Source organism: Gobio gobio (genome assembly GCF_949357685.1).
Source record: "Gobio gobio genome assembly, chromosome: 2".
Taxonomy (NCBI): domain Eukaryota; kingdom Metazoa; phylum Chordata; class Actinopteri; order Cypriniformes; family Gobionidae; genus Gobio; species Gobio gobio.
The window spans coordinates 56880568-57135906 of record NC_137098.1 but is presented as its reverse complement, the minus strand read 5'-3'; the positions used below and the strand labels follow the sequence as shown (position 1 = coordinate 57135906).

Genomic DNA, 255339 nt, shown 5'->3' with positions numbered 1-255339 from the left:
GTAACCTCTCTATGATAACCAGAGATGGGGAATTCTTCTCTTTGTCCATTATAACATGCCAGAGCTTCGAGACTCTGATATAGCCTAACATGCCCTCTCTTCTGATGTTAGCCCTCCAAAGGCTCATTGTCGTGGTTAAACTCCCATTTGGTTCTCTACAGGTTCAAATCAACATAGTAAAGTGCTGTATAATGTCAAGCGATGCTCTGCATGACACTCAGCTGCAGGGCACGAGACACCTCGCTCAACAGCCTCACTCACAGGACATTCATTTAACCCAAGTGACCTTTGTGAATGAAGAGAGTGGACTCTTCACTTAAACGCCCTTCATAACGTGTGGCGCGGGGTCAAGAAAATAACACCAGTTAGTCTGTATATCCGCTGCTTTCAGAATAGACTCCCTCCCTTCCGTCCTATAAAATGCATGCATTTTTCACTTAGCCTGCTGAGTAGACCTAATTATAAATTGACAATCAGCTAATTATGGGTGTGCGCGCGTATTCGTTAAGTTATTCTAATAAATTGTAAAGTTAAGATTGCTTTTAAACTCCTTTTGTAGGCTAAAAAACGAAACGAGTCGGAAACGATATAAGACCCTTCAATGATAATAATAAAAGTAGCTAATAATAATAATTATAATAGTTATTATACAATATTATAAAATAAGCATTGGTCCTCAGAATGTCATACTGTACAGGAGATTAATTAATTACAGACAAACGAAGGAAGAGAACAGGAATAAGTATTTCAAATGTCAAACATGTAACAAAAATATTTTGAAATTAGAAAATGCACAGTTTGCCAATCAGAGCACACAGATGCAGTGGCTATCAAGAAACAGTTATTATGACCGATTTCCATCTGCATCTTTTGCACACGCGCACTCTAAATGCCATAAATGTGGTCATAAAAATCATCAAACAGCAAGTAGCTCTAGTGAAGTCCACTCAAAGGTCAGTGACGTAGACTCAATTAATGTCAAGGATATACATTTGTTATAAATAAAACAATGTTCTAAAATTGTTATTTAAATTAATATATTAGTGATTTATTTGTACATCAAATGTTGCAATAATATTGCTAAAATGTTTTCTGTTTGAAGTGATCTTTGGGACAGTGTGTTTTGACTAATGTGGGACAGTGTTATTTAATTGAGAAAGTTAAATGCCATATGTGTTTTTGTTAAATTATTGGGCTTATAATGCAGCAATATTATTTGTTTTAAGATCAGGATTCAAAACCTTGGACCATTAGAGGACAATGGGATCCTGATGAGTCCATGACTGGCAAGGACTGCTTATTTCTGTGTGCTTTTACTATTACAATTTTCTTAAAACGTGCTTTTGAAAATACATGTTCCATGGTCTTACCGTGCAGACTGTAGAAGTTTAATAACAGTTTTGAAGACAGTCCATGTTCCAAAGTTAAAATCGTTTTTGAATCTTTTATCAAGTTATTTTGCTCTATTTATTAACTTACTTCATTGGTTATTATTGCTGCCAGAAATCTGACACATACATATATATATATTTGTAATAAATTATTTTAACTAGTATATGATTGCTGTGTTATATGGTTGTATTTAACATTCCACATTTAGACAAACTGATATAACACACAGTAGGTTTACTTAACTAATAAACCAATGGGTACGCGCATTTAACCAGGAGTGTTTTTTCATGTGTGCTTCGTAAAAATTAAACAGTTTCTAACCCAAAAAAGCGTCCCAGATTTCAGCGCAAACTGCCCCACATTAGAAAATCCACAACTTCTTATACGATTTGCGGCACAAGAAGCACTAATATATGTGCCATTTCCCTTTGAAGTACAATATCTGAAAATATTCTCCTGATTTAATAAAGGAACACCTTTGATTTTGATATAGAATATTGTTTTGGGTTCATATGGAAATATGGCACAAGTCACAATTGCAAAAAGTGTCCCTAATTAGCAACCCTAATCCAATTTATCAACATAATTCTTCTCTACATTGGGTTATCATATTTATTTTTTAAAGTATCGTTGTACTTACACTCTTGTATTTTTTTTCTCTTTAGACCCAGATTCAGCTTTATTGGACGAGTGTGTTTGCACACACAAGGGTTCCAGCAGCTTCTTTGGGAACATAACAATTAGACACATGATAACAGAGTGCAGTCGAAGAAATATGTATAGGCTTTAGCGAGTCACGATGTAAATATGAGTACGTTGGAAATGATAGGCTAATGCTGCCTTCACGTGCTATCGGAAATTTGATAATTCCGACTTCTTAAGTCGTGATTACGAGCTCATTGCATTCAAGATTCAATATGTGAGGGCGTTCATGTGCAATGTTTACCTAGGAAACTCGTATTTACGATAATTCCGAGAGCACGTGAAGGCAGCATAAATGTACCCTACTTTTACAAGTTTCATCATTTGAAATTCACAAACCTCTTAACTCATAAAAGGCTAAATATTGCAGGGGAATGCTGAAACTATAGGCATGATTCAATTCATTTTAGGATACTATAGGAACTCTGGAACCTATAGGCGACACTCTGACGCGCGCGCACTCAGCAAACCAGGGAAAGCGCGCGCGCAAAAGGCGAGAGAGAGAGGGAGAAAGGGAGCACGCGCGTGTGGTTGTGATTGGTCGCTCGGCTGCCTGCTGCCGGAGTGACGTCACTGCAGGAGAGAACTGCCAGAGGAGGATGCATTTAGTCAGAAACTAGACTCTCTCAAGCCGGAGAGAGAGAACATCAGATCCACAGAGCGCGGAAGGCGAGGGAAAGAGCACGTCGCGTGCAGCTTTCATAAAGTAAACCTCGCGTCTCCTCTCACGTCCACGCATGAACACTGTATGCATGCTTTTCAAGGGTGGAGTTCCCCATCTTGGAAATTAAACTGCCCGTTCCGTTCTCCGGATGGCTGAGTCGCAACACTCGATGGCTGAATGTACTTGAGGGCGGCGAGTTTTGAATGGGAACGCATCACCGAAGAGATGCTCGGAAGAGTTTGGCGTTTGACTAGACGCGTCTGCGCTGCTCTGAGATTTTAGCGTCATGTTCTTTAACGCGAGACGCACGGGAACCTCTGCTTGTTCCCGACACACGGCCACTCGCTTACTTTCTGACAGAGAGGAATATGCACGTCGATTGTTAAAAGTAAGATGAATTTTTTCATTATCTGAATTATTTCTGCTTACTCTTTGTGCGTTTGTCATTTTAACCATGTATTTGACTCACAATACAGCTTGAATCACTGTTTTGCTCACAATACATTATAACTCTGATAGACAGTAGTCCATAAGTTGACTTTAAATGATAAATAAATGCACATTTGTAAAAACGCATGGCTATATGTGTGTATAATCCGAACATTTTGCATGAATTGCTTCTAACTGACCCCATGTGACAGACAAGGCCATGTTCTGTGGTAAGTGCCTGTGGCCCTCTGAACACTGTCTGGACTTTGTGCACTCTCAGCAGGTGCATCTAGAATATGTGGAACATTTGCAGTTACTTGATGTTGAAATGAGTGGCATGTGTTTTGGTAAAGCGTTATCTGTTTATTGCATGCACTACTCTTGCATATATTTATGTTTATATTAATAATATGTTTATTGAAGCTATTCACGGGCGTTTTGCTTATGATGCACGCTTATATAAAGGTCTTTCCTAATACAATACAGCATGCATACTTTTTTTTTTTTAAAAGAAGCATGACAATTTGCATTATATAGAAACACAACAAATTGAATAAGCAATAGATTTAACTGTATGACGTCACATTTACGTGAGGGAAACGTGGGTTCAGTAGACAACTGAACTACTGAAATATGCATACGTCCTTGTTAAATACAATATAATAGGAACTATTTGGGTCTCGTATTGAAATCAAACTGTTGGAAAAAAGGCCTTGCCTTTTGCAGTTTGCGAAATTATAATGCACAGCATAGCCTAGATGATGCATGATGTAGACATGTGGCGTGATTGTTGGAACCTAACGAGCCAAATGACCTAATAATCGCCATTTTAAAAGATTATTACTGACCGGAAGGCAGGGACAAAATCCTGTTCAAATCGGGTTGATGAATGGAAACCCTGACAATAACTCCAAAGGCTCAATTTGAAACGCATCCAGACAGATAGCCTACTACCGCAACTTCAGGCCTACTATTGTGGATGTGGATTATGTGTCTTCGGCACACGGGCTAATCCACATGCACACTCGACTTGTTAACAGGTCTATAAAAAAAGAGTCAATTAAATGGAATTTGAGTGTCATTTCTTTTATTGCGCATTAACCCTGTTTTCATTTATCAGGTCAACTTTATGAGACGTCCCCATTTAAAAAGTGTTGACAGGAGGTAGTTGCTGTCTTTGGTTATCTAGCTGTATGAGTGTTTATCTTCCTTCATAAAGCTAGATAACCGAAAGTAGAAACGTCCTCCTTAACTGCATGTGGACAAGTTGAGTGGGAAGCAATGATCGCAGGGAAACTGCATGAGGTAAGCAGGCCCTCTGTGTGAGTCATACAGGCAATTTAAATCACTGCAATGTAAAGGAATACGACCGTGCGGAGAGGTCATAAGCAATGTCTCAGCCTTTATTAATTTCAATGCACCTTTGGACACGTGCACGTTTGTGGACACGGTATTTCAATCTCAGACAATTTCGTAAATGTAGTGCCTTCGTTTAAAAAAAACAGCATGTGTTAAACCCCATGTAAAATGACTACATTTGCATTACTATTTATTTCAAAATATGAATGCTTATTTTACTTCCTAATTTTTTCTTAAAGTTAGGCTATAATCTGGCTAATTCAATCAGGGTTGGTTTTGTTGGCAAATGTGTGGTTTAGTCTGACAATTAAAAAGCTGTTAGAAGCAATAAAAAAAGCCTGATATGGTGGTCAGTTATTTTATATAAAAATAAAACATTTGAGTAAGAAAATTGCAATGCTATTTCCAAAAGGGAAAACGACAGCAGACTTTCACTTTTTTTTTACTTTACACAATCACAATCGAGTTACTAATTTGCCATTTTAAAGGACATGCAAATGAAAACTTTTGTCAGTGGTGTTGTGCATTGTTAACTTTACGCGGAATAAGTTTGTAAACTTCCTAGCTAGTTCCCAAACTGCTTCCTCCTTCAAACCACCCGATATCATTAGCCATCCTCAACCAGGCAAAACTCATTGCTGTTATCACGCCTGCTTTTGTTCAGCACCTGGCACGCGCAAACGAGGCCTGCGTTTAATGCGCGTGTATCGGATCTCAATATTGGTGTGATGTAGAGAAATTGACTTCATGTGGATTTTACAATTGGTCTATTAATTATCGAAGATAAATTGGTGCTCAAATAGGCTTGGTTGTAAATCTCTTCTCTCACGATGACCAATAAGGATATCTGACTCATTTTAAACAAATCTTGTAAACAAAATGGCTTCCTGCGTGTTGGTCACACTGACTGATTTAGAGACAAAGGGTTTTAAATTAATAAACCTTTTTTTGGTTAATCAAAAATTCACTAAATATTTCAGACAAAAAAAGTTTTCTTTTTTACAGTCTCTCTAGACAGTTGGTATATGTATTCTTTACTTTAAGCCCCACGAAATATCTTTTTTTTTTAATGAAAACGTGTTTATTATAAAAGAGGCGTTATTCAAGTATTTTTTTTTCTCACAATGGATTGTATTATCTTATTGCAGCTTTGAACAACTTCGATCTGAGCAAACAAAAAAATGAACGTGACGTCATTGGCCCACTAGCAATCACAACTTAAGCAATGACATCATGCAGAAGCAGCTTCATTATGATTGGCCATATTAATCTGACTGTAGGCCTACACGTCAAAGATGCAGCGGAAAATAATGCAGAATGATTTCGATCCCCGAGTCCTTTTTATATGACAAAAGAGGTCATTGCGAAACAGCACTCCTACTCCACTGAAAAAAATGACTAAAAAAATATTAGTTGAAAATGTTAGAGTTCAAAATCATAAGAAGTGTAGGCTAAGCGCTACTGGAGCTCCGCGTCACGCAGAGCAACTCACACACACACACACACACACACACACACACACACACGCACACACACATACACACTAGTCTGTGTGTTACGATGCTCTTCCATTAAGCATAGTCTATATTCAAAAATACTTTATCATTAAATAAAAAAGCATGAATAAAATATGTTATAGTGAGACAATAGAGATATGTTAACTACATCACACATTAAAAAAAGGTTCAAATGGCGTGTGTTGGCCTACTTAAAACGTTGGGGGAAAGTCCTTGTTTTAGTGCTCTAAGGATAATACTAAATAGGTACAAAAGATAAGCTATACTTTTATTTTCAGAAACAGACAGAATGGTGTCTAAGGTTTAAAAATAGGGTGTGTAAACACTATCAGAGTGTAAATTAAACTGAACGAAGAGAAGAGGAAATAATCTTGATAATTGCATCTTGAGGGCAAAAAAACATAAGGTGTAAAATTGTAAGTACTAGCAAAGAAATTATAGAGATAAAAAAGATTAAGTTTCATGAGCTGAGTAAGCAGTTTTACATTCTTTATATTTGCGACATTAAAAAAAAAAAATCCACATGCGTGTGATTTAAGGTGCAAATTAGACCTTAGATCAACTTTCTAATTCAAGGTTAATTGTCTGGCATTTATTTATTTGTTTGTAAATTATGTATGATAATTAATAAATTACAATGTGAGCGTGTTTGCAGACATGTAAAAAGAAAATATTCTGATTATTGTCTAATCCTGATGTCTTTTATTACTTCACCTTACTGTAGCCTCTCAAACTGCAGTGTCTTTTGCGAGAGACCAGAGGACTGGAGCTAAGGGAAAAAACGCCATCTGGTAAGTGCAATCAAAGCGTATTACAATCCAACATTGTAATTAGAACAATTAGTTGTAGAGTTAATCTGATTCAAAACACAGTTAATCATAAAGTATATGCTAATGAATGCATGCACTTGAAAGGAGCCAAATGCAAATAGTAATCCTCAATCAAGTCCAAGACAGTACATGCATTACATAAATATATATATATATATATATATATATATATATATATATATATATATATATATATATATATATATATATATATATATATATATATATATATATATTCATGATCTACATTAATTTTTCTATATTGATGCATATGTGAGTTTTTTCCTTACAAATGTACACTCATCCAAGCCCCAACGATCCTCGGGCATTCATTGACAAATGGCATATATAAATGACAGTTATAGATATTTAGCCTTTAAAGACACTAATATCAGTTTCACATTTGTCCTAGCCGCCAATAATTTCTTTACAGTAAAGAGCAGGTCGTCATCCAAAAGGCTTTCTTAATAATTCTATATATTAAAGTTGTACTACGCTGTATGTGCTTTTCAAATTGTATCAAGCAGACGTTATGCAGTTCACACACACACATTAGGGCTCGCTTTAATCATAACAGGGAAAAAAAAACACAAAGCGCATAATTATCTCAAGAAAAATCCCTCAAAGCATTAGGCTTGACCTGTGTGGGGAAAAAAAATGAAAATAAATCTAAATCGCAATGTATTTTAACATGGCTGAGAATACGTGGATGGGATGACTGCAGGACATTAGGCCAAAGGCTTCAATGCGATAAATGATCAGAGAGAGGAAATTATATGTCTGTCTCCATCTCGATAATGATAAGAATGTATGGGCCACTATCACATCGCATATTACTTTATGTAAAATTAATGTGAGCAAAGAAATTCTGTCATCATTCATTAACAATGATCTTTTCCAGCTAAACTGGTTACCTAGCACAATTGAATAAGGGTTATTCAATGAAATTATGGGTGGACAGTAATTGATGTGGGCCGATTCAGTATACCTTCACAGTGGCCAGCATTGGCAATGAGAACACAAAAGCCGGACGTGCGTGCCTATGCACGATTCGTGTATTATGTACTATTAACATTGCTAATATCTGTCCCTGGTTAAGTTACTTAGCACGACAGCAACAAGAAATGTTACCGCTTATATTATCCAAAGAAATGATATATAGCAGTTGCCATGACATCTGCTTTGGCAGTGCTAAAAGGGCCTTTTTGTCCTTTATTTTCTTGTTTCCCCTTGCCAGCCATTTACACTGCCTTTTTTGAGCAAGAGGGAGAGAGGGAAAAAATGGTGCAATTGTCCAAATGAAAGAAAAGAAAAATAATAGTCAACCCTCATCCTTCTTCAACCAGCTCCCCTCCCTTCTTCTTCAACGGAAGCATTTAGTGCCATCTGTGCCCCCGGAGAAAAGAGGAAAAAAAGAAAGGAGTGAGAGTCTACATCCCAAGTGCCAATGGGGACAAAGAGGCTGCCAGTTGCCACGGACCACCAGATGCTGGAAGACTGCAAGTCTGAATGAGGGGTGTGCTTTCAGGAAGCCATCTTGATGGAGAAACTGGCTGCTGCTTCCTAAAATGGCTGTGTTGGCATGAGGTAAGCTGCATCGTTGCCTATCAGACTAACTGTTGCGTTATTGCGACTGATTTTAGCCCGGTCGGTTGCATTGCCAGGGAATTTGAAATGTAAAGCAAACGAATGCTTACACGAATTTGCTTCTAAAAAGGATTGGATGTGTTTCGTGGCGGTTCTGAGCGTAAAAGACTAGGCCCTGTCGCCCAAATCATTTTCCTTAAAAAGAACGATCACACTCTCATCTTTCCTGACTAATTAGACAATAGCCCCGTTATCTATATGCACACACTCAGACCTTCTGATTTGTTACGAGCTTTGAGCGCAAATGAATCCCTCGTGCTGCTGTATGCATATTTTCAAATGGAATGCTGCTATTAATTCACGCTGGCGGTCGTGTTATGTGTTTGCTAAGGACAAATTTGTGTAACTAAATCCTGAGCCGTGCCAGATCAACCATTAAACAAGAAATGACCAGATTTTCAGATGAAACCAAAAAGTGAGAGCTGCTTGATCTCAATAAGTTAATTGACATACTGCCTCCTCTTGACCAATGCAACAGAGTCAACCTGGCCTGAAGAGCACTTTTGTTTCTGCTGCTTAATGATACACCAAAGTGCTGGCACAAAGGTGCCAAGTGCCCCTCACCGCATTACAAAAAGAATGCACGCTGCCCTGCCCCGACTTTAATGTTAGAGAGGACTCTCACACTGCGCCATGTTTTTAATGATGTTTGTTTGCCTCTCAAAATAGCCACAGTTTGTATCATTAGCTGGCCAGAAAGTGAGAGTTGCAAAAAAAAACCACACTGTTCACTAGGACGTTACGTGGCACACTGAGATTTACGCAGGCCGCTTGGTTACAGAGAGCTGCGTGTTATGTCATTGAAACGGATGGAAGACACTGAAATGTTCCTCACAAAGGCGACTGGTTGCGTCATAATGGATTGCTGGTGATATGCAGAGCTGTGCTGGTGTGTTTATCACAGAAAATGATGAAAATAGGTGGAACACAGGCATTCTGAAACACATCTGCTCGAGGATGACACATTTGCTTTGCTTTTGTGCTTTAACCAAAACAACAAAAACGAACAGAGCGTAAATATTCAAAACACACTGAAATGTATTGAAATGCGAAGACGAGACAAATGATGCGTCATCTACTGAATATTTAAAGCCATCGAATCCTCCTCGTAATAACAGAAAACCGTTTTGGCATACTTACTGAGCGTGGAAACCCTGTGTGCCTAAAAGACCTCGTTGTCCATTAAATGAGAATAAAAAAATAAAAAAAGACTGACATTTTATCCTAAAAGTGGAGGCTTGGCAGAATAGCCCATCAAAAAAGACGTGTAAAAAAGATCACTGATGTACGGAAGGTGCCCGTGGAGCTTACAAATAAAGGAAACAATGATGCAAGCGCCTCTGTTAATGAAAAAGAGCAGACAAGCTCTGCATATTAACATAATTGCATAGGAACAAGCGGAGAGGACTGAGCCCCCAATTAAAGGCACAGCGGCGCTTTAGCAACGGCACGTGGCAGTGTTCTATATTTTGAATGTTTACGTTAAAATTTGAATTCAAAGCAAAGACATAAAAAGACTTTGATGTTACTGTCGTTCTGTCTGCGTTCAGAAATGTCTTTTTTCTTGCGGAGAACTGAAGTCTTTGCATGTATTCTAGCAATTTCCAGGGATGAATACACTGCACAGTGCATCTGAAGGCAAACACGTTATTTTTGCAATCTTTAAAAAAGAGGATTAGCTTTCTCTGTTTTGCATGTGACAGACAAGGGCAACCCCTGTCCTTATTTTTTAAAAGAAATAACCAGAGGTTTTAGGATTTCTCATGGGCCTGTAATAGGCAAAAAACATTAAGATTACACACAGTGAACCGGTTCAACACAAAGCTATGATTTAAGATTTAACACAGCCCATTTGTGTCACATATTATTCTATCTACGGAAAAAAAAACTGGATTTTTCGAGACAATGCAAAACTTAGGGTCTCTATTTCTGACCACATACTTTGCACTCATCCTTAGACAAAATAGTAGCGGGAAAATGAGAGTCTGCACCTTTAATATGGAATTTCTAATTAGGCTGTGTATCTTGCAGTGAGGGGGAGGGGTTTCCTCCCTCTGCATCTCTCAGGGTTTTATGTAAAAGACCTTCAGTGCTTAAAAATCTCAGCTAGGGACACAGAACTCATTTTATACTCTTGAACAGAGAGTCTAATGCAATACTGTTACACAACGACATTGCGTTTTCCTAAGTGGCAAATAACGGCATCAGAACTGGAGATGGTTTAACAGCACATTTGTGTTTGCGAATGTATAGAAGCAAGAATAAATGTTCAGGTTTGCATTTCGTGTGTTCGTGTTGTGTGTGTGTGTGTGTGTGTGTGTGAATATAAGCGGTCGAGCAGGGGGAGTGGATGCTTGTCAGAGCATAATGTGACTGCTGCAGAGCAGTGGCTGAAAAGTGTTAATTATGCCGCTTGGCACGGTGCCAAACCCATACCAGATTTTTCCAGTTTTCAATATGCAAATCATGCGCTGAACTGTGTATTGTTTTTGTGGTTTACCAGTTCTTTGTGTTTTCAGTCAAACAGAATGCGCACTCAAGTATTTGAGTCCATATGCGTGTATGGGTAAAAATGAAATATTGTTTTTATTTTTGCATCAAGCAAGCAACAATTGCTGTGAAACAATTCCAGTCCAAATGCATATGCATATGCACAAATTCAAATAGCAATTCAAATGGGGGCGGATCCTATTCCTTGTCATATTTGGATTATTGTCTGTAGCTCTTTTTATGGAGATGCCGTGGATTTTTAGGTATGACTCTGATTATATTATATGATTATATTTTCATGGACTAAAAAGGGCAAATCCTTGAAATGTCTCCCAAGGTGCCTGGCACAATAATCACTTCAACACAAGGTCATTTGTATCTGTGTATATGAAGAAAAATGTGTTTTATTTGTGTGTGTGTGTGTGTGTGTGTCAAGAAAGTCTGTTTCAGGGACTTCTTTTTTTCTTCTCCTTACACATATTCAGGCATCAATTGCAATACCACAAATGATGATTAGTGATAAATAAAGAGCAAATCTTTAGCTGTAGGCTCTGTGTTGGTAAACAGTTTGATAGTGCCCACATTATTATTCCAGACCCCTCTCCTCTTCTACAATGGCAGCATTGTACGGCGAGTACTTGACGTGGGTGCGCGGTCCCCCCTGTTTCCCACCATTGTCTGTACGGATGGAGTGCTAGAGACAGTGGAGGGTAATAAGCTGAGAAAGATGCTCAGGCCCAGACAGAGCCAGATGCCTAAATTAGCACCCAAACCCTAAGAGACTATCCTCGGGGAACGGCTGAGGATAGGGCTTTATTTCACGTCCGTGCAGTGTGTTAGCACCATTGTATGCTCGTGCAGCCCCGGAACTGCGTGATTATTTGCACAATCATGTGTGCTCAAGCAGTAGATGTGACGTTTTTTGGCAGTGCGTGCTAGAGTATCGAGTTGTTGCTAAGGGTTTGTAGTTTAAATCATGTAAGGTCAACGCTAATGAATTCACATGCGTGTGCATTCTAAAGCGAAGCATTGATGGTTCCTTGAAGAATCCATGGAACCTTTCGATTCCACAAAGTATGCATTTTGCATGTAAAATCACAAACAATTTGAGTTTGAAGGACAGTTTGTTCCTCTCCCCCCTTCTGCTAGGGCACAGCAGTTGGGCAAGCAATTAATTAAAGCTCCATTACAATATATTACCCAGTAAAATGGAGGCAGTGATACAGAAAGTTTACACTGGGACGGCGACAGTATTTCACAGCCAAGCAAAAGTGGAATCACAAAGAAAGGAGGAATTATCTATGCTGAGTAAAATCGAAAGAAAGTGTTGCAGGAGAGTTGGAGTGCATGCATACAAAAGCCCTAGAAGACACTGTATCACCAACTGAGGTTTTCTGTCCTCGACACCAACACGGCGGGAAAAAATAGGGTGAGAGAAACACTTGACGTTAATAAATACACTGATGATGAACAATGAAATATGGAGGAAACATGTGTTTGGTGGAGAATGGATGTGGTGGGGGGAGGGCTTTTACTGTCTGGCTCAGTCTGTGGCCCCATGTGGCAGTTGCTGCAGCTGGCATGTTAATATCAAAGGCCTATGGGAGGTGGCTATCTGGGAATATTTGTCTGGCATACTAACAGTTTTCTTCCCATCATATGTCATCTTTATGTCCAGTGTTATAGGGTTCCACATATTTATTTCTAAAAGCCAGCTCCGGGAGATTTCATTTCTTGCTCCTCTTGCTCTGATAAAAACTTTGTGCCAGATGCGATTTGGAAGCGTATATAATATGACTGCATGGCAAGTGCTTGTGGTGACTGTTCTTATACAGAAGTCATATTTCTGGCATGTGTTTTACCGAAGACATCTCTCGAGGACAGGTTGAGAATGGATGGTGTTAATGAGGGCACTTAACAAGGGTAGATGAGCACTGCGAATCGCTTTCATCAGTGGTCATAACTGAGAAATGGACAGTGGAGAGAAATGACTCCGAAGCATCTCTTGGGTTCGTGTTAAAGACCATTGTGTGTTTTACGGGAAAATTCCCCTTTTTTTCCCCTTGTGGATACCTCAGCTGCCGATCTCGTCTTAATCTGGGGATAAACACGATTATCCTGCGAAGGGTTGTTCTTAGCTTTGTATCAGCTACGGGGGAGCTTTGAAATGGTTCCCCCCCACCTTTTTCTCCCCGTCCTTGGACGAGTGGCCATGAAAAGCTTGGGATTGGGATTCCCGAGCAGGACTCTTGCTGGAATAACAGGCTGCAAAAAGAACCGCAGTCAGCAGAGTGGTAGATCTAAACTGAATTAGACGCAGGTAATCCAGAACAACAATGGAGACGTTAGGATCACAGAACTGTACGGCACCTTAATCTAGATCAGATGGATGAAAGTGAGCATTGTACCTTAAAGGGATAGATAAAATGAAAATTGTCATTCATTCACCCTCATGTTGTTATATATATATATATATAGCCTTTCAAAATGATAAAAGAAAGGCATGCATGTTTGGAACAACATGAGGGTGAGTAAATGATAACATTATGTGAATTATGCACTTAAGTGAGGCTGAATCTACATATATGAAGTACCCTCGTGTGGCTTCAAATCAGTTTAGGTGACAAATTAACGCTCTTTTTTTTTTTGTTCCTTATTATTCAGTTCTATGCAATTAAAATCATAAGTTCTGAGAGCATAACCTTGAAAAAAACGAGGTCACTTCTTTCAGACTTTTCTTTTGTCGATAACAATGAAGAGTGCCAAAGATGAGGTTGGAATAGCCTGACTAGAGTTGCGTTGAAAAGGTCTGGCAATGTGATTTGTAATAAAGCGATAAAATGAGACAGAAGCTAAGTCTTCATTGCAAATCCTTAAAGCAGCCACTCAGAGGAACGTCAATAAACTGTATCCTGGAGGACGCAAGAGCAAAGGGCTGGACTAGGAATTCAAAAACAGGAGAGTGGAGTCCAGGGAACACTTAAACCTCCATCATGGCCCCACCATTATAAAAGACCTTGGGATATAATTATCCTCACTTTGTAGCTTTGCTTCGCTTTTTGCCCACTTTACATCCTAATGAGAATAATTACCATCGCTTTTAAAATGTAAATAGAGTGGAAATTGTTGTTTTATGTTGTAAGTTTTATCATTTGTCGAAACGTCGTATTTGTGGATCTACTCGGAAATGGATGGTTCAACAAAAAATAAACAACCCTTTGAGTTGCATTGTATGGACAAAAGGAATAGTATATCCTGTGTTCATTAATGTGAGTAAATGATTTTCATAAGGACGTGCGATCCTCATTGTTGCTGTCAGAGTCAAGTTCAAGTTCAATGCCTGTAGGAGTCCCATGCAGCCAGACTGGGAACTTCTTCATCCACCCCTGTGAACCAGCTCACCCCTTGTAACCCACACCCTATCTGCCCCTGTCCCCCACCCCTGTCATTTTGGTGGCCGGCTGGAGGGGGCTCTCCACTCTGTGCCGTTGCTAAGGGAGCCAGGGCTGGCTGGCCCAGCAATGCGCTGGTGAAAAGGCCCGCCTGTCAAAGTGTCTGAGGGAAGTCAGGCTGGTTGGCTCGCCCCTCCGTACCCACACTCTTATATATACAACGCACTTGTGTGTGTGTGTGTGTGTGTGTGTGTGTTCTAGACCCTGGGAATGGCAGCAAGCACTTTATATTCATCAGCCCCCCCACTTGTCGCAGTGACTTTGGTAAACACCCCCCCCCCCTTCCTAAAATGTCTACTTCCATCCCATAATCCTCCTCCTTGCAACTTTCTCATATAGGAACAATATCTGTAGCTATTGGTAAAAAAAAAAATATCCCTGATCTTTTGGTTCTACAGTGTTAGTACACAGGAATTCAATTGGTGGGTGGACGGATGCGAAGATATTAGGAACTTATGTTTCTACGATAATCAACATAGTAGTACAACTGGAATGTCATGAAGGGCTCTGTTCCCATTACAGTAGAGCGCGGTGATGAGAACAAGCGAGAGTTGAGTGAGTGTGTGTTTTCTTGAGGTCTCATTCAAGGCTGAGGACGAGAACTGAGAATAAAAGGCCAGTGATTTGCATAAGCTGCATGCTGTCTGAGGGTTTTGGGACGGGGGGGTGGTGGGGGGAGCTAGAAGGGGAAAAAAAGATATGCGGGAATATAAAAAAGAGACAGAAAGAAACCCCACATTGTAGAGGCGCAGAAAGAGAGAGGGGGCTTGAATGAAGCAGAGGGTGAAAATTGACAGAGAAAAGGGTCTTGCCAAGTCTCCTGCAGGGATTAAATTGTCCATAAACCTCTCTACATATAATTTGGGAAAACTGGTAATGGCGTTGGTACAAATCGTACACAAATTCTAAGGGTGACGGGGTATAGAAAAGATTCGCACCACTTTTGGAAGCAAATGAAGAATGAGGAATTGAAAACAAATACGGTCAATGAATGGAAAAGTGTTGGGAAGTTGTATGCATTATACTTCACTAGTTAACCAAATTTGTTTTACCACACAGACGGCGTTATGTGAAGCAAAATAAAATACTCAAAATGATCTCGAAATCCCATCCTTTTAACACTATAATGACTAAGCTGAGTGAACATGCTGATGTAGTAAAATTGTAGAATAACACACGCGCGCACACACACACACAAAGACAAACACCATACTGCAATTTAGATGCTTGATTGCTCTCATTAAAATGAACAATTGAAAACCCCACCAGAACGGATTCCAACCTTTCCAAAATCTACATCCTTTGAATTTTAGGAATGTAACAAACCCATAACCATTACATCTATTTGCGGTGAGAAGCAAGAGCCATTAAAAATTGTTGAAAGTTGTGTGTTTGCATTGCATTGTTTCAGATCACCATTTTCGTCGCTAGACTGGTTGATCATTCTAAACTCTTCCCATAGGCATTCACGTTATGAATTTAGCAGACGCTTTTATCCAAAGCAACCTTCATCAAAGAGCCAACAATCGTTGTAGTACACAATGCCATGTTTATTAGACAACTAGATTAGGAAACCAGCTAAAGAAGAGCATTGCATTTGCATTTACGTCGATCAGATATTTTCAGGTTGAGATTCGAGAGACGTTCACAAACAAGACATGGATTATTATTTTATTTTCCTTTCAGAAATGTAGAAAACATCTTCAGAGGCTTCATTTATCCCTTGTGACCATGCAACTCCATATCTTTGCATCTATTTCTAATGTTAATTTGCATATGGTTTTTATAATGAATAGCACTGACTATCACAGTGATAACCTTCACTTGAGTTCTGCACATTGTCGTCCATGCCAACATTTATGCATCATAACAGTAAGCCATGTGATATTTATTCTTGTTTTTTTCTCTCTCTCTCGCTCTCTCTCTATAACCAGGCTCCTGGCAACAAAACCTGAAAAATTCCCATGGTTGTCATCAGCTGCCGGAGAAACTGAAGCCATCCAGCTACGTTTGACTCAAATGGTCATTCACATCACCTCAGGAATCCAGTGTCCAGCATCTCGTCCAGATGGTTTGCTGTGAAGATTAAACAAGCAGATGTGAGGGATGGATTTTAAAATGTGCACTAATTGATTTAACTGGGTGTCTTAAAACTGTCCAGTCTTCAAAAAGTCACTAATAGCCGATGGGAACAAATTTCACCCAGTTCATGATATTAAAAATGTGTCAGACAATCTTATGGTTTTGTATAAATTGAAGAGAATAATGTGCCTTAATGTGTCAAATGTTTACAATGAGATTTGGCATTATTGAAACAAATGTCAATATCTGTGATTCCCCCACCCACCCACCACCCTTTTAATGCTTCCTTGTCTTACATAAAATGTATGAACTTTAATGCTAGAGATGTGAGGCATCATTTGATTTGAACTATATGATTTTGTACGCTAAAATCCACACCAACATTTCATATTTACAAAAACGGTCTTTGACATGAAAGAGTGCTTAGCATCACATCGGGGTCTAAACAAATGTACACCCTTTTCCTTGTGGCAGAGAGTCGGAGTTCTGCGGTTATTTGGAAATCTATTTATCCTCTCGCCATCCTCAAGTAAAGGATTTGGACGTTGACTAGAGCTCTTTTATATGTAAATGACATTAAGCGCGATTACTTAGCATTTACAAGGGGAGATCTGAAACCAGATCATTTGCGATTTACACGTTTCACATCTGGAAGAGAGGCGCGCGCAAGTTCGTTCTCTGAATCACACGTAGCTATACGCACATTTGAGAAAGGTTTCTACGCAACATTTTATAAATAATACCCTATATTTGCTAAACGTATATAATTTTATATAGGCTACAGAAAATTGTTTATCGTGCATGTCTGTGTATGGTGTTTAATATGTATTATGTAGGCCTAGCTCTGAATACATGTGTCTGATTGTGTGATGTATGAATAACACTGTAAAACTGTACTAATAAACATGCATTAAAGCTAGTCTGAATGGTTGTTGACATTGGAAAAACCATTTCGGTATTGAAATGAACTTTAATAGGAGGTGGACGTCAACCGGCTTCACATGTAGCGGCCACAAGCTATTTTGTAAGCAGCTTGACGGCTCAGAGGGCTCTCCTGTCAGCACCTTGGACAGCACATAATAAAGTGCGGAAAATAACTAGCAATGAATCACCTCCCTTATTGATGCAGAAGTCACACACACACACAAACAGTTGGAATGATATAGAATGAGTCAGATTAAGGTGATGTATTTGTGTTTTTAAAATTTGGGAAGGAGGTACAATATGTTCATCTAATTTTGTCAGAGATTTTCTTGATTGGCAGACTTTCTGTCAATCATCGCTTCTATTTACTGAGATTATGTGAAGCATTTAAGTAGTATGACTAAAAAGAGTAGTATCATTTAGGTAAAACATTATTATGAGTAAAAAGTGAGTTTGTTCATTTTTATGATTGAGTTCCATTCAGCACATTGACAGCTGATGAGAAATATACCTGATGTAAAGCACAGGTTAAATTACATTAAAACATAAAAGTAGGCTATATGTGATTCACACACCTTTTAAGATATAAAATGGATGTCTCTGCCAAATCTCACAAGATTAAATCAAGTGCAATGTAATTTGAATGGGGGTTTCCTCCGCGGTTAATCACAAAAACACAAAAAGTAGAGTTGTGAGTCCAGTAAATTAATATTTCGTTAAACGTCAAACCTCAGTTAAACCTTTGCAAATTAGCAATGATGTGCGTGTGTTCTGTCATCAAGATCAAATCGCGCTGTTACAGGCCTATCTTGTAAGCTTAACGATTTTTTATTTATTTATAGGCCTGCTCTTACTTGGAATACGTTAAATCAACATTCGGTAGATCAATATCATAATACTTTTCATGTAGCCTATATTTCAAAATGTAAAAAAAAAAAATCCTGTTACATTCAGTGTGTGGATCGCGCAGAGCTAAACATATTCAAAATATAAACATTTTTCAGAATAATCTTGTCAAAATGTATTGCAGGCAGTCGTTAAATTAATACTAGCTGGCCAAATTATGGGTACTGTGCATTAACTATTTCGACCCTTTTGAGACTTTTATTTCTTTAAAAGCAAAGTTTAACAGAGATGCGGAAACTTTTCTCCATGTTGTTGGATAATGAAACTCCTTCCCACCGTGTATCCTTTATTATTATGGAACATTGACTCAGTTAAATCCAAAACAGGAAAGAAAATAAAAAAAGACAAGAGGTCTGACGATATCAACAGAAATTCATTTATTTAACTTGATTTGTTTTTGAAAAGAAAAAAAAACTGGGGGAAAAAACAAACACTGAACGACCATTCAGCGTGTATGCTATTCAATAAGCATTTACTGTAAGCAATAAACAACCTCTGTATTAGATTTCCAGCAGTCTAAACCTAACAAGCACAGCGTTCATATCTGCATAAGCCTCTGGAAAAACAGGAGACTCGTTAGTCGTCGGATATCAAGTTAATATTGTAGGAGAGACTGCTGTAACACGGGGTAAGTAACACCATTAGTTTACAATTAGAAATCAGCTACAGGGGTGAAATCACAATCATGAACGCCACCCATCTGAGGTGAAAGATGAAGTAATGAAAAATATAGCAGATTAAGAAGAGGAAATAAAATACAAGTTCAGGTCTGCTTTATAATTTTGATGAATATGTATAGGCTATAACGTTTGATTCAGCAGGTTATCTTGTTTCATTTGAAATACGCTCAAACTTGTCATTTAAATGTTACAATTCTAAATATTATATCTGACCAGACGGGAACACTTTACAATGTAGGCCTATACACTGTGAAACATTATTTTCATGATTTATCGTCACAACTTTTTAAAAATCTTTTGTCAAATAAGCTTAATTCATGTGGTTCAGATACCATAATATTTTGAGTGTCTATTTATTAAACCAATCTCCTTCATTGTATTAACTTAAATGATCAATTTCAATGAACTCAAATTGTTAAGGCAACCAGATAACTTACTTTTTTTTAAGTTAAACCAACAATATTTTTTCTACAGAAAGACTGAGCACAATGACGTCAACCCGATCTCCTGGATAGGTTGTTTGCATATTTTCTTATAATGTTGCCATGTTTATACATTATTTATAATGTTCCAAATGTCAATGTCTAGTAATGTTTCAACTCATCACGGTAGGTGTAGCACTCTTTGTAAGCTACTTGACAAAAATTAAATTAAAAAATAAGAGCATATGTATTTATGAAGATAAATTGTATTAATGTTGAAGACACACACACACACACACAAAAACAAAAAAAAAGAAACCAAAAAAACCACACACACAGTCCATGATCTCCCCTATTTAACACATCTTGTCTTGGTTGACCTCTGCGGTTTAGACAATAGAAAGAGGTTGTGACCTTATGGTGGACCATGGGGGCAGACTGACTCCGAACTGACCAGACACGCGCCCTTTGCTCTAAACAAGCCTCTTAAATATCATCAATGCATAATAGCAACTGGTGAGGGTGTGAAGGGGTATTATTTTGTTATTGTAATAAAGTGTCATGTTATAAGTTAGATTCTGCACCTGAATGCATATCTGCCTTGATGTATTAATGTATTGTGGGTTATTATATAAATGTTAACCAATCTGCAATCCAGCAGTCACAAGAGTGGACCTCATCAGTGTCATATGTGAAGTTGATGTCAACACTAGTCTCTTGAGGGCCCGTCACAGCTGACACAAGGGTCAGAGGTGATGTACTGGGTTCAAGTGGTTTGTCCAGTTATTCCCAAAAGGCCAATCGAATAGCAAAAAGAAGATGAAAGAGATGACATGATTTTTCTCTGTGTAATTCATTTGGCTTTAAAATACAACATTTTTGGTTGAAAGCATCTGGCTAAATTAGGCCTTCAGATATTTCTATTTAGGCTAGAAACGCGGATTTGATCAAAATAAACAATGCAAATGCGTTTCAGTTTCTAACATCAAAGGACGCCATTATATAGGCCTACACCCTCCCTTGCCTCCTATCCTGCTGAATTCTGCATTCCAATGTAGGCTATCCTAGAGTCATATTTTGTTTTAAACAGAAAGCATGAGAACGCAAAAAATGCAGGAAATGACCCACAAAGTGCGCTCGCCAACTGCAGGTGTTAAGTCACGTGGCACTGTATGATCGTTTGCATTCATTCATTTATTCTGCTCGGATTTTCTGCTTGTCATAAGCAGATAAATAGCAACTCTTGTACAAAGAGGCACCGAGGGCTCACCTATTTAAAAAGCACTGAGAAAATAATCTGTAGGCCTAATGTTGGGGAGACAAAACAACATCGCATTTTTTCCCGTTACACAATACGCAAACTAGCTACACAATTAGAAATTAGCTACATGACTAAAAGCACCATAGACACAATGATTTTATACTGTAGGCTAATCTTCTATCCCCATACACTGCCCCAAAAGGATTTCGGATATTGCCATCTTTGGGGACATTTTGTCTTCATAACGTAGCACCCACATTCTGTCTGTATTGTTTTTTTATTTGAATATTTTAAACGAGATGAAAGTATGGGTGGAGATACAGATTATTTTGATTAGCGAACTGATGTGCACAACATTTGAACAGACTGTGTTTTCTGTTGGACAGCATTCTTTACATGATCTGACATTCATTTTTGAAAAGTCATAGATTTCCTACAAAATGTGATTTTTATATCATAGTTTGAGAGACATAACATAAAAAACACTGAACTGCAGACGCATAGAGAATGTGCTGCAACACTCCTCGGCCTCCCCTTACACGCGATCTCCGAAATGCTGAAAGATTCACGGAGGAAAAAAAGGCTCGGCACCGAAAGACTTTCATTAAGAGCCAGACGAGCAGCAATTAGCAACAGAGCAGCTCAGCAAAGCCAAGAGCGCCGGGATTATTGTCCAATCATTTATATCTTCCAAACCAGTAAGCATTAAAGTCTGTATTGTAAGTTAGCATAAGAATAGGAACAGGTCCTGTGAACTTCCCCGACCTTCTGACCCTCTTTTCCGAGATGAATAGCACCACTTTCAGACACCCCAGCCTCTTCAACAGGCTTGAACCATGCCTAAATTCCCAATCATGGTAATTTAATATATCTTAAGCCCCCCGGCTGCTTGAATCCAGTTTTTCTATAGTTTGATGTAGGCATCTATGTCGCCTCACCCTGTCATTAGGGCTGCTACGGGACTGGCTTTCTCTCGTTAACCCAAAAAGCCACGGTGAATGGTCTTCCCATCTTTTGAGTAGGCTATAGCCTATCATTTTTATGAAAAACAAAATAGAGTACAATTAGTCTACTTCGACAACAATAACACTGTCAGTGGGCCCCCAAAACCGATATCCTAACTCTTTGAATGATTTTTCATGAGGGTAGGGATTTTTCTTGAAACAACTAAATAGTAAGTTGAAGCTCATGACTGGCTCTTTCATTGCTCGATGACGGACAGGTTTGAGGCATTAGGCGCGTGCGCAGGAGTCTAACAAATGCCCCTGCCTCTGATGAATTGCGAATATCTAATGAGGCAGATGGGCACCTACTGTACTTTTCATTGTTTGCTGATAATGCATTGATTAAAGAGCCCGGGTACATTTGAGTTAAATGTAACATAAATGTGTATTAATGGCTTTCCAATAATAATGAGACACTGAGGATGCGAGACCTCAATTTTTTGCCCGTCAAGCGCGCCCCACGCGAACTGCCTATTCACGCATCCGCCGAACTAAAGGAAAAAGGCGACATCTTTTGGCTGGAATAACAACAATAGAAGGCACAAGCCTCTGAACAAGGCGTTGAACAACCACTCGATATTTCTCCTGAAACAGACGCATGCTATTATGCAGAACGAACAGGCGCAGCTCATATGAAAATGAACCCTAAATAATCAATAAGGTATCAATAGCCTACCCCACAGTGATCTCCATCTAGGGCATGTGCGTTGGTGTATGCTGCTGGGTGGATATTAAACTGTGTGAACATCAAGGCATCAACAACATTAATTATCGCGAGTTAATTTATGCATAGGCTAATTGTGCGTGATGTCACATTGCACCTCGTTGTATCGCGAGAATAAACAGTCTTTTCCTTGTACTGGTAAACACCAGCAACCATTCTCATATATGTTATACAATCAAACACACGCATTGTGAATGCAACAGATTTATAAAATGATTGAATAAAGCGCTACATTTAGGCTATGTAGGCTATATAAATATCAAACCTATTTGATATAATGCTCATCCTCTATTTAATCAATGTGTTAATGGCGTATTATCCAATTACTTTAACATCTGATCATGTCTGAGAGAAAGGGAAAGTTTTCGAGAACAGCAAACTCACTCGCTCGAGGCCTATATAAATAGCCAGTCTCTGCGGTTCATGAGGTCCACTGTTGTAATTCCATTTTGACTTGGCTTTTAGTGGTTGTGGTGCAGTGTTCAGCACACAGAAAAGACCCTTTACACATAATTACAGCTAATGTAACACTTGGCAGAGGAAGGTGCCACATTTGGCGCGTAGCCAACACCAGTACAAAAGCCCGCCATGATGGATGCATAACGAAAATGCAAACAAATGCGCCTTATACGTTTTTATTGGGAACAACTTCAAATATTACGTAATTGCTTAAATCAAGTAGGTCAATAAATATCCTAAATGTGAGAATATACGAATCAACGTTTCTTGACATTAGTAGGCTATATACTAATTAGATGGACAACATGTATTAAATATTAGGCCTAATTAAACATAGGTATTGCTTTATTTTCTGACTGGCTTATCGGGATTCGTCCCAATTCGGAAGAACAGTGTTGTCCAAAAATTAAGGATCAAATAATTCTAAAATATGCACTGGCATCTTTAAGAAGCCACAGCTATTTTTAATGACGACTACAATAAGACAGAGGAATCAACACAAGACTGGATTAAATAAGTAAATCACAAGGAGATAAATTGTGCTTGAACGCGCACGTCTGTTGTCACTGCTCAAAAGACCTGAATGCAACAGCACATGGGGAGTGTATCCACTCAACTATTTGAACAAATATTAAATGACGTAATATTTGAAAGCACTTGCATTATGAATATTATTAATTATACGATTTTTAAGAATGCTTTCATCTTGTAAAAAAAAGTTTTCAGGGTGTACTGCATTTTTCATTCTTTTTTTCAGATTGAAAATGTCTGCTGTTCTTGATGCAAATATTCCCCTAATTTGGCGCACAGCCAAATGGGCCTCTGGTTAATTGCACACTTGCATAAGTCTGTGAGCCTTTGTTTCACATATGAGATCAGAAATGTAGCTTAAACATAAACGTATATTTCATAAAAGCACTTTTCATTATTTCAATACCTATGCACTAAAGCGACCCAATTGAGAATCAATATTTAGAGATTTATACATGTGCCTTTTACAGCTCACAGTATGTTATAAATTAACGAAATAAAGATAAAGGCGACTTGTAATGACACTAATTGTAATGATTTTCTATTCAGTTTGAAAATGCGTTATGGGCATGATGTTTTCCACATCTAAAGCATCAATACAAGCCATATTGTCTTTGTCATCAGGTCTTTTGTCTACTCATTATCGTCTAAATCCTACCATGAGACTGAATCGTTTCTATAGAGACAAAGGAAACCAGACATTCTAAACTCCAATTCTAAAGCTTTTTATCAGTTTTTGGCATTCGTCTCCGAAATGTCAAAGCAAATCACATGATGCTTAATGTAAAAATAATAATAACAACAATAGCTGGTATTATTTTTATGTTGTGTGTGTGTGTGTGTGTGTGTATAAAATAGCCTAATATTTTTTAATGTATCTATTTCCAAGCATCTGAATGGTTATAATATTTTTATTTTGAACTGCTGTAAGTTCACATATTGAATGTACATAACATAAAAAGGAATATCTTCTCTTCTATAAAACAAACTCGTTTCAATAAAGATCATTTCTTTGTGAAGCATTCCGTCTGCAGTGCAACATGATAAAAACTAAATTCGTTAGTGCGTAGAGAAAAAATATATATCATAAAACCGAGAACTTTTACAAACACGATCAGATATTAGACCGCATTACGCAGAAATTGCAACACATTTCGCATATAGGCCTAGTTCAAAAATAATAATCTACTTTACTCACATTTAGATTTAGAAAAGCTTGTCTAACCACACACATTTATATATCATCCTATATAAAGAGGATAAATGAATCAGCGTATATCTAAGGGTTGAGAAAAGTGTCCTTTTCATTCCATTCAGCAAAGCTTGCACCATAACTCACAGAGACATCCAAAGTGGGAGATGGTGATGACCAAGAGAAAACCTGAAAAGATGAGCCATTTAGGTTAGATTAATTTTGTGTGTGCAGTGAGGGAGTTTTTACTTGTCAAAAGAGGGAAGTTAAAAAAGAGGAAGTCACACAGTGGAGTCATTGTCTAGCAGACCACCACACTTATACAGCGATTCAGCTTCGCCTTTTCAGGGCCCAGAACCCTGCACAGGACTAACACAGAATGTTAATGCACTCTGCCCGTTGTGAGAGCAAGTACACACTGCTGTGGTTCTTTTCACATGCAAGGGGACGTTGTGATTTGTTGACTGTTTTTTTTCTCCCGTCCTCTTCTTCCTGCGTTGCATTGAGTAAAGTGTAGCCCATTGAAAGAGGGAAGGCAATGAAAGATTTTGGGGGGGTTGAGACTCTGGCAACCCCCTGAGATGTCAGTTAGTGCCACCCAGGTACGCAAGCTGTGTTTCCAAACTATTTTGGTTTTTGACAATATTCAGGGTGGATAAGATTTTTTAGCTTCTCATATCTTCTCATGGTCAGATGAGATATATCCAAGTAATGGAGATAAGTAGAATTGAAAGTAAATGGGCTCAACAATGCAACATGCACTTACATAAACTGTAGAACTGGTTCAATATGTCGTTATACTTTTAAAAATAAAGGTTCTTTATTGGCTTCAAAATAGTGGCTTCAAGGTTATCCATGAATAACTTTTAACATCCATGGGACTTTCCCACTGCACAACAGGTTCTTTATGATGGAAAGGTTCTTCAGATTACTTAAATGTTCTTTTGGGAACCAAAAATGGTTCTTCTATGCTACGGCATCACTGTGAAACCCCCATTTGGAACCTTTAAAAAAAAAAAAAAAAAAATTATTTATCTTTTATTTTTTAGATCTCATAGTTTTCATTTTAGATCTTTACCTTTTTAGTTTAGTATTTCAAGTTGTAATATGAAAATCATATAAAAAACAAATGTGTACAAGGAATTATTATCTGTCCCTTTATTTAAAATAATAATGTAGTGCAACTAAGAGCATGTTGCATTACAATTATGTTCATTATAAATTCTAATTCTTGAATGAACTATAAAATTCGCCTATAACAGCACTTTTGAAGTTTTGACACACACACACACACACACACACACACACACACACACACACACACACACACACACACACACACACACACACACACACACACACACACACACACACACACACACACACACACACACACACACACACACACACACACACACACACACACACACACACACACACACTTGTAGGCACATTTTGAGGGCGTGTGGCTATTAGCATAAACGTAGGCAAATAAAGAGGGTTCTCATTTATGTGTGAGTGGACAAAAAGTCTCAAAAATGAAAATTATGTCATCATTTACTGTTGTTCCAAACCTGTAGGCCTATGCATTTCTTTCTTCTGCTGAACTGAAAGGAAGATATTTTGAAGAATGTCAGTAATCAAACAGTTTACAGGCTATTTGTATTTTTCTTTCCTACTATTGAAGACAATGCTACCATCAACTGTCTGGTTACCAACATTCTTCAATGCTTATTTTGATTTAGAAAGAACTAAGAAGAAAGAAGCTCAGTTTTGGAACAATGGGCTATAATGCTGAGTGGGCTAAGACAGAATTAGGCCTACAATTTTTGGGGGAACTATTCCTTTAAATGTCCATAAAATATTCCCTCATTTCTCATTAATTTACACGTGCAGTTTGAGCGTAGGCTATAATGCATGCAGACAAATTATCTAAGTATTTTAAAGCAAACATCTGTCTTTACTGTACATAGCCTACTCTTAAAAAAAAAGAAAAAAACTCCACTTTGTTCTACAGATGCGCGATTAATCGGTAGGATCGCAATCTCGATTAAAACGCCCTTGCGATTTTAGTCCTACTTGTCAAAGATTGGCATAGTCGAATCAATGTCATTTATGAATAAGATCACAGCGAACATTTAAATCTGTGTTGGAACTTGACAGTGCCGCTCACACAGATAGAGCGGTTGTCATGTAGAGGTCTATGAATGAAACACTTAAACATTCAAATGATCACATAATGGGGTAAAAGTTAGGGCCCTATGAAAACTCCCAAATTCCGTTAAATTTTTTTCCTAATTCAGTTTTTTCTGTTTTAATTTTTCTGGGTTCCGTTTTTTATTTTAATTGTTAAATTAAAATTTTAATAATCAAAAAGCATGTCTAATTAATTGAAATAATGAAACCTATACAATTTGACAAAAAAAAGTAAAAGTTTAACAAAAATTACATCTTTAGGGCCCTATGAAATTATATATATATATATATATATATATATATATATATATATATATATATATATATATATATATATATATATATATATATATATATATATATATATAGGTATATTAGTTTTCTGGATTCCATTTTAATCGTTTTTAATTAACTTTTAATAATCAAAAGTCATGTCCAATTAATAAATTACTTTAAAATAGATTCGTATTTAAATAGGCCGAGATTTTTTTCGAGGTTTAATATTCATAGACACATTGTGATTTGATCTAAGCTTACTGTCCTGATTTCTATTTATTCATCAAAAATGACAAATTCCGTTCCGTGTTGTAGGCTATAGTAAACTCTGTTTTTATGACTAGATTCCGCGATTCCATCCGCGTTTCCTGCATCGCAGTCCCTAGGTAAAAGTGTATAGTTTAAATATAAACACTGATATGGTAATCAAAAACAAAACAAAAAAATCACCTTTTGATAGAAACTTTACGTTTAAAATAAAGATTGTATCAATTACATCCTTACACCAGTAGGTGGCGACAACAAGTGACTGTTAAAAAATGTGTCACAGAATCATTCATTCAAGAGATTCGTCCAAAAACGCGGATTCTCCTAGTTATTAAACAAGTGAAGTCTTAATAAAGCGAGTCATCGAATCATTCATTTAAACCAATATTTATTTTAAGTAATTCAAATGAATGAAATAGTTTTAATTACACTGCACAGCAATTAACATTTGGTCAGAACCTCTAGTAAATTACATGTTATTTTGTTTAGCTGTTTATTCATAACCATGGGAGAATATTATTAAAAAATGTTTTAATCGTGCATGATTTTGTTCATACATTTAGATATTAGACATTTCAAACCTGTCCTGGAGGCACCCAGCTCTGCACATTTTGTATGTCTCCCTTATCAGACACACCCAATTTAGTTCTTGCAGTCTCTCCTAATGAGCTGATGAGTTGAATCAGGTGTGATAAATGAGGGAGACACAAAATGTGCCACCAGGACAACCACTGAGATAGCCTACTGTATATGGCAGCGCTACATAAATAAGATGGTCTGTGTAAAAGAGCAGGATACAGTGTCCGTCTCTGGACAGCATTATGCCACGGTGGCACCATCTTGTGGCAACAGGGGCAGTCAAGCTTGCAATGGCAATCCCATCATGCCAGTCAGCAATCCTTTCAAGCAGCATCCTATACACAATATCCCACAATTCCTGTGTGCCAAGTAGAGAAAGTTGACCTCAAATATCTGGAAATACATAACACGATTTGTACGGTTGGTTTGCAACAATGAGCTGAAAACAAAAAACAATTAGTAATCAGGAGGAAAAATAAATGTCTTTCCATCCCACTCTTCATTTTGAGCAGAGGTCATTGTTACAAATTATCGAGATGTCTGACAGCCTTTGGGTAAATGAGGTAGATGAGCTTTTTCACAAGGCCTGCACTGCAGAAAAGAACAAGGCGTTCAGTCAGAGGCCGAGGCGTATCTCATGGCCTGAGCAAAGTTTACCTCTCGCATTGTACGGCACAAACAAAACACTCTCCTCACTTTGGCCGCTTTGCCCATTTGAAGCTCCCAATTAACACTGAATGTCCTTGGAGAGATCAGATGCCCACAATTATCTGCTTGTGCTTTGATGGTGCAGACTCGCCATCACTTCCAGTGGATGCACATTAAAAACAATCATTGTGGGTCCACACACAGCACAATGAGGCAGGACAGTGTTTCGTGTGGATTCTTCCGCTGGGCAACCCAGAAGTAATGAGTGCTAGATTGGAGGTTTGGGTCATTTCACTCACATTCCAGGGCACAATGCTGCCGGGGCACCGCTAATGCCCATCAGAGATTTGCTGCTTTCAGAAAGATGCCGGTACTGGGCATCCTCAAATACATGCTTCTATCCATGCATAAAATCATGATTAGGAGTGTTCAGGAACTTTAAGGAAAGACAATGCGAGCAAACACACAAACAAATGCACACAAATTGGCACGTCCACACACATTTACTTAGCTTTTAAAATGAGCCCATAGCATTTAAAAAAATTAAATAAAAAAATAAAACCTACTTTATTCACAAATTATATTTCCAAATGAGGGCATCCCCAAATATCCCCAGAGCCATTTTCAAATTTAGTGAACACAAAAATGCACACATTTACTCAGTAATTGAGGATGGTACATCTTCAGTTGCTTTTATTTAATAGTTTGTTTGAATCATTACAAACTAATCCTATTTTTTTTTACTGACTAAAGCCCTAAAGTGCATTTTTATATATGAAAAAAAACCTTACTTTATGAATCTTTTTTATATATATATATATATATATATTTTCTGGGGACATTTATACACATTTGTAGTTTTTAAATACAGGCATTAACCTAACCCATGCTATCCCTCAAATAAAATATCCATCCATCCATCCATCTATCTATCCGTCTGTCTGTCTGTCTGTCTGTCTATCTATCCAGTTTTTGCTGTGAGACGTTACTCCACTCTTCCACCCAACCCATCTGGGGGATATGCACTCTAAAAAAAAAAAGGTTCTATATGGCACCAAAAATGGTTCTTCGTCGTAATCATAAAGTAACCACTTTTGGTGCTATATAGCACCTTAGTTAGCGGTGCTATATAGCATCTTAGTCAAAGAACAGGTGAAGAACCTCTGAAGAACTGCCGAAGAACCGCTGAAGAACCAAAATTGGTGCTAAATAGCACTTAAAAAAGTTCCCCTATGATTACGAGCCAAGAACCATTTTTGGTGCCATATAGAACCTTTTTTTTTAGTGTGTGGTTACATGTGTACACTGTCTTAAGTGTCTTAAATTATAGACATCGCAGTTTATTGCTCTGGCCACATCTGCAGTCCTCCTTGCAGCAGGACTATTGCATGTTCACACAGGTCAGCATCTTTCTCCTGTTGTTTTTCAGAGCCAGTAGTGACCTTAAAGGTAGGGTAGGCAATTTCTGAGAAGCTAGCAATAGCAAGCTGTGAAATCATGAGATCCCACCCTCTCTTCAGAGCGCTCTCCAAAGCCACCAAAACACGAGCGCACACAGCAGTCAGCAAAGCTGCACAAGACGAGACATGGTGATAAATCACCTTGTCTCAAAGCACATAACATTACAATAAAAATGAACTTAAACAACTTGTAGAGCTCTTACATATACCACCTGACTACTGCAGATTCATTTCGCCATTGATAGTGTTGACAGAAACGCATAAATCTGAGTCCCGAGGACGTGAACAGTTCCGAGTCGAATGTCACGGGTTGCCATCTCGGAATTAGGGTTACAACAAGAGGAGAATGCAGCATAAGCAATAATATGTTAAAAGGCAAGTAGGACATTGTATCATTGCATTCAGAATGCGACAAACATTTTTTGGTCCTAAGACATCCACAGAAGATATATGTACATTTTTAAATATTTAAACCACTTTGATTGCTATTAGAATGTGATGAGAGTATTAACCAGTATAATATATATATTTTTAAATCATAAAAACTGTGCCTATACCTATAATTGTCTGTAAACTGTTAGTGTCTTAGCTGTTATGGTGATGATACACAGGGCAACTTTTTGAGCAATGTTACAAGGTAATGTTGCCGTCAACGGGCAACCAGGTAAGACACAGAGCCCATGACCGATCTAAAGTATCCAGATAGAAGTTTGTTGCCCATTCCCAATGGGAAAGTAGCCAAGCCACATTGCTTTGTAACATTGCCCTTGCCCAGCAACATTGCTCAAAAAAGTTGCCCCATGTATCATCACCTTTAGTGTCTTAGGGCTGTTCCACAGGTTTATGGTTAACTGAACAAGCATGAACAACTGTTTAAATAAAGATCTGTAATACTGTTTTGGATTTTTACTAAACTCTCTTTAAAATACAGTATCCAGGAGAAGGGATGTTTCTTTTTTTTTTGCGGAGTTTATATGCACACAAAGGGGACATTTGTCAGATTTAGCCAACTTGAAGAGACAATTCTGCCCACCAATAAAGCCAAGTAAACTCACAGATACGTGTTGAGAAAGATCATTTCATCCCTCTTTTTGATGTTCAAATACAAGCCAGAGTTACAGAACTGAGAATATAGTATATAACAGGGGTACAGTGTCTCTCAGAGGCCAGGGCTGTTTGCATTTGGACATCACTATTTGTGGGCTCCTGACAAGATGTGACAGCCCAACTATAACTCACCAAACCCTTGCATTTGGTGCATTTTCCAGCCTTACCCATTTACAATGGTTCAGTGGAGATTTCTTTATTTCAGCACAGACAATGGTCCCTTTCTTTATGGCTGCCTCGCTCGCTCTTTCTCTCTCTCACACACGCATATACACTCGCGAGCAGACTCGCACTCTCGCTCGCTGTCGCGCGCATTTTGATGGTAATTAATGACATCACTGCAAAGCGAGGGGAAGAAAGGCTGAGGTGCGTTTGTTTGCTGTGCGGACCGTGGGAACCCCGAGCCTCTTGAGAGTGGCGAGTCAGGCGCTGGAACAATACTCACGCTGTCGCCTCTCACCCAAACACCCCCTCGCGCACTCCCAGACCCTCACGGTACTCCTCCCTGCCTCCTCCTCCTCTCTCCTGCAGCGCTGTGGTAGGAATCGGCTGCCCTCTTTCTGCCTGGTGCTGCAGCGCACCGCTGGCCTTCGTGCACGCGCTGGGAGTTTTTACTTTTTACAGATTAGTTTTAACGAAACAAACTGTATGCGTTGTTAAGGAAAGCATTACTGTTGCTGATACGCTGGGTTAGAGACTTTTTTACATACATTAAAAAATAATAATATATAAAATATAAAAATTATTCCTTAATTTACTCACGTCAAGACATCCTAGGTGTATATGACATTCTTCTTTCAACCAAACACTATATAGTTAGGCGATATAAAAAATAATATATTTCTAAGATTTGTAATGGGTTACCTTGAGATTTTGAAGCTCAAAAAAGCGCATCTGTCCATCATAAAAAATAATTCATACTGCTTAATAAAGGCCTTCTGAAGAGAAGCGATGCATTTGTGTAATAAAAATATGCTTAAAGTAGCCTAATAACTGGCTTCCGGTAACGGCCGAGCGCGAGTCGAGTTCTGGCCGAAGAGTGAACTCTCATCCGACGTATTGACGAACGCGGAAGTGCAGAGGATGGAGCAAAACAAAACCATGAAAAAAAAACACTAGTCACGAATTAGAAGACTAAAACGAGAAGTTTTAAAGTGGAATGTCGGAGAACCTTGAGCCATATTTGTTTGAACAGTGAGAGGTATTGTCACCTAAGCTAAACTTATGCTACCATATGACTCCTACATCGTACGTTATGCGTCGAGGTCATTCTTCCGGAACTCGACTCGCGTACAACCATTACTAGAAGCCAGTTGTTCCTCTTTATGAAGTTTTAAATATTGATATTTTTCTTACAAAAATGCTTCGCTTCGCTTCTGAAAGCCTTTATTAAACCCCTGGAGCTATAAGTTACTTAAAGAAGAAGAGCCAGAATATATATATTTTTTAATTTAACTCAGATTATGTTTGGCTGAAAAAAGAAAGTCATATACACCTAGGATGGTAATAATTTTCATTTTTGGGTGAACTAACTAACCCTTTAAAACGCGTCGTCGCAGTCTATGAAAGGAGTCCTTCGACACGGGTAAATTGCAATTAAGAATTTTGTTTTAAAATCGAGCACTTACATTTAATCGAGGAATCGTGACAGCCATACAAATCTTAACCATGGTTCAAAATGCAATGCATGGCACATTAAAATAATTAAAATTATATGACAAATTGTATTAATTCAAATGCTTTGGTGGTGGTCAAATTATTAACGGCATCAAACACATTTAATTAATCTCACCCATTAACTTCAATAGCCAAAAATATTAAGTTTCACAACACGTTTGTGAGCATACCTGAAAGTGAATCATTTTGGGCTTTTTTCCGCTTCTTAGCACCAAGCTGCTCTTTTCCCGGTATCATTTGCAGCCAGAGAGGTGGGTGCGGATGCAGGAATTGTCTGTCGCTTATGTGTGCTTACTGCATTCAACGTAAAATGCATTTTTTATATTTATGTTAATATTAAATGAAAGTTTTATTTTTGAGCAACCGAGATGGTGAGCTCTTCGTATAGGCAGCGGCGGTACGGCAACTAGTCCAGCAACAATCCACACCACCCTAGCAACGGCATCCACGACCTCTTAGAACACCTGTAATATAGCAATGCTCTGGCAACCACTTAAAGCAACCTTAAAGCAACATGCTAAAAACCACAGAGAACGTCTTGGCAACCACATATTTGTCATCACTAATTTGTCTTTTACATGACACTTTTATGCAAAGTAGTTTACCGTACATTTGTGACCATAACCCTAACCACATTGATGACAGATGAAGATTTGTCCTCCACCGGGTTCAAACCTTCAACTTTCCAGTTTCAAGCTCAGATATTTAACAAATGCATGACCACTCATTGTTGTTGATGATGTTTTAGGATCTGAGAATAAAATGAATGTTCCTCTGTATTTTTCTATGCTCAATCACAATGGCCTGCTACCGCCGTCGAAGCACACCATGCAAGGTCCCATTTAGTGAGCAACAGTAGGAGGAACTGAGCAGGCTGTCAATCAGCAGCCGGCCTGGGGCCAGAGGTTAGTAATCAACTCTCATTTCACTTTAATGTTGGCAGAGATGAGTGGACACTCACCATAGGTCATGCTCTTTAATAGTACAGTCTGCTCTGCAACATGGCACCTGTGTAATCACCCACCACTACACCCTAATGGGACGTCCTAGTGTTATGTCTATAACCGTAATTACACCCTTTCAAATGCTTTGCCACAGAGCTGAGAAGAAATGTGCAGGAGAACTGCTATATCTTGGGTGGTTAGGGGAACAGAAACCATTTTTATGACAGGACTTTAAAAAGGATCTTTAAATAGCAGGTTCGTACACATTTAGTGTTTTTTCTGAGACTGGGTGAGATACAGTAGGGGAGAGCAGGGAATACAGTGAGATGTGATTTAGCAAATACATGAAAGATCTACGGTTTACTTAAATAGCGGTTTTATGATCATTCATAGCCATGTGTCTGTAGCATCTGTGTTTGATCGTTATTTTAAGCACACTTCTGTTAAAAATCAATACTTGAAGTTGATTCCTTCCTTTAGCACAGTGTGAGAGTAACACTGGCTCAGGCAGGTCAAACTAAAGAACCCAGCTGCAGTTTAAAAGCTAAACAAGACATTACTTAGCAGGAATTAAGATCAATCTGTGGTAATACTTAAACACAAAAAGATACTAACTCACATCAGAGAAACCCTTGTGATGCTGAACAACACTTGACAAATAACACATGACAGTGAAGCAGGAAGTAAATAAACTACTGTTGTGTTTCCCAGTATGTCTTGTAGCTGGATGAGTTCGGACCTGGTTTGGGTCCAAATGCTCACAAAGACTTTTGTGAAATGGGTTTGTGGGTGTGGTTTTTTTTAGTTAGTAAAGGATCAGAATTGTGTATGATATTACATGTTGTGCATGTTGTTTACCAATGTTGAATAGGATAGCCCCAGAAGTATAGTATTGGGTTGCAAGATAAACTTCTTGCATGCTATAAATTGTAGTCAGCGTATTACAATATGGTTGCAATGTTTTAGTGAAGCAGTTAGCATCACGCTGGTTCCCTCGAGAAAAACCCAATAGGATTTTCCCATAGGCTTTTGGATTATCGCTAAAAACAAGCTCTGTGATCAACAAAAGTGTATGATACTTGCACGATTTGGCCATCAAGATCATTAGACATCTAAATGCAGTCGCCAGAAGTTAAAAGCTAAAAGTAAGCTATAAACGGACTACACCACGGTCCCTCGAAATTCAACGTCATCATCACTAAGCTTCCACACAACTCTTCCAGTTTTTATTTAAAAATATTTTCCCAGAAAGTTTGAGTTAGAATAGTTTATAAGAGCACAATTATGAGCATAATGAGGCTGTAAATGCGGACTGAGTTTACCTGTTCGGCGTGATGATAATCTCCTCCACAGCCTCTGTAGTCCCATTTAGCCACTTGTTAGCAACCGCCTTTTTCAAGACACATAACGGCTTAAAAAATCACAAGTGGGGTAATACAGATGTATTTTACGTCGTAAAATGAAACGTAAGAGTGTCTTGAGCTTGTGTTCACCACTGACCTTATTTCAGCCAGGAAAGGAAAGGAAACCAGAAGTGCTAAAATGCTAACTCGCTTCCGCGATTTGGCCTACAAAGTGATCTCATACCTGCACCACTCTATAATGATGTGAAACGCAGATGTTTTACATCTCTATAGTCATCTATAAACTAGTCTTAATCAATTCACCTTTTTACATAGACCGTGAAAAAACATTAAAAAATCGTATCGGTTCTTCTTGGACATGTCTGAGACATCTGGGTCTGTTTCCTCGGTTCACCGTACTGTTGACTTGAGAACTGTTGTAAGCATTCACGACTCTTGAACTGCTATCAGTGTACTACTGTTGACTTGAGAACTACTGCTATTGAATCACTGTTATATTTCCAATACATTTTATTTGTTATACTTTATGCTTTTCAGCAAAAGTGTACTGTTGGACTCACTTGAACGCTGAATGAGTTGGCAAAAACCAGCATCAAAGGATTGTGTACTCCTGGATATTGGCTCATTTCGAGACAGAGTGCCTGTCAGACACATCCAAAAGTGAAGTGTAGTTCTGTGCTGACTCCAGCCCCGAACTGTTTCAGATGGTGAACAGTGTTCAACCAGTTCACTAAGAAGAACCGTTTCAATAGAACGATTCGTTCGCAAATTGGACATCACTATGTATTTGCATGAATCAACAATCTACAGAGTAAATAATAAGTCCTTCAAAAATTAACATTCATAATATAATATGATGTTTGCTTTATGTATGTGGAAGATTCACATTGTTCTTTACAACATTTGTTTTTGCCATCCGAACGAAAACTAAATAAAACGGTGACAATACAAAATAAATGATTTTGATTTTAAAACTCTGAGAATTACAGCTATCATTTGCCTTAAGAACAGCGTCCGTCCTTCATTAGATAGCCTAAATCAGTCCTACTGAGTAGGTCAAAAACCTAGACTGTGAGGAAGGCAAACCCTTGAAATCTATTTTCACACTCACCGTTCTAGAGTTTCCTATAAAGGTCTGCTGATTATGAAGGGTATGAAAGGCACTTGACTTCACACTTCATGTAGACACTCATGAATTTGTTTAGCAGTATATAAGAGCCTCGGCAGAGTCGATAATGCTTCCTTGGCTCTGGAAAGCAAAGCAATCATTACACGTAATGACTCGCACAAGTAATCATTGTGGACACCTCAACATGCTTAACAGCTAGCAATGGTAAATAACTGATTTGCAAATGCAAAACCATCAGGATGGTGAAAGGTATGAGCAAGGTTAAATGACTGATTATTCCATATAGATTTGTTTCACTGCTCGGGGTCAAAGTATTAAGCTACTTACAGTAGTTTATGAGTCATTGTACAAAGCCTTAGGATACCAATAATTTCTGAATGGCAATATACTGTGAAAAATTCCTTACAGTAGTAAATTGATGTGCTCCTGGGCCCATCTTACTGTTTCTGTCACACACTTATGATGTATAATGTCTGAAGGAGAGATTAAATGTTCTGTCATAGAGAATACGGCTCAAATATAATCATCCATATGAATTACTGCAATTGCAGTACTGTCAAGAATCTTTAGATACATAACCCGAAATGCTCGAGGGATTAGAACGTAACAACGGCTTCATTTTGATGGTTTAATTTCAGCCGGCATGTGAGAATTCCCATGGATCGAACACAATAGACGGCGCATCTGAAATGCAGTCTAGTCTACAGAGTGGCAGATTAGTTGCCTCAGACTGACTTTTTGACCCCAGTGTCTGGAAATTGCGTCCTCCAATGGTAGTGGGAGGCAAAAGCATACACTTTTGAACACCAGAAATCTGATCAGGCGGTGATGTCTGTGATGTCTGAGTCAATGGGGTAACGTGACTCCACCCTCGGGCTCCACCCATCCTTGTCTGGCAGTCTTTGCACTTGAACATGGCTCAGTCTGGTTCCAGACAAGGGTCTGTCTGGGATGGTGTCCATTAAGAGGCTTTTGAGGGCGTATCTACCCTTGTGCATCCTATGTGGTGCTGTCATGCTGAAGCAAGACTCTGGGAACCCCAAAACGGTTCCCAGGGGCCTCACGTGTTCTTTGGTTCTCAGAGCTGCATGCAGAGATATGAATATGCATGCTTTGATAAATGGAGTCTGGCTGAGTAGATTGTGCATTAGCTGTTCTGCTTTATGTCCTGGAAAGTTAGTATGTAGAGGCCCCACTGACCATTCTCAGGACCCCAATTTAAATGCAAGAGACTGTCTGGGGCTCCTTTTGTGGAAGATATTGTCTGTTTTTACCTGGGAGGGTTTATGTTATTTATTTAATTAGGTTGCCAAAGACAGCTAACAGCATATTCCAATATTACCTTTTCAAATTCATAGTTTATGGACACATTTGAGCAAATCACGATCAATATCCTTAAAGGGATAGTTCACCCCAAAATTTAAATTCTGTCATTAATTACACCCTCAAGAACTTCATAAAGAGATCATAAAACTATCCATACGAGTTCAGTCCAAATTTTATGAAGAGACTCGATCGATTTTATATGATGATCAGATTGAATTTAGGCTTTTATTCACATATAAACATTCATCGACTCACACATCAGTTGTGGTAAAAAGAAGCACAAGAATTGACGTGCGAGAACCTATGAGCTTCATTCTTGTGTGTTTTGAGCAATTTTGAGTTTCTACAGGAACCAATGAGGTTCATTCTTGTGTTATGCAGCTCGTTTGAACTTCTGCAAGAACCAATCAGGTTCATTCTCATGTGATGCCGCACGTTTGAGCTTGTATTAATTTTGAGGAATACTGAATCTGTTTTTGTGCCAGTTACATGAGTAAATATCTGCTCACATTTAGTCTAGAACTACAATAACCTAGCCTGACAAGCCAGACCCACATCAAGATGTTGGGTCTGGGAACTCACCATTGGCAGGGCTCAATCCGAGGGGCGGGATAAACGGTTGTCTTTCTAATTCCCTCTGCCCGCAATAGGATAGCGCTACAACCAACCAGAGCAACGAAGAAGGTGAAGCGGAGCTAGTTGATAGATTAAACTTTTGCCGTATACGGTCGGCAAAACTCCGAACACATCTTCCTTTCTTAGGAATGACTTCAGTGCCGTTCTTTGTTCTTTTCTCAAAGAAAAGCTTAACTCCAAGTCTTCCAGTGTCGCGGCCAAAGCCGATTCGAAAGACCGCTGTTCGCCAGCTTCTTTGTTTACAAGTAGCACGCGGAACCGCCGCAACTCTGCCGTCATTATGTTAAGTCCGCCCACCGACTCTATACACAATGTGATTGGCCGGACCAGAGTTTGGTTTTTCCAGCTCGCAAGCCAACGGAGAGTTGCTAGACGCCCTGGCTGCAAATTATATTTGCTGCCGCTAGGGTGCGTCTATATTTCTAGGCTAACAATAACCATCATGTTTACACAAGGCACACAATGCCTCTGCACTTACTCCCAATTTCAACATGAGGACAGAAGTGTCAGTCAATAAATGGGAAAGCAAAGTTACTTGTGTTACTTATTTAAAAAAAATAACAGATATTTTTCTGTAAATTTAAAAGTAATGCGTTATTTTACTAATTACTTGAAAAAGTATTCTGATTACGTAACTCGAGTTTCTTGTACTGCGTTACCCACGACACTTCTCGTGTGTTACGCAGCACTTTTGAGCTTCAGCAAGAACCAATGAGGTTTGTTCTCCGCATCAATCAAGTTTGGTTGAGCTTCTGTTTAAGTTTGCTGATCAATGGTTATATGTGAATAAAAGCCTAAATTAAATCTGTTCATCATATAAAGCAATAGAGAACTTTTTTAAAGTGTAAAAGTGGTATTTGCGTAGATGTCAATGGAAGGACAGAGAGATCTCAGATTTCATCGGAAAGATCTTAATTTGTGTTCCAAAGATGAACGAAAGTCTAATGGGTTTGGAACGACATGAGGGTAAATAATGACAGAATTTTCATTTTTGGGTGAACTGACCCAAATACTGCTGTGCCCGAGTATAATATTCATGATCCTTGCCTGTCAGTGCAGATTACCGTATATGAGAATCATTTTCCCTGATAATATTTCAGCAGTCACGTTATGTGTTTTCAAGAATCAGAAACAGAACTTGGCAGTGACTTCTATCACTTGTCAGCGATGAAGCAGATCTTTATTGCACATGCAGCTTGTGAATGACTCTACTGCAGGTGAAGATTATTTATATCCCATATCTATAACAGTACATAAAAAAAGTATCAAACTATAGAGACAATTTTTTTTGATGGGGCCATGTGCCCCAAAAGCTAGTAATGCTCCCGGTCTATATAGAAATATAGTGAAAATCAGCCAAAGAGCAATCAAGGAACTCGGCCCTGCCCATATTCAGCCCATTGCATTCAAAGCAACGTTTTGTTCCATGGTACCACCCAGTAAGTCTGGGGTCCCCTTCACAAGGAACCGGGTCCCACGTGAGGTACGCAACTGACCTGTCATTCAGCGAACATCAGGAGAAAGAGATGTTTCAGCCAAGACAACAATGCTGCCAGACGGCATAGCGTGCACTCCTCCACTTTCTGCCCTGCCTAGCAACTGCTGTCCAGTGACAGAGAGGCTTCGTCCTTAGCAACAAGAGCATAGAGATGGAGAGGCCTTATACCTTAGCAACAAGGCCCCTGCAACTGAGAAGGGCGCTTCTCTATAAGTGTGACTGAAAAGACGTCCCTCTCCCCGCATCCCCCACCTCTTTTTTCTGGTGTGAAGTTCATCTGATGGCTCTGAAAAGCGGAGCCTCCCCCTCTCAGACACTTGTCAGATGGAGAAAAGAAAGGGGCAGATACTTGGTGGATAAGATCATGACTAATCTGTTGTTTTTTGCTTCCAAGATCCGACGGGGCCTCTACAAAAACCTCACAAGGGCTGCTGGCAGCAGCGCATACAGATGACGCTGGGTCTCCTCTCCGGATCAGGGGGTGGGAATGAGGATACAAGGGGCTCCTGAGCCTTTATTTGAGCGGGAAACAACTTTGACAACTTTTTGAGCGGGAAGCAAATTTCCCCCTGCATATTCAGTTATATTTTGTAGGCATACTAATTAACCTCTATACCTCTTAACAAGAATACAAGAATTTATGGACATTTCACTTCAATTTTTTTAGTGATTACTTTTATTCAGCAAGGATGCAGTAAATTGATTTCTACAAAAATATTTCAATAACTCTTTTCAACTTTGGTAATAATAAGAAAAGTTTCTTGAGCAGCAAATCAGCATATTAGAATGATTTCTGAAAGATCATGTGACACTGAAGTCTGGATGCAGAAAAGTCAGCTTTGCATCACAGTAATAAATTACATTTTAATATACAATATGTCAAAAGTGATGTCCGAAAGGGATATTTGTTTTTTTATTGACCCTACAAGTTCGATTAAACAATCAAAATATGAGGAAAAAGTGAGGGAAAAACAACACTAAACTTGGTTAAGGTATTTAGCTGACCAAATTATTTGGCAAAAAAGGCAAACTATAGATACAGGTTTTATTTTTAAGCTAAAAGCTCACAAGAGAAAGCATACATACAACATAATCAGTTATTCATATTTTATTGGTTCTGTCTTGTTTTATCATGTGTTGTGTTCATAATTTCTTTGTATGGCAGCCTGGCAATAAATTCACTTCACAGATGCACTTCACCTCAGATCTAGAAGTCAGAGCCGATCTAAAAAAACACTGACACATTTCCTGTGATGCAATGCAAAGGATTTAGAATGCTAAATTAACATTTCTGATTAATACATAGGCATTGACTGCATTTGACTTTTTCTTTAAAAAAAAGTTCTTCAGAGAAATCCTGCACTGTGAACCCTAACACTCATAATAATTCATTGGTTTGAGTAGGGAAAACTTTAATTAAACAAATTAGTTCAATCAAATTAACTTTTATAAGTATTTGGAACATGACTCATTTTCTTACGAGTTCCCAAAACTGACGCATTTTGAGTAATTGAATTGTTTCATTGTTTTGAGTTTTATGATTTCTTTTAATTTAGACTAAGTTAAATTTAACTAAAACTGGGCTGGGATTTCCATTGCTCAGCATGCTTTGCTATTGCATTCCAAAGCGAGAGTAAATGCTAAAATTAAAGTGTTAAATAATATAATGTTTATTGTTTTGCTATGCTAATTTAGAAGAGTTTCTGTAATGATGGCTTTTTTGTTACCATCATGGTGACAAGAGGAGCATGAGCTTGGTTTGAGAACAGGTATATGTTAAATGTATAATATTGTCTTACTTCTTCAGCAATCGCTATGCTATGCTCATGACATGTTATCAAAGCATTGTGTTACCAATTAGCAAGTCAACATATATTGAACTAGCTAGGTAAAGCTAGCCATGTTTCCGCTACTAAAAATATTTAAATTGAGATGACATGATCATTTTAAGTTAAATGTATGGATTAGTTTACTCAAATATTTCAAGTTAAGAGCAATTTAATAATTGGAGTACAAAATAAAAATTCTGTAAGTTCTGCTTACTTAAACTTTGAATCTCTTAATATAAAATATTTGATGTAACTGATTACCTTTGAGTTTTGCCTGTTTATTGGGGTTTACAGTGCAGTAATGTGTGTGTGAAAATTCAAAGTTGACAGAAAATGGAATATATTAATAAACAAAATACTGTAGTACACAAAAAAGCCTTTTTTAAGATTTACCCAATTTAATAATAATCCTATGTATTTTGATTGAATAATTGAATAATTTTGAATAAACACTTTTTTTCTTACTGTTAAAAATAATATCACTTAATGTTTTCTCTCAGGTACGTCACCAGTGTAAGTTTCCCAGTGAAAACTTCTACATTACTCTGGTCAAAGTAGTCCATAGCAACAACAAAAACTTATCTTGATTTTATAGTGTTAGCCTAGAAATCTAGACCCACCCTAGCGGCAGCAAATATCATTTGCAGCCAGGGTCGTCTAGCAACTCTCCGTTGGCTTGCGAGCTGGAAAAACCAAACTCTGGTCCGGCCAATCACATTGTGTATAGAGTCGGTGGGCGGACTTAACATAATGACGGCAGAGTTGCGGCGGTTCCGCGTGCTACTTGTAAACAAAGAAGCTGGCGAACAGCGGTCTTTCGAATCGGCTTTGGCCGCGACTCTGGAAGACTTGGAGTTGAGAAAAGAACAAAGAACGGCACTGAAGTCATTCGTAAGAAAGGAAGATGTGTTCGGAGTTTTGCCGTCCGGATACGGCGAAAGTTTAATCTATCAACTAGCTCCGGTTCACCTTCTTTGTTGCTCTGGTTGGTTGTAGCGCTATCCTATTGCCCTGCCAATGGTGTGTTCCCAGACCCAACATCTTGATGTGGGTCTGGCTTGTGAGGCTAATCTAGTGGTTATTTTGGGAAAAACAGTAGGGGGGCATTTTACCCCATGGGGGCATTTTCCCCGACTCTACCCTATAATTTTTTAAATATTCAGAAGTATTTGTTTTAAGCTTCTAATTAATATTCAAATACTGTTAATGTTCGATTATATAATATGATATTCAAAAAACATGATATGATCATGGTTCTCGTTATCGAAGTGGCATGTAAACAATCACAGGCTGCTACTTTACAAACAAAATTCTCTTTAATTTGTTCTCCACAACATCAGTCAATAAGAAACTTTACATAAGAAACTTGCAAAAATGCAGCTAATGACTACGTGCCTCCTTTGCACATCACCTTAAACACACGTTAAACACCAACAGATGGCGGAACAGAGGGAGAGAGGTGTTTCCTTTGCTCAAGTGCTTTTGTTTGACAGCTTGCCCTGTAAGTTCATCCCTACTTCAGAGCTCTCTGCTTTTCTTCTTCTTGGTCAGGTAGCAACCCTTTTTCCATGTCCACTGAAGGAAAATAATTTGTCCCTGTCTGTGTCACTCAACAGAGGAATCGATCAAAGGAGCCAATCAGTTTATTCCGACCAATTAGCCCCCTTTTTGCCCTGAGCATTGGCTTAAAGGAGCCGGCCATAATCATCGGTTCCACCTCCTAATTAGCTGTAATTCTAGTGCTGACATGGCTTAAGATCCTCATTTAGAAGGCTTGTCACTCTGGGGGTGGGAACCAAGCAAAGAGAACAGGAAAGGCTACCGTCTCTTTAAACACATGGCAGATGTGTTCATCTATTGATTCCATTCTCCTCCTCCATATTGAGCAGTGCACAGCTGATAGGAGAGTTGAGAAAAGGAGGATTGGCCAAAAAAAAAACAAAAAAAAAAGGTGAGATGAATGTGTTAATGAAGAGATCCACAGTAAAGGCCCATTCACACCAGGGACAATAACTATAACAAAAATTGGAAAGATATAGTTATAGCTATTTATAGTTTTGTCCACACCAGCTGAGGTTAATGTTCTGTTGATTATTACTCTGTAGCTGTTATCTGCCACTTTAAATGCTGGAGCTCTTAAACTAGGATAGATTCTGTCAATGTTTTCATCGTTCATCAGCTGAAAAAAAAAACAGGCTAGTTCTTCAAGTTTTTTAATGGAATATTGCAGTATTTTTTATGGATGATTTATCAGTGCACATCATAATTTTTTTTTAATTCATATGCCCTCCTAATCTTTAACCAAAATATCTCCCCTTATCTCTTCTCTTTTCTGATGACGTGTTTACTGGCACAAGGGCAGGACAACCTGTCACTCACATGAGATCGGCCAATAGCAAATACAACCATCCAACAATCCAATGTACAAAATCATGTCCCACCCTACGTTTTGTCTTGTTTGAGAAGCCATTTCTCTCTATGTGTCACAATAGGAAAGAAAAGACAATCGCAACCCTTTCATGCCGACATGATGACACGGGAACAAAACAAACGCTGATGAACGATAAAAACATTGACAGCCAATCAGAATCCATCCTGCTTTAAAGAGCTCAAGCATTTATCGTGTGGCTAAATTTTCTAACTCAAAGGAACCTGCATTAATTATTCTGTAGCCTTATCTCAAATGTAAAAGCTATCTTTTTGCAACATAATCCTAAAATGTATTTTTTTCTCATCCAATCAAGCACAGAGAGTGACTGAAAATGCAAATAATGTTCAAGTAAATGTTCAAAAGATCTGCCATTATATGGACTCTTGCTCTATTCCTCCCACATCCATTCACACTTTCCCCAATGCAGGTGGATCCTCTAATTAGAAGAACATTTTACTTTAAGCTGCTCGTGCTCCATCTTTATTGTCCCACCATTGCCAATTTCCTCTTGTGTCCGAATCAAAGAGCCGGACTGCTATGCATTGCCGTAAATGGACCCCTATATTTATTGTCCATGGGGTCATATTCTCTCAAACCTGACCCTTTGACCCATGCGAATTGATTCATGTCGCACTGAAAAAGCCTGATTCTGTTTTAACAAGGCTTAATGCTCTTGGTGGTAGAAACCAATGAATATGTATAAAGGAACGGCCGACATGAGAAGCAGTTTGGGAAAACCAACACACGAGAGAAGGAAGGTCCTCTAACAAGGGGACAAATAATGAGGATTAGCATGACAAGCAGGGCTTGGATTGAGGGCCCATGATGCTATGGACTTTTCTCTATATGCACTATAGGAAACCAACCAACCCCCCCACCCCGGGTTTCAAAGACAAGGCTTAAGATAGTCCCAGACTAAATGCATGTTTGAGCCGTTTTAACTGAAAGCAACTTGCACTGACATATCTTAAAATATGTCGGTGCCATTGTTTTGTCTCAAGATGCACACCAGTAATGTTTTTTTCTAAGGCACGTTTATAAAAGCTACTTAAATGCCCTAATTGAACTAAGGCCTAATCCTGAATAACGAATACCACTATGTTTTGGGGGTTATACCATCTGACAACCTGAATTAACCTACAAATGCTATAAAAATATGATACTTACTGACCTTGACACTCAGGATGTGGCCAAATTCGCGTACTCTCTTGAGTAAGATTTTTTTTGTTTGTTTAAGTACTAACTTTGCGAGCGCTAAAAAGTATATGTTTAGTAGTATGAATGTAATCCGGACGTATTGCATTTGTCTCATCGGAAGAAGTAGGTCATCATCCGGGTATTTTTGCCTACTCTCAGTACTGTGAATTCAGACATACTTCTTTTGTTACTGGTTAATGAGATTGTTGTCATATAACAACAAAATGGCTTCCTGCATGTTAGCTGCACCTGACTTTGATTTGGCAAAGTTTTTCAAATACAACTAATATTTAAAAATAAAAAAATAAGAAGAATTTACAGTTTTCTTCAATACAATCTCACCTAACTATATACTTTAATGGTTAATACGAAATGTGAATTTTGTCTCACATTTCACACAATCTGTCATGCAGTGTTTTTAATACTAATTAATTTATTGTTCTAAGCAGCCATTTGATCTTACAGCCAGAACTACTTGCTGTCATTTCTTTGGAAACTCAATTTAACCCTTAAACGGGACATTCGGCTTTGGGACCCAAGCAAAATGAAGCGTTTTTTTCCCCGACCAAAAGTATCGAAGGATTCAGTGACAGATTCTGGGTAAAAAGGTCTATCGACACAGATGTACCAATCAGCCAGTGCCAATCAGCCCTTAAGAGTGATATAATTATCAGGTCAGGAGGGGAAAGACTGCTGAATGAAAGACACCACCTTTCCTCCAGCCCCCCCACTCGCTGCCCACCATTATACCCAAGCAACAACAGGCCAATTTGTCCATGAGGCCCTTGTACCCACACTCCCTGCCGAGTTATTTAGCTCCTCTCCTGCTCTTCAATGGCAGGTACTGATTAGAGGGGCTGCAATCTCCCTCCCTGTTCCCTTTAAAAAAAAGAAAGAAAAACTAGCCCCCTTCATCCTGGCAATCTTTAATCTGATTACAGGCTTTCTACAGCTTTTCAGACAAGACCGGCCATGTAGGACAATGGCAGGCCAAGTGGTTCCACACACAGCCTCTGAGCTATGTGATCCAAGTGTGGATCTCTGGGCGCTCGAACTCCGCTGGCAGTTCTTTTCAGAGTAAACTAAGGCTGGGTCGGCCCACCTGCCCGCTCCCCTTCACACAGGGGATTAACGAGAACATCTCTGTTACAGGAGCGACACCCTCCCCTCCTCAGACCCTGACCCCCCCGTCCCCTGCAGACTTGTTTGATTAGAGAGGAGAAGAGATTTGACCCCGGCTCTCTTGCTTTCAGCCGCTCAGCCCGATGCGGCGGTAGATCCTTAACTCCGGGCCCCACCCCCCTTTTCCTCATCCCCATGGGAAAGCCGCTCGGAATCAGTGGACGTGCCAGCGTGCTCCGCTGCCGTCCTCCTCGTTTATACCTTGTAATCCCTCAAACCTGAGTGAGCTGTTGTGTATATGTGCCCTGACATTTTTTTTTTTTTTTTACTTGTTTGACTTCAAGGAGGCTTCAAAGGCTTTGCAGAGCATAAAAATAGCACTGGAGATTTTGGTGATGGGGTTGCAGAAAAAAAATGTGAAAAGTTTATGTGAAAAACGGGAAAAAATTGATGATAGAATCCACAATCTATGTAAAAAAAAATCTACAAAGTGCACAACTAAACAGAAAAAAAGAAGCATACTAAAGTGTAGTTGGAAATGTTTAAGCTGGAAGACAAGCTAATTAAAAACAACGAGTGCATTGGGTTATAATTAAAAACATGTAGATGATGTGAATTATGCATGATTTTCATATGTAATACTAAACCAGTGGAACCTGAGGATTAAACCAGGTTTTAAACACTTTTTGGAAATACTTTGCTAATATCTTTTATTTTTGAACCAATTTTGTGTAAATATCTCAACTTTTGGATGTCAGAGAAAACAATGAACCAAGAATTAGAAATTAAAAATTGTGACTGATTCAATTGTTGCACTGGAAATGGAATGTCAAGTCGAGCACATTGCATTGTGGGATAGAGTGTGCTTTGTATAGTCCACATTTTGGGAAATAGTAGGTCTTCTGTGTATTCTGTGAATACAGCAGATTTACATATTGTGCTTAAAATACATATTTTGTAGCATTTCTAGCCGCAAAATTAAACAACACTTTTTTTCATAGGTAAAAATATAGATATAATCCACAATCTATGTCAAACTGAATAGAAAAATAATATCAAATAAACAAATACAAGCAAGAAAAATGTAACAAAGTGTACAACAAAAGAAAAAAGATGCAAACGTTTCAGTGTCAAGCTTTGTCACGACAAATATTGAGCATGAATTCTGTTGTCACACTGGAAATGGAAGGTTAAGTCGAGCACATTGCATTGTGGGATACAGTGTGCTCTACTGCGCAATTTGGGAAATGTTTTAGTCTTCTGTACATATATTTTACTCAATATACATAATAGTATTCTTTTTTCAACTCAGCATGTTTTGAGTCTTTTTGGCCACAATATTAAATAGTTCTGCAGAAAATGTGTCAGGTGTCAGTATCATTAATCTATTAAATTCATGAACATAAAATCATGCATAAAGTCCTTCTTAAAGACATGAAATCTCTCAGAACCATCATCGGCGTCTTGCTGTGCTCATTCACAAAAGCAGTGCGTATTTGAAGTTCATTAAATGTCACGGTGATTGATCAGGAAATGACCCAATTGACCCCGTTTGACCCTCTACAAGGAGTCTATTTCCATTAGAATGGAGGAGTCTGGCCTGAGGGTGACCAAAAAGCATGCTAACAGATGACCAGCAGCTCAATTAAAGAGCGTTTTGTTTGGGATTTTGACAGACTCTATAACCGTTATTCACTGCGCTCAACTAGAACACAGTATTCAACCAAACCGAAAGCAACGTTTAAGGATGTTTAATTAAATTAACCCTGAAATCTACTGTTTGATCCTGCAGATATCACAGGATCATTAATAGTAACAAAACAAATGCATTCATTAACAAGATCCATGTCCAAAGACAATACAATTATTTTAAGTCCATGTCAAAACCTTTATATGTAAAAGAGTATAGTTATAAGCCTACTCTGCTCTGATTGGTCAGACGGCCTAGTCTGTTGTGATTGGTCTAGACAAGGCAAGGCGAGTTTATTTATATAGCACATTTCCTACACAATGGCAATTCAAAGTGCTTTACACAGAAATGGAAGAAAATAAATAGATGTAACCTGAATCACCCCTATCTGGAGTGGAGGAAATTGGAGTGTCAGGTTCGCGATTTTACTATTTATATTTGTCAGGTAACTGTGCGTTTAAACAGCACCCTTGCAGACAAATCTTCCTGGCCTAATTCCAGGGCTAACTCCCGTGTTTATATCCTGGACAAGATCGCTTTCCCTTCGCATAATAGCTAAAAGCAGACTCTCCTTGCTTTGAGTGAACCCTTGGTATTTCTAACTGACTTGATCCTGATGATCTGAGTGGTTTACTGCTTACAGTGTGTATTGGAAACGAAACGGCCATTACCATATCTGAATTTCAGCTCTGGAGGTTTTCTCAGCACTTGCATACAGTGATACGAACAGTTACAATGGCGTTGGTTTTACTGTATCAATTCCAGCACAAGTCCTCATCCTTTTGAAGTGCATGAAAAGTGGAGGCACACCGCTGAAAACAGCATCTTCTCGACAACAAGAATTAAACTCTTTCAGGCCTCAGCTATACATTGCAGTGTTTGAGGACGGGTCAAAGTATGTTGATTGTGGGCAGCCAATGAAGACCATAGGCTGGCATTATGCAAATGTATTAAATTGGTAACAGGAAGTGAGACAGGAATTGCAGGTGACGCATTTCAGCAGTTCAGAATTGATTCTTACTTTTAAGAGACAATAACTGCAGACCTTTTACATTCATAAACATGCTACACAATGCATGTAAAGGTAATATTCAGAAAAATACACTGTAAAAAAAGGATATGATCAATAAGTTATAACGAAATCTGTTTTTACATTGTTTTAACTCTTACCTACTTTTGTTAAGTCAGTTTAATGTAATTTAAGTTGAAATGACTTAAACATCCAAGTTGATTGTACTAAAAAAGGTTGTGTTTTTTTTTTTTTTTTTTTTTTTTTACAGTGTATAGTAAGGGCACTTTAAAACACTCAAAAACAAGTGATTTGGTAAGAGATGTTTTAAGGGATGTCTGGCAGAAGATGCATAATTGCCTTAATTTATATTTGAGAGAATTAATGCCACAACGTTTTTGCCGCTATGGTTGCTTATTCAAAACAAAGGCGTAGCTTGATGACGCCTTTATTATGCAGCAGATGACCACTTGCGTATGTGAGGTAACGCAGCGCTGTTTTATCGTATTAGATATTTGAGTGTGTTGAAGGTTATGCTATAATGCTTCTCTGTGTGTTCGCTCGGCAGCTACTATGAGACACTTGTTGCACACTGCAGTGAGCTAGATCAATATTAGGCATAAAACATGGTACTCGCAGTAAACCAAGAAAACAAGATTTAATCAAGAGTAACTGTGATGACAATGATTAGTTTTCTGTTGATGAATGTATCCAAACAGTTGCTCACCTGTCTGATAAACACACGTCTCTGGTGTTTCCATGGTTTCTTCAAAATAAAACGTAAATCGAGGGTAACGCGGGTATGATGTCATTGATAGGCGACGCACGGACACGGTCCGTTTCCTGGTTAAAATTGCTTATTTCTCTGGATTTAAACATTCTTGGAAACATTTGGGATAATGCAAATACACAAGCCAACAAAATCTATAACACCGTTCTGGTGGTTTTTGAATATTTTAATCCAAAAATCATACATATTGTGCGTTTAAAGCAACAGTTTAAGTTAAATTATAAAGTACAATATTGCCTGTTCGTAAAATGTTAATTAACAAACATTTATCAAAGAAGTAAAGTCATTGAGCAGAAAGACCGTAATATTGACTTTTTATATTAAACATTATATTTAAAATAGCAAAGAATGTAAGAAAGCTTTACAATAAAAAAAAAACTACATGGTCTACAGATACATTGAGCTCTCAAAAGTTCTCATTTAATCCTTCCTAATCAGAATCATAATTGTCTACATATCAGGAAGGAAACAATTTCACATAACTGTACACTTGAAAATAACTATAGATAAATAACTAACACTTTCATCACATCAATAGCCTATTCCTTAATACAGCAAACATGATAAAGTACAATAATTATTTCATTCTTTTCCAGAATGGTTGAAACTTAATATAATTTAAGTCTAGAACTGGTAGTACAGGTGAATTATGATATATATATATGCATTAGTTTCAGAAATTTTACATGCATAAACATCTTGATTAAATTAAATTAGCGAACTCTAAAGCACACAGACTTGAAATTGAACTAAGAGCTGACCCTTGTAGCCTTGCAGGCCAATACCTCCAAAATGTATTACAGGGAATAGATTCTCTTGAGCACAGACTTAGTCTGAACATTCTCTCTGTCTCTTCATCTTTTTGTCTCAATATGATGTGATCAGGTTCATCTTTGGTCAGAAAGACATTGTGCATTCCTTATTTCTTGCATTAGCTCTGTTCCACAGAGAAGTTAGTGTCTGACCTGAATGATGAAAAAAATAAATATTTAAGACCTTTAAAACATAAAATTCAATAAAAAAAAAACTTAAATTGTTCTCAAATAACGGACACATCATCTTGGTCATTTTGCATAAATATGGAGTTGGAGTATGGAGTAATTTCTTTCTTTCCTGAAATGTTACTACACAATTGCCCGTTCATTATGTTATTGTGATCGTAAAGCTGTAAATCTATTATGTGGTGTGTACTGCCATCTCATGGTGAACAAGCATGTTTACATTATGTAAAGACTCCACAGAAAAGTTCAATTTACTTCTAACATGGAGAATTTTAACTAAACATTGATATTTTGATCAATCGTATATTCTATATATAAATCTATAGCGTATTATAATAGTTACAGTATGGTCTCTCTTTGTATAACATCAAGAGAGTTCAAACTTACATCCTGTCAGGATGTTTGCCGACCATGTGACTGTTGTACTCTAGAATGGGAGACATGCTCTCCTCATCTTCAGGCACCTGTAAAGAATGACTGTTTTAAAAACACAGACCTAAAGAATTCACACTGTATAGAAGAAACCAGGCTACTTGTCAAATTTATAATTCTCATTTGAGTTCTATAGTGCCACCTAGCTGTGCAACAATTAAATACAAATTTAAACTCACCTCCCAGTACACCTCATCATCAAAGCAGTTATCATCGGATGGGTCTCCCCAGATGGGCAGTCTCAGGATGCAACCTGTATATACATATACCAGGGTTATTATAATTAGCTAAAACTAAAATCATAAAAAAAAAAAAAAATGAATAACTGTAATTAATTTTTTATTTTATATATATATATAATTATTATTATTATTATATATGTATTTTTTGGGATGCTCACCTACTACAATTCCACCAACGATTCCAAAAACAAGAGCAACACAAATCCCAGCTGCCTGGAAGCCTCCTTGCATGGCAGGCGTCCTCGTAGCAAAGTCCCCTACGAAATCAAAGGTGTTTACCAACCTGAAAAAGAAAAAGATTTGTATCAGCAACATAGCCTGTACACACTTTTAATATTCAAAAAGACTATTGATATTCAGTAATATTATCGATTTAACTGCACTGACCATATTTGATGAGAACAAAATAAGAACTGAATTAAGCTAGATGATGAAATTCAATCTGAATAGCCGAATAATGACTCTATTGCCTTCTGTAGAGCTGCTTTACAGCTGAAACTAAGTCATTTCATGATTGTTGACAATATTAAAACTTTAATTTACATACTTGTACTTTTTTGTTGTTGAAAATGAACAAAACTGAAAAAATACATCATCAATCCTTCAATGTTTTTGTCGTACCGTGATTCACTATTGTAACACTATTAGAAGCGTTTAGCAAATAGCAAGTTTAGCGAATTATAGCAAGGGAACTCCGCCCATTTTACCCCCCGCAAGACATTTTTTACCAGGGGACCCCTCTGAAATGCGATTGGGCTAGTTTTGTTGTGTAAACCTGGCAACCCTGAAAGGATGACATGGAGCAGCTAAATCTCCAACCTCCAGGTAATCACCCGTTAAAAAAAATGTCGAACAGAGGAGAGTCTTTTGGCAAAAAGAGAATGTGACAGAGCTCGTAATAAAACAAGAATCAACATCGGCTTTGCTTTTCGGAGATGGCGAGAACCGAGGGATTTGAAATGTTGTAAAGCGATGCAGAGATGTTGTTTTTATTACTCAACAAGTGAGAAAGGTATTTTATTGAACAGATAAATTGCCATATGAAGCGCTCTAACAGAGTTCATGGTAAAGAATTTTCTGAAGGGTGGTTTCATTGTGATTGTTGCTGTGCTGGAATTTATTTTCAAGGAAGTACCGTGTCTATTAATGGGAATAGCTATCGTAACATCTTCAGCTAGTCAACTTGAGATCCTGTCTATCTAAACTGGTTATATCTCTTAAGCCTATAGTGAATGTTTTATAAACAGTAGGATAATCTCTCTTTCTCTTTTAGTTCTAGGAAAGAACCATATTCACCATATGTGACTGGACTTTTACAACTAATCAACTTTGTATGATTCAAATTTTTCAATTGAGTTGTATCCTAATAACTAAACATTCACACTCACCCTTCATGTCCATAGACAGACTCGCTGGCAGTAGCCGCAGTGATGGCACCTACGACTCCTCCGAGGAGCCCAGGCATGGCGTGCAGGTTGTGGATGCCACAGGTGTCTTGAATCTTCAGGTACTTCTCCATGAAGGGCTACATGGGGAAAATGAATATAATATGGTATAAATGAGTCTGTTCTCACAGTGCAAATGACGCTCAAATCTGCTCTTCTGTCACACTCACAGAGATCACCAGGTAGCCGAACGTGGACAATATTCCACAGAAGAAGCCAACGATGAGAGAACCGTAGGGTGAGATCATGAATTCGGCTGCTGTTCCCATGGCAACGCCCCCTGCCAGAGTTGCATTCTGGATATGAACCTAAGTTGCACAAAACAGGTACAATGTTACAAAACACAAATAGGACGCTGCACACGCCATAATGATGACATAATAAAGTGCTGTAACTCACCATGTCCAGTTTTCCTTTCTTAGCAGAAAGGCTGGATATGGCAAATGTAGTAAGTACAGAGGAAGCCAGAGCAAGGTAGGTGTTTATGGCCGCCCGGTGTTGACCGTCTCCATGATCTGAGATGGCAGAGTTGAAACTGGGCCAGAACATCCAGAGGAAGAGGGTCCCTGTAAGAGGAAACATCTTCAGATAAAGGACTGGATTTTTTTGAAACGCGGCTCATGTAAGATCTTATCAAGGATGCGTAACATAAAAATGACTCCTGAAAGGAGTCATAACATACCAATCATAGCAAAGACATCAGAGTGGTAGACAGAGCTGTTCAGATGCTTGCTTTGGTCTAGCTTCGGTCGATAAAGAATCCATGATATTGTGAGACCGTAGTAGGCTCCGAAAGTGTGGATGACCATGGATCCGCCAGAGTCACGAACCTGTAAGAGACCATTTATTAAAATCTCTTGATTTTGATTTTTCAGGATGATGGCTATTCACCAGGATCATCATCAAGAACTAAAACTATAGTTCACCCAAAAATTTAAATTCTGTCATCATTTACTCGCCCTTAATTCTGTATAGATTTCTAAGAAGGTATGTTGAAGAATGTTGGTAGCCAGACAGTTGATGGAACCCATTGACTTCCATAGTATTTATTTCCATATATGGAAGTCAATGAGGCCCATCAACTATTTGGTTGTAGACATTCTTCAAAATATCTTCTTTTGTGTTCAGCAGAAGAAAGAAACTCATACAGGTTTGGAACAACTTGAGGGTGAGTAAATTATTTTTGGGTGAACTATCCTTTTAAGAAATAAAGCTGACATAAAATAAAAGATCAGTATTAGATTAAAAACTAATTTTGTTTCAGTCAAAACACTAAAATAAACTAAAACAACTGAAATAAAAAAAAATTCTAAATGATAAAAAAAAAAAAATTACAAACATGCATAGCTAATTTTATTTTCAGTATGATTGATAGACCATAATAGTTTCAATTAATATTGTAAAGTAGTTTTTTTATGTTTTAATTTTTATTTTAGTAAAGATTTTGCTATTTTGTTGTTTTTGTCATTTTTATTATTTAAAAAAAATATAGATGGCTATATAGTTCTTATTAGTGTTTATTTCATTTTTAGTTAAACTAAAAGAAAATGAAAAATGGTGCCATGGCAACTAGCTGAATTAAAATAAGCTATGTTTTTATGGCTTCAGTTGTATTTTCAGTTAACAATAATTACCCTGATAGCAAAATGAATACAAATTTAACCAAAATGAAAATAACAAAGCTACTTACATGGAGAAGATCAAGAATGATGTATTCCTCGACCGCAAACAGTGTGATGCCGAAAAGTGTCACGACCATCAGTTGCACCGGACTGACTTTTCCCAGGAGAGCTCCATATGCAATGAGACATCCCGCCACACAGAAGTCGGCATTGATGAGCCTGGTGGTGCAAGATGGGAAATTAAACTTTTTTGAATATATCAGCTGATGCATTGTTCAAGAAAGTCACATTTGCAATGTGCTGATTTAAACGGCCACCTGATGCCACAATATGGCACATTATGGCACATATGACACTTAAATAAATGTTATACTAAGAATGCGAGGTGCAAAACATACCCCTCAATTCCGATCTTGATTGTGCCATCAATCGGGTCCAGAGAGTGGAACCAGCCCTGCATGAGCAGAGCCCACTGCAGACCAAAGGCGGCGATGAGAAAGTTGAATCCGACCCCGCCAAAGCTGTAGCGCTTCAGGAAGGTCATGAGAAAGCCGAATCCTACAAAAATCATCACATGTACGTCCTGGAAACCTGAGGAAAGTGACAGGGACGGTTAATGGATGACCTAATGAAAGCTCAACAAAACATTGTGTTACTTTGCCTTATTAGTATCAAACCCTGCAGAACATGAATACTCACTTGGGTATCTGAAGTAGAAGTCGTTCTCAATGTCACTCGTGATGTTCTTCTGATGTTTGTGCTCAGACCAGTGCGCATCCGATTCTTCATCGTAACGCACAAACAGTCCGAACAAGACGACCATGGCGATCTGCCACACGAAGCAGACCGCAGGCAGGCTGATCCGGACGTCAGGGTTTTTGGTCCGGCACCAGAAGCCTCGGCAGCAGTCGACGAAGTTCCCCATGGCGAAGTTAAGAGATGATCTGTCGGGTGAAGCTCTCTTCTTGTGATTTCTGAGTTGGGTGCAGCTGTATTTATAGCTCGTAATCTGGAGGTGTGTCACTTCTCACCTGTTCCAGGTCTATCTTCTGGAAATGAAACCAGGGTGGCTGTGACAGTCACCTGACAAGACTGATGAATATCTTGTCTGCTGTCTGACCTTTTTTTTTTTAAGAGGTCTTACTAAAGACTATTCAGACTACCTTTGACAAAAGCAATCCACCTTCAGGTGAGATTATTTTCTTTGCATTATTGTGGGGTTTTTTGTTGCTTTTTTCCACGTCTACCAGATTTTTCTAACTTTTGGAAGGTTTTGATTTAGATTGCTGTGCAGTCAACCAGTCCAAATCAAGAAAATCAGGGCAAACATGTTAATGAGCAAGAGTAGGAAACTTTCAGTGCAACATTTTATTCTGCTTTGTTCTCTTTGTCTACAGGGCAAAAACTGCACTTCTTTTGAGTATCCGAATAAATCAAATCTGCTTTCAACTCATTTGACTGTAAGTAAAACTACACGAGTAGTTGACTTGAACTTCCCAGCAGTTCGACTAAGATACACATTTTTTTCAGTTCTTCTATAATAATTATACATGCAGTAATTATGAGCTCATATTAAATATGAGACTACATATTTGTACTTTTTAAAAAATCTGTCTGAACTAGTGAAGGCAAAAACATCCTTAAAAATGACGAGGAATGTAACAAAAAATAGTGATCAGTTAAAAAGCTTATCAATGTTGCTTTATACATTCAGTAAATGTATTTTAACCTAAAAATATTGAATTGATGTTGCATAAATTGAGTGGTGTTGCCATTACCCATATTTTATTTTTCTTGACTATATAAAAGAAATGGCAAGGTGAGCCAGTGTAATAGTTATTATCAAGCTTCTTTTGCAGGCATTCAACTCATAAGTCATAAGACACATCTAAATAGCCAATATCTCAATGATTGACATTGTTCTTTGTTGGGTACATACCAGATACTATCAGTGTTTTCTGAAGTAGCTGAACCGCTGCGTTACATAACCGGAGCACCTGTATCTGCTCGACTCTAATTTTCAGGTACAGAAACTAAATTAAAAAAAGTAATTAAATGTAAAATAACACTGCATTGTAGGCTATTAAATATAGATTAATCCTTATCAAAGTTACAAAAGTTATTCAGTCAAGAGCAGTTGGTGTTTGTTTTTTGTTTGTATTTTGTTGTTGAAAAAGACGGCAGGAGGGTTATTAGGCTGCTGTCATTTTAAGAGCTGCACGTATTGTGTTTTCTTTCTCAGTCTCAACGTTCACTTAAGACATAACCGATTATGTTTCACAAATATATATATACTCACCGGTATGGCCATTTTGACATAATTCGGTGTAAAAGCGCAAGAAGGCGCATTAAATTACTGTCTGAAATTACCTCCTCGAAATCGGGTCTCCATTAGGACCCCAAGCAATCACATTGGCTCAAATTACTTTTAATAGGGACTCTTTTAGGTGCCTGTTTACAATTCCTACAAAATCATGTTATGCTGTTTGAACTGAATGTCTGTATTAGTTAACTTGTGTAGGGGATCGCGGGGCACAACCTAGCGGGGTTTAGTTGTAACATGCATCTTTTAACCCTTTCCACACATGCCAGAATGACGAAACTGTGTATTTACTAGTTGCCATATCAACATTATTTAGAGAAAAAATAGCGCCAAAATTAAAAAATCTCTGGAAGATATTACTGAACATGTATTTAATCATAGCAAAAGTCAATTTCTTACTTAAGTTTAGTTTTCATCTCTGTTTTTGTGTTTATTTAAAATAAGACAAGTCCGATATTATTTTAATCTTATATCTGTTATTAAAGAGTTCAGATCGTTCTTTAATGCTGATCTAACAGCAGAAGACACGAGATGCGGTTTAAATCCCAGTTCCGCAGATGGGGTGCGCTGCGTTACAATGAGCCCCTATTTGAAATATGCCATTATATTCTATACTTTTATGAATTCTTATGAGAAACCATGAGAAAAGGGTGAATAATGTCAGAGTTAAAGGGTTAGTTCACCCAAAAATGAAAATTCTGTCATTAATTACTCACCCTCATGTCGTTCGACACCCGTAAGACCTCCGTTCATATTCGGAACACAAATGAAGATATTTTAGCTGAAAGCTGATGGCTGAGAAAGGCTTCAGACAGGCCTCCATTGGCATTCAGTACATTTACACTCCCAAGACCCATAAAAGGCACTTAAAACGTTGTTACAAAGTCCATCTCACCACAGTGGCTCTACAATAATATTACGATGCGACGGCAATAGTTTTTGTGCGCAAAAAAAAATCTAAATAACACCTTTATCCAACTTGTTCTTGTCTTCCGTGTGTGCCTCCACGACGCATGCGCGAGAATATGACGTAGCGCCAGCGTTCGGACACATGACCCAGAAGCGATTTGTTTACAAGCAGAGGAAGACGCGAGTATCTAAGCTGTTGAATTCTACATTGATCGTGCTTTAGGTCTCGGCGTAGTTCTCAAAATGGGACTAAAGTGTGCATTTCATGGATTCCCGAACCCCGGCGCTACGTCATATTCTCGCGCATGCGTCGTGGAGGCGCACACGGAAGACAAGAACAAGTTGGATAAAGGTGTTATTTTGATTTTTTTTTTTTTTACACAAAAACTATTGTCGTCGCATCGGAAAATTATTGTAGAGCCACTGTGGTGAGATGGACTTTGTAACAACGTTTTAAAGGTGCCCTTTATGGGTCTTGGGAGTATTAATGTACTGAATGCCAATGGAGGCCTATCTGAAGCCTTTCTCAGCCATCAGCTTTCAACAAAAAAATCTTCATTTGTGTTCCAAATATGAACGGAGGTCTTACGGGTGTCGAACGACATGAGGGTGAGTAATTAATGACAGAATTTTCATTTTTGGGTGAACTAACCCTTTAATGTTCGGAAATTATTCATTATTCATATTATGTTTTTAACTGTGCTGTATAGCTGTATTTCATGATGTGTTTGTTGTCAAACTCAAAAATGAGTATATTTTTAATGATTAAAAAATGCCATTATTTTATTTTAAAAAGTTAATAATTGTATTTTGTTTACAAAATATTTTAGTTTGTCTTGGATATTTTTTTTATTATATCAGGTGACATTTTAAGCTGTCATTTGGTCATGTTACAATGTGCCCCACCACATGTTACAATGTACCCCACCTACGGGGCATGTTGACACATTTCACTTCCATTCTTTCGGGGTAAATCAAGAAAAAAGTATACACTGTATTGATGAAACGAAACCACATAATTGTACTAGACATGTGTGAAATTAATGTGGGGAAAAATAAATACTCTGAACCCCAAGTGGATTTACACAAACTGAGAAAATCAAAAAGCGTTAGTTGTGCCCCGCTCTCCCCTACTAGCAAACAGAGATACCCCATTAGCCTGATGGCTAAGCTTTTATACATGCATTTACACTTACCCTACATGATTCACAATCCTCTTTAATGCAATTAAATGTCCAAATATTTCCGTTAGCCTATATAAAGAATGTAATAGTGTAAATTCATTTAATAGGCTATTATTATTATTAGATATTTATTACTTACAGTTTATCAAGTGAAAGAAACAATCAAGTTTGTTTTAATATGCACTATATAGTTGCTAAGCCACATATTTTAAATTAATAACATTGTTCGTGTAGCTATATAATCATTAACTGGTAGCTGAGATGGATGACACCGCTTTCCTGTATATGTAGGCCTGTAGGGAACCACTCGTTATACATAAATCACGTTACAGTTTAAATTGTTACTTGCATATACGTTTGAGTTTTAATCCAAATTCGTTCGTTCTCTCTCTCTCTCTCTCTCTCTCTCTCTCTCTCTCTCTCTCTCTCTCTCTCTCTCTCTCTCTCTCTCTCTCTCTCTCTCTCTCTCTCTCTCGTGCGACGTTAACGTTTCTGTTCAGTTTTACTTATATTGACATTTGACCGAAACATTTACGATGCCTGTAAAAAGGGATTCGGTCGACAAGCTCGCGCATACGTTAATCTCCGTTTCCAGTGTTTCTTTGTCTGGACACAAACACTGTTAACACGCGGTATCGGGCATTTGAATAAAAATTACTAGTTGCCTTGCAAAGACTTTTAAGCCCAGTTTCACAGAGAGTACTTAGATTAAACCAGGATTAGGCCTAAGGGCATTTAGCTTTTATAAACGCGCCTTAGAAAAAAAACAAAAACATTAGGCCTACTGGTGCATGTTAAGACAAAACTAAGTTGCTTTCAGTTAAAACAGCTCAAACATGCATTTTAGTCTGGGACCAGGTTTAAACCGTGTCTGTGAAACCAGCCATAGCTTCCTGTTTAAAGCAATTTACAACAAAACTCTAAATCAGATCACAGATGTTGTTCACATCAAGGGAAATAACTCAAACAGTGAACATTTAGCATTTTTAATCATCTTAATATAAGGTATAATTTACATTCAAATTTGCATATTGTGATAATTCTGCGGTTTTATTTTTATAAAACACTGTCTGCATTGGCTTTAGTTTTATATCATGAATTGTATAAAATACATTTCAAATACATAGGACAGACATATTTTCTGAATGTTCTGAAAGCACAATATTTGATTATTCCACCCCCCCCCCCTAACTTTTAGCAGATTTTAGAAAGAATAAAAGACATAAACAATAATTTTCCCTGCCTCACAAGCTGTATTTAATCTAATCTAATATATAGAAAAAGACTAAATTTGAAAATAACATGCTTTTTTTCCCTTTCTTTCTGGGATTTAAAAACGTTTATATAAAAAAATTCTCTATTGCATCATCCATTCAATAAGACTCACTTAACATTTACAATACTTTTCACAATAAAAAAAATGTCAAAACTCTGTTATGACACTAATGAAAGTATGGAAAGTAAGAAGTGACCAAAAAGGCATTTATTTCTTTAACATGCAAAACTAATTTCAAGCATTTATTCAGAAACATTTAAATCAACAGACATATTGTAAATCAAATCAAGTGTGTCCAAACGTTTCCCTTGTAGCAAATTAATTTGTCTCGCATCCCAAAGTCAGGCTCACGTCTGGAAAACAAAAATGGGTGTGTGTGCATATCTTCACACTTGGCTGAAGAGCATGTGGTTATTGTAGCGTTCTGGAGGTGTGTTCCACCAAAAAAACAGGTAGCGAACATGTGACAAAGTGTGGCCCTCAGATGTTTATCAGGGCGGCATTCCAAGGATAACAGGAATCACATGACCATGCCTTTGCAATCTTTCACTAGGACATTCCATCACTGATGACAAAAGGATATCACATGAATCACTGTCAATCAAAGACAGGTCAACACTTCACTTATGTACAGCTGATTAACGTTTTCTTCATTTTAGCTCAATGATCATGCCACTAAATCTTTGTCCAAATAAATTCAATAATGTGGACAATTAATCTGGATAACCGTTCTGGATCACAGAAAAACAGCACACAGGAGAAGAAAGTTCAATTCGCTTCAGCAATAATAATAATAAAAAAAAAAACATTGGCAAAAAAAAAAAAACAGCAGCAAAGACATTGGTTAATAAAGTGAGATTAAATACATAAAGTATATTTTTGTTAGCATTTCATTAATGCAGGTTTGAATTTTTGGTTTTATTGATTTTGAGGAATACTTTATGCAAGTGAGATGAGTAAGTGCTCACATTTAGAACTACAATAACCATCATGTTTACTCAGTGCACACAATGGGCCTCATTCATGAAACACGAGCAGAACGAATTTGCGTGTAAATCCGCTCTGACGTAAATTTTGGGGATTCACGAAAATGTTCGTAATTTCAAAATGTTAGTTGGTACGAAATAAATGTACACCTGCACCATACCACGTGTAAATGGTGCGTAAAACATTTGAACGTTCTTTGTTCAAATTTAGGCAAACTGACGACATTGCATTTTGATGCACTATGTACCATAATGATATTTAAAGAGTTGATTTGCCCCGTTACTGTTCAACGTTGGGTAGCGCTCCTCACTGTCACTTTTTACCCGGCCATCCAATCACAGTGGAGGAGGGGCGGGACAAAAACTACACCGACCAATCATCCCACTTGTACACCGACTGAACAATAATGAAGTTAATACTGCTTTTTACTGCATTTTTTATATACAGCAATATTCTTCAAAATTAGATACTAGTTGTAACACCACTTGCAGAATCTGTGAAAATGTGAATAATTTTAACAACATAAGAGGGATCGTACAAAATGCATGTTATTTTTTATTTACTACTGTCAAGAATAAGATATTTTACATAACAAATGTTTACATATAGTCCACAAGACAAAAAAATAGCTGAATTTATTAAAATGACCCCGATCAAAAGTTTATGAACCATTGATTCTCAGTGCTGGGTGTCGTTCCCTGGATGATCCACAGCTTTTTTTGTGTGTGTGTGATGGTTGTTTATGAGTCCCTTGTTTGTCCTGAGCAGTTAAACTGACAAATGCTCTTCAGAAAAATCCTCCAGGTCCTGCACATTCTTCAGTTTTCCAGCATCTTTTGCACATTTGAACCCTCTCCAGCAGGGACTGTATGATTTTAAGATTTTTTCACATCGAGGACAACTGAGGGACTCAAACACAACTACTAAAAAAAGGTTCAAACATTCACTGATGCTCCAGAAGGAAACACAATGCATTACGAGCCAGGGGGTTAAAACTTATTGAATTTAGATTTTGAAGATCAAGGTAAATGGTACTTTCCGGGAAAGATGTAAGTATCTTCTGTTGCTTTTGAAGTACAGTAGCCTACTAAATATTTTTTTATATATATATTTAAAAAAAATAAGAAAAATGTGGACCTCTTCATCCTGTTCAAAGGTTTTCAGGACAAACAAGGGGGGATGGGCAACAGTGGTCGAGTAATCCAGTACTCGAACGTGACAGCGATCATCGATCATGAGAACGATGATCGCCCTGAAAAAAAAATATATTTGTCTCTTTTTTTATTGGTTACTGCGTCGTTTTGCGCGGTACCAGAGGTCTGAGTGGTTAGCGTTATACAGCACGCCTCCAGACCGCGGCGAAATAAAGTGAAACTGAGGCGTGCACTGCAGTGATGTCTGGAATCACTGATCATTGAATGGTTAGTGCAAGATGTGCAGCACCCATCTGTCATAGCATTATAATGAGAACACCGTGGAAAATGCTGTAAATGATCTCTGTTCAGTTCCCCGTACTAGCGAGAACACTCAGACTAGTGCGTGAAGTTCATGTGCGCATTCGCGTCCTTTTCTGCAGATGCAGAAGATGACCTTTATGAGCTTAATAAGCTAGAAAAGCGATGCCGTTATACTGGCTGTTCATTCTCTTCAGTTTCAGCTCAAATGCATTAATGCTCGAGCTCGACATGGTTTAGAGACAGATATTCTTTTTAGATAGGCTATTTCTTTCTCAGAATCATTGACATTAGTAATGCAGCAGTGCTATACGGTTCTCGTATTTTTTAACAGTAGACCTAGTTTATTTAAAGTTGTTTTTCGTTATGAGTTTGAAAACGCCCAGTGATGTCTGTAAACGCTTCGATCATGAATAATAATAATAAGTGCATGATGTGCAGAGTCAATCTGTCAAAGCATTATAATGAGAACAGGATTTTAATAAAATGTTGTTTCTATGTGCTTTCGTTGTCTGTGTATCAGCGTTGTTAAGGGAAGAGCGCATTCAAAATGTTCCGTTTCAAACCATAGCCTGTCAAATCTAGCACGCTGAAGTTCACGTGCGCATTCACGTCCGTTTGTGTTGATTTATGTCGTAATAGGTTCATAATAATCTTCATATTAACATTGATATAGGGTACGTTTGGTTGAGTTTATTAACCAGCTAGCAAGCTCTGCAGGGTGGTGTTATTTCACAGTTTCAGCTCAAAGGCAATGCTCGATATTACTGACTTGGTTATTTGAGACGGTCATTTTATAAAGATGTTTCTTTTTCAAAGACATTTATGCATCATAATCAAGCAGTTATTTTTTGTTTTATATGTTCATGTTTTCATGTCACGTTTGTATTTGTCAACAACCATTTTCATAACAGTTTTCATCATCTCAATGAAGGACATGCCCCGCCCCCTGCATATGCCCCGCCCCCGAGTACTCGAGTACTCGTTTTTGAGACCTATCGATGAGACCTATCGATGATCGAAATGAGAAATTGACAAAAATGCCCATCCCTATGAACAACCATCACAAAACAAAACGAAAAACAGCCGTATTGAGCCGACACACAGTATTGAGAATCAATGGTTCATAAACTTTTTAATGGGTTATTTTATTAAATTCAGCTATTTTTTTGTCTGGTGGACTATATGTATAAAAAAAATTAAAATAAAAGTCAAATATCTTATTCAGGACAGTACTAAATAAAAAAAAACGCATTTTGAATGATCTCTTTTATGTTGTTAAAATTATGCATTTTCACAGATTCATACTTTTTCTTGCAAATATATATACATGCAAATATTTCTTAAATGTATGTATGAATGAGTGCTATTTATATATACGTAATAATTATACACAGCACACACATATTATGTAAACACAAACTTTTATTTTGAATGTGATTAATCGATTTGTTAATTAATCGACACACACAGTTTATCAGATAAAAAGAATCACTAAAGGTAACTGTAGTTCATATCACCAGATGTAATTCATGTGACACAGATATGAAAGTAAAAGCATCTTACAAAACCATCATAAGCAAAATTATAAACCATAGTGTTATAAATTATCTCAATGACAAGCGGAGTGAGGTCCATTTGTCAAAAACACACCCACTAACTGGGAAGAGAAGCTTGGTCGGAAATAGACATGCTTTGATTAGGATCAGATCTTGAAGATCTCAACTTGTGAGAGGCCAAACGGTTTAGAGAATTATCTGGAATGACGAGCTGTGAAGCGAAGCGTCAGAGACGAACTGTCGAGCTTGTGTGGATGAATTTCAGCTAGTCATCTCGTCATCTATCTCACTCGAACTGAGCACCCTACCGTGACAATGACTTACTGATAGTCAGGCTGATAGGAACAGTGAGCAGTATATGTAATGTGCCGCGTGCCTGGGCATGTGATGCCACCACCGACATAGATATTACAAAAAGAGGCAATTTCTAGAGTTAAGCAAAAACAAAATGCAGTCCATAAGCACCCAGTATCGTTATATAGCAAATGATACAAATAAAATAGGTCTTTATTAGGTAAATACAACCTCAGATAAAAAAAACAACACCGTGTCATAATTCACTGAACAAAAATAAAGCCAAAAGGGAAAAGCAATGGGTGACACACTACGATTCAATTGCTTGTAGAGACACTTTTAGCAGCAATAAGTTGAAGGAATCGTTTTCTGCATGACAGTATCAGTCTCTCGCATCGTTCTGGAGGAACTTCAGTTCATTGAGGTCAGCTGGTATTTGTTTATGCACAGCTCTCTTAAGGTCCCGACGCAACATTTTGAGGTCTGGAACACCTTGATTCTTTTCTTTTTCAGCCGTTCTGTTGTAGATTTGCTGGTGTGCTTGGGATCATTGTCCTGTTGCAAGACCCAATTGCGGCCAAGCTTTAGCTGTCTCACATTTGACTAGAATACTTTGGCATGCAGAGGAGTTCATGGTGGACTCAATGACTGCAAGGTGCCCAGCAGGTCCTGTGGCTGCAAAACAAGCCGGAAATGATCCAGCGTGGTATGAGGCGTTTGTGCTGAGATGCTTTGGTCTCGTCAGTCCAAAGGACATTGTTCCAGAAGTCTCGAGGTTTGTTCAGATGCAACTTTGCAAACCTAAGCCGTGCTGCCATGTTCTTTTTAGAGAGAAGAAACTTGTGTTGTCCTTTAAGAAATTTAACTGTTAGAGTCTGTGTGTCATGTGGTGATGTCACTTCCTATAAGTCACTTCCTGTTTGTCCTTGCTGGTATTGCATGGAAACAATGAGACAGACATGGTGTGCTCTCGGGGCTCAATCCATTTGCATCCACCTTAAAGCATCATAGAGGCAATGCTGTAAGTCTATTTATGTTATATTAGATATGTTAAAGATCATGTATTAGTAAAGATTTTATTGAAAAGATGATATTTGATAAGATTGTTAAAAACGATGTTTGCTATTGTGTACAAGTTCACAGCAATGCTAATAGCCTGTATAACTGCTGCTACATTGAGAATAGCATTGTATATTCATGTTATCATTCACAATTGTACTCAAGAAATAGACACTAAATATTGCTGTATTGTTTTATTACAGTTTTCACCACTACATGTAAATGAGGAAGTGTGACAGTAAAGCATCAAAATTACTACGACTCTGTCTTCATTTGCACGGTTTAACTTGGTGTTAAGTCAGAGTTTCAACACACTGCACAAGAACACTACAGTGAAAAAGCACCGTTTGATGTTTAAAGTGGTCAAGATGGCAACGAGCAGCAAGTCGTCAGTAAGCAGCACTAGAAGTAGCAAGTCATCCGCATCATCTGCGAGTGTAGCCCACGCCCGGGCCAGAGCTGAAGCTGCCAAAGTGAGAGCATCATATGCTAGCAAAGAGGCTAAACTGAAGGTGGACAAGGCTGCAAGAGAAGCTCAAAACCAGCTGGAAACAGTAAGAATAGACACTGAGTTGGAAGTGCTAAAGCTACATCGAGAAGCTGATGTGGCCGCAGTGGAAGCACAAGTGCTGGAAGATGCCGAACTCGCAATGCATGCTGCAGTTGAAAGAGGAGGATCTGAATCAGAGAGAGTTAAAATTGAACGTGTCAGTGAATATGTCAATTCTCAAATCAACCTTCAGAGTCATTTTCCCTCTCCACTCTTATCAGGTTTACCTGTCGCTCCTTCATTCAACGCTGACTCACATAACAGTTTCATAACATGGAGCCCACCTGCAAAGCATATTTCACATATGCAGTCTATCAACAACAAGTCGAAGTGTGAGAAAAATAGTATGCACTTACCTGCAGCAAACCTACCCGAGCTGTCTGCGGGTGTGATGAATTCAGAAGTCAGAAGGACAGGATCCATCATGAATGCACATGCTAAGTCATATGTTCCTCGATACATTCCTCCAGCTGGCACGCCATCTCATGCAGAGCCTTTGGCACAGTATTTAGCAAGACGAGACCTTGTAAATTCAGGACTGTACCAATTTGATGATAAGCCAGAGAATTACCGGTCATGGTATTCCTCATTCACCAGTGCAGCTCGTGAAGTTCACCTCACAGCAACTCAAGAATTAGACCTCATGACTAAATGGCTGGGAAAGGAATCTGGCGAACAAGTGAAACGCATCCGCTCTGTACATGTCAGCAATCCCAATCTCGCTTTATACAAAGCATGGGACAGACTATGTGAGTGTTATGCTGCACCAGAAGTTATTGAAAAGTCACTGTTTCAGCGGTTGGACAGTTTTCCTAGGATTTCTGCAAAAGATTACACCAAATTACGTGAGCTCGGAGACTTGTTAATGGAAATCCAAGGTGCTAAAGAAGATGGATATCTAACAGGTCTGTTATACCTTGACACTTCACGTGGAATTGGTCCTATTGTAGAGAAGCTTCCATATGGGCTTCAGGACAAGTGGGTGACTTCTGGGTCATGGTATAAAGAGAACAATCATGGTCACTTTCCTCCCTTTGAGTATTTCTGTAACTTTTTGTGCTCTGAGGCAAAGAAGCGAAACGACCCTAGCTTTATGTATCAAAGCAGTGCTACAACACCCACAAAACCAGATAGATTTATTGTGAAGAGTTTCCATACCAACAAACCCATCTCAGTGCACAAAACGGATGTGTGTGTAGTCAATGATGACCCTAACAAAATCTGTCCATTGCATAATAAACCACACCCTCTGAAAAAATGCAGAACATTCAGAAACAAACTCCTCGACGATAGAAAGGCCTTCCTCAAGGAGAAAGGAATATGTTTCAAATGCTGTTCTTCAATCTCTCATCTCGCTAAAGAATGCAAGTCTTCTGTGAAGTGCACTGAATGCGGCAGTATATATCATGATGCGGCCATGCACCCTGGTCCAACACCTCAAGTAGTCAAGGCTCCTTCACCGTCACAAGAGCACGGCGGGGAGGGAGAAGATCATTTTAACACGGCTAGTGTCAGTACAAGCTGCACAGAAGTATGCGGTCCAGGTCAGTGGAGCCGCTCGTGTTCAAAAATCTGCCTCGTAAAGATATACCCCAAGGGTTCCAGGAACATGGCCATAAAAGCCTATGTAATTCTAGACGACCAGAGCAATCGTTCATTAGCCAGACCAGAGTTTTTCGAGCTGTTTGATGTGGAGAGCAAACCATTTTCATATCATCTCAGAACTTGCTCTGGTACTCAAGAAACGTTTGGCAAGAAAGCAGAAGGATTTCAGATTGAGTCACTGGATGGAAAAGTTCTCATCTCTCTTCCACCACTCATTGAGTGTCATGAGATCGTGAATAATCGGTCCGAAATTCCAACACCGTGTGCAGTTCTACATCAGTCTCATCTCCGACATATTGCTAAGTATATCCCAGAACTGGAACCAGAGGCAGAAATACTGTTGCTACTCGGAAGAGATGTCATCAGGGCACACAAGGTCAGGCAGCAGGTCAATGGACCAAACAACGCCCCCTTTGCCCAACGACTGGACCTGGGCTGGGTAGTAATAGGAGAAGTGTGCCTGGGTAATGTACATAAGCCAACAGTCAACGCATTCAAGACCAATGTGCTAGAAAATGGCCGTCATTCAATCTTTCAACCCTGCACAAGCTTCATGCAGGTTAAGGAGATGCAGCCAAGCTGTAACATGTCTGCCAGAGTAACTGAGAAGATATTGGGACAGACAGTGTTCAACAGAACTGAGCACGATAACAAACCTGCTCCATCAGTGGAAGATACAGCTTTCCTGAAAATAATGGACACAAATGTCTACAGAAATGATGCTAACAGCTGGGTAGCTCCTCTGCCGTTTAGAGAATCACGCCAGTCCTTGCCAAACAATAAAAAGCAAGTAGTAAACCGATTAACATCCCTGCAACGTACCCTGAAGAGGAAACCTGAGATGCAGCAACAGTATGTGGCATTTATGGAAAAGATCTTCGCTAATGGACATGCTGAGGTAGCACCGCCACTGAGAGAAGAGGAGGAATGTTGGTATCTTCCAACATTTGGGGTTTACCATCCACAAAAACCCAATCAGATCAGGGTGGTCTTTGATTCCAGTGCTCAATACTCAGGTATTTCTCTCAACAACGTGCTCCTCACAGGGCCCGACCTTAATAACTCCCTTGTGGGCGTTCTGCTACGCTTTCGGAAAGAGAAGGTTGCAATCCTAGCGGACATTCAGCAGATGTTCCACTGTTTCTTGGTGCATGAAGACCATCGCAACTTCCTCCGTTTTCTATGGCATAAAGACAATGATGTCAACCAGGAAATTGTTGATTATCGAATGAAGGTCCACGTCTTTGGCAATGGGCCTTCTCCTTCTGTGGCAATTTACGGATTGCGAAGAGCTATCAGAGAAGGTGCAGAGGAGTATGGTGCTGACACTGTCAGGTTTGTGGAAAGACATTTCTATGTTGATGATGGCTTGATATCTGTACCATCTGAAGCTGAAGCAATTAATTTGCTTCAACGAACACAGGCCTCACTAGCTGAGTCAAACATCCGTTTACACAAGTTTGCATCAAATGCTCAGACAGTCATGGATGCTTTCCCTCCTGAAGATTGTGCTCCAGTAATTAAGGACCTGGATCTGAGTGGAGAAACTTCACCCACACAGCGGAGTTTAGGTCTGCTGTGGGAGATCATGAATGACACCTTCACTTACTCTGCATCGACCATTAACAAACCATTCACCCGTCGTGGAGTCCTCTCCACTGTCAACAGTATTTTTGATCCCCTGGGTTTACTGGCACCTGTCACGATACAGGGAAGAGCCCTTCTCAGAGAACTTGCCTCTGAACTGTCAGACTGGGATATATCTCTCCCAGAAGACAAGCTGAGCAGATGGGAAGCCTGGAGAGATTCACTCCAAGACTTAAAACAGCTTCATGTTTGCCGTACATACACAACAACTTCACTCATTGAAGCAGTGCACACAGAATTGTGTGTATTCTCGGATGCATCGACCAAGGCTATAGGTGCTGTGGCGTATCTGAAAGCACTTCACAAAGATGGGAAAGTTGAAGTAGGATTAGTTATGGGCAAGGCAAAGCTAGTACCTCTGTCTGAACCTACCATCCCAAGGCTGGAGCTGTGCGCTGCTGTCTTAGCAGTAGAAATAGCAGATCTCATTCAGGATGAGATGGATTTAAAGTTGGATGACATAAAGTTCTTTACAGACAGCAAAGTGGTGCTCGGCTATATTTATAACGAGTCAAAGCGATTCTACGTGTATGTTCACAATAGAGTCCAACGTATCCGTCAGTCGTCAAGACCTGAGCAGTGGCATTATGTACGTACAGAAGAAAATCCTGCAGATCATGCATCAAGATCCTTACCTGCATCTTGCCTGGTGCAGACTTCTTGGTTCACCGGTCCTTCCTTCCTGCATCAACCACCTGCAGAGAAAACGCAATCGAGTGAGACATTTCAGCTAATTGAACCTGACATAGACTCAGAAATCAGACCTCAAGTACAAAGCTGTGCTACTAACCTGGAAGAACCAGAGCTTACCTCTGACCGATTCCAACGGTTCTCCACCTTCACATCTCTAGTAAGAGGAGTAGCATTTCTAGTTCACATGGCGAAATCTTGTAAACTCACAAACCAAAACAGAAAATGCAAAGGTTGGCACAGATGTGACTTACCTCGTACTCCGGATGAAATGGACCAAGCAAGGAATGTTATCCTTCAAGCAACACAAAAAGCTGCGTTTTCAAAGGATCTGTCAGCCATCCAAGCTAACCAGGCAGTATCCAAAAGTAGCCGCTTGCGGAAACTCAGTCCGATCATAGAGGACAATTTAATTTGTGTTGGTGGACGTCTAAAGCACTCTCAGGTTGCAGCTGCTGAAAAGAACCCAATAATTCTGCCCAAAGATAGCCACATCTCCCTACTGCTCACTCGACATCATCATGAGCAAGTGAAACATCAAGGCCGTCACTTGACGGAAGGAGCGATCAGGGTAGCAGGACTCTGGATTTTGGGAGGTAAAGCACTAATCAATTCAGTACTCCACAAATGTATAACCTGTCGCAAGTTACGTGGTAAGCTAGAAGAACAACGTATGGCGGACTTGCCATCTGAACGCCTCAAAACCTGCCCTCCCTTTACATATGTGGGGCTTGATGTCTTTGGACCCTGGTGTGTTACAGCCAGACGCACCAGAGGAGGACAGGCGGAGAGCAAACGATGGGCAATCATGTTCTGCTGTATGAGTTCGAGAGCTGTGCATGTCGAGGTTATCGAGTCTATGGACACGTCAAGCTGCATAAACGCTCTAAGGCGATTCTTCGCACTCAGAGGCCCTGCAAAACAGCTCCGCTCCGACTGCGGTAGCAATTTCATTGGGGCATGCAAGGAGCTTGGAATGGACAAAAAGGTGCAGAGGTACCTCAGTGAGCAAGGATGCAGCTGGGAATTCAATCTGCCACACAGTTCTCACATGGGAGGCTCGTGGGAGCGTATGATCGGCATTGCCAGAAGAATTCTAGATTCAATGTTTCTGCAGCTGAACACTCGCTTAACCCACGAAGTTCTTTGCACACTAATGGCAGAAGTGACTGCTATTATTAACGCACGACCACTCTTACCTGTGTCTGCAGACCCGGAACAACCTTTCATACTTTCACCATCAATGCTCCTTACACAGAAGACAGGAGTTCCACCTCCTCCTGGAGACTTCTCGGACAAGGACCTGTACACAAAGCAATGGAGACAAGTACAGGCTCTTGCAAACCAGTTCTGGACCCGCTGGAGCCATGAATACTTACCTTGCTTGCAACACAGACAGAAGTGGACGGTACCTCGCAGAAACCTTCAAGTTGGAGATCTAGTTCTGCTCAGGGACAAGCAAATAGCCCGCAACTGCTGGCCCATGGCTAGAATCACTGCCATATTCCCTGGAAAGGATGGACATGTCAGAAAGGTTGAGCTAATGACAAGTGACCAAGGCAATATAAAAACCTTTCTACGGCCAATTGCAGAAGTTGTTCTACTTCTAACCCAGGACTGATCTAGAGATCTAAGGTTTGGCACTCTCATAAATTTATAGTGACCTTACATAGGTCAGGCAGGGAGTGTGTTGTCCTTTAAGAAATTTAACTGTTAGAGTCTGTGTGTCATGTGGTGATGTCACTTCCTATAAGTCACTTCCTGTTTGTCCTTGCTGGTATTGCATGGAAACAATGAGACAGACATGGTGTGCTCTCGGGGCTCAATCCATTTGCATCCACCTTAAAGCATCATAGAGGCAATGCTGTAAGTCTATTTATGTTATATTAGATATGTTAAAGATCATGTATTAGTAAAGATTTTATTGAAAAGATGATATTTGATAAGATTGTTAAAAACGATGTTTGCTATTGTGTACAAGTTCACAGCAATGCTAATAGCCTGTATAACTGCTGCTACATTGAGAATAGCATTGTATATTCATGTTATCATTCACAATTGTACTCAAGAAATAGACACTAAATATTGCTGTATTGTTTTATTACAGTTTTCACCACTACATGTAAATGAGGAAGTGTGACAGTAAAGCATCAAAATTACTACGACTCTGTCTTCATTTGCACGGTTTAACTTGGTGTTAAGTCAGAGTTTCAACACACTGCACAAGAACACTACAAAACTTTCTCCTGACAACCCCTCCAAACATGCCATACTTGTCTTGTCTTTTTCTAATTGTACTGCCTTGTACTTTACCATTTAACATGTTAACAGAGGCCTCTAGAATCTGAGGTGTAGCTCTTGGGTGAATTTGCTGGGAAATTCCACTACTGGGATGGCAACTGTCTTGAATGTTTTCCACCTATGAATAATCGTCCTTACTGTAGAATGATGGACTTGGCACCTTCTCAGATTGAGGGCAGGAACAATTGGTTCTCTTAGATCATCGCCGGTGTCTTTCCTCCTCGGGATTGTGTTAACACACACCTGAATGCTCCAGACCAGCAAACTGCCAACACTTCTGCTTTTATAGAGGTGATCACACTTGCTGATGATCAATTAATCAGACATTTGATTAGCAGCGCCTGACTGCTACATACACTCTTAATTCCTATGGAAGCAGTTAGGATACTTAGTTTGTCACCCATGGCTTTTCCATTTTAGCTTTTGTTAAATAAATGACACGGTGTAATATGTCATGTGTTGTTCATCTGAGGTTGTATTTACCCAATTTTAAGACCTGTCTTTTTTTTTTACTATGTCCTGATCAGTGTTGGGGAAAGTTACTTTGAAAAGTAATGCATTACAATACTGCGTTACTCCCTTAAAAAGTAACTAATTGTGTTACTTAGTTACTTTTTAAGAAAAGTAATGTGTTACGTTACTTTTGCCTTACTTTTTCTCACCTGAGCTGGGCTTGTTTATATTTTTGTGCAATGGTAAAGACCGCTTCATACCAAAATTGTAATAATAAGCCTCAGGCTGAGGTAAAAATGCAGATTGACGCATGAACAGTAGAGGGCGCAGCTCTGCTGTGCTGCCATTCTGGATAATGGGAGAATAGAATGCAGGAGAAAATAGTTTTACCAATAAAAACTAAAAATCTAGTAATTTTCATCATCAAAGGTCAGCAGAAAGACATCGGTAAATTAAAAATAATTTAGATATTTAGACATAGATATTTAACATTTAATTATTGGAGTTTTGCATAGTACTCTGATTTTGCATTTGACTGATTTTATTCATTTAAAATTACAGGAGTACAGAATCTTTATTGTGCAAGTGAGATGAATAAATAATCACATTTAGTCTAGAACTACAATAACCCTCATGTTTACACACAACGCCTCTGCACTAACTCTCAACATGGGAGCAGGAGAGCTGTCAGTCAAATTAATGTGAAAAAGTAACTCCGATATTGTGTCGTAAATTTGAAAAGTAATGCATTACTTTACTAGTTACTTGGAAAAAGTAATATTATTACGTAATTCAAGTTACTTGTAATGCATTACCCCCAACACTGGTCCTGATACATAAAACTATAGAATTCAATAGGGTGTCCTTTCATTTTCACATGACTGTGTATGCGCTCTGGGCTCATAATTCAAAAGTCACGGGTTCACTCATCATTAAGGGTGACCTGTGAACTACAGAGTTCTCATGACATGGCAAGTGGTTCGCTGCTCCTCCTCTACATGCTGTTTGTTTCACATGTTTTTTCACAGGTAGCCTTGCCTTTTGTTGTGTTCCTCTCACTGTGCTGCCTTCATTGCTATGAGCTCAGAATACATGCATATAGAGTAGAATATATTCTAAATGGCACAACACAAGAAATGCACTCAATACTCATGATACAGGGTTCACACCTTTTATGACCAATAAATATACATGATGTTTCCAGTCGTTTGATAAGGCGTGTCATTTTTGTACAAACATTTCTGGCCAATGAAATACTTTAAAACTTCTCATAACTAGAAAAATTAATTCAGACAATTTTATGTCTGGAAATCACAATTTTAAAAATACCGTCAAATACTATAACCAGTGCAGTAACCCCTAAATAAATGACAGTTCTTGAAAGAACATTATTTATTAGCTATTTTAAAACTTGTTTTATGGCCATTTTGCGGTCCCCCTGGAATTGTGTCGAGGCCCCCGAGTGGGTCCAGTCCCTCAATAATGTGTTTCTAACAAACTTCTTTTTCCATGCGAACAAAACCAAAAAATTAGCCACCTGCATCTCTCTGGTGTTTATGGTCGAGGAAGTGCAGTTCCAAGACATTTCAAGCGGTGTTAATTTCGTTGACGAAACCTTTTTTCGCTGACGATAACTAAATAAAAACTAGTGTTGGATGACAAAAACTATGACAAAAATCAATTTTCGAAAAAACGAGACGAAAATGTTAGGGAGGGTCGATTATTGAAGAGATCCAGTCAGAACTGATGTCCTGTGTAACAGATGCGCACATGATTTTAACGTGTTGATCTAACCGCTGGAGAACGCGGCGCTGTTGCTCTACAGGCTCGCGCATCCCCAATACAGCGCTCCAGAGCGGCTCACAATCAATGAATAGCGCACATTTATGCCAGGCAATTGTTTATGAACTAATGCTGATGAGTAATGACAATGTTTACTTTACCATGTTTATATAGTGATATGTTTTAGACGGTTGTAACAATGCATATTATATCTCCTCATCTGAACTTGAATGAGCTCCTGCAACTGCAACAGTAAGGTGCATTTCAAAATAAGAGTCCCGGTGTATTTCGAGCTTGTTTATCATTAAAAGTCACGCATTATATATTGGTTTTTTGTTACACAATAAAATGTATTTGATTTAATTCCCATTTAATTCATAGTCTGGAGAAAAGACCAGTATTTGACACATATTCAATAAAGTATCAGGGTTATAATAGTTCACTAAAACCATTAAACAAATCTTCATTACTTGACATTAAATTAATGTTAACTGAAATAAAATAAAAAACACTTATTTGAAGCTTTAGCTTAACCTGATACGGCCTACTAACTAAAACAGAAATACAAAGTTATAAAAACTATATAGATGTTTTTAAAAAACAAACAAAAAAAAGTGAATTGAGCTCTCTTTCGTGTATTTTTAATGTCAAAAACAAAATTATGTCAAAATGTCAGTTCAAGTGACAGTCGGTTATGTAATGCTTAAATGCTTAATGTATTACAATTTAACTAAACCCATTAGATTTAGTCGACTAAAATCTTATGATATTTAGTCGGCTAAAACTAGACTAAAACTAAAAACACTTCAGGTGACTAAAATATGACTAAAACTAAATGGCATTTTAGTCAAAAGACTATGACTTAAACTAAATCAAAATTTGCTGTCAAAATTAACACTGATTTCAAGAATCAATACACAAATGCTAATATCCAAGCAGAGTTAACTCTCCATGTGTAGCAAAACCACTTGCAGAGCATAATTCAAATGTCCTCCTGCAAGCGGATCCCTGATGTGGTTCAGAACTGGTATGACAATATGTCCAGTTTACTGAGCTGTATTTTTAATTGCATGTGGTCAAAAACAGCCAATTAAAGGTGTAATTTGACCAAAGATCTGTCAGAAACACTCAGAGAATCTGCCACAGGCACTTCCACACAATGCTTTGAAACGCCCTTTTAGAAAGGTGTCCTGCTACATGCCTGACCAGCTGATGAGGTCCTAACCCCCTCTGAGGCTGATCATCTTGTCAAGCATTTAGCTGGGAAACATTGTCCAATGTGCCTTTCGAAACCCACGTGATTTCTTATGAAACTGGATTTTGTTTTTGCAAAAAATAATGAGTTGTATAAACCTAACTCGCACATGGCAAACACCAAGCACTCTGACAGAACCAACCAGCGAGTGTTGTGAGGAGGCAGGTGCTCCATGAGGGAATGCCTTCAGGCCCTTCAAACGGTATTTGCTATCATGTGCAGCTGCATCCCGTGACAAGTCAGGTGAAACTCAGCATGTCACATAAGCATGTTGTTTAACACATTAGGACCATCAATGTCATCCTCTCAGAACACGGATGACGTCTTTAACTCCCCATAAATTGAACTTGGGGTTTCTGTGTCAAATGCATTGCGAAGCAATTCTGAGAGACAAAAAAGAGAGGGACATTTATTTATCCCTTCTTCTTCAAAAAAAGAAAAATCACGCCACTTTATCTTCATTTCTCTCATCACTCTCAGAAAAAAAGGTACAGTGCTGTCACTGGGGCGGTACCCTAAGGTACAAAAGTGAAAAGGTACATCTTTGTACCTTACTCACCCCTAAAAGGTACATATTAGTACCTCAAAAGGTACATATCAGTACTTTAAGAGTGCGTGTTAGTACATATTAATACCTTTAAAGGTACATATTAGTACCTTTTCGGTTTTGTACCTTAGGGTACCGCCCCAGTGACAGCAATGTACCTTTTTTTCTAACAGTGATCATGTGGCTGATTATTCTGCGCCAGAAAAACTGATATAGATCAGAATGCATTTATTCTGTCGCGCGCGTGGAAATAGTTTCATTCAAGGTGCTCAAATATGTGCCAGCACCAAGTTTCAATGTCTCCAAATGTGTCACACACCGTAAATGTAGGGGTATGATGCATATTTGAATGCATATTTGCAAATATTTGAATTTAAAGTGCATAAAATACACTGGTCCCAAAAAGTACAAAATATGGAGCTTGTAAGGAGATGTAACTTCAATGTTATTTCGTCTTTTATCTCTTTTGTCCTACACCTGTGCCCAACATGGGTTTAGGATGTGCACACCTTTTTGTAATTTTCGACCCCAAAGATATTTAGACGTTTAATCCACACTTAGGAACGGCATTGCATGGATAAAATATTTCAGTGGGATCTGCAAACACACAATGCTAGATCTTTTCTTCACTGTAAAAAAAAATGCTAAATATAATAAAAATATATGCATGAAGCTTCGGACCGTGTCGAATCAGCGAGTCTATTCAGTGGTTTGGAGCGCCAAAGTCAAAAGTGACTTCAGCAGTTTGGCGGTTTGACACGCGATCCGAATCATGATTCGACTCGCTGATTCGACACGGTCCGAAGCTTCATGCAGCAGTGTTTTGAAATCGGTTATCACTATATTAGTTGTTATTACGTTTTTTTTTGGCGCACCAACAATATTCTTGTCGCTTTATAATATTTATATTGAACCACTGTCCTCACATGGACAGATTTAAATATGTTTTTAGTACATTAATGGATCTTTGCTCCCTATGGAGGCCTCACTGAGCCTTCGGTTTTCAACAAAAATATCGTAATTTGTGTTCCGAAGATGAACGAAGGTCTCACGGGTGTGGAACGGCATGAGGGTGAGTAATAAATGACATTATTTTCATTTTTGGGTGAACTAACCCTTTAAAGGTGATGAACTATGGACTTTAATTAAACCTAACAAACTTATTTTTGTGAAATGTTTTGTGCTTGTGCTATCTTTTAAATAAATGCATGTTTTGATATTATGTTATAGTCTGTTTTAAGTGTATTGCATTTGTGCAGTCTGCAGAGTGCAGTTTCAAAACATTTTTCAGTAACACTTTACTTTAGGGTCCAATTGTGAACTAGTTTATATATCTATGTTTATATGAACTATGTTTATATATCCTTATGCTCATCAAGCCTACATTTATTTAATCAAAAATACAGAAAAAAAACAGTAGCCTAATATTGTGAAATATTATTACATTGTGTTCTTTTTAACTTTTTATTAATCAAAGAATCTTGAAAAGAGTATCACAGTTTCCACCATTGACATTAAATCCTCATATTAGAATGATTTCTGAATGATCATGTGACACTGAAGAGTGGAGTAATGATGCTGAAAATCCCGCTGTGATCACAGGAATAAATTATATTTTAAATTATTTTAAAACAGAAAACCATTATTTTAATATATTTCACAATATTGCAGTTTTTTATCAAATAAATGCAGGCTTGATGAACATAAGAGACTTATTTCATAATGCTGCATAATATTCAAAAATAGTATAATAAAGTCCTTTCACGTAACCATTTCGCCAGTCTACACTTCACATAGCCTAATAGGCCTGTAGGTGCCGGTGGCACTTGGGTTTAGTTAACTTTGATAGTTTCATGAAATAGTAAATTATGTATCAATATAGGCTACATAAATACAAGTGAATTTAACACTACTTACCATTAATGCGACTTTTGCTGCTGTGGTTTTGTGCAGGAATTTGTTTGTTGTCTGTTAAAATCCATTTTGTCAGTGATGCAATTTATAAAATGAGACAAACTGCAGGAAATCGTTCCGCAAACGTTAGTTAGTCTGTCCATGTCATTTTCAACCGATTTATGAATTAGAACAGAAAATTACCGCTTCACATCGCCCAATGGAATTTGAACTTGCTTTGCCAGATCACGATTGGTTGGTGTAAAGCCTATACATGACAAACGGGCATTGGTGAATTGTGTAATACTTTAAAATATATAGCTAATATATAGTTTTGTAATTAAATCAACACATTAGCTCTGATTATGGATGAAAAAAAAATATTGGTTTACTTTTTTCCCGTAAGGCCACACACTCTCTGAAAGGACCATATTTGGCTCGAGAGCCGTTTCCGAACAGTGGAAAATCAGCAGTCAATCAAAACGCACGCGACCCATAGCAACGCGTTACGGCAACGCCTCAACAGAAATTGTCCGACTTTTGAGCCGTCCGTTACTATTGTATGCATTTTCATGTTATAATAATCACATTTATTTAGTTTTATTGACCACGATATTATCATTGATATCTGTCTGAGAGGGGCACTTTTGATTCATTTTGAAAAAGGGCAGGGGCTCGAGCACCCAAAGCCCCCCCCTCTGCACGTGCCTGTAAAGCACATATTAATGCCATATTCTGCATGACTACATCCCTTAATCATACCCAATACCTAAACTTAACAACTACCTTACTAACTATTAATAAGCAGTAATTATAGGTTTAATGAGGCAACAGTCATAGATAGTAGTTAGTTAATAGCGAGAACTGGACCCTAAACTAAAGTGTGACCCATTTTTAGAACATGAAACATGTGCGCAACATGAGGTGAAAACACAATAATGCTTTTATAGAGTTTAAATGATCCGTTTGACAGTGCACTGTTTTCTTATAATTCAAATACTTGTCCCAATAATCGCAACCAGTTTTCTAAGCAAAATTGATCCTGGATCAGCAGAAATGAAAAATCCAAGAAATGTCACATGATAGTCTTGTATCACGCAATCCATTTCAGTTATGCAAAGTGTTAAAGCCTTGAGCAGGTTTGGCCGTGAGTCACCTGTCATGTGTCATATTTTCTCCTTTGTCTCCTCCGTCCCCAAGGCAGATAAGACGCATGAATAGATAGACACGCCTATTCACACCTGAGTGTCTGTGAGTTCTGCAGTGCATAAATGTTTTGGAGGAACATTATGCTTTATGGAATCTATCCATGACGGAACTGCAGCACTGCAAGGTTGTCAGAAATAATGCATGAAAGACTTAAGACCTGTTCACGCCAACAGCAAAATCATTTTTTGTTGGAGTAAACAAAAATTGTAATTCCCTCTCAGAAGATAATGTTAGCATGTATATACGGTTGAAATGTTTGGGGTTGGTGAGATTTTTTGGTTTTGAAAAAGATATCTTCTGCTTAATCAAAAATAAAGTAAAAACAGTAATATTGTGAAATATTATTACAATTTAAATGAACAATTTTCTATTTGAATATATTTTAAAATGTAATTTATTCCTGTGATGCAAAGCTGAATTTTCAGCATCATTCCTCCAGTCTTCAGTGTCACATGATCCTTCAGAGCTCATTCTAATATGATTTGCTGCTCAAGAAATATTTCTCATTATTATCAATGTTAAAACACTTTGTGCTGCTTAATATTTTTAAGGAAACCAACATTTCCTACTGAGGAAATATTTTGTGAGATTATAATTGACTTAACTGTCACTTTTGATTCATTTCAATCCTTGCTGAATAAAAGTTTTATTAATAATTATTACATTTATTTACAGTATTTTCGTACAATGAACTGAATGTACAGACTTGTATACGATCAGTCAAAAAATAATTTATTTGTTATTTAAACATCAGGATCTAAACAATCATTTTGGAACACCACATTACACAGAACTGAATATAATATCAAATTAAATATTCTTAATTATAATCTATTCTTAGTAATAGTAATGCACCAGTGGTGCACTTTCCTGTATAAGCATTTTTTTTTTCAACTGTGGAGCACAAATGTACAAAATAAATCTTTTGCTTTGGCCTCATAAAATAACTGCACTTGCATGTAATCATGTGTGTGTGTGCGTTACCGACTCAAAGCATACAGATCTGCCTTTAGTTTGCGAAATGAGGGTCGTTTTCTTGGATCATACTGCCAGCACTGACACATAAGGGCGTAGATTTCAACCGGACAGTTATTTGGGGCCGGCATACGATATCCTAAAAACAAAACGTACAAAAGACACATGAACAACACTTGCTTTGCAAACAAGCAATAAGCCATAGTTTGATGTGTGTGTACAGTATGCAAAGTACCTCTCTCCACCTCATCTCTGGTCTGTTGGTTATTCATGTTTTGTGGTATGGTATACGGCGTGATTCCTCTGGAGAACGTCTCCCACAACAGCACTCCAAAACTCCACACATCACTCTCAGTGGTGTATCGCCCTGATGAAACAACAGAGGGCAGCGTTGAGACATAAAACCCTCAATCATGACCAGTCAAGGTCAACACAATGCAGTGTGCGCTACAGGTACAGACTTACCATAAAATACTTGATATACAGTGTCTAAAATCTGTTTTAGTTATTTTTTAATTAGGGTGACCAGATTCCTCATGGTGGAATACAGGACGGGATGGGCGGTCCCATCCAACCCCCTATATACTTCATGATATGAGACATTTTATTTCATGATAACGATATATATATATCATATTGTTAAAGCAAATTACAAACAATAGGGCAAATACGATAGAGATACAAATGAAATAAACTACATTTTCAGGTAGATTTATTTAACATGTTTACATTTATTTAACATCTTTTGTTGTTTGATTAACACTGACAAACACTGTCGCCTCTGGATTGCTTGGTTAGGGACACTTAATATTCAACAATATTATTGATCTGACTATACTGATGCTGTATGAGAACTGAACTGAGCTGGACGATGAACTAATTTAATAATTGATGATCTTTACAACGGAACTTAATCCACACTGAACTGACTTCAGCTGAACAAATGCATCATTTTCCTGTTATTGTAAAGCTGCTTTGAAACAATCTGTATTGTATAAAGCGATATATAAATAAAGATGACTTGACGTGACTACAAACAAACGCTACTCAACCAGGCCTCGCCCGCACTTTCATGTTTCTTTTTTTCTTTTTTTTTGCATATGCCTTGGGCTGGAATTATTTAAATGTGGAATATTGTGTACGTTCCCGGAAGAAAACTCGAGACTACAATGGAGGCGTTTCAGGGAATTCAGAAACAGTGCGCACTGATACGGAACAACTCCATTTGGATTAACTTTTTCAAACGGCAACATTACACACTAAAGAAAGTTGAAAATGTAAAAAAAAAAAAAGCATAATAGGACTCCTTTAAGTGATAGTTGGTACCGTAATTGAGTGCCTCTGGTGCCGTCCACTTGACTGGGATCTGCTTCATTCCTCCTGTAGCAGAATAAACACCATCCTGCTCTTCACGAGACATTCCAAAATCACTGATCTTCACCGCGCTCTCCTCTCCCACAAGACAGTTACGGGCAGCCAGATCTCTAGAGAGAGAGACAGGGAAAATTAGAAACAATTATTTGATGTTGCTCTGAAATAAATCAAAGCATAGTGTAGAGAGAGGAAGCCTGAGGGGATGAATATAAAATTAAAAAAACAACCAGAGCAAACTAAACAAAAGTATAAGAATGACAGACGGAGAAACATAGAATGCACTGGCTCTATTAAAACTCGATCCTCTCGAGAGACACTGAACCGTTTGACACAGCATGAGGGAAACAGCCACTATCAGATTTCCTCTCAGTCTCATTATCCCCAAATCTTCCCATTGGGCATTGCTTGCAAACCGCTGGTAAAATGACTTAACCATAATAGAGAAATACCTAGAGTCTACTTATTCGATTCAATAAAACCCAGCTGTGAGCTCTTTATGAGGTCTGCTAGTGCTTTATGGATCTACTATAGTTTTTTAGCGTATCGGCGTAAATATATCACTATATTTCATTTTCAAACTCTCACCGATGAATGCACTTCTTGCTTTCCAGGTACGCCATGCCAGACGCAACATTTTCTGCCATTCTGATCAACATCTTGGGCTTCAAGTTGTGGCCCTCTGTGCGCAAAAAGCTTAGAAAGTCCCCTCCTGTCAGGAGAATACGCCATCAAGATACTTGTTTGTGGATTGAACATTTTAAAGTAATAGTTCATCATTTAACAAAATATAAATGTAATAATTATAAATAAGCAAATCAAATATGAATTTAGTAATACAATCATTTAATAAGAATAATAATACCTCATGATTTTCTACATGAAAAGACTTGTGAACTAGGTTTATGGTGCTTTTGTAATTTTTTTCAGCTTAACAATATAAATCATGATCTACTTACACTGTTACACTGCTAAGCATCTCCTTTTGTGTTTTCATGAAAGAAAGACAGTCATACCGCTTTGGAACAACACGAGGGAATTTGTGGGTGCACTGTTCCTTTAAATGATTTGAATGAAAGTTTAGATGTACCTTGGACTAGCTCCATAATGATATATATTGGCTGTTTTTGTGTGCAGACGCCGATTAGCTTCACTATGTTTGGGTGGTCGTACTGTTTTAGGATCCTGGAATAGAAAGAGATATGTTTAGTTAGATGAGAGTGTGTATGTGTGAGTAGTATACACAGTATGTGTGTGTTAATACAAACCTGGCCTCCATTAGGAACTTGTTCTTGTGTTCAGCGGGTAGATTCTCTCGGCAGGCTTTCACAGCGACTGGCGTATTGTCTGAACGCAGGCGGCCACTGAACACCTCACCAAAGTTGCCCTAATAACAATCAAGACATTACAAGAAGCAACATCATTAATAAAAAACTTTATGATTTTTTATCTTTTTATTACAAAAGATATCTGGGCTTACCCGGCCAATGCTCTGTCCAAGGACGACATCATCATGCTCCAAGACCCATTTATCCTAAAAAACATCCCACAAAAAATTAATTAATCTATAATGACAGGTTAATCACAGCACTCAGCATCAGTGGTCGACTGATAATAGTATTAATGGCAAATGCCCATATCTAGATATTTATGACGCCCACTCTCTTAGTAGACAAAGACCCTTCATGGTGCAAGGAACCCAAAAAAGTCGCTTGGATTTAAATAGGCTAATGCTTAAGAGTCTATGAGTTTACATTTCCTAAACAACAATGCGGGAAGACACATCATGGCCATATTCCATGATGACAATGTGAAGTATAGACCACTGGTGCCCAGGTGGTTTGTATATTCTGAAGTGGAAAGGAAAAAGGGAAGCTCTTATTTGGCCAAAGGGGAACTGATATTACTCAAAATGACGGAGAAAAAAATTTGTCCGATTAATAACCTTGGCCAATATACACTGCACGGGCAAAAAAAAGTTGCTGATTGGATTTAAATAGGCAAATGCTTAAGAGTCTATGAATGGATCATTATTGCAGTGATTATTATGTTTCTAGCATGTATACGTTCTAAACCTAATTGAAGGAGTGTGTTGCTTTTCGTTTCTTAAACAGCCATGTAGGAAGACGCATCATGGCCATATTCCAGGTTCAAATTGTGAAAGAATATTTGGAAGGGAGCATGAAGAATCATTTTGACACATGAATTGGTACCTCTGAGTACCTCTGTCTTTTTCGGGCAGTGTATCTCAGCTTGTCACTACTCGGCAGTAATATGTATAATAATCGTGAGACTGATTTGGCATCAGTGATAAACCTTGAGGATGGGTCTCTTTAGCACAATGTCTGTCCTCTTTGTGACGCTTTGATGGGAGATGAGGAGATGATTTATTAGCAGTGGTACAGAGGCGAAGCCCTCACCGTCAAGACGATACACACCCTAAACACAAATAAACATGCATATAATGGCCTTCATCATATAAATGACAGCTAACCACTGCATACACATACTGGAAAAAGCACCTATAAAACACACTCACATCTGCACTCTGAATGAGGAAGTGCCGACACTGGCCGCCCCAGTGCACAGACAACACGTATTCTTGTTTGCCCTGGCTTTCCCTAACCAGGAAGTCCCCATCATTCTTCAGCAGTTCCTGAACCTCCAGACGGGGGATGGCACCGTGATACCAGCCCTGCTGGGTCAAGGGCTTCTCTGCCTCGGGCACAGTCGTCAGGGAGGGGGGAACCTGGTGAGATGTATAAAACACGCTACTCTACAGAAAGTTGTAGATACAACAATGAGCAGGGAGGAGGTGAGAGAGAAAGACTGCCACCAAACACAACACCACTAACCATATACTTGGGCTTGAACAAGCTGCTGAGATGGCTCACGATTACATCCATTTTGAGGAGCTTATGGTCTTTGTCGCGCTCCTGCATTAAAAAACATGACAGACAACACAACGGCATGACAAACCAAACTTTTGCTAAAAATTCTTGCATTTCAGCTCATGATGCTCAGTGAGTGACTGAACAGTGGAGTGATTCGTTGAACTCTGATGTCTTTGATCGTTGTATTTAATTATAGATTAATTTATGCTCTATTTATGTGTGTGTATATATATGTTTTACATTTTTAAACATGAAAATAAACCTTGTATTTGAAATTAAAGAAATTCACATCATTTATTTTCACCCTACTGTATATACTCAAAATATTCTTTCTTTTAAGCAATACATATTTGTTTGGAGAACGTACAGTTAAATCGGGAGATCAAACAAAAATAAAAAAGATTTACGGTGGATTCATGTCTCAGTCTTCTCATATAAGTTAGAGAAACAACCATATTTGGAAAGGTCAACCAGCAGCATGTGAATGAGTCCCGGGAGTTCAGAGTCAACAAGGTTGTGCAATTCTCATATTTCAAAATCAATGTAACAACACAGCATGACTGGCTTTGATACTTTACAGAAAATTTTTATGGTGCTGTATTCTCTCTATCCAATTTAAATACATTTCCCCACATTTCACTCTTATCATGATTTACTCTGGGTTTTTAGAAAAAATACTAGTTATCTATAATGCTACTTCCTTCTACCTTGACTAAATGGAACAAGTCAACAGGTGTCCAGTCCAGTCACCTCTATTTATATAGCGCTTTATACAATACAGACTGTGTTGTACTAAAGAGTCTGATCTGATGTCAAAAAGTTGTAAAAAAAAAAAAAAAAAAAAAAGGAAACAAAAGAAGAAAATTCTTCACTGCGGAGAAAGATCAGGCAAAAACTGAAGCTCTCAGGACAGATTTATTGAGATGAGAGTGGACTCACTGAATTGTTGGAGGTGACAGAAATCCGGTCATCTTCCAGGACTATAGGTGGGACCTCATTACTGCCCAGAGACTGAAGTTTATCGGCCAGAACTCTCCGCTGGGCCTCCAGACGAGCACGAGCCACCATGGACAGAACTACCTGCTGTCTGCTGTCCTCCAGAGCATTACGCTTACTGAACTGATACACCCTTAAAAAAAGAAGGGAGGACGACATTAATGCAAATATATTGCTGAATGCTTCCATTAAAGATGCATTAAGCAACTTCAGAGAAACATTGTTGAAAGTGGATCAGACCATAGACAGTAAAAGAAATGGACACAGCGACCCCATAGACTTCAAGGAGAAAAAGTGAAGTCAAGTAGAAGCACTCCTGATGGCTGAGCGTGAGCTTGGACGACGTAGATGTGACGTGAGCAACCTGTCTGACAGTGGCAAGTCTTCTAGTAGTTGTGCAAAGTGAAATCTGAATCACGTTGTTGAAATATTTTGTCCCGTAGCTTTTGGCTCTCTATGGGCTTCTCCCCATGCCTCTCCCTTGACTTTATTCAAGATTCAAGAGTTTTATTTGTCACATACACAGTTATATACACAATATACAACTGGCAGTGAAATGTAAACAGGTCCGCTCCATGGACAGTGCAAATAACAGTTACAAGAAATTAAAATAGAAATAGAATAAAATTAGAATAAAAAGTATTAACATAAGTAGAATTATAAATAAATCAAGTAAAAGATAAAAATAGGAAATAAGATAAAAATAAAAATATAAAAAATATGTGGATATGATAAGTGAGATAAACTGTAGACTTAAAAATAAGTGGTTAACATAAAATATATATATATGTATATATAAATAAGTATAATGTGCAAGGTTTATTACAGGTTGTTACACAGTAACAATAGGAACGTAAAGTGCAGTGCAATGGCAGTATGTGGATGTTAATGTTTAAACTGTATGTTTATGTGTGTGCGGGGGTGAAGTGAAGTCACGTGACTGAGTTCAGGAGTCTGATGGCCTGGGGGAAGAAACTCCTCCTGAGTCTTTCAGTTTTTGCCATCAGGCTACGGAAGCGCTTACCAGATGGCAGCAGGGTGAAGTGAGAGTTTGCAGGGTGATTAATGTCTCTGATGATTTTGGTAGCTCTACCTCTGCAGCGTTTGGTGTAGATGTCCTGCAGAGACGGGAGAGCTGAGCCTGAGATGCGCTCGGATAAGCGCACCACTCTTTGCAGGGCTTTGCAGTCGTGACTGGTGCTGTTCCCGTACCACGCTGTGATGCACTGAGTCAGGACACTTTCTATCGCCCCTCGATAGAAAGTTTTCAGGATGGCTGGTGAAACCCTGAATTTCCTCAGCTGGCGCAGGTGGTACAGTCTTTGCCTGGCTTTTTTCACCTGTGTCTGGATGTGTGTAGTCCAGGTCAGATCCTCGGAGATGTTCACACCCAGGTATTTGAAGCTGCTCACTCTCTCTACCGGTGTCCCGCTGATCATGAGAGGGGAGTATGACCGATGCTGTCTCTTCCTGAAGTCCACAATCAGTTCTTTGGTCTTGCTAACATTCAGAGAGAGACAGTTGTCCTGGCACCATGATGTCAGTTGCTCCACTTCGTCCAAGTATGCCGTCTCATTGTTGTTGGAGATGAGACCCAGGACGACAGTATCATCAGCAAACTTGATGATCGAGGTGGAGCTGTGTGTGGACAAACAGTCATGGGTGTAGAGAGAGTAGAGCAGGGGACTCAGCACACAGCCCTGTGGAGCTCCCACACTCAGGGTGATGGAGGTGGAGGTGAACTGGCCTACTCTCACCGCCTGGGGTCTGCCAGTGAGGAAATCTTCAATCCAGAGGCAGAGAGAAGAATTCAGGCCTAGATCCAGGAGTTTGTGTGTTAGCTTAATGGGAACTATGGTGTTAAAGGCTGAGCTATAGTCAATAAATAGCAACCTGACATAGTTCCCACTTTTGCTGTCGATGTGAGTGAGGCAGGAGTGAAGGATGTGAGAAATGGCATCTTCAGTCGATCTATTGGGACGATAGGCAAACTGAAGAGGGTCCAAAGTGTCAGGAATGGAGGAGCAAATGTTGTTTTTAATGAGTCTCTCAAAGACCTTCATGACTAAAGATGTGAGAGCCACTGGACGATAGTCATTTAGGCAAGAGGGTTTACTGATCTTAGGTACAGGGATGATGGAGGATCGTTTGAAGGAGGTGGGGACAACAGATGTAGCAAGGGACTCGTTAAATATGGATGTAAAGAGCCCTGCGAGCTGATCAGCACAGGACCGCAGAACACGACCTGAAATACCATCCGGCCCAGCAGCTTTCCTGACATCCACACGTTTGAGTGCCCTCCGAACCTCGTCCTCCGAGACAGAGATCACGTGACCGTTGCTGCTCTGAGGGACTCTCTCTGACGCGTCACTCGCCGGAGTCGTGCTGCCGCGATTACCATCAAAGCGAGCGTAGAAAGAGTTTAACTCGTTCACCAGCAACGGATCAGCTCTCACCTCTGCAGAGGATTTAGTTCCAAAAGCACAGATGGTTCTCAGTCCCTGCCACATCCGCCGGGAGTCGTTGAGTTGGAAATGAGATTCCACTCGGTCTTTATAGCGGAGTTTTGCGGCTTTAACGGCGCGCCGGAGGGCGTAACATGAAGCTTTGTACTCCCTCATATCCCCCGTTAGGAGACCGGCATTGTAAGCGGTGGTGCGCGAGTTTACTGCAGTGCGAATTGAACTGTCCACCCACGGTTTCTGATTAGGGAAGGACGTTATAGTTATTGTTTGTGTGGCTTGCTCTGTCAGTGTATTGATAAAGCAGAGCGCCACTTCTGTGAACTCGCTGACGTCTTCAGAACTCGCGCGGAACATGTCCCAGTCGACGTCATCGAGAGCTGCCTGTAGCGTGATCTCTGAATGGGATGACCAGCGTTTGACTTCCCTCCTCACCGGGGGCTCTTGAACGAGCCTTTGTTTATATTCCGGTGTGAGGAAAATGGCGGCATGGTCCGATTTGCCAAAAGCTGGCTGTGAACGAGCTTTGTAGGCGTTCTTAAACGGAGAGTAGCAATGATCCAGTGTGTTTGCTCCTCGTGTGGGACAGGAGACATGCTGGTGAAAGTTTGGCAATACTTTCTTTAGGTTAGCTTTGTTAAAATCACCCGCGACGATGAAAGCAGCGTCGGGGTGTTTGTTTATGAAGCCGCTGGTCACATCATGGAGGGCAGATAAAGCCAGCCCCGTGTCTGCTTGTGGTGGAATATAAACGGCAGTGGTGATGACCGAGGAAAACTCCCTCGGTAGGTAGAAAGGCCGGCACATGAGAGTTAAATGTTCCAAGTGAGGCGAGCAGGATCGCGAAAGAATGGAGATGTTCCTAGGATCGCACCATTTCTTGTTTATCATGAAACACACTCCACCGCCTTTAGATTTCCCGGCCTCGGCTGTTCTGTCCATCCGAAAAACAGAGAAGTTCTCGGACGGCGTCACGGCTGTATCCGGGACCGCTGGCGTGAGCCATGTTTCGGACAGACAATAGATGTTGCAGTCTCTCATGTCCCGTTGAAAACTTATCCTGGCTCTAAGATCGTCCATCTTATTCTCCAAGGATTGGACATTTGCGAGCAAAATGCTCGGGAGAGGAGGACTGAATGCTCTTTTTCTCAGTCTGTTGCGGATCCCAGCGCGTTTCCCGCGGTGTTTTTTGAATCTTCGCCGTCGACTCGAGTGGCCATTGTTCAACTCGGCGTCCCGGCGAATCTCAGATGGAAGATTGGAGAAAGTGTCCTGAAACAGGTCAGTGTAGCGGTAACCAATTTCCAGAAGTGTTTTGCTGTCGTAACAGATCAAAGCAGATGATCCGTTGGAAAAAATAGAGAGTAAAAGAGAGTAGAATAATAAATAAAAGCAAAGTCTTAGCGGAGCGACCTGAACGGCGACCGAGCACGGCGGCGCCATCTTCAAAGATCCATTTGACTTTATCGGACTTTATGCCTCCACGTCCCCCCGATTGCCTATTTCTGTCTATACGGTAATTTCTCTACTATGCGCCGGTTGTCGCGTGGTTATGACACAACCGTTAGCCTATTTTTACAAAAACGGCATCTACGAGGCGATAGTGTAAGCTACAAGGTAATGGAGCCTTTTATACATTGTCGTGTTTCTTAAGAAATAAACAATGGTCAAATGGAGTCTTTAAACGCCTCAGATGTAAAGTTATTCGCTTAAAGTTATTGATGCCAAAATGAATGGGAGTCAATGGGATGCTAACAGCAGGTGATGGCTTGGTTAGCAATGGCCGCCCCTATGGAAGGTACGCTTTCCGGGTGTAGGATTACCCCCTTGGATCAGACGCACACCACAACACACTTCAGCCAATGAGCAGGAGGGGGCGTGTCCACTCATGATGACAAGAGAGAGAGAGAGTGAGCAAGAGGGAGATTTGAAGAAAGACTGTAGAAAGAGAGATGGCTGAGAGACATTACAAAAGAGAAAAGGTCAGAGGAATATCACTGGAAAAAAAGGTTTATTATCAGGCAAGAGCTTTAGGACCCTCATTAATATTAGAAAAGCTTTCCAGCACCGGAGAGACCGAAGCAGGAAGGCCTGAAAACAGACGCCGAGTTTGCATTGTTGCTGCTCCATACGTGAGTAAGATTGGTTTTGCTGTTTCACAGAACTAAGACATGCTGTTGTTGCAATGCTTGCTCTAGTAACAGGACAGTTTTGAATGTCATTGTTTGTCTGGAGCTGGTGTGCTGCTAGCAACTAACTACCAACTCTTGCTTGTATATACAATGGACTGTAAAACAAATATGGATGTAGTGACGTCACCCATAGGATTCTGAAGAGCAGTTTTGAAGCGTAAAGTAGGGACGAGCTGGCCGTTGCCATCTTGGCAGCGCGTCATCGTGCGTCACTCCCGGATAATAGAAAATGGGCAAAGAGGCGGGACGTGGCTGGAGCTGACGTGACGACTAACAGACAGCAGACAAGCGGCAATCCACCTGTCACTCAAAGTGGCCACGCCCTTAATTATGCAGAACTTTAAGGCTTAATATAATGTGAGTTATAAAAAAATTCACCCCCCTCACAGTTGTCATGAAGGGCAAAATTAGCCGTATAGACCAAAACCATAATTTGTACCAGGCTATAAACATGTTTTTTTCTGCAGTAAAGTTGGGCATTTTAACATGGGGCTCAATGAGATTCTGCTCCCTTCTGGAGCCTGTCCCTAGTGGCCAGTCGATGAATTGAAGTTTAAGTCACTTCAGTATTGGCTTCAAGAGAAAATGGTTGCCACTTGGTATATACTCTTGTGTACAGCATGTTATTTTTTTGTTTTCCCTTGTCGTTTGTCTGTCAGACAGATTATCAAAGTAGATCGCTTCCATCAACACTCCCAAAGCTTACACAGACCCACACCCTGTCCTGGGTCAACATTTCATTCGGTAACATTAGGCAGTTTGGATTTATGTACTGTTTATAATTTGATGATCACATTATTTTACATGTGCATAATCAATGCTTTTACCGTTTCTTTCTGCTTCTTTTTGCCTGTATTTTGATCCAGAGATTCTGTAGGCTACTCTTTCAGAAGATGTGTAATAGGGCCCTCTACCGTATAACAGTGAACATTTTTCCGTAAATGGCGGGGAAGCGTTGTGTCAAAAACGATGTGCGTCTGTGTAATTTTATTTTAGTCTATTGTTGTGAGGGATTTCCTCAATCTTCAAAAGCAGAGTAATGTCATCAGGGATTTCTATTATATTTCTTTGTTGGATCCTCATGACGGGATCACTAGTCGCCTATCTCCTCTTTGCTGGAGTGATCCAGCTTTGATTATAGTTTCATTTGGATTTTGGTGTTTTCATTGACCCTTTTGAGTAATTTTACATTTAATGTTGTGACGTGAATTGTAAGTCACTTTTGATGAATAATGACTTGGCTTAAAAAAGGTGTATAATGTATAGCTCTGTTTAGCATTTAAATTGCAAATCTGGAGTTCAGTGTACTGTGGAGTGTACGGAGAGCTCACAGACTCACCTCTGGCCTATGTTTGCAGAGTCTTCCTCATTTTGCAAATCCAACTCCAGCTGGTTGACTGTGGCCTGCTGGGAACCAAGAGCACTAGCAAGACCCAAAAGCTCCTCCTCCACAGCGGTGAGCCTTGCAGGAGAGAGAATATGAGAAGCCACAAGAGCGTAAAATGATTTCTGATGCGATAGAAGATAGTCAAAATGCAGGGGGCCAGTAACACTGAGTTAAGGAAATATGTGTGTGAATCATGGAGCGTGACTATATTTGCTTGCATATGCATATATTTGCATACTGCTGTTGAAAAGTTTGGGGCCAGAAAGATTGTAATATAAGGTGTGTTTGACATTGGCTGCGGCTGGATGCAACTGATCGGCGAGAGTAGCCGCGTGCAGGCGGGGAGGAGCTGCAAACGGAGACGTGAAGTCGGACACTTTCTGCTTCCCGCGGTGACGCTTACACTGTGTTTGCATACTTTATCACAGCTGGAGTGAAATAAATGCAATATTTGGCGATACACAGATGTTTTCAGAGATTGTCATGTAATCCTATGCACTGCTTAATACAGCGTGTGTTTGTACAAGAATAAAGTTCAACATATAAGCCTACACTATGAAGTGGGGTCTACGTTTTTATCAGTTTTATTTTGATAAACATGACAATATAACATCGCAACTACATGAAAGGAGGTTTTACTGTTATAAAAAAACTGATTTGTGAGAATTAGAGGAGCTGATGGTTTTAGAATAAACACGAAACACACGTGATCGCTGTCATGCAGTGAATCCGGCCAATCGTGGAACAGCTGTGTCGTCATCAGAGTCTGTGCAGCCGCTCTAGAGAAAGGCCCTGTCCCAAATGGCACACTTCATGTGCACTTCGGTCTTGTGGACTTACAATGGCCGCTGTGTGCGTGTGTCTGTTAAGTCCATGAGACCGCAGGGTGTCCCATTTGTCCTTTTAGGTCTCAGAAGGGTGCTCGCGAGTGCCCCCTTTGAGGTCGATATGCGCCCTCAATGCGCACTTCTGCCGAGCCCGCACTGGTGTGGGTTACACAGCGAGCTTCTTCCCGGCAGTCAAAGCGGCATTCCGTTGTGAAAGTGCGGACTCAGAGAAAGACCGTGAGGGTTTAGGGTGCCATTTGGGCCAGGGCCTAAACTGCACCGGCTGTATTAGCTGACTGCTCTCGAATCGCTCTCGTGGTACTTTGATGCCATAGTCACTGTCATCTTTTCATGTATGTAAATAAACTGGCACTTGGGTTCTCACTTCAACTTGCCTTCAGTGGATCACTCCGTTACAAAGATGTTTTAATATTTTTGAAAGAAGTCTCTTATGTTCACTAAGTTTCTGATGCGTTTATTTTCTCAAAAATACAATAAAAACTGTACAAATGTGAAATATTATAAAAATAATTCAGTTTTCTATTTTAATATATTTTAAAATGTAATTTATTCCTGTGATGCAAAGCTGAATTTTCAGCATCATTACTCCAGTCTTCAGTGTCACATGATCCTTCTAAGATGCTGCTTTGCTGCACAAGAAACATTTATTATCATCAATGTTGAAAACAGTAGTGCTGCTCAAGATTTTTGTGAAAACCATGATGCATCTTTGAGTAAAAGTTCAACAGATCATCATAGATTTTAAATATTTTTTGGGGGTTTTAAAAAAAAGTCTTTATTGTCACCTTTGATCAATTCAATGCATCCCAGCTGAATAAAAGTATTATATCTTTAAAAAAATTTATTATATAAAATTTTTTTACTGACCCCAACCTTTTAAATGCGTGTTAAGTTTGTGAACAGGTTGTGATGCCATGATGAATGCATGTTTTTTTTTTGGTTTATACATGAAGTTGTGAATTACCAAATGTCATTGTGAATTACCAAATGTCTGTTAGTAAAAAAAAAAAACATTTTGTGGAGAGGAAAAAAAATGTTACCGCATTTTGCAGCTTGTGTGAAAATTGTTAATAGTTATAGAAAATTACATAATGGGTTGTGATGTTTTGCTTAAAGAGTTGATTTGAGTGTGTAAGTAATTAGAAAAAACAATTATCTGATGGTGCCTTACGGCCAACACACACACACACACACACACACACACACACACACACACACACACACACACACACACACACACACACACACACACACACACACACACACACACACACACACACACACACACACACACACACACACACACACACACACACACACACACACACACACACACACACACACACACACACACACACACACACACAGAAACACAAACTATGCAAAAATATGAATATTCCTACCCTCCAAAAACACACATTAAAAAAGATAATTCCAAACATTCACATGACAGTTTCAGAAACAATAAAAAGGCTCAGGGTTATGATTTCACTTCTGTCTTTCTATAACATTTGTGCTTTCAGTTGCACGGAAAGAAGAAGAATCTCACCGATGCTGGATTCCCTCTACTGTGAGCTCATTGAGCTCTAGATCTTCAGTCTTCAGACCTTCAGCATCCTCCAACAAACTGATGTCGAACTCCACACATGTAGGAATCTCTCCTCTTGACCTGCACATAAACATACATACATGTGCATGCAGAAAGATGTGGACAGATAGCAACTCGACTATCCTTTTACAGGGGTCATCTTCAGTGACCGAGAGGGGACATGTTCGGTTCACTTAAGTTTTGTCGTGGCCACGAGATATTAATTTTATGTGTACGTCATATTAACTCGTGGGAACGTGATATTAAGTTGCAATCTTATGTCGTAGCCACGCGATGTAAAATCGAGGTGAGGAATGTTGAGGGAACAATATATTTTTCTTGTGGCCACAACTTCACATGTTGAGGGAACGACATCTATTTCTCATGGCCACGAGTTAAATGCATAAACAACCTGCGCAACCTGGAATTATTAGAAATGGATAGGCCTATAATAATATTTATTTTTAATTAAGAAAAAGCACGGAATTAAGAAATGATTAAATAAACATATTGCCTATTATCTTTTATTGCGGTCGATGGTGCCTAGGCGGCATTCGAATTAAGTTTTTCAATAAATGTAAGCGAAACTAAACTAAGTGAACCAAACATGTCCCCTTACCGTAGTCACGAAAGGACATTTGCACTGTATTTAAAATGCATACTATAAAACGAAATATTTATCAGGAAATAATGCAGGAAAGGACTTGATTTTATCAATTATGATTTGATTGGACTGTAAAAACTGGGCTATGATGTTATATTTTGCTCCGCCCACATGGCCTTAATAAAGATTTGGGCAGTTGACCAGTGATTGTCCATACAAGAGAAGAGTTTTTTCCCCCGTTGTTTTTGTTTTGTTTTTTTACAATAATAAACTGATGAATTATGCACAATACGACCAGGAACATTTCCTATGAAATTAAACAGGGTCCATTTTGATTTCATGTTGACTTAAAGAGATAAGAAGTTAGCAATTGTATGCAACAGCCTTTGTTCTTCTGGTCCAAGTTCCCATGCATCCAACAAAAACTGGGAACAAAGGGAAAGGTGTATACCTGTTCTGCTGAATGAAGCTCTCGTATTCTTTCTGTGGCTGGATGGCCTTCAGGGCATTGGCCATTTCAGTGTGAACACTCACCACCTCCTCATGAAGCAGATTAGACAGATCGAAATATTCCTGCAGAATCTCCTTCCTAAGAAACAGTAGGGTCACATTAGTCATGTGGGTTTAAACGCACAAGGCACTCAGCTAAACGACTTCTTCTTTTTAACTAACTGTAACTAAGTGAGTAACGACCATTTACATTGCCTGAACAGGGTGACATATCATCCATCAAAAAGCAGAAGTCTAAAACTGTAACTGTGCTGTGTCTCTTAAAATAAGGCAATGGGTATTGTAGCCATAGAGTTTCAATTTTGTGCTTTAGGGGGAACCTACTGGCAGATGGGTCATGTGCGCACGAGCGGGTAGTCATATTCAGTTACGGATTACGTGAATCAAATGTAAATTACAACATTTTTTTAAAAAAAATTAGGAAATCTCAAAAAAGAGTTGAGTAGCTTGCATGCCAGGATATTACTGTCGGTCGTTCAACATTTGTTGTCAAATATAACATGTTTAGATCTTTCCACACACTTTTCCAGCGGTAGAAATAAAGCGTTGTGTTGGAATTCACATTCGTCTTCGGTGAACAGTAAAGCCCTGCCTTCTTTGATTTGATTGGCTATCTCGCTCATTTTGACATTGACGAGCGCTGTTAGACCTGAGATGGCACAGGTACGTTTCTAAGATATCTATTAAAGAGCGCTTAATCTGGAAAACATCTGTTGTGTACAAACATCTGATAAACATCTCCGAAAACATTCTAAATCATAAACATCTTAAAGACATTTTCTAAATGTCTATTTAAAATCTTACAGGAAATGTCTTGCAGATGAGCAAACAGTCTAAAAAACATACATCTTGCAGATGCAAATGCAGACATCAAATAGACGTCTCTGTGATGTACATGTGCTAGAATTGTAACACTGTGCCTACACTGGACGCGACCATCGAATCGTGCAACAACAGCTAAAGGCTGTCTACACTGGACACAGCAACACGGCCGTAGCAAAGCATTTGTCCTTCGTGTCAGTGTGTCATAAATAGAACGAGGCATCAGTTTACTGTCGGGGATTTTGTCACGCCACATGTCTATAGTGGTTACAGCCCTATATATTTAACATCTTCTACATTTCATATCTTCAAAGTTTCAAATACATTTATAATGAGCGACTGCTATACAAAGAGTAAAAAACATACATTATCGTGGGCCTACCTAATGCAGAAGCAGCTGCCTCTTTTTCAGAGTTGTGCAGATGTTGATAGTTGAAGCATCAGAGTTAGAGCCCCCCACTCCTTTAGTTGTGGGTTTATTAAAAAAAAAACGATGAATATACATTTTGTTTAGTTAGCCTTCTATTTAGCATAAGCGTAAAACTAAAGCGGGAACGGAACGAGAAGAGAGTCCACTCATGTACCACGACATTTTATTCGCAAGTTGCGAGATAATGGGTTTTCTTGGTTTTTCAGTATAGTATTTAAAAATATTTTAGCCTTAACTTACTCATTCCACCCACTAAAATACCCCCCCTCCACACCCACACTCTGCCTAAGATGAGTACTTAGTACCAGTATGTTAAATTTCCACTGTTTAACATTATAGCGCTGATGTTATTGATGTTGACTCACAGAATAAGCATCATTTCCTCCTGCAGCGTCTGCAGGGCTCCCAGCAGGGCCGGCTGACTTTGGCCATAGTGGAGTTGGTGATGCACCTGGGCGGCCTTCACCGACAGCACATACTCATTGTGGTGCTCATGCAGTTTCAGAGTGGCTTTGATGTAGCGCTCCTTCGCTTTCTCACGTTCTTTATCTGTACAAAAGACCGCCCACAAACATACATGAGCATGTAAGAGAAAGGTGACATTACAGCTGTATATCTATTGTTGTGAACTTTTATCTTCTAAAGTGTAGGAAACTCAGAAGTGAAAACCAGGAGACGTCGGGATCAAACAGAAGTTATTCTTTTAATGAGAACTCTCTGTGCTGCAGGTCGTCCGAAAACAGTCTAACTTAAAAGTACAAAATAATGCAATTAATCTACATTTCAGGGGGAGGGATTATACAGCAGGTGAGGAGACATTCAAACAAAGGAATGCATATGTTGTGTAGGTAAAGGACACACCTTAGACATAACAGTGTGACCCGTCCTAATTCAATCAGCATAACAGTGTCATTCAAATGCATAGATGCTAATCCAATCACTCAGGCAGTATTGCTCTAAACTTGTCATGGTAAATAGTCAGGAAGTGCATAAAGACAAAATATGTAATGTCTCAAACACTTACACAGCCTGACGTAATCTCTTTAGAATTTCCTCAAGTTTACTTCAAAATGTAAACCACAAATATAGATAATGTTTTGAGTTATATTCTATTACATTGGAACCTAGATATAACAATGTATAAATTTGTAATCTTACACTATACATATCTCAACTGATCTTACCCTTACATTTAGTTTTGTTTGCGCAACCTAATAATTTTGAAACATTTGAATATGTTTGAATAGAATCAATTCATTTAGATGTTACCACATGAAGCACATTTTTATTTTCTCTGAACTCTGTTCAAAACTATTATAACCACCCCTATTGTGGAGCGTTTCCTTCACAATTGTGGGGCTATTTTTTGCAATTTCAAGGACTGTATAAGAAACTTTCATCTATTTTTCAAGTAATTACCTGAGGGGCCTCAGACAATGTGCCCATGTTTTAGTTCAGCTAATTATTATAGTTTATATAGACATATTTTTTTCATGTCTGTGTGACAAGTAGCTTACTGAAAGCATAAGTTTCGGTTAATTTTTGTGACGTGCTCCTGAAAGAAGTTCATGAGACTGCAGAGAGCGCATAGCTGTTTGTTTTACAAAAGTACAATTTTTTTTTTTTTGATTCTACATAAAAACCTTGTACAGTTTCCATTGCTGTCTTACTCTTATCGGTATGACCATAAATAACGGAGTATTTTAAGTTGTTTTTCTTTGCTACAAGGAAAAAAGAAAGGAAAAAGGAAAGGAAAAGAAAGAAAACTATTTAGATTCATGCCGAATGAGAGAGGCACATGAGCCCAAAGCCTGTTTCAGTTTCACTTTAAATACATTTGTTTGTTTATAATAAATGCTGTTGCCACTATAATTTATGTTTATTTTATACTCATATTTTATATAGCCTAGCCATCTCATTATTATGAAGGTCATTTAAAGTCCATTAAAAATAACAACATTTAAAAGACATTTAAATGTTTAATCAAAGGCATCATGCCTGAAGCCAAATGGATTTTGAATGCAACTTACAAAAGACAAAAAATACATATTTTTATATTTAATAATTAGGTCCCATGATTACAAAATTGTAAATGCCACAAAGTCGTTGACCTTTGGTGAATTTCGTCATTTTGAAGCCGAAATATGTAATTTATGTGATTCATGTAGAAAGATTTGCTTGCATGCGGGTGGTAGGAGGAATAAGTCCAATAATTGCCTACCATTCATTATGTAAATTTAATGTCAAACTACAAATATTTGATCGAAATGTACATTTTAGTCTAATTATTGCGCTCATTTCTCTGTCTGTTTGCATGCACGCACGTCTTTTAAACGTCTTTAAAAGAAAAACGTGAAACTGCATTCTGCATTTATCTTATTTAAAATATTTTTTTAATATCTTATTAAACATATTACCAAGCCTTCTTTTATTTCTTTTTTTTTATTTCAGTCTAATAAAAATTATAAAATTAATATAAATAAACTAATAATAAAAAATATATAGAAAACAGTTATTTAAAATGTTCAAATATATCTTACAGACCTTAAACTTTCGAACAGTAGTGTGTATTCTCAAGAGCTATTATGTGCTATATAATATTTAAATCAATAAGCCATCAAACCACTGAACTTCCCCATCTGCTAAGCGCTTTAAGGGTTATAAACACTTTACGTATATCCTATTAAAGTGCGATAAAAAGTACCCATCTAGTACACTCAAGCTAATTTTAAGTAATGCCTTGCACAGAGCAAATATATCTGCCATTGCTTTTCATATCTGTTGTCTGAATATATTTAATAGACTTCAGATGCAAAAGCCTCTAAGTCCGTCTGACGTTTTTCTTTAAAAGAAGCATTTTTGTCAGGCTCCTATGTATAGGTTTCTACCTAAGTACCGGTACTTCTGAATGGGCTGAGGCTGGCATTTAGTGGGTTTGAAGTGAAAGTATTTTATGATCTTATTCTATATGCGGAGAGCATTCACTCGGTATCGTTATCTCATTTTTGACTGATGTGGCTTTTAGAGGCTTTTGCATCTGAACAAAATTCTGCATTTTGCATTTACTGTTCTATTCATTGTGGCCCATCTAAGTGCTGCAAAATGTGCTCTGCTAAACATTCACACTTTGGTCATTGAAGAAACCACATTTAGTTACTCTTTGTCACATTTAAAGACAAGTTTTTCTCCAATTGTCTGAGTAGACGAATGCCTTGTTTCCACATAATATCATAAAACCGTTAGTGTTTAAACATTAAACAGTTCCTCTTATTGTACGTATCTCTTTCAGAACAAAGTACACTATTCAGTCAAAATGAAAGGAAAGTGGCCATGATTTATAGAGAACTAGACAGCATGGAGGCATCCTACCTTTGCTTGCTTCCTGATATTTTCTTTTCGCCTGGGCCGCGTCCCGTACCAGCTGTCTGTAACTGGACTTGAGCCGGTCTAGCTCGGTTTGGGTGACCTAACCTTCCACAACAGGACACAAAATAAAAACAAATAAAAATCCAGGTTTGTGCATCAAAATAATACATGTCATGTGCAAACACGAAAGGACGCAGAGTGGCTAGATTCACTGCTGACAGTCAATTCAACATGTTATTAGCCTGGTTTAGATATGAGGAAGAATATGCACCATATTCCGCTAATAATAGTTTTAAAAGCTTGCAGGCTAAACATAACAAAAAACCCAGCAACAAAACCACTGATGGTAAAATAAAACACGACCGCGACTACATTCTCATGTTGGGAGTGACTACATTCTCATCGCTGCTTAATGTCCTATACAAATGAAAAGGCATTTTTCTACTTCCTGATTTTTGTTACTGCAAAGGTTCTAAACGTTAAACCATTCAAGAATTCACAGAAGCCGTCTAAAGACCCACAGGCAGTTTGCGCTTTGGTCATGGTTTCAAGAAAGAGATCAAACTAAAAATAAGCTTCAGTTCAATAAGCTACATTTCCTCTATCTAAAATTTGATTCTGCCTAACGTCTAAACACATACACAAAGCCAAATGTGAGACAATTATATATGATTTGAAGAAAATGTGAGTGATGCCTGCATGTGGAAAGACTGCAGATACAATAGATGTAGTGAGCAGCCTGTACAGGTGTAGCTATGTGGTTTCGAAAGTGTTCAGAGTGGATTTTAGCATGCAATGAGGTTGGTCACCAGCCCTAGAAAGAGCCCCCTCACTTTGCTTTACTGCAAGGTTGTTGTTTTTTTTAAAGAATATGACACTTTTATTCAGCAAGGATGCATTAAACTGATCAAAAGTTACAGCAAACGCATTTATAATGTAATGTATAAAGACGTTTAAAAAATATATATTTCAAATAAATGCTGTTATTTTGAACTTTCTATTCATAAAAGAAAATATGAAGCAGCACAACTGTTTATGAGAATGAAAAAAAAATCAGCAAAATCATCACATCAGAATGATTTCTGAAGGATCATGTGACACTGGAGTGATGATGCTGAAAATTCAGCTTTGACATCACAGGAATAAATTACAGTTTAAAATATATTCAAATAGAAAACAGTTCATTTAAATTGTAATAATATTTCACAATATTACTGTTTTTTACTGTATTTTTGATCAAATAAATGCAGCCTTGGTGAGCATAAGAGACTTTTTTTTCAAAAACATAAAAAACATTAACCTTACTGATTTGTGAGCAAATATATTTACAATTCATGATTCTCACACACACAACATTTCCTTATTTAATGTGTAACTCGTTTTACTGGCCCTTGACTATCTTCTGTTGCATCAGACATTTTTTATTTTATTTTTTAAATTACATCTATGAGTTGGTCTTGTGAGAGGGTTTATAACTTTTGGGAAGCGATTTCAAAGGCTTATCATTCAAACAGTGGTATAAGGAGTTTTTGGACATTGCTCATATGTAATTATCAGTGGTTCGATGTCAAGGTGCAAGAGAAGAAAATGTCAATATGTGACTGATCTTAATTTATAGAATTAAGAATAGAATAGAATTTTGCATACAGAGTCCTATTGGGCGGGGGTGGGACTGTTTGGAATGTATATGTTGTATGTTATTTTAGGTTATGTGCAGTTCATATTAAAGAGTTCATATTAAAAATTTAAGTTCTGTCATTAATTACTCACCCTCATGTCGTTCCAAACCCGTAAGACTATCGTTCATCTGCGGAACACAAATGAAGATCTTTTTAATTAAAACGGAGATCTTTCTGTCCCACCATTGACAGCGAATGCAACTACCACTTTAAAGACCCAGAAAGGTAAAGACATCATTAAAGTAATCCATGTGACTCCAGTGGTTTAACCTCAATTTTATAAAGCTACACGAGTGTTTTTGCACAAAAAAATCACTTGCATCGCTTTATAAAATTGAGGTTAAACCACTATTCTTAATTCTTTACTATCTTTTTTAGGCTTGAAAGTGGTAGTTTCTTTGGCTAACAATGGAGGGACAGAAAGCTCTCAGAGTTCATCGAAAAGATCTTCATTTGTATTCCAAAAATGAACGAAAGTCTTACGGGTTTAGAGCGACATAATGGTGAGTAATTAATGACAGAATATACATTTTTTGGTGAACTAAACCTTTAGGTGTGAGTGGTGAAGTTTTTTGTTGTGTCTATGGTACATATTTATGCTATAGTTAATCACAAAATAAGAACCACATTTCCATTGGTAGTGTATATAGAAAATCTTACACAAATATTGAGAATTTGTCATGGTAACCAAAGTATCTTCCAAATGTTCATGGTTACATCAGTTACTGTTCTGCAGAAAATGTTTACAGTACAATAGCAACATTAAAATCTTGCCTTAGGACATTTGCATATACAGTGCTAAATTTAGACCATGAAACTAGAACAGAGGGGAAAGGCAAAAAAAAATACTAATAAGAAAAAGACGTTTTTTTTTATAATAGTTGCAGTATACCATAAGTGCAATTTAATTAGAAACACATCCGTATAAGTGTGAGATACTGTGAAACTGTACTTGCTACGAGAGCGTAATTGTGAAGAGTGATGTGCGTGCGGCGCTGACCCTGCACATTTCTTGGTTGAGAAGGTTCCACTGTTCCCCGTAAGTCTTCCTCAGCTGCTGTTTGTCCCGGATGAGGAGGGTGAGTTTGCTGAGGGGTCCCACCATCAGATCCTCCGAATGCTTGCGAATGATACGACTGAGGCTCTCCGTCTGACTGACCAGCACATTCCACGACTGTGAGAGTGAGAAAATGAATGCAATTTTAGCATTGGAAATGTGAATGCATTTATTCTGGTGCGTTTATCTCTGCTTGTAGGGGTTCAAGTGAAAGCAAGAATAAAAAAAATACTTGAATGTTTAGGATTTGCATTTGCTCATTGTGTAGTTTTATCATAGTTGTATAGTCAAAACCAGGGGTGTCCAAACTCCTGGAGGGCCACTGTCTTGCCAAAATTAGCTCCATCTTGCTTCAACACAGCTCCCTGGAAGTTTCTAGCATAGATATCCATAATAAAGGCTAGATGTCTCGTCCGTGCTGCTGGCCAATGGAGGTCGACGTCCGCACCTGGCGGCCATCTTGTCACAGTCAGCTTGCACACTCGTAACATTGTGTTTTAATGGTGCATGTACTTTTTAAATAACCGTGCTCAATTTTCTACCGATTTTCAAACTGTTTGGTTTGTTATAAACGTCAGAGATGTAGTTATGACACTGCATACTTATGAATAATTATAACCAACATATTCAAGCATCCAGAATTACAGCCACGTTAATAACGTTTGTAAGAAACCACATAGGTCCCACATCAGGTCCCACAGAGCCCGCCAGAAAGCTTGCCTGTGACAAGATGGCCGCTGGTGATGACGTTAGAGACTCCGCCATAAGACATCTAGCCTTTATTATGTATATCTATGGTATCTAGTATGCCTAGTAAGACCTTGATTAGCTGGTTCAGGTGTGTTTAATTGTGGGTGGAGCTAAACTCTGCAGGACAGTGGCTCTCCAGGAGAAGGATTGGACAACCCTGGTCTAAACAGATGGAAGGTCTTCTAGGAAAGTCAGCAAGAAAATATCTATAATATCAGAGAAAGGTTTTTGGCAGAAGCTTTTGTATTGCCAGCATGTTTACAGTGCAGTTTCCCATATGCCTCTTCACTTCTCTTTCAATGGCACCTTAGTCTCTAAATATCTTAAAGGGGTGAATTAAATTAATTGAGAAATACAATTTTCCATGAGGTTTTGACATATTAGAGGTCATCATACTTTAAGAATATCCTGTAGATTTCAGAACTTAAAACTTATATAAATAAAAGTTGAAAACTTCCTTGTTCCAAAAACAGATTTTATTGAAGCCAAGCCCAAAGAAAGACTCATTGTGGAATCTATAGATGGGTGAAATAATGCCTCTGCAGAAGAAAATCAACGCCTACTCTATCATTGCAACTTTGGCCCCGCCCACTGGCGTATTAGTGAGATGACGAGGAGAGAAGACACAGGATCAGTGGACTAAAAATAACATTACCTTCCAAAGGATCCTAATGCTAGGAATGTAGTCATTTATTTTCAACAATGTGAATGTCTCAGTTGAGCATTATTTATTTGTATTCAGTACTGTGGATTCTCTGGTAAATCAGTCGCAGTTTCGGCGCAGGCTTTGCAAACAGATTTTAACAAAATGGACTCGACATTAATGCGACAACATAAGTACCTGTTTTAATTGTAATGCCTGATCTGTGACCAGTGATGTCTAATATGTGACACCACAAAACCAGTCAATTTAAAAATTGAGATTCATATATCTGAAAGCTGAATAAATAAGCTTTCCATTGATGTATGGTTTGTTCGGAAAATATTTGCCCGAGATACACAACTACGTGAAAATCTAGAATCTGACGGTGCAAAAAAGCAATGCAATGCAAAAAAGCTCCTTAGCAATGCATACTACTAATAATAATAATAATGATCATTTTTTATATATATATTTACGGCAGGAAATTTCGAAAATATCTTCATGGAAAATTATCTTTACTTAATACCCTAATGACTTTTGGAATTAAAAAAAAACAAAAAACGATAATTTTGCCTTTGCAATCGCTGGAGCTGTCAACCAAACAGTGCGAGTTTATCAGTGACTGAGTTCTGGACTTGTGCCAAAACTCCAGTTATAATCAACAAATCTCTATCTACATTGTGTTTGCACTGTAAGTTAAGAAGAAAGCATTCGTTAGTGTGCAGAAATCGTGTTGCAATGACGATAATCACTGCATTCACGCGCTCAACATGTCTGTGATCGGCTACAATGCTCATCACTGCAACCTTTCATGCCATAATCTAAATATAATGCCATAGATATAAATATAATGCTATAATCAACCCTTTTCACGATTAACCATGCCAGCTGTAATAGTAAAAACGCACTAAAAGTTTTCGAGAGAGTTCCACGTGTAATAATGAGCTATTTCATATGCAAATATGTTAGCCAATCACAGCAGTGGGCGTTAACACTGAGGACTCACAGCAGACACGCCGCTTCAAACAGAGCGTTCAAATCAGAGGGCTAAAATTAGGCTAGAAAAATGCCTTTTATTTCTAAATCATGACAATTTTTGATGTAAAAATCAAACTAACCTTATAAGTGCAGTGCACCCTAGGAAACATTATAAAACAATGCAGTTCATGACCTCTTTAACATCATGTGGAAAGTAAGGATTCATTTCAGATTCAACTTAGTACTTGAGACCATTTTAGTGTGGATATATCATCTAAACACAGTAAAATCTCCAATATACATTGAAATCAAATCAAGGGAACTTTATACTGGCTAAGGAGATGCTTCCAACCTTATTGAACTGGCTGATGTAGTCCAGACCTCCTCCGGGCTGGGACCCCTCCAGCTTCTCAACAATGGCGGACATCTGATGCAGCTGTACGGAGAACTCGCGATCGCTCTTGGCCCTCTGCGTTATCCATTTCTTCATAACCTCCATCAATCGCAGCTCAGAGTCTTGTAGTTTCATAAGGGCGGCGTGACCCTGAGGGCACCACAGGTCCTCTGCAAAGCCCATACCTTTAACAGTCTAGGGAACATGCGCATCATTACCATTGTTGGGACATCACGCTGCTTTCTGATGTGTGTCTGAAATGTGTGTGAAAATGTGTGTAGTCAAAATTACTTACAGTTTGGTACAACAAACTTCCAGGTCAGGTCAAAAAGAAACACCACAAACCAAGATCTACGAAAAGAGGAAGAATATTTTAGACTGTCAAAACATTTAAATGTGCATTTCATCAGATAATTTAAGCATTTTTTTTTGTGTGTGGCTGTCGCAAAAATTATTGCAAAAACGTAGGAGTTTTCAGATGCTTTCATTTCCTCACAAGCAATTTAGGACAAGAAAGTGATGTTGTCTATACTGACCACTTCCCATATCGCAATGGCATTTCAAAGGTTATTTATAATGAACAGCTCAGTCATAAGGTACAATGCTGAACAACTTAATGATTTACAATGCACAATCTACTTTGCATACAGCAGAAAGAAAATGCTTTGAAATACTTTTCAAAAAACTGATTTGCATATGCTTTATTTAAACTCAACAAAGCCACATACAAGCTCAGTTATACAAAACCTGTATGAGAAGTAGCCTAAACCTCAATAAAAAATACATACAAATAACTTAAAGACCTATTTTTCCATAGCCCATTTTGTCTGTGTAGCTAGCTATATGGTGTTTACTCATTATTAGAAATGAGTCACATTTTGTTTACTCTAAAAAGATGGAAGACATTGCTTTTAAAAAATATAACTCAAATGTATATGTTTATTTATAAGTTTAATTCTACTAAAAGAAACTTGCTTTGCAACTACACGTCAACTACCAGTCATTAATTAGTAGACTGTCTGATTAATATCTGCGAACACTTTATTTTTATAGTCCCTCCAACAGACGAAGTAACTTTGTATTTTACAAACCTACTAATAAGATAGCCTACTCGTAATTAGTTAGTGGACATGTAGGCTAGTTGCAAAGTTATTTATAGTTAGAAGAACTATTTAAATAAAATGGAAAAATCGAGCATAAATAGAGCTGAAAACTAAATGGTTTATTGTCTGAAGGGGATGTCGTCGTGACGTCACATGGTCTCTTCTACTATATCTCGGTCAATGAAACATGGTTACGACAACATTATTTTCTTATAAAGATGTTCTTAAATCAGACAAACATATATTATTAAAACAGGTCGTTTGTGTAACACTAGAGCTCCGAATATTCCATTGGCGAGACTTGAAATTGTGTAAATTCTTACCTCAGATGTGCCTGGCGCAGCGAAACGTCCTGTCAGAGCAACCGGAACACATAATTATCCATTATAAGAAGAAAAGAGTGCGTCGAAACGATAAATACTGGAGATGCTGAAATACTGTACGCAGGGCGACAGATGAGCTCTTGTGTTGACAGCAGCGGCTGACTGTAGGACTGAAACCAGGAAGACAGTCCGGCAGGCAGGACGCAGACTCACTGCATTCAACAGGATTAAACCTAATGCATGACAACACTTCGATTACACAGCTAACAGGTCTACTAGGAATTTATACATAACTGATGATATTCATACATAATTACTCATATAACTATAAATAAAAATAGATTGTTAAACAGTGATGCAATATCCTAATTTTTTAAAAAAAAGAAAAAAGAAACAAGGAAGCTCATGGTAAAGGCTATTGGATTTAAAAATAGCACTGAATAACACTGATGATCTTTTCATCACGGCACCTGTTGGTGGGTGGGTTATATTAGGCAGCAAGTGAACATTTGGCCCTCAAAGTTGATGTGCTAGAAGCTGCAAAAATCAGCAAGCGTAAGGATTTGAGCGAGTTTGACAAGGGCCAAATTGTGATGGCTATACGACTGGGTCAGAGCATCTCCAAAACTGCAGCTCTTGTGGGGTGTTCCCAGTCTGCAGTGGTCAGTATCTATCAAAAGTGCTCCAAGGTGAGAACAGTGGTGAACCGGCGACAGGGTCATGGGCAGCCAAGGCTTATTGATGCACGTGGGGAGCGAAGGCTGGCCCGTGTGGTCTGATGAAACATACGAGCTACTGTAGCTCAGATTGCTCAGGAAGTTAATGCTGGCTCTGATAGAAAGGTGTCAGAATACACAGCGCATCACAGTTTGTTGTGTATGGGGCTGCATAGCCGCAGACCAGTCAGGGTGCCCATGCTGACCCCTGTCCACCGCCACCATGTGAGCATCAGAACTGGACCACAGAACAATGGAAAAGGTGGCCTGGTCTGAAAAGGTGGCCTGGTCTGATGAATCACACTTTCTTTTACATCACATGGATGGCCGGATGTATATGTGTCACGTACCTGGGGAACACATGGCACCAGGATGCACTATGGGAAGAAGGCAAGCCGGCGAAGGCAGTGTGATGCTTTGGGCAATGTTCTGCAAAATGGTTCAGGAATGGTTTGAGGAGCACCACCTCAAAAAAACTGTTTTGAGGTGTTGACTTGGCCTCCAAATTCCCCAGGTCTCAATCTACTGGAGCATCTGTGGGATGTGCTGTACAAACAAGTCCGATCCATAGTCCATGGATGCCCCACCTTGCAACTTACAGGATCTGCTGCTAACATCTTGGTGCCAGATACCACAGCACACCTTATACAGAGAGAATGTGCCTATACAAGTTAAATAAATAAGAAATGCCCACATCAGCAAGCAACATATAAAAGCTCTAGCTGTCATACCACTGTCATGATTTAATATTTTGGTCAAAAGGATGATGAATCAGTTTTTTTGTCTTTTTTTCTGAGGATTACTTTTCACCACTTATGTAACATTGTACAAACTGAGGGAAGTCGTCTGGAAGTACTCTTTTGTTGCAAAATGGGCAATGCCTGAGGCTTTTTTTTCTGGTTTCATTTTAATAGTATTTCCCAATCACGTTTCAAATAATTGGCAGAGGCGCTGACCAGTCAGAAGATTGTTCTACATTTCGAAGTTTAACACATCCTTTATGTACAAACAACTCCTCCATTTGAAGACAATGCAAGCAACACTTCAACCTCAACAGGATGCTAGACCTGTCTTAGCACGACCTTTAAAGTGTCACCTTTGTGTGCGTGTACCTTTGTCGAGAGCAGTGTTGGGGGTAATGCATTACAAGTAACTTGAATTACGTAATATTACTTTTTCCAAGTAACTAGTAAAGTAATGCATTACTTTTCAAATTTACGACACAATATCGGAGTTACTTTTTCAAAAAAGTAATGCAAGTTATTTTTTCACATTAATTTGACTGACAGCTCTCCTGCCCCCATGTTGAGAGTTAGTGCAGAGGCGTTGTGTGTAAACATGAGGGTTATTGTAGTTCTAGACTAAATGTGAGCATTTATTCATCTCACTTGCACAATAAAGATTCTGTACTCCTGTAATTTTCTGTAATTTTCAATGAATAAAATCAGTCAAATGCAAAATCAGAGTACTATGCAAACCTCCAATAATTAAATATCTATGTCTAAATATCTACTTTTATATTTAATTTACCGATGTCTTTCTGCTGACCTTTGATGATGAAAATTACAATATTTTTAGTTTTTATTGGTAAAACTATTTTCTCCTGCATCCTATTCTCCCATTATCCAGAATGGCAGCACAGCAGAGCTGCGCCCTCTACTGTTCATGCGTCAATCTGCATTTTTACCTCAGCCTGAGGCTTATTATTTCAATTTTGGTATGAAGCGGTCTTTACCGTTGCACAAAAATATAACTTTTTTGTTATTAAAAAAAAACAAAAACAAGCCCAGCTCAGGTGAGAAAAAGTAACGTAACGCATTACTTTTCTTAAAAAGTAACTAAGTAACTCAATTAGTTACTTTTTAAGGGAGTAACGCAATATTGTAATGCATTACTTTTCAAAGTAACTTTCCCCAACACTGGTCTCGAGCATTTCAATTTACCCATCTTAGTTCACACACAAACTACTGAAGCTGTGGACTATGATATCGTCTGACGGGATATTCAATAAAGAGCTCACAAAGGAAAATGAAGTTTGCATAGATCTTTATTTTTTTGTATAATCTATAATTCGCATATTGACATCAATTAAATAAAAAGAAAAAGAGCAAAATAATCTTTAAATTACATGTAAATGACAATGCACCATATATATAGTACAAAAATAGGCCTTATTTTTTATATCGTTGTCCCATCTCAGGTAGTCATATAAATGATTGGTGTTTTCTACTTGGGGATCTACATGCATCAGTTGACTCTTCAAATGTAGGTGAAAATAATCCGACGAGTCCAGAAGGTTCTTGCTGAGACACACACACACACACACACACACACACACACACACACACACACACACACACACACACACACACACACACACACACACACACACACACACACACACACACACACACACACACACACACACACACACACACACACACACACACACACACACACACACACACACACACACACACACACACACACACACACACACACACACACACACACATTCTTAAAGCGCAATGCAATCATCGCACCATCAGGGTGAAAGCATTTTGTGTGTGGCATACATAAAAACTGCTTTCACAACACCAGCATTTTGACCACAGCCACACTTGCTAAAATGTCATTCAACAGCCCATTAGAAGCATTTTCTAACCCAATTTAAAACTGCAACTAACCTAAAAAAAACAAAACAACAACAACCACAAACAAAAAACACCCCGAACATTGTGTTGTTTATTAATTTACGCAGTGTGGCTTTTTTTTTCTTCAGGTCATGTAATCACTCTACTCCAGGCAAAGATTTTCATCATGTGGTCTTTGGTCATGCCTTTGCACACTTTACAAAACACTCCAAATCATTACTGCAGGGATGCCGAAAGAGCTCATTGGGGTCAACATTATTGTAAATTCTCACGATATTTAACATCTGTGAAATTGGATATTGTACATGAAGATGTTCTGTTGGTTTACGGACCTTACACTATGAGTGTGTGTTGATAACACATTATATTATAAGGTAAGACGAGCCTTTGCTGATGCATTGATAGTGTAAAGAAAAAAAATTGGTTGCCCTACCCAACTAAACTAAGGCAAGGCTAAAGATGGTGCAAGTCGTTTGTGGACTGGCCACAGCAGTTTCCTTATCTATTTGTTTTGCATGATGCTCACCAGTTATCGCAAATCACTGCGATATGATATAAAAGGAAGCTGGACTCCAACGCCATCAGCATAACTCTTTTGGGTCTCTATTGCACAGATTCGATAGATAACATTGTCATTTCGTAAAGATACTGCATAAGACCAACATATGCAAGATCATGAATATGTGATTCAGATAAAAACAGAAAAACTACTACTATATTCTGGGCAAAATGCAGATGAGCTGACAAAGCCGAGCATATTACTAATAATAAACAGTAGTAAGCAAAGAAAATGACCTGATGAAATGACTGTTGAGCTGATAAAACGAACCAATCCTAACTGAGATCTGACAGCTGCTCACTGGTAGTCATTAGAGCCCTTCCTCGGATTCATTTCAAAAAGACACCCATTCTGTGCAAGAACAAAACCCAACATCTCTATATATAATCGTTATAAACATGACAAAACAGAAGCCAGGTCCTTTCAGGATGGGCCTTTAGCGAAGACCTTTTCTAGTGTTTCAAACCCTTGACTGGAGGACAGAATTAAATTGGCTCGGAGACATTAGAGTTTCTCCCATACATACAGTCAAAGAGCGCAGGGGTACTGCAGTTCGCAAGCAATATCTCACACAAAAAAGAAAATATTTACCATATTCACTCACTCATGTCATTTCAAACCTGCTCCTTGCTTTAATTGAACAAGACATTTTGTAGAATAAAAAAAAAATTAAAATGAAAATGAGGATGGAGGCTATCAGGCATCAAAAAAACACAATAAAAGCGGTCCATAAAACTTGTGCACTATATTTCAAGTCTTTTGATGTCATATCGATTTTACATGAGGAAAACATTTTGAAATTGAACTCGCTAGCTGCTGATAATATTCTCCTGCACATTCATGCATCGTTTCAAATGCCATTCCTGCTCATGTTTAATTAGGTTTGACATCATTTGATATTTTGATGAGCCATATTTGAAGTGAATGACATAGCGAACATAGTGCAGAAGTCACATAAAATACTTTTATAGTACCCACATATATATGGCCCCAATCACCCAAATTCAATTTATATAAATATACTAACCACTTTTTGACCAAACTTCAATAATCAATTGTAATGTAATTTCAGAGCTTGAAAAGCACCAGTCCCCATTAAGTTTTGCTGATATGGGCACAAAGCATTTGGACTTTGGACAAAAAGTCATGCAGGTTTGCAATGGCATGAGGGTTAGAGAATGAGCAAATAATGACAGACGTTTTATATCTTTTGGAGAAGTATTCCTTTAAACAGCCTACATAAAAGAAAAATCCAGCAACGTAGATGCTCTAGGGGGAGCAGTAAGCTCTATAAATGTGTGTAAGAAAACATGATGCTCTCCTCTCCATCTCTGACCATGTAGAAATAGTGATATGTTCTTCTAAAAGGCTCCCTGCGCAAAGCCAGTGGATCCGACCCACTGCAGCACTGACTGACTTCATATAAACGTAGTTTCACTCACTCACATGCACTCACTCACTGACTCGCTCAAAGAAAAGCTTTGTTTTTCTCGTATGCAAATATCTCATTTTTTCTTTAAATCTCACTAGGCAAGAGGAAGAGACCAAACAATAATCAAGTTTATTGTGGTTTCGGCTCGTCCCTGTCACTTGTGTTTGGAAGCTTTCCATGTTGAGGCACCGAGAGGTCAACGCCCAGGAGAATCATGGCTCAAATAACTAAACAGGTGTGAAAAACAAAAACCAAAATGCCCCTAAAGTGAGATATGTTCAGACGAACCCGAGAATGAAAACACACACGCACAAAAAAAAGAGAGACAACAGTGCAGTAGAGGCTAGAGAGGGGAGGAACGTGGTTAAAGAGCACTTTGTGTTTTGATGAAGGCAGTCCTCTCGTTGTGGATCTCGAATTCCTCATTCTCAGACTCGGAAATGCCCTCGTCCTCCTGCCAAACGTTTGGGATGCCCTTGTAGGCAACTGCGGTGCGGTTCAAGCCGAACCCGACCAGTAATCCAGATCCTGGCCCCGCTTCGGCAGAGGGCAGTTTGTTCTGGTTGCGCGCGTGCAGCTGCAGCAAGCCGAACACACCCACAAACGTAGCTACGATGAAGGCACAGCTGAGCACCGCCACGGTGGCAGGCAGGTGAGAGGCGAGCTCGGGGTGGAGTTTCCGGGACGAGCCGTCACCTTGCATCTGAAACGGCCCGCCGTCTGGAGACTCACGCAGGATCTGGTTCTGATGCAGACAGGAGCTGGTGACGGCGTCCAGGTGGCTGTGAGGCGGGCAGGAGAGGCAGTCCTGAGACCCCGTGGCACTGCAGGTGAGACAGACGGGGTGGCAGGGCAGGCAGGCGGGGTGGAGGACGGACGACACCTCATTGTTAGGGAGGAAGGCGGAACGGGTGCCCGGGGTGAACCCGGCTGGACAGTCTCTCACACAGCCCTTCTGGTACAAGTAGAAGCCGGGGTTGCACTCTGCATGAGGAGGAAGAAAAGTAAACTTTAATCATTTATAAAGCTTCAGTACAGGCATAAAATTGTTCTGGGTTGAATGGGTTGAAACCGTATTGCTGATTTCACAGAAAATCAACTTGACTCAACCTCTTTTTTTTGTAAACCTAAAACCGTGTTTCCACTTGGATGGATGTCCATGGGACCAACAATTCTAGAGTTTAAAGGCAGAAATGCAAAGCTTGAATAATTTTTTTAAAAGTGCAGTTGACAATACATTCACGAGTTTTGCAGTGACATGCTATACTCCATTAAATTTGTATTTATTTATCAATAATTGAATACTTATTATGCATGTGTTTATAATCTCATCACTTACAGAGAGACTACTATTTTAATGAAGAAAAACTATCATTCCCTCGCGGGTCTGAAGCCCTAAAATTAAACTTAATTTTTTCTTTGTTCAGAAAGCTTATTTTATTTAATTTATTTCATTTTGGTAATATTTTTTTCTATTTTTCAGTGCAATTTTTTGGGAGTTTTTTGTTATTTATTATTTTATTTACCTTTAAATTACTAGATTTTATCCATAAATAATAAATAAATAGTAATTTAAGCACATTCTTTCAACTTCAATTCAAAATAGCTGATAACCCTTTTAATTCAGCTCAAAATATCAAGAGGTCTTTATCGCCCTCTTGTGGAAAAAAGATAATATAACATGATATTTCATGATTCTTGCCACTAGATGGCCTTATAGCTCTATATGGAGCAAATGAGCTGTTCCGCTGGGTCCTAAAGTCAATTTCTATTCAGTATCCATTCAGATTTTTATGGTAGTTTTAGCATTTTTAGTTTGAATTTTTAGCATTTTTAGGTTAATGGAGTACTAAAGCTCGTATTCCATTCATTCCTATGGGGGTCAAATTGACCCACGAGGGAAGGATTTGTTACTTTTTAAGATTTCAATCAGAAAGCTCCTCGAATCCAGTCATTTTTTTTGTGCATTAGTGGTTCAAGTGTGACTAAAGTTCTAGGGTCTTGGACCACTCTGATGAGCACTAAATTTTTACATTAAAAAAAAAAAGTTTCGGGTCAAAATGACCCGAAGGAAGGATGAGGGTTAATAGAGTGTTCAATAATAATTAACATAATTGTAATGTTTAGTGTCTGGCCCTGTGTACTTTCATTGGCTTATTTATTTATTTGTGATTTTTTTTGCTTTTTTTTAATTAAAAACGAACAAACATTATTTTATGGTACATCAACATTATGTGTGTGAAGTGTGAAAGAGTCTGACTGCGGCCTGAAGCTAAACGTTGCATTGATCTGCACACCTTGGGCTTATTTACACCTCAAACGCTGCCTGGCAAGCCAATAAGAAATACGATCCAGGAAAATCAGGTCTTTTCAAACTCGCTACCTCTTTAAGGACCCAGATTTGCCCATTTCTGGAATAATTACTAAACCACCCAAGTCAGCATCTTCTGAAAACTGCAAAGACTAATCTGCTAAATGGCCCCTTTTTTTAGCACAAAATCCCTTTTTATAGGTTGGAAGGACATGCTTGGTTGCTTTGGTAACAGTGCTTAACACCTGGAGAGGGTTCAAGCTGTGGAGGTCAGATTAAGGATACCATGAAATCCTTCATCACATGAGGACAGTGGAATGAGGACCAGGAAGAACTCCTTCATGTGACACAAAGCAAGCACATATTCACACCAAATATGACTTTTATAAGAGCATTACAATTTACAAAGCAATAAGACATAAGAGGCTATGCTTTGCAGTCATTTTAACATGGTTAAGAGTATTCTTAAGCACAATGTGAAGAAGAGTGTCTAAAAGCCAAGATAACCAAAACTATTAAAAATCAATAGTTTTCAATAGGGATGAAACGATTACCAGTTTCACGATGAACCACGATAAAATGTAGTGACGGTTAGTAATATCGTATAAAATTTAATTATCATTAAAACCACGTGTGATTATCACGATTTTAAAACTCGCGGTAAATCTTGTCCAGTCAGCGTCAGTCTGGCTGCAGCGCTGTTTTCTGAATGAGAAGAAATGGCAGAAGGCAGTGACAGCACCGGGAGATTTTTCAGATATCTAAAAGGACCAAATCTGAGGCGTTGTCATATTTTGGCTTTTACAATAGTCCTGAGGGAAACTTAATCGAAGATGGTCACCTGTCTGCAAACATGCCAGAATAAAGTCGCTGTAATAGGGGGAACACTTCAAAACTACGAATGCAAGGCAAGTGGACTTTGACCTCAATACCAAAACTACGCCTGGGAAATAATAACGTGAAGCGAACGAACAAGTTCAGACAAGACTAGGGCGACATTTAAGGGATAATCAGGGCTTGACATTAACAACCGCCGTTTGCGGGTGTAACGTTATTTCGGCTGCACACTAGCCCCTCTGCTGTTGAACTTATTATAGTCTTCTCAAAAGCCATCTGTTATAATCGCGTTGCGCATTATAACCACTCACACGTGTTTATATTGAGTTTATGAATGCAATGTCTCATAATCAGAGGCGTTCAGATTAGCCGGAATTTTGTTCAGAGCGCGCGCCGCTCTCACTCGCTGAAAACTACACTAAAAGCAGAGATGTGTGTGTGATGTACGCAAGAGATTCACTCATCATACAGTGGATGACTGTTTTTATTCTATTTCAGCAGCGAAAATAGTTTCAAACAAACACAGCAGAACCACAGCGCGTCTGATGTGACTGGCATAAAGATTAGCAAATTTAGGGACCGTCTCTAAAGTTACACACAACATTGGTAACGTTATACACGTTTGAAACTTTAATAGCATTTGAAGAGAATGAAAGTCATAAAACTGACTGTAAAGTGATCATCTAGGTGTCAGGTATGATGCAGACATTTTGATATTTAATAAAATAAACTGTCAAATCATATGCAAATATGGATATGCATTATTTCTCTAGGATACTGTTTGGGCTTTTACACAAAACATGCTAGATTTAAATGCATCATTGTTGAACACTGATGAGAATATTGCTTGAGAATATATTTACAGAGATAATATTAGAGATTATATTTACGATAAATTATTGTTATTTATGCGTTGATATTGACGACGGCCATTATAAGGAAGAAAATCCCACAGAATCTTGCTTAAAAAAGTGCATAGAGCTGCTTTAGTTTGTTTGTTGATTTTCAAATATAAAACTTGAACAAAACCGTGATAATATTGATAACCGTGATAATTTGGGTCACTATAATCGTGATGTTAAATTTCCATACCGTTTCATCCCTAGTTTTCAATAATTTAAATACAGCTGAAATAAAATAAAAAATATTAGATGAAATGACTAAAACTGAAACAAAAATATATGAAAACCATACAAGTATATAATACAAAAAAGCCCAAAAGCATTTTAACTGTGGTAAAATCACTGTGATTGTAGCTTTTATAAATTGCAGGTGATATCACGGTGATAAAATATATTTATACAAAAATTATTTAAAATAAAATGACATTTGTTTTAAATCCAAAATTAAGTATTATTTTGTAATTTTTATATATTTTTTAATTTGTAGTTTGAATATTGACAGATTTGGACAGATATTTGGCCTCAGACTCGGCACAAATTATTTTTATATTTTTGTGCCATTTCACTGCACGTAGTCTCAGCCTCATTTATGGCATATCCGTGTATCCAACCTTTCCTAAATCCCTTCATTAACCGCGTGATGCATATTGCACACAAAAAAGGCAAGCACTAGCTTCAAAATAGTTGTTTGGCTGGTATTACGCAACTTCCTTGAGTCTCTGTGCATCAGTCCAGCTGCCTAAATATTAATTTCGTTAACACAATGATGGTAACTGACTATATCAACATGCAATTTCGTTGACAAAAAAAAGACAAGACTAGAATGTGTTTAGAAAAAAAACTTCACCAAAATCTCTTTTTTTGTCGAAAAAAAGGAGACAAAATATTACAGACTGCTTCTACGCACTTATATGCTTGCAGTTGCCAGATGTCAAGAGTTTAAATCCCCAAATCAGAGCTTTTCTATTAAAAGGATAATTGTACCCACTTTATATTAAAGGGTTATTGGTAAGGCCCGGTTCCAGAATCAAATCACTGAGGGTGCTCTAGTGCAGATAGGCTAAGCCACGGCTCCACCAGAGCATGTGTACAGTGAGAAATTTATGATTATTTATTTACAAGTCATCACTTTTACCAATAATTGGAATTTCAAAAATATTTTGCTACAAATTGTCAATTAATCTATTAGTGAATTAGATTAGATTTTTTTTTCTCCGGTCATTATTATTTGGAGCATAAAAAACAAAATTATTTTTTTAATTCCTATATTATTTGCTATATCCTCTGCTCTGTAGAGGACACCAGAACCCCTTTATTGAGAATATTAAAAGACATGAATAGACAAACAATGGGATTTTGTTTTTCATTCACCAATACATTTTTATGCTTCAAGTTTTTTATCCAAACTTTGTATTTAAGATGATTCTTAATGTTATGAAAGATACAGAATAATTTGATATATAATATTCTACTTTATGCAATATGTGTGTGTAAACTTGGCCATAAATGCCATTCCCATTCTAGGCAATGCAACTATACACTGTATCTAATTTGCATATTAATGTGTTTTGGGACAATATGTAATGTAAAAAGAAGTGTAATAATACTTTCATAAGAATATCGGACTTAAAACTGTGTACGTTGTCAGAGAAATTCGCTAAATAATGTCCTCTACAGAGGCAAAACCTCTATTCTGGGTCTCAGGAGGATATTTCTGTCTCATGCAGAGTGGCATTTATATTTAGATGGTCACTTCTGAAACTTTACTGCATGCAATTGGCCGTCTGTCCTCTTAGCAACAATAGTTTTATTCAATGAATGACTGTAGCCTCGAAAGTGAGCCAAGATCACTAAGATTACTAAAATGCTGTTGCTTTGTCAGTTCATCGCGATCTCACAAAGTTCCGTTATAAAAATTAAGTTGTCAACAATAAATCTCTTACTTACATCGTGTCTTGACTTTGTTTGTTAATGAGAGGTTTCACGAGCCTGCATTAACTCTGGTTGCGTTCGAGAGATCAACAACTATATCTGTGATTGGCTACATTACTCACCGCTGAAATAACATGCTGTAAATAGATGCATTTGGCACTCTCCAGAGCTCGAACTCAAATGTGCTTAAATGAAAGTGTCATTCAGCCAGTCTGTGTTCTGTCACGAGCCACTTTGCTCCGTTCACTGAGGCTAAATCCGCCATCAAACCTTCTATTACGAACTGTAATAAATCAAACATGGATCCCGACTATATTGTTTGTGGTTGTAGAATAAATGCATTCAAGCTACTTTTTTTGCTGTTGTTTTAATAGAAAAACATTAAATGTCATTTGTAATTATTGGAACTACTATTAGGAATTTCACTCTTAATTTGAGTGAAATTTCTTGTTTTACCAGTTTTCATAATGTAAAGATTGTGTTAATGTATATAATAAATAGACTATAACATATCTATCAATTAAAGTATGCTAATGAGCAGTGTTCCCTCTAAGCTGCACGCGTACGCAGCCGCGGCAGAAAGAATAAAATGCCGCGCAGACGATAGACACAGACGCGAAAAGTGGGGAGAAATCCATTTGATTGTAGTTTAAATGAGAAATAATTGCAGTGCTGTGTTCTACCGATATGGAGTTAGTATCGCTATCGTTTTAGAACCGGTGGATGTGGTTTACAGGTTTCATAGAAAGACAATGATGTCACATGTGAGCACGCAGCAGTGAGTCGTGTTTGCGGTCCAAATAGCTCAAAATGAGGCAACGAGAAATGCAAACGTGGAATAAAACCTCATCATGTTTTAAAGAAGAGTGGCTTGATTAAGTGGTGGAAATAACAGATGATGGACACAGCACGGTAACAAAACAAACATTTACAGTTACACCCACCACAAGTGTAGCGTGCAAACTCCAAACACCAAAGAAACACACATCAGTTTAAATAGATGTGTGTGTGGTTTGGGTTTCAGTGATGTTTAGATAACTATAAAAGAGTTCACGTTCCCTTGAACATATTCAGCTATTAGATCTATTTAATTACTTCAGTTATTTTTTTTTTAAACAAATTGAAGCATTTAAACTGATATAACTATCATAACTAACATCCAGTAGTTTTTATATTATATTATAGGCTATTATAATTGTATTATAGTGTAAGCCTAATAAAGAATTGATCTCACAAGGGGATTGTTTAGGGATCCTTGCCATTAAAACGTTTGAAAACCCCTGATATAGAAAATCTTGGAAATTCATAAGCAATAATCAAACATTTAATATAGATGGTTTAATGCTGCCTGACGCCAATAAATGACTGTACAAAACACATTAAGAACCATCGCAGTGTAACTGCTTAATTTTTTTCATATTATATTATAAAGAATTGAACGGTTCTGGGGGAGATTTTAATAGTATTTCTTGGTAAAGAAGACTATAACAGCACTGTAAAATGTGCTTAATTTAGTGACTTCTGAATTAATTGTTTTTTATTATTATTTTTTATTTAATATATCACTAAGTTACATCAATGGTTAAATAAAATAGAAATGGCACATTAAAGTTAAGTTATAACTGCATGATGAAACCACTTTTTTGTGTGCGTTTACGTACGCTGTACAGGTAAAGAATGTTTTTGCTCAGGTGACCAAAATGTCCGCCCAATAGAGAAAAGTTTTGCTCAGCGAGAAAAGAAATTAGAGGGAACTAATTGAGTTGATATTCTCTTGATTTTTGCTTATAGGTGAAAGTGCAATAAATCATTGCGATTATAATTTTAACAAAATATAAAAATAAAAAATGTTTTCATTGATTAAAATGAGACTGAAATACCCAGACATTTAGTTGACTAGAACTTGACTAAACAAAAACAGAACAAGGTTGACTAAATGCAAAAACAAAACAAACTGCCACTGGTAACTCCAGACGTAGGTCAGGCGGTCTCTTCAGGTCTAAGTGAGCAGTTCTTGGCCAGAATAAGCTAGGTTCAATAAGAGGCTAAGCTGCATTACACTACAAGTAAACAGGATTTAAGAAACAGATTTTTGGGAGCGAAATCAACTATATACTCCTCCGGCCATTTCAGTGCACAAAAAAAGCGGTGAAGACTATATTTTCAGCATTCATAATGCTTAAATCCTTTTAGTATGGTATCATTAGAGAAGGACAGGAGAGGAGGAGATGGCAAAGGAGAGAAAAAGGAAAGAGCTGATAAAAGGAGGAAAATTGCTGATAGAGTAGTGGTTGGTGTAGGTAGAGGTAAGAATGAGCTGGCAGTGAGTGGCCACATGAGGGGCATGGCCGCAGGCTAAACTGGACAGCTGCCTTGAACACGTCTGCCAATGCAGCTGGCACTGTGAACTAATTCCAGGATGGAGTTATGAACACACAATTTAACAGCTAAGACGTGACCAGCAAAGGACGCTCAAGACAAGCAAAAGGGACTTATAAAAACAGCTGTAAAGTTTATAGCTCAATTTTAAAGCTTTAAATTAGTGGGGAGATTATCAGGGTCATTATTAATTCATTAGTAGAAACATTTTGTAAAAACAGACAAGCATTCAAAAGTTTGGGGTCGGTAAGATTTTTTTGAAAGAAGTTTTATATGCTCACAGAGGCTGCGTTCATTTGATCAACAATAAAGTCAAATCAGTATGTTGTGAAATATTACAGTTTAAAATAGCTGTTTTCTATTTGAATTAGGGCTGTGCAATTAATCGAATTTCGATTTCGATTTCGATTTTGCCTCCCAACGATCACCAAAATAGTACAATCGAGAAAAAACGATTATTTTGCCATGTTCAGTTTTGCAAGAACACTCTTATTTTGTCTTGCGTTCGGAATGAAACATCCGCCCCTCCCGAAGCCACAAATCTCTCTCAGTTCGTGAGTCTCGTGTGCATATCATCCGCTGGAATTTAAAAACTCTGCGAGAGTAAAGATGGCAGAAGGAGGGCAGTTACAGCAGCGTTTGGTGAGCAAAAAAGGCAAAACCAACTCCGTTGTCTGGGAACAGTTTGGCTTCGAGGAATCAGACGACGAGCAGAATCATGGTGCAAGATTTGCTACATGGTATTTGGTAGTGACTGCAACGCAAGGGAACATCACGAATTTGTTTAACCACTTGAAAAAACACAGAGTGATCTATGACAATCTAATAAAGAAACAAAAACTGACGAGAGCAGGGGTGCCGTGTAAACGTCCTTTTTTTCCTTCATATTTTTCAAATAATTCTCTCTTTGTAAACTTTGTTCAATGCATGCGAGTGCTGCCATTTCGCCGTCTTCACCCGGGTTTAGTGACAGAAGACGCGAATGAGAAGACGCGCGCGCTGTGAGAAAAATGTGCGTCTCTCAGCGCTCAAATATTGAGTTCTCTTTGAAGTCTTGCTCTTGAACGGACAAACTCACACAAAACGTATGTCAACATGTCCATCTTGATGAGTATCCTAGCAGACATAGTCTGTATATGCCTTAAAGCTACACTATGTAACTTTTCCGTCCACTAGAGGTCGCCTGTTCAAAACAAAGGCGTAGTTTGATGACGCCACGTTTGAGCGCAGAATCTCGGGACATGTGGTCTTCACCTCACAGCCGGTGGGAAACAGTCAGGATAGGACTCGGGCAGAAATCCTGTTCAAGGATGCGATTATTAACATTACTGTAGTCTGAAGCAGAGCAGGAGCGAGTGTTGTGGAGCTGAGCAAGGCCGCAGGAGCGATTGAAGAGCGGGACTGTTATTATGACATAGTCGCTGGCGGGACTTTTATTATGACACGATTGCCGGCGGCACTTCCTCTTCTCCAGTGCTGAGTGAGAGGTAACCCAACTCTGTTTATCGTATTATATACATCTGAGTGTGTTGAAAAGGAAGTTAAGACGTTCGCTCTGCGGCTGCTATGACACTTGTTCACAATGCAGTGAGAGTAAAGTGTTTCACTGAATAAAACCGGAGACCGAGGGTGACGCAGATATGACGCAATCGACAGGCGACTCCCTCACACGCATAGCTCACACGTCCCGGCTCCTTGGTTAAAATAGCAATTTTCTCACGATTTACAAATAGTGGAAAACATTTGGGATATTCTAAGTACTCAACTGAACAAAATATATAACACTGGCCTAGTGGTTTATGGATGTTTTACTGCAAAAATCCTACATAGTTCACCTTTAACTGAACTTTATACAGTCGAGAAAGACGACGCATATCCTCTTAAAGAGGCAGTAGCCTTTACTTCCGTCTGTTTAATGTCAAACAACAAAAGACAAGGACATCACTCAACGCTCTTGATTGAATAGCTTTTGTAAGTTTAATAGAATTAATCTTTAATTTATGCACTTAAATATGCAATGTTATTTTACTTTTGATACATTTCTGTACCTGAAAACTAATGTTAGACATACCTGAAAAGCATATCTAGCCGAACCATATTGTTGATCTTATTTATTTGTGGTTATCATTTTTACGTGAATACTTTTATACTTTGATTTGAATATATGTTATATTATTTATTTTAATAGTTCAAAAAGTACAACAAATGTTACAATTTCAATTGAATTGTTGAAAGGTGTATTTTTAATAAATGCAACACATTCCCAAAGTCATGTGAAATAATCGTGTTACATAATCGTGATTTCAATATTGACCAAAATAATCGTGATTATGATTTTTTCCATAATCGAGCAGCCCTAATTTGAATATATTTTAAAATGCAATTTATTCCTGTGACGTAAAATTGCTGAATTTTCAGCATCATTACTCTAGTCTTCAGTGTCACATGATCCTTCAGATTTCATTTTAATATGATGATTTGCTGGTCAAGAAGCATTTTCTTATTATCAACGTTGAAAACAGTTGTGCTGCTTAATATTTCAAAAGGACAGGAATTATTTTTTGTTTTTGTAACATTGTCTTTCCTGTCACTTTTGATCAATTTAATGCGTCCTTGCTGAATAAAATTATTAATGGACACTGTCTACTAGTCTGATGTTTCAACAAAACAGGTTGTGTTCCTAATACTACCCCCTCAATAGAAATCACCTCCGGTAGAAATTAGAAATCACGTTCGTCGCGGGGGCATTGCTGTACGATTGAAAAGGGCACTTTCACAATTAAAGGGGCAGGGGTAGAATTGTGAGATAAAAAGTCGCAATTACCTAAACAAATTACTTAACATGAAACATTAAACCATAGTGGATCATCCAGGTAACGACAGACAGTTAAGATTCAAGGCTATGTACAATTTTTAATGTGGCAATTTGCATAAATTCAGTCATTTTTTCTTGTGAAGTATACATGTAAGCATCTATTATGTGAAATAGCTCATTCAGGACAGTAATAAATAAACAGTTTATATTGAATTTTAATGTAATTTATTTCATTTAAACATTAAAGTAATCACTTTGACAATCTAAAAAACTTTTCAGCTGTAACTGTAATTTGATTACCACTCATTTAAAATGTAACTGCAATGAAATAGTTACTCAAATTTTGAATTTTAAATACGTAACTAAGTAGAATGTATTCCGTTACTCCCCAACCCTGGTTGTAGCATGATTTTGGATTCAGAAGTATGGCTGTTTTGCATTTTTTTTAATTACATTTTGTGTAAAAATGTCAAAAAAAATTTGATTGGAAAATAAAACAGTCAAGGCGACGTTAAATTATATTGTTTTGTTAAATAAGAAATCGAAGGTCAAGTCGAGTGCATTGTTACGGCCAGTGTACTTTACAGCACATTTTGGCAAATGTAATAGGGTTCCATGCATGAAAATGTGCATAATGTACAGTTAACATACTACAGAAGGTGCGTGCGTAATATTGTAGCAAACCATTCTAACAATTCAAGTCTTCTACTGAAAACTATGTAGAGTTACTGAGGAAAGCTAGTAAATACCACTAGTAGTTGACAGAGGGCGCACTTTCACCATCATCTTACCTGTGCAGATCTGATCGAGGTCGTAGGTTTTGCAGCTGCTGTCAGCGGTCTGGCTGGAGTCTGCAGTTGAAGGGCTGGATAAACTAGAAGCCGTGCCATAGAGAACCAGCGTGAACTGAGTCAGAGTGCCTAAGACAGACACAAGAAACTCACAAAATGAGAACAGTTTACATTTGTGAATCCCCATGTCTGTGTTCTCTCTGTAATATCTCTGAATCAGTAGACCGTATTATATCCACAATTTACACACGAGGAACAACACAAGTAATTCACCAAAACCAAACAATATTAGCAGAGCTGATTTCATGAGTAAACCAGAGTAGTACCAAGTTAGAATCGAAGTATTAAAGCAATAAGCAACAAGAGGCAATGCATCAGTGATTTTACCAAGGTTATTATGGGGAATTATAACTTATACAAGGGGAAAAGACAGTATGTGGGGTCTCTCATGCCTTACTGCATTTATAAAAGGGCAGCAAATATGATAAAACAATGTTTAATAAATGAGTATTTTAATTTTTTTTTTAAATTAATGATAATAACAATAATAAATAATTATTCAAGTAATCTAGTTCACCATCTTAACTGTAGGTGATATCCACAATTCAATGAATGTGCAGACACAGCATATATGTGTATTTATATATAGGATAATTAGAATTAAAGACTAATTAAAGTCTGTTTTCTGGAATATTAAAATCCTTTTGGTCAATAACAGCATTCCGCATTCAGATGTTTTTGTACAATGACCAATAAATGACCACTGTTTCAGGTTAAAAAACAAACAAACTTAAAAAGCAACATTTATTTATCTATTAAAGTAGCCATGTATTAAGTACAAAATTATTCAAATGCAAAATAAACTCCATTACTATTCCATACTTGTATTCAATTCTTCAATATCCCTTCTGATAGAAAAATGTCTGATTGTGCATTATCACCTGTACCTATTGCTAATTTTGTGCCCACTAACATGAATTACTCAGACGATACACGCTTGATCATCACAGTGCCCAGTCACAGCACACAAAATCTTTAACACAGACTTCGTGTCATCATCGTTCAGTAACTGTAGAGCTGCATCGCTTCGACATGCATTAGATTGATGGCCCATTTTGTCTCTATAGTCCAATAAAGTCAGAAGATCTGTAAATTCTTAAAGCAACAAAGAGGAATGGACTAGGTAATACACTGGACTGATGGTCCGTTCCATCCAGATATAAAGCAGTAAGGTAAGTGTCTGGGCAGGACAAAAGAATGGGGTTTGGCTAGAAGTCACTCTATATTTACAGCATTCAGGGGCGGCTGGAGAGTGTGATAGTGGGAGAGGGAGGAAAAACGCAGTCCTCTGATTTACTTAGCTAGATTTAATTAATCAGATTTACTGCTGGGTGTGGTGAAGAAAGACAAATTGACTGTGACATAAAAGAGGAAGAAAACAGGATTGGGCAAATCAGGCGGATTTGGAGAGAAGATACTCCTACACTTCTGTAAAATGCAGAGCACTGGGAGACATAAAAAAGCCCTTTATGGAGCATAATCAATGTCGGACTCTTTTTAATCATTTTGAAGTCCTGGATTATGTTTTATTTTTATTATCTTTTTCATTTTATTATCTACAATAATTTTTATTGTAGTTTTGCAATATTTGATAAAAGTATACAGTAGAAAAGAGACAGGAAAACATTGGGGGGGGGGGAGTGACATCAGGGCATGTTGGCCACCAGTGTTGCCACAGTTACTTTGAAAAAGTAACTTAGTTACTTTACAGATTACTTGATTTTAAAAGTAACTAAGTTAGATTACAAGTTACTTTATTAGTTACATTCATCAGTTGCCGACAACACCCCTGCCGCCTCAACATAGAAATGACAACTGTTTTTGCCAACACTAAACATAAAACATGTTACACTATACTAAACATAAAACACTAAACATAAAACCCTAAACATGTTAATGAAAAGGTACAAATTACTTTGTTTTTATTAAATACATTTATGAAAAACAATTTATATTTAATTTTTAATTTATATTTATATATGAATGTAAATAATTATATGGGCCTACACAAATAATATAAAATTACAAGATTTATATTTTATTGTAAACGTAATGTGCAGCTCTGTAAAGGGACAACAAATATATGATCGATCCGTGAGAACAATATATTTTTTAATAATCTTTAAGTGCACAAAACTATGAAAATATATGAAACGCTTCAAAACAGAGCGGCAACAAAGCGCTTATGCGCATCCCGGGTGCAGAATGATGCGCTTAAAGCAACATGGAATCAGAGTGTGCAGTGCAGCGCGAGTGCACATCGAAAAGTCCACGGCATAAAGAGAAGATGAGCGTCGAGCCCACAAATCCTAGTCTACTATGTAGCCTATATCGGTCCAAACATTCACTGATTATTTGTTTCTTCACAGTTTTTAATTCTGGTTATTGTGCGTGTGATGCTAATTAATAGTCCGTGTTGTCACCTGAGTAGCGAGCACAACATCTTTCAGAAACCGCAAGATAAACTCCAGGAAGATAAATTATTTTATCAACATATCAAGTATTATAACGGGAATATATCATATGGAGTGAGCTTTACCGTGCTGCTGCTGCTGCTGACTGGAACCGAACGACGCGCAGTTTGAATGCTGAACGGAGAATGACAGAGCAGCGGAGGAAATACATTCAGCTATGGCTTTAGATGACTTTGTAGGCTACTAGCAAATAATAATATACTAATAATGATTGCTGAAGGATAATGTGACAATATATATTTCTGATGATTATTTAATTATCACGACATGCCTAATCTGAACAAGTGACTGCCTGTCTTGAGTTTTGTCGACAGACGGAGCGGCCGCCTCGTAATTCTCTATGCAGGAAAAACCCTGCTGAGACTAAACAAGAAAGCAAAAATATATATTTTTACTAAGGAAAATGACAAAAAAAAGTAACTCACAGTGACTTGGATAAGTTACTTTAATCTGATTACTGGTTTGGAAATAGTAACGCGTTAGATTACTCGTTACTGGAAAAAGTGGTCAAATTAGAGTAACGCGTTACTAAGTAACGCGTTACTGGCATCACTGTTGGCCACCCACTCCTGGGATGAAATATGTTGGATTTGAATCTGCATCTCCGATATGAGCACCATAGCTAAATGCATTGGGATCATAACTGTAATAAAAAAAGCGAAATAGTTGGACGAGCTGTTACCATAGTCGGTGGTTCCAGCCACATTCTCGATCTCCAGCGTCCATTCTCCACGAGGATCTTCATCCCAGGAGTGGGTTGTCATGAAAGCCCAGTCATTGAAGCCCTCAGAGGAGTAATCGTGAGGTCTGTGAAAGAGAGAGGGAGAGAGAGAGAAGAGAGAGAGAGAGAAGAGAGAGAGAAGAGAGAGAGAGAAGAGAGAGAGAGAGAGAGAGAGAGAGAGAGAGAGAGAGAGAGAGAGAGAGAGAGAGAGAGAGAGAGAGAGAGAGAGAGAGAGAGAGAGAGAGAGAGAGAGAGAGAGAGTGAGTTACTGTGTGAAGCTGCTCACAAAGCAATGTTATATTTAGGTATTATGAGAGCGGATGTTTCAGTGGCTAACCTGGGTGCAAGCAGTGTAGAGCGGGTGCCCTGTGGGCTGATCAGGTAGATGGCCAGATTTCCTCTGCGGTTGTAGGACAGGGTGAGCTGGGCCTGAGCATGCTCTAATGAGCTCACAAAGTTGGCCGTCCCAGAACATGCCTGCACACTTTTGGTGATCACCAAATGACTTCCAATATTCCTAAACACAGGAAAATAGTAGGATTAAAGTCATAAAATAAAACTAAAGTGTTCAAGAACTGACGGTTAAACACAATGAACGTTATACATTTAAACACAAACGTGACCCCTGGACCACAAAACCAGTCATAAGTCGCACGGTACATTTGTGGCAATATCCAAAATTATCGATTTTACTTTTATGCCAAAAATCATTAGGATATTAACTAAAGATCATGTTCCATGAAGATATTGTGTAAATGTCCGACCATAAATATATATATATTTTTAAAGGTATAATAAGTAATAATATACATTGCTAAGAACTTCATTTTGACAACTTTAAAAGGTAATTTTCTCAATATTAAGATTTATTTGCAGCCTCAAATAAATCTTAAATTGTTAACCTGTTTTATTTAATATCAACCGACATGTCTGTTCAATAAAACGAGGGGCTGAAGTTTCCAGACTTTATGTTTGGGGGTGGAGCAGTCCTTTCATGAAGCAAAGCCACATGGGACAGTGTCATCAATTGGTTAGATAAATATCACTTTTTTTTTCTTTATTAGAATGCACACCAAAAAACAAGACAAAAACAATAACGAAACAATTGGACAAACTATAACAATCCCAATTACTCTTATAATTTTCAGCTATAATAAAAAAGCAAAAATTAACCCATATATATATATATATATATATATATATATATATATATATATATATATATATATATATATATATATATATATATATATATATATATATATATATATATATATATACACACACACATAATAATACCTTAAAGAATTGTTCTGTAAACCTAATATATTAAGAATGTATGCATGTATGTATGTATGTATGTATGTATGTATGTATGTATGTAGCCTATTATTTTCACAAACAGAAGAAAAAAAACCCCCTTGGATTAATCGCTCTAATAGAGATAATCACTACTCCACTCAAAAAAAAACTAATAAAAAGGATAAAATATCCCTTTTTAATATGTTTAAATCGAAAAAAAATTATATAAAAATATATGCATGTGCATCAGTATATAAAGAAGTATGTTAAACTGTTTAAAGATTTATTTTGTTTTTATTTATATACTAAAACTGTGTTTTTTTGTTTGTTTGTTGCCTCAGGGCAACACTGTGCAGTTAGGCCACTTCTGTGCAGGCAATATCATAGGGCTGGGGCCATATGATGCATTCAAGTCCTCCTGGGAAGTTAGGGTTAGGTCAGAAAACTCATAGAATGTGCATTATGTGTGTCATTTATGTTGTATTATTGTTTTTACTATCTACTGATACTTGCAGGAAATGGACACAAGAACATTGTATGAGTTGAAGGAACATGATTGAGCAGTTAGAGTCATTCCTTCTGAGAATGAGAGCAGTGAGCTTGAAGAGAGTCAAAAAGACTGGATCCCTGAATCTTGTTTGAGAGCCATTTAGGAGGTCAAACTGTGATGCACTGTGACATCTTTCTATCAGAACCAGCTTTAACTTCTTGAGCAATTTGAGCTACAGTAGCTCGCCTGTTTCATCAGACCACACGGGCCAGCCTTCGTTCCCCACGTACATCAATGAGCCTTGGCCGCCCAAGGGTCGCCGGGTTCACCACTGTTCCTTCCTTGGACCACTTTTGATAGATACTGACCACTGCAGACCGGGAACACCCAGCAAGAGCTGCAGTTTTGGAGACGCTCTGACCCAGTCATCTAGCCATCACAATTTGGCCCTTGTCAAACTCGCTCCAATCCTTACGCTTGCCCATTTTTCCTGCTTCTATTTTATTTCTATTTCCTGTGCGACACATTTTTTGATGGATAAATTATCAGGAACCCCAAGCTCCCAAAAAATGGGGTGAAATATTTCCCCCCTAAAAATAACCATGGATGGATGGAAACCGCTATTTACATGTTAAAGCTGAAGTATGTAGTTTCGTATGTAGAAAAACGAAAACAAAGCATGTTTACGAAAAATCTTGTAAACGCCCCATTCGCACATCACCCCCAAAGCGTAGCAGCACCATGGCCTGTTAACTTTGACTTGTTAATGACCCGTTTTATCTTTGAAGGTCTAAATGCAGTTAATTTTGGCTTGCACATCTTCAACGCATGTAATGCATCAGTTGTGGTCCCACAAAGCACCCTCTGGCTCTGCCTGTTACATTAGCCACGCCCCAAACACTCGCTAGAGGTTGAGCAGGACAGAGATTGACAGACAGAGTGGACCGCTCTCAAAATTGACGGTGCCTGGGAGGCTCAATGTTTACACTTTTGAAATAAATCCAGAGAATGGCATACTATAATAGCAGCCTATGAACAATAAACTGGGTTAAGAGAGTGTATTTTAACTTCACCTTTAAACAATGGTTTGAAAGCACTACAATGTTGATTTATTGTTGATCTCAAACTGGGATTTTACTATTTTAACACTGAATAAAATCACACAAATAAATAGCTTATTGAATCAGGAGTACTATACTGTACCAAACCTTTGCTACGACATTGAAGGGTGCAAAACACATTCCTGGTTCTTCAGTAAAGTTGAGCCAGGTTAAGACTTGTGCCACCGATGAACTCTACAGGAGCCGGTAGGCTTTTGGCACTCTAAACCCAATCCTGTAAGGAGCTTAGAGCGTCCCGGCCCTGCTCACCAGAGACAGGGTTACACAGGGAGAAGAGCTTAAATCAAGAGAGAGAACGACAGGCTACAGTCTCTGACAAGTCCATGAGGAATGAAGCGTAAACCCCCTCTGTGCAAAACTTCAAGTCGGAGATGTTGCGAGCACAAAAATGAAAAAAATGTACGGCACAGCCAAAGTGAGGCAGCCCGTAATCACTTTGCTCTGTGACTTCTGCAACCAGCATGTTAAATTGGGCTTTGCGCCAAAACCCCTTGATCTTTCCGTAACATTGGTGAACCATAAAGGATGACTGGAAAAAGGGATAAAAAGAGGGTGCATTTTTAGAGACAGACATGATATGCTGAGTGAGAGGACGAGATTGAAGAAGAGGCACTTTGAGGGTCTGTCTTGAGTTCCAAGATGCCAGCAGTGATGGTGTGACGAACATGAATGTAACAAGCTTATCTGCAAGTCATTACCTCTTATAAACATGCTCTGCAGGCAGGGGAGATGCTTCATGCATTGAAGCATCATTCAAGCTGCCCAGCTCTGAATTTAAAATGTGATAGACCATCAAAAGTGATGTTTTGCTTTCTTATCCTTGTTTCCTATTGCACTCTATGACATTTTTAGAAGCACCAAATTTAAAACATAACCACAGTTTTCCACATGTTACTGTAGAATCAATTAAGACTGCAGTTTCATATAGTATGGAGGTTTTAGTTCACACAAAAATGAAAATTGTCATAATTTATTCACCCTTATGTTGGTTCAAACCTGTACAGCAATGATGCATTGAATCAATAGACAATTATAATGTTACAATGGATTTCTATTCTATTTTCTTTTGTGGTTTGATAATTAGACTAAACCAGGAATCAGATTTGAATTAGATTGTGTCGCCGTACTTTTAATGAACATCATTTAAAATGTTTCTATGAAATACAACATCATTTATACTATATTTGTGAGTCTAAAATCTCCTATGGGTTTGGATGGACATGAAGGTGAGAAAATGACAGAATTGCCATTTTTTGGTGAACTAACTCCTTTAAGCCTATGATCTAGTATGGAGGGTTTAACCTACATGGGCTCAGACACCAGGGAAACGACACACTTCTGCTGAGGTCCAACATTTGTCCAGTTTTTCGCCAGAGACACTATAGCCCCAGCATCCAGCAGACCATATCCATAAGAATGGCTTACTGTAGGAGAGAGAGAAAAATCAATACTGTTGAAAGTAACTGTAGAGGCAGTTTAAAAGACTGACATTATTATAACTAAAGAGGTGATTTAAAGAGGCTGATATCATTAAGAGATCTGAAGCTGTTTGCCGATTGGTGCAGCCAATGATGTTATCGATCACATCACAAAACGTTCAAGCAGCTGGAAAGTGGAAAGAAACACTGGAGGGGAAGGCAAAGGGAGGGAGCGATGAAAAGCAATGAGATGGGCTTTTACCTCGGCGACCCACTCCATTTATCTTCCAGTCATTGGTGGTGAGGTGGGCAGGGTTGGACGTCCTCACAACCAAATGCTGCATGTCTCTCCAGGTTAGGTTTTTACTACCGAGAGATGTCAAAGTGTTAGTGCCTTTCGAACATGTGAGAAACATGGTGGAATGAAACTCAAAACTGCCTGCATGCTTCACAGCTCTCCGAGATAAGCTCTTCTGCCCTTTTATAAAGGTCACTGATAGCTACAGGTAGAGTCATAAAGGTTATATTGTTGCTGGTGAATTAATTTAAAACTATATACATGAAAATGCCGCTCAATGCATGCATTTGATCCAAATGAGAATTTGAAGGTTAATTCCAGTCTACCAATCCAGCCAGTAACCATTTTATTTTGAAAGCCTCAGGTCACTTAAAGCGCTGAAAGAATCATGACCTCGCTCGAAGACAGAACAAACACACTTCGGACGACTTACTTGGCCTCAAGGGCGAGGGCGATGATTCCTGCCGCCAATGGGGCTGAGGCAGAGGTGCCTGTGTGGGAGTCTGTGCACTTCTGCCTGAGGTCTGTAGTGACCTAAAACAGGAAGTAGAGCGAGACAACATTTCACATCACTGATATCATGGGAAAATCTAATTATTCCAGATGGGAACACAATATCAACATTTTACTGAATTTCTCTAATTATTTTATAATATTTCCTTTAGTGCACTTATAATGTTAGTAGGATTTTTACATAAAAAATGGTCATAATTGTGAAATAAAAGTCAATTTTCTTCCCTGACTTTAGTCCTCTGGTTTAAACACATCATTTAAAAAGGTCTCTTTTCAAAGTATGAAAAGAAAAAAAAGTATGATTTCTTCATTTAAATCACACTCTACTGCATTTTTAAATGCAGCCTTATTGACAATAAGAGACCTTTCAAAATCATAAAAAAAAATTGTAATTTCCAAAATTTTGACCAGTAGTGTTTCTCAAAGAAATCATGGAAAACTTAAATTCGTGACTCCTTTAATAATCTTGCTAATGGTGTCCAGCATCTCTATTATTATTGCACTTACTTACAATCAGTAACTCACAAAAACACCCATTTCGATTTTAGTAATTGGGTGAAAAAAATCCCAGAGACTAGAGACCAGAATTTCTTAGAGACTTGGGAATTGGACTCTTTCCACTGGGACCAGTAGGCAACCACCCAAAACTTCCCAGCAACTGCATAGCAATGCCTTGGCAAGAACAGCAGCAGCATCTGCATGGGCAAGCAGCACTCACATATTCTTCAGAGAAGGTAAAAACCCTGAAAAAAAATGTCATTCCGTTTCCGCCTGTTAAGTGACCCGCGTGGTTCGGTCAAATGTTTGACATTTTCGACACTTCAGGGCAAAAATCGCAGCATCTTTGTCACACTCTTAGGGTCACACAGACAGAGCTGAGACAATGCGAGACAAATGCAAACACAAAAGGGTTGATGGGTGACACTTAAAAAGCCAGACATCATAGGATGTGCACTGACTGCGACAGACCTCCTTGTGTGAGACTAATTGCTAATGATTGGCAGAGAGGCTGAATGACAGGAGCAATGACAGGAGAATTCAGCAGTTGCACACTTAAAAATGAATCGTGGGAGACCACAGGAGAAGAATATTGCCTGACAGAGTCTCTGCTGTAGGGGAAACAAAGGGTATCAGGCTTCTGTCCTATAGAGGCACACCTCCATTGTGAACGGTAGTGTCTGTGTCTTGAATGCAGGACAATGGATGACTCAGTCAGGCATAGCCGGTTATGGCAACAATGCTTGGGTGTGTGCCTCGGTCGGCACTGAGCCGGGTAAAGGAACAAAACAGAAAAAAAAGAGCAAAGAAAATGTCATTCTATGACAGTGAGTTATTGTTTTGAAAATAGAGTTGAACAATTTCTGAAGAACACGAGAATGTTGTTTGCTCCTGTAAATGCCAGGGTATTGCTTTGGGGTTGCTAAGGTGTTCTGAGTGGTTCTACACTGCTATCGAGTTACTAGAGTGTTCTGGGTCCTTCTAAAGAATACGATTCTTCTTAACTGCTATTTTCTAACTTAAGAATACATTAAAGAATCTAATTATTATACATTCTTAAGGTTATTTTTTCTCAAATAAAGATTGCTCTTAAAGGAACACGCCACTTTTTTGAAAATAGGCTCATTTTCCAACTCCCCTAGAGTTAAACAGTTGAGTTTTACCGTTTTTAAATCCATTCAGCCGATCTACGGGTCTGGCGGTAGCACTTTTAGCATAGCTTAGCATAGATCATTGAATCTGATTAGACTGTTAGCTCAAGGAACTTTGCTGCCGTACCATGGGTGCAGCAGGCGCAATGATATCACGCAGCACCTGAAAATAGGCTAACTTCTGTCAACACAACCAATGTGACAACCTGCTTGCACAGGGAGTGTGCTGGGGACTATTTTCAGGCGCCGCGTAATATCATTGCGCCGCTGCACCCATGGTAAGGCAGCAAAGTTCCTTGATTATTACGCAGGAATGAGAGTATAGTCCCTAGCCATATCGGCCTAGAAAATCACAACTTTTCATTTTCCGTTGGTCTTGGTACACAATATAACTACAGAAGAGTCAAGTTTTAAATAGGAAAAATATAGAAACTCTTTGGTCATATATATGAGCGAGATGCTAACGGTTTAATCAGATTCAATGATCTATGCTAAGCTATGCTAAAAGTGCTACCGCCAGAGTTGTAAAATGAGCCTATTTTCAAAAAAGTGGAGTGTTCCTTTAAGACACAAATTAAGAAGAATTTGAATTCCTGAAAAGTTCTAAAAAAAATAAAATAAAAATAAATAAATAAATCACTAATTAACTACGTCGAATAATCTCCAACTTGTTTTAAATCACAGAAGGTAAGATGTTTAATTAATTTATTGGATTGTTTCAAATATTAAACATTACAACATAAGTTAAATGTAATACATACAGTATTATTATTACTAGTGGTGTGCACGAGCAATTTGAAGTGAGATTATGTCAACAATTATCGGTCATGGTTGTGCAACTTGACTTTTTGCTGAACTCTACAAAGGGAGTCAAACAAACTCTTTTTAATTTGATAAAATTACGGCATAATTTTCACCAGAATTCAGCACCTACACAGAACGAGGAAGAAAGACTGAGGGCAAATGAATGCAATAGCCTGTCCGTCTTGAGACAGGTTCTTAACAAATAACTATTTAAACAAGGCTTATTTTGATTATTACAGTCATCTGCAAGCGGTTGATGAGCGAGTCATCGGCAAGAACCACCATACAATCAGAAAATCTCCACAAGTCTGTCATTTTATTTAAGATATTCTTGAGGAAATATTTTAGAGCAAGGGTGAATCTGGCCCCTGGGTAGTTGCCTACTGGATCATGTTGCCACCCAAAAATCTCCATGATATTCTGGTCTCTAGATATGATCTTTCAATGCCCTTTTTTCAGTTTTATCATCTGACAGTAGAGCTGCACGATTCTTGTTAAATTGAGAGTCACTTTTTTTTTGTTTCAAACAGAGATCACAGTTCTCCCAGGATTCTGATCAGACAACTAAACTTAATAACGTCATTTGCTAGAAAATCTATGTAACAAAATCTATGTAATTGATACAATCGTTATTTTAAGTGGCAAGTTACTTTCTAAAGGTGACTTGCTCTATTTTGATCGCTAACGTTTATATTCAAACACATTTTTATCCCAGTACTTTTGTGATAATATGAATATTTGTAACCGAAATAATGACACTGTGTGGTTGAAAAGGCCGTTTGTGAAGCGGTTTCATACTATACTGTGTGATAACTGCTATCTCTGACTCTCTTGCGTGGGCGTTTGAATCGAGATCGCAATCTTTTTTCAAACATCTATATCCGACAGGCCAAACTTGTACGTCTGATCACTTAAAGTAATAGAACATCTCTCCCCAACAAGCTGCACAATTTGATTTACAAGGAAGAGATACAGTAACTTTTATGGCTTGTCGCTTTGTCTGGTTAGGACACGGTGAAATGCTCAGGGCTGGGGTTTTTGAAATTCCCAAGTACAAGTATAAGCAATAAAAATTGCAATGCTTGACATAACAATCATCATTAATAAGAGCAAACACAAAGATTAAACCAAGCCATGCGTGATAGCGAGAGGTTATGGTTTTGAATCACGAGAACATCAGTGTTTTTAAGGCTTTAAACAGAGCGCAAGGCTTGGAAAAGCACTTGAAGGGCCATGAAGACAAAAACATCTATCTTCCCCCTCACTAGTGACCGCAGTATTCATTGACAGCCAAAAAGCCTGTAAGAACTTTAAAGGCACTGCAACGATTCTTCATAAATTGGCTTGGCAGTTTATCTTCTGATCTCCAACTGTTTTCAGATCCTTTATTTTTGGATTAGATTAGCTATGCCACTTCTTCAATTAAAGGATAACTGTTGCTGATTTTCTGGAGGCGGAGAGAGAGAGAGAGAGAGAGAGAGAGAGAGAGAGAGAGAGAGAGAGAGAGACTCACAATCTGTTTCTCATTGAGGCCTCCACTGCTGTAGGTTGTGGCGAGAGTGGACGAACAGGCCTCGCTGTACCAGGGCACGTTGCCGTTCTGCGTACTGCTGCTGATCGACAGTGTGTAGATGCTATTGGTGTAGCCGTCACAATTGCAGCTGTCCTTCTCACGGCCGCCGTTCCCCGAAGCCCACACGAAGATGGAGCCCCGTCCTCCGCGGCCCTAGAATTTGGGAGAAGAAACCCAGTCAGTCGAATGCATTTCCCTTCATGCAAGCCCAATCTAATGCCATAAAGATGTTGAGAGCCAGATTTGAGCGCTGCCAAGTCTGAGATGGAAGGATTACCGGTGACAATACTCAAAACAACTGGATAATATTTGTGATGAGTGGAGTTTGGAAAGGATTGTCTGCCAGAAAGGATTTTCAAAGTGTCATGGACTATTAAAGCACTATCGTGGTTTCGATTGCCGGGCCAGATGATTTTAAAAAGACCTTGTGGGACAAAGCTAATGTTCTCAAGTCATTTATCATGCATGTTTATTTTCAGGCGCAAATGAAAGACACAAACAGCACCGGGTTTTTGCGGTCTACTTCTCAGATGAAGCACAGTAATACAAAAGCAAACTGTCAGAACCGATAATGAGCTTGTGAAAAATGTGCACACCACATTAACAAGGCATATTTCAATAGCCGCGTGACTTTCATTTCACCATGTAGCCACAAGGAAAGGGCAACAGTGCAAATAATTTGATTCAGATGCTGTTTGCTCGTTACCTTTGATCGTTGCTTTTCTTTATACGGTGCTTTACTGTACCTTACAATTTCAACAATGCACCAAATAAAAGTCTGGCTCCATCTTTTAGAGTCTGCTCTCGATTACTGCACACACCTGCTTGATTGTGGGCATCCATTCAGCGAGGGTGTTTACACGGACCAGAGCCCCATTTGCATTGGCCTTTCCCCCACGCAACATGGATCTTGTTTCCCAAACAAATCAGAGTGCTGGCACACGCATGTAACAATGGAAAATATAAATAAATATGGACGGTGAAAAACACTGCTATTCTGTGTAATAAGTTCAAAAATTATTTTTTATATTTGGTCCTTTTGTGACTTAATAGGAACAGTGACAGGGACATTCGTTATTAAAAAATGTCCTGGCTCTTCCAAGCTTTATAATGGCAGTGAATGGCAGTTCTGTTGTTTTGAAGTCTATAAAAGTGCAAATCCATCATAAGCGTAATCCATACGGCTCCGGGGGGTTAATAAAGGCCTTCTGAAGCAAAGTGATGCGATTGTGTAAGAAAAATATCCATAAAACTTCCGCTAACTGTCGTACGCACGCGTTCACGTGAGACTCTCGTGAACGCGCGTACGACAATTAACGAAAGATAGAGCAGTTTGTAAAGTTATAAATATGGATATTTTTCTTATATCAAATGCATACAAACGGATAACTTTTATGATGGATAGATGCACTTTTATGGACTTCAAGACAGAAACAGCCATTCACTGCCATTATAAAGCTTAGAAGAGCCTTACATTTTTTACAAGGACATTTTTAAATATAACTCCGATTGTATTCTTCTGAAAGAAGAATGTCATATACACCTAGGATGACTTGAGGGCGAGTAAATCATGGGCTAATTGTCATTTTTGGGTGAACTAACCCTTTAATCTCAACATTTACTAATACATTTTTAGATCAAAAGTTGCATCTGTTAACATTAGTTACTACTGTACTGTGAACTAACATGAACAAGAACATTTTTATTATATAACTAATAAATACTGTAAAAAATATATAGCAAATTGTTTATGTTAGTTAAAAAAGTAAAGCAGTTGTGGTTAAGAGTGCTTACACACCAGAGTTTCCCCATATGTCAGCGGATGCTGTGAATCTACTGATATCAATGGACATGACGCATCACAAAGATAAAAACGTTTTTTAAATATTTGTTGCACAATTTAAAATTGTCACAACGCATTTGCTGTTGACCAACGAGAAAATAAAGCAAATTTAAGATGTAATACCCCATTCAGGGGCCTTAGTATTTTTGTCTTAGACTATAAAATATAGTCTTTTTACACAGTTGTAATATTTAATGCTTAGTTTACTTGTTTCCATGAATGTGGAAACTTGGAGACAGTTCACTAAAAAAAGTCATTTCAAACCTGTTTGACTTTCTGTCTTCAAAAGTGGCTATTTTGAAGTATAATTCAACTGTTTTTGCAATTGCACAGCATTTAGTGGTCATAATGTCATAGTTTTTTTGCGTTCCATAGAAGTAATTAAGTCATAGTGGTTTGATACCACATGAGGTTGAGTAAATGATGACAGAATTTTCATTTTTGGGAAGAACTATCCCTTTAAAGGATGCATATCAATCTGAAATACTAAGTCGTCTCCCAGCATTTTTCTATAAAAGGTCTGCTCCTATAAAATCCATACACGACACACTGCGGTAGGTAGCATCTTGGCACGGCTCTCTTCCATTGTACTTTTATTGGGCCACAGCCAGTTTTACAACCCCAGTGCACGTCCATGTGTGAGTGACGGGCTAAAACTAATGCCGTTCCGTTACCCCGCACATGATAGCAGTTTAGCTCAAATGGCATTAAGTAATTAGGTATTAAGAATGTCAATACTGTTCACGCTCCGGAAAATCCACATGAAGATGTCTCGGTTAAAATTGCCATTTAATGTGACATTTAAATTAAACAAACTTCTCTCTGACTAGTAAGTGCTTTTATGACTTAAGGCACTCGCAAATGAAGTGTGCCAAAATCAAATACAGAGCATCCCTTCCATAGCTCCCCTGATATCGCTAACTTCAAAGCAAATAAGAAAAAAATCCACTTAATTCATTTGAACCACTAATTTCTACCCTCTTAAATGTCGCTGCTGGTAAAAAGTTGAAGGTTAAGAGGCAAATTTAGGCTCAGATAGTCCAATCCAGCACAAGAATATCAATGAAAACATGACTACTGCTTGTGGCACAGACCAACTGATGTAGATAATGGTAGGTATAACAGTAAAAATAGCTCATGAGTCACATAAGCAATTGTACATGTCATGAAAAACAGGACCTCTTCTTTGCTCTTTTGAAATGGGTTTTATCACAGTGCTTCCTCCCTGGTTCACACTAATGTCATTCAAAAATCAAGGCCTTGATAGGACACCGAGCACTGGTACCTTGGTATCAATAAATAAACAGCCTTACATTTTTTAAATTCTTTTGCATTGCATTCAGTCCCTTCAAGAGGAAGTAAAAAGGCATAGCTCACCCAAAATCAAAATTGAAAATGAGTAAAATGACCGCATTCTCATTTCGAAGAACTAACATTTACATATATGCACCATTCAGATAAGTCTTAAAGGTACAGTAATAAAGGCCAATTTAAATCTAATGTGCAGAGAGGTGTAAAATTCTTATAGAAGGAATATAAATAGCCTTCCAGCAAAAACAATGAGGTAAAAGTATGGAATATAACCGCTTTCAGGGCTACAAGGAGTGTTTCTGGCCTACATCAGCTAAATTACAAAGAAGTGCAATAAGTTCAGATTAGAGAAGCCAAACCTCTAATACACCACGTAGGAAAGCCTCTTTGGCCAACTTTGCAGGTCCGTCCACCGTTTTGCCATCATCTTCGGGTCCCCAGCTGGCACTGTAGATGTCAATGTGCTGTGGGTTGAGACCGAGGGACTGAGCTTCCACCACATCAGTGACCTCTCCATCTAACATTCGCACACCTGCAAAACACAAAACATCATACACATTAGAGCATGGGACAGAGAGCAAATTAGCAGTCCGATCATTGTAATGCCTCTACTTAGAGGGGATGATAAAAGGTTAAGAATTGTTGTGAAAACTGCCACATGACAGGGGATGGCCATTATGAGCACTTCACGTTTAGAGAAAAATATAGGATGTTAGGCGAAAAATGCATCAATCAAACTGACCCTCTGCTAAGCCCTGTGCCCCTAGTTAGTGTTGCGAATGCTTTCGAGCTTGCTCTAGCACTGGGAAGCATGGAAAGGGATTTACAGTGATAATAGTAGAAATAGAGAATTCAGATGCAGATGCCAAATATATGTTGCAGAGAGCTACATTAAGAACTGGTAACATGCTCTAATGTTTGTGAAAGAAGTCTCTTATGAAGTCTCTTATCCAAGGATGCATTCATTTGGTCAAAAGTATAGTAAAAACAGTAATATTGTGGAATATTATTGCAATTTTAAATAATTCCTATTTTAATATATTTTAAAATGTAATTTATTACAATGATGCAAAGCTGAATTTTCAGCATCATTACTCCAGTCTTCAGTGTCACATGATGCTGCTCAAGAAACATTTATTAATATCAATGTTAAAAACCGCAGAATGAAAACGGATACATTTTAACAGGATTATTTAATACATTTATTCAAAGGATTAGTTCACTTCAAAATGAAAATTTCCTGATATTTTACGCACCCCTATCTCATCCAAGGTGTTCATGTTTTTCTTTCTTCAGTCGAAAAGAAATTACATTTTTTGAGGAAAACATTCCAGGATTTTTCTACACACAATGGACTTCAAATGGCAACCAAAATGTTGAAGGTCCAAATCAATGCAGTTTCAAAGTGCTTCGAAGGGCTTCAGAGGCTCTGCGCGATCCCAGATGAGGAATATGGTCTTATCTAGCAAAACGATTAGTAGTTTAGAAAAAAAAAAAAAAAAAAATTTGAATATACTTTTTAACCTAATTTGCTCATCTTGCGCTGCTCTGCGACGTGGCAAGGATTGCTCATTCACGTTGTAAAAGGTCACAGTAGACGTAGGCGGATGTACAAAAGTGTTTTCAAAACGCACATGCGAAGACTAATACAAACGCCCTTTAGCAAAAAAAAGGTAAAACAACGATGTCGGATGAAGGAAGTTGAAAATTGAGTGTTTTTGGTAAAGGGCGTTTGTATTAGTCCTCGCACTTGGGGGCGGTATTTCTGCCTACGTCTAGCGTGACCTTTCTGACGTGATTGTGCAATCCGTGGCGCGTCGCAGAGCAGTGCTAGATGAGCAATTTAGGTTAAAAAGTATATTAATTTTTAATTGTTTTTTGAAAATGACCGATGGTTTCACTAGACAAGACCCTATATTCCTTGTCTGGGATTGCACAGAGCCTCTGAAGCCCTTCAAAGCGCTTAGAAACTGCATTGATTTGGGCCTTCAACATTTTGGTTGCAATGGAAGTCTATGATGGGGAGAAAAATCCTGGAATGTTTTCCTAAAAAAACTTAATTTCTTTTCGACTGAAGAAAGACTAACATCTTGGATGAGATGGGGGTGAGAAAAACATCAAGAAAATTTCATTTTTTGAAGTGAACTAATCCCTTAAGCATTTATTTAAAAAAAAATTAAGTTTTGAAACTTTTGAAATGTAATTGACAATTTTACAACATTATACATGTCTTTACTGTTCATTTTGAACAATTTATTGTCCTTTGCTGTAAAAAATCAATAAAAAAAATAACAAAAAGAAAAGTAAATTGATTACCAATGTGTTTAAGAGAACGTGCAGAGATGCAACACAACTAAACATACAGAAAAGCTGAATACAAAGAAGCCACTCCGAATAACCCTCCTAAAACCCCCATACCATCGAAATATTTTTGATGTTTGTTGAAAATTTGACATTTAATGCTTGCATATAACTTGCAGCATGAAAGGAACGAGGTGCACAAACAGATAGTGCTGCATATAAAAATTCTTTTAAAAGGAAAAGGATGAGTGCATGCGAGCTCGTGTTCAAATTTGGAGTTCATTCAAAGGTGACAAGCGGCTACATTCTTCTCTTTCAAATATCCCTTTACAGATGCTTCAAAACAGAGACCATCTTATCTTTTTCCACTTCCCTGTACAAAAGGGAATCTTAAACCGAATTGGCGGTTTGGGAACGAGCCAGAGCGTTTGGTCCAAAATGTCAGAGGTGTTGAGTTATTGTGATCCCTGCATCGGAACGTTATCTCAGCCTCGAATAAAACAAAAAGAGAGAGAATATTCTGCCCACAGCTCTTAGTTTTTTTTAAGTGGTAAAGATGAGAAATCAAAGTCAACCCTCTTCAAAACAATGTGAATCACTCCTTTGATACACAAGGGGGTGAGGTTACTCAAGGTTGCCCTCATACGGGTTAGTGCAAATAAACAAAAGTTCAGTCGTTTCAGGTTTTCCAAAGCATTGGAAAGAGAGCATTGGAGCAGGCAGTGCTGCAAACAAACCGACAACTACAGAAAAATACAGCACATCATCTTGGAAAGACAATGTTTTTATCCCATATCTACATTCCAAAAGTCCCAAATATCCCTGCAGGACAAAGAGAGAGCTGGCTATGATTACTTCCCAGGAAATGAGAAAGATATACACGAATGCACTGTGGTAACAAAATAAGGGATTTTTTTTATTCAGACTTTGGTAAATACAAATCCACGTCCCCTCAAAAATGCAACATGAAACCTCAGGTTTATGCTTTATAAAGCAGATTTCAACAACGGACTCTACTGTTTCCTCCAAGCCTTCCAAAACAATATTCTCTCTTAAAGGGGTGGTAAACCACGATTTCACTATTCTAACTTTAGCTAGCGTGTAATGTTGCTGCTTGAGCATAAACAACATCTGCAAAGTTACAACGTTCAAAGTTTAAAGCAAAGGGAGATATTTGCTTTTAAAGAAATCAGTTTCTAAGAACTACAGCAAACGGCCAGTAGGCGACTACAGACATTCCTCCAGGGTTTGCTGACATCACCAGGCCCAATATTTACATAAACCCCTCCTCCGAGAATATTAAATAAGGGGGGGTGAGGCCATTTTGCATTTCGCGGCGCTGTTGTGGTTAGTTAGGCTGGAGTGTTGTTGCCGCGATGCCGAGGAAACGCTGTTATTTTCATCCGGATTGCAGGTCTGGGGTACTTGCTCTGTTCAGCCTTCATAGGGACGGGGGTGCGTTGCAGAGCGTTTAACATACAGCATGTTATATGCACGTGTGTTTGAGTCAGCGGGGAATCAGGCGCGCGCAGGGCTCCCTGCAGAGGAGATCTAACATCTAAGCACATCTAACAGAGGAAAACATCCACCGTCTTCGCGATTTCAATGCCAGATTTGCACAACGTCAGCTGCGTGAAAAAAACACTGCCGGTGCGTGGATGCACGACGCGCGCGCTGCACATTTCACGGAGGACAACACAAACTTCCACAAACTTCGCGAGTTCAATACAGGATATGCACAACGGCTTGTCCTGAAAGCTGGATTTACAAACAGAAGCTGTTTACGGGCCACAACCTGTAAGTCTGATTTATTTTTCATCGATGTGTTTTCCTGTAATAGGTTGTAGCAAGGAAGTAAACAGATGACAACGCTGTTCAGCAAACCAGTCTGTTAAATGCTCATTCATACTTAACGATATCCGACGAACATCTAACGTTACAAACATTAACGTTAAAATCTCAACAGCGAACCTGGCATTAGTGTAAATGATTCTTTGATTAGAGCTTTTATGTATTGTTTATCTTCAGGCTTGCTAAACATGGTTCTGTGTGTGATTTGGCTAACTTACTAAAGCCAGTGCTTAGTGTTCGTTTTGGGTTAACGTTAGTTCTTGCGACAGATATTTGGCTATAATCGTTCTAAAAATACAAAAGTTAAAGTGCCATTCAGTAGCGATCACTATAGATCCGCAGTCTTTACTCTTGAGGACTGAACAGGTTCTGCTCGATCATCTTCACTCAAATGTTCTGGGTCTGATTCGAGCTCATATGGTTTTATTGACGCCGTTGTTTCTAATACTGAACAGCCTCCGGTAAGGGGCGTGACGTTTCCGACGTGCACTGCGGTTAGCGAATCACAACACACTGGGCCAGCTAACCAATCAGAGCCCACTGCGTATTTTTGAGGGACTGGCTTCATACAACCCGGAAAGCATCAGACCGTTTTACAAGGAGGGACAGAGCAGTGTAGAATAAAGGTCAAATATATGAAAAATAAGGCAATTTTTTTTAAAACGAAGCATGAACACATGTTACAGTGCACCCCACAAACACAGTCAAGCCTTCAAAAGAATGTGTTTTACCACCCCTTTAATGAGATCTGGCAGAGGAATTAGCCGTGTTGTGTGCCATCTCTGCTAGTGTGCTGCCATCTCCACATTCAGCTTTCCTCTAGCAGAAGGCACTGCCTGCCAGTTTGGGCTGATGTTATGGGTCAGCTATCATAAGACCTTCAGTTATCTCTGCCTTCTGTCCCCATGGTACTTTAGGAGTATTATCTGCCATAGATATGTAAACGTAGGTGCCACATTTGACCGCTCCAGATCCTTCTGGCAGGACCATTATCGTCAAAGGTGATTGACAATTACCATACGGTTTGAGCAGGAAGAGCAGTGATAGCCCCATGATAGGCGTTACATTCCTATAGGTAGTTGTGGATCACCTGAGTCTCCTGATGCGAGCTTGACTGAAGGGACATGCCAGAACTAAACACTACGCTTGATATCGGCGCACCCGCCACCTTGAAACGGTCAGCGTGTCTTCACTCACAGTAAGAATCAATGAGGCCACAACATTGCGCGGCTTCTGGTTGTGAAACCGTCTGAAGACTATTGAAGGTATAGACAGTAACATGCATCTAAATACAGTTGTAGTCAACTCAAATGTTCATAGACCGGCTTTGACTGCTCCTATATGGCGGATGGCTACGTATAGCAGCCCATAGAAACAGGCAATAATGAGGCATCTATGTATATACATCTATTGTATCTGCTGCTTATTAAGCAAAGATTTCCCCCTGGATTCAAGGTGAAACTGGGCACAGGAAGACTATTTATCCTCCACTGCTTCTCATTAGGAGTAATAACTAATTCAAAAACAGCTGCTTTAGAGGGAAACGAAGGCAGAGCTGGCAAAAAAAAAAAAGAAGCACATTAGCCATAACGCATCTGCATAAAAGGGAAAATTTGACATATAGCATATATTTAGTGCCTAAAGAAAATCTGGAGAAGAAAAAAAATGTAAAAAAAATAAATAAAAGATTTGCACAAAGAAAATGTGAGTGGGGCTTGCCCATGTGAAACTCGCCATGACAGTGCTTATGTGGTTGCTAATGAAACCCATGTCAACAGGGCCTACTGAAAGTCTCTATATTATGTGGGGAGCAGATTTCACGAAAATCTTGATTAAGAACATTTTCTTAAGAAGAAAATGACACACTGACGGCAGACTTCCTGATCAACCCAATGAAAAACATCTCAAAAGTTGTCTTTTTCTGCTGTCTGCCAATTACCATAATAAATATAATCAGAGCACACAGGGTTTTTGGCACGTCCATCTCGATCGGTCACTGTACTCGTGCATATCCTATGCAGTATTAATATGTATTATATATAGATAGTAGGGGTGTAACGGTACACAAAACTGACGGTTCGGTACGTACCTCGGTTTTGAAGTCACGGTTCGGTACGGATTCGGTACAGCAGTTTTACAAAATTGCTTTTTATTCATTTTTATTCAACAGTGGTTTAATGAAAAATTTTTTTGTCAGTCCTTAAATTAATTCAGTTATAACTAAAAGTTTCTTAAAGATAATGCTGTAAACTATATAGGGAGCCCTTACTTACATATTGCTATTAAAGATTAACAACAGAGCCCAAACTATTAACCTAAATTAAGTTGCTATTTATTTTTAGATATAAAAATCAGCACTCATAAGCTTCACATAAGGCAGTTTTTGCATTAACTTCTAAATCTAATTATAATTTTTTTCTCCAATTTGTTGTTGAAATATAATCATTTAGTGGCTGTAATTTTCATGACAGATTTATTTAAACATACATTAAATAAACAAGACATCACTAACAGGCTAAGTAGTATATAATGAATATATATAGGCTAATATAATGAATATATAGGCTAATATAGTGCATGTATTCAGTGAAAGAGTTAATCTCTCTAGTAAACTAACAGCTGTGGACACTGAATGACTTCTGAGGTAAACGTGATTCTACACCACCTTGTTTACAAAATGTTTTATTGTCTTTCCGCGGTTGAAACACTGATGGAGTGATTACACAACATATGATACATTTCAGTAAGTTGTAATGTATCCTCAACATACCTTAATATATTCATTTATATTTATTCCTTCTCAAGCGGCAGCGCGCGGCGCGCCAGTGAACGCAATCATCTCTTCCTGATCGCGTTCACTCGCGCGCCGCACGCTGCCGCTTGAAGTTGAACTGATATGCGTCTATCAGTCATGTCACATTAAAAAGCGTTAAAACGGCATTTATCGTTTGAATTTTGTGATAAAATGGACTGAATACTCAATATGTTCGTGTGGGAACTAGGACTGAAGTGTGTTCCGCGCTTTAAACAAGCGGATTGTATTCATATATTGCATTCATAACCGTTCGGTACACGCGCGCACCGAACCGAGAGCCCTGTACCGAAACGGTTCAATACGAATACGTGTACCGTTACACCCCTAATAGATAGTGTTATGTTGCTTTATATTTGAAACAACTCAATATTTGGGAATTTAAGGCAAGTTGCAGGTTATCCTAACTCTAATAGGTTATTTACGATGATTTAAGATTTTTAAAAAATTCAGGAATTCAAATTATTAAGGTTTTTCTTTAGAACAAACTTTAAAACAAAGATAAGAACATTCTTAAGAAATTTTGGGGGAATATAAAACCCTACCATTGTTCTTTAGCAAAAAAAAAATTCAAATCAAATTCAAATAGGGGTGTAACGATATATCGCAAAATAAAAATGCGACGATATGTATCGTTGATGTAAACGATATAATTCGCGATATAGAGTTGTTTTATCCTAGACTCAACTTGCTGTATTTATAGGGTATAATTCACCCAAACATGTAAATTCTGTCATGTACTCACCCTCATGTTTCGTTTAACTTGTAAACACAAATTAAGATATTCTTAATAAAACCTGAGAGATTTCTGTCCCTCCATTCAAAGCCCATTCCTCTCAAACTTAAAAGATCCAATAAATGTCATAAAGGCATCGTAAAAATAACTAATCGAGTGTCTAATCCAAATCCAAATCTTCTGAAGAGACACGAATGGCTTTATGTGATGAGCAGATTTACCACGACGCGCATACTGTAGTAAACACGGATGTTCAAATGAATGCAAGACGCACGGAAATAACATGAGTGAGTAAATGCAGAATTACATTTTTTTGATGAGCTAAACATTTACAGTTTGGAAATAGTCATTTTGACACGCTTTCTTGCGGTTAGAGCTGTGACTGATTGCATTGATCATCTGAAGCGCACGCGCAGCCGGAATGACACTCCTCAATGTGAAAGCGCAAACATCATTTAAAGCGGCACTCCTTATAGTGAAAGCGCAAACATCGCCACTCCTTATAGTGAAAGCGCAAACATCATTTAAAGCGGCACTCCTTATAGTGAAAGCGCAAACATCGCCACTCCTTATAGTGAAAGCGCAAACATCATTTAAAGCGGCACTCCTTATAGTGAAAGCGCAAACATCGGCACTCCTTATAGTGAAAGCGCAAACATCGGCACTCCTTATAGTGAAAGCGCAAACATCATTTAAATCACCAGAGCACATTTGGTTTTAGTAGTATGATTATTCAAAGCATTTAGATGGTTTATTCTTATATGTATATGGCAGGAGAGGCAAGACATAGCGAGCACCGGGAGAGAATCCTGCCTGCATTGAAAGCGCGAGTAATGCGTGAGGGGAAAAAATTCGTTTACGGACATTACAACATTAAACTACTATATATCATTTTGAATATAAAGTATAGTGTTGCAATGGGGGTATATGTGTGGGCCCTGATAAAACAACAAACACAATATTAATTATATTTTAATAATAAAAGTAAAACCCTCTTTATTTTGGCTTAAAATATCGCGCTACATATCGTATTGTGAGTTCAGTATCGCAATTTATATCGAATCATGACATGAGTGCATCGTTACAGCCCTAAATTCAATTGCATCATAAAATAACAGCACTGAAAAAACTGCATGCTTTTACACATCACTTATGCCCGCAATACAAACAATGCAGTGTGACTTGTGTATAAACCTTTTTAGGGATTTGAACAAACCTCTAATCTAAGAATGAGCCGTAGTAATAATAGTGATGCTTGCCCAGGTGAACACCTCTAATAACGATCACCAGCACAAATTATAAATGGAAGAAAACATACAAGGTAGAGTGTACAAAAATCTCCTGGGTGTCGTTAAAAGCTTTTCCCTCTGAACAGAACCTAAATGTTGTTTGTTTAGTCAGTGCTTGAAATGCTGCTTGTGGCTGCTGCTGTATAGAGCAAGAGTGACCTTATAATACATGTTTTATAAGCAGAAACATAGTGTGTTTCATCAAATGTGCTATCCAATGGTAAAAGTTAATTTTAAGTTAAAAGTTAAAAAATTCTGTCATCATTTAGTCAACCTCATGTTGTTTCAAACAAATATTATTTTTTTTCCTTCCATGAAACACACAAAAAATAGGTTAAACAGAGGTTAGACAACAGCTTGTGAACTATAATTCTTTTGCGGTCATATGATAGCTTTGGATGAAGAACAGATCTCAAAGCTATCATTATGATGTTATCTGATTGGAAAAGAGCAGTCCATAAATTCTGCTTAACATGCCCTTGTGTTAAACCAAAGAAATAAAGTCAAACAGTATTTTGCACAACATGAGGGTGACAAGGAATGATGACAAATTGCATATTTTGGTGAATTTACCCTGTAAAGTGTATCATATTGATAACCTGCACAGTTTTCTTGGAGAGAATGTGGAAAACAAACAATAATCAATGACATTTATCTCCGAGTCCAAGAGCCTGTAGACAGCTGGCACAGCCTGGCAGCATAGAGAACAGTAATGAAACTAAATCTGCACCGAACAGGATAAAAGCACCTCAGCCAATTAAAAGGATTACATATGCTGGTGTCCAAATCGTTGGCTCAAAGGGGCCTGTGCTGGTGCCTGTGATAACTGTCCCACTTGAGCTCATGAAGCCATCGCTAATGGACTTCCTCTTCTAAAGTGTTCTCTGTACGGAGCGGAGGACGAGATCTCATATGGTTTAATGGACAGGGACAGGGCTCTAAATGCAAAGCTAATCTGAAGTTTCACTGAGGTGTTTTGCAATTCAAATATCAGAATGGACAGGGTGTGTGCTGACAATAGACTGTACGTGATAAAACATTCTAACAGCATGTTTCAAAATGCCAACTCACCTCCGATCTTTGCATTGTAGGCAACTCCGACACCACAGATGCCATTGTTGGCAACAGCAGCAACTTCTCCAGCACAACGTGTCCCATGTCTTCAAAAAACAAAAAGAGAGAGATTAAATGATTTATTATGTACTTTTCTGTACACTTTCAAAACATCTGTACCATTCCCAAAACATTCCCTAATATAACAGAATAAATCATAATATAAAATTAAATTAAATATATATTATATTACATTGCATAAGAATTATATTTATCAAAATATTTTTTGATGACATTTGAAACAAAAATTTATGTAATGCAATGCATCTTATACATGCAGAGAAAGGAGAACGCATAAATGAAGGAATGCAACTCATTCTCCCTGAACATGAATTGGATATTCTCAGTACTGCCAAAGACTGCTGGCAACAAGATCAAACTACAGTACTGATGACGAGTGGCGGGCAAAAAGACGCCCCAATCCTCTTTCACAGCAGGTGATTGAAGCCTCTCATCCTGCAGGACTCATTCAGAGCTCTTTTGCATGTGTGAAGAGCTCCTACTCAGTCCTGCTGTAAAACAGGCAGCTATCGGTTTAATATAGCAGCAGGTGACATGCTGATAACCGTGGCTTTTAGGAATAAGATTACAGCCTGTGACAATGTGTAAATGCAACTTGCTGTATGTATTTCATCAAAATGAATGAGGACGAAAGGCAAGGAACCTGCTAAAGATCCTCAACGGTTTTACACGGAGCAGAGACGTGTCACCTAGATCACCATCCAAATGCATTCTAATTTTATACCTGGCCTTTTCAACACACATTAGAAATACAACATATTTTAAACTTGTTTGAATTTGCACTGTAGCTCCTACTAAACATTCTTTTTTTCGTCATCACTAACAAACAGACTCTAAATGCAAACGTATTGCACAACATCCAAGCATCAGACAGCGATGGATTCAAGCATAAATCCACACCGTCTGTGTCACAATAATCCGCCGGGTCAGTAGACATACAAAAGCCAAGAGAGCAATGGAGGCTAAACACAGAGTTAAACAGCACAGAGGAAGGATCAGTGAAATCCCAGGAGAACCCCTGCAGTCATCGGTCCATTCATAGGAAGCATGAGATCAGTGAGGCTAATGTCTTAGACTTACTCAGTCCTACAATAAGGAGGATCATGGGACCTAGATTACATCCAAAAAAGAAGGAGGTTTTATGGGAACCGAGCTTGCGGATCGTTAAAATTACAAGAGAGTATTTGTGTGAATGAATGCAAGATTACAAAACAAAAAGTGTGCAAATGACATAAATATTAAAGCCTGAAATCATTTTACGCTACATGTACGGGCAATCTGCCGGTCTCAAAACATCACTATGTGATGAAGATAAATGTGGCGAATGTTCACCGTTCTTCAACTGTCCCCGGTGACACATGGATGAATGGCATGTCTTAAATGAAAAACTAGTCCAGAATTGCTCCTTGACACATTTCTACAATGCAAATGGACCTGGATGACTGAATTTGTGCAGACATATTGCAGGCATCTGCATTTATTCAATGACTGGAAAGTAGTGTAGTGACAATAAGAAAGTGCCCTTTCTAACCCATTTTAAACTAAAATGTGAATCAATAGACTCCTTTCGAAGCGTCTCCCATGCAACCGAACAAGATATAGATTTCAGAAGCTTAAATTATCAAAGTGGACTTTCTCAATTCGCAACCCACCACTGTTCATGAATAACTGTGAATTATCCTCTGGCTTGAACCTCGGAAAGTGCTGTTCTTGTGTACATGATAATTGTACGTGACTGCATCCAAATTCACGGGCTGTTATCGTGGCTAGATGGTTTAATGCTGAAGGTTTAGTTTGGTGAGACACCTTGCGTTACAGTCCCCCATGCTGACTCACTTTGAAGCTAAACACATGCAGGTTTCTGATGTTGAGAGTGAGATATGCCACTACTGAGCTGCCTGATAGATGTAAAGCAAGCCTGGACAAATGCAAGTGTTTTATTGCCATTTCACGTTTACCTGCACTGCAAAAAATGCTTTTCTTACTTAGTATTGTCTTGTTTTCAGTCCAAATATCTAAAAAATCTTACATTAAGCAGCATTTACTAGACAAGCAATAGTTTTTGTCTTGTTTTGGGGGAAAATAACTCAAAATTAAGGGAGTTTTTGCTTAAAATAAGCAAAAAAACCTGCCAATGGAGTAAGCAAAATAATCTTGTTTTCTGTTTGAATTAAGATTATTTTGCTTACCCCATGGGCAGATTTTTTTGCTTATTTTAAGCAAAAACACCCTTAATTTTGAGTCATTTTCCCCCAAAACAAGACAAAAACTTTTGCTTGTCTAGTAAATGCTTCTTAATGTAAGATTTTTTTAGATATTTGGACTGAAAACGAAAACAAAACAAAAATACTAAGTAAGAAAAGCATTTTTTGCAGTGTGTAGCACCAAGAACGTGTGCTCCTATGCAGGAACTGCTGTATAGATTGAATCTAGCAGGTCTAAAAGGAATGTGCAGAAACTTATGTGGAGCTGAGAGTAATACACTTTTATTGGCAGATGAAAAAGCATAATAAAATTAGGCAAAACATCTCGTAAATGAGCAGGCAAGAGACGAGAGATGTGTAGAACTTGTGTAGAAACCGGAGCAGTTTTCTATGAAATTCTGAAAATGTAGATTCTGTGTGAGCCCAGTAATGACACATTTTACACTAATCATTATAGAGTAAAAAACAAAACAAAAAAGCTAATTTTGTGAGTAATATTGTGAAATATTAAAACAATTTTAATTAACGGTTTTCTTTTTGAATATATTTTAATGCACATGTAAAATTGCAATTTATTCCTGAGATGGCAAAGTAAAATTTTTAGCATCATTACTACAGTCTTTAGTGTCACATGATCTGTCAGAAATAATTCTATGGGCTGAATTTATGCTCAAGAAATATTTCTTATTATCAATGTATAAAACTGTTGTGCTGCCTAATATTTTTGTGGAAGCCGTTGTACATTTGTTTTCAGAATTATTTGATAAATAAAAAGAACAGCATTTGTTTGAAATGGAAATCTTTAGTAAGATTATAAATGTTTTATAAATGCTGTCACTTTTGATCAGCATTAATGTGTACTTTCTGGGAAAAAAAACGCACTTACTTACCCCAAACTTGTGAACGGTACTGTATAAATAAATAAATACTTTAAAAATATTTTTTTTCCTGTGAAAACAGACACTTATCATACTCTTTCAAATCTGTCTCACATTAAATGGAAAGGACTCATTTTACTTAATCTCAACTCTTTACAAGCTGAAGGGATGGTTTTAAGACTTCAATTTAAAAGAAAGAAAAATAAACTGTTTTACTTTTTTTTGTGTTGTTTGTTAAAATCCCAAACCCCAAGTATGAGCAAAATGCTTGTTTTTGCAATTACCGTTAACTACATCAAGGAATGGTGTTGTCTTCTGAGTATTATGAGAACTGCATAAAATTAGCCAACAAGTCAATCAGGACTAACAGCAGATGTAAAATAAGAGTATTTCTGCTTCATATAACAGATGAAAATCAGTCAATGTAGGACGCGCTGGACCATCTGCTTTATCCAACACCACAGGCGTTTTTTCTAAGACATACTGTTAGGACCTTTATATAACCCTGAGAGGACTCAAACCTGCAAACGTACCGCTCTTGACATTCAGCTCAGTTCTTATAAGAACAGGATTATTCTGGGCTAGATGACTGTTTGGCATCTCCTCCACAGGAAGTTATCCTAAAAGTTTGTAGACGCAACCAAGCAAACTATTCTTTACATATGGATGAGATGAGCGAGGCAACTCAAACTATATTTTAAATAGCTTTTGCTGGAAGTGCAATGTCATTCAAAACACGTAAAGACAGCAGATGTAATGGGCAAGGGAGGGTTAATTAATAAACAAATCTGTCATCATTTACTCACCCTAGTATTGATAAAATGACATTTCAGAAATGCTATTTTGTCCATTAAATTAATGACTTTTTAAAAATATCTTGTGTTTAGAACGAGATGAGGGTGTGTAAATCGGTCCATTTAAGCGTGTATCTGGTTTCTGACAACTAATTACATTTTTAAAAAGGACTGTCCAATCTCACCATTTTATAAAAAAAAAAAAAATTCTGATTCAGACAACAGACAAGGATTCCTCACTGAAAATATCCCAGTATTTCTCACATTAAACGAGCTATATTAATAGTTGTTTGTATTACCAATGTGTGAACAGCTTGCAACGAAACTTAAAAAACCAAGCCAGTTACCAGACTTTCTAGGTTGTCTATGAAAGCCTGTAGACCGATTTTAATGTGAAGGACACTGGGTTTTACCTAAATGGGGCCATTATGTGAAACTCTCTTACGTTCAATGACACATGAAATGAATGCTTATAAAATATTCGGGATAATGCCAAAAGAGATATTCTGTGCTGTAAGGTCAATGTGTCGTGCAAAGAAAAGGAATTAATTCAAACTATAGCCTATATAGATCTGACTGTGCGAGAATATAGTTTTATTATAAAGTATATCCGAGACTATCATAACAGTGTAAATTAAATTACCTCATCTATCAACATTATACCAGTGAATTGAAGAGATGGTGCAAATATCCACATCGCTATGATCAGATGCTTTCTTAACTGCTGCTTTCTTACCGCTGTCATTTTTGTTTACATATTCATCTAAACGTCACTCTCAGTGTGGACTAGAAGTTTCGCTGCAAAGCCATTTCCAACTGCAGTGAGTATATATCGTTGCATTGACGTTCAGTCTCGTGCTTTACGTTTAACTGCTTGTCCTTTAACTCTATTTAACTCTTTAACCCTCAAAAAGGATATTGTATGCTCTCAAAAAAGGAGGAATATCCAGTCTGTTCTCAGGTGCAATTGTCAACTAAATAGCAGAAGTTGTCTGCACACTGAGAATCATACAATTAGACCAAAGCAAGGGTCTATCAAAATATGTCTTTAACTTAACATTTGAAAAGTGTCTAAAAACAGACGAAAGAGCAAATAATTTTCTACAACCCTCACCATAGATTAAACACTGTGATATGCAGTGCTAACTGGAGTTTACCAGAAGTGAATGAATAAATAAATATAGTAGGATATCACATGTAAAGACATTCAGATGTTTATAAAGGTTTCCTGCAGAAAGATCAGCATGTTCTGCTTGAATAAGTAGACCCACGTTACACATGCTGAGTGTTTTAATACATTCAATACAGATGTATTCATAACCATCTTAAAATTGGATTAGGCAGTATTCCAGCTGGCTTTATCGGAGTCCCAGGAAAATAAATCCAGGGGAGTGCTTCAGTGTTTTAATCTTGGGAGAGAAACCAGGCGCAAGGCTAGAGACCGTCAAGCGGAATCTTTAACGGAAGGCTCACTTGCCTCTACGAGTTATGATTTTATGGAAGAGCAGAGCTGTTCTGCTTGACTTAACACTACATATTTCTGTCTTCTCTCTCATATTGTGCCTGATGAATTAACAATGACAGGACAGGAAAATATACAGTGCGTTTTGAGCTGCTGCTAAGCAAAACTCACTTGACTGGCTAGTACAAACACATTAACTGTGGGAACTGTATACGGGGGAATACTTCATCCTGCCTTTGTCTGAACAAAAGGCATTTCCAGATGTGCAGTTTTAACACACCAAACAACACGTTGTGTTATGGTAACCTCTGATGTTTTATCAGCGCACGTTTTGAGCCGATCTCGATCAGATTACACCCTGAGAGAACGGTTCTCTAAAGTAGTGCCAAGCGCTCATAAAGCACTGCATTGCCGAAGACAGCGATCTATAAAAGATGATTTCTGATACATGTTCATCTTTGCTATAACTCACTGCTGAACATTTTTAAGTGCAGAGGAAAGCATGAGACTCACAATCTGTAATTGAATCAAAGCCAACTGAAATTATATATTTTTTTGTTTAAAAACATATGGCAAGAGTCAACACAGAACTGCACATGAGAGTAATTAATGTATTAAGGTGCCTGGCATAGTCAACTGATACGAGTAACCGATATCTAGAGTGAAAGAGGAGCACATTAAATACAACTAATTATTAAAAAAAGACTAAAATTAAGATTTAATCATGGTAAAGACACCCATCTGCATGTGAACACAGACCAAAACCACCATGTAATTAATTCGATTATTTTTAATAAATTAAATAAATTAGGGATTTACTGCATATGAATGATATAATCATACACAAAACATATACACAAAAATCAAGAATATCTGAAAATTTGTATGTCCAACATTTTCACAATATCAGCTCTGGTTTTTAAGGTAAAATAAAATTCTGAAATTACAATAAACACAATAATCGTTTTACGGAAAGAGCTGCTCAGAGATGAAAGTATGAAGAGAAAGGCCTTTATGTGGCTTCAACACTTCTCGCCACAGCCAGTAAGCATCACATCTCTTCTGAAACACCATGCTCAACCTGCCCCACTTCCGTGGAAACGCACTTAAAAATTCAAAATGCGCAATGCATTATTTATCCATTGGTAAACGGATGTTTTACAGAAAATCCGGATTTGACACTGAGAAAAGCCCATTAAAATGCACTGTACAAACACTAGGGGTGGGGGCCATAATTAAATCTCAATATTTATGATACTTTGAAGATGTTTAACAAAATCATCTAAATAAATAGAAAAATATTTGTGAAACTGATAAAAAGCATTATTAAAAAGTCTACCCAAAAAGGCAATACAGCCAAGATTCGGAATGTTTAAAGATAAACGTAACATAGTTATTGTACATGCACCAAGAAAACATTACATAGCAGTCTACAAACATAATATTTATCCAATAAGAGTATGAATCTATTAATTGAAATTGAGCTTTTGAAATAAATCTCAGAAAAGAGTTGAACTCAACAACTGCATTTGAATAGAATGGCTGAATTAAAAGAATTTTAAAATCATTAAATTAACAATGTTTTTTTTTTTTTATAACGTGTTAATTAAATTGCATTTTCGATGATTTTGCAATGTACATACATATGTATGCACTTACATATTATACACACAGGGTTGGTTACACGAAATGCTTGAGAACTGAAAGTGTTCCCTGCTACTGTTGCAAACCTGAAACCAGCTTTGTGGTTCTGTGGTATAAGATGCAAGAACTAGATTTGTGCAATGGTAAAATACCTATCTGGAGAGAAGTGTGCTAGAATAGAGAGGAATAAGGCGACCAAGGGTTTCTGAAAAAAATAGCGGATTGAAGAAGGGGAATTTCACAGCAGGGGTCAGAAGAAAACATGGCAGCTAAATAACATGTAGGACGAGTAAAATTGCTACTGCTACTAATGTATCTCCTGCTGTCTTTGCATTATCAGATAGAGACATTTTAACTGATCCTTAATGCTTTATAGTGACTAGGAAAGTGTTTCTACATTGCAAAATCATTTACGAAATGTTTTAAAAGTCAAACTTGATCACATTTCATCTAGCGCCAAAGATGTTATTTCATTAGCATCCATTATAGAAGTCACGCCAACGCGGCATTCGCTGTGGGGTACTTCCATTAGGGGAGCACGGGAGAGCCCCTCCAAAAACTACAAAGCTGTGCCATTCAGCCCAAGACCTTTGATTTCAACCCACTCGTAACTATACGCTTTTCTGCCTGTCATCACCAATCATGGTTAGCCTCAAGATAAAAACGGCTCTTTGGCTGGTATCCCAAAAAAAAAAAGTGGACGAAAGAGGACAATCCTAAAGTGAAATAAGGACAGACCAGAGTTCAACTCTTCATTAGATGACAACAGAGAGTTTAGTCGTGATGGTCAGCCATAACAATGTCTTGTTTAATAAATGCTGATGGGTTTGATTCAGTTTGGAGGGGTGGTGATGACAGAAATGAACAAACCTGAGCTTTATAAAGGAATAGTTCACCAGATGAAATGACCGTTCTGTCATCATTGACTAACCTTCATTACACTCCAAATGTGTAGGCTATGCTGTTTTTATTCCATGGAAAACAATGAAGCAAAAAAAAAAAAAAAATCATGCTTAAACATCATACAGATCTTTTGCATACAACGACCACTAATATTTCCCTATAAAAGCACTGTGAAAAAGCTCATATGTAGTGGTCGACCGATATCGTTTTTTTTTTTTTTTGATAATTTTGATTTTTGACTTTTTATATTTATTTGAATTACTGTTTAATAAATTAGAAATACACATCAGGGTTCATGCACATTTCTACCAATACATTTCCATGACTTTTAAGAAAATATTCAGGACCTAACCTTCCATGAAAGTCTGTGTATTTTTGCAATTTACACCTATACAAAGTGAAAATGCCAGACATTCCCCCATTGCCAGGGTCAGAAATGAACTTTTCCATTAAGGGGCTCCTTGCAATTGATTTCCAATCAATTTTTAATGATTACCTTTGTTGTCGTTTGTCAAATACTTAAATTTAACCAATTACTGAAATCAATCAGAATACTAGACTGTTACCAATAAAATGTTATCATTAACAAAAGCCATCTTTACACTGCAAAGGTGGAACAGAAGTTCCATCTGAAATAGCTTAAATGTTTATTTACACAGACTGTTTAATGTTACAGAGTCATTGTCAGTTATTGATATGCTCTTGATATTGTAGGCTAATAATGATTCGTCAATTAATAGATACATTAAAAAAATTGTTTGGGGAATCATATTCTGAACATATTCTGACTACACAGATAAAACTACAAATATTTACGGATTATTTTAATGCTTTTTATGCATTAGAAAATGAAGACCAGCATGATGAATAAATTATATTAACCGGAATAACTATACAGAAAGGGAGCAGAGAATGTGACAGATCGTGAAGCTGTCCATAACTTTGGTCTAGCGCGAGTTTAAGCGCTCTCACAAACACTCAAAACACAGGTTTTTCTTGACTGTAAAAACCCTGAAACATGAAAATATATATATTTTTTTAATCTTTAAAATAAACATGCTTATACTTTAGATGGCAACTTCTTGATTCTGCAATCGTATTTTTCACAAATAAAGTAAATATGAATAAAAAGAAGGTAAACAGACACTGTAACAGGGCTCTCTGTAATCTGGTAAGTTTGCACACTGGTAATCATATTTTTTCAAATAAAAACAAGGTAACACTAATTTTACATACAGCACACAGTGTTTGCCTTTCTGTTACTAATAATATAAATGCAAGGGCTATACTTTTTATATCTGTATCTTTTATATCCAATAACGCATATATGACTTTATACTATACTATACTTTATGACATTTATATGACATCTCATCTTTCCTTCCTTTCATGCCTTCAGTGATAAACAGACAGACATTTTTACATAAATTAGGACTCTCATCCAGGAAGCATGCATTACAGCCATACAAAAGATTTCTGTTTCAAATAAATACTGTTATTTTGAACTTTCTATTCATCAAAGAATCCTGGAAATAAATGATCACGGATTCCACACAAATATTAAGCAGCACAACTGTTTTCAACATTGATGATAGTAAAAAGAAATGTTTCTTGTGCATCAATTCAGCATATTAGAATGATTTCTGAAGGATCATGTGACACTGAAGACTGGAGTAATGATGCTGAGAACTCAGCTTTGCCATCACGGGTATTTACACTTTAAAATATATTCAAATATAAAATGGTTATTTTAAATTGTAATAATATTTCACAATATTACAATTTTTACATTTAAAATCTTACTGAACTCAAAGTTTTATAAAAAAAAAAATTATGAATTATTCACATATTACCTTCATCTCCGCAGCAGCTCTCAAATCAAATATGGACTTCAATAACAAAAACACTTGCAAGCTGCAGCAGAGGTAAAAAGTTAGGGATCTTGTTCTTTTTGGTTTGTCACAAAACTATCGTATGGCTTCAGAAGACCTGGAAAATAGCGCTCAAGTCACATGGACTAATTTTAGGGGGGGTTTTATGGAGCTTGAAAGTCCAAGGTCACTATTAACTGTCTATATGGAGATTTTTTACGTCTTCCACAGAAAGAAAACAGCATACAGGTTCAGAATGACAATGCCAGAATCTTCTCCTTTAAAGTAACCGTTCTCAACAGCAACCTTTTTCACAATTTATCCTAAATCCCTGGTGATTTATGAACTAGGCCAAAAAAATGGCCAGTATTGTGAATGGCCATTACCAAAGCAACAATACACAATCCATGGAGGGAACTAAATTCACACAACACATCAATCACTGAGAAACTAATTTCCCAGCAGAAAAACGCACAACACCGAAAGCATCCGCGGTTGCCTACTGCCTACTACTACAAACTGCATGCTAGTCTCAAGAGTATTACATATAAATGAATTTAATTTAGTGTAAAAGTATGCTTTCGGCTGGAAGATATACTAGCTCCAGCACTCCCAGTGACCCCTACATACTGTCGAGTAGGAACGCAAACTACAGTAGAGACTTTTGAACTGCTGTCAGTGTTAATGTCACTGCTAAATATCAAGCTTCTTTTGTTAATTCACACAATTTTTTTGCAGGAATTGGTTTTAACTCATTTACATAGTAAACTGCATCTGGCCAAGAGTGACAATATGTAACACGATTAAATTCGTAAATGGTGCAACAAATGAATGATGAACGAAAATCATTACTGCAGACTGTATTTCTGAAAATGATAGGGGTACCATTTGCTTGCTGGGTAGGCAACCAAAAAAAAAACCTCATTAGCAAAAGCAGTTCCTGTCCAACAAATGGGCTACAGCAACAGCACTAATCACACTATATTGCAGGCTGTGTATTCCTGTGCCCATCTCCACGCTGCAGGGGAAACCTTTGGCCTCATTAAGTAAAGCAGTAAATGTATAGTAGTATTCATACTTCAGCTGGTTTTATGCCAGGAGCTTCAGGACTAGGCACAAAATACAGTGCTGGCTAAGACGGGAAAAACAAATAACAACAGTTTGAGCTGCAACAGCCCATAAATCACAGGGTTTGCAAAGGGGACCAAAACTAGGTTTGATTCCATCAAGTAAATTATAGTAAATTACGTTAACTGGTTATTTTGTACACTATACCTGTTATCATTGAGCTGGGTGTATCGAGGTTGAGGGTCTGGGTCGCCATCGTTAACATCATAGCTGGCATCTGGATCCTGAAAAAAAATATGAGGAACATTTAGTGAATTTATTTTGTTTTAGGTTTTATGTCAAAGATAAGTGTTGTTCACTCAAACTCACGTAGTTTTGAAGCAAATCTGGGTGGTTTTTTTCAATTCCATCATCTAATATGGACACGACGACACCTTGTCCAGTGACGCCCTGCTTCCAGGCTTCCTTCACGTTGAGGTCACGATGATCTTCATTGTTCTGAATGGAACGTAAAAAAAAAACAGATCAGCATAGATGCCACTTCCCTCCTGCTAACTATTCAGCTGACGCCGAACATCAACCCGTGTTTGAGGATCATGTTTTAAGGATTATCTTTCACTTTTAAAGCTCAAATCAGCTCTCTAGTTCAAGGCTACAGAATGCGGTCACCTCAATAGCGCATGGCGTCCTATACCAGACATGAAAGACGCTGAAACTCTAGTATATGCCTTCAGACATCCTGTCTCAGTTATTGCAATGCCCTGACACACTCCATACTGCCCTTCACATACTGCACCATCAGGTCTGGAGTTTCTGCTTTTCTTGTGGTCCTCTTGCTGTGTTAACTGGTAGAGATTTTGCTGTAGATAGTTTTTTGTTGCACGATTTTATGATATTGCCACACAAAGTAATATATAAAATAATATGAAGCAGTTTTTGCGTTGATGCCAGAGTTGTTGTTTTTTTTATAGATAAATCAAAGGAGATTAAGAAACTATAACTTAATTTACTGAATTAAAAAATAATATACATAATAAACATTACAATAAATATTTGCAAACAATAAAACAAAATTTGATGAAAGAATATTGAAAAAAAAACTTTAATTCAGAAAGGATTAACTACATTGATCAAAAATGAGAGTAAAGACATGTATAAAGATTTAAATTTCAAATAAATGTTTTTTGCTTTTTTAAACGTTTCCTGGAAAAATGCATAACAGTTTGCGCTAAAATATTAAGCAGCACAACTGTTTTCAACATTGATAATAATATGCTTCTTGAGCAGCAAATCAGCATATTAAAATGATTTCTGAAGGATCATGTGACACTGAAGACTCAAGTAATGATGCTGAAAATTCAGCTTTGACATCACAGGAACAAATTACATTTTAAAATATATTCAAATAGAAAACACCTGTTATTTTTACAATATTCCTGTTTACTGTATTTTTGAGCAAGTAAATGCAGACTTGGTGAGCATAAGACGAGTGTAACAAAAACAAGCAGATTCAAAAGTCGAACAGCCAAGCAAAAGGTGCTGTGAGGGTGAGCGTCCAGCCACCCACAGTCAGACCAGAGATTTGACTTCTCCCCAGTTCACACGTGTCACTCCAGTGCAGAAATGAATGTGGCCACCTGAGTTTATCTGAGCAGAAAATTGAATTTATTTCTCTGCATGGCTCTGCTCTTGGTCACAGCGTCACTGCTCTGCTCCCCAGGGTGGTTGCAGGGAGAAATTGAAGCCAGTAAGGTGCAGTCAGGTCTGATGACCCCAAACTGATACATTCTCTTGTATATCCTGGGATTGCAAGTCAAACGAAGAGAACTGACAGTTTATTTCTTAGGTCTACATCAGGCAAAATGATGCAATCTCGCCTCAAAGGTCCAGTAATAATGGCGGTGAGGCTGATAAATTGTTGTTGATGACCTTCAGCCAACTTTCCCAGCATTCCATTATTCGGAAATGTTATTGAGTGGCTTCTACCCGTTGTACTGATAAACATGATTGATAACGCTGCCGTGAAGAGGGGAAAAAATGTGTAGAAAAAGAACTGGAGCTCAGAGTACAGTTTTAGTGGGGTTTTTTCCAAGTCGTGACATTCCTCAAAATGTGAGAAAAAGCATCTATTGTTTTCTTGGTTCATTAGCTGGAACAAAACGTCCGGGTCCGGTGAATCACCACTGAATGGAGAATGACTGAGCAATGACAACACAAATTAACTAATTCTCATTGCACAGCAGAATTCTCATAAATAACAGATATGGGGTGTGGGGGGACTATTAACAACTACTATAAATATAAATAAATATACATATACTTAAATAAATATAATATATACATATTAAATAAAAAAATAAAAAATAAAAAACAAGATAGTAGGGCTGTTAACGATTTGACCAAAAATAAAAACATTTAACCTCGATTACGATTAATGAACGATAATTTTGCCTTTTTTTGCTTTCCATTTTTTGCCCACATAAGTTCCTGATAAGGTTTGTACTGTAAATAGTTTCTACTATTAAAAGGTGGAATTTTTTTTTCAAATGAAAAAGTGCATTTCTTTGTGATTTTAAAATACTTGAAGGAAACGGTTCACTTTCAGCAGTTATTGTCTATGGGGCAGATTTCTGCTTGTAGGCCTACTGTGTTAATTTATCTGTATATGATGTACAACATTACATTTATTTGAATGCATTAATGAGAGCGTGATTGTGTGTGTGAATTACTCATACCGTCTCTATTCATTATGAAGCTGTGGTTTGTACTTCAAAAGGTATTAAAATCTATGCCTATAACGGTTGAGTTTCTAAGCTACTTTAGTGACTTTACTTTAGTCATAGGACAGCGTTGACACTGCGTTTCTGCGCTGCTCTCTGCGCGCGATCTTCACTTGATGTGCGAGCTTGTCTCGGAGTGTTCGTTTGTCACAATATATCAGTCATTAGTTCAACATAATACACATCTGATGGTCTAAAATCGCTTTAATGTTCAAACTGGCAGGCCTTAAAACGCATATAAATGACAACGCTTTGTGAGGATGCAGGTGAGAGAGGTCTGCCTTCAGGGCGCGCACGCATTGTCAGAGACGCGACACAGCTCGGCTCTCTGTGTCAGAAAAAAGATGAGCGCTGAACGGATAAGTTTTCCGTAATGTTGTTTTTGAATAGTGCACAATCGCTTTAAATGTTCAAACTGGCAAGCCTTTAAACGCATTTACTTGACAAACTTTATGAGGACGAAAGTGAAAGCGATCTGGCTTCGGGGCTTGCGCGCGCCGTGTGTGTGTCAGCGCGTAGGCTATAAGAACGGCAATTAACTTACCTGTATAAACTGTGTAAAACATGCAGTTACTATAGTGATTCTGGGCATCTATAAAAACAGATAACTGCACCTGCATCTCTCTGTGTGCCTGCAAACTGCACTTGATGTGACTGACGGGGCGGAGTAACGTGACTAAAACAAAATAACCGACATGGGAAAAATACGTCAGTTAGAGGTTCTGAATTTCGTTTTTGATTATTTTTCGATTAATTGTACAGCCCTACAAGATAGTCATTGAAAATAGATCTGTAAGTTATAATTTAAGTAATCATGAGGGTTTTAAAAAGTGCACATTATTTTAATAGTCTTTGTTTTAATAATAGTAAAAGTAGAAAAATTAGAGGGGACTATGAGACTATGAGCCTGTCTGACAAGCTGATATTATAGTATCAGAGCTGATATATAGCTGCACTCTAAAACCATCCTAAAAAAATATTAGAACTGAATCATAGCTTTCCAACCTTGACAAATGGCAACTCATCACATGAGCTACATTTACATGCAGCCTAATAATGTTAATAATCTGACTAATAGCTCAGTATGAAAAAAGTATTTGTAAACACCGCAATTTGGGAAAAGAGATGAATTGGTGTAATTTAAATTAAATTTCTATCTAATTAAAAGAGGTGGTGCATATCTAAGATAATAATAGAAAAATGTACAGGTGAGCCAAAAAATTTCCTGTTGGTCCTCTGCATTGCTGCCAAAATAGCACCGACCCACCAAGGCATGGCGGGTAACTGGTATCTGGCACCAGAACATAAGCAGCAGATCCTTCAAGTCCTGTAGGTTGTGAGGTGGAGCCGCTGTCGATCGAACTTGGCTGCAAGGTCCAGTTCCGACACATGCTTTTGATGGTGGACAGGGGTCATCATAGTCACTTTGATTGGTCTGCGGCTACACAGCCCCATATGCAGCAGAGTGCAATGCACAGTGTGTTGTAACACATTCCTCCCATAACCATCATTAAATGTGTTCCACTTGTGCCACAGTAGACCTTCTGTTGGCTCGGACCAGACGGGACAGCCTTTGTTGCCCTTGTGAGCCTTGGGCGGCCAACACCCTTTCACCGCTTTGTGCTTTGTCTCTTCTCAGACCACTGTTGGTAAATTCCCACCACTGCTGAGATCAACCCAAAAGCCAAAGATACTCTGACCCAGTCATCTTACCATAACAATTTGGCACTTGTCAAAGTCACGCAGACCTTTATCCCTGCCCATTTCTCCTGCATCCAACACTTTGATTACGAGAACAGATTGTTTGCTTACCCATCTAATCTACCCAGACCTTAAACTGTGGCCTTTTTAGGAGATGATCAATGACATTCACTTCACCGGTGGCTCATCAGTCACTGCCATGTAATGCCATGATATACGTTTCAATCAGAAACATATCTGCATAAACATCTCTCTCTCACTCATCTTTGTTACATCCTTTCATCCAGAGATGTCTAATTATTTGAGGAGGCGGCTAATATTTGTGCAAGACGCAATTTGGATGCTGCTTCAAATTCGTGTGAAGAAACAAGTGATCAAGCACTTCACATTTTATTGTCAATTTGGTAGTTAATACTAAATGCTGCTCATTTCTCATGAAAAAAATGTGTATTTTCATCAAACTGCAGAGTTTAAAATGCATATAAAAACTGTATATTCAAAATGTGCAATTGGAAAGAAATGAATTTAGATCAACAAAAATGTGCGAATATAAATGTAGTCATATTAGTAAATAATTTCAACACATCACAGCCACTTTAAAATAGTGACACAGTGAGATTGACATCTCAGGGGAAGATATGTATAAAGACTGATGTAGAGTGAAGGCCAGCACGTCTGGAATGTTTCCGAAGAGCCAAATCACAACCGGCTGATTAAACTTTAAGCTCCACCGGATGACCATAATGGTAACAAGTTCACTGTTACACAACGTCCCATTTAATAGGGGCAAAAGGAACAGAATTCTATGAATCCAAACAGAACATTGCAACAGCCCACCCAGACCATCCACTCTGAGCGGGAGGTATCGTGCTCGCAAATAAACAAACAGTTTGTGAACACACGTATGCACACAAACAAACCGATGAGCTATTTACTCACCAAGTACCACTGCTGGGCAAACTTCGGATCGGTCGGCTCATTGTAAATATCCCTCTTCTTTCTTCGTTTTACCACCTGCTGTTCCGCCCACATTACCTTGAAAAAACAAATAAACAGTCAGAGACATACGAGAAGTATTTGTTTCCAAGGTTTCCCATCAGTTCAGTTCTAAAAGTCCACAATCATCAGGGGTCATGACATGAGTAACCAAATTTGCCTCGATCTTTTGACATAGGAGATCTTTGTACCGTTAAAGGTCCCATGGCATGAAATGTTCATTTTATGAGGTTTTTCAACATTAATATGAGTTCCCCTAGCCTGAATATTGTCCCCAAGTGGATAGAAATGTTGATCGGTGTAAACCCGAGTTCTGGCTGTCTCTCTCTGCCTTTGAGAAAATGACAGGCCAGACGAGCCAATCCTGAAGTCTCCTGGTTTGACGTCCAAGCAGGAACGGTTACCTCCCTTTCCTCCGCCCAGAGAATCTGGCACGCCCATGCAAACGCTCGAGAGAATAGAGATCATTGCTTGTGAACGAGTGAACGCTGGCAGTTTCTCAGTGTTTGGATGTACAAATGAAAACAGAAGTCTTTTTTCAGTTCCTTCTGATCTGTGATCAGTGATTTCTGATGTGTAGCTAATTATTTATTATTCGTGCACACAATGCGGCTTCTCTCTCTCCAGACAGAACGGTGTTTTCGTGTTTGTCCTCGTTGCGTCTATCGGTTCTAAAATGTGCATACAGTCATGAGTTTCTGCTCAACATCGGCCTCACACACGCCGAAGCTCGGGCTGCACTGGCCGGTCGGCCTTCAACATCCCCGACCCCCAGCACTGCATCTGGCCCACAGCGGAGGCACCAAACGCGGCGTGAGATTAAGCAGAAGGGGGGTAAGCGTGAGCATATTCGGGCTAGCCAGCCTAGCCCCACAATAAACTGGATTTCATTCGATTACTGCTGTTGTGTCTTTGTTTGCGCTGTGTACTCAACGGTCGTCACTGACGCTTTTATTTTATTTTAAAAATAATGCTATTATCAACACTTACTTTTAACTCGTTCATCTCGACAGCTGTAATGGTACTTTGCATGTGTTACAAAGTTGGTAATAATGATGAAGACGGACTCGTGTGACTGGGACTCGTGTTTATTCAGAACTCTCAGATACAAACACAATAAACTCGCGCTGACTGACAGCGCTCTCATAACTCAGTAGTTACTATAAATAACTTTGTTAGCAATCGCTGAGCTCAGTCTCTAGTACATTAGTGATGTCCGGTTCGCGAACGATCTTTCTTTTGAACCAGTTCTTTTTAGTGAACCGAATCAGTTCACCAAATCGGACTGAATCGTTCTAAACGGTTCGCGTCTCCAGTCAGCGCTGATCCATAATTTACTAAAGTTACTAACTTTCTGACATGAGTGACAGTCCCTCCGACTAGAAATAAACTAATAACCTGAAGTATATGCTGTAACTACAACAGTTCACTGAACTGAGACATGCTGAGAACTGATGTGAAGTGAACTCCGATCCATCCGTCTCTCTGGCAGCAGCTCGTGCCTGCTCGTGCCTCGTAGACCTTGTTAAACCACGCCCCCTCCGCTCATTTAAAATGCAAAGATGTCAGCCAATCACAACAGTGGGCGTTTTTACTGAATTCTCACAGCAGACGCGCCCCTTGAAACAGGGCATTCAGCCACAGGGCAAACAGAAGTATAGAAAAAATGCCTTTTATTTCTAAATTATGACATTTTATGATGTAAAAGTCATACTAACAATATAAGTACACCTCAGGAAACATTATAAAATAATAGAAAAATGCCATGCCATGGGACCTTTAAAACATCTTGAAAGTTTCATAGCTTAAAACGTCCTCCACATTTTAAACAAAGAATTTATTTAAAATCAATCTCCAAAATCAGCTTGTATTTTTCAAGTAAATGATTTCATAATGCCTTGACTGTAAATTACTGTTTTATTTGAATAATGTTTTTAAAACACTTATTGATGTGTTTGAGGACCCCCTCGAAAACGAGATGTTCCATCTCAAGGGGTTATCCTCTTAATAAACTGAATCTAATAAACTGAATCTGAATGTGCAATAGCGAGTGGGGGTTGATACGGTTTCATATGCAATGACATTAGCCAATCATAACAGCGGCTGTTTACTGACAAGTCTCAAAGTGGATTATTTCAGACAGAGGGTCAGAATGAGTATTTTAAATGGCTTTCCACATACAGTCAAACCAAAAATTATTCAGAAACCAGATATAATATTTTACTAGTGGGTGCAGAACACTATAGTTCATTTATGTAAGTGAGGATAGCAAAATAAAGTAAACTGTGACATATTATACCCAAACATGATTGGTTGATTCACTTGATAGTAATCCATTACATACCTTTCTATCAAATTATCTGACATTATCAAGATTCATTTGTTCTGACACAGTTTAACTGTGTTCTTGTCATATTTTGCTACCATTTTCTAAACAATAGCGAGTTAATTGTGATATTGTGAGAAAATGTTGCCGTGTCTGAATAAATTTTGGTTTGACAGTATATATATTTGTTTCAGGGTTTTTTGTTCCAAAAACATGATTAACATTCTAAGCGAACCTCAAGGAACATATTAAAATAATCCATGTCATGAACACTTTGAAAGCCATGATAATGGTACCAAATCTGTATAATACAACTAAACATAAAAATAAAATAATGAAACCGCATTCAAAATACATGCATCTTCTGTAACATGACATATTTATGTGAAACAAATATATACCGTTCAATATATATATTATTATATATTTCTTAAGAACATTGAATTCTGTGAATGTAGGGCAGGATTTGATTGGATTTATTGGTTAATATACTTTTTCCCAGGCCATACAGCCTTAGTAATGTCTGCAGAAAAATGAATATTAATACATTTTGATGAAAGATTATGAAAACATTTAGAAGAAGTCAGAATCGTCAGTAACGACGTAGAGTGTGCAATAAAACCAGAAACCTTACAAATAAAAATGGTCAATTCGGATTTCATGTCATTAAATAAGAGCTGATGAAATTTGCTGACAGACACCATCCTGTTTTCCATCTCACAATCCTCCTCCACTCAACACAACAAGAGAGAGGCCTGCTGAAAGACGGGAAGTTGTTTCTCCGGGGCAGCGATTGATGCAGCAGGGCAGAAAACGCAGACGGTGGCAGATTGTGTGATTGACAGCTCAGTGCTGCTCATGCCAGAGCTCACTGCTCACTGTCTAAAATGAGTTTTTGTAAAGTGGATGAAATGGACAGACATGTGACAGCAAAGTGAAGTGAATGGTAAAAAAAAAAAAAAGAATGACGGGCCAGTTGGGACCTTCACGGGCCTGAAGAACAACCAGGACACGTCACTTGACCCAGAACTCAATGTTCCTCAAGGTCAATTTGTCATGAGGAAATTTACACAGTATGTAATCAGAGCGTGATTTGCTGGTAATCTACGGAAGTGCAGTACGTCTGCTTTCTCCAGATAAATATGTTAATAATTAACCAATCATTTGTGTAGTGACATGAGTTCAAAGTTTAGGTCATGTTGTCAGAGGTTCTTTGTTTGAGTTGACTAACAAAAATCAAACATTTCCAAACACTTTCGTGCCATTTACGGCAAGCATCACTGTTAATGTGGCTTATATTTGGATTTATTCATGTTTCAAGGTTAAAACATGACGTGTGTAACCCGTAAGCGTATGCAAATAATCTTTGAAAAGTCAAAAACTAAATTCCAAAAAGTCAATAAGATATACAATTAAATAAAATTCCATTTCAAAAGTTTCAGACAAAAACTTATTTTTATGATCAAGTGCCTTAAGTTTAGGAGTAGATATTTTCAGTCTCTTTGTGGCAAAATCTTTTTGAACATGCAAGATAAAGTTCAAAACCCACTGAAGTTATCACTGGAATGCAGATCCAAGAAAATGCATGAAAAAAAGTGCTGGGTAGGAACCCGCATTAATATCTAGGCTGTCTGCTTGGCAAGTTATTGGGGAGAGACATGTCTAAACATTATATCACTTTTCCCCCTGCTGATTAATTAGCAAGAGTAATACGGTAATTAAAAAAAAGGAGCACACATAAGCGTTTCTAACTTTTAAAAGATCAACCTCATCTAAAAGTAAGCTCAATTAGAGCCAGTACTCTGTTGGCAATGCGATGCATAATGAATAACCTCATGACTGATGTTGCTACATCTGTGACAGCTCTGATGTTTCGACTTGAACCAAATGGGTTTCAAAGAGAATATGAATGCTGCCAAAATACTCAGAAAAATAGGAAATGCATTTCTGAAGCTGATGATGGACAGAACAGAGAGAGAACTGAAGATGAACAGTAGAGAGCTTTGATGAAATATAAAGGCAGTCTGGATGGAAGTGATCTGAAATATCCTAAACTCTACTGCAGATAAAGGCAGTTGCTGAAATCATATTTGCACAACATTTAGCCACAAAAACGAATGCATGCTTTCTCTTGATGTATAATTTATTAGACATGCATGACTTTCCTTAAAACTTGCCCAAATGAAAGAGTCAAGCAAAATATGATGCATGAAGACTGCATTGTATAAATAAAGTAATTAGCACTCCAAATCTGACAACAGTTGCTATTGTTTGTGATAAAACGTGGAGCGAAAGAATTCAACAACAGGAAGCGGAGCAGGGCAGTCAGGGGAAATGCCACTGGGACCCGCTGAAAGTGCAGGCAAGTGACATACTTTACAAGGGCAGCATCTTCTCATGACTGCAGGTTTCACAAGCAAGCAATAGTAGTCATTTGTGGGGTTGTCCAAACTTGTTGTACTTTGGAAACAAAGTCGGTACTGAAATTTAAAAAACTGCATTTCTGCAGTACCGGGTATATTCTGTACCCGCTGATAGGTGGATGCCTTCATACACTCTCATGTGTATCTGTGCAAGTGCTCTGTGAAGAGCTTTACATGTTTGTTTCTGTTTACAACGTGTTTTTGAAGCACTGATCATCAGAGCCAATCACAGACATATCTGTTGAGCGTGTGAACGCAACGGCCAATCTGCTCAAAACACTTGAGTTTTCATTCACAGTGCACTTTAGGAGTTCTGCATGCTCGCAAATCCTTTCATTATGTCTAACTACGGGTTAAAACGATGCAAATAAAAGATTCATTTTGCAGTGGTGGCAGCTTTTTTGATTATAATGGGAGCTTGAGATCGCAGGAGTGTAGGCGGAGTGTAGTGCAGGCGCTGAACATAGCCTAACACCATGTCAACACCGGACACCAAACAACAGCTTGAGTCTGTCTAAACTGAATGCGACAAATCGACCATTGCTAATCTCTTTGTTCTTTGTGTCAGAAGTAGAACGGGGCTTCAGTTCATCAATTTACTGTTTTGTCTGATTTGTCGCAAAATGTTTGTGAAAATGATCAAAAATGCTGGCAGTGGATGGCAATTTTTTTTTTTGTTACGCCAACGGAAAGAGTTAAATGCGATTTTCTTATTTTTCTAACTTTCTAAATTAAAAAAAAAAAAATTGGAAACATTTTAAATTTTTCTTATATACAACTTTGAAATGATCTCTAACAGATGGTGAAGGTATACCACAATAATAATGAAGAAAAAAAAACCTCCAGCATTTTCTGATGCGATCCCCAAAAGACTTGTGTCTTTAACAATGCATCCAATGCATGATATTTAAGAGGACAACTAGCATCATCATACCTCAAGGACTAATCATTGAGGTGTTCATGAACAAAAGCAACTTTCTGGAAACGTATTCAAAATTAGACAGGCTCTGTGCGATGACTCTTCGTTATTGTGTTGGGACCCAGGCAAGTTCATTATTCACACACCTCATCACTTCTGCACACCGGACAATGGAGTGCTTTTCCCATCTCGAGGGAAGTTGCTTTGCTCCTGGAGGCCATTCGCGCTGATGGAGCGTGGCATTGCAGCCATGTAACAAGATGGACTTTTTAACCCCCTCTAAAAGGTGAGTAATGGGCCATACGGGTCTAGTCAGAGATTTCCATTAAGGGGGTTTCTAGCCCTTAGCATTCCTCTGGCATTAAAATTGCAGGGTTTGTGTTTCACGTCTCCTCAGAACTTACCATCTGGATCAGAGAGGCCGGAGAACGACAAATGCTAAGGCTGCACTGAACGAACGCAGATGTCAGGTCAACGCATCGTGAGCAACGCAACTTTAAACCCTCATATTTCACACAAGTGACAAGAGAAAACGAAAGTGTTTTATTTGGTGTTCTTAAGAGCAATGTACACGGGAGGAAACTGAGGAGTTGTGATATATAAACTTCACAAAAACAGCATCTGAGTGTGAACGGAAAGATTCCCAATAACACTCAGAGCAGACGAGTCAAACACCAGAACGTAAACAAGCAAGGTTTCTAGGAACAGTTGGGACAAATACAAAATGTCTCCCCTTAATACATTTTAAAACAAGGACAATAGAAAAGAGAGAGTGCCTTGGAGTGTCAGTGAAACAAAGAAACCGACTTGAAAATTGAGTGTGCTGGTCCTGGTGCTTCCTTACAATCCCAACAGTGATTGGGTCTAGTTGGAGTCCCTGAGGAAATGTAATGAGGTCTTTGAGGAACCAGACAAACTTAAAAACATTGAGGGCAATAACAAATGTCCAAAGTTATGCAGTGTCCTATTAGCTGAAGATAGGCTGAAATTAAAAAAGGGGTACACTGCACAAAATATTTGTATAGCCAAAAGTGATAAATCAGCAAAAAAGCAAACAACTTGCTTGCTTTAAACTTTACTTGCTTCAAGGCACTTTCCATGAATAGTGTACACATTAGGGTCTGAAATTCTTACAAGACCAGTAAAGGATGTGTTTAACCTTCATAAAATGTTGGTTATCAACCTCATGAGGTTACACTAAATTATATAAATCGTTTAATTTTCTACTCATTTTAGGGCTGCATGATGTATCGTTTTAGCACTGATATCATGATGTGCGCATCTGCGATAGTCACACGAATATTGAATTCATATATTTTTCTTGTCTTTTTGTGCTTGAAAGGACACATACACACAAAATGTTGTCAAAATGCCCATCTCGGTGAGCATCCTTGAAAACAGAGTGGTGTAGTATTACGTGAGCATAAACAATTGAGAAAGAAAACGGATGTTTATGTTAGCTGATACATTTTTATATGCGAGTAAATGTCTAAACTAAATCTGTTCATCATAATAAAGCAATCGAGTCTCTTCAGAAAATTTGGACTAAACCACTCAACTTATATGGATTCATTTTACCATATCTTTAGGAACCTTTTGAAGAGTCAAAGTTGCAATGGCATAGGCTGTCTATGGAGGGGTCAGAGAGCTCTCAGATTTCATCAAAAATATCTTAATTTGCGTTCCGAAGATGAACGAAAGTCTCAGGGTTTGGAATGCCATGGAGGTAAATAATGACAGAATTTTCATTTTTGGGTGAACTAACCCTTTTAAGTGACAGCAGCCTAATATACCCACTGCTGTCTGCGTCATTAATGTTAATGTACAACAAAATACAAAGACAATTTTTTTTATGTAGCTTTAACAAAGATTAAAGGTCCCATGGCATGAAATTTTCATTTTATGAGGTTTTTCAACATTAATATGAGTTCCCCTAGCCTGAATATTTTCCCCAAGTGGCTAGAAATTTTGATCGGTGTAAACAGAGTTGTGGCTGTCTCTCTCTGCCTTTGAAAAAATGACAGGCCAGACGAGCCAATCCTGAAGTCTCCTGTTATGACGTAAAAACAGGAACGGTTACCTCCCTTTCCTCCGCCCAGAGAATCTGTCATGCCCATGCGAGCACCATATTTGTTTGTCCTCGAGAGATCATGGCTTGTGAACGAGTGAACGCTGGCAGTTTCTCAGTGTTTGGATGTACAAATGAAAACAGAAGTCTTTTTTCAGTTCCTTCTGATCTGTGATCAGTGATTTCTGATGTGTAGCTAATTATCTATTATTCGTGCACACAATGCGGCTTCTCTCTGTCCCGACAAAACTGTTTTCTATCTTGTGAGTCCATGTTTTTCTGCGTCCTCGTCGCATCTATCTGTTCTAAAATGTGCATACAGTCGTGAGTGCTCAACATCGGCAGAGTCACATCTTTAGAGATAAACTTCACGCACATGCCGAAGCTCGGGCTGCACTGGCCGGTTGGCCTTCAACATCCCCGACCCCCAGCACTGCATCTGGCCCACAGCGGAGGCACCAAACGCGGCGCGAGATTAAGCAGAAGGGGGGTAACGTGAGCATATCCGGGCTAGCCAGCCTAGCCCACAATAAACTGGATTACATTCGATTACTGCTGTTGTGTCTTTGTTTGCGCTGTGTACTCAATGCGCGTCACTGACATTTTCATTTGATAGGAAAATATCTAAAAATAATGCTATAATCAATACTTACCAACTCGTTCATATCGACAGCTGTAATGGTACATTACATGTGCTACAAAGTTGGTAGAATAATGATGAAGATGGACTCGGCGTGACTGAGACTCTTGTTTATATTCAGAACTCTCAGATACAAACACAATAAACTTGCGCTGACAGCGCTCTCATAACTCAGTAGTTACTATAAATAACTTTGTTAGCAATCGCTCCGTCTCTGGTACATTAGTGATGTCCGGTTCGCCAACTAATTCTTTTGAACCGGTTCTTTTTAGTGAACCGAATCAGTTCACCAAATCGGACTGAATTGATCTAAACGGTTCGCGTCTCCAGTCAGCGCTGATCCATAATTTACTAAAGTTACTAACTTTCTGACATGAGTGACAGTCCCTCCGACTAGAAATAAACTAATAACCTGAAGTATATCCTAGTAACTACAACAGTTCACTGAACTGAGACGTACTGACAGAACTGTTGAGAAGTGAACTCAGCAGGTCCATCCGTCTCTCTGGCAGCAGCTCGTGCCTGGTAGACCTTGTTAAACCACGCCAAAAACATCAAAATCAAATAGAAAGGGGGGATTAGCTATATTAGGAACCAAATGTTGGTCTTAAAAAACATGTATTCAAGCAAAGTCGTGTTAAAATAAAATGGTTGCATTATTGAGCATGATGAATGGTGTCTGTCAACACAATTTTATTTTGAGTTAAAAAAAATTGAAGATTGATTTTTTTCAATTCAATTGAAAATTGAAAAATTGAAGATTATCTCTCATTCTCGTGCTGTAGAAGGGGTCGAAATTGCAAACTTTCTGAGTTTCACAAAGTGCCATAAAAACAGCTTTTTAGCAGGTATTTTTTACAACATAATATTCACAAATTTCTTTACTCACTCTGTCAGACTTATTCTCAATGGCTTTAGTGTTTTGGATTTTTACATCTCATTTAGACGAGGTTTAGTCAACAAAACCCTTGAGTTTGCAGGGGGAAAAAACCTCAGGAAGGGGCTGTTCTGAGGCGGATCCGGATTCTACATTTCACACATACCTGAGGTTCTGTGTGCAGACGAATGTGTGTTCCTCTGTGCTCTGATAAAGACCTCTTCACCACCCTGCGGTGCCTGAAGTGATAATAATCTCCAAATACCTGAGGGGGAAAAAAAACACAAGGCTACATTTAGCTCACCACATTCAGATTTCTTGAAATTTCTTTTTTTCTCTTCTTCTATAATTTTTTCCAGGAATTTCAAACAGTCATTTTGTTTGTACATTCTGAAGGTTTTAAATGTAAATGGAAGAACAAAAACATTGCAAAAATCTAAACAACCACAAGATTAAGGCATCAATAACATTATTTTTACCTACATTTTTTTTTAAAAATATAAAACATGTTAATATACATTTTTTGAATCAATTAACTGAAAATAACCGCTTGAACTGATTCATGGAAATGAACATACCAATTCTAACTTAATTTCCTGCTATTCATTGGGTTACTTCACCCAAAAATGAAAATGCTGTCATTTACTTTCACATCCTTCTTTCTTTCTTTGAAATTTAAAAAGATATTTTAATGAATTTTGGGAACCAAAATATTGAGAAATGTTCGGAACCAAAATAATTTTCATTTTTGGGTCAAATAATGTGTCAATGTCTGCTTGTTCACAGTTTGCTTAAGTCTATTCTGTAACACAGATTGTAAATGAAAGCAAATGTCACTCCATTACAGATCATCGGTAAGAAGCCAAGCTGTGGACCCAAGCGTGACCTTAATTATCCAGATGGAAGAAATATTAACAGAGAGAAATGCACACAGCTGTACATGTCCAACAGCCTCAAGTACAAGTAACACTGAACGAGTCGATCTCCTGTCAGCCGACTGCACAATCACACATGACAAGATCATCCAGAGGGCCAGAGTCATCAAACCAGCACTGGTGCAGATCGATTTCTCTCTCCGTTTGATGAAAGCTAAATGTCTGGAGTGAGCCGGGGTTCATGCTGTCATGCTATAGATTTCAGACTATATAGGGAAAGATGTTCCAGACATCAAAACAGCTGTACATTAAGACATGCTCATTCGCAAGACCAGAAACATTGACGATTGTACAACCTCCAGCTACTAAATACACTGATTAATTAAAGCAGGAAACCAATTGTGAAAAATACAAAACAACACAAATTGTAACAACATTTTTAAGGGATAAATTCCAAAATACAGCAAAACAACTTTCCCAAGGCGCAGTGCAACAAAGTCGTTCTTTATTCAAAGGGCGGTAACATGTAATAGGAACCGATGTCAGGAGGATCGAGGACAACAGCTCTACATTTATTCTTCCATGACGTCCTCAGTATACAGACCGGATTACAGCACGTTGATGTAAACATCTCCACCCAAACAAAGCCAGTGAGGCAATAAGCCCTTGACAAAGCAAATTTGACAACGGGTGACCCAGTAAAAACATAATAAACACTGAAAGCATCAAGAAGGGTAAAAATAAAACCCTAAAAAAAAAAAAAGGAAAACGCCAAAGAGATGGAAGACTGAATGAGAGATGAAACGCCTGGCGACAGCCTTGCACGTTTTGTGGTTAACAAGAGAACAATAAATGGCAGAAAATAACACAAGAATCGATCGCAAGAAAAGATAACTGAAGATGGATGGGTAATAAGCCCATGCAGTGCTCTGAGAGCTTTTTTAGTCACAAAGGGATATAGATTGTGGATGGGTATGGGTGTATTGTGTAAGATAAGAGTCCTAAAAAGATGAGCATCAATCTCAGACGGGCATGATTCCAGCGGCTCCAGGGCGCGCAGATGGAGATATGCTGGTCTTGTCATATCAGACCACCATCAGACAACCATCTCAACTGCCTGGAAACATGCAAGAGGAAAGGCATGTGGAGGAGAAAAAAGAAAACTTATATCTACACTAAAACTTACAATCCACATCTGAAAATGATATGTGTTGGTTAAACAGTTGGCATGCCTTTGCAAAATGTGTTCCTTATGTCTGGAAGCAACCTACACATTCCAGCTCTACTCTTCAGGCCAGGCTACACTAGAACACATATTTGTAATGATTAACTTACTTTAAATACCATAAATATAACAGTTAGTCAGTTTTTTTCCCCACTATTTGCATGCAACCCTGTTAATGGCATGATTTGCATTCTTAAGAGACTTAACACAGATGGGCTACAAATTGGTGTCCAATTATACTTTTAAAGCATTAGAGGCACTTTTTTTTGTGAACACTATTAGAAAAATTGTTATTCAACTAAATTATTCCAACATGAAAAGCAGCTAGTTTTAAACAAGCATTTGTTACCAAAATTTTTTTTAATAAATAACTAAAAAACAACTGAAAGCTTAATTTAAGATGAATTGAAATGAAAGGACTGCATATGAGTAAAAGGCTACACAAACTTGACATCTTACAACTATGACCAAAAAGCATGACCTGTAATTAAAAGAAACATTGTAAATCTTGTGTTGAAAATATTTACATGAGTATTAGCCAAGACGCTGAGGTAATGCTAGTATGCAATAACCACATAATAACGGCATGTAAAAAGAGTATTACTTGGCATTAGAAACTGACCTCAGTGTCTGGCCCACAGTTTGGGGGTTTGACCATATGACACAGCACTGACCAGGAGTGGTCCGCAGTTTCCCACACAAATTAGGGCTATTATCTAAAATTAGCCACTGCCTTGCACCGCCTTGAAACTGTCATTAACATTCCTTGCCATCTTCTCTTTAATGAAGGCAAGAGCACGTTAAGCTGTTGGAAATTTAACTAGTAGGTAGAATGGAAACAATGGAAACGGCAAGTTGTAGATAAGCCAGAGCTGGTGGCGGAAACACAGATGTTTACTGTGGGAAAATGAGCTGGCAGTGGGCAGGCTAAATTTGTGATCATTTCAAGAGCAATTACAAATCAAGGGAACAATCCATCTAACTAATTGAGCAAATGGAACAATTAGTCTCTGAAATTGAAATCAGTCTCTATGGATGTGCATCACTATCATGCATCAGTCCAACTTATCCATAAAGCATCGATATTTTGGCCTGTGATGCTGTTGTGCTGTGCTGTTTTTTCAAAGCCAACTATGGTCACAAGTTTTGTCGTTACCAATAGAGTTCAATGGAACTTGCCGCCATAATTGGCTAACAATGCTTTTGGGAAACGCACCCCGGGCCAATTAATCAGCAAATATCTGGTTTATGTCAACTTCCAAAACCTACTGACAGCTTTGACAAAGGATGAGAATATACACAAAAATACTAATCTAAAAATAGTATAGCTGCAACTGTTTAACATTATAAAAACAAACATCATAGATGCGTCAGAAAGTATACACAGCAAGTCTATAACGAACTCTTAGAAAAGTACAAATCAAGCACCACTCATGAAAAAGCTGATATACACTCATGACTTCCTTTTTAATGTAAAACTGCTAGACTAAAGACTGAGTAAAGAACGAAATGGTTAAAGCATTTCCTCACAAGAGTTGCTCCAGCATTTCTATGAGAATCAACACTGAAAGGGAGCGCTGTGTAAACACAGTTTAATAGTGTAATTTATCTTGTAATGAGCTTGACCTTAAGATATGCAAACAACCACTTACAAACTAAATGAGGACAAGGTCAAAACTGAGCATGAATACGGAGAACACTGAAAAGACGTTTCAGAGAAACTCGATGACACCGGTGACATCAACAAAAAAAAGTTTATACCCCATTTACAGCTTTTGGTTAGAAAAAGTGCTTGTCCATGTTTATATAGAAGTTTAAGACACAACCACACCCCACGTCAGAGGTGCTCACTGGAACTGAAGCAGCAGTCCAAACCCACGCTGGAAAACAACATAACTAGCAGTTTCCCTTAATACCAGAAGGCCAAATCTTCTGCGAAAAATTGTAGAAAGCAGTAATGGTCAACCAAAGCATTTAACTTGGGATGTAAAAAAAAGAACTAGGTTGTTCAATACAATTTTATGTAAGTGCATTTACATTATAAAGATATAAAACATAACAGATATATCATAAGGGTGTTTTCACACCTATAGATCGTATGTTTTGTTCCGAAACAGGGACTTAATTTCTTACAATGTTGCATTTTCTTCTTGGTTCAGTTCACTTACCAAAATGCGTTCACGCAAGTCACATGCGAGTACAAATTTCCTCTTATTGGTCAGAGTGACAAGTTCGCTCCATGAGCTTATTAAGGGCTTTATTTGTAACTGTCAAGAAAAACACTATACGAATGTAGACTCCGTCATTCCCGCTGTTTAATTACAGGTTCTGGTCATATAATTAGAATATCATGAAAAGTTGATTTATTTCACTAAATCCATTCAAAAAGTGAAACTTGTATATTATATTCATTCATTACACACAGACTGATATATTTCAAATGTTTATTTCTTTTAATTTTGATGATTATAACTGACAACTAAGGAAAATCCCAAATTCAGTATCTCATAAAATTAGAATATTACTTAAGACCAATACAAAGAAAGGATTTTTAGAAATCTTGGCCAACTGAAAAGTATGAACATGAAAAGTATGAGCATTTACAGCACTCAATACTTAGTTGGGGCTCCTTTTGCCTGAATTACTGCAGCGTGGCATGGAGTCGATCAGTCTGTGGCACTGCTCAGGTGTTATGAGAGCCCAGGTTGCTCTGATAGTGGCCTTCAGCTCTTCTGCATTGTTGGGTCTGGCATATCGCATCTTCCTCTTCATAATACCCCATAGATTTTCTATGGGGTTAAGGTCAGGCGAGTTTGCTGGCCAATTAGGAACAGGGATACCATGGTCCTTAAACCAGGTACTGGTTGCTTTGGCACTGTGTGCAGGTGCCAAGTCCTGTTGGAAAAATAAATCTGCATCTCCATAAAGTTGGTCAGCAGCAGGAAGCATGAAGTGCTCTAAAACTTGGACCTCAGAAAACACAGCGGACCAACACCAGCGGATGACATGGCACCCTGTGGAATACAATTTATATTACTGACTGTGGAAACTTTACACTGGACCTCAAGCAACGAGGATTGTGTGCCTCTCCTCTCTTCCTCCAGACTCTGAGACCCTGATTTCCAAAGGAAATGCAAAATTTACTTTTAATCAGAGAACATAACTTTGGACCACTCAGCAGCAGTCCAGTCCATTTTGTCTTTAGCCCAGGCAAGACGCTTCTGATGCTGTCTGTTGTTCAAGAGTGGCTTGACACAAGGAATTCGACAGCTGAAACCCATGTCTTGCATACGTCTGCGCGTAGTGGTTCTTGAAGCACTGACTCCAGCTGCAGTCCACTCTTTGTAAATCTCCCCCACATTTTTGAATGGGTTTTGTTTCACAATCCTCTCCAGGGTGTGGTTATCCCCATTGCTTGTACACTTTTTTTCTACCACATCTTTTCCTTCCCTTCGCCTCTCTATTAATGTGCTTGGACACAGAGCTCTGTGAACAGCCAGCCTCTTTTGCAATGACCTTTTGTGTTTTGTGCAAGGTGTCAATGGTCGTCTTTTGGACAACTGTCAAGTCAGCAGTCTTCCTCATGATTGTGTAGCCTACAGAACTAGACTGAGAGACCATTTAAAGGCCTTTGCAGGTGTTTTGAGTTAATTAGCGGATTAGAGTGTGGCACCAGGTGTCTTCAATATTTAACCTTTTCACAATATTACAATTTTCTGAGATACTGAATTTGGAATTTACAAATTTAAAGAAATAAACATTTGAAATATATCAGTCTGAGTGTAATGAATGAATATAATATACAAGTTTCACTTTTTGAATGGAATAAGTGAAATAAATCAACTTTTTGATGATATTCTAATTATATGACCAGCACCTGTATATACTACATTCGTATTAATACTGCAGTAAATTCAAACACGCTCTCTCTGGATCTCCCAGCGCTGTCTAGAAGTTAACCATTTCAAGACACGCAGCGATTGTTTTGGTGCAGATCCGAGCGCGATTGGCAAGTTCACATAGGCCTAAACGAACCGAACCAAGGGAGAAAACGCACCAGGTTCCAAAACAAACGCTCAGGTGTGAAAACACCCTAGGACAACAGATATAAAAATGAAATAATATAAATACATATTTTACAGTAAATATACTGTTCAAAAGTTTGAGGTCAGTAAGATATTTGAATGTTTTTAAAGAAATGTCTTATGCTTACCAATGCTAACTGGCATGCAATTCATTTTAAAATATATTGTATGGTGGAGAAAATGTTGTATTACTGTCATTACAAATAAAGCCTTTTCTGATTATGCTATGATAGCAAATTGATAGAATATTGTTGTCTCTGAGGCATGGTACAAACATGTTACTCACAGTTAAATCCAAAAAACAAGATTCAAACAATGTGTTGAACTATATAACAATAATTCATTTTCTGTCGATAAGGGTATCCAAGCAGTTGCTCACCTGTCAAATAAAACACATTGGCCTGGTTTCACAAACAAGGCTTAAACCAGGATTATGCCTTAGTTCAATACGAACATTTAAGTAGCTTTTATAAACGTGCCTTAGACAAAAGCATTACTGGTGTGTATCTTAAGACAAAACAATGTGACTAACAGATTTAAAAATATGTCAGTGCAAGTTGCTTTCAGTTAAAACAGCTCAAACATGTATAATAATATATTAAAGCATCTTTGGTGTTTCTATGAAAGTAAAAAAGGAAATCGAGGGTAACGCGGATATGACATTGACAGGTGACGCAATCACACGGGCCATTACACTGGTTAAAGTAGCTTTTTATCTGGATGTAAACATTGTTGGAAACATTTGGGATAATGCAAGTACACGTCAACAAAATATATAACATTGTTCTTGTGGTTTTTGGATATTTTTTATCTTTTTGTGCAAAAATGCATTTTTGTAGGATTCCTTTATCACCATTATAAAATGTAATTTCTGTCACTTTTGATCAGAGTCCCTGTTGAATAAAATATCTTAAATGATCTTACTGACCCCAAACTTTTGGTAGAGCATTTTATAATCTATCCTCAAAATCAACTACATAATTGCCGTCTCTTCTTATTGACTTGCCTGTCACTACACCTTTTTACCTTCACTTTCTATTTTAAACCTGCCATTTCTCCTATTCCTTTATACCAGAATGTCTTCATTTCTTACACTTCACTCATAATGCTCTTTTCCTCTTTCTCCAACTTATTTTGAGTCTCATTTCAGCTCTGTCTATTCCCAGCCAGGGATTGATGAATCCCCACAGCCACCAATCAACATTGCAGCCCCTTTTCAGAGTCCACCGACCTTCCAAACAACATTTAGACTAAATTAGACCGCACAAATAGTCCCTGCAGATCCTAGTCCAGGTGTAAGTGAACATGGAACATTAAGGGTGTGCTTCCACACTCCAGGTGGGTCGAGCCATGAAGCGTGATACTCAGTGAAGAGCATCTCCGCACATCGTCGTAAGATTATGATCATTACTCTTTTCTGCTGAGGTCATCAGCAAGCTTGATTCAGATTTATGAAGAAGGCCAAAAGACGAGTTTCCAGCTGCACGGTACCTTCCCTAGAGATGGACCAAGAAGAAAACTCACAGCTGCCAAAAAAAAAATTATAAATGTCTAAACCTGTGAAGGAACCTTTTAGGCGAAGATGTGGGTTGCTTTTTGCCTGGGTGAGCTGAGTTTATGCAGTGCATTGGCATAAAAAATAAAAAAAGACGACAAGCATAGCTAAAGAGCAACCTTTTGGAAGCAGGTCAATGAGCTGATTTGAACGTTGTTCCCACAGTGGATAATTTAGGGCTATGGGGCAATTTACAAGGACTTCTATAAGAGGTGAAGCAAAGCTGAGGATTAATATTTTGAAGAAGCTCTAGGAAACTTATCTGCATGACCCATCTTAATCAATTAAACCTGATCAATGGATATGGCTCCACTGAAAGCAAAACATTTCGACTTTTGGAAACCGATCTCTGCATACAGGTTTCACATTAGTTGCTGGTTAATCAATTACACCTGAAAACCCAACTAGAGCTCTCCAAACATAACAGGTCTCCTTCAACTCATGCATTATTAAAGAGAGATTTTGGGAAAATGTCCTGTGGAGGGAAAAAAAGATAGAGAGGGCATTGACAGAAGATGAGGAGCGAAAAAAGAAATATTCATACCTGGCTACCCATGGTTACTATAGAAACAGCCAATGGTAGGCAATAAATTTGACATCTTGGTTTTAGTAACAGCAAAAACAGAGAGACCAATAACCATTCCAGGGAAATAATATCCATGTTGCACTGTCAAGTGAGTTGACATCAAATTTTCCATGCTTTCGCAACTGCTTTCATGCCTACCGTGACACAATATTCAAAATGATCCATACTGCAGTAATTCAAGGATTTTCAAATAAATTGCAATGCATTCCCTAGGTGATTTCCCATGGTGAATGAACTGAGAGAGAGAAAAACTGATTGATCAGAAATTAAAATAAATAAATAAATGTGTGAAATTATCAAGTACCGCAATGTGGAACATTATATCAGCAGGTTCACCAAAGAATTTCCCTGTGTTCAACAATGAGACTTGATGCTCTGTGGTAGCTAATGTGCGAACCACAACCAGCTGAAGGAGTAAAACGATCTGAACAGGCTAGAAAACCCCTTTTTACAGGTGTGAAAGACAATTACCTGAAAATGTCAAAGCCGGCCTCATTACAGAACCGCATAAAAGCACTGAAGACGTCAATGGTACAGTATCCAACGTCACTAAACCTGGAGCAAATCCATTTCAATTTCTCTTCAATCTCATCTTCAGTTAAGATTGTTTAGACACTTTAGGTTATGAAAATGATTTCAATTGTCGGTCTGGGTTGACTTTGGTCTAAGATGAAAACAACAGTATCCGAAGCTGGGCCCAGTCTAATTGAAGAGAAAAACCTTGAATAAAAGAAGAAGAAGAAAACGTGAACAAAACGAGTCAAACCAGTGCTGTTAGGGGAAAAAAAGGATCCTTGTATCTGCACGGCAAATGAAAACCTGAACTGTGTTCCTTACTAAACAGAAAAAGTACCTGAGCAAATAAATGTAATATTCTGGGATCTTAAAGGAATAATTCACCCAGAAATGAATTGTGTGATGATCATGTAGTTTAAACCCATATGGCTTTTTTAGTGTAACACCAAAGGCAATAACTTTTGATAAATCTCTCTAATGTACTTTAAAGACTGAGCAGGATTCTGTTGAGTATCCTGACAACTCTTTTCAGTAATAGTGAAAGAGAAAGAGAATTGGAGCCGTCAAGTGCAAAAATTACAACAAAAAAGAGAAACATTAAAAAGGTGTTAAAAATGGCTAATACAATGTGTGTACTATATTCAAAGCTTTCTAAATCTAAAATTCATTATAATTAGATTTATTACAACTTCTCTCCTAAATTCTGATAAAGAAAGATTGACAAATAGATCAGTTGATCCAGTTCACAATACTGATCTGAATTAATAGTTCACAAATCTAAATCAGGATTTTGATTTTAAATAACTAAACTATTCTTTAGGAGGTGGCAATTATTAATGAATAAGTTCTGTCTGTTCCTCACATTTTAGCGTTTTTACACATTTAAATCTCCAGATACACAAACCATACAGACTACACCCATAACAGGAAGTAGCAAGTTTCATTTGTGGTCTCCTGTTGAGCCAAGAAAAGCAAAGCACATTTATATTTGAGGAATGTAAAAGCAAATCATCACAGATTTGCATGCATCACCTCCAATATGAAGCATTTCAAGAACTGTACCAAATCATGAGAAAAATGGCATAATTGCTTAAAAATGTCCATCCTGATTGAGGCATGGAGTGTTAAAAATACAATAATGACTCTTAATTAAATCCCATCAGGCAAACAAGACTGCTTTTCTTTTTTTTTCTTGAGATGTCAACAACATTAAACGATTAAAAAGAAAACTATTTCTTTGTTGAAGTGTTGTCATGTGGTTGTCAGGGTATTGTTAGGCTACAAACACCAGAAACCAAGCCAAAAGAACCTCTAAGTCTCTATAATATTCTGATCTAAATGGTTTATGGTCAATTTAAAAAAAAATTTCCACCTGTTTTACAGTTTACCAATGAAAATCGTAAGTACAATCACTAGATAGAAAAGTATTAATACCATGCATCTTCCTCAACAATCCGACATGGCCGATATTAACTTGTTTAGTTCTAACCTCAAATCTCTAACCCAAGTATGAGCAATAAGAAAGATGCTTGTTGTGAAAACACTAAAGTTTGTTGTAATGGAAAAGTATATTATTGTCGTTCATAAAACTTTATGCACAGGCCTTAGCATTTCATGACAAAGGCAAAGGGCAAACTACTTCCAGGATAGCGTCTTAAAAATAAATAGCGTATGCAGTAACTTCTGAAACATTAAAAATATTTGGCATCTGCAAACTGCAAACTAAACCTCCATTTCAGGTTTGGTCAAAGGAGCCTCACATAAGGGCCGTTTGGAGGGGGAAATATTTACCCGGAACTTCATTTAGACCCTAGTTCCTGCGGTCGAAACACACCGAGTTCCCCCCCAAAGTTCCTGGTTCCGGGGGAAAGTTCCTGCGGTGGAAACGCGGCTATAATGTTCCCTCATCGTCAGCGAGACTTTTAAGGGGAGCACTGCAAAAAAATGCCCATGAAGGGAATTTGTAGGGGTGTTAGGATGCTATCCATCAGACCATGGGCGTCATTAATCACGGCAAGAGCAACGTAAATTCCTGTGAGGGTGACAGAATAGAGTGGCAAAGTCAGTAACTAAATTGTTTTCCAAAGCTCTCGATAAGCACCTTTTCCGAAAGTTACTATAGCAGCCGATGGAAAAACAGGAGCGAGCGGGAGCAGTGGAAAGTTAATCTTTATTTTCAGAGGAGCCAGGGAAGCTGGTGCAGATGGATCGCGAGCCGCACCATTAACCGGCGCCGTGTGTCAGCAAGTCAACAAGCTACAGTACGGGCCGCTTCTGACCTCCAGGCTTAAATGCTGTAGGGGTAAAAAAAAAAAAAAAAAAACTGTTCACCAAAGCAGCACCACCCTGCTCCAGTGGAGAAGCGAGTGTAGGAGAAAAAACATGTTTAGGGCCTTTCTGAAAGAGCTCTAAAACATATGCAGTTTCTTTAATTTTCCTCACTAAGGAGAACCAATGCTGCATCCCCGTCCCTCAAACAGCACTCAATAAGTTTATCTGAGCCTACTAAAACAAAAACATTATCTGAGGTTTTGGAGGGTCTTTTTAAATTGCAGTCTGCTGCATATTTAACGAAATGCACACATGGTTCTTATTTGCGTCGGAGGAGGTCGAAAGAATGCCTGAAGCATGGACTTTCAAAGAGACTTCAACATAAGCTCCGAACGTTAAATCAAAGTGAGAAGCAGGACCAGGTTACGCAAGCAAAGTCATCCATTTAACACGTCTTCTCATTAGAACCAGCTTGACTTGCCCTGTAATACAAATTGTGTCTTTTGTCTCACAAAAACAAAACATTAGATTGTCAAATGGTGATTAAAATGACGTCTAAAGCAATTGCACTTGTGGAAAACAAAAGGGACGTGCTTTTTGTAAAACAAAATTTAGGAGCACCATGTTGCCCATGAGACATCTCAGTTGATACATCTGGAATGGAACGGTGTGAAGGCCTGGGTCAAAGGTGAATTCATTTGCACAGAAACACAGAATGGGTTTTCCCTTCTGGGCTCTGGCCCAATTACAAGGCGGCGGGAGAATATGATTGCTCAGGTGTTCAAAGAACAAAACATGCATCATTTAATGTCAGACATCTACGACCGAGTCGCATCAAAAAGACGTTCTTTCACGGTTAAAGTGAAAACTGTTACAAGAACGTACGGAGTAATAAACCCCTGAAGTAACGCTATGATGATATTGCCCACATTCTCATGGAATTTTTTTTTTATTACAGAAATCAAAATACTTTTGCATCTGATTTGACATCAATAAGATTATCAATGACTGTCAAGGATGTCTCTTATACTCACCAAGGCTACATTTAATTGATCAGAAATACAATAAAACCGTAGCATTATGAAATATTACAATTTAAAATACTTTCTATTTTAATATATTTAAAACAGATAATATATTTGAAACAACATACAACATGGATGGCATGGCCTCTTGCGTGCCCTGCAAAGGTGTATTTTATTTGCCACATTTGAAGAGCATTTCAAATCAGGTCACATGATTTCAGTTTTGATTATGCCTTGTAAGGTTGCATATATGGACAGCTCATTAAATTTGGAACGGGACTTATTTCTATCTCCATGACTGTGGCAGCACTGGAAATACAGATTTCCCCTTGTAAAAACATCACTGCATCCTCTGAGCCATGAGCCAGCTGAAAGATCCTAGGATCAATATATTCCCCACAAAAGACTAGACTTGGTATATGGCAATAAATGTCAGGGGATTTCTTTATGGATATCAAAATCAGTAATTGATTTAGGATGCCACATTGACATCTAAAGCTTACATATCCACATCCAAAGGAGATGCAGGAAGGACAAAAGATACTGCTTGGCTGAAGAACATTAATGCAATGCAGTTCTACTAAAGAAACATGAAAGGGAGGCGAAAAAGGCAACACTATGGTTGAAGTATGATAAGTTGTGCTTTGGGACAGCTGGGTACCTATAAATGATCCATTTGAAATCATTGGCATGACAATAGATTTTCTGACTCTGTTGGTCACTGCATTGTCTTGACATGTTATTTAAATTATATTACGGTCAGAATGTATAGAACCATCACCCTTTCTTATAAATACAAGTAACCCCGTTTCAAATCCCATACTGAACAACATGAAAAATGACATTAAAGATGTGTCATGATGTACAGACATTTAAAACAGCACTCTTGTAAAATGCTGATGTGACTTTTCACTATAGGCTTGTAACATATAAAAATGGAAAAGTGAATTTAATTTATCTTATGTTAAGGCTTTTGACACTTTCATTTAAAGGACCGTGCAGAGGTCACAGGAAACAATCATGAAAAGTGAAATCATCCAAGCCAGATTTAAATTCAGGTCACCCAAATGGTAAAGTGTTAGAGAACAAGTGGATATTACATTTCTTGTGCTTCATGTACTTTCATGTTAGCTGATAGCGATGAATGGCCAATAATAAAATCTTTATTTAAAAAAAAAAAAATTTAAATCTAAAAAATATATATAATATATATAAAAACATATTTGTAAATAAAAATATATTTGTCAACACTGATCATAATGGACAGTATGACATAAATAACAGGGTTTTCCCTGCAGGTATAGTGCATAATTTTAATCATTCCCACAAGTTTCGCAATTATAACGCAGGGAATTATGGTACATTTTCAGTCAAAAAACAGTCAAAAACACAGCATTGTCAAAACTCCAGTCTTGGCGAGTTTCCTTGTAAACACAGTCGGTTGTCTTAAATAAACATGTGTAACGGTATAATGGAGCCGTGCACTAGCTCTTAAAGTGTCAGCAGCCTAATATGACGATCCGTTTAGATCTGCTCTGACGGATAGATCTGTATAGCCTTGGTGGTAAGAGGAAGGACCGTGTAGATCCGCTCTGACGGTCGAACAAAGTAGAGATAGCCCTGGTGTTCCTGTCCAGGAAGATTTGTCTGTAAGGGTAATGTTTAAATGCACAGTTACCTGACAAATATTTTTTGAGTACTCCCTCCGGTGCGAGGAAGACCCGTTTAGATCTGCTCTGGCGGGTAAAACATCTAGAGAACGCCCTCAAGTTAGGCCAAGAAGATTTGTCTGTAAGGGTACTGTCTGAAAACACAGTTACCTGACAAATATTTTTAAAGTAAACCTGACTCTCCATTTTCTTCCACCCCAGATAGGGGATTTCATCTTTATTTTTTATTTCCTTTTAATTCCTATTATAACTGTAATACTATATATATTTTTATTTTTTTCACTTATGACTATTTTAACTTAATTTCTATGTAAAGCACTTTGAATTGCCACTGTGTATGAAATGTGCTATACAAATAAACTTGCCTTGCCTTGCCTTGCCTATGTGTCTGTCATTAATGTTGATAACAACAAACGATAGCTTTAATTGTAAGGAATCAGGATTAAATGCATGCATTTCATTTATACAGACTACCCAGTGTTATTTTACATTTGATTACTTTATTCCGTTTCTGTAACTGAATAGTGTTAGACCTACCCAAAAAACATTTCAGTTTCATCCTTCTCTTTATTCTATTGTACTTATTAGTGCTACTTGTTTAATTCAAGATTGAAATCAAGGTTCCTTGTGTTGTGTAAACTCTCGAGCAACAAAATTACCCCATTGTATATTGCACTGTATATTTTATTTGTATATTTGCTCTATTCTTCATTTTTTATTTGACAGGTTCTTAAACCCTAAAGCCGATACAAACCGAACCATGAGTAATTTGAACCGTTCCACCCCTAATACACACACACACAAACACACACACACACAACCAAACATTGACAGGATACATAGTAGATCTTTGTTCATATATAACATCTATTTTAGGAACATAAAATATCATAAAAACTTGCCTCAACCAAAACGTCAGTGAGGATTCAACAAAATATATACCCAAACACACAACTATTCCATACGGTGTCAGCCTTGTCAGTCATCACTTTTTCAGCACACAGAGAGGAGAATGACAAAGGGGAAAAAACCCACTAGAGTATGGGATGTTAAACCACAACAGACTAGCGTCTGCAATGGCCAGACCGTCAGATGTTAGGACCCACTCACTGAATAATAAGTCTCTCTCACGCACTTGATTATGCATGCTCATACCACAATATGACTCAAACAAACAAATAAATAAATAAATGGAGTGAGTAAGAGGAGTCTTACACACCTACTCCAGATGGCACAAAAACTTCCAGCATGCTGCTGGTTGCCACAGTTCTCATGGAGCCTAGTATAGGGTTATTAAAATCCATTTAAGATTACATTTTCTCACACAGTGCTTCCAACAGGAAATTATATTAGAAAACAAGCAGTAGGTAAGCTGCAACTACACAATTTTGACGATTTGCTACAATGGAAAAACTAACAGATGCTACTTCACCTGGCTGGAAATCATGTTTTATTGAACCAAATGAATGGACAATGAACTGCTGGCAGCTCGTGATAGGGCACGCCTGAAGCTAATTGTTCCTTGTAACTGCTGCCATAAATCCAGCACTGTGCCTCTTCCATCCTCATGCATGCCCTCCAAGTCCAGGTACAGCATGATACAGTCGGGTAACCATCAAGTGATTGACCATCAATGCCCTTTTGTTCTCACACTGCTTGGATGCTTTACTCCATACAGTTGAATTGTTTTGCACTAGGCTCGCTGTGGTAGTTGGTGTTACCCAGTTTTCAGCCATACGCCAATTACATTACTTGGCCGCTGCTATTTTACAGGAAATATCCCCTTTTAGTTCAGATACTACAATAATAAACTGAAAGATTTCACTTTGCATGTGACAAGAGTAAGGAGAGACTTCTACAATATGACTTAAGGATATCTTGCCTTGTAAAATGTGCAGTCATTACCGCCGATCCCTAGGAGTAGCCTACGTGCATAAAGAGTATGTGTGATTGTGAATTTAAAAGCAAAAGTGATCGATTTGAGATTCATCTAAAATTGTTCAAATTAAAATCGCATTCAATTCCTGTCAAATTAAAAGAATAAATAATATGCCACAGCCACAACAACCACTACTAAGAAAGAATATAATTTTGTTTAAAGAAGCAGGCTAGAATGTTAATACCATGCACTAGAAGATCTGACACATCATTACACACTCAGCAGAACAACTGACATGAACATTCAGCATAAATCAAACCTCCTCTGACCTTGGGAAACGTAACCTGGCTACTTGCCTATGAACACATCTCGCCTCAAGATGGAACACATGCTCTTGATTCCAGCAATGCCATTCAACACCTTGAGCAGAACTATTCTGAGACTAACGTGTCAGCATTTGATAAAAAACAACAGGCATCTAAGAGGTTGGAGGTGGACCAAATAAGAAATGCATCATGACATAAAAACAAATAGGTTATTATTTAGAACTGCCAAACTGCGACATGACGATAAGGCGAGTTTGAAAAGATCATACAGGTTCTATTACTTGCCAACATTAGGATGAAAAAAGACTTGACATTGAAGAGTTAATTGTCATGAGAAATCACTGAGGGGAAAAAAAGCTTTAAAAAGACTGCAAATTGGGTCAGAACAATTTTGAGGTCTGTCAAAAAAAGTTGCCCATGGTGAATAAGTAAAAGCGTTCCAATGGATAATTTAAAACCTGAGTAAAAAGGGATTAAGAAAGGAGGACAACACATTTAAAGTGTTGTTGGCAAAATGGTGGCATTAACAAAATTTAATAAATAACGGCAGAAATATGTCCAGCATATAAAACATATTAATTCTTATAAATTGTTTCTTAGACACTAATCTACTCAAAAGACAGGTCAATCTTAGAGAAGCCCATTGTTTTATAAAACAAGCATGTGTAATGCAGACACCCATTTCAATTATTATAATTTTATTAAAATTTTGGGGTAAGAAAGATATTTGCCACTTATGCTCACCAAGACAATATTTATATATGATCAAAAATACAGTAAAACAGCAACATTACAAATTTCAACAGCTTTTTTTTTCTTAAACATTAATTATTCCAGTGATGGCAGCCATTACTCGTCTTCAGTGTCACATGATCCTTAAGAATTTTAGCATGCTGATTTGGTGCATTTTTGGATTATTATTAATGTCTTTGAAGAACAGAAACTATACTCTGAAGCAGGGGAGTCTCAAGAGAAGCCAGGTTATCCTGGTATATTTTTCTGCTGATACGAAAAATAGTGTACATTTAGCAATATAGCGGATGAATTATGCATATGATGTATATTACGATGTTATGACAAACTAAGTCTTTCTCCACTGATGTTCTAAGTTGTTCAAAGCGTTTCTAATGATACTGATTTTTAGAAGGAAGCTGTCTGACTCGGAGATGGTGAACGGGAACATCTTTGTGTAACATTAGCAACACGTCATTAGCTGTTTGAAAACGCAGTCAAGCAAAAGGCTAATCATTTTAATTACCGTCCGACACATAAAACACATTACCATTCTGATACATTGAGTTTGCAGCCCACCCAGAACAGTTCAATCTTTCACTTCTTCTGAATCGGTTTCTGGTTCAAACATATATGGCTGAATTAACCAGTATTTCCACTTGCCAGGTGCAGCGTTAACTGCAGTAAAGTTGACCGAGTGGATCTCTGAGCTGAGTGGGTGGAGTCAAAGCTAATTAGCATATTCATAATTCCACATTTACTAAATGAAGCAAGGGTGTAGTTACATTCAAGCTATTTTAAGGCATGAAGACTTTTTTTTAAATATGTAATTTTAGTGATCAAAGATGAGTTTTAAGGGATACAATTATTGACTACCGAGGCACTTTTGAATGCTAAATAATTATGAATAAAGCCTCACTGGTTATCATATTATTAAGTAAATTGCAGCAACTAATTGATGCATCTCTGATTATTACATCATGTTAAAGTTACTCAAAATCACTAATACATGGAAAGTCTTAAAGGGTTAATTCACCCAAAAATGAAAATTCTGTCATTAATTACTTATCCTCATGTCGTTCGACACCCGTCAGACCTCCGTTCATCTTCGGAACAGAAATGAAGATATTTTAGTTGAAATCTGATGGCTCTGAAAGTCCTCCATTGGCTCAATGGCACGTTACACTCTCAAGACCCTTAAAAGGTACTAAAGACGTCGTTACAAAGTCCATCTCACTACAGTGGTTCTACAATAACTTTATGAATCGGCAAGAATGGTTTTTGTGCGCAAAAAAACCCCTAAATAACGACTTATATAGTGATGACGATTTCAAAACACGGCCTCATGAAGCTTCGAAGCGTTATGAATCACTGAGCCGAATGATGATTCGGATCGCGTGTCAAACCGCCAAACTGCTGAAATTTGGCAATTCAAACCGCTGATTCGACTCGCTGATTCATAACGTTTCGAAGTTTCATGATTCCGTGTTTTGAAATCGTCATCACTATATAAGTCGTTATTTAGGGTTTTTTTGCGCACAAAAACTATTGTCGCCGATTCATAAAGTTATTTTAGAACCACTGTAGTGAGATGGACTTTGTAACGACGTCTTTAGTACCTTTTAAGGGTCTTGAGAGTGTAACGTGCCATTGAGCCAATGGAGGACTTTCAGAGGCATCAGATTTCAACTAAAATATCTTCATTTGTGTTCCGAAGATGAACGGAGGTCTTACGGGTGTCGAACGACATGAGGGTAAGTAATTAATGACAGAATTTTCATTTTTGGGTGAACTAACCCTTTAAGTAGACAGTGGAAGTTTCACAAACATACCTCATTTTCAAAAGATTTTCAAAACTGTAACGCTAACTATTTCCTCTACAGACAGTGACTTCTCAATTCCCAATAATTTCCCAATTATGTCATTTTCCAAAGGATCCCTTCTTCACACAATTACTACTCTTCATTTTGTAGAGCACTGTTTGAGTCATTTAAACAGCTTTGCAAATGGGTGTGTAATAAAGACGTGTGCAAAACAATGTTAGCACTAAAAACAAATCATCCATTTACATACAACATACTATAAAGCAATGCATCGACCTTCACTTGAGTGTTTCTCATTAGGAATTCATAGCGATTTCTACAGTATCAGCAATATATAAATATCCATGCAGAGTAGGCCTTGAGTTGTCCCAGGTGCATGTATGGTCCCATACTGTTCTGTGATTAGGCTGCGGCGCTCCGTTCAGTTCTAACACAGAACATTCCATTCCCTCCCCGGAGGCCACTTCCACTCCCAACTTCTGTAGCTGCTCGGGAAGGTCAGACGGTCACCATGGCGACAGTTCTGAGGTCGCAGGTCAACGCGGCCGCACTGCTGACTGGTGATGAGAGATGACAGCACGAGAGGCCACGGGAGCTCTTTGAAGTTCATAAAAATGAGTCACATGGACTCCATTATGATCCCTGTATGAGCAACTAATATCACATTGCGGGATCTAATAAATAAACATCAGCTCGTGGAGCTGCTTTAAGCACTACCGTCAGGGTTGCATGAGATAAATGCGCTCCTGTTAAATATTAGACAGCATACTAAACAGTTCCCCACCCAGAGCATTAAACATCTCATTTGCCTGACATTAGCCTCCCAACAGTTCACAAACATCCCAAGTGTTTCCTCAAACAAAACATTAACCTTAAAAAGCGCAAAATAGTTTAACGATTGGTTCCCATTGCGGTGCAGCTGTTACTAGCAGCTTTTGTTGAAGTGAATACAATGCCATGCCATAGAAGAGGTCGGCTGTGTTCTGTAGACAAAAGCCTACTGGTTGCAGAATTGCCCAGACGAAACGAAACATAGCTCAGCTATTTCCACATGCCCGTAATTGCACACCGCGTGGTTTGGTAACACGGACCAAAGCTGTGGAGGATCCAAACGGAGACGGCTGGACAGGTTCCCGACGAGCCAACAAAGATGCGTACACGAGTGAATCTGGCTTGCTGTGGCTCTCCAATTATAACCTGCCCAAGTTTCCTGTCCGAGACGCTGCGGTCAAGTGTTCCCTGGCGAACTTACCCTTGAGCTATACGCTGAGCGAGTACATTTTATTGTATTTAAAATAAATCTTCTCCCAGATGGAGCTGTGGCAGAGGTGAACGTTTCAAACTGCACACAATCATTCATTACCAAGAAAATTAACAAAATAAATGAGGTTTTGTTTTTTTTGGCTAGACAGTGAGAAAAAAAAAGGCATCTTCATTTGAAATTCGTAAAATAAAATAGACTTCAATTCTTAAAGTTGTTGAAGTGGTCGTCATGATGTTTCATTACTGTAAAAACAATAGAAGATATTTTCAAGAAGTTTCTTTTTTGTCCATGCAGTGAAAGTCAGGGTCAATCAGGGTCCATTGACTTTCATTATATGGAAAAAAAGAAAGATTGATGCATTTTTCTAAATATATTTTTCGTGTGTTCCACAGAAGAAAGTCAAACATATTTAGAATGACATGAGGGCGAGAAAATGCTAATTGAAATTTCATTTTTGGGTGAATTATCCATTTAAACGAGCAGGTTGAAATGTCTTAAAACTGGTGAGAATTACCCGTGATAGCGAACAATCCAACCCAGATCCGGCTTATTATTCTTCTGATACTGAAGCTTTAACCTTATTTCAAGGTTACTGAAGTCTCTGAGGAACTAACACAGAAACACATAAGCAGTAGTCCTGCACAGGCCTGAATAGGGATGGACTTAAATAGAATTAATGACTGATTATGAAAACGCAATAACGTAATTGGATATTTCACACAATTAAAATTAAATGGTTTGGTTGCATTTTCTGCAGTATCATTGGATAGGATACAACTGAAATACTGATGTACTGATGAAATACGGATACTGATGAAATATAAAAGAACACAAGGGAGTCAAGACACATTATGGACCTTTTTTTTTTCACAGACAATGAAGATGCGTTTCCTCATCGTACATCTATTCGTTTTTATTAGTTTCTACAAGTTTCTCATATTTTACTTTTTTTAAATGTAATACGGTATTACGGTTTATATTGCGTTATATTATAAATGGCAAAAACTAATTAACTCTGTAAGGGTTTCTAATACAACGCCTGAGGGAGTGATGGCAAATATGACATTTCCCTCTTCTGGCCAACGTAAATCAATCTCTCTATGTTTTTCCCCTCTCTTGGAAAGTTGTGGAAACATTATTGCAGATTTTTTTCTTTTGCTATTGGAGCAAATGAAAACACAAAAATGAAAAATGCTGTTTTCTCCCATTCACCACTATAGAAGTTCACTCACCCAACTATGACGACTTCCGCTTCTGAGGAACCCAGGAAGGGTCCATTAAAATAATTAATATTAAGTACTAAACAATGAACTATTTTTAACTTAAAACAGTGATGCACATTGCATGAGACACTAAAATAAAGAGCAAGGTGAGCATTTGGTCATTTTGACTACCTCAAACACAGCCAATGTGAGCATGAGGCAAGATGATGGATTTGACTAGCAGAAAACAGGTAGATCTACCATACGCAGACAAGAATTCGCAATCCAGAATAGGAGCAATGCTGCGGTTGCTGGTGTCATCACAATGAGACTAGTGTTATCTGAGGTTTTGCCAAGACAAGTAGATAAATATCCTGCAGGTGGCCAGTCCCTGTTGCATGACTTCATGCTGTGCGGTTAATCGATGGTTTCTGTTGATCATTTTTGCTGTACAGAAAGATTAATACGTCTGGAGAGCGATTCTCAGACCGAGCCTGGTCTTCGAAAACAAACGGCGGGTAGCTATTTGTTCCAAGCACAATATCAGTGCTCTGTTCGAAAATAGAAATATCCAAGAAGGAATTCAAAACTCCAAACCGAGAAGTGGCAAGCCAAGCCAAGGCGGCTGCTGGAATCATTTTCCCCAACTTGGAGTTAGAAACAGAAGACGCAAAAACACAGACATATTCATAGATAGATATATAGCTATAGATAGATCAAGATTACGAGGGTAGACATTAAAAGCCAACTTCAGGAGAAGTGCACCCCATTCAGGAGAGAATTATTCCATAATGTTAACGGTCCACCGTCATTGAGGGTTATCAAATGGCCGATGGGATATCTATGCCAATATATGCAATACAAATTAACAAATAGTTGTTGGCTTCATTTTATTATTATTTGCTCAAATATTTGCTCAACAGCCTAAAAACTAGTATTTATTACAAACATCATTAAAAGCATTAAATATTTTGTTTCCTGACAACGCACAAACATTAACTTTAAGGCTGTATTCTGGTTAAAGAATTGGAATTTTGTATCAGGATGCCAATTATGATCTCAAATGAAAAAGAAAATTGACCAAGAGAAACAATTCTTTTCTTAATTAGCTGGATAATGCAATGTATTAAAACTCAATATTGAAAACAAAATGGATGGCAAAATTAACTGCAGGGGGAAAAAAAAGAAGATGAAAGAACAACATTGTTGATATCGAACCACTTCCTGACTACATAAAATTAACGAATATCCTATTCATTAGTTAACAACTTGAAAAGAACTAAACAAGTGCTTTTCGCTGGTTCGCTCCTGTATTATGCTGATCGCTAAATGCAAGAGCACTGCAGAATGCCAATATTCAATTACTATTAATAGGATTCATTACTTCCATATCTGCTGCAGGCATCCAAAGACAGTAAACACCCAGGAACTCCTCCACCCCCCAACAGGAGTTTGTTATCTCTTATGGTCAGTCTCCCTCCATTAGAATAACAGTGTTTTTCCATGTCACACCGGTCTCCCCTACAATACAAAATAAACCGCACACACTCAACAAAAACAATACGTTTTTGTAGGCATCATTATTTTAGCAGTCCTTACTCAGTACTGTCACTCCTGAGTGAATGCAAACGAAAATTGCCCATTAATTCAAGTACACTGGCAAAAATCCAGACCGCCTCATAGTGGGCAATGTTAGACAGACGTGCTGCAGTAGTACAGTACAGTACATTAATTTCAATTTGTTTTATGTGCTTACAATACTAAATTACAACAAATTAAAAACTTAACTTTTAGCAGCTTAACCATTGGCTCTGATTTCAAGGTAATTATGAGGAGTAACTTAGCTGGAACCGTTGAAAGGGATATAACTCTGCAGCTGCATTCACTGATTTCACCAGCTGGATGAAGAATTAGGAAACCAGTCTGAAAGTAGGCCTGGTACTATAGCCTGGTACTGTAATGGACAGAATTATGCAGAATTCACCTAACATTAGTTACCTCACTTAACTCAACTCAACATTAGCAGTCATTCATACTAGGGGTGTAACGTTACGCTCATGTCACGATTATAAATTTTATCAAATTTTCAATACATTTTATCAAAATAAATTGCGATCCTGAACTCGCGTTATAAATCACGATTATTTGATCAAAAAGGGTAATGTAGTTATGGCCATTTTGCATGTACTGTACTAACCTACACTTCACCCAAAAGGCCTGTAGTTAGCATACCGTTCTTTGGTAAATCAATACAAAACACATGGTTTTGGTGAATGCTTTGTAAACCATACGTTTGTAAATGAGACAAACCAGATTCAGATTATATATATATATATATGGCTAGGGAAATTCTAAAATGCTTGACGTGAAAAACGCTTAACGTGGCTTAATGCACTAAGACAGTGATATTAAAAGACCAAACTCCGTAAACATCATAATAAACCATACTGTACAGCAAAGCAGTTGAGCCCAGAATATGAACGCAATTCGTTTAATTACACGTTAAGTGTTTTCCTCCCATAGAAAACAGTTATAAAGAAAAAGCTTAACGTCACTTAATGTAACCTACTAAGTGAAAAGATCAAATTCTGCACAAACCAATTTTTCTGTATAGTATGCTTTATTAGTATAGTGTTTACTAGGTTTGATCTTTTAATGTCACTGTCTTAGTACATTAAGGGCTCGACAATAAGGACTGCCCGATGGTGCCAGCATGAATGACGCTCGGGTCAGTTGACTGAACGGTCACGGTCTCAAATGGGCAAGCGTTGTATCGACAAAAAAGTTTATTATTTGCACATGTATTTAAGCCTTACAAATTTAAATATACAAGAGCAAAAAGATACAAATCGACTTAATTTGATTTAAAATGCACCTACTGTAGCATCTTAGCTTTTTTTGTTGCACTAAACATTATTTGATTTAACATTTTGGAACAATTATATACTTTAGTTTTATTTAATTTCACTGGTAAAGACTTTTTTTCTTTACACTGAATTTAAAAACAAATGCTGATTTAAGTAACATCTTTGTTTGGATTGCATAATATGCAGTTGTTGCCTTTAATTTCACCTTTCAGCCTTTTAATTTCCAATTCAATTTCCTGTTAATTTCAGATTGCGGACTTGTTTTCATTGGCCAAAAGCCAATTTAGCCTGTTAAATACCAAATAAACATCTTGTTCATGTATACTTTCATTGTTTTATTGTGTAAAAAATAAAAATAAAAATAATAATCGGAAATCGGTATCGGCCATGTAAAATCATGATCGGTGCATCACTACTTAAAATGACAAAAGCCTATTACTGCTGTCTGTTTTTTAATACGGATTAATATACATTTGAATCATACAGTGAAATATGCAGTGTTAAAACTTATTTTACATTTGATTACTTTAAAACATGATCTATAAAGTGAACTATTTTAAATGACTTAAGTCCCTTTATTGCATTCCTTTATTTTAATGAAATTTGTGAAGTATGTTTTAATTCAAGAACTGAACTTGCATTCTAGATATGGTACAAGTTGGCCATAAAAAGGAATTAGGTGCATTTTTAAGGAATGTTTGTTTCTGAATTATTCTGCATTCTCAATGAGTTCATGAAGTTCCAAGTTTATCAGAAAGCTCATGACTTTTTATGAAGCATCATTACGATGTGAATATTAAAATCATCTTGAAGAACTCTGAGATTGCTAGAAGAGCAACAGGACATTTGGAATTTTTTGCTTTTCAAAACAACAACACTAGAGATATGACTGAGTTGCACAAAAAAAAGCTAATCTGCAAAATGCAAATACAAGCATAAATAGTTTTTCTTGTAAAATGAGTTCTTAATTACCCCAAACTTAAAAGTAAAGAACATTAATGCAGCCATTTTAGTCACTTAGTTAACCAACATATAAAATTAGCACATGACCTTAAAATGGAAGGAATACAAATCAGGACACCGCTCAAAACATCCAAGCGCTGTGTAATGAAGAATTTTGGGTACGCATTATGTGTGCTTGTAAATGCTAATTTTTTTTAATTGAGTTCGTTCCGCAGAGGTCACCTGTTCTTCTGGGACCTCTCTTCAAAAACATTCTCATTCGAACAGGTCTTTAAGCAATGCCCAATGTCAGTGGGCTAATTTGCAATGCAAATGCTCATTTGCCATGATTCCAGCAAAACAAACCTGCAGTTCCGAAACCAAGCCGGATCATTTTTATCATTTAAGAACACCAAAGCACAAATTAAATGTCATGGCATTAGTCCGGTAAGGTTTAAGTGGAGTAACTCGGGGAACAGACCCGTCGCACGCTTCCAGTTTGCAAGCTTCAATTAAAATAGTTATGATATCTAATCTCCTTATAAATGTTGAGCGTCTCACATTCCACTCTAGTCTCCCATTGTGATTACCAGCTAGATAGCCCTAAGCAACACTAGAGTGTTTTTATTGCAAGATACTTGATTACAAAATCATAACTCCTTAAAAGCCACAAAAGTACACAAACACGCACCCGGGCTTGCAGATGCTTGCACCTGAATATCTTTATAGAGTTGAAGAAACAGGACAAATGTAACTTAGTTACATCACATGTAACATCACAGTGATGAACCCAAGTTCCTTGTTTTGCGCCATCTGTCAATCCAAAAATAAAATTTAAATGGATATATGGCTTAGGTGCTCTTATTAAATCGCAAAAAGCTGTGATTTAATCAAAGGAAACGCAACTTATCTCTCTCTAGCGATTAAACTGCATGCATTTTTGCAAAAGAACATTGATTTGTCCTTCTGCTCTGCGTGGTTGTGTGGATACATATAGTTCTTTCCTATGACTAAAAATTAAAAAAAAAATAAAAAGAGAGAAAGATTATCCAACTGTTTATAAAACATCCACTATAGAGATACAACCAGTTTAGATAGAAAGGATTTCAAGCTGACTAGCTGAAGACGTTACTGTAACTATACTCATTAATACACACGCTACGTACTACGTAAATAAATTCCAGCACAGCGCTACAACAACCACAATGAAGTGACCCTTCACAATAGATAATGCTTTACAATCAACTCAAACAATCAAAGACTGTAGAGAGCTCTGAAGAGAGCTATATATGGCAATTTATCGGTTCAAAAAAATACCTTACTCATCGTTTGATTCAAATCTCTGAAAAGCCAAGCTAATGGTGATTCCTGTTTTATTACAAGCAAGACGTGTTCTCCTCCATTCTGTGTTTTTTAAAAAGGATAGTTCACCCAAAATTGAGAATTCTGTCATTAATTACCCAACCTCATGTTGTTCCAAACCCATAAGACTTTCGTTCATCTTTGTCCCTCCACTGAGAGCTACGCGATTACCACTTTGATGCTTCAAAAAGTTCATAAAGAGATCGTAAAACTAATCCATATGAATTGAGAGATTTAGTCCAACATTTTCTGATGAGACTTGATCGCGTTATATGATGAACAGATTGAATTTAGGCTTTATATTTTATTAAAAAATAATGTTTTTGTGCAGTATTACAATATAAATGTATTAATAATAAAAAAAATTATACATGCATCGAAAATCAAATCGTCTTGGAACATCTGAATCGATACCCAGCCCTAGAAATAAGCATATTAACATACGCATACAACATTTCTCTAGCTTCATTAATCGTGGATAACTCTTTCCAAGATGGAATGTATTGTGAGAATGCCTTCTCTGTGGACAATACACACGATTCTGCTTAAAATGTAGCCAAAACGGGTCAACTTAGAAGGCAGTATTTGACTGTTGTCTACCTTTTGAAACATCCTTTCTATAAGAAGTGAATCTGTCACATTACAGGAAGTGTTCTGTTGGCTGTAGAGTCCTAGCAGCAAAAACATCTTAAAGGGCATCTTAACTTCTCTTGCCAAGATCAAGAATACATTTACCATCCTGCTCCCAGATAAACATCTATTCCCCAAACACTACTATATTATCTAAACTATTGCTATAGATACAAGATCATTCAAAATTAATCATTGGCCTTACATTGACAAAGCACAAGCACCTTCAACAGTAGACAAGCTCAGTGTAATGTCAATATGTTGGGTTTTTTTTAGTTTCACCCAAGGACTCGTTCGTTTTAAGCAATTCCTTTCTGTTCACAGATGATTTATCTCTGTGACAGGCCAAGGGGCATGGCGTGCACACGAGTTTGGCCTTGACAAATTGAGCCAAGGTCTTGGTGAAAAAAAAGGGCAAAAATGCAGACAATCTAATGAAATCTCACTCCATCCGACCATGTCAGACTATGCCATGTCTTAATTAAATGGTTTGTGGAGAAACCGAGCCAGAGTGGGCGGCAGAGTGACAGTGTTTTAAGAAAAGGACATTAAGCTCACACCTTAAACACATCTGGCTTTGGTTACGGGTTCTGCTTCCATTTCTCGAGTCTTTCACTCAGCTCAACTTGGATTTTTCTGGAAAATCCAGACAGCTGCTGAAGCTGCAACACAGCAAAAGACATGGCTTAAAAGAACAATAAAAGTCTGCTAGTGTCGCTTCAAATCCATCATGATGAGTGTGTTCACTCCAGTTGCAGGTTTGCAACAATGGTTTATTATAACAGGGGTGTAATTTCTCTGAAACTGAAGGAGAGGTTTTGTGTGGTTAAAGGCCAGACCAAACCCCAGTCGGTTGTATCATTACCCTGCTGTCGTCTATAACCTCAAGTTGGAGCTTGTTTTGCAAGTATAAGGCGTAGTCAAGATTCTCAGGACTATCAGTGTTCAGTATTGACATACTAGACAAATCTGAAACCTTATTTAACACACGCCCACTAAATCTGATCCTTTTTTTCCTTTGGTTTCTGACTGGGCGAGAGCAGTTCTATACCTGATTTCAAAACAAATCATTTAGCTTCAACTAATCTGTGTTACAAGAAAGTCTTTGATAAACTTTGTAATGTTTGAGAAGTTAAACAGCATTAATCTGGAGTGTTGAAACATCTAAACAAATCCAATCATAAAATAAATACTGAAATCACAATGAGATGTATTAGGAAAAAAAAAAAAAAAAAAAAAAAAAAAAATCAACATACAAAAAGACAATCAAACCCTTCTGAAATCACATCATTAGTCGACTTAAATAATAATAATAAGAGTGCACATACAGTCTAATACATTAACCCCCAGCTTCGCAAACAAGGCTTAAGCTAGTCCTAGACTAAAATGCATGTTTGAGTGGTTTTAACTGAAAGAAACTTGCACTGATATACTTTAAAATATGTCAGTGCCATTGTTTTGTCTTAAGATGTACATCAGTAATATTTTTTTCTAGGGCATGTTTATAAAGGTTACTTAAATGTCCTAATTGAACTAATGCCTAGTCCTAGTTTAGCCTAAGCCCTGTTTGTGAAACCTGGCCTATATATTAAATGTTTCATTAAAATGTATTGTTGCAATTATGGACTTCCCAAATCTAAATTAACTGGCAGTACATGGAGTTAAAAGTTGTTTACTCATGATTAATTTTGGAAAACCCAGGGCAACAAAGTCAGATAATTTTTAACTTGGTAACACACAGACTGCATTGATCAAAGTTCACAAAAATGGAGACGGTAAAGTGGAAAAGATGGAAAAGTGATAGCAGGACAGCTTATATGTAAAAAAATAGAACACTAACCATTAAACGGTAGTGTATATTTCTTTATTTTTATTTTTATTCTTGTGATAAATGTATAACAGTACTATTATAAAATGTATTTACTGTCACTTCTGATCAATTTAATGCATCCATGCTGAACAAAAGTATTAATTTCTTTGAAATTATATAAATACTGACCCCAAACTTATGATTATTTTGTATCATGGGCAACCTTCTTGTTCAACGGGAAATGAGTCAATACATAAAAGAAAACTGTATGGGTTCTTTAATTTAAAAAAAAAAAAAAAAGTTTTTTTTTTTTTAAAGTGTACAAACAAACTTCTAATAAATGATTAACAAAATCATAATGCCCTTCTAGTCTTTCGTGAGCTCAGGGGAACTCTATTAATTACTAGAGCTGCAGCAGACACATGGCAGATGACTTGTTGTGAGTCTTTAACAGTCTGGCAGGACGCTTGGGCTTACATGTGTGAAAAGATGTCAACAGATGTAAGAAAGCCTTCCAAACTGAAAAACACCACCCGAGGCTGCTCAAGAACATAAATTCAATGAGTTTTTGGATTGCGTCATTACATTATAAAACAAACTGGCTTTTTAGACTGTCTGGAAATGTAACTCGCTTTCAAACAAACACAAACTCTTTAAGAGGTGGGATCTTTATTACAAAGAACATTTTGGCTTTATGGCTGCCTCGGCTTGAACTACACAGGTAGCAATAGAAGCACTTAAAAGTAGACTGCTTTCCACACTGCTATATAATACTACCAGGCAGCTGATGTCGGGGAGAGGAATGTCACATGACTTCTTGCTTAGAATCATAGTATATGATCTGATGCAGTGCATTTCAATGGCAGAACTTGTCAAAAGTGTTAACTAATCATCTAGGCTAACTAGTCAAAAGAGTCCACCCCAAAATCACTTTCAAATGTCTTGTATGCTTGTTTTATGATCAATCAGGCAAAAATCTGAATTTAAATTCTTTGTACATTTTAATTTAAAATGTAAAGTTATATAGATAATTTTAAAAAATTAAACGTTATTAAGCTTCAAAACAAGAAACCTAAAAAAAATATTTACATTTTAATTATAACTTCATTCTAATCAGAGTAAAAAAAAAGCTGAGGAAAAAGAGGTTGTTTCTACAAGCACAACAAATGAATAAAACTAGTCGCATGCATGTAGATCGATATGTCAATGTCTATCGACTAAAGGAGTTAAAGATCTGTGTTCTTGAGAGAATCAACCAGAGTAAGAACGATACTTGCGGTTCTCTAGAAGAGCATCCTCAATCTCAATTCTCACTCTCCCTATATCACAAAAGGCAAGTAAAGGTTCATAGCTCATTAGTTTTCACTAGAAATATCCAACTGCAGTATGATTGTCTACGGGGAGCCATATAGGGGAAAGCACAGGCAGAAAGGCAATGAAGCTGACTCTTTGGAGTGGTACAATACACTCTTCTACGTCTGAAAAACAAAAGGCAAAAAGAATGAAATCAAGAGCAATCAACACCCTAGCTTTGTTTTTGTGCTGTGCTTTGAGGAGAAGGCAAGTTGACAGTTAAAAACTGATCAACAACCGCTTGCACCAACATGCTGAGTTACAAAACAGTGAATCGTGATGCAATATTTATCTTGTAAGGACACTTCTATGAACCAATGTGATGAAAAACACTATGGATTTTCTGAGAAAATTGATTTTCCCATGAATAAACCACTAAATAAATGGTTTAGATACAATTGAGACTAGAAAAGGAAATACCTGGACAACTCAATGAAGAAGGTCAGTCTGGACTATGACAAGTCATTTCCTCTCAACAGCTGAAATTCTCTGGGGGCCAATTACGTGCTTTTTCTTCCACTTTCCTTTAGCCTTAAAGAGTTAGTTCACCCAAAAATGAAAATTAGCCCATGGTTTACTCACCTTCAAGTCATCCGAGGTGCATATGACATTCTTCTTTCAGACGAATAAAATCAGAGATAGATATTTTACTTTATAGTTAAATTTTAAATATGAAGTTTTAAATATGGATATTTTTTTTACACAAATGCATCGATTTGCTTCATAAGGCCTTTATTAAACCCCCAGAGCCGTGTGGAGCAGCTATATGATGTATAGATGCACTTTTATGGACTTCAAAAACGAAACAACAGTTCACTGCCATTATAAAGCTTGGAAGAGCCAGGACATTTTTAATATAACTGATTTTATTTATCTGAAAGCAGAATGTCATATACACCTAGGATGACTTGAGGGTGAGTAAATCATGGGCTAATTTTCATTTTTGGGTGAACTAACCCTTTAAAGGATTAGTACCTCTTAAGAGTGAGGTCAAATTTGATCGTGGTCATAGATGTATACGTAGATGCCTCATTAGTGACTGCACGGATCAGTAGAATGAGGCATCTACTATCGATATATCTATAACCACGATCAAATTTGACCTCACTCTCTGGAAGTAATGGCGGAGCTCAGAGACGTTCGCGTTCCTCTGTTAAGAGGTAAAATAATAGCATAAATACTGCTCGGTTTCTCGCAGAAACTGATCGTTTCGCTAGATAAGACCCTTATTCATCGTCTGGTATCGTTAAAGCCCTTTGAAGCTGCACTGAAACTGTCATTTGGACCTTGAACCGTTTGGGTCCCACTGAAGTCCATGGAGAAAAACCCTGGACTGTTTTCATCCAAAACCTTAATTTCTTTTCGACTGCAGAAAGAAAGACATGGACATCTTGGATGACATGGGGGTGAGTAAATTATCAGCAAAAGTTTATTTAAAAGTGAACTAATCCTTTAAGCTTTCATATTCATTTTCCTTTTCAGTGAAAGGAATTTGAGCAAGCTAAAAAGGGTTAAATAAGATACATGAACCACTGGCGAACACCGCAACAGCTACTGAGAAAAAACGGCGGGCTTGAAACATGTTTGCGGTTCCCATGAATGTGGCACTGTTTTCTGACTCAAGATCCCCACAGTTCCAAAGAGAGGCATGGGAACAACCCATCAAAAGCCATAAATCATTGGGAAGGCACAAAAACATTCTTTTGCAAAATAGTATTATGGTTGTGAGGACATAACACAAGATTTTATTTCTGATGTTCCGCAATCCTTCCTTCATAAAAGCAGATATTGCTTCTAGGAAGGTAAACAAGGTAATGGGGTAAAATAACCTTTGCATCCAGATCCAATATAACCTGCATTGTGTGTTGTAGGTACAGAAATAAGGTTAGAGCAAACAGAAAAATATTACGTGGACAAAATCAGCATTATATGAAAGCCAACAAGTGACATGGAATAACAATAGTCTGGAACAGTCAAAACTATTTCCCAACAACTAACATCGTGTCGACACTGGACCGGTGTCCAGTGTAGACAGTGTAATTGGTCCATTCACACTGAAAGTGAAAAAGTTGTGTGACAACACAACGGCAGCAAATTTGAACATATTTATTGTTTAAAAGGTGCTGTATGTAATTTTTGATTGTTGGAATGACCGCCCACAGCCAATTTACCATAAAAAAATAATAATAATACAACCAATTTGTGATTATATTTTTAAAAGCTATGACCACTAAAAAAAGCACACCAATAATGTGTTACATACAGTAGTTCTCATTGCAAATCCTACTTGTAAAGCTTTGATTATTAATTTAAACTGAACCAAGTTCAATCTCACGATCAAAAGCTCACAGCAGAGCATGAGTCAAAATGATGTTTGTAGCCATTATCTGACGATTACTCATCAAGAAACAACTGATCAAACTCAAAAGTTCTCGTGCTCTCTCAAGATCAAGTTCCCTCAAGCCAATGTGCTTGACTAAAAAGCTGGAAGCTGTCTGTAAATAAAACATTAGAAATATCAGCAGTCCTCTTCTAGAAAAACAACACGGCCTTTGTAACAGGAACTACTAAACGAGTCTCTTAGTCATGGAAAAAAAGCACATGGAGAAGAAAGCAAACAGCAGGACCGTATGAATTAGTGAATGTGGCTTTGAACTTTAATTTTTAAGCTAGCAGGATGTAGGTTAGTAGGCAAGGCACTAAATGCAACTGCGAGACTTTCTGACTAGCATTTCATTTTATACATGCCTCTTACATCTTAATTTTAAGTCTTTTTTACTAATATTTTTTAAACTGCAATACTAAAGTAACTTGTTCACATTTTGTGTCACTCATTATCATGATATCGAGCAAGTCCCTATAATTCAACTTGTGCCTTGGAGCGAATCTACTGCCGTGTAGACCTGGCACAATTACGTTCCATAAAACGTCAGCTGCAGCCCAGGATCTTGCTTTCCCTCGACTTCAGCGCATACACCTGCAAGTAACCGTCTGGTTTCACAGCTGTGAAATCCTTCAAACAGATTCATTTCTGGTAATCCAAGCCCTTGTTTTCCATCAACATAATAATCAAATAAATGGAACAAGGACTTTCTCACAGACAATTCAAAGTGACTTTGGGTGGGATTCATAATTGGTCTTTATGGGAAAGTTGCCATGTACAATATACTACATTAAACTTTAAAAAATAATAAAACAAATACAAACAACATTCCGCCATGACTTTGCCCTAGAGTGTCTGTGAATTATGATCATGAGGGAATGAAAGCAAAGATAACTAAAATGGAACAGATGTCTCCGTCTCATATGGTCAAGACCATTTTAAAGACTTAACTGTGAAACCATTGAGTCACAACGGCTGCCTAAACTCCAAACACAGGGGGAGGTAACAAAATGAATCCTGACCAAGCAACCAGGAAAATAATGAGATGATGTATCTAGATGGTGTCCCCAGGAACTAAAGGAATCCACCTCTAACCCACATTTTCTTTGCAGAATTTGCCGTGCTCAGTCTCTCTTAATAAATCGAGTAATGGCATGTCTCAATATCATAGCTAAGGTATATCGTTTATTAATTCACACCTCCTTAACAGAAAAATGTTAGATTTTTTTTATAGTATTATAGAATTAGCAATGAGGATGCATTTAAGTTTAATGTGCATATTTCTAATAATATTAGTTGGCATTTTTTTCTGCAATTCCATGAACTTTTGAAAGGATACAGTCTCTAGCTATGGCTCGGACTTCCTTCAAATGCATATCATTTGGATTCTTCTGCTCATTTCATTGTTCACTTGGCCAATACAGTAATAGCACACAAGTCACATTATTTGAGGTACCGTTCATGTTTGTAACACAAACGGTGTGACATGCTAAACATGCTAAAGTTTAATGCTTACTCCTTTACCATTAAATGCATATAAACCTATAATGACAAGCTTTTTAAAATCCTAAAATGGTTAAAATATTTAAAAGAGAAGAAATTCAAAAGTATTTTGACTACTTAGGCTATTTGACTACTTTTGAGCCTGCTTTCGAAGTTAAATGTTGCCACGCTTGAGAGCACATCAACGGCTTATTCATGCCTCTCGTTACATCACCTAAGAAAAACAGGAGAGTGAGGGGAAAAAACTACACAAAAGCATCTTCAAATGCACAAGAAATAGAGCAGGTACTGTTTGGATAAATCAGAAGCTTTTCTTGGTCTGCAGAAGAAATCCTCCACTTGGAACACAAATGAGACATGTTAAAAACGTTAAGCCCACGGCACTGCTGTAACCAAACGATACGCTTTTCAAACTCTGCCAACAGTGCTGTCAGCATGTCTCATCACACAATGTGGGTCTGGGGCTCGGCCAGGTGTGATTTCTGTTCAGCGGAGCTGCAGCGGTCTCACGGTGAGAAAAAACCATGCTACAATCTTATTACAAAAGATCACAGGTGATTTACAGTGATCCATAACAGCTCGACAGTCCAACAGAAACATTCTCCCTTTCAAGCTCAAATGCATCCTGTGGCTTCAGGTTTCTTCCCCTTCTTATGACCATGACCAACAGTTTCAGAGAAAGCTCACGGTAACAAATTGCAAAATGGAATTTTAATGCAAATCAAAATTACATGTTTAGTTCTTCTACATGAATCAAAGGGTTCTGGTAAAGTTACAAAAATCCATCAGAAACAGATTTCAGAATAAAACTCTAAAGAACTTTTCTAGTCCTGCCTATGGCTCAATATAAGTCTATGGGGTTTTAACCCACACACTAAGCTTTTTAATAGTAGTAATATAGATCGATATTTGATGTTGTATTATGAAGCAGACATGCCTGTATGCGCTTGCACTAAACCTCAACATTTTTTATTGAAGTGGAAACTTTGACGCACAGAAACTGGTTTTCAACCACTGCCCTGTGTATTTCATAAATAAAACGGCTTCAATACTGAAAGCTGCATTATATTTCCAGGCAACGAGGAGATCACTTCGCTGTTTTGTAGCTTATTTAACAAGCTTCACTATTCAATACACGTACGCAGGTAATTCACACTCGCTCTCGTTAATTTATTTAATTCATCAAAATAATTTTTTACCATGCTACTTTAATTCACTTCAGAACGACCATAGGTAAAACAACAAACGAAAATTACCGCTATTTTCCAATCTATATACTGTACGTTCAGTCAAATTTTGCACTGCAAACATCCAAGACAGCTTTTAACTTATCCATGCTGGCAAATAATCATGGCCACTCAACGTGAATTAGCCTATATCAAACTTTAGTAAGGGCAATCAAAACTCAAGGGTCAACCATGTCACATAGTAAAGCGATCACCAACATAATCATTTTAGGCAGGGATTAATTTAAACACAGATATCAGATAGCAGTCATGTCTAAAGTGAGCGTAAACAGGCGGGACACTTTTCTTTTTTTGGATATGGTCGAGTGATCAGATCTGTGCATTAACACTTGCAATGTTAACGCAGCCTCAGTGACAAGTCATCATGAATAAGACATGAACCTGAGCACAGAAGCTGCATTTTAAAACCGGTGCACACGTGCTGCCTTGCAACACTAAAAATGGCAGCGTTATTAGTTCATCTCTCTAGAGATACAGGACTGAATGCCAGCATGGACCCTGAGGCATTCATTTTCAGCAATTACTAACCGCAGCATATTCAGTGCTCCCTACAAAGCGTGCAGGAATCCATTCATCACCTGGCTTTACAGTACCATCTGGACACAGGGCTGTTTGCGTTTTAAAGTGAACCCATTACTGGAGGTGGGACTGTAATATACATCTATATTAATCATCTAATCTAATGAATTGGCTATCGACTGCTATAATGTGCCTTCATTTACTTATGGGGAATGAAAAAATCTGATTAGTTTTGTCCAAGAGTTACAATGTAACACAAAGTTACTTGTAACGAAGATACAAAAGTGTCTAATCAGAATAAAACCAGTTTTACATGAGTTTAAAAAAAAAAGCGTACCTTGATCAGGAAGTGAGGCTACAGTCAAGCGCCTGTTACAAGCTGAGAATATCAAATGACAACCGGAGAAAGAGGAAGATGTTTTATGCATTCCTTCAGAGAGAGCCAGAGCATTCAGACGTAACATGCAGGAAATGTTCAAAATTCATGACTTCCACAGAATGGGGTACTGAGAGGAAGAAAAGGACAAATCTGCATCTTTACGAATTAGAATCTCATGGTGTAGCAGCACCGGGCTTTAAAAGTTCTTCAAAGTCACGTGGACAGTCAGTGTTTGAGACTGACAACCATATCTAATAATTGTACCAACAAATTGTCCTGTTCATACAACAGAAGTGACACGAACAATGTATGTATAATTGAAAAACAATTTTCTACTGAGTAACACCTGTAACTGTAGTGAAAATTATGAAAGTTAATATATCAAACAACTTGCACGACCAGTCAAAAATATGGGGTCAGCAAGATTTTTTTTTAAAGAAATTCGTACTTTTCATTCAGCACAGACGTATTAAATAGATCATTTTAATGCTGTTCTTTCAGGTCATTTAACAGGGTTTCTGCAGGTTTCACCAAGTCAAATTTAAGACTTTTTAAGACCTTTTTAAGACCATTAGGGATTATATTTAAGTCCTATATCACGCAATAAAAAAACGTACAAATGAAATGCAGAATCACAAAATTACTTGCAAAGCAAATTAATTTATTCAAATTGAACAAAGTATTAGTAAACTTGCACTTCCTCATAGCTCAATCTCAGGATTTCACTATATATATATATATATATATATATATATATATATATATATATATATATATATATATATATATATATATTTTTTTTTTTTTTTTTTTTTTTCTACTGAGATCAAAATTACTGATTTTGTGGTGGTCATTTCCAGTTTTGTTTTTTGCATAGGATGCCACATTTACCATATTACTGTAGATGCACAATAGTCACACATGACAATAAAACAAACAAAATGCATGAATCTTGTTTGGTATTACACAAAAAGGCTGGTAAAGTGGTGTGCTATCTAGCTTTAATAACATTATCGCTTTGGGTGGGAAATATACCCAAAATCTTATAAGTAAGCAATTGCTTAATACAAGTAAAACTACGTTTTTACTAATAAGTACTAAACTTATTAACCAATTACAATAGGACAAATAAATACAACCTAAAGATACGGATACAAACGTTTTTTTCCCTGTTGTTGTTTGTTTAACATTAACACAGAGACAGGAGCACCAACATAAGCTATATGCTTTCACTTTAAGAACTACAGTAATGTGACACACGTCCCAAACTTTTTTACTCAAGCGTCAAGACAACCGCCAATAAGAACATAGGGATATTAATGTGTGTATGATCGTTCAAGAGTAAGACTAGAAATACACACATTCGGTACACTTGCGCGAGCTGACAGGCGGCAAACGCGTGCACAAAATCCACAGCCATTCTGACATCTGTCTGTGTGTCTATTGAGTTTGATTTACATTGCTTTTAACTAACTCTTATTAATTAACTCTTTTTAGTGCTATCGGAAGTATCATACTTTTATTTGGTCATTATGCGAGATGTGAGAAAGATTCACCTTCGCTTTCACGATTGCGTGAACTGGAAGAACTGGAGAACTGAAGCTGAGGAATAAAATCCGTTTGATGCGTCTTTGGTACGATCCGAAAGTGACCCGCGCCAATAACATGAAAGCTGATTGGCTGCAATATAAGATGCATGCTGGTCTCATTTGTAGTTGTAATACAGCGAACTATAGTTGGACTAGCCAAAGAAAGAACTACAACAGCCCGGAATACACACACACACACACACACACACACACACACAAAAGCGCTGCGGGAGCGTTACATGGACGCAGAACAATTTAAGACCTGTTTAAAACTATTTAAGACCTAGAACTCAAAACTTCAGAGAATTTAAGACTTTTTAAGGCCTAAAATTTAGATTTTGAAATTTAAGACATTAAGACTTTTTAAGACCCCGCGGAAACCCTGTTTAAGAATCCTGAAAAAATGTATCACGGTTTTGACAAAAATATTCAGCAGTACAACCGTTTCCAACATTGATAAGAAATGTTTTTTTGAGCAGCCAATCAGCATATTAGAATGATTTCTGAAGGATCATATGACACTGAAGACGGGTAATGATGCTGAAAATTCATCTTTGCATCATTGGAATAAATTCCATTTTTAAATATATTGCACAATAAAAAAAATAAAAAAAATATATATATATATTTTATATTGTAATAATATTTCACAAAATTACTGTTTACTGCATTTATGATCAAATAAATGCCGCGTTGGTGAGCCTAAGAAACTTATTTTAAAAACCATTAAAAATATTTTTGACCAAACTTTTGAATGGTAGTGTATAACAGCAAAAAGCCTTATCATGAATGAGACAACATTATCTAAACAAGCCCAAAAGAGGAACAAGTTCGTCTGGCAAACCTTAATTTAACCAACAACAACTTTGTAAGGCACCCAGACCATAAAAAACAACGAGAGCAGCTCCAATGGAGGACAGCGACTAGATCTACAACTTTCAGATGGGATACAGAAATATTACAGTCTTAGATATTACTGTCTGAGAGAAGAAAAACATACACTCACACAAGACAAAAATGTGCAGTGTGTGATGTGTCAGATGACTAGTTGTCCAGTCCAGTTAGATTAACAAAGGTTCTGAAAATCAAGCGAATCATTTTGGTTGTACAAAATGTCCCTTGTTCATAGCAGTAATCATAAACAATATTTAACACTCTAAAATGACTGACAAACTAAAATGACTGATATTTTATGAAAAATATGTAATAAATATTAAAAGAAAATGAAAGCGGTTTCCGGCACATTATGTTTTTTTTGCATTGTGATTTTTTTTATTTTTTTTATTAAGCACATATTCTTTATTAATATAAATTGTGGGTCACACATTGAGGGTCTGGTGCTCAGCCATAACTGATATTTAAATTGTAAAGTAGCCTGCATAAAGCATAGTAGGGCTGCACAATATTGGGGGGGGGGGAAATTACACAGCGATATTTTGTTTTTCTGCAATATATACTGCGATATGAAAACAATTTCACTAGATGACTTGAATAGCTCTATTTGGAAATAATGAATCATTTTAGAATGACTGGAGTGATTTGAGTGCATCTGCATAGAAAACAATATACAAATTACAAGCATAGATGAATACAATAGAGCAAAGATACATATGAAATAAACAGGGCTTCCTGTTTTTCAGGTAAGTCTAACAGTATTCAGGTAGAGAAACTGTCAAATGTAAAATAGCACTGCATAGTCTTAACTGTATCAGTTCAATAGAATTCATCTTTGCTAAAGCAACGAAAGTGATTTTTTCTTTGTCTTTTGTTGTTTGATTAACATTAATGACGTAACAGCAGCTTAACATACATGCATCTAACGTGATGATACGCATCAGTTCTCTCTCAATTGTTTACATTCACTTAAGAAATAAGTAACGAGGATACTCATAGAGACAGGCAATTTGACATAATTTTGCACCGTATATGTTCGTTCAGGCATAAGAACATTTTATTTGGTGTTTTCTTGCTGAGCGTGCACAGAAAACAGCTTGAATCCTGTAACTTGACATCGCAATGTCGATGGTAAAATTATACATCGTGCAGCCCTAAAGTATTCCTCATGGCATTAGCTGTTGTATGGCCTTTCATTTGCTCATACTTTAGCTAATTTAGATACTTTAAAAAATAAAGGATGGTTGTCATTACTATATTTTAATGTCACAGTCCAAATAAATTTTAATGGACTTAAAACTAGGTTCTCTATCCTATATGATTTTGAGGTGAAATATGACCAAATAATATTCTCTTTGACCCAATATAGTCTTTGCTGACAACACAAGCCTTACCACCTTTCATTTTGAAAGGAATACAGATGCACATGAGCAACCCAACCCAAATGAGCCAAACATACAAGAATTACTTGTATGTTTGGCCCCGTTCCTGTACCTCAATAGAGCGTGGCACTAGCAACGCCAAGGTCATGGGTTCGATTCCCAGGGAAAGCAAGAACTGACAATGTAAAATGTGTACCTTGAATGCAATGTAAGTCGCTTTGGATAAAAGCGCCTGCCAAACGCATAAATGTAAATGTTCTTGTCTGAACATAGCACTTACATTCCCGTGGTTTACAAAGCCATGCTTTCTAGCAATCCGGTCAGCTTCCTGCACTCCCCCTGTGATGTGGACGGCCCATGTGTTGGTGTAAACCTTCTGTCCAATGGATGGCTGTGGCCCAGAGGTCACGAGAATCAGTAGTGTACAGAGCGTCAATGAGGCAAGCCTGAGATCCATTAGACACAATGGAGGGAACCAAGGCAGGAGTTCCTAATGTCACCAAGTCCGTCAGCACAGAGGCCCACTGCTATATCCGTGCTGCCCCAGGCACATGTAGAGACGGAGCCGAGGAAGAGAGATGGACTCGGAATGGTTCAGGAATCACCTGGGGAGGGAAAAAGATGGAAGATTGCAGAATGAGTCATTCGAGTTGCAGGTGCAAGAGAATAATTGAGGATATGAATCACAGATGAGCTTTTATACTGTGGAACAGACTATAGTTAAAAATTAACAACACACCCAAAGTTTTGCCAGTGGCAGTTAAATGAAGGGGTTTGATTCCAATCAGTTAAAAGACCATAGTCATAATTTATTCAATGAATGTAAAAAAGGCTATGAGGAGGGGGTGAAGTACATTTTATTCAATGTCTACCTGGGATCGTAGACAGAATATCTAAATACGTCTTTCCAAAAAAACTCTGACAGTAAAAATTAAAGGGCGTTCACACTGACAGAGATTTGCAGGGATAAAAGCAATTATTTCAAATTGGGTTGACAATTTGAGGTGACTTGAGCAACAGCAAATTTACGCAACGGTACAGCATCAAGTCACATGATCTACCACCTGGTACAGCTGCAGGGCTCCAGACACATTTTGCAAACATCTTTCCTGCTTGTGCGATTAAATTCTTAGAGGTGCCCACGGTGCCCAACTGATAAGAGCTGCCACTTCTGTTACATATAAGAAACAATAAATGGAGTAGCGTATGGTGGGAAGCATATCAGGTGCAGAATTCTCTGTTATAAACCATATCGGATCAAACAGCGCTGACGTGAAAACCAGGAGAAACACTGTGCCACGAACGAAGTTCAGGGGTTTCAGTCCACAAATTTCCAACATTTACCATGGATTTAATGTAGTAACACCCCATGGTATTGTGGCAGGTACAGTCAAATGTTTTTTTTAATTATTATTATTCATCTCAGGGTTCATAAAACCTTTTGAGAGTGAAATTCAAGCACTTTTTAAGGGCTTTGCACTTTTTCCAGAACTCCAAATCTCTAAACATTTTACTGTATATTACAATTTTAATGTTGTAAAACTAAAAGCTTAGGAAAACTAACACTTTGTGGCAAACAAGCACTTTAAAAAAAAAAAGAATCAAATTACCACTATAAGCAGTAGTTGGCAGTAGAGGAGCACTTATTGACTCATTAGCCATTTCCACTCCCCTTTCCTAATATATGGAAAAAAAGTAGGAGGTCACAATGAAACTTCTCTTCAAATTGTGACAGTTGCACAGAAAACAATTGACCTATCGGTAAGCCCCTCCCATCGAACGCCGATGAGCCAATGGCAGTTGAGTATCAGTTGCGCTGGGACCGGAACTCGGACATCTTTAGGTTTCAGCGCCATAGAGAAACATTAGAAAATCCGAAGCTCTCATCGGTTTGATGGTGTTTATTAGCCTGGATGCCAGCCGAACTTAGCCCCGTCCACAACATTTTTACTTGGGCAGTTCGGTCTGGACTTGATCCATAGAGAAGTAATTATGCCCGAACAGAAACTGTTCGGACCAATGAAATTGTCAGGGCGGGCTTTAGACGATGATGGACAGATGATCAACATTAACGTAATCATCCACGTCTTCAAAGGCGCTTGGGTTGAGTTTGTTCTAATCCTAAACGGAGAACTTGTTCGTATATGCATTCACCTTCTTCTTCTAACGTTAGGCTACTTATTCCAGCGTGCGTTTACAACAAAACCCACCCAATTGCTAACGTTCCTCAAAACTAGCCAAAAACAAGCCCAATAGCTTTCCGGGGGGGGGGGGGGGGTTCTCCGGGAAAAAAGGCATTTGGGGGGTAAAATATGTGTTATGTTGGCAGGGCTGGCAGCTAAAAATCGCATTCCTGGGTCTGTATATCACATAATTGGGGTCGCTTCAACTCGCGGACATGGCAACACAGTGCAGTTGAGTTCTGTTGACATTTGACAACTAACGTTATGCGTCGCTCCGTTGCTCTGATTGGTTGTAGGTCTATCCAATTGAGGTCTTTCCTGGTTCGGTTGAAACACGCCCCATAATCACAGCCCAACGGAGCAGTATCAGACTCATATTCTGACTAGAATTGAGTATGACGACGTCAGGCTAGGTGTTTATGCTATAAAAATGGTAAACGTCGTGCCTGAGGTACTGCAACACTCATTCCAGGGATCCTGAGAGAATTTTCTGGTTGTCATACTCTCATTAAGTTACTATTAAAGTAAGTAATTCCCTACTAAGGTACAAACCGACTAACTATAACTAACTGTTCTCATGCAACGGTGCAGGTCAGAAACACGAAGGTCTACATTTCAGTGCATCTCCATATTAAACTAGTTAAATGTGAATTTATGTAATCTTACCCTGCGGTACATGAACAGTGTTGATCCTGGATGTTATCATCTGCGATCGTAACAAGAGGCTTCTCCCGTTTGCATTGAGATCTGTAAACCAGCACTTCCAAATTAATCTCTCACCATATTTAGTTTATTCCCATTTTATTTCTGTGAGTTTAGATATGTTTAAAGCTCTGCATTATCTGTCTTATAAGGTGGACTCTTATTTTGATGGGCGTTATAGTCTACGGGTAAGTTAGTGAAAGGGAGAGCTTGTGCGCAGTTTATCGGAGTTGTTTTGCAGATACAAAGTTCACCAGTTATTAACTGCACCCCCGAAAAGGCATAAAGGTCTGTGTGTTTGCTTACTGTGAGTGTTTTTGTGTAATTTGCTGTGTATGTTAATGCCACGGAGAGAGGGCTAGAGAGAGAGAGAGTTTGTGAATGAGATGTTAATGCGCACTTTGTTTGTTCAGCTCTTACGATGATTTTTTGAGTGAAAAAGGATGTAATAAACTTGATAAACCATCAGTAAAGTTTGGCCATCATTCGGACGGGGTATACGCTACATTCTGTGTCCAAACACATCTTGGGATAAGGTTTTCACACTGACAGCTGTACATTGTAAGATATAGCAACTCCGTTTGTTTGTCCGAGTTAGCAACAGTAACTAAGGGGGGCGGGGCTTACCGATAGGTCAATTAAGAGTGCTCCTTTGACCTGAAGCAGTCGGTTAGTTCAGTGTGACACTATAGAAGAATAATGGTACATTTAATAAGAGTAGAATATTAGTAGAAATTTTCCCTATAAAGATTAGGTTTTTACACATTACTGTTGTTAATAAAAGGTAATTTTATCTGTATATCAATTCAAGCTCAGTGCCTCACTGTTACATTTCCAATAAACAAACGTAATATTATTAGTAACTGCACTTATTAACAAAACAATGAGAAAATACTAATTTTATGATTAATTAATTTGATAATACATTTCCCCCCAGCACCACTAAATCAGGTGCTGACACCACCATCTCTCAAATGTTAGTCTGGAGCCCTGCAGCTGGATATTGTAGTCGAGTACGAATGCCTACGACTAAAGCCGGGTGCACACGGTGCGATTTATAATAGTCCTTCACGATTGTTCCTTGTCAGACTGTACGAACATGATCCCCAGTGTAAGCCAAGTCACACTGTAAGATCCAAGTTGACATTAATGTCAGACTGTACGATAGTCAAGGTGCGTTAAAAACAAACGCATGCAAAAACTCGTCCGGATTTATACATCACCACCAATCAATGACGAGTTTGGTGACTGTGAGCTGCATTACACACGGGACTGAAATGGTGGCTACAATAAAAAAATTGCACTGGTCATAGTTTGTCTTGAAAAAGGAAGATAATTTGACGGTCGTCATAGGAAAAGTCACATCAGTGCGCCAAATCTTCTGACACTGCTAGAATTTCACCTGAGGTAAAATTTGATCGCAGTGGTCATTAATCGGCTGATGGTGAACATGTCAAACTAACGATCAAAGGCTGCGTTCACACTGCAGGCTGAAACGACCCAATTCCGATTTTTTTGCCCTTATGCGACCTGTATCTGATCTTTTCATGACAGTCTGAACGACACAGATCCGATCTTTTCAAATGCGACCCAGGCCACTTGGGTATGTGGTCCAAATCCGATACATATCCGATCTTTTGAAATGCGTCTTCAGTCTGAACTGCCAGGTCACATGTATCCGACCCGCACGTCGTTGATACGCGACAAACGTCATCATTGTAACTCCCGTTCCTTACTCCAGTCCAGTGGTGGCGGTAATGCACAAGAAATAGTTGCTAACCGCCAATAAAAGAAGAAGTACGCACCTGTTGCTAGCCAATACACTCCAACTCCAACGCGTTTCTGCACTGTTATGGGCCGCCGCAGACGTGTCTCTTCCCGTGACAAAGTTAGTTGAAGGCGCTCGCAAACATAATTGAAGGTGGATCTGGTCATTCTGAAGTTACTGACGAATTCGGTATCAGTAAAGCCACTCACATCAGTATCCCACCACTCCTGGCTGCGACTCCGCACACACACGTTTCTCTGTACCGACGTTGCTAGCACTGCTCCACAAAACGCCATGGCCAAAAACCTTGCTCTCCTCCTCTTTTTTAATTTTCTTCTTAACATGAGAAGGTTGTAATGGTGCTGGCTCCGTTGCGAAAATAACTTTAATAAAGCTAAACGAACTCCAATGCTGACACCCATATTTGGCTACTTCCGTAAACAACAAGTGACGTCGTTGACCGTTGAGTACTCTTCTGCGCATGCGGGTCACTTCTGGGTCATTTCACGTTCACACAGGAGATCACAAAAGGTCGCATTTAATTGGAAATGTGAACGGCCTTGCAAAAAAAAAAAAAAAAAAAAAAAAAAAAAAAAAAAAAAAAAAAAAATCGCATTTTTTCAAAAAATCGGAATTGAGCATTAAGCCCTGCAGTGTGAACACAGCCAAAGACTTCAGATTGTAGCCTAGGATCAGAGGAATCTTTTAGAATTTGCAAATTGTCTCAGACGGCCAAATTGTGGCCAAAATCGCACAGTGAGTGTGCACCCGGCTTAAGCAAGGGATATTTCAGCAATCTCCAGGGATATAATCGCTATCCAACTCCAAGACATTAATACTGCAAAATCATGCAGAATCAAATACTACCAGTAAAGTCTCGATTGCCCAAAATAAGCCAACAAAGTTATTTCACAAGGTCTTTTTGCTGAAAATGGAAAAAAAAAAAATGGAAGCTTTCTGACTTCCTTAAGATATGTGCCAAGTCATCATCTTTGCTGGTAAGCCACCAGTAAACCAAAGATGGGAGGGAGCACAGCTGACTTATTCTTCAGATTATACAAAAAATATTAATCAACATCCATGTTTCAGTTATGAAATACTGTTGTCTCACTGCAAAACCCATCGTCCTGCTTCTCCTCTCTAATGACTAAGCAAACTCTGATGCAAGATTTCTTGTTGACTTGAGGCTCAACTTGCCAGAAACTTAAGCCGTTGCATCAGGGAATAAAGCAGCGTATTCAATTCACCCTGCGCTTCGTTTCGCCCATTCATTCCTCTAAAGGTAGAGAAACGTTTTTTTTTTCCGGAAACCATTTTCAGTGACTGGCAGGATAAATTTGGCTTGCAATTTATTTGATCTTAAAGGAAAACAAAACTAAGAATAAAAACCATTGCTTGCTAAACAAGTCTGGTTTGCTTCAGCAGAACTGTATGATGATTCAATGTAGTCCAGCTGACCTGTCCACACCCTTAATGGCCTATTTCATAACCATATAAACGCTTGTTACACAGACTCGTTGGACAAAATGTGTTCTTTTTAGTGTAAACAAGAGGGGCACTTGAAATTATGTCTCACGATCTGATAAGACAACTCACATTTTCATTCTGTTTGACGTGAAGGGCAACAAAAAACAACGAAAACTGGTGGTGGCATTTCCTTTCAGGACAGAGCTTTAACTCTATTATTCTACCTAACAAAAGTGGAGCACATTGCCGTGTTGGTTCAAAAGACATGTCCCGATTTACGTGCTTTTTGACAGACTCCCAATGTCATTCTCAACATAACAATGTCAAAAGAATGCAGTCGGCTGTGTTGAACAGCAAACCCAGAGTCAGGCGCACTACCTGTTCTACCACAAATTTCCTCATTGCCATCAGGAAATAAATTACACTGTAAATTCTGAAACTTTTCCACAAATACTTTTGCAATTTAAAAATCAGTATGCTGTATAAAACTTTATACTTGTTTTAACTAACCGAACTCAATGTTTTCAATGGAAAGATGCTTGTGTTAGTAAATCATTCGGCAGTCCTTATTTTTCTTTTTTCAGATTTTGAAAGCACAAGACGGAAAAACAATCCAAATGACAGAATTCAGGCCACATAAAGCCTGTAATTGTATTACGAGTTTAGAAAGACTAATTCAGCTTTACTGTAAAGTAAACAGCTTACAGCAGTTTATCACCACAAATCAGTAAACACTGTTTATGAGAACACAAAAATATTGCTACAAATGTTTGACAACCGAGCCAAATAATTTACCTTATAAGATCAATTTACAACACAAGCATAAACAAATTTAGACTACATAGTCTAAGACCATCATTTCCACAAAGTATTTTGAAAGCATCAAACAATGCTTCAACAGCCCCAAACCTTTTGTTGAAACCATCTGTTATTGGAAAGAAAGTTACAAATTAAAAAAGACTTCAGGAAACATGCAACAAAAAATCTGTTTACAAGCTAAACATGGACGGCAAATTACTTTCACTTAGCAATAGACTACAGCTCATGTTTCCCTACACAAAGAGAAGAGAAGAAGATAAAACACAATACTCACTTGAACAGTGAATGTGTGTCTAACCCAGATTAAGCAGGCTAAGCTCTAAGCAAGAAGTGCGTAACTTTCCTGACAGCAATTTAAAGCTGTGCCAGCCCTGATCTCAAAGTACACCCACTCATGACATCACAACATGGTTAACACTTAACTGGGAGAGGAAACCGGCTCTGAGACGACTGACAGTAAGTGCGGACCACTTGGAAAAAAACTCAAGACAGGATGCAACTTGTGGGACTTTTAGAAGCCCGCTTACCTGAAAATTGAAGGGAACCTAAATGGTTATCAGGCAGCTGTGCATATGCAACCCATTCTTCATTTCAAAACACAAGAGAATGCTTTTTCCAAGAAAGAGACAAACTTTGTTTCCTGGCAAGCATGACACTGGGATTGGTAATGGCTGAAACATTAGTCTCATGAGGAAAAAGAATGAAAGTATGATCACTTTTTAGTTCTGGGAACCGGGGCTAATAAAAAAAACAGAAACAGGAAAACTATCACTTTAAAATGGGAATCCAAGCAGTTAATAACCACTTTACTTTGATACAAATATTGTTGAATACTCCACCTTACAACAACAGAACAAAACAGACAGCACACATTGAAAATAGACTATATAACGTTAGAGCATTTCCAAATGTTTATGGACACTTAAAATAAGAATTAAACTGAATTAGACAGCAAAAGATCAAACCAATTGTCATCTGCAAACAAATTATGCTTTTCTCAGAACTATATTTCTGAGACATTTTTGTGATTTAACTTTTAATCAACTGGTGTCAGGGTGATTTTAGCATCAAAATCAAGTCTTAAACTTAGTTGTATTCTTATTTTATTTGTCAAAATCCAAGTCGTGTTATCATCAACAAACACTGAAGATAAATTAATAATATAAGAATAGCATGAAATAAGTAAAAATGACAGCAATGCAAAGTTGTAATGCAAGTTTTAGACAAAACAAACTTGATATTAACAAAAAAAAAGCATAAAGCAATATGCACAGATTTTAGGTCTGCAAAACAGATAACAAAAATGTTAACTTAAACGTGCTTATATCTTTTGTCCTCGCTTAGAAATACGTTTAAATTCAATTGAGAAATGTTTTGCATGTCAAATGTGTTTGTGTTGTTTTAAAAAATGTTAATTATTTTTGATATTTTTTTAAGTGTCTTAACTTAAGCGTTCAGATACTTTTAGGTGAAACTGTCTGTTTTATTTATAAATGTAGCTGTGCACCGATGCGTCTTTTTAGAAATGTGAGATTCAATAGAACGTGATAATGTTATCAGACGAAGATAAGCATTCAAAAGGTAGTCATAAAACATTCTTATGTGGTTCACATAAGTTTGTAGACTACTTACTCTAGCACGGAACAAGTCACAAGACTAAACCACCTTCTTGGTTTTCTTCAAAACTCCTGAATGAATATCTTACCTCAACAGCATCAGCTTCTACTCTTCCGTTTCCTTGGACACGACGTAAATCCACTAAACCTGTCCACGGACACGACGAAAAGTCCTCCGTGTTTGACTGACGACAAAAACGGTCCCAAAAACAAAGTGTTGTCAAGGGGACAGAATGAAATGTCCTGATGTGCTGGACTGTCCTAAAGTCCACGCGCACTCATCTACTGTACAATAGGGAAACTTTGCGATAGGTTTGCTCGCTCTGTCGCACGTAACGCGACGCTAAGGCATCACTGAGACCCGGTTCGTCTGAGCCACCTTTGGACCGATACGCCAACATAGTTACGTACGCATGCTAGAACGTTTCAAAACGGCGGAATCAAGTAAACAAACAAGATATAAAAAAAATACACCTCTATCCAGGGACTGGACTGGAGAGATGTCTACGTACTGCTTCTCAGGAAATACGTCACACATATACGCAATGAGAAGCGACGTCAGGACGCGTCCACTTGAGCGCGTCAGGCGGTCTTTGATTTTCTGGCCCCATCTACTGGAAGCCTATGCGCAGTTCACTTTAAAAACACGAGATATATTACATTACACAAATATAATACATGAAAAAAAATTATATGTTCTTTCACACACAAACACAGCAAAATGTTTGAATATTGAATAAACGTTACATTTAATTATTAATAAAAAATAAATTACATTTTGTTAAACTTTATGGAGAAATTCTTTATATTGTAATGTCCCCGCTATGCTTACCAATCCTGAATGTGTCCATAGGAAAAAGGAATAAATATTTTGCTTGTTGTTTTATTTTTGTTTGACTAATTTGTTTTTGGATATGTGATATCTGTAGCATTCTTGTTGTAGGCTGAAACCAGTTATTTAAATCACTTGTTTCATTAATATATAATACATGAAACATCATACTTACAATATAAATATTGTTGTAATTTATGTAAAATTTATAAAAAGTTTGCAGGTTTGTGTCCATTCAGATTGAAGTAACCTTATGTTTATCGAGGGGGAACGGAGTTCATGGAATAAACCCTGTAGACTGTGAAAAGTAATAAACGTATATATATATATATATATATATATATATATATATATATATATATATATATATATATATATATATATATATATATATATATATATATATATATATATATATATATATATATATATATATATATATATATATATATATATATATATATATATATATATATATATATATATATATATATATATATATATATATATATATATATATATATATATATATATATATATATATATATATATATATATATGTGGATATATAGATATATAATGTGGATATATATGTGGATATATATATATATATATATATATATATGGATATATATATATATGGATATATATATGGATATATATATATATGGATATATATATGGATATATATATATATGGATATATATATGGATATATATATATATATATATATGGATATATATATATATATATATATATATATGGATATATATATATATATATATATATATGGATATATATATATATATATATATATGGATATATATATATATATATATATATATGGATATATATATATATATATATATATATATATGGATATATATATATATATATATATATATATATATATGGATATATATATATATATATATATATATATGGATATATATATATATATATATATATATATGGATATATATATATATATATATATATATATATGGATATATATATATATATATGGATATATATATGGATATATATATGGATATATATATGGATATATATATATATATATATCCATATATATATATATATATATATATATATATATATATATATATATATATATATATATATATATATATATATATATATATATATATATATATATATATATATATATATATATATATATATATATTTATAAATCAGTATGCTGTATAAAACTTTATACTTGTTTTAACTAACCGAACTCAATGTTTTCAATGGAAAGATGCGTGTATTAGTAAATCATTCGGCAGCGAACATGTAAAATGTAGAGATAGGCTACAATAAACAAATTCATGGGGTAAGACGATTCTTTGAATTTTTTTATTCATAAGCATTTTACACTATATTTTCGCTTCACAGCTTCCACAAACTTCCCCAAACTAAAATAAAAAATATTATAAAATTGTTTTATTCTGAATGTGCAGCTCTATGCTACAAACGCGCATGCGCAGTTTACATTCAAACCCAAGACGTGTTGGATTGTGTTCGCAGAACAGACCACATTGAACCTCACAACTGGTATTTGATCATTCTTCTTTATTTTAACTTAAACGTGGTCATGGGACTCTCTGTGTGTATTTTTTTTATTATTATTACAAAACTTAAACATGTTAATTTTCTTATTAAGCACAACAGCAGTCTTACCTCCTTGAGTACGATGAAGCAAAGCAGTCTTCAAGTTGGAATGTTGGAATGCAAATTATGCTGGTAAGTGCTTCCTCTCTCGCGCACCCATCAATTAGATTGGGAGAATCTACCCACAGCTGACTTAATGATCCAGCTAATGAAGCTCCTGAAGCCCAAACTCATTATGGTCACGTCAACCGAAATCACGTTTCAAAGTGTATATTTCATATTTCCCTTCTTGCTTGCCATAATGGTAATATTCAAGCATCGTTGGTTTGATGACCAAAGGTCAATCTGTGTTTTATTTGTCAGTAGTCATTGTGAAAGGCAATTCAATGGACTGACAATTCATTACGTAGATGGACAGTTTGTAGCTAACTGTATTTCATTATGAATGCATTAGAAACTTTGAAATGCTTTTGCCCCTTAACCCAAAAGCTACATTTATGTCTGCAACTATGAAAAGAGCCACTTTTATTAGATTTGTATGGAAAAGTCTTGGACATAAACCCAAAATTTATATATTTTCATATAGTGCACAGAACAAAATTCGAATCTGGCTTGTTTATTTGTGCATTACTGAAGTGTCTGATGAATCTGTGTATACAGAACCATGCAAGAGACAAAATGATCGGAAAACTCCTGCATATATCATCAGAGAGAAGACAGTTTTCATCGGAAGGACCAGTTGTGAATTTCGAATAAACATTACAAGGTTTTTAAATGAAACACGCACAGATGAATTGTTCACAAAAAGACCTATAACATGCATTGAGAAAATAGGGTACATTTTCATTTCATGCTGACTTTAAATAATGATTGATGTAAAATGTTAGTTTTGTGCTTGAGTTGACATTTAATTATAAAAGTAAGAATTCAATAAAGAGGAACAAATAAATAGCTTTAGAGTATAATCTTTATAATAGAATCCGCAGTGTACAGACAAAAAGTAATAAACATTTTGTAAAGCTGCTGGCAAACCATAACGATGGAGCCTGGTTCCTGCCTGCAGAGACAAATATATAGTGTAGTAAAATGACAGATTTATGACAGACAAGACCAACTATATGCAATTCATTCTAACAACAAATATATATTAATTTAAGGTTTCAAATAACTACATGACACAATGTAAAGCTGTCCTCAGATCAGCTGAAAAGAATGGTTTGAACTAGAGCGGTACTCCTTACCTCTGTGCTCAAGCATGAGTTCCCCTTCATACTGGGCCATGCCAAGTGCTTGCCTTTGTTCACCGTCTAATTCTGCCCACTGCTCCTCTGTCACGGCACACGCTTGCTCAGAGCTCAGCCAAGACAGCTGCGTGGCACTGAATACCACCTGGAATAATGAGACATGTCTGGTGAACAACTGTTGGCAACGATATGGGGTCTTACTTGCGTTGATCTTTGGTTGGAAGCTCTCAGTTTCAGGTAAGTCATCTAAGAAACACAAATGCTCATTAAGGCCCACTACAAACACGATGTATATTTTTTTAAAAAACAACTAGCTGCTGGGTTGCTTAAACTTACAAATCAAGTAATTGACCTTAACTGGATGATGACCTCCACAATTATGCTGGTTTGGGATTCACCTGATTCTGTCAGTCCTGTTTACACCTGGTATTAAAGGGTTAGTTCACCCAAAAATTAAAATTCTGTCATTAATTACTCACCCTCATGTCGTTCGACACCCGTAAGACCTCCGTTCATCTTCGGAACACAAATGAAGATATTTTTGTTGAAAGCTGATGGCTGAGAAAGGCTTCAGATAGGCCTCCATTGACATTTACACTCCCAAGACCCATAAAAGGCACTAAAAACGTTGTTACAAAGTCCATCTCACCACAGTGGATCTACAATCATTTTACGATGTGACGACAAAAGTTTTTGTGCGCAAAAAAAAATCGAAATAACGCCTTTATCCAACTTGTTCTTGTCTTCCGTGTGTGCCTCCACGACGCATGCGCAAGAATATGACGCAGATCCGGCGTTCGGACACATGACCCAGAAGAGTTTTTTTTTTTTTTTACAAGCAGAGGAAGACGCGAGTATCTAAGCTGTTGAATTCTACATTGATCGTGCTTTAGGTCTCGGCGTAGTGCGCAAACTTAAGTGTGCATTCCATGGATTCCCGAACGCCGGCGCTACGTCATATTCTCGCGCATTCGTCGTGGAGGCACACACAGAAGACAAGAAGAGGTTGAATAAAGTCGTTGTTAAAAGTCCGTGCCCTAATATAGACTACATTACCCAGAATGCATGCGTTCATCTGTAGTTCTGATCGCTCGTGGCGCTCGTGGCGCGTTCACTTCCGTGTAGTCTGGGGCTATGAGAGCATTATTCACGGTGCAGAGAATGGCCATCCTCAGTTAATCCTGCGCTAGTCTTGTGTGTAGAAGTGCTGTGTGCGTCCTTAAGATGTAAGTACTATTTTTACATGAATGACGTACTTGTTGCAGAGTTATTTGCCCAGGTGACTAAGTTGTTGTACATGTTATATTATTGCTATACTGCTGCTGCCGCTACGGCGCTCTATAAGCACTCTTAAAGTGGCCATCTACTCTTAAAGTGGCCATCTACTGTATATATTTAGTTATTGCCTTGTAAATAACTGCAAATATTATATTTAATGTGTAGTTCGCCTGTTGTGGCACCTTTTTTCACCATTTGGAGATTTATTGCATTTATGCAAGTTCATTTATAGAGTTAGAGCTCCCTCCAGTGGATCTTGGTTGTATTGCGGGTTGTTTCTTTATGCATCTGTATGTAACCATAGCCTACATGTTTACTAATATACATTTTATTGTATTTTGTTTCAGATAACCACACACATACATACACACACCCACACAAATCCACCTATTTGTCATTTTAACACCTAAACCGCCATCATCTCCATGTACCTAACTCCTCTTCAATAAATTCTCAAATTGCACCATTGGATTTGCCTATTCCTTCTTACCGAGGAAGACTCAGTTGACGAGCAATCCAAAATCAGCTGCAGACGCACACAGTCTGTTACAAGTGGTCCTTCGAGCCGGATGTTTATTGGCTGAGTCAACAAAATGGCAACTCCACAAGATGAAGTTCCTCAGGAGGAGAGTCCAAAGCATAGTCCCCGTCCAAGAAGGAGCAGAAAGCTTCCGGGACATCTGGCGGAGTATGACCATGACTTACCTGATCCAGGGGAAACGGAGTCTTCAAGCGGCAGCAGTTCAGATGAACCTGAGAAGAGGAAGGAGACGAGAAAATGGAAGAGAATGGAGGCAGCGTGGGGCAGTGTACTGAAGACGATGAATGAGATGAAAATCACTATGAAGGAGACCAGTGGTACATTAACCAAGCGTGTGGAACAACTGGAGCAAGTATGCAATTCATGCAGTCCTCTCCCTACTCCGAGTGATGCTCAACAGCGAGATAGAGCCGCTTCGGTTCCTGCTCTACTTCAAACACCCCAGTATAGCAGTGACATGAGCTGCACCCATACTACTGAGCAACTACACGTCCTAGCACCAGCAGAGAGGCAGGACATTAGAACACCTGTGAACCTGTTAAGGCCAGTAGAACCTATTGCATCTTCACCACTACGACATGCAAATCCCATTCTCCATTCAGCACCAAATTCAGCTTCACTACCTCTAAGCCCTAGTATTCAACCTACTTCAAATCCTCAGACAGTGCTGCTGCCTTCTAACACTGTACCTCAACCTGCGCTTTACCAACCGCCAGTGATACCATCAGTACTGCAGCACAGGGTGAATACTGCATTTCAGCACACTGGTCAGTCTGCCCCTGGGACCGCGCCACAGCCTGTTCCCCCGTTGAGAATCCCTGCAGCCCCCCTTCCAGGGATTCAGCCAGTTCTACAACCTGTCAATCAAGCAGCCCAATCAGTACAGTTCGGGGGGCTTGAACCGAGTCAGTCTGACCCTCTATACAGTCAGAGATACCGACACCCGCAGCCTCCTGGCAGCTCCTCCCAGGTACTCTCTGCACGATCCCATGACTTCCCTGTAGTCTCAGCGTCATTGTATCGGCCACCGCCGGGGATATCAGCCCTACCAACCAATAGCCAGCTTTATGCCGCTCCACCTCCCGATCCAGCCCACTACTACTCTGCTGCTTATCCACCAGTCTCTGCCTACGCTTCACTGCCTGCTGCATATACTGCACAATACGCAGCACCTCCTGCAGCTGAAGCCACCCAGCCAAACCTGATGGAGATGATTTTAGCATCCTCATATGGCATCCCGAAGCCTAGACTGGTGACATTCAAATCAGGCAGAGAGTGTGACTTTGTATTACTGAAGAAAGGACTGGACAGCCTCCTTGGGCCACATGCTCATCTCACTGAGGAATATAAATATCACATTCTGATAGATCAGTTAGAGCATCCATGTGCGTTACAAGTGGCCAGACGTTATATCCATGACCGCACTCCTTACACAAGTGCAATGAGAGCTTTGGAGCAGAGATATGGGCAACCCAGGCAATTAGTACAGAGTGAACTGAGTGCTATACTTAATTGCTCTCCTATTAAGGCAGGTGATCCTCAAGCCTTTGAAGATTTCTCCCTGGCGGTGTCCAGCCTAGTGGGCCTCCTCAGTACAATGGACGATGTAGCAGCTAGTGAGCTCCAGTGTGGTTCACACGTAGACAGGTTACTCACTAAGCTTCAGCCTAGTTACAGAGACAGTTTTATCGAGCACTGCATCACACGTGGTATCATACGCACTGGCAGCAGTCGCACCTATAATATGTACGACTTCTCAGAGTGGCTCGAGCGCAAGTCCCAAGTTTTACAGCTATCACGACAAGTCATTCAGCCACAGCCCTCAGACAGATCACGCCCAGAGAGGGGCAACAGCAGAGCCTCTGCAGGGTCCAGGGTACAGAGTAAGTCTACATCCATCTATTATGGCTCAGATCCATCTCAAAACCACCCGAAGATAGACACCAAGGTGCATATTACTAATCCGTCTCCCTCCTCTAAGAAGAAGCCGTTTAAGCCATACTGCCCATACTGTGAAGGGACAGAGCATTACCTCAGTGGCTGTGTAGAGTTCAGAAAGCTAGACCTCAAAGCTGTAGCTGCTTGGATAAAGGAAAAATGCAAATGCTGGCGCTGTGGCCGTAAACATACCCCTGATCAGTGCACTCTTAAGAAAATGTGCAGCACCTGTGGAGAACAGCACTTATTAGTGCTTCACGACCTAGCTGAAGCGAAGAGGAGGGACCCGAATATCCTAACAGTGAGCACCAGCCGAGTGTTTCTGGCCCCTATCAGTCACTCTAGCCGTGTAATGCTTAAGGTTGTGCCTATCCAGTTACACCATCAAAGTAAATCTCTGGACACATATGCTCTCCTTGATGATGGCTCAGAGAAAACCATTATACTCCCTGCTGCTGTCAAGTTGTTAGGCTTAATTCAGGAGGAAGAAACTCTGTCCCTGCGTACCATTCGTCAAGATGTGATCCATATTAAAGGAGGATATGTCTCTTTCCAGTTGTCCCCAAAAGCCAAGCCGAAAACACGTTACAAGATCATACGTGCCTTTACCGCCCAACAGCTCAGCCTAGCTGAACAGTCATGCCCAGTGGAGCTCTTAAAGGAGAAGTATCATCACCTACAGAGAGTGCAGCTTGAAGGATTCGATCAGATACAGCTACTTTTGTTAATTGGCTCTGACAATGCTCACCTCATAACTCCTGTTTGTCCTATCCTGCGAGGCTCAGCACAAGGACCTGTCGCAGTTTGCACCAAGCTCGGCTGGGCCATCCAGGGTCCGTGCAGCAGTATGCCTACACAGCAGGGGGAGGCGCAATGCCTGAACATATCATGCCTTTCTCCTGCCATTGCCCTTCAACAGGATGTACAACGTCTGTGGCAACTAGATGCCCCCCTCTATCAACCTGTAAAGGAGGTCACCCGTTCAAAGGAGGACAGAGAGGCCATAGCCATGTTAGAGGCCAAAACCATCAGAGTACCTGTGGATGGTGTAGATCGATACGCTACCCCCCTTCTCAGGAAAAAGGACTTCCCACAGATGCATGTCTCCTCTGAAGTAGTTAAAGGCCTTCTGAGGTCCACTGAGCGTAAGCTAACTAGGAATCCTGACCTGGCACTCAAGTACAATCAGGAAATCAAGAGGTTGATAGACTCTGGTTATGTGGTAAAGCTGACTCCCGAAGAGATTCATAGATCTGCTGAATCTTGGTATGTACCACACCACATTGTACATCATAACAATAAAGCTCGGGTGGTCTTTAACTGCTCCTTTGAGTTCCAGGGGACCTTTCTTAACCACTACCTCCTGCCAGGACCCTCCCTTGGGCCTACACTGCTTGGTGTCCTCCTGCGTTTCCGTCAGTACCCTGTAGCAGTGAGCGGCGATATAAAGGCCATGTTTCACCAGATCCGCCTGCTCCCTGAAGACTGCCCCCTGCTGCGGTTCTTATGGAGAGACTGTGAAACTGAGAGGCCTCCAGATGTATATGAGTGGAGAGTCCTGCCCTTTGGGACAACGTGTAGTCCCTGCTGTGCTACCTTTGCACTTCAGAGCCACGTAAGGGAGCACAGAGATTCCTATAAAGACATCTACGACTCTGTCCACACAGCTTTCTACGTGGACAACTGCCTGCAGTCCCTTTTTGACCCACAAGAGGCCAAACTGCTCATTGACAGAATGAGAGAGCTGCTTAGTCAAGGTGGATTTGAGATACGCCAGTGGGCCAGCAACATCCCTGAAGTGGTCGCTCATCTGCCAGGTACGGCCAGATCAGATAGCTGTGAACTGTGGCTAAACTTTAAAAGCCTTGATCCTCAGGAGTCAACCCTGGGCCTCAGTTGGCACTGTACTACTGACGTCCTGGGATACAAGCACCGCCCTGTCACCTACACAACTGTGACGCTGCGCAATGTGTATAAAGTACTGGCCAGTCAGTACGACCCACTGGGTTATATCTGCCCCTACACTACAAGAGCGAAGCTCATCGTGCAGGCCCTGTGGAGCACAGCGAGAGGATGGGACGAGCCCATAGAAGGAAACCTACTTCAGTCCTGGCTTGAATGGGAAAAGGAATTGCCTTATCTCCAGTGTATCACCATCCCTCGATGTTATGCTCCCACTCACAACAGCAACAGTACGACATATGAGGCTCACATCTTCTGTGACGCCTCAGAGAAGGCGTATGGGGCCGTGGCCTATCTCAGAGTCATAGAGCAGCAGGCTCACATCTACACCTCATTCGTCATGGCACGCTCCAGAGTAGCACCCCGCAAGCAGGTGTCGATACCCCGGCTGGAGTTGTGTGCTGCTCTCACTGGAGCCCAACTGACCAAGGTACTCCAAACTGAGCTCTCACTACCCCTTCACTCAGTCTATCTGTGGACAGATTCCACTACAGTGCTTCAGTGGATCCAGTCCAGCTCCTGCAGGTACAAAGTTTTTGTGGGGACTCGGATCTGTGAGATACAGGAGCTGACCTCTCCGGAACAGTGGGGGTATGTGAACTCTTACGATAATCCCGCCGATGACATCACGAGAGGGAAATCACTGTCAGAGCTCACGGTCTCCAGCCGGTGGTCGCAGGGCCCACACTTTCTCACACAGACTCCTGACACCTGGCCGAAGCCCCCGACAGAGTTCTCAGAATGTGGCAGTGAAGAACTCAGAAAGACTGCCTTCTGTGGCCTTACAAATGTATCACCAAGTCTGCCAGATCCAGCACAGTACACATCTTTGGATGACTTAATTCTGGCCACTCACCAATCCCTGCAGGGGGTGGCTACCACCTCCTACACTGCAAGTGAGTGCCTGGAGGCAAAGACCCAGCTGCTTCAATCTGCACAGAGGGACAGCTTCCCAGAGGAGGTCCAAGCCTTACAAGCAGGTAACTCTGTTCGCCAGAGCAGTCGTCTCAGCGCCCTTTCCCCTGAGTATGACAGCTTCAGTGGACTAGTCAGAGTGGGAGGCCGTCTGCGTCAAGCTACAGATGTAGACCCTGACAGCATCCACCCAGTTGTGTTATCACCTGATCACCCTCTGACTCAGCTCATCATAAAGCACTATGACGTTCAGCTGTTTCACCCTGGTGCAGAGAGACTCTATGCAGAGTTACGCCGCACTTACTGGATCCTCAGAGGTCGCCAGGCCATTAAGAAGCATCAGTATCGGTGTGTGGACTGCAGGAGATGGCGCGCCTCACCCTCTACACCAAAGATGGCTGACCTTCCTTCATCTCGGCTGAGACTCTACAAACCGCCCTTCTGGTCTACAGGAATGGACTGTTTTGGACCATACCTGATTAAGATTGGGCGTAGGAGAGAGAAACGCTGGGGAATCCTCTACAAATGCCTCACCACTAGATGTGTCCACATAGAACTCATCCCCAGCCTTGACACTGACTCTTTCTTAATGTCATTACGCAGGTTTATCGCACGCCGGGGGAAGCCGTATGAGCTGTGGTCCGACCGGGGCACCAATTTCAGGGGCGGCCACAAAGAACTACAGAGCGCTTTTGATAGCATGGCACCGGAGTTGCAGCAGCAACTGGCGAAGCAGACTATCAACTTCCACTTCAACCCACCATACTCTCCTCATTTCGGGGGAGCTTGGGAGAGGGAAATCCGATCCATTAAGTCAGCCCTGCAATGCGTCCTGAAAGACCAAGTTGTTGCAGAGGAAGTGCTCCTAACAGCTCTCATAGAAGTTGAAGGGCTCCTTAATTCTAAACCTCTCGGATATGCCTCCTCTGATGTGGCTGATCCAGACCCCATCACGCCAAACCTGTTGCTCATGGGGCGGCGCGACGCTGCATTACCACAGGCAGTGTACGGTCCTCATGATGCCCTTTCCAACAGAAGATGGAAACACAGCCAGTTGATCAGTGATCATTTCTGGAAACGCTTTGTCCAGAACTACCTTCCAGGGCTTCAGCTGAGACAAAAATGGAGGAAATCCTCTGATAATGCTACTGCGGGACAAATTGTGATGATCATTGACTCCAACCTTCCCAGAGGGCTTTGGCCTGTTGGGACCATCACCAAGGTTTTCCCAGGGACAGATGGCGTGGTTCGAGCTGCGGAAGTGAAGGTTAAAGACAGCATCTACGTTCGCCCGGTAACCAAACTGGTGGAACTCCCTGAAATGCCTGAAGATTTAAGCAGCACATCTTCGAACTAGTTGACTTTTGAATGAGTGTATTTGCCAGGCAAATACAGGGGCGGCTGTTAAAAGTCCGTGCCCTAATATAGACTACATTACCCAGAATGCATGCGTTCATCTGTAGTTCTGATCGCTCGTGGCGCTCGTGGCGCGTTCACTTCCGTGTAGTCTGGGGCTATGAGAGCATTATTCACGGTGCAGAGAATGGCCATCCTCAGTTAATCCTGCGCTAGTCTTGTGTGTAGAAGTGCTGTGTGCGTCCTTAAGATGTAAGTACTATTTTTACATGAATGACGTACTTGTTGCAGAGTTATTTGCCCAGGTGACTAAGTTGTTGTACATGTTATATTATTGCTATACTGCTGCTGCCGCTACGGCGCTCTATAAGCACTCTTAAAGTGGCCATCTACTCTTAAAGTGGCCATCTACTGTATATATTTAGTTATTGCCTTGTAAATAACTGCAAATATTATATTTAATGTGTAGTTCGCCTGTTGTGGCACCTTTTTTCACCATTTGGAGATTTATTGCATTTATGCAAGTTCATTTATAGAGTTAGAGCTCCCTCCAGTGGATCTTGGTTGTATTGCGGGTTGTTTCTTTATGCATCTGTATGTAACCATAGCCTACATGTTTACTAATATACATTTTATTGTATTTTGTTTCAGATAACCACACACATACATACACACACCCACACAAATCCACCTATTTGTCATTTTAACACCTAAACCGCCATCATCTCCATGTACCTAACTCCTCTTCAATAAATTCTCAAATTGCACCATTGGATTTGCCTATTCCTTCTTACCGAGGAAGACTCAGTTGACGAGCAATCCAAAATCAGCTGCAGACGCACACAGTCTGTTACAGTCGTTATTTTGATTTTTTTTTTTTTTTGCGCACAAAAACTATTGTCATCGCTTCGTAAAATTATTGTAGAGCCACTGTGGTGAGATGGACTTTGTAACAACGTTTTTAGTGCCTTTTATGGGTCTTGGGAGTGTAAATGTACTGAATGCCAATGGAGGCCTATTTGAAGCCTTTCTCAGCCATCAGCTTTCAACAAAAATATATTCATTTGTGTTCCGAAGACGAACGGAGGTCTTACGGGTGTCGAACGACATGAGGGTGAGTAATTAATGACAGAATTTTCATTTTTGGGTGAACTAACCCTTTAAGATGCGTTCTCGTCAATCCGGCCACAAGTGGACAACACTAAATACTGGTGTAAACTGGTTTGAGCTTGTCCACTTTCGACCACTTCCAGAGGAAGTCGAAAACGTATTCGATCGGATTGCTTTTGTAGTGTCGACGCTCATGTGGTCGAATGTGTTCGACTGCCTATACCAGGGGTGGGCAATTCCAGTCCTCGAGGGCCACTGTCCTGCAGAGTTTAGCTCCAACCCTAATCAAACACACCTGAACCAGCTAATCAATGTCTTCAGGATTACTAGAAGGCTACAGGCAGGTGAGTTTTATCAGGGTTGGAGCTAAACTTTGCAGGACAGTGGCCCTCGAGGACTGGAATTGCCCATCCCTGGCCTATACTCTCCACCTACTGATGCAATGCGTAAACATGGGACACACACTAGCCAGAAGGGGATTTAAACTTTGTCGGCTAAAGACCCAAGTTTGGTTTGAAGACCAAAAATGTACCAAGCACAATGTTCTCTCACCATTCCTGTTTTCTAACACGCACTCACAGCGCGATCTTGTGGCTATGTGATGGAGAGACCCAGAGTTTGTCTCTGTTTTCACTGTCTTTACTGTTCTGTTCTATACATTTTATAAAATTCACGTGGGGCTTGCTGTTTTAAATGTCTTGTTTTAGTTAAGTGTGCGAGGTCTTAAAGAAAGCGTCAATGGGAGCGCTCATTTTAGCTATTTATGGAAATGTTTGTGCAAATGTATGTGTTGGTTTTATCCGTCCTATTTATTGTATTTATCGATTTGTTTTAACTCCTGTTCTTAATAATCTTGTGTATTATTTATTAATCATGGTAAAACAAGAGTTAATTTTACAAAAATGGTATGTTCCATATAGCAAGCAGGAAAATGTGTCTGTGTATGGCAACAGTTACTAGAGGACAGATCATGGTTTTGAGATTTTAACCAGGTTATTGAAGTTCTGCTTGAGCATATTAAAACTCTGTCCTCAAACGCAGAGGAGAGTTTGAACTGTATTAATACACAGCAGTTCTAGTTTTTATTTATAACTTGTTTTTATTTCTCTTAACCGTATTTATATGCACATTTCGCACAACGGCTTTAATAAACACCTTTTTGGACTCCGTTTTTTCAGCCTGGTGTGATTCTCCTGGTGAATCACACCAGGTCTTTATCACAGGCTATCAGAGCAGAAAAGAAAGCTGCTGCTCTCCGTGTGTTTTCTGTTGTCAACAGTCACGTTCATATGTAAATTGTGAGTTTACTTTGTCCATTAGATCGAAAGATCTGAAAAAGCCCACAGATGTAGACCATAGACCCTCCCCTCAAAGAAATCATGAAAGAAGTGGTTGAAAGTGGACAGAAGAGATAGATTAAAACAACTAGTGTAGATGGGAATGTCACCCTCGTCTACTTGTAATCCGATCGGCCAAAACGCATCTTAATACCAGGTGTAAACTGGGCCCTATAGGGGTATTTACATATGATTTAAATGTATTCACAAACAACTGAAGGCATGAGTTTCCAGACCTGTTTTTAAAAGTGAGGCTATTTTCATCTAGACATGGCATCTTAAGCCACATTTCCACCAAAACTACCCGGAACAATTTGTACCAGGAACTTTTCCCCCAGACCTTTTGCTGTCTAAAGCAATGTTTGCCACGGCACCCCAGACGAGAGAAGGGGTGGCGTGTAAAAGTCCTTCAAATATAAATTTTTTTTCTTCACATTTTTCAAATAATTCTCTCTTTGTAAACTTTGTTCAATGCATGCGAGTGCTGCCGGATGTTCGAATATAACCAGTCATTTTCGCCATCATCACCCGGGTGTAGTGCCAGAAGACGCAAATGAGAACTTGCACGCAAATATTGAGTTCTCTTTCAAGTCTTGCTCTTGAACGGACAAATTCATACAAAAAGTATGTCAACATGTCCATCTTGATGAGTATTCAAGCAGACATAGTCTGTATATGCCTTAAGTGAACTTTATACAGTCGAGAAAGACGATGCATGTCCAAGCATTAGGTCTTAAAGGGGCAGTAGCCTTTACTGCTGTCTGTTTAATGTCAAAAAACAAAAGACAAGGACATCACTCACTGCTCTTGATTGAATAGCTTTTGTAATTTTAATAGGATTAATCTTTAATTTTTACACTCAAATATGCAGTGTTATTTTACAGTTGATACATTTCTGTACCTGAAAACTAATGTAAGACGTACCTGAAAAACCTGAAAAGCATTGTTTATTTTATTAGTACCTATTTTTGAACCTAAAACCGTGATACAAACCGAACTGTGAGCAATCTGTACCGTTACACCCCTAGCATAACGTATGCGAGGGGGTGCCACAAAATGGAGAACATTTTCAAAGGGTGCCATGACTGAAAAAAGGTTGGGAAACACTGGTCTAAAGTACAGTAAAGATTAGGCAAATTAGTCTGGTGACGTAGGACTGCGCGCAACTTTCGTTCCCGCTGGATTTCGTCCTTCGCATGTAAGGTTAAGAAAGCCTGAACCTTGTTGTCGGTCCATTGGTCGTATTTTTTAAAAAACTATTGTTGATTCGAATAGCAAACAACTCTTACTGCACGCACCGCAACAGAAATTTAAAAATGGTGGTTGAAATAAAATACTGTGTGAACATTTTCAGCGCCCAAAAGTTCCTGAACTTTGAAAAAGTACTACCTCGCGAGCAGGGACTTTCTGAGGAGGACATTTTTAGACCCCGGTCCCTACGGACGAAACCGACCGAGTACCCTGCCAAAGTCCCTAGTTCCTGGTGAAAGTTCCTGCAGTGGAAACGCAGCTTAAATGTGAAACCATGGCCTAGACTTTTATCTGAATGTATATGTAGCAGGAGCACTGTAGATGTGTAGAATTGAACCGTTTTAAAGTACAAACTGTCATGTTTAATATTTACAGTTTTTCTGTGAATTTTGCTGGTGAAATGCAATTATTTTAATAGGAATCCATGCGATTGAGAATTGCGCATTAGGATTTCGCAAAGGGTTCAAGTTTGTTGTGTGTATTTGGCACGTTGACCAAGAAAAAGATGCTTGGTTTGAAAGTGACGTCTATATGATCTATGCTTCAAACAATGGTAAACTATTGACAATAGACAGAAACGAGAAAGACAAATATTAGAGGAAATATACATAAAATAGTCCTCACACTAAGGTTGTTACAATTAATTAACAATATAAGTGTTACAATGCATAGAAGGATGCCAAATGAAAGAAAATAAAGGAATGCATAAATATCTGTCACTCACAGCCAATTTTCTTGGAGGTATCAAGGTTATTGCTGTTGGCGTCAGTCCTTCCACTTGCTCTTTTATAAGTGCAGACAATACCATATCTTCCAGACCAGCTGAGGACAGAGAATCAGTTTGTCTTATTCTTTTTATGAGCCTGCCCACTTTGGCATGTGTATATTGTCCATTGAACTGATTGTAATCGAATCCACAGTCAGTACCTGCCAAAGTCCCAATCTCAGTAAAGACCTCAGAGCCCCAGCTGCTGACTGGACCAAAGCCCAGAGGATTGGATAGGCGTGACGTCAGCGCCTCGGTCTGCTGCTCAGAACACGGCAGTACCATCTCCCCCAGAAACAAAGCAGCCACACTAATGGACACAAATACAACACAATGCTTTCAAAGATGTTAAGGTGAATCATATTACATTTTGGATTGTGCACATAGATTTGTCCACTGACCTTAGGTTGAAAGGATCTAGATGGAAAATTTCAGAGGAACTGAAGCCACAAAGCAGATGTCCAAGGGAAACAAGCTCCACTACATCAAGTTCTTCAGGCTTCCGTTTAAGTCGCTTCATTATGCCAAGGACAACTGCTCTCATCTGTAAAAATTTTTTTTAAATTGAAGTATCTTCCCTGATTACGATATCAGGCTAATCCGAACTGAAAAACATACTTTCTTTGCATTCCACCCATTAAGGTCCCCAAGATGGGCCACCACAGCCAGATTGGACAAGTTGACAGCCTGTAGCTCTCTTTCCCCCATTTCGGTCACTATGCAACCTAGTTCTAACACCTGCTCTGGTTTAAGCTGCCTCACTGGTTTATACACCTGAGATAAAGATTGTTGTGTGAGGGAAAAACATTTAATAATCATTCAACAACAGCATTTGGACAAGCACAAGCGGCTTAACTGGTCTGAGTTCCATCCAAAGTGCTTCACGTTGGTCTGCGTCAAGTGTGTCATCCTGACCAATGAACTCAACACATGTCTTCAGCTCCCTCCTCTTCATTCGATTCAGCTGATAGGACCTCCAGGCTGAGGGAAATGTCCCTTTAATGTCTGCGCAGCTTGGGATGGGTCCTAGTAATCAGCAATATATGATTTACCTTTCTGAAGAGGTCATAAATAACATCTGATGGATTCTGTACAAAACTCACCCCTTCTCATCCACCATCGGCCTTTAACGATCCTTTGGATGAGACTGTCCATCTTTTCTCGTAGTCCTTTCAGGTCCAAACAAGCCTTACCCACTTCACTGTTTTTCCAAAGCCACTGGCTCATCAGAACCTGTTCAACTGTGTCTCTACCTAAATCAACCTTGAAGGAAAAATGTAGAGACCCAATGTGATGAAATCCTGCATCATACTGAGCTTTAGTCGATTGGATAGACTTGTGTTTCCCTTACCAGTGGTAGGGATCTTATCTGTTGAGGTGAAAGGGTGAACAGAAGTCTTCCCACATGCTCAACATCCCCAACTGTCCATGTTTTTGGTTCTCTGTTGCAAACAACAGGGACTTTGTCAAATCCTCAATACAGCTTTGTATTTTACTTGCAGAACAAGGAACATTTCAGAACAAAATAAAAAGTGGAACAACTTTCTCACCCCAGCATGCTCCTCTCTGTAAGTAAAGCTGATATTTGTCTGAAGGTGTCAGAGGGCAAGCAATATTGTTTTAGCTCCTCCAGTCGTAGTTTCAGAGCCTCTCTGTCCATATGAGCCAACACATCCCTGTCCAGGAATGGCATAAGAGGGCCGAGCAAGTCCATGAAGGCCCCAGTGAGGCCATCTTCAGAGATGCCCTATCAGTGGAGATAAAAGGATGGAAAAGAAGGAATTTTGATATGTGTATTATCTATGTCTGCACAATTTTATTATTTGACATATTTTTCTTACACTGATGTTCAATTGTTTGGGGTAAGTACTTAGAGATATAAACTCGCAATTCTGACTTTATAATTCAATCATTGCGAGTTTGCGACTTCTTTTCTCAGATATAAACCTGCAATTGTGAGTAATGAAGTCCAATTTTGATGAATTCTTACTTTTTTCTCAGAATTGCGAGTGTATATAATACAATTCTGTATGTAAACTTGCAATTGCGAGGAAAAAAGTCAGAATTGTAAGATAAAAAGTTGCAATTACCTTTTTTATTTTTTATTCAGTGGTTTAAACAAACTTCCATACATAAGAGACTTGTTTAAAAAAAATTACAAAAAACTTATCATCTCCATACTTTTGAATGGTAGTCTAAAAACCCACCCAAACCACATCCATATAATCCAGATTTTTGGGGGGAAATTAGTTTCTGAATAAAATTGGATTTCAAGTATATTTTTCTAAATAATTTGAAAAAAAAAAAAAAGTTACTGGGCAAGATCAGATTCATCTGGCTCACTGTGAAACTTTTAAGAAATCTTCCGCTGCATTGGATTCAATCATGACATTTTGAATGCAACGATTTCACTCTTACAAGTACATTGATGGCTTTCTCTGCCAAGGCTGTTTGCTTGTGTCGTGGTAGCTGCAGAAAGTCAATAAAGTGTTGTTGAACATGGTCTAGTACACTTATGAATGAGGAGTTAGACAGGTGCTCCATCATGGTCAACCTGTGAGACAAAATACACCAATAAGAACCTGCAAGTACAAGAACGAACAAATGACATTCTGGGAAGTCAACTGCTGATCTTACGGTAATGTTGCAGCAAATGAGGGGTCAAAGTAATTTAGATCAATATCAGGCCTTTTCCGTAGCTCCACCACAATGCATTTCCTCTGTTGAAACATAACATCAATTTTGTTCATTTTCCCTCCCTTTGCATGTCTAATACAGACACACTAATGTTCCTTTTCCTAGTCAGTTGAGTCATATACATTCATAATGAAAAACATTAGTGAGGCACATTACTTAAAGTACCGCGAGCAATGTTAAATCATTTGATTATACTGTTATATTACTTAATCAAAATATTATAACCTCTACAACCTATTTACATTAGGACAGCAAAGGCTTTTAATGGTAATGTGTATATTAAAACGATTGTTTCTCATATTCTTACCAAACCAGGTCTAAGCCCTCCTGGCAATTTAGTGAGGAACTGCAACAATTCTGAGAAGCCTGACTCGTTTACCCATAGCTTCAGCCATTCACAGCTCATGCCACCTGCAATACGACCTAAATCTCTTCCGTGGGAAATAAAAAAATGTGTAGCAATGTTATTAAATTTCAAAACAATGCAAATACAAAGACAATGCATAATATTTGTGCTAGAGATGTTTATTACAGACTATGATGCAAAAAAGACCAGCATGAATTTCCCAAGTAAAATATAGCCGGTAAGGCTAGTTGACCAGTCAACCGTCTTAAAGTTTAGTAATGCTTGATATCACTTACAGTAGTGACTCTCTTGTGATGTTTACGGTCCGCTGAATCATTTTGAACAGCATTTGAGCCTGTTGTGTCAAATACAACAAGTGAGTCTGAGAAACTGGATCGCCCTTAAGGTTGTATCTGATACACTTTTGGCTGAGACAAAGTCTCTTTAATGTAGGTGATTATTAATTTATATTCCCCCGGTGGAGGCTATTGTACCACATTAAGATCAATTTGATTGATGGCAGTTGAGGGGCTCAGATTATTAATTTACTGAAAGGCTCCTTTGAAGCATGACAAATAATCCACCAAAGAATTTGAGATCAGCTTTGTCTGGCAAGCGCAGTAAAGGGCACTGAATGTAATGTTCAGTGTGGTACAAAACCAAAGGTATGAAATTAGGGTTGTACCTGTTGATGAGACCAGGGCATATGCTTATACAGAGATATGTGTTGAAGAACTGTCTCTCCGTTTAGATCTGACATTAATTTCTTCAAAGAGACGAATGGAAGAAGACACTGCAGTTGCTGTGTTATATGTGCAGACATGCGTTCCAGAGCCTTCAAACAAACAGAAGGTTATCATGCACCAACAGACCAAATCTAATGCACAAGCACAAATATAGATTGTTTTGTCTAGCGTATAAGCACAAGAAGTTCAAACCTGTTGGAGTGCAAAATGGACCATCGCTCGATGAGCAGGTTTCAGGTCAGACAGCAGTAAACTCCAACCCTGACAATCAGGTGGAGACTCGGGTACAACCAGTTTTCTCAAGAAAGAAGGCCCCAGACCCAGGAACAATGGCTTCAATCTGCAGAGTGTGTTGGCACTGAACTAAACAGGATTGAGACTGTGAACACAAGACTCACTTAAAGTAAGTAACATAATGAGACTGGTATACAGCTTACATTTGTTTCTTCTGCTATTTTGTTCAGTATCTGGAATGCCTGCATTAAAAGAAATGGAAAATGGTTCTAATATATAGGTGAAATGACGTAATGCACTTCCAGTGACTATATACAATATAATTCACTCAGGGTTGTGCAAAATTCAGAATTGAGGAAACTGGCTTCTGCCCAATGGATCCTTTTCACGGAATGTGATGATATGTTTGCACAGTAACATCTAGCAAAGTCAAAACTCGACTATCTAGCAAAACCTCGACTATGACAACTTCCGCTTCTGAAAATGTGAAAAGAGTCCATTCATGAGTTGGAATTTGAAATTGAATCTATCCATCCATCCAATCTATCCATCCATTGGTGGTCCAGTGGGTTAAACCATGGAACTGATACGCAGAAGGTTGCTGGTTCGATCCCAGCGGTTGCAACTAGTGTGTCCTTGAGCAAGGCACTTTACTCCATGTTGCTCCAGGGGGATTGTCCCTGTAATAAGTCGCTTTGGATAAAAGCGTCTGCCAAATGCATAAATATAAATCCATCATCTATTTGTTATTCTATCTATATATATATATATATGTCTATCATCAGTAAGGCCTATAAACTTCAACATTTCAGGCTTTGCTAAGGCAACATTATATGTCTTTTGAAAAATTTTGATTGTCAAGTTAAAAATTAGACTTGGTAAACCCAGCCTGATCTGCCGGCGATTTGATTTCACCCTGCAACTCAGTCTGGAAACCTGTACATTAATTTCTACTGCTTCTGTTACACTTTTTGCGAGAACCATTCACAGAGTGGCTTATCCACCTGGCACGCTATTGGCGGGTTTAATACAATGACGGATAGAGAAGGGATGGGTCGTTGCCGGTTGATCACGCCTCTTGTGGTCTGACTGGTTGAAGGACTGTCCAATTGCGTACAGAGTCATTTGAATTATGCTCGTTGATCATGCCTCTTGTGCAGTAGAAAATACAGAGCAGACTCCCCAGATCAATGCTCAATCTTAAATTGAGCTTGGTCTGGTGATAGCCAGACAAGTTAAAAATTAGTATAATTTTACAATTCAGCCTCCTGTTCAAATTGAATTGGAATTTAAAAGGATTTCTCAATTCAGTTCTGAATGGTGCACAACCCTGCATTCTAATATGCTTACCTGTGCAGGTGGGAAAGTTGGCATGCCTGGCAGAGTTACCAGATCCAACAACTCATTTGAGGACAACGGGTCCAAAAATGTAGCACCCATTTGTGGTAGCATACCATGTAATGAGGCCATTGCCGAAGCTGATAAGATGCTGGCATTTAAAGATTTAAGGACTGTTCCAAGCCAATGTGACAGCTGCGGATAAAATAAATCTACATGAATAACGCTTGAAACATTATTATTCAATGCACGACATCAAAAAAAAAAGACTCACTCTGCCACTTCCACTGATGTGTCCCTCTGATACACATCGAGCCAGCTGCTGCCACAGGACGGGCGAGAGATTTGATGAAGACAATAGCTGCTGCAAGTCCTCAGAGTCCAGGTAACACATAAGAACTCCTAACCTGTTGTGAGAAACATGGTGTTTTGTCTTGTACTTGTTATATATAAATGTCAAATGATATTGAACTGAATTTGTACCTCATTATGTTGTCACTTGTCAGGTTCTCCCCCCTGCTGAACACAGTACGAAGTACATGGCGCCCCCTTGTGGCATCCAGACTGCTGTTTCCCAGCATCTCCATCAAGGGGGTGAGCTGTAGGACAAACATTCAGATGTTACTTTCGGCATGTGAAAAGTAGGTTAGAAAGCAGGATCCCCTGCAAAGGAGACATTACTTACTTGTTGAGATGAGAGCTGCTGAAAGTGACTGACTGGGAGATGTGGAATTAAGGGTAGAATGGAGCGGAGGAAGTATGGAGGCCATGAAGGGACATCTCCAGCTTCGCTGGACTGCAACAGGCGTTTTACGAAGGCTTGTTTTTGTGGAGACTTCATCTCAGAGCTGTGATCACTAATAGCCAACAGTCTGGAGTGATTGAACAAGAGTTGAAATCATGATCATATGGAGAACTGAATTGTGAGGATATAATTTCGATATGATCGACTTACACACTTTCATTGACCATGAGAGAGGCAGGGAAGGTCATAATGTCAGAAACAGACATGTATGGTATAAATTGGGAGAGGTCGATGAAAAGCTCTGGTGTGACACGTGGAAACTTGTGAATGAAAGCAGCTGTCATGGTTTCCATGGCCTCTTGTTCTTTTGGAGAGACCTGTGAATGACACCAGTTACATATACTCCTAAATTGGGATGCATGATAAAATTTGTATTATATTGGTTAATTTATACTATTGGTTAAGTCATACTGTTCCTTATGTTGCAATGCAAAAAAATACTATTAGCATTTAAAATGATTGAATTTGTGTGTTTTTTGTTTTCAGGCAAAAAAAAAACAAACTAATGATTAGTAAGCCTATGAGCCAGAATCATTTAAATTTGAACTGAATCTTATATGACTTTTATTTCAGCCATAACATGAAAATGTATCAGCTTATCAGTATTATCTGGTCTCACGCTTTTGGAATAACATCTGAAATTACCTCAATCATGTAAAATGTTTTTGTTCACCTGTATAGTTTCCACTTGAAGTTGATCCCAACTCTGATGAACATGGGAAAGGAATCTTTTCACAGCATCTTTTTCTGCCGACAGAACTACACTGCGAATACTCTCTCCAGGCATCTGTAGGTACTCCTTGGAGTGTATAAATGTCGGCATTAGATATTGACAAAACAGTGCATTTTTTACTAACTAGCTTCAAGAAACTACAGTATGGATAGTGATAAGAACAATATTTTATTTGTTTGGTCTGTATTGGGTTTAACTCAGCAATGCAGAAAAATGTAACATAATTACACTCTAAAAAATGCTGGGTTAAAAATAACCCAAGTTGGGTTGAAAATGGACTAACCCAGCACTTGGGTTGTTTTAACCCAGAATTTGAGTTGTTTTAACCCAGCGGTTGGGTTAAATGTTTGCTTAAAACAACCCTATTGCTGGGTTAAAACAATCCAATCACTGGGTTAAAACAACCCAATTGCTGGGTTAGTCCATTTTCAACCCAACTTGGGTTATTTTTAACCCAGCATTTTTTAGAGTGTATAATAAAATCAAGTTAAGTTAAACTTTAACAATTTCTTAGCACAATGACAATTTTGGAGTCAACACTTACTATTTTACTAACTTTCTCAAATAGTAAAACAGGTTTTACATGAACATATTTATAGCTATCTTAATATTTTAAAAATGGGGATTATCATATTTAGCTTGGTTGGACTGACAGATAATTTACTGAGATAATGAGTTATACCTGCATTAAAAATCTTAAAGCAGAATAGTTGCCTTCCCTCTGAATAAGATCCCACAGGACAGGCTGCTGGGGAGAAAAGCCTTTGAAATTGAATGCATCAAACTGCGCATGGTAATATAATAATTAACTTTTCAATGCAAGTAACTTTTCAAATGCATGACATACACTGAAGCAGCTTAAAAGATCTTCTTTTAAGGTTGAGTTTTGCTCTCTCTTCAGGAAGACGCCAACCGTGTGAAGTACACTTAAGGATGCATCTGGCCGTAGAGTGGCCCAGAAGGAAGCATTGTCCTGGAGGCTGGACAGAAGAATGGCCTGACCCAGGCCTTGACGAACCTCACGTTCTCCCTCATCCAAACCCGCTGAGAGCCCTACCACAAAGTCCAACACTCGAAGCACATAGCTTACTGTAGCCAACCAACCCGTGCGTTCATCCATTACTCCTTCACATAGAGTGAGCTTATGAATGGCGTCTTGTAGAACGGGCAAGGGGTTCACACAGAGTTGAGATGAGTCAAAGTCATACGGCGCTGGCAGCATGTCAAACAGCTTCTGGAGGACACACTTGGGGCCCTGTGTTTCTTCAGAGTTTAAACAGTAGTCTAAGAGTGAAGGCTGCTTTTGAACTAATGTGAGGTACAGTGTGGTGTTTTTGCAAATATAGTCCTTCAAACTAGATTTACTGCTGCAAAGCTCAAGGGCGGTGGAGTTCATAAATTGTTCTGCCTTCCAGTTTGAGTAATCACAGTTGTCTTTGGGGGCACCATGAGCATGATTAGGGACTTTGGAGCAGTACTCTGCCGCCCAGCTCCCATCTTGTGGTATTTGAGACGACTCATTTCCACACAAAGAGGCAATAAGGGCTGTGTTATTGGGCAGAAAACACCTTCTAAAATCCTGGGCAGTTAGAGTTTTGCTGCTTAGCAGTGCTAAGCAATCCTCTGAGGCGTCTGGAGGAGATCCCCCAGAAACATCATTGGAAAGCTGAAGACAGAGGTCATCAATACTTGATTGGTTTAGGTAATGGTAATCCCTTGTAGAATCTACCTGAGGAAATTTCACAGAAAAGCGATTTAGGCATTTATTCATATATAAACACACATACATTGAGCGCATCAACACAGAAAATTGTGTGCACACTAGAACGAACATCATTGGTGGGGCTATTTTAAAAAAAATAGTCAAACTCAGGAACTTCGGGTCAAAAATGACCCCCAATAGGAAATTAATTTCCCATTTTGGACCCAAATGGCCTGTGTGACTTTTTTTTTTTTACGACAACTTAGACTTTTCAAATCCTGTCCCCAATTTTTTTGGGTGTTCATATACCAAGTACCAATAAAGTCAAGTTTCAGACCATTCCGATGAAGCTACGATTTTTTACATTTTTTTATAAAACGCAAGATCCACTATAGTGGTAAAAATGTGCTATTGCGTGATTAAAAAATGCTCAATGTGTCCACTGGATGACACCGATCTCATATAAAAAAATTGCTTTCATGAGGCCTAGGCTTCACTCTAAAATGAAATACAGCTTTAATAAAAAAAATAAAAAAATAAAAAAATAAATATATATATATATATATATATATATATACATATATACATTTTTTATTATATTCAATGGGAAAAAATGGGTCATAACTATTGCATAAATATTAATTATAAATCATAAAATTATCTCAAAACACCAAAAAAGAAAATAAAAAATATTGAACAAAACTATATTTCATTGATTTTACTCATATCTTTTTTATCATAATCCCGCCCTCCGGGTCATTTTTGACCCGAAGGTCCTGAGTATATAAATGAAGTACCCCAGAGGGTTAAATTGTGTTTAGAAGATTAACCTAAGTTTTATGGGTTTGGAACGATATGAGGGTGAGTAAACGATGACAAAATTTTCATGGAAAAATAAACTAAGTATAAGTATAGCTCAATATACCTGATGTGCATGTTGCAGCCAGAATGTAGAGTTGGCACACACAGTTTTGTTAAATTCGTGAGTGAAGAATTCACTGCAAACGTGAACCCAAAGAAAATCTTCCTCCGCTGCCGAGAGGTACCAAGCAGCATCGGAGCAGGTCGCATGCAGGTCTACCCCAAAATGGTTGACTTCAGGGTCCTGCGAGTCATCATCTCCATCAAAAATATTGCAGTAGAGGAAAACAGTAAAATTTGAGACCCCAGTGAGACCAGGGATAGAGGCATTACAGGCAGCTTCTAGAATCTCTGCTGAGGGTGAGGGGTTTGATTCACTCTGCTCATGGACTTTTGGCTGGGATTGGTGAAGTCTAGGCCTTCGAGGTGAGTGCTGAGGTTTCAAAGTCCTTGTTTCCTCTTCTGGAGAGGGGCAGGTCATGAAAGACGGCATGCTGGGTAAACCATCTGACCTGAAACCCATCGCTTGAGCGTTCCATGTCAAGTTATGTCTAATTCCCCTGTAGAAAGAGAACAAAAAAACTATTAATTTATAATAATCTTCTTTATACACTTAGAAATTAGTTGTTTTGCTGATTCATGACACTTACCACAATATTAACTGCCTGAGGTCACCTTTACAAAGAAACAAAAGTGAATGGAAAAGTTCTGGGTGAATAGTTTATTGATACAAATCACAGATGATCGCAGAACACTGTTGATTAATTGAGGAAAATGGAGAGCCGGCCACTGTATTATACAATTGGCCTTGATGTAACAGCATAGCTGTGCACATAATACCAGGGGTGTACGGTTACCAGCATAAAAGAAAGAGGAGATTATACAGGCTATAGGATTTAGAGTAACAAAGATCTGGTTAATGACTAACAATGCCATTGTGATTTCAGTCAGTGTTGTGCGACATTCAGAATTGAATTGAGAATGTCTTTTAAAATCAAATTTAATTTCTGGCATTTCAATGGAAATATATATTTAAAAAAATTTGAATGTAGAAAAGTTGAATTAAAATTAAATAATTTTCAACTATAGGTAAATAAGCAGTTTTTGAATAACTTAAAATGATGCTTGTTAAAGTCTTGCTTGAAAGTTTTGAGGTTTGAAGGCTTATAGGCCTTACAGACAGAACTCAAAAAAATGCTGTGTTATTCTTTTAACCCAAATGCTGTGTTCAGCCTGCTTGGTAATTTTATTGGATTATTTGTCATATTTTACCCAGTGCTGGGTAGTTTTTCTGTAACTCAGCTGCTCTGTCATTTTTACTGTCAATACACAATTTGTATTACAAATGACGAACCACCTCACATACCTACCCAGCGCTGGGTCAATGTAACCCAATGTTGGGTAGTCTGTGCCAAACCAGATACATTTGTCAACGGTAATCTTGTGTTCTGTTCTGAGAGAAAACTTCCTGAGATGAAATTCCTGAGTGAAATTAAGGTTTGGATTACATTGTATTTCTATCAAATTATGACTGTACAAAGAGGGAAATGTCTGTATAGTCTTACATTTTGTTTACATGAACACCGCAGCTAACCTCTGCTTGGAACGCTAGCCTTCTACAAACACAGCATTAATTCGAAGCAAACGTAGCAGGATGGAAGTTTCACAGCTGTCAAATGAATGCGCGACCAGGACTGAAACACCACGCAACATCGCTATTGAAAAAAACCCAGAAAATGGGTTCATGTATAAAACCCTACAAGCTGGGTAAAATAACCCAGCATGTGTTCTGTCCAGTATTTACCCAGCACTGGGTTGCCAAATAACCCGGGAATGATTGCTTTTAACCCAGCAATTTTGGGGGTGTAGTCAATGTTCCCTCTAATTTCTTTTCTCGCCGAGCAAAACTTTTCTCTATTGGGTTGACATTTTGGTCATCTGAGCAAAAACATTCTTTACCTGTACAGCGTATGTAAACGCACATAAACAAGTTGTTTCATCATGCAGTTATAACTTTTAACTTGAATGTGCCATTTCTATTTTATTTAACCTTTGATGTAACTTAGTGATATATTAAATAAAAAAATAAAATAAAAAAACAGTTCATTCAGAAGTCACTAAATTAAGCACATTTTACAGTGCTGTTATAGTCTTCTTTAACAAGAAATACTATTAAAATCTCACCCAGGACAGTTCAGTTCTTTATAATATAATATAATATAATATAATATAACATAATATGAAAAAATTAAGCAGTTACACTGAGATGGTTCTTAATGTGTTTTTGTACAGTCATTTATTGGCAACAGGTAGCATTAAACACTCAAAAAAAAAGTAATACCTTTTGTTACCTTTTTTAGTGCAATTTTGGTGCTTCAGTGGTTCTTCAGCGGTTCTTCACCGGTTCTTTGACTAAGGTGCTATATAGCACCTCTGAAGAACCACTGAAGCACCAAAATTGGTGCTATATAGCACTAAAAAAGGTTCCCCTATGATAATGAGCCAAGAACCATTTTTGGTGCCATTTAGAACCTTTTTTTTTTTTTAGAGTGAACCACCTATATTAAATGTTTGTTTATTGCTTATGAATTTCCAAGATTTTCTATATTAGGAGTTTCAAACGTTTTAATGGCAAGGATCCCTAAACAATCCCCTTGTGAGATCAATTCTTTGATCTCTCAATTAGGCCTACACTATAATACAATTATAATAGCCTATAATATGATATAAAAACTAATGGAAGTATTTAAACTGATAGTAGACCTATATTATATCAGTTTAAATGCTTCAATTTGTTTTTAAAAAAAACTAACTGAAGTAATTAAATAGATCTAATAGCTGAATATGTTCAAGGGAATGTGAACTCTTTTATAGTTATCTAAACATCACTGAAACCCAAACCACACACACATCTATTTAAACTGATGTGTGTTTCTTTGGTGTTTGGAGTTTGCACGCTACACTTGTGGTGGGTTTAACTGTAAATGTCTGTTTTGTTACCGTGCTGTGTCCATCATCTGTTATTTCCACCACTTAATCAAGCCACTCTTCTTTAAAACATGATGAGGTTTTATTCCACGTCTTTGCGTTTCTCGTTGCCTCATTTTGAGCTATTTGGACCTCAAAAACGACTCACTGCTGCGTGCTCACACGTGACATCATTGTCTTTCTATGAAACCTGTAAACCACATCCACCGGTTCTAACACGATAGCGATACTAACTCTATTGCGGTAGAACAGAGCACTGCAATTATTTCTCATTTAAACTACAATCAAATGGATTTCTCCCCACTTTTCGCGTCTGTGTCTATCGTCTGCGCTGCATTTTATTCTTTGGCTGCGCGCAGCAGAGGGAACATTGGGTATAGGGAGATCATGAATACAGGTTCATTAGGTCATGCATATGGTAAGTTGTATGCATTATTTAAGAGTCTGTTAAAAGCTAAAAATACAGCAGTACTATACTTGCCTACAGAACATCTTCCATGATGACTGTACTTCGATTCGCCCACAATGATGCTTACATCATCCAGCAGTGCCTTGGTCATATGTGACACTTTTCTTCTCAGATTACCATATACACTGCGGCCAACATTGTGTAGAAATCCACGTCTGAGGTTATCCAAGCCCTGCAGGAGGGCGGGATTACGCTCTGCGAACTGTACTGCCCTTTCTCCTGCGTTTGACCTTGACAAAGCCTGAAGAAGCAGTGCCTGCATAGAAGCAAGGCTCTCTGAATCAGTGCCCGATTTGTTCGACAAGAGCTGCTCCTCACGAAGCACCTCAGGTGGCATGAAGAAGGGTTTAAAACGTCCTGTAGAAAGTGTGGCATCTCTCTGATTGTTTTCCACACTCACAGGGTGTAGACTGACCACAGGTTTCCAGTTCCTGGTCTCCATAAAGCTGATGAGCTGATCAAGCCAGCTCAGGTTGAAGGAACAATCATTTCGTCCTTTCAGGACACAGATGAAACCCTGGAGACCTGCGATGGCCTGGCCGTACGTCCCACTGACCATAGCTTGAAGGACAGTTTCAAGCAAAGCGCTGATGGTCTTCCAATTCTGAGCAACAAAAGTCAAGATGGGCTTTTGAGGCTGGCGTTCACTGAGGGTCAAAATGCTCTGTACTAACCCAAGAAGTCCATCCCAATGTGGGCTACCCCTGAGCGACAGAAACAGATCCTGAAGCCTGAAGGTGGGCCGCGGGGGACTTTTCCCATCCCATATTCCAAGTGTTGTTTCCCTTCCAGTCTGAATAAGAGAATAGAGCAGATTCTCCCAAAACTGGTCATCACTAAAAGGTTGCTGACGATCATCCATCTCAGCGCTCATCTCTTGCAGATACATGGAGATGTTATAAAGGAATCCTGACAGTCTGTTTCGATCGAAGGCTTTGTTTAAAGATGGGAGACTCGTGCTTTTCCTCGGCAGGACACCTAGAGACTTGAGACCACCCATAATGCTCCTCACTATGGAATGAATTTGTTGGTCCTTTTGTCTTTCTACTGGTGGCTGTACTCTGTGTGGATTCCATCCTCCACCCTTCCTCCATATCTCAACAAGCTCTTTCAAAATTGCCTCCTTCTGGTCCTCTTTTTTGCTTGCTAACATGAGAGGAACATTCATAGAAGTTAGACTGCGACACAAATTGAATCATTGAACCAACAACATCCAGAATTGTCTTACCTCCAGCAATGGCTGATACTTGTTCCAGTAAAAGCAAAATCACAACAATTCCCAACTTGCCCATCCTAAGTTCCTTTGCCTCAAGGTAGCATGGACAAAGTCATTTTGTTGTCCTTGTAAGACTGCATTTATGTTCCTTTAGGAGCTGACAGAGACATTCAGAGAGTAAAGTGTCACACTGTGGAGTGCACATGAAATCTTAATGACTATCCACTGTCACTTGGCTAAACTTTCACAAAGAAAAGTTTGCCACTTCAAGTCTAAAAGAATCCACAGCAAAACAAATAATTTTCAGTTTGTTCTTTGTCAGTTTTGTCTTAAAAAAACAATACTATTAAATATTTTGATTCAATTTGGAAATGTCATTCACTTCATGCATACTATTACAAAGCAGACTAAAAAAAAGGTTTTTGCAATACTTACCTAAATGCATTTTGTCTTGAAAAATAAAACATTAAATTCTGACATTTCCTACATTTGTAAAACACTAGATTTTTTTAGTACTTACATTTAAGCAGTTGTGTCTGTTTAATCCGGTCCGTATCTGTGAAAATAGATTGGATGGGTCTAGGATTGCGAGTGTGAGCCAATTATTTCTCAGTCTTTCTCTCTATATCCCCCTCTCTCTCTTTCTCTCTCAGCATTTGTCACTTTTTGATCCGCTCCCCCTCCCAGTCTTTGAGATTCAATTGGATCCTCAAAAGCTAAAGCTTCATGTTTCAGCGACATCGTCCCATCATGTGCCAGCTGACTGTGTGCTGGAGTGAGAGGCCAGAGGCTCAGGGATGTAATATGAGAAAAGAGAAAGGCCAAGGAACTTTAAGAGGGTATACTCTTGTATCACAAGGCAATTTCATAGTAATTAAGATTAAAGAAGTTACAAAGGTAGGCCATTACTTCGACTGAGGCTAAAGTGGGGCACAGTAGATATTCAATAGATAATGCACATTTGCTGCATAATAAAAAAACAGTTGAATAATAGTTCAAAGCAAATAGTTTGATGGTGATATTCCAAAAATGTATATCACTCATTCTTTATAGTGATAATGACACACTGCCTTTAGCT

General features: G+C 38.3%; 4 protein-coding genes and 1 long non-coding RNA gene across 8 annotated transcripts; 1 reads left to right on the top strand and 4 right to left on the bottom strand.

Moving 5' to 3' along the window:
- The first annotated feature begins 4307 nt into the window (after positions 1 to 4307).
- Positions 4308 to 17654, top strand: LOC307142517. The gene is made up of 4 exons (XR_013818488.1): positions 4308 to 4492; positions 6788 to 6854; positions 8240 to 8480; positions 16417 to 17654. It is a non-coding gene; the product is annotated as an uncharacterized lncRNA (long non-coding RNA).
- A 32038-nt stretch (positions 17655 to 49692) lies between these two features.
- On the bottom strand, positions 49693 to 55635 carry rhcga (Rh family, C glycoprotein a). Of its 2 annotated transcripts, none has more exons than XM_079841210.1 (11): positions 55284 to 55635; positions 54983 to 55175; positions 54653 to 54803; positions 53645 to 53792; positions 53362 to 53528; positions 53133 to 53270; positions 52906 to 53042; positions 51676 to 51800; positions 51455 to 51528; positions 51231 to 51307; positions 49693 to 50807 (listed from the first exon to the last, which is right to left on the bottom strand). In XM_079841210.1, exons 1-11 carry the CDS (start codon positions 55507 to 55509, stop codon positions 50774 to 50776), a joined length of 1470 nt encoding a protein of 489 aa, XP_079697336.1. In that variant the 5' UTR covers positions 55510 to 55635; the 3' UTR covers positions 49693 to 50773. The 2 variants fall into 2 exon arrangements, with proteins under 2 accessions (XP_079697336.1, XP_079697337.1); XM_079841211.1 differs by having other exon boundaries at positions 49992 to 50807; positions 51676 to 51758; positions 52990 to 53042; positions 55284 to 55547.
- A 24443-nt stretch (positions 55636 to 80078) lies between these two features.
- On the bottom strand, positions 80079 to 107705 carry fes (FES proto-oncogene, tyrosine kinase). Of its 2 annotated transcripts, none has more exons than XM_079811010.1 (20): positions 106934 to 107705; positions 105803 to 105858; positions 105466 to 105702; positions 102686 to 102859; positions 100010 to 100106; positions 97006 to 97189; positions 95330 to 95467; positions 94236 to 94355; positions 91791 to 91913; positions 85741 to 85930; positions 84763 to 84843; positions 84447 to 84683; positions 84224 to 84346; positions 83388 to 83441; positions 83176 to 83294; positions 82998 to 83092; positions 82496 to 82619; positions 81863 to 82020; positions 80772 to 80903; positions 80079 to 80675 (listed from the first exon to the last, which is right to left on the bottom strand). In XM_079811010.1, exons 3-20 carry the CDS (start codon positions 105688 to 105690, stop codon positions 80542 to 80544), a joined length of 2508 nt encoding a protein of 835 aa, XP_079667136.1. In that variant the 5' UTR covers positions 105691 to 105702; positions 105803 to 105858; positions 106934 to 107705; the 3' UTR covers positions 80079 to 80541. The 2 variants fall into 2 exon arrangements, with proteins under 2 accessions (XP_079667136.1, XP_079667137.1); XM_079811011.1 differs by having other exon boundaries at positions 84447 to 84656.
- A 1973-nt stretch (positions 107706 to 109678) lies between these two features.
- Positions 109679 to 224508, bottom strand: furina (furin (paired basic amino acid cleaving enzyme) a). 2 transcript variants are annotated; one of them, XM_079802175.1, is made up of 16 exons: positions 224054 to 224508; positions 215690 to 216014; positions 175682 to 175780; positions 166206 to 166301; positions 161155 to 161283; positions 160993 to 161069; positions 149899 to 149987; positions 140198 to 140370; positions 136625 to 136837; positions 132579 to 132679; positions 132110 to 132213; positions 131736 to 131853; positions 127854 to 128033; positions 127478 to 127602; positions 124262 to 124390; positions 109679 to 113278 (listed from the first exon to the last, which is right to left on the bottom strand). In XM_079802175.1, exons 2-16 carry the CDS (start codon positions 215864 to 215866, stop codon positions 112659 to 112661), a joined length of 2430 nt encoding a protein of 809 aa, XP_079658301.1. In that variant the 5' UTR covers positions 215867 to 216014; positions 224054 to 224508; the 3' UTR covers positions 109679 to 112658. The 2 variants fall into 2 exon arrangements, with proteins under 2 accessions (XP_079658301.1, XP_079658302.1); XM_079802176.1 differs by lacking the exon at positions 224054 to 224508 and adding an exon at positions 222623 to 222712.
- LOC307118352 (stereocilin) lies at positions 222565 to 254337 on the bottom strand (the record flags this gene model as incomplete). The annotated part of the gene is made up of 27 exons (XM_079803962.1): positions 222565 to 222581; positions 227670 to 227817; positions 240085 to 240182; positions 240288 to 240436; positions 240528 to 240670; positions 240745 to 240900; positions 240983 to 241152; positions 241230 to 241389; positions 241478 to 241568; positions 241677 to 241873; positions 242545 to 242680; positions 242764 to 242846; positions 243131 to 243254; positions 243466 to 243524; positions 243855 to 244004; positions 244108 to 244278; positions 245500 to 245682; positions 245762 to 245894; positions 245971 to 246086; positions 246173 to 246359; positions 246443 to 246609; positions 246966 to 247091; positions 247708 to 247770; positions 247873 to 248754; positions 249653 to 250148; positions 253054 to 254191; positions 254274 to 254337. 27 exons carry the CDS (start codon positions 254335 to 254337, stop codon positions 222565 to 222567), a joined length of 5607 nt encoding a protein of 1868 aa, XP_079660088.1.
- Between the last annotated feature and the right edge of the window lie 1002 nt (positions 254338 to 255339).

Coding starts and splice junctions, on each gene's coding strand:
- rhcga (XM_079841210.1), bottom strand. CDS start 55,509: ATGGGGAACTTCGTCGACTGCTGCCGAGGCTTCTGGTGCCGGACCAAA. Junction 54,804..54,982: donor ATCAAGATCGGAATTGAGGG/GTATGTTTTGCA, acceptor TTGCACCACCAG/GCTCATCAATGCCGACTTCT. Junction 53,529..53,644: donor TGATGTCTTTGCTATGATTG/GTATGTTATGAC, acceptor TTCCTCTTACAG/GGACCCTCTTCCTCTGGATG.
- fes (XM_079811010.1), bottom strand. CDS start 105,690: ATGGGCTTTGCAGAGGACCTGTGGTGCCCTCAGGGTCACGCCGCCCTT. Junction 91,914..94,235: donor GTAGAGGGAATCCAGCATCG/GTGAGATTCTTC, acceptor CTCTCCTGCAAG/GCTCACCGCTGTGGAGGAGG. Junction 84,684..84,762: donor TGTTCAAGCCCAAGTATATG/GTTAGTGGTGTT, acceptor AACTTTCTGTAG/AGTAGCGTGTTTTATACATC.
- furina (XM_079802175.1), bottom strand. CDS start 215,866: ATGGATCTCAGGCTTGCCTCATTGACGCTCTGTACACTACTGATTCTC. Junction 161,070..161,154: donor CAGATTTGCTTCAAAACTAC/GTGAGTTTGAGT, acceptor ATTTTTTTTCAG/GATCCAGATGCCAGCTATGA. Junction 131,854..132,109: donor AAATGGAGTGGGTCGCCGAG/GTAAAAGCCCAT, acceptor TCTCTCCTACAG/TAAGCCATTCTTATGGATAT.